Source organism: Crocodylus siamensis, chromosome 1 (assembly GCF_052110815.1).
Source record: "Crocodylus siamensis isolate JL-2025a chromosome 1, ASM5211081v1, whole genome shotgun sequence".
Classification (NCBI taxonomy): Eukaryota; Metazoa; Chordata; order Crocodylia; family Crocodylidae; genus Crocodylus; species Crocodylus siamensis.
In genome coordinates, this window is record NC_143395.1 from 283007973 (window position 1) to 283296330 (window position 288358).

The 288358-nt window shown below is 42.6% G+C and overlaps 1 protein-coding gene and 1 pseudogene across 1 annotated transcript; one reads left to right on the forward strand and one right to left on the reverse strand.

The window, feature by feature from the left end:
• Positions 1 to 5705: 5705 nt before the first annotated feature.
• LOC149874564 (uncharacterized) lies at positions 5706 to 6638 on the reverse strand (annotated as a pseudogene).
• Positions 6639 to 12341: 5703 nt separating this feature from the next.
• ANOS1 (anosmin 1) lies at positions 12342 to 229122 on the forward strand. The gene is made up of 14 exons (XM_090064041.1): positions 12342 to 12728; positions 46016 to 46063; positions 119619 to 119681; positions 127491 to 127713; positions 131897 to 132081; positions 147680 to 147809; positions 168113 to 168315; positions 171085 to 171229; positions 184748 to 184900; positions 210146 to 210240; positions 214113 to 214284; positions 215692 to 215912; positions 221731 to 221872; positions 226903 to 229122. The coding sequence occupies exons 1-14, from the start codon at positions 12522 to 12524 to the stop codon at positions 226959 to 226961; spliced, it is 2046 nt and encodes a 681-aa protein (XP_089920167.1). The 5' UTR covers positions 12342 to 12521; the 3' UTR covers positions 226962 to 229122.
• Positions 229123 to 288358: the final 59236 nt, after the last annotated feature.

The following is a 288358-nucleotide window of genomic DNA, read 5'->3' on the forward strand; positions in this document are numbered from 1 at the left end:
TTAAATGTAGCAGGTAGCAAATTTAATTGTGATTAAGTGTTTTTACTGTGCAGTAAGTGCGTGCACATATAGATGCTCACACTTACCGTGCAGCAAACTAGGCTACAGCACAGTTAGCCATCTTGTGTAGATGCACCCTGTGTGTTTCAAACTTTCAGTAGAGCAGGAATCAAAGGAGAGTGTAACTGAATCCTGCAAAACCTTCCCTGGATCTGCCCCTTCATGGGAATATTAAGAAGTTCAGCTTCTGAACTTCTGATAAAAATACTGTACAAAACATAAATGTAGCACATATTAAATTGATAAATGTCTGGATAAACTTTAGGTCTCAAAAAGTAACTGTACATGGGAAACATCATTCAAAGAAGTCCTTCTCTGGTCTGCTATGATATATTTGCCTGGTGATATTTAATGTCTTTATCAATGATTTGGAAGAAAAACAAAAATTACTGTTGATAAAGTTGCAGATCCAAACTACTGAGGGAGTGGAAAATAATGACAAGCACAAGTCATTTATACAGAGGATTCTGATTTCTTTGGTGATTTCCACTTACTTAAGGAGCATGCATTTTAACACAGAAAATATGCAAAGCTATACATCTTGGAGGAAAAACTGTAGGCCAGCCTTCAAGTTAGAAGATTGTATCAGGGAAAGCAGATTCTGAAAAAAAAGCCCCTGTAGAATGATAGGTAAGGAAATGATTCTCAATAAATGGGCATTTTAGTCTCTCAGTCAGAGGCATAAAAGGTCTGATACCTAAAACCTGCTCCTAAGTACATCTAAGCTAGAAATAAGGTATACATTTTCAAAATGCAGGTAATTACTCATTGGAATAACTTGTGAAAGGATGTGGTGGATTTGCCTTCACTTGCAGTCTCTAAATCAAAAGTAGATGTCTTTCTAAAAATACACTTTAGCTCAACCAGAAGAAAATAATTTGATGAAGGAATTACTGAGAGAGGTTTTAGGGGTAGTGTTACACAGTAATCCGATGTAATGGTTGTAATAGACCCAGTTGGAATTTTCTTTTCTTTTAATGAAAATAAATGTTTCATTGGAAGGTATCCATTTGAACAGCATTTTTACAATATGAGGACTCTCAGGTCTAGGATGGAATTTATTGTCAAAACTGGAAAAAGAGGCTGCCAGAATAATAAATAACTTGACAGCCATGGCATGTACTTGGAATGTGGGAAACCTAGATTCAGGCAATAGTTTGAATAAGGCAAAGTAGAAACTTGAACCTGTAGCTCCCAGGTGACTGCTATGACCATCCGAACTATTTGCTGTTAAGGGTTGGGGCTCTAGAGATGGTTTTCTTGAATAACTTGGAAAAATACTAATTTTGTCTCAGTAAGGAATAGAAAAATATTGGAAATCTTAAAATGTTCTGTGGAATGGGAAACTCATTTTCCACTGCATCTAACCACTGTTAGACTAGTGCCTTTTTTGGTCTCAAAAACTATTATCCTTCTTAAGCCAAGGGGGAAGAAGGGAAAGAACTCGGAAGGGCAACTCATAGTCACAAATCCCCACAGGACTGATCCTGAGGGAATTCAGGTTAATCACTGCCCCTTGAAGACTCCATCTAAAGTCACAATGTAGTCTGGAGGTCCACAACTGGTAAGCTCAAAATAACATTTTAAATTAATTTTTCTGCATGGAGTGGTTCTTTAAGAGACTTGAATGGGAAAAAAACCCACCTATAGTAAATATATTTATAAATTAAAACAAATAAGGTCCTGATTCTGTCAGTTCATAGATTTCATAGGTTTCATAGACATTTGGGCTGGAAGGGACCCCAGAGGATCATCGAGTCCAGCCCCCTTCCCCAGGGGTAGGAAATCAGCAGGGATTATAGGATCCCAGCAAGATAAGCATCCAAATGTGTCTTGAAGGCATTCAAAGTGGGTGCTTGAACTGCCTCTGGCGGCAGCCTATTCCAAACCCTGGGGGCTACGACAGTGAAGAAATTCTTTCTTATGTCCAGCCTGAATCAGTCCCAGTGGAGTTTGTGACCATTCGATCTTGTCGTCCCTTGGGGGGCTCTGGTGAACAGACGTTCCCCCAGATTCTGATGAGCACCCTTGATAAACTTATAGGTGGCCACCAGATCACCCCTGAGCCTGCGCTTTTCCAGGCTGAAGAGCTCTCATCATAAGGTCTGTTTTCCTGACCTTTGAGCATGCGTGTGGCTCTCCTCTGCACCCTCTCAAGCTTCTCCACATCCCTTTTGAATTGTGGAGCCCAAAACTGGATGCAGTACTCCAGCTGCGGCCTCACCAAGGCCATGTTCAGCGGGAGAATGATGTCCTGGGATCTGCTTGAAAAGCATCTATGGATGCAAGCCAGCGTTTTGCTCACTTCACTAGCTGCAGCATCACACTGAAGGCTCATGTTCATTTTGTGGTCAACCATGACCCCCAAGTCCCTTTCATCTGTAGTGCTAACCAGCGTAGCACTACCAAGAGTATAAGCATGGTGCAGGTTTTTCCTCCCAAGGTGGAGAAACTTGCATTTTTCAGTGTTGAACACCATCACGTTCTTGTCCGCCCATTTCATGAGTCTGTCCAGATCCCCCTGGATCACCCTCCTATCCTCAGGTATGGATGCTTTACCCCAGAGTTTGGTGTCTTCGGTGAACTTGGCCAGTCCGCTTCTGATACCAATGTCCACATCATTGATGAAGATGTTAAACAGTGTGGCCCTAGGACAGAGCCTCGTGGGACCCCCTGGTCACAGTGCACCAAGACGATTGGCTACCAACGACCACCACCCTCTGGGTCCTACCACAGAGCCAGTTCCCCTGCCAGTGGATCGTGGTGACGTCAAGGCCGCAGTTAGCTAGTTTAGCCAAGAGGTGATTATGGGATACCAGATCAAAGGCTTTTTTAAGGTCAAGGTATACAACGTTGATCTCTTCCCCCTTGTCCAGGTGATAAGTAACCTGGTCATAAAAGGAAATGCAATTGGTCAAGCAAGACCTACCCGCAACAAACCCATGCTGGGTATCCCTCAGGGTATTGCCTTCAGCTAGTCTGTTAAGGATGGCCTCCTTGATAATCTTTTCCAAGCCCTTCCCCAGGATAGAGGTCAGGCTGATGGGCCTGTAGTTTGCCGGATCTACTTTCTTCCCTTTCCTGAAGATTGTACTTTCCTGATAAGCAATCCTATTCCTTTCAACAGGCCCTCTCACAGTGAAGTCCTGAATAACAAGTAACAGATTCAGAGTCTACTTAAAAGCTAAAACATGCCTTTTTCTCTTTGTTCAAGAAGGGCGATGACCCTTTCCCATCCCTTAGCATGGTTTAAATAGCACTTGAGTCAAGTCTCGCAGCACAGTCCTTGCTATCCAGCCTGCTTCCTTCCTGTAAGAAGGGATAGAGGAATTTAAAGAGTAGTCAGAATCTTGACTTTGCCCATGACTTCATGCCAGGCACAAGGAGAAAAAGTGTATTCAATTAAAATCTTAGTGTGTGGCCTCTTTGTGTGCATCCAGACAAGCACAGCCATGTGGTAAGTGGCACTACGATCATGTCTACAGCACCACATAGCATACAGTCAGGTGTTCTCTGTGCTACTCTGTTTTCAGTTTTTTCTGTGGGTTTTTTTGACTCCTGGATATCCAGGGAACAAATTAACCTGTGGAAAAAAGAAATGGAGCAGCGGGTGCACGGGCAAAGTGTGCTGCTGGAAAGCGGAGCTGGGCCACCCGGAGCTACGCTGAGGCTGCCAGCCAGGTTCTGCCGGGCAGGATTGCAGCTGCTGCAGCCACAAAAGGCCCCCAGAAGCCCAGGTAAGGGTGCACGGTGCTGGCCCCAGTCTTCCCTGCCACCCCTGGGGTTAACTTGTGGTGCACCAAAACGTGTTGGCACTGGTGTTCCCCGAGGACAAGGAGCTGTAGCACCAGGTATGCAACTGGGAACCAAATGTCCAGGCTTGTTTGGATGTGGCCTTTGAGGTCATCTAGCCATCATCAGAAGCTGAAAAATTAAGTTTACATGAAATGGTGGCTAGGTGCCATAGCTTGGTGAACTATACCTCGGCTTGGTTGCCAATACCACCATGTTGCTACTGCCTTCATGATTACTATTGACAATGCCACCATGCTGCCTATTGCTTAGGCCAGTATCTTGCATCTTAAACCGCTCAGACCTTTACATACAGGCTTTGTCTAAATCCTGTGGATTCACTTACACAAAAACGCTCAGATTTCTAACTATATACAGAGTTAAATTTTTATCCAGGCTCTTATCATCTCACATCTCTCTTATTGCAGGATCCTTTCCTCTGGCCTTCATAAAAGCCACACCCATATCTATTCAAAAGATCATTTTTCCTGCCCATCACTTTGTCTGTGTAACCACTCACTCTGAATTTCATCATTTGCTCCTCATTTTCCATCCCATCAAACACAAACTACGTGTCTTTTTCCAATTATTTCTTGTTTCCTAAAGAAATGTTGACTCTTGACTCTAGTCAGCCCATGATGCCAGCTTCCATTTTCCAGTTGTTAATTTTCAAAGAGGCACTTTTATCTTTTCTCCTTCATTGTCTCCCATGCACAGAAGGACACCTCTTTAAAAATCTGTAAAACTACCTCATTATCCTTGTTCAGATTCTCTTGAAGGTCTCTTCTGTGAAGCCTACAAAAAGCTTGCTAATGATTAAGCTTGCCAGGGTCCCCATCAGATTAAGCAACATTGTCTATTTGTCTCCTTGTACCTCATTTCTCTGCCTATATTCAATTGTTGTCCCTTGTTTCATAATTAGATTGTAAGCTCTTGGGGGCAAAAACCATATTTTGTTATGCTTAAATGCAATTCCTATGGCCCCCTATGGACTAGGATTCATAAGGTCCTATTTCACTTCTCCTACTAATACTGCTACTAAAACTACCATCCTTAGCAGCAATAACCAATTACTCCCTTTCTGTGAGGGAGATGGAAGAGGGAAGGAACTATGCCTCAGAAGCCTTCTTTCTAGGACTGCTCCAGTTTGGACTGCAGCCTTACATCTAAACTTAGGCAATATCACCAATATTGGAAATGGGGTGAGAGTACTGCTTTAAGATAGAAGCTGGAGTTAGGTCAATGCAGAGGCACACAGCTGCAAAGGAAGTTTCACAGGGGACTTTGTCTCTGGGAGTTCCCTTGTAGGCAGGAGTAGTATTGCCACCTCATCAGTCTTTCTGGGGTGCTTTGTATGTTAGGAACACATGGCATGCTACCTCAGGGAAGGAACTGCAACTGTGATTGTACTTGGAACCTGGTCTTTGAGCGACATGTGCTAAATAGAAGAAAGACTCCTGGACCTTCTTTTTTGCCAGGGAAACTTACAACAGGCCCATTTTTGCATTATTTTGTGGCATAAAATCCTAAGTCTTTAAGTAGACAAGGTTCTTTGCGTGAACCTGATATCTTTTATTAGACCAACTTAAATAGATGGAAAACAATTATTAAGCAAACATTCAGGTTCAAAAACCCTTCGTCACGCTAAGGAAATTTCAACAGTCGGTGTGTGCTCTTCCTGGATGGAATGAAAAGTAAAGAAGCCAGAGGCTGGGCTGGTTTGCATACAAGACAGGTAGTTGGTAAAAATGTAGATTGAGGAGTCAATGGGTGAGAGACAGGCTGGGGGGCAGGAAGAGAAAGAAGGGGGATGAATAGTGGAGAGATACCTGGGGAATCAGCTGTCAGGCAGGTTATAATGTGTCATAAATCCAATGTTTATATTTAGTCCTTGATTTTTAGTATCCAAGAGGCTGATGAAGTGGAGTTCATAGGCTCATCTCTGGGAAGTGTTTTGTAAGTTTCCTTTGAGAATCAGGACTGAGAGATTGGAGAGAGAATGGTTTTCTTGTGAGAAATGTGCCCCCACAGGTAATTGGATATTCCTGTTTTGATTGATTTCTGGTGTGGATTCATTTTGGTGCGCAGTCGTTGTTTGGTCTCTCCTATGTATTTTCCATCAGGGCATTTGGTGCATTGGATGATATATAAGACATTTCTGGAGGTGCAGCTGTAAGATCCAGGAATGCTGATGGCTCTGTTGTGGGATGTAGTAATTGTGGGGGTGGTGGAGATGTGTTGGCAGGTTTTGCATTTCTTGTCATGGCATGGTCTGGATCCTTTTGGTGTGTTCTGGGCTTGAGGAAGTTTGCTTCTGGTGATGAGGTTAGCGAGGTTCAGTGCTTGTTTCAAGGCTAGGATGGGTGGGTCTGGGAAGATCTTTCTAAGAGTAGGGTCTTTTTCTAGTACGGGTTGCAACTGTTTGAGGATTTTCTGTACAGGTTCGAGGGAGGGGTGATATGTCATAACCAGCAGCGTGCGATTTGTGGGGGGGTTTCTTCTGTACTGCAGCAATTCTTCACGTGGTATCCGGGTGGCTCTTTCAAACATGCAATCTATCTTTCTGGAGGAGTGTCCTTGTTGGGTGAAAGCCTTTTTAAGATTGATGAGGTGGCAATCCTGGGTGTTCTCTTCAGTGCAAATTTGGTGGTATCTGAGGGCTTGGCTGTATATCACAGCTTTTTTGGTGTGTTTAGGTGATTGCTGGTTCTGTGCAGTTATATATGTTGGTCTGTGGGTTTCTTGTATAATGTGGTCTGTCTGGTCAAGATTAAGCACCATGACATTTCATTTTAATTCTGTCCTCCATTGTTTCATATGCAGAAAGACGTGATTTCCTATCCTTCAAAGGCACTTAATTTTCCATGGTAATTGCTAGGAACTTCCTATGGGGAGTGGTGAACTGCAACAGACACAGCTCTGCTCAGAGTCATACATCAGCTCAGACAGCAAACTAAAACTCAGCTAACTTTCTGGTGACTTTTTCCTCTTGGATATCATTGCTATCTATAGGAAATCACTGACTGGTTGCTGGGGAGGCATGTGCCCCCCCTAAGGAGGCACCAGTTGCCCATGTTTAGGGGCACCAAAATTTCCCACACTGTAGTGTCCTCATCCCAGCAAGAAAAGCAGCTTCATGGTGTTGCTCTTGCAACAGCAGGTGGTTACAGAGACACTGCACCACTGCTGGAAGAGCAACACTTGGGGCAAGAGGACCATGCTTTGGCTGGGACTGGGACTGTGGCTGTGGTAACAGCAGCGGACTGTTTTTTAGTCCCTGGCATAGGTAGGACTCTAATGCCCACCCTTCTCTGGAACCAAGACTCCTCTGGTGCTCAACAGCACCTCCCCATATCACCCTCCTGCTCTCCCACAGGGTTTGCCTAAGGTGCAAGTTCGGTTGGTTCCATCTCTGAGAAAAAACAGTACTCTAGATAAAAGATTCCTCCTACATAACTCATAAATATTTCTTTTTATCTTTGTCCTTCATTATAATTTAAAAACTATTTTGTTTTGGTGGCATAAAACTTTTTCTTTTTAATTGTGTAAATAAGAGTAACCAAGTAAAAAGGCTAAATTTTCCAACTTATTGTTCTAAATTTTTTGGAATTCTAAATTCATTGCTGTTTCTTCATGAATATATGTAAGTCCTATAAAGGAAATATGGATATGAGGTCATAGGGGATGCAGAGCCTAGTGGCTCCAAATAACTGTTTAAAGGTAAATGGGGGAAAGGTAAAAGGATAAAGGAGGGTTTTGCCACTCATTCATCATTAGTTCTTTAAAAGCAATAATCAATAAGCAATAATGCTTTTTAAAATGTATGATTTTATTACTGCTTTAAATAACTATATCTGATAAAGATGTTATGGAACTTCATTTAAAGGTTCATTGAAAAATGTATATTATAGTTTCTGTTTTGCTTTCTCTCTGTTCTTATGATTTGATAACTATGCTTGAAAATAGTTTGTTTTTAGAGTTTCTACAATTAGTCATATTTATAATAGCTGAAGTCAAAACCTGTTTGTAACACTGGAGCTGAAGGGAACTGATGAAGGTGGGAAATTCAGGTAATATAATAAATAACTTCAATGAATGAAAATATAGTATTCCATATTTAGTTTCAGAGATAGTTTCATAGACATCAGGGCTGGAAGGGACCTCGGGAGATCATCAAGTCCAGCCCCCTGCCCAAAGGGCAGGAAGTTAGCTGGGGTCATAGGATCCCAGCAAGATAAGCATCCAATTTACTCTTGAAGGTGTTCAATGTAGGTGCTTGAACCACCTCCGATGGCAAACTGTTCCAGACCTTTAAGCAAGAAATACTTTTGCCATTAACATTATTATCTTTATTTGCCTACCTGGGAATGTTACCTAATGTTGGTATTACTTGATAATAAAATGTGATTACTTATAGTGCTTTCAGGCTGATTTAAAATTGATTAAAAGCAACCCATGAAACTCAGATTAATCCTGCATAAGATAATGTACCATTAAGTAGTTGCAGATCTCACTCTACATAACCAGTATGTGGCGCTGTCTCCTGTCAAAAAACAGCCCTGACTTTCACAAAGGAGACTTCAGGAGCGCGTGTGTTTACGCTGCTAGTTGTAAATGTCACAGCAGTTTAAACGGATGAAGAAGAGACGACGTTGTTTTTACAGTAGCATAAGACTAATGTTTTATGGTTGTGCGGGTTGTGTATACCATTTCAGTGCTGAATGATGATTTATTTTAATTTACTGAAAACCCCACCTGACAATAATAATTTGGGCAAAATAAAAATAAATATATTTTGGATTTTTGTAAAAGAGTTGTGCTGTTTAAAAGTATAAATTGGTTGGAAAATTAGTTACATGATTCACAAAATCTAGGATTTTAAAAGCAGAAGCTTAATTATCTATTAGCAACCAGTAGAAAAAATTACACCAAAGGAATCACTTCTGCTGTAACAAATTACTATTTTTACTGTATGGGACTTTAAAAAGGTTTGTATGTATTTCTGAAAATCTCACATCTCTGAAGATTGCAAATTTGTACCTGTTATTTGTTACTAAATCTCAGTGTTCCATGAAGAGAGTTGTTACCTCTCATAGTACAGGTATATATACACAAGTGTGTAACTATGCATATGTCTTAAATCTCTGTATATGAGTTACAAGGTTTTGTTTATCTGAAAAAATGATTGAACTACAGTGCCTAATTTCCACACCCCACCTGGTTTTATAATCTCCATATAAGGATACATGTCCAGTGTGAATTGGATTTAATGGTATTATACACCCAAACTTTGTGCACTAACCAAGTCAGCTCCCCATTAAAAGGAATTCTCTCTAACCATGACCTTTTGAATACAAGCAAACAAATAAACTCCACATTCACAAACTTTTTAATGATCTAGATCTCTGTGTTTTTGCTACTGGACTTTACAAAACAAATTAATCATAATTCATGGACTTTTACTTCAGGTTATTAGTTATGATATACTAAATTGGTTGTATTAATATAATGCTAATATTGGGGGAAATTTAATCTGTCAAGTGTCTGTGCTCCATATCTATGTTAGTAAACATGGTTCATAACTTTTCCAGTATGCAATTACAACACATTTTAGATAATGTTCTTTTCTTTTCCTGGTTAGGAGAAATAATGGAGATATTCGTAGTCAAAGTTTAGTAAAATCTAACATAGTGAGTATTTCCTGATTTGTAAAGATCCAACTCCAGTCTATTCCTGGATACAAAACATAATTCAGGTCTTTACCAACCTTGTTAGGGATATACTATGATTTTTTTAGTGATTTTTTTTTAATGATTCAAGATACCACTGAAAATTTAGCCTAACCAAGGGCCCTGTTTATAAACCACTAACTGCTTCCATTCATTTGGCATGTAGACAGCTGGCTACCACAGCTTGCAAATTAGGTGACACCTCCTAGAGATTGGTGACAAATTGGAACTGGACTGAATCAGCATGTCTGAGGTAACCCTCAGCTGCAGGAATTCCTGCATATCACTGACTAATTTTTTAAGTTGTCCACCCCTTGTAGGACCTGGTAGAGTAGGTAAGTGGTAGCACCTGACCTCCACTCCTCACAAGGCTGCTCCTTCAGACACAGAAGGATGCAATTTGCAATTACAGTTCCTCAGCACCCATAGATTTACAAGGCTTCTAAAGGCTTACTGCTGATTGCTATGGTGAACTGAGGAAGGATTTGGCTCAAAAGTTTTAAGTCACTATATCTGTGTGTGTGTACACACATATATATACACACACACAGAGGTGCTTCATTTTAATCACAGAAAAGTAGATTTTGGGTTACTTTTTTAATCTGAAAATTGGGGATTTATTTTTTAATCAGAGAAAACCGGGATCCCTGGTTATAACTAGAATGAGCTATGAATGTATTGGTTTCATAGGCTTCACAAGCATGTTATTATAAGCTTAACTACAGAGGTTTTTTAATGATTTGATTCTCCCTTGCTTTATGCAGGTGTTGCCTTCAAGGGACAATAGAAGTTGCAGACATGCATTCTGGTTTGCCCTTCTACAGCTTGTTTCTTATTTCATACTGATATAATTTGGAGTTAAGGCCACTGGGGAGAGATGGAGCTATACTTACGTAAAAGTAGTATAAGATCAGACACAGTTCTTGTTAAATACTGATTTAGTTTCAGGAGAGGATGCTCATATAGTTTTTAATACAGTTTAAAAGTACATTCATCAAAGGAGATTACAATAGCCTGTTGACCATGGTAGATTATATATTTCCTCTCTGCTAGCAGATCTATTTACCTGTGCTATAATGGCTCTATTTTTCATTTGTGCCACAAGGGATCACCAAGTTTGGGAGACTTAATTTGGACCTTACAGTGAGAAAAGAAAATGTTTTATTTCTTGTACTAGCCCAGGTTATTGCAGAGGCAGGAAGTTTGCATATGAGGTGTGTTTAAAAATGAACGTAGCACATAATCCATGTGGCTTACTGTGTACATGCCCTGTAAGTACACAGACTGAAGGGAACAGAGAGAGAAAAAGGGAGAATACTGCTTCTAAGCCTTGTGATAGCCATTTTTTCACAAGCTTGATGTATGATTTGAATTTGCAGTCCTGGCCAAAAGGCTCAGGGCTAATGACTTGTCAAATGTCATTCTTAAATAACACACTGAAATGATGTGCCCATTTCACCCTGGAATACATGGATGCCAGTGCACAAGAGGCTGTACTGTACAAGGGCCTTCACTAACTTTCAGAACTGGAATTAAACAACCCTATTTTTTTTTTTAGACCTTAACAACAAAAAAGCAGAGACGACCTGGCAGTTAGTTGACTCTCCCCAGTCTATCCACATTTATGAATGAATACATGTAAATATACACATAGAACGAGGCAGCTGTCCTACCACAGGGCAAAAGAAATGTGAGGCTGGAGAGTGGGAAATAAGAACAGTTCCTGCCAGGGTGGGGATTTGGGGGTCTTTCTGCAAGTCTGGTGGCTGCATTTAGTTAGGTTTGTATGCCCTAAGCTCTGTGTGTATATGTGTGTGTGCTCGTGTGTACCTGTGTGAGCAAGTGTGTGTGCATGTGTGTATGCACATGTACCTCTGTGCGCAAGTATGTGCACCTATGTGTGTGTGCATACTGCATATGTGTGTGCATGTGTGCTTGTGTGTGCGTACTTGTATGTATGCCAGTGTGTGTGTGCCTCTGAGTGTGCATGTGGGTGAGCCCAGGTGTGTGGGTGTGCCTGTGTTTATGTGTATGTGTCTGTACCTGTGTATGCATGCTTTGCATGTTGCAGGCATGACCCATACACATACAAGCGTAGACATGTGAAGCTACATACCTACAGGGAGAGGCAGTTTTGCAAGGGCTGGGTCACCCTGGGCAATGAGTGCCCCCAGTTCTCCACGATGCCGGCTGAAGCTGGCACCAATCCTCACCCCCGGGTGCAGCCCCGAGGCGGGCAGGCAGGTGTGTACATGCTCCCCAGGGCAAGCTGCAGCCCGGTTGTGATGCCGGGGCAGGGGACACTCACCTGGGTGTGTGGAGGTGCACAGCCAGGAAAGCACATATGTGTATGTGTGTGTACAGGTGTAGGGGTTTGTGTATGTCCACAGGTATGTATGCCTGTGTGTGTACAGGGTGTTTGTGTGTGTGTTACCGGTCTGCCACAGGATGTGTGTGTGTGCCCACAGGTGCGTGTGTATGTGTGTACTGCTTGCCTGCCACCAGATGTCTGCGTGTGTGTGTGTGCCCACAGGTGTGTGCGTGCGCGCGCTGCCCGCTTGCCGCAGGCTGTGTGTGTGCCCACAGGTGTGAGTGGCGTGCATGTGGGCCGGGGAGCGCGGAGCAGCCCAGCAGCGCCCCCCGCCTGCCTCCCTCGGGCGACCTGCCCGGGCCGAGTCGCCCGCCCGTCCCTCCCCGCCGCCGCCGCCGCCGCCGCCGCCGCCGCAGCCAATGGCGCGGGCCGCTGTCACCCTCATCCCTCCCCTCGGGGAGCGGGGCCGGGCCGCGCCGGGGCCGCCCGGCTCGGATCAGTGAACTTTTCTTGCGGAGTTTGTGCGGCGCGCAGCTGCCCCCGGCCCCGCGCCAGCCCCGGCCCCAGCCCAGCTCGGGGCACGGGCTCCTCGCACCCGCGCCGCCCCGCGTCCCGCGCCCCGCCCGGCCATGCTGCTGCTTCGGCCGCCCGGCGCGGCTCTGCCCCTCGTGCTGTGGCTGGCGGCGCCCTGGGGCTGCCTGGCCGCAGCGGCCGGGCTGGGGCTGGGGGCCGCCGCGGCGCGCAAGCAGGACGAGGCTTTCTCCGCCGCCAGATGCACGGCCAGGTGCCTCAGCCTGCAGATCACCCGCATCTCCGCCTTCTTCAAGCACTTCCAGGTACGGCGCGGGCCGGCCGCCGCCCCCGGCCCCGCGGAGCGCGCGGGACCCGGCCGGCCGTGTGCACGGAGCGCCCGCGCGCCTGTGCGCGTCTGATCGCTCGCGTGTGCGCGTGTGTTGTGTGGCGTGTGTGCTGTGATGCGTGTGCATGTGCGTGCTGTGTGGCGTGTGTGCTGTGATGCGTGTGCATGTGTGTGGTGTGTGTGCTGTGATGCGTGTGCATGTGTGTGCTGTGTGGTGTACGTGCTGTGTGGTGTGTGTGCTGTGATGCGTGTCTGTGTGCATGCTGTGTGGTGTGTGTGCTGTGATGCATGTGCATGTGCGTGCTGTGCGGTGTGCGTGCTGTGATGCGTGTGCATGTGCGTGCTGTGTGGCGTGTGTGGTGTGTGTGCTGTGATGCGTGTGCATGTGCGTGCTGTGTCGTGCATGTGCTGTGATGCGTGTGCGTGCTGTGATGCATGTCCGTGTGTGTGCTGTGTCTCGTGTGTGCTGTGATGCGTGTGTGTGTGTGTGCTGTGATGCATGTGCGTGTGTGTGCTGTGATGCGTGTGCATCTGTGTGATGTGTTGGGTGTGTATTTGTGATGTGTGCATTTGTGGTGTATGTGTGACGTTTGATGTATGATGTGTGTGTATGTATTATGGATGTGATGTGTGATATGTGTGTGTGTGATGTTTGGTGTGTGCATGATGTGTGCATGTGTGATGTGCGTGTGCGTGATGTGATGTGTGCGGTGGTTCTGCGGTGCCCGTGTAGGGACCCAGGACAGGAGGCGGAAGGGAGCTCAGCAGGGCATCGAGCCCAACCGCCTGCTCGCAGCAGGACGTTCCCCAGTTAGAGCATCCCGTCCAGGCTTTGTGGAGCTGGGGCTTCAAAGCCCCTGAGCTCGGAGAGCCACTGTGCCCCAAGGCAGCCTGCTGCAGGGCTCCCTGCCATCTCCTCAGAAAGTTTTTTCGTAATAGCGAACCTAAATGTGTCTCCACATGGTGCTTCGGTCCTTCTAGAGCTGTGCCTCTTCGTGTCAGGGTAGCTTCATGCACGCGTGCCGTGTGTGTGATATGTTTGTAATGTGCATGTATGTGTGATGTGTATGTGTGCATCTCTCTATGTAGCTGTAGTTTTGTGCATGTGTGTGTGTGTGTAGCTTCACGTGTGTGTGTATTCACCTCTTCATATAGGTGTAGCTTCCCATGTGTGTCTCTGTGTGTGTACATTGCTTCATGTAGGTGTAGCTTCCGTGTGTGTGTACATGTCTGCATGTGTACCCTTCCTTATGTAGATGCAGCTTCCCGTGTGCATGCATGTGTGTGGTGCATGCACTGCTTCATGTAGGTGTAGCTTCTCGTGTATGTGTAGGACATGTATGAGTATGTGTGTGTACACCTCTTTATGTAGATGTAGCTGTATGTGTGCATGTGTGTGTGGCCCTGCCCAGGAGAGCTGGACGCTGTCCCCCCAGTCCCGCAGGCTCTGGCTCTGCGGCCGGGCCGGGCCGGGCTCAGCAGTGGCCAGTGACTCATGCAAGCCCCAGGAAGGCCTCACTGCTGGTGCCAGCCTCACTGGGCAGGAGCAGAGCCCGGGGCTCCCTGCGCCTCCCGTGGTTCTTGTCCCAGGAGCAGGACATGCTGAGAGCATGAGGCTCTACGGAGCCCATCTCTCCGTAGCTTTTCTGTTTGAAAACTTGGAATGAATCCCTCCCCCCCGCCCCTTGTCCTCCTTGAAGGGAGATGACCAAGAGTTTAGAGCATTTCTTCCGACCCTCCCACCCCCAAGGAAGGCTCGTCTACCGCCCCCCCCTCCCCCCCCGCAAGAAGTGGGTGGGCAATGGTAGGGCTAGCTACAGGTGGGGCACATGGCTATGTGATGGGGCTCTGAGAGGGGCTGAGGAGGTGAGAGTGCAGGAGGACCACTCCAGTAAGGTGAGACCTCAAGATGAGGACTGACCTGAGCTGCTAGGTCCAACAAAGCTAGCTGTGGACTCCTCCTTGCCCATGTGCTCGGTCTGCAACTCCTGCCTTTATGGCAAGGATGAACAAAAAGCCTGTTGCACTGCATATCCTATCCCCACCACCTCCCCCTTCCCTTACCCAAGTCACTTCCAGCCTCTTGTGGGCATCTGAATCCCAAGACCCCTGGGCTTGGGCCTGCACGTAGGATGCCTGCCAATGGATTTGGGAGTATCTGAAGTCCCAGGGTGAGAGGCTGGGACGGAGGATGCTTGTCGGTTGTAGCGCCATACACAGTGTTTAGAATGACTTGAGGTCTGCCTGCTTAATCCATATGGTTTTTGGAACGACAGAGTTCTGTTCAATTGATGTGATTTGGAACTGATTTGGCTGATTTGACCTGGAACATGAAATATATTAAGAAAAACAAAATAAAACAAAACACTGGGGCACATGCACATGGCAAGATGCAGATGTGCTTTCTGAAGATAGGGAGATTTGTCTTCTGTCTTCCCGAATTCAAACAGGTCAGACTGGACTGCGCTTCAGCAAGTGCAGAGTCACTCACAATGAAGGGCTGGCTTCAAACAAACCCAAACTCGATCATAAAAAACAAAACAAAAACAAAAACAAAAAAAAAACCGATTTCATTTCAATCTGAAAATAAACCCCAAGTGTTTCCGTAAATCCATGGCAGGAGGAGGTGGCTGGTGCCTGTAGCTGAATGGAAAGACAATGAAAAATAATCCCTCCTAGCTAAGGATGCTGCCTGTATCTCTCCCTCCTTCCCTGACCTAGAAAGGATGAGGGAAAAGTGCACTGAACCTGAATGTTTTGCTTGCTGGGAAAAGGAGTATGGGTGTAAAGGTTTTACCTCTAGCTGCCCTGGCTTTTGAAATGGCTAAGCTTAGGCAAAGCCAATGTCCTCCTTTTTGTAGATGCGTTGAAAGCAGAAAAGCCACTAACCTGGTTCATGATCGTGCTGAGGGGTTAGGATTTTTATGGCTTGTCACTTATTTATTTGACAGTTGCAGGGGCTAAAGAGGCAGTTTAGATCAAGCCAAGTCCCAGTGAAAGGCTTGTCTTGTGCTTTCTTGGCATGGGGGCTTTGCTCAAGTAAAACTGCTGACAGAATGCCCCCTGCTGAACAATAGTGATTACATTTTAATTAGCCAGGGTGAAGTAAGCCACAAATGACTCAGTTAGGACTTAATAACTGGGTTGTTGTCATCAAGCCAGTTTTAACCCCCACCTGCTAAAGTATTATGTCACTCACCTCCATTGCTTCCTTTCAGCTCAGGAAGTTTGGGCAATGCAATGATCTCATTTATACAAGTGAAGCTTCCCATTGTATTTTAATGAAGGCAGAAGGCTGGGTTTCAGGGATGGCTTGAACACATCAACTGCCGGTAGAGGTGATATCTTTTATTAGACAAACTAGATGTCTGCAAAAACATTTTCTATATTTTTGTTTTGCAAACGTGTGGTTGGTCTAATAAAAGATATTATCTCTACCACAAGTTCTGATTCCTTTTGACTCTAGACCAATATGGCTACAACCTGGATACCTGAACACATGAGGCATGCCAGGTGTAATGGGTGGCAGGTCATTATTCCAAGGCACATTCATCTATTCTGCCCCCTCTAACATGGCCACAGGGCTTTACATGGCAAGCCATGCCTCATTATCTCAGCATCTGAGTCAGGCTTTGAAGTGCACTCAGCCATGTTTTCTATTGTGAGACTGTCCTCAGAAAACCCTCTGATTTCTTCACTCTCCCCCCAGCCTACGTGGGGACTCTTCCTATAGCAGGTGGGGTCAGCTAAATGGTGCAGGGGTGTGTAGTTACAGGCGTATTGCTGTCAGTTGTCAGGTGGGGAATGGCAAGTCCTGCACTCTAGAGCAATGGTTCTCAACTTTTTTTGTACAGGACTCATTTGTAAACATTGATGGCCAGACCCAAACCAGCAAATCATTTAAGCAGAAAACAGCTCCCTGACCCTGCTGCTGCCCCTCACTCCTGACCTGCTGCCCCCCAGCCCCAGCCCCCTGGTATGTGTGAAACATGGGGGCTCCTGAGCAGCCTCAAGCTGAAGCTCTGCCAGCCTGCAAGGGAAACCCAATGTTTCCTGCATTTTTCTCCTTTTTAAAGTTTGTTGATCCATTTTTAAATTTTGTTTGGGACCCTTTCATATGTTTTTGGAACCCACTTTTGGGTCGCACCGCATGGGTTGAGAAATGCTGTTCTAGAGGGAAAGTGGTGTGGGGGTTCCCAAAGCACAGGAGCAGCTGGTGATAGGCAAGAGAAGCACCATCAAGTAGCATGATCAGGGAATCAAGGAAGGGTAATGATTATTTCTATAACTCCTGCCTCTTGCATTGTGATTGTCTTGCCAAGAGTTAATTGGTATTTTTTGGATTTTCAAGTTTTCTACCATATTTGTTTGAAAAAGGTTTTTTTTCTCTTTTCTGTTCAATATATTTCCATGATGTTTTGATCTCCAAAGAAGTCAAATGAGCTTCATTTTCTTGACTTTAATGTCTCACTTTCTCCATATGCAAAATAGAACAAATGGTATTTAGATACTCAGAGGGGTGTCTGAGATACGGGTTTCCCTCCTTTTATGCTGTACATGCGTTCCTGGAAAATGGCGCGTATCTCAAATTTGCATAAAGGGAACTCACTTTACAATGTAACAAATAGGGATATGTTCCAAGACCTTAACTGCACTGACCCCTAGACCCATTTCTATCACTTTTACAAGACAATTTTGGTACTCACCAACAGCAGACAATACACACAAGCATAGGGCACTGGCATAATGAGGATGGCAACTACAGAAACACGTGTCACAGACAATGAGCAAGGAACACAGATCCACTCAGGAGACTATATTTTGGTGTGTGCCACTCCCACAGTGCACAGCACAAAGCAGCTGATTGTGGGCTTCCATCACGCTGATTGCATAAGAGTGAGTTTACCTTGCATATAATGAATTTTTGGTATAAAACGGTCATTGCATAAGAGCAAATTCACACATAAAGAACCTGCATAAAGTGAGGGAAACCTGTATCCCTTTGAAGTAGCTCCAGATACCTTTTTCCAGTCTTAAACTGGCTATACTCTTACCTTGTTTTAGTGCATGCACAGCTCCAGACCCACCAAAGGATTAGGGTTCAAATCTAAGCTTGTCATCTCCAACATGCCCATAAACCTGTTGATGCCTAAATTTTCATCAGTGAAGTTTCAGAGGTGCCCACAATTCAGCTTGCTCAGTCAGTATCTTAATGCCTAGCTCACACCTGGCATTTTCCCACCTGCCTGCTTGGAGGGGTCAGAACTGGTAGTTACCAAGCCCACAGGATCAGTCAGTGAAATACTCGTGGCAGATGAGGTAAAGGCTATGAGCATGTCTGTGTTGCATAGTTAACACAAACGACTGGTAAATCAGTTTAAGCCTTACCTGAGTTTAAATATTTCCACAGTAAAAACATATCTGCAGAGACGCAGTGGGGTAACTATGACACAGCCATAGTGATGATGGTGGTGGTTATTTTTGTGCCCTGCAACAAAGGTGGCACCTGGGACTGTTATCCCGGTTATACCTCCTACTCACTTATGCTGCTGCCTATCTGTATGGAGTCATTATGCTGGAAGGGACATCAAGAGTCACGTATTCCAGTTCTTTGTACTAGTGTGTTACTGTGTCTTCACCATCTCTACACTCCCCCATGTGTGTTTAGAGGCATAAACCCTGATTCTTTGTGCTGAAATGATCTAGTATATTTTCCTAGGCAATTGCATTAATTGCAGGAGAATATATTTATCCCTTGAGGGCAATTGTGGACAGAGTACTGCAGGACTATCACTACTTGTGTGCCCTTGCTTGCTTTCTCACTGTAAAAAGGTGAATTATATATTAAGCCTTAATCTGTAATCTTGAGCCTATATCTCAGACATGGAAATTTGGATTCAAAGCACAAATAAGCACGGGCTTTTGCTTTCTGGGTTTGTGTGATATGAATGATATGGGGGCTTGGGAAACCACAATGAGGGAACTTAGGGTTTACCTGGAAAAATAGCAGGATAGTCCTGGATAATACAGATAATAAGCAGAAATGTAGGTATAATCAATCAGTATTTATATTTAAGTTTCTACTGTTATACTACCTGGCATCTGTAAAGTTAATTTATTCATGTAAATTCATGATGTTGATTGTATATTAAAAGCAAAATATTTCTAGCAAACTTAATACACAAGTCTCTCTTTCATTCTCTTTTTATAAAAAAAAAAATATTTGCAGATCTCTGTGTAGGTTTTATTTTGTAAAGTGGTGTTGAACAGAGGTCTTTTTTTTAGTATTAATATGCAACTTATCAATTCTTATTAAGTTTCATAACTGGTGACAGAGAATGCCCAGGATACGTGTATATCACAGTCCAGAGAGATGGCTATACTTTATAAGACACACCTGAGGTAGCTTTAAACTAGCCATTTTGGGTTTTGATAATAGTGTAGCCATGACAACATACACCTTACTTGGGTGAATCACCAGAATATTTCCCCAGGATCCCAGGCAGGTTTTGTGACTCATTATGAGCCATTATCTACACATGGGCTATATTAGTAGTAGCAGTCAGGCAGGCTAGGTTAAAGCTTTTCTTGTTCATATAGCTTATGCTATCCATGTTTCTTTTCCTGGGGAATTAAATTAGTATGCATGAAAAGGAAAGTAATATAACCTGATCTGACGTAGGTGTGATATCTGTGATTCTATGCACAAACTTCTATCCTTGATTTGCAATTCCACTCCTATTACAACTCAAATAATTTCCTGAAGATAAACTGCACATAGTACCAAACATTCAGTGATTTATTAAATATGCTTTAATTGCACAGCTTGTGCAGTGGAGAGATATGGAAATATACCAGTGATCTGTGCTCAGTGAAGCTACTTTGGATCAGGGCTACATTGGTGATACTAAATATGCGAGTATTCAGCTTAGTTTCTCCACGTAGAGTGTGATCCTTCTCCCTTGCTGAGCAAATTATTACACTCCTGTGGCTGTAGAATAACATTATCCCTTGAATGTATTGGCTTTTGCCATTTTCCTGAATTCTCTAAGAAATTAACAGCTGCATGTGGGGGTGTGTATTTGGCAGGCTGTTGGTGGAACTCTTCTGACCCTCTTTGCTTTAAAGCAGATCAAGTGTTCTGTGTGTTGTCCCACTCATTTATTGTTGTACTAAGCTGACTTGCCAGACTGAAGAGCTCACTTAACTTCATGGTCATCGTAGAAGTTTCTGATCTCAGTTATGAAGCCATTGGGGCTAGGGACAGATATTATACATAAACCAGTTTAAGTAATCAGAAGCTGGTTTAAACTTGTAACGGAACAGACATTCAGTTCTCATAAACCAGTTTCAGAATGGCCAAAACTGGTTTAAGATAAACCCAGCTGAATGTAGTATCAGACTTAACTGATTTGGCTCAAACTAATTTATGCATTTTCTGTCTCAGACCCCTTTATGGTTTAAGTTAAACCAGCCCCTCCCCACCCACCCCCAGCATGCTTTCTGGGCTGGGATCTCTGCTCCAGCTGAGCTGGGATGGTCCTGTCCCTCTGCAGGATCCCCTTCCTGGTGAGGTGAGGGGTACACCATGGCAGGGTGAGGAAAGCAGCCATGGTGGAGGCACTGGTGGGAGAGGGGATGGGAGGGGAGGGGGCTCTGGGCCCCGGTGCTGCCACATGCAGCCTTCATAGTTTCATAGTTGGTAGGGTCAGAAGGGAACAATCAGATCATCAAATCCGACCCCCTGCCATGGGCAGGAAAGGATGCTGGGGTCAAATGACTCTGGCAAGGTGTCTATGTAGCCTCCTTCTGAATACCCTCAGGGTAGGAGTGAGCACCACTTCCCTTGGAAGTTGGTTCCAGATCCTAGCCGCCCTGGCTGTGAAGTAGCGCCTCCTCACATCTAGCCTGAATCTACTCTCCGTCAACTTAATGGCTGTTATTCTTTGTTACTCCCAGTCGGGCTCAGGGGGACAGGGACTCTCCCATTGCCTGCTGGTCCCCCTTGACAAGGTTATAGATGGCCACCAGATCCCCTCTCAGCCTTCTCTCATGGAGGCTGAACAGGTTCAGGTCCCATAGCCTCTCCTCGTAGGGCCTGCCTTGGTGTCCCCTGATCATGTGAGTGGCCCTCCTCTGGGCCCTCTCCATGTTGTCCACATCCCTCCTGAAGTGTGGTGCCCAGAACTGGACGCAGTACTCCAACTGCGGCCTGACTAGCGTCCCATAGAGGGGGAGTATCACCTCCTTGGACCTGCTGGTGATGCATCTGTGGATGCATGACAAGGTGCGGTTAGCCTTGCTGACTGTGTCCCCACATTGGTGGCCCATGTTCATCTTGGCGTCTCTAATGACTCCAAGATCCTTTTCTGCCTCTGTGCTGTAGGTATGCTGCTGGTTCTTTCTCCCTAGGTACAGTACCCTGCACTTGTCAGTATTGAACCCCATCTTATTCTCATCCGCCCACCCCTGTAACTTGTCCAGATGCAGCCTGCCCTCTCTTGTAGTGTGCCCACTTACCCGCACATCTTAGTATCATTTGCAGATTTGAACAAGGTGCTTTTTAGCCCTTGTCCAAGTCGCTGATGAAGATGTTGAACAGTGTGGGCCCTGGGGGACCCCACTGCCCACATCCCTCCAGGTCAAAAATGACCCATCCACCACCACTCTCTGGGTGTAGCTGTCCAGTCAATTGGCAACTCAACTGACTGTGTAGGCATCAGCGCCACAATCTCCTAATTTTTTAATGAGAATAGGGTGAAAGACAGTGTCGAAGGCCTTCCTAAAGTCCAGAAATACTATGTTCATTGCGACACCTGTCTCCAAGGATTTTGTGACCTGGTCATAGAAGGCCACCAGGTTGTCGGTTGTGGCCAGGACCAGGTCTAACAAGGCATTTCCCCTGGTGGGACTGTGCACCTCCTGGGTTAGATGGAGGTCCTGTAACATGGCTAGGAACCTACGTGAGCGGTCAGACCTGGCTGACTGCTCTTCCCAAGAAATGTCTGGATAGTTGAGGTCACCCATGACGACTACATCCTTTGACTTAACTGCCTCCGCGAGCTGACTTGAGAATTCCCGGTCTAGCTGTCCTCCCTGGTTGGGTGGTCTGTAGTAGACCCCCACCGTTAAGTCCTTTTCCTCCCCCGACCGCCTTGTATTCTGACCCAGAGCACTTCAGTCTGCCCCAGTGCTGCTTGTTGAGTATGTGAATTGTTCTTTTACATAGAGTGCCACACCCTGACCTTTCTTCCCTATTCTATCCCTTCTGTACAGCCTATAGCCCTTGATGTTCCCTGCCCAGTTGTGCAAAGGTTGAATCAGGCTCTGGCATTTTGAATGTCTGTCCCTAGCCCAGCTGGTGAGAAGCCTTGTCCCCCAGACCTGATCCCCTGCTAAAAAAACTATTTTCATCATTCTAGATTCACTATGCCTCATATCAACAAATTAATTTGAGGAATATTTTTCAAAATTTTAGCTGAGACACTTAAAAAAAATAATCTCTGATTTTGCACCTTCAAACAATTGTGAAACTGATAACAGTTAGATATCTTACTGCTGGATGGTATTAGCAAGACATGTAATTTATTGTATGTAAACTGTCACATTTGCCTGCAAATTATTTGCAGACCCTTATTTATTGTATCTTTGTAATTGCATTTTTCAATTGATTACAGGTGAAAAAACTAAACCAGGTTGAAGGCCCTGGGCACATTAGGTCCACAGTTGTTTGTGCCCTTTTGCAGAGAGCAGGGGAAATAGAAAGAAATCACTGAAGTCTGTTATCCTGAACAACTTTAATCCTTGAAGTTTTTTTTTTTTATACTCTTTCCATTGCGATGTAATTTTCTTTTCTTTAATCTTTCAGAATATTTCAATTTCATCTGCAAAAGTTGCTCAGTAGCCAATCTTTTCTAAACCATCAAATGCATGTGTGGTGTTTACTACTGAAAACATCTTAAAATGAATTAATAACCATGTTAAATAACGCTGAATTTAGTGCAGGTTTCCCTTGCTTTATGCTGTACATGTGTTCCTGGAAAATGGCGTCTAACTCAGATTTGCATAAAGGGAACTCACTTTACAATGTAACCCAGGATTACTTTCTTGTATGTTGGAAATGTGATGTTTATCGTTACTCTGCTTCCTGTTTCTTACTGAAAAGAGATATTTACTCTTTTGACCTTGACTAGCTAGTTTCTGTGCTGCTGTATTTTGAAGGATTTTCTTGGAGGCTTTTTGATAATCCAAATCTTCCTTTTTCATTAGTCATATGTCATTTCCAATATATGTTGGTAGGTAACTAATCTTTTACTTGATTTGGTTTGCTCATCTTCTTGACATCTGGGATCATAAACCTGGAATTAAGAGATCTGCTTATATCAGGGCTGACCAACTTCTTAGTGGCTGGAAGTTTCAGGGCTTCTGACTCCACACTACACAGGCTTGTTCAGCCCCTTGGCTGGATGCTGCATAGGCTGCTGTTTTGCCATACTGAATACATCACTTCCCTCCCCTCCATCCTGTAGTACCGTCCCAGCACCTCACAGGCATCCTTAACCTGGGTTTACATATTTCCAAGAGGTTACCTGCTGGTGGGGGGGGAGGGGGTGTAATATGATTGTGTGGGAGACAGTGTTATGCCCATTCCCTGTCCCTCACTTGGAATCTGCAACCCTTCCCATCCCTGCTGATATCCCTCACTCCTGACCCACAGTACTTCACCCTTAGACAGTGCTGGTGCCCCTCACTCCCAATCTGCAGCTCTCCCTGTCCCTGCCAATACTCCTCACTCCTGACCCACAGCCTCTTGGCACTGCCTGTGCCCCACACTCCTGACTGTCATGATGTAGCTACCCCTGGGATGGCTGTGATGTCCCTAGGACACGGTGAACTTGCCGGCTCCGCCCTATGGGCACCTACTAATCTCTCATGCCACGTCTTGCTTATATAAATGATGAATTGGGTGGCTGCCCTTGAGTTGCTCCTCGGTCACAGTCCTGACAGACTCCTTTAAAGTCTGTGGGTTGCTAGACCCCTTTATTCGGTCCCACCTTCAGGAGGCGCCTTACGATACCTCCAAGCCTTATGGGCTAGATGCGTGACTCTAAAACCACCCCTTTATCACTCTCCAAGCCTCACAGATGTTATGTAGATGTTGTTTTCTTGTGTTGAGGCCTCAGCTTAGTTTAGCTTCAGCAACTATGTCCTCTGGTGCTGGGGTCTCCACACTGTAGTGTGCCCCAATGAGGTCACCTCCCCCCCCACCGCAATAGCCTCAGCCCAGTCCACTGGTTTAAGTAACCACAGAAAGGACAAGTCCCACATAACCATAATGTAGGGTTCACACTCCATCCCTTTTTAGAAGACAAGCTTCTCTCTCAATTTACTGGGTCTCCCCCCAACCAGTACCTATGAATACCTATAGCCCCTTAATCCTACCAGAAGCAGAACAGGCAGGCAAGTATCTCAAGTTAGGTTCCTCTATGAGAGCTCCTTCCCTCTTGGCTGCTGCCAGGAAACTAACTCTGTAGTCCTAGCCTTGGAGTTTATGTGTGCCCAGGGCCCTGCCTTCTTCCAGTCCACTGGCTGGGTGCAGGTGCAGCTAATTCTCTCATTGGCCTGCTGCCACAGTAACCTGCATTTGTGAGGTTTCTGCCTGACTGCTAGGGCCCTCTCTCTAGGCAGTTTCTGCCCTTAAAAGAGCAGGTACCTTAGTGCCCTGCGACACTGACCTACAGTCCCCTGCCCCCCTGGTGCTCCTGCCTTCCAACCCACAGACCCCCCAGGCTTGATGGTGCCCCTCACTCCCAACCTGCAGCCCCCTGCTCCTCCCAGTCCTGCAGTGCCTCCTGGCTGCCCCACCCCTGTTAGCAAGGGTGCTGGCCCCAGTGCTGCCAGCCCAGCCATGGAGCTCCCTGCTGCTCCTAAAGGCACTACCCTGTCCTCTTTTCCTGATGGAGAGGCAGGTGCCTCCCTTGCATTGCTGCAGCCCCAGTGCCCAGACAGCTTCCTCCAGTGACAGCAGGTACCACCCCTCTCACACACCTATGCCCTCCATACCTCCTGCCACACACACACACACACACACACACACACACACACACACACACACGGCCAGGCCCTAGGTCAAGACTGTCCAACCCCCTCCCCTCCATAGACTTATCTGGGTGCAGCTGCTGGGGCTGCTCCCACCACCATGCCTGGCTGCATGCCGGCCACACGTGTATGCGTATGCAGATGCAGATGCACATGATGCCCCCTGCCTCCAATTTCCTCCTCCCCCAGCCCCAAGCAGCTGCTTGCCAGGGCGAGCTGACAAGTGAGAGCAAAATGTGTTGATATTTTCAAAAATCACCTGGACAGAGATGGGAGGACTCAAAAAGAGGACATGTCTGGGAATACTTGGACATACAGTAACCCTACCTTGACCCTCCCATCCAGGAAGCAGAAGCCAGTGAAAGGAGGGGGCACCTAGAGTCTGCAACAGAAGCAGTTGTCAGATGACTGAGGGGAGTGACATCTAGACCAAGAGCCCAAGAGCATGTTAACTCCTCAAGGTTATATGTGGCCCATGGGCCACCAGTTAGACAGCCCTGGTTTATATGATCCTGTTGACAAGCTAAGTGAATGAACAGTTTGGAGGTTGATAGCAGTTCATCAAAGGGTGTCAGAATTTTAGGAATCTGCAGTGTGGATCTGAGCCAGAATTTAAGGCTATGATATGAATCCCACTGATTGCAAAAGGCATTGTGCCTGATCACTGCTGGGCCCAATTTAGAACCCTTAGAGGTCAATGAAAAGGCATTCACTAATTTAAATTGGATAAGACGCAGACACACTCTGGGACTCTTTGGTGTGGGTGCGGTCCTTATAATCCAGCAGTTTTGACTGGTCACATTTGGGTCCAGAAGTTTGGACGGCATCCATTTAAATGTGAAACACTTGTGTCTGCTCATGTCTTAAGTGTAACTTTAAAAATATAAATCAAATGAGCTGCACAGAATGAAGAGGAAATAGGACCTTAATTGGGGCATAAGAATTGACAAGGTGTGTTTTTATCCCACATTTTGCTTGAGGCTGCACAAACATTCCTAAAAATATACTTGATAAATTTGCATACCCTTCAAAACAGTTTCCATTTTATTTTGATAGTTTGATTTTATATAGTCTGATTAGTGGGCCCAACCCAAAACTCATGAAATTTAAAGCGATATTGATAACCTCTGGACCAAACTGTTCAGTTAGTGTAACTAGTAGAAAAATCATAGTTTGTTTTTTTTAATGTGGAAAATCATTACAGGATTTCCAGAGAAAGAAGCAGTTCTGTTAAATGTTAATAGAAATATTTTTTCCTTGGAATCTGCAGCACTGGGTTACATAGGTTAAGAAGGGCTTATGCTTATGCAGTGCTTATGATACATTTCAGGTATTAAAACAGTATGCATTGTTTGGATATGCATTTTTCTTGTGCCTAAGTTGTCGTTTCAAATACTTTTGGAATATATTTGGTTTAGTAAGTGTCCTGTTTAGAAAAAAGTAAATAACCTTCAGAGACAGTTTGAGACCCAGGCTGATTTCTCAAATGTTGAACTTTTCACTTTTGCACAGGGCCAGTTTCTTGAGAGTAAGTGCTAACTCTGTCGGCCAGTTTGCTGCTTTTCTTTCTTGTCTAATATATCATGTTTTTAAAACGAAATATAAGATAACTATGTTTTTAAAAAGAAAATATACTCTATTCTTAAAAGGAAAATTATGAATGCTAGGAAGAGCGTAAGAGGCAGAATGGCAGAGAGAAAGCATATGTATTAATTTAATTAGTAACTATCTAGCAATGTGTGACAGACTAGTGGGTACTTTTGCCACAGGTGTCAATCCTGTGTAAAAACAAATTCAGACTAGGAGGTAATTCTACGAAGTTTCATTCTGTGACCTTTCCCATAGCTGAGATTTATAGATCTAATCCAGAGCCTTTTGAAGTCAATGAAAAGACTGCCATTGATTTCATTTGGATCATATGAACACTGGGACTATGAAGTCATTGCCATCAAAGAAGAGCACTGTGAACCTGCTGTCCCAAGACAGTCCTATTCCTGTTCTAGTCTTTTAATGTCCCAGAGATCAGAGGACAAAGAGATGGCAGGAGAGGGGAGGGGGAGGTAATCTGGGAGTTTTGAATGTTTTGTGGGGTGTATGAAATTTAAAAAAGAGGAGTACTGCTTCTTTTTCCCTAATTAAAAAAATCCTTATTCATCACCAAAATACATTGGACACTTCTTTTCTTGCTTTCCCCATGTGTAGAGGGGCATATGCCTAGATATGTAGAGACCCCCCGCCCCAATTAAATGAAGGCAAAATATTTATTGTCTTCAGTTTTCCAGGATTTCATAAAGAAAAATCATAGTTTGTTTTTCTTATAGCATATTGACATTTCCATGGTATCTTTAGATTATCATAGAAGCATGAAACTTAAATTATTTAAAAACTGATTGATGTTTATGATAATATACACAACCATTTATATATCTGCTAATAAGACAAGTAGGTGGTTTAATATGCTAAAGTACATGGGGAGTAGTAGTAAAATCATGCTTACACAGAACAAAAACATTTGCAAGTTCTAGGCATGATATTCTCTGGTAGCTGTAATTTACTGGACTGAAGTTACCTGACCGAACATGCCATAAGAGCAACAACCTCATTCCTTCACACCCTATGCCACCTGTGCTTCTTAGGCAGCTGTGGGGGGCTTTACAATACAGCTGCCAAGTTGACGGTTGGCCTGTAGTACTCTAACATGGAGGAAGAAGCAGGTGACAGAATGTCTGTCCACTTTCTGAAAGGCTGAGCTTGGTGTTCAGGAAAAGGTGAGAATAATTTTCTAACTCTAGTTAGAATGGCCACCAATTTAGTTCTCTTCTTTATAGTTTATTTCTGTCTGTCTCTTATTTCTGGATATATATTTTTTTATATTATACTTTCTAATCAGTTTATTTTAAAAACAAAACAACTGGCACTCCCAACATTTGCATTTTGAACTTATACTTTCACAAATAATTATATTTGAGATAGGCTCATTGTTTGTCATTGGCAAAGCCTCTTTGATATAAAACCTTGTAATTCACACTAATCCAGTAGAGATTACAATTTTTATATTATTGGAACTCCTCAGGCTGAGCCTAGAAACTATAGAATCCCTTATTGAAAAATCCTTGCCTTTGAGAGTTTGGATTACAATGGAATAAAACCAGTGAATAAAACAAATCAAATGGTGTTGAGGAGAAAAGCTGGAGAGGGAAGATGAGGAAAGAGCAAACTAACATCCTAACACAATAAACACTAAGGGTTACTTTTCAAAAGTTAAGCTCCTATAGTTTGCTTCACAACTATATCTCTTCCATTTTATTCTGGTTTTAATGCCATTGTTTCCAGTGTTGGAAAATTGGACTAACACGGTAATGAATCACATCCTTATCTGTTTGCCTTCATTTTTTTGTTATAGAGAAGATACAGCATATTGACATTTGGCCCATATGTAGCAGCTCTGTGAAGGGAACTGTGGAAAGCAGTCTTGGACAAACCTATTTTATTTTTCAGTTTTGTGATCTATTCCTAAGCAGCTCTAAACTTGATTAGGACTTACTGGTAGCTTAGACAGTAACTAACAAACCCTTATATCACTAATTCATAGCTGGTGAAAAAACCAGGTGGGCTTAAGCAAACTGAGACAAGCAGATTGAAGCACTCTCGATGAAGAGGCCTCTGTCTTTTTAAATAAAGCTCAATATCAGTTACCAGACACATTTTGCCTAATAGAAAAGGTAAGAGGATGTTTTCTGCAATTGACAGCAAGCTGCTGGACTTCCATACCTAATACTGTTTTGAATTTTTAAACAGCAAGGAGCACAACAGGCTGTTTGAAAGTCAGCTGCATAAACACCTCTGTTTGGTGGGCAATGAATTCATTATGAGCAAAAAGGCTAGGAATGTGTTGGATGTCACAACATGCATGTTAGCTTATCATGTCAAAGTTTTGTCTCTCCCTCTGCTTACACACGCTCACACTCATCCATCTATCCATCCACCCACACACACACACTTTTGACCTGTTAGACTTTTGAAAGTTTTATGATAAAAATATTAAAAACAAAAGGTGAAAGTGTAAAAATATGTGCCTCACTAGGTACAAAGCGGGACTTGTCAGTAGGAAAACAACTATATCACCATAGATTGAAATCTCCTTCCCACACAAGGACTTTCACATTAGGACTAACAGTCTGGCTTCCACCTTGAAGAATGCCCCCTTGATGACCTAGTGTGACACATAGTGGTCCACATTTTGTTGCAAAGTGATGTGTTTAAACTCAAATGAGACATTTGCCTGGAACAAGAAACAGAACTGTTGGAGGGCATTGTCAGAGCTGATGAGCCTTTTTCTGTCGTTTTTCAGGGTAATTATCTTAGTTTGGCCCAGCAGGAAATTGGCCAGGCAGATAATGCTTCCCATGGCTGCTTGGTATGGGATAGAAAAAATGTATAATATATTAGAGAAGTCCAAGTGCAGCAGGCCAAAGAGGTTGTTGAGGACAGCAAAGCAGCCACAGCCAGGGACAGTCCAGGAAGGCATGGAAGAGAGAGTTTTCCACTTCCTCCTCACGGAAGGGCATGCCAGCAACACCAGCTGGTCTTAATGGTGGACAAAGGTGCCTGTGGCCATGGCCCCATGCAGCAGTCAATACTGAATGTCATCAGTTCTCTTGGTAAATAGGTAGTTTATACAGGGCATACCAGACTGGGTCATGGTGTTAGTGTTGCTGCTACTAGATGTCACTTCCAGATCATGTCAGGGTGCTTGAGGACATGGACATGATGTCCACATACACTGTGCCTTCCCAGACAGGATCTAAAAGCAAACCCCATCACTGTTCTTGCTGGGCATAGGGAGTGACAGCAATGTCACTGGGGTCACCATTGTTGTCGATGACCAAATAAAAACAATGGGAGTCTAGCAAGATACCATCAATGAGGGCTCAACATGCATAGAGGTGGCCCTCCAGGGAAGCAAGTGCATTTGTGGGAGGGAGGGCAATTTTCACTTTAGCCAAGAGGCATGAAGCAAAGTGGACTGAATGCAACGTCATCCCATCAGGCAGGGCTCTTGCTGAGAGCTAGGTGGACCAAGCTGAGTCAGTGAGATAGATCAGCTTGGTGGTATGCAACCAAGGAAGCAATGAGGCTTCCAGGGGTGAAACTCTGGAACTTCTGCAGCAGCTCTGGAAATTGTGAGTACCTGCCATTGGTCTCAGTTGGAAATAGTCTCCACAAGCCCAGGAGAGGCTATGGTAGCAGCTCAGCACTGCTCAGTATGTGTCTATACTCCAGATATCCCACTCCTGCAAGGGATTCATGTAGTAATTAGTCTCCCATTTATGACTGGAACTGGGTGTTCTTGCCATGAGTTCTGGGATCCTCCAAAAATGTATATGCAGATGATGCTCAGGACAACATGGTCTGGCTCCACCACATGGAGGGTGGGGCCACACTTATCATATCTGATGGCACTAAAGAGGTGGCAACAGAGGGATTCTGGGTGAACTACCTGGAGCTCTGTTTGGTTTGCTAGACATTTAAGGCTGGTGAAGAAACAGGAATCATTGGAAATGGGAAAGAAAGGTAAAGCTCAGTTGTGGGAATGAAGAGGAAGTAAAAATGTGTACAGTTCAAGTGGCTCACCGTGACTTGAAAAAGAGTTGGCACTGAGGAAGATTGAGCACAATGGGCATCCCGTATATCTTATTCAAATGGTATGCATTAACTTATCCTTGTGGGAGGTTCCCAACCATATGTTTGCCTAATACGGGCCGTGTGTTTTATAGACCTGTTCAGTGTTGCATTTAATTAACTTCATAGCTGGTTTCCATTACTGAGCACATGCTGCTTTTGGCAGCAGTTTAATGATAAACAATGCATTTAATGAGGTTTCTTTGTATGCAATTGTAAGATGAGGGTCTTTTCCTCCTTACCGATTGGGGACAAAACCCTAGTCTTGTATTTGAGTGAATGCAGTAATTTTTAACCAGTGGTATCAGTCTTCTGATGGCATGATATGTAGTATGAGAGCTGTAGATACTTTGAATTCATCTTAATTTCCTGTGTTTTGCATGATTGAGCACATACACTAATTTTTATGTATATTTACTTGCATGTTTGGGTTAAAGAAATGGGAAGAAAATGCTCCAGTTCTACATCTGAAAGTTGGTTCAGTGAATTCCATACTTAACTGTTAACATTTTCTAGACAGCTTTAAAGTGTTCTGGACCATGCAGAGGCTTGTACTTAAAAATAGCTTTGACAACTAACCCATTACAAATTTTCCACTAGTTAGAACCCATATGACGTCAAGTTTATTTTTTCTTCCTTTTACCTGATGCCAGAAACACTTGACACATGGTGGACTGTCAGTAAATGATTTTTTCTGTATACCAGTTGCACCTCTGATGACAAAACATGCATCACTGACAATTGTTTTACTCATGACTGGCAAGGCTGGCTTTTTCCTTTTTATAGTGTGTCCTTCATTAGCCAATGGTCAGACTATTTTTAGGGAGGCTGACACATGAAAACCCTTCCCTTATGACTTATGAAAAGTTTTATTGTAAAGCATGAAGATAAATATTAATTTAATCCTTAATTTTCAGCCACTGAAAATTAATAACATAGAGGAAACTTGGTAGCTGCTTCTGTAGTTGCCATTTTAATCTTGTTTTGTTATTGACTTTGAATTCTGAAACAATTCAGATTTAAGGAATCTTTCCAAGATTGGCTTCTAGTTTTATTCCTAAAGTAATTGTTTTTGAATTTGAGCAAAATGTTTTGAGTCAGAAGAATATGAGGACAAGGGAAAAAATACTACTTTCCTAGTGACCAAAAAACCCAAAAAATTAAAAACAAATTGGAAAACCAGCTAAGGTGCTGTAATATGCTCTCTGCAGCCTATAGTGTGGGAGCAAGAAGGGAGATAAGGGGCTTTGTCTTGCCAACAGGAAAAATATGAGTCATAAATTAAGTCCTCTTTTTTGGATTCAGGGAAGTGGGGGCTAGGACTTCAAGTGGCACAGGGATTGAAAGGTACATGCAACCTGTGAGTACTTGGTTTAGAAACAGTATTTATACCTTGCCTTTTCTGGATCTGCTGATCAAAAGCAAGGTAATTTTTAATCATCTTGCTGACAGATCTGGTAGCGTGTGTAAGGTTAGATTCATACTGCAACTTGGTTGGTGTCCAGTGGAGATAGTGGTTCCATAGGGGCTGAGTTCCCTAATAAAGCTGTATTGGAAACAGGCTTACAGTGAGGCCCTTAAGAATACTGGTAAGAGGAGACTGGAGATCCCAACATGATGGGGTAATGAGAAAACCTCCTTTTCCTAGTATCTCATTAATCTCATGGGATAGATACAGTTTCATGGGATGAGGCCCAGCTTATTGCTGGGTCAGGGGGGCAGCAAGTAGGATGACAGCAGCCCTCCCAAATAGGTAGGAATGATAAAGGAAAGCATGTACAATGCAGGTCAAAAACTTACTGCTGGGCTGTGTTTCTTAATGAGTCGTGGTCTTATTAAACCACATACTTTTCTATCTTCCTTCATGGCTAGGAATGGGAGTATGGGGTGGGAAGATGTAGTAATCAAGATTAGTCCTGGGAATAGCCTTCTCATGGAGAACTGTCTATGAGTCTTCTGGTGAAAACTGTCCTGGATATGGCTAAATTATGAGCCTTTGAAAATATCACGTTCTATAGACACCTTTCTGTAGGCTGTCTTATAGGCAATGATATGGGTTTCTGTGCAGTTCAGAGTGAAGAGGGCTGATTTGTATAGGAACTCATGGTTCAATAAGTTGTACCTTTACTTCTCAGTCAACACAACTTGGACCAGTACTCATTAGTGTCTTGGATACTCCAGGCGGGTAAATGAAATGAATGAGGCAAGGTTCCTGTCAGAAAAAAACAGCGTGGTCATAAAATTAAAGGCTTCATCGCAATGCACACATTGAGTGTGGACAGATTTAAGTTGTGTAGATTGCTTTAATTTTGGCATATCATAATTTTATGGGTGTTGCAATTTTAGTAATATTCTTTCATCATAAGGTTTTTATAGGGAAGATCATTTATATAAGTAAATGACTATATGGAAGTATTACTGTGTGTCCAAGTAGTTTATTTATACATCATCTCTACTGTTTGTCCTTGGAGTAGTTTATTTATAGACTGCTATATAAGCCTTTTATAGCAATCACTTTTTTTAATGTCTGTGTAACACTCTAGGAAAATCTTAGGCCAGTTGGGAAATTGGTTAGAATTAGTATGTCCATCGCTTTTCACAAAGTCTAGAAAATAAATTTTCAAGCTATTTTAGAAGAGAGTTGGGATAGAGAATGATTGACAAAATTTTTCTGCTGAGGGAGAAGCTGATTTTAAAAGAAAATGAAAGAGAAAATATCCTTCTTTTTTTGGCAGGGTGATTTAGTGTTCTAAATCTATATGAAATATTATTTTACATACCAGATGTCACCAATACAAATCCAGCCAGGGTAGATTGATTCTTTCCATTTTCAGGAGAGAAAAAATGAATTCTTGAAATTTATTTTGTTAATTTTTTAGAAATTTTAATAGTGTATAATTGGTTGCTTAAGCATAAAAGCAAGAGTATAAATTCAGTTACTGCCAAAAGTGATTAATCAGATGCTAAATGGAAGGCACATTCTAAATTCTAAATTTTTAATATACAAATTGACAAATTTTAAATCAAGGCAGCTGGATTCTGGTATCTACTATGGGGCCTGCATCATGGCAGTGGTTTAGCTAAAGAGGTCCAAAATATCAATTTGACACATTTTCTTTGCAATATTTTGTAAACCAGCAAACTTTTTACATGTTAGAGATTGTAGTTCCCTCTAATACTATTTTTCTCTCTCCGTGTTTTCTTTCTCTTTAGAAAAGAATTAAACAAAATTCAGGAATATTGTCTTAACTCGGACTCTCTTGCATATACATTATGACTCAGCATTTAAGTATATGCTAACAGATGAAAACATAGTATATCTCAGTATGTGCTATTTATTGTCATACATCTTCTCTTCATTTTAAGAGATAAGTGTAGGACCCATGGTACCCTTGCTCTGGGTAGATCAGTTGCACAGAGTTAATGAAGGTGTTTATATATCCAGCATCTAGCATGTTGTATTTAGCATACTAATGGATGAAGTTTAACAACACAGATTAAGGGTGACAATTTGCTTGCATTTATAGAGGCTTAGAATTAAATTCTCTCAGAAATGGCTGAGTTGGAAGGGTAAGTTCATTCGTGTCATCCATAACGTGGCCAAATACAAACTCATGGCAATAAAAGTTTTATGCTACATCACCTTATGCTTTTTTATATTTTATAAAATATCTTTAAAATGTTTAATGCTGCAGGGGCATAAAATATTATCCAACACTGAATGCTGCCTTCATTCAGTGGAATTTTCTGAAGAGAATTTCACAATGTTGAGAAAAGATGAAAATATGTCTTGTGTGTTGTAGTATTTGTAGAGCAAATGTTTGAAAGTGGTTATAGGACAAATGGATTAACAAGTTGAGTGGAGGTGAGTGCCGTATATGATACATATACTTTATCCCATGTCTTTGCACACAGTCCACCCCAAAGTGCCCAATATCCTTAATTATCTCTACTGTAATTATACAACACTAGACCACTTAGTACCATTTTCCCATTATATAATCAAATTTACTGTGCAGCCTTTATTATAACAAATATTACATAAGCCTTGAATATTGCTGAGTATTATGTTCATCTAGTTCAGTGAATTTCATGCTTTATTGGCAGTACATATACATTGCTATATTTTGTAAAATGTAACTTGTTTTTACTTTTCATGAAATCTTTATTTTAGGTTACATTGTTTTAGGTCCATAATCCATGCATCTTTTTTAGTTAGTCACTCCATTCAGTTCCCAATCAAATCCATAATATACTTTGCTTGCTGTGAGGGAGCGGCAGCTAGGGACGGCCGTGAACCCCCTAGCGCCCCCTACCGTCACGTTAGGGTGACGTAGCACCCTCAGAATCTCGCCCGCCACGACTTTGATGATATTATATATATATATATTGTGGAGGCTGCCAGTTTCCCTAGTGGACGGTCTTGGTGTTCCTGTCCCTATTCCAGACTGGGCTATCTAGCTAGGTGCGTCCCGCCTTAAGGGCTATGCGTGCCTCCAAACCTCCCCCTCAGCATGCCCCAAGCCTTGCAGCTGTTCTGGGGACGTTTGTGTAGTCCCTCGCCCCTTGGGGGCCCCCGTTCTCTTTCTTGGGCCCCGGGGCCCCCTCGCCCACCTGGCGCCCCTTTTGGTCGGGCTCCAATCTCTAGCCCGTTCCCCGCGCCCTGGGCCTGTCTCCCTGGCGCCCAGCTACACGCTGGCGCCCCCTGGGCCCGGGTCGCTGGCGCCGCTTAATCTCGACGCCCCCTGGGCCGGGTTCTCGCCGGTGCCTGGCCAAATCGCCGGCTCCGCCTTGGGCCGGGAGCACTCTCGCTGCCCTATCTACCGGCGCCCTTGGGCCGGGAGCGCTCTCGCCGGCTATTCTGCCCCTCTCTGGGGCCTCGCCCCTCTGGGGCCTCTACCGCGCTCTCTGCGCTTCGCCCCTTGGGCTTCGACTCTGCCCCGCGCTGGGGCCTTGCCCTCTCTGGGGCTGACACCGCGCGCCTCACGCCCTGGCTCTGCCCCGCGCTGGGGCCTTGCCCTCTCTGGGGCTGACACCGCGCACCTCGCGCTAGGAGCACAGGCACTCGCAGCTGTGCCTGTCCCCTTGACCCTTCTCTGGGTCTGGTTGCCTCGCTAGGCCAAACACCGCCCTGATGGGCTGGGGTCTGTAACCCCGCACCCCACGCCTCCCTGGCGCAATACGGTGCCTCCCTGGCACCAACAATAGTGCCCCTGGCACTGTGCCCCTACTGGGCACTGGGAACCCCTAAGCTGCTGGGGAGCTCCCGTGAGGCCTCCTCGCTCCCCTACAGTCTCACCCAGTCCTCCGGTGTAAACTGTAACTTAAACTCACGCCATCTGGCTGTAACAGAAACACAGAGGCTCCATCTGCCTAACCATAACTCCAGGCCCCGCCAGGGCTCTCAGTCTTACCTCCCTTCAGGGTGATCTTGTTCCCCACATCATCGCAGCCTGTTAGTGGGGTAAGGCTGCAACCACCAACTCAGGCCACTCAGCTCGAGCCGCAGAGCTCCTGCTCCTGCGGCAGCCAGAAGGGAACTGTGAGTCAGGCTCCGGCCTAAGCTGTTTATAAAGGCCGGGCCCTGCCCCCTTCTGGCCATGTGACCCACCTGGTTGCCCTGGCAACCAGGCACCTGAGCTGCCTGGGTGATTGGCAACTCTGCCAATCACCCTCACAATCACGGGCCACCTACGTGACTCCGTGACACTTGCCCTTTTCAAACAAGTAGATTAATTAAGTTCAATCAGAGTATTCACCTCAGTAAACTAAGCAGGATTTGGCTAATACATTTTAAATATTTCTGAATATGAGGTTATATATTCATTTTTAATACCTTCAAGTTTTCCTTTTCCCCCCTTGAGATTCTTTACTGGTGTTCCTTATTGAAATATTGCTTTATTTCTAAATCTAAAAAAAAATTTTGTAATATGACTCCAAAAATTATCGCAGTATAGTTTGTGAAGCCACAAGAAGGCAGCCATACCTCAGAAGTGCAGCACAAATTCAAAATGACTGCTTGTGTTCATTTGTTTTTACAACTTGTGTTTATATAGTAATTTTTCTGTCCATTTTTAGTAGATGCTGTTGAAGAAAGAAGAAATGTAGTCCTTATTAAAGACTTAAATTAAACAATAACAGTATATGGTCTGTAACATAAAGACTACTGGATCCTCTATTGTTTCTTCAGTAATTAGGTTTGGATTTTGACAGCTGACTCTAGGAAACTATTAATTATGATGCCCAGCAGGAAAGATTGAAGTCTCTAGAGTATCTGTAGAGCTAGAGTTCAACTCTTCTTTGGGGTTACTTATTTTAAAAAAAGAAAATAGAAGTCATCGTATCATTTTCATGTAACAGTTGAAACTTGAACAAGCACAATACATTAGAGAAATGGGGATTGATTTTGCTGATCATTCACAAGAACTGCATAGAAAAGATTAGTAAAAGGTCAGGAAAGATACTTTACTACTATTATATTCTTTATCACATATTACAAAAACTAAACATAAATGCCATTTTAATTTGGGAATAAATGAATTGAAGATGATGGACTTGAATTAGATAAAACTAGTAAAATAGGAAAGCAATTCCTAAAACAATAATACACATCATAATTTACTTGACATTAATAATTTGAACTATATGGCCACGTCCAGACAAGTGCGGACATGCCGGTATGTTCAGTTGTTCTCCAAGCTCCACGTTCAGTATTGCATATTCAGTTTTTCTCCATACTGCAAGGAAGCAGTGTGGAGGGTTTTTAAAAAACCTGGGGAGAAAAATGGCATGGCACACATGTGGGGAGCACACGCTGCTCAAAAGCAGAGCTAAGCCATCCAGAGCTGTGCTGCGGGAGCTGACCAGGCTCCATACAGCAAAACTGCTGCTTCTGTAGCCCCAGGAGGTCCCCAGGACCCCAGGTAAGGCTACTGGAACCCGCCCAGTGTTGGCCACATCTTCCCCTACCACCCTGGAGTAACTTGCTGCACAAGAGTGTTGCAGAAATCTGCTATGGTTCGTTTCTCGGGAGGCGAAAAAAAAACTCTCAGTCACAGACACACTCCATTAGCAATACAAAAGGTATATATTTGCAAATAGGGTCAGAGAGAGAGACAAAAGATCAAACACTCTGCCCGCGGGGAACACTTCTCAGCAGGCTTTTATCCCCTCTCTCCTGAGCACGAGTACAGAAGCAGGAACTCTTACAACTCATTTCCGGTTCATACAAACATGTATGTGAATACGTCACATCATACATCGCATGTGTATTATAATTAACTACTTAAGTATGCGGGGCAGATAGGCTTATATGCATTAGCTTATTACGCGTGCTTAGAAAGAACTTCAGGTTACAAAAGGTTCAAGCTCAAGGCTAAGATGACAATTATTCTTATCTAGCCTAAGAAATGTGGGAGCCATGAAAGAAAGTGTGATTTAGTGTAACAAAGAGATAGTAAATTTGCAGAACAAAGAGAGAGTGATACCTTAGTACAAAGAGCCCTTAGTAGCTTTTTTTTTTCCCTTCAATCTCCAACCCCTCCCCTCTTCCACCAAGGAGACAAGGAGAGCTAGCAGCTGTGCTTTTCTAACAACACTATTGATAATGCATTTTTAATAATATTTCTAACAAGAGTGTGCGTGGCACAGGCATTCCCCAGAGACAACTAGTGGCAGTGCAAGGCACACTGCTGCTGGTTGTCCCCAGAGAACCAAACATCCACACCATGTGTGGACATGGCCTCTAGGTGTGTCCACACATGCAGGCACAGGCACAGGCACATGCACATGCACATGCACATGCACGTGCAGCAGCTCAAATATTAGTGGCACAAAATTGCGCCGGAGATTTGTGCCTCAGCCTGCATGCCTGAACATGCACTTTGGTATGGGGCAAATTGTGCCACTTGGGACAAACTGACCTTGCCCAGCTCCTTCTGGGTCTTCAGCCAGGGGGAGCTAGAGGCCCAGCTGGTTGATATCTGGGGACACTAGCTCCTTGTGCCAGCTGGACTGCTGAAGTAGCCCTAAACTAGAGTGGCTGCTGCACTGTCTACCCACTGCTGTCTATCTGTGACCTGCTGTGACCTGTGACAGCATCCATCCCATTGGACTAGTGGCCCCATGGCTGCATGCCTGCCAGATCCAGACAGGGACTGCACGGCAGCCTGGGCTATGGTACAGGCACTGTAGCAGAGCCTTCCGCACCTCTAGGTCAGCTGCCAGTGGGATGTGTCTGAGAACAATAAATTCTTGGCACCTTGAAAGAATTAGTTCTTCAGTCCATAACGAGAAGCCACAGTAAGAAAACAAGCAAGCCAGTTTTGCAAAGAGCCCTCAGCAAGCTGGCAGAGTTCCAGCCTGCAAGGGGCTGGGAGGGAGCGGGAGGAGAGAGGTGAGGCAGGAGTTGCCATGTGCATGTATTGGCACATGGCTGTCAGGCAGCCTGGAGAGCAGTTCCCCAGGTAAGTGGTGGGGGGAGGGATTGAGGCCCCCATAGGCAGGGGGGAGTTGGGGATGGGGCTGCTGCACAGCTGGACAGTGCCTGGGGCCTGGGACTGCAGTGCATGGCTGCAGGGCCTTGGTGGGGAGCGGGACGGTGCTACAGGTGGCTCATGGGGGGGGAAGGGGGGCCAGCTCCCTACTGTGGTGCACACTCCTGAAGGGCAAGGGGGACCTGTGTTCACCAGATTTGTGCATGGGGCAGGGGTTGGCTGCCTGTTATAGGTTCAGGCTCTCTCCCTGCTGCCCTTCCCTGGGGCCTCCACAGCTTGGTGTGTGCAACTGGATGCTGCAAAGAACAGCAGGGCAGTGCAGGAAAGCTGCTTCCCACTCCAAGCTCCACGCTGCCCTGGTGACATGTCCCCTGGGTGCAACCCTGTGCTGCTGCCACGGTTGCACCTGTGTGTGTGGGGGATGCATCACCAAAACAGTGTGGAGCTCACAGCAGCAAGCAGTATTCCTGCATGGCTCTGCTGTTTTTTGCAGTGCTGGGTTGCACACACTAGGCTGCAGAGGTCTTTGGGGAGGGCAGCAGGGTGGGAGCCCAAACCCGCAATGGGCAGCCTGCCCCTGCCCTGCGCACCTATCTGGGGAGGGTACGGGTCCCCTCTTTCCCCCGGGAGTGCGTGCTGCAGCCAGAATCTGGTCCCCTCTGCCTGAGTCCACAGCAGGCGGGGAGCTGGGATCTGATCTGCTGCAGCAGCTGCAGCCTCCTTCCAGGGGCAGGGGGCTGGTGCCATAGCCCTGGCAGGTGGAGGCCCCTTCTAGCAGGGCTGGTGGAGCAGGAGCTGTGGATGGGGGGGCAAGGGGCACCAGCAGGGCTGGGGGGGATCTATGGGGGGGAGAGTGAGGGGTCCCAGAGGGCCAGGGGGCTGTGGAGCGACCTTTCATTTTAAATATGGATTGTGGGGTTTTTAAACAGAGAATTTGTGATTTTTTTTTTTTTATCAGGGAAAACCAGGATCCCTGCTTATAACCCTAGGCTACCTATAGTAGACAAGAAAATAAATCCATTTTTGTTTGTTGGTTTATTTTCTGCAAAGAAAAATGATGGTAAATATGGTTAGGATGTTTTTGTTTAATTTTGTTCTTCTGTATAAGCTCTTATGATGCTTTTCACTGTAATATCTTCACCCCCTTCAGTAGTGCATTAAACAATGTAACTGATATTTGTGATGGGCCATATTCCAGCCATCTGCCCCTCTCATATTTTCCCCAGGAGAGAAGCATGTACAATGGAGTGCTCTTATTTATTTTTGTAACTGTAACAGGGCACCCTAACATTTTTTTTTGTAATACCCTGTTATGGGGCAGTCCGCCCTGCTCTCACCTACCATGCCTTGAGGTTACTAGATATATATGTTGTGTGGGGCTGCCTTTATCTTATTATAATGACCACCCAACTTGTGGTTGAGGCCTTATGGGCCGGTCGCATGGCTTTGTACCTTCCCTACACCATGTCCCATGCCTCATAGTTGGCATCCTGCCGGATGTTCTACTTATTGCTGATGGCATGCTCATTGATACAGCCCCACTCCGGGCCTTCAGGCCCCTCGGCCTTTCTCTCGGCCCCACTCCAGGATGTTAGCTCCTCTTGGGCCCCACATTCTGGACCCACCCAGTTCTCCAACTTATCTGGTCCTGCACTCCATACTTGGCCCCTTTGCTGGACCACTGGACCCTTCTGGTCTCACTATACATGTGGGGCTTCACTATAATCCTCAGGCTTCAGGCCTCTCACTGGGCCTCTCTCCCTTCAGGCCTCAGGCTCCTTGCTAAGTCTCTCTCCCTTTGCTGGGCCTGCATTCCATTCCCAGGCTACACACTGGGCCTCTAAACCCATGTGGTCCTGGTCTTGCTGCAGGCAAAGAAGCAATAGCTGGGAACTTGGTGCTGGCTCTGGGCAGGTGGGAGTGGAAAATCCTCTGAGCCCTTTCTGGAGCCACTTCAGTGCATGGACCCTGGGGTTTGCATGGAACTGGAACAGTGGAGGAATACTTTGTGCCCTGCCAGCCCTAGCAGCTGACTCCTCTCCCTGTGCCTCTTGTCCTGCCTGGGGTGATCCTTGTACACCCATCCTGGTCCAGGGATCCTTATGACACTGTGAGCAGGGGAAGCCTCACAGAGCTGGAGCCAACCTGGGCTATAGGGTGAGCATACCTCCCTCTGCTGGCTGCCTCCAGCTGATAGATGCCTGTGGCTCATAGATGATGTGGTCCCCGGGGGGAAGGCATGCTCACTGGGCAGCCAGCTGGGTGGACTAGCCGCTCAGCTCTGCTCAGCTGCATCCTCCCTACCCCCACCAAAGGGTGAACATATGTTCTGTTCACTCCTGATCTTACCTAGGTTGCTTAAAATAAAACACATAACTTAGATCAATTCTGCCTCAGGCTTTTTGAATGTCTCTGTACCTAGTCTCAGAGTTTGTTTAGACTGGCCCAATAGGATGCTAGGATATATTGTAACCAGATGTTCCATTTGCATTATCTACCTAATCAGAAGAACTGTAGGTGACTTAGTGAAGTACTGGGTGCACACTGAGAAGATATACTATAAGAAAGAGTTTAGTGGTATGTTCCCAGTGCCTCATGGAACCACTTAGGATAATTCTAGTCTGAGGATGATAGGGTATGTGAAGAGGGTGCAACATGTGTCCCTGTGGCACTCCCTAGCATCACTTATGGGTAGCATGGATGTTTCCTTAAGTATTTTGGGACCAAGTCATTCAGAACATTGAAAGTAAGGACTGAGATGTTGACTTCCATTCCAGGTTCAGTGGGAGGCTACGATACAGGCAATCAGAAGATAAATGGGATGTATTTCTGAGGTGTTTTGTACTACTTACAGTTTTCAAGGCGTTATTGGTTTAGTGCATCTGAGGTAGTTTAAAGGTATGACTAACTGAAATGCAATCATTGTTTGGCAGGATACAACAGAAAATTCTAACCAACTTGAGAGACTAGAAATATTATTCCTGGGTGCAAGCCTCATACCTGGCTGTCTGAATATCAGTAACAATCACTTTGTATAATGTTACGTGAAAAATACTTAATATTGAAGATGATCATTATTTGTCCACTACCATTACAATCTATCAGATCACTGAATCTTGCTAATCGAATATGTTCTCTCTCTTTCTCTTTTAATTTAAGAATGATTTATAGCAGATCAAATAGAAAGGCCAGAGGTAGGTAATCAACTTTTATCTAAAGCAAAATTAGCAACTCATGTGGCTAAAAGCTCCAATCTTGCTTACGCGTTTGAATGCCTAGGACTTCATAATCACCTAAAGCAGGTGTGCTCAACCCCCAGCCTGCGGGCCAGACCTGGCTCCTAGAGCTGTGTTACTTGGCCCACAGGGCTCCTCACAGATGCTTGGGGCTTTCTGCAGGCTATGTCATGCTAGAGTGGGTTACTTCAGGGCAGTGTGGGGTCTGATCCTGGCACATGAGGCTTGGGCAAGGGTGGGTTGGGGTCCCAGAGCCTAATCCTGACGTGTGGGCCAAGCAGGGACAGCATGGGGCCCTGGAGCCCAATTCCAGCTTTGCAGAGTCAGCACAGAGCCCCAGGGCCTGTTGCTAGCTAAGCAGGGGTAGTGCAGGGCCTGATCCAGCCCATGGATCAGACTCACACCATTCATTTGGCCTGCAGGGCCAAAACCTTGAGCACCACTGGCCTGAACCAGTAATTTGCAACCAAGGTGCTGTGACATCTTAGGGTGTCTTGAGATCTTTTCAGGGGTGCCATGAGGTCCACACAGTATTAGCATTGTTAGGTGTATGTATCACTGCTTTTCAGGGCATGGAGTTGCCCTGTTATGCCACTGATTTGCAGTATTGTTTATCTAACATTGTCCCTGTTTGAAGTTTGCCTTGATGACAGGTATTGGTTCATCTAGTCAGTTGCTCTATTTCATGAGTATGACAGGCTGTCATAGGAAGGTTTTATTTCTACACTTTCCTTTCATTTGTAGGTTGTCACTTCAGAAGAGGTAGTAGAGAATGTTTTGTAGCTTTGTCATCAGAGGTCAATTTTGAAGGATGGGAGCTTGAATCAAATCTTGCAGAATGGAACAGGTTTTCAAAAACACTAACAGGAACATACATGTTGTCAGAGCTGATAAAACAGCATATTTTCCAGCACAGCCTCCTATCTCTAGTGATGCAGCCATCATGTACCTGATGCTTAAAAAGAAGGCTCAGGAAATACCATGATGTACAGTTACAGATGTAGATAGCAATGACTAGGAGTCATTTTTTAGAGTAGCTTGCCTCCATAGTTAGTTTCTAGTTGCAGAGATGGTGGTGTCATACTTAACAAAAGCTCTTCTCTAAGGCTTGTATCATATATGCATGATTCTGTCCCTCCAGTGTTTTGCTTGCTTACAAATGTCTGATCTAGTAAGGTGCTTAACAGCTATATGGCTTTAGTTTCCATGGCATCTTCTGTGATCGTCACCTTGAAGGATCAGGTCAAAGACATTACTGGTTGAGTAACTGGATATTATAGCCTGCATTTATACCAGTCTGAAATAAATCTGGTAAAACCACATATAGACATTCTGTTTGACATCAATGTGACTACAATTTGATTCTCTAGAGATGCAGGGAATCCAGCTGTCAATTTGAAGGCTTGTAATTTTCAAATACTCTGAAAATAAAATACTATCTGGATGGGTTTTGCATGAAAAATAAATCTATTCTAGAAGTGATTTCTTTTCACATTAGCCATTTACACAGAGGGGAATGAGGGCTTCACACCATATTGTTCAAATAAAGTATTGAAAATTAGCTGTTTACTTTTAAAAACAGCATTTGTATCACATTAGTTTCTACGCAGCTGCTTTTACTAAATAATGCTTTTGTGTCCCTGAACTTAATATTTTTGGTTTAACACATATTGGATCTCAATAGGAAAATACACACATTCTTAGACATGAAAAATTACAATGGATATGAGGCTTAAATCTGTATATTTATTACTGTTGTTCCAAGTAAGAGGTATATTTCAAAACCAGGAGTAGTTATACTTCAGTGGAAATAACTGAAGAAAGCAGCAAGTTGCTGCTTATCTGTTACTGTAATCATAGCTATTTCTGTCAGTCTTTATGTGAAAAAGAAAGGGAAAAGATATTGAAAGGAGCACAACATACTGCTATAACGTTACTACTGGCTAAATGTGTAAAGGGAAATAAGTACTAGACTAGCACTGAGGGTAGTATCGAAGTATTTCCACTACTATACAATATCTATCGCTATTCTAAAAATATTTCTATTTAAGTTTCTTTTCAAGGGGTTGTGCATGACTTGTGTTTCACAAGTGTTGCAAGCATTACCATTATTTTTGTGTCTACAGACACTGCAGTTAGTCAAATTCTAACATAATTACAAAAAAGATAAGATTGTCAGAGTGGAGCAATGATTGTGGAGTACTAGGGCTAAGTACAGACAGTCAAAAAGCCTGAGGCTGGACTGATTCCCTCTTTGCAGGTTAGTATAAACTGCATAGATGAAATTGAAACAGAAGTGAACAGACATTTATCTTTGATTCAGGAAATGCAGTTAGATGCCTGCAGTGGCTCAAGCTGAAAGCCAGGGGTCTTTGGCTGTATCTTCATTTCCTCTTCTTGCTGCCTCCAAGGTATCTGGGATTTGAAGTCCAGAATTACAGCAGCAGGACTCTGCAGGGTTCGTTATCTCTCCTTCTTACTGCTTCCAGGTACCTCTGGGATTTTTAGTCCACAGTTGCCGCCAGCAGTAAGTTTGAGTAGGGGAAGGGATGTTTAACCCCCATCCCTGGTCCCAGATCCCAGCTGGGGTCTGCCTGGAGGGGCAATCCCCACCCCTGCAGATTAGGCCGCATCCCCAGCTGGACTTGTCCCCCCCACCATTTGTCAGCCAGCCCTCACTGCTCCAGCTAGGGAGCAGAGGGGTGGGCCCAGCCTTGCTCTCTGGAGCAGACAGCACAGCACAGGGCTGCAAAATGCTGGAAGACTGTGATTTAACTTAAACCAGGAAGAGGTTTGGGACAGAAGATTCATAAACTGGTTTGATCCAATTCTGTTAAGTCTGATACTACATTCAACCAGGTTTATCTTAAACCAAGTTTCAGCCATTTGAAACTGGTTTATGTGCACTGAGCTTCTCTTCTGTTACAGGTTTAAATCAGTTTCTGATCACTTAAATGGGTTTATGTGTAACTTCTGTCTGTAGCCCAGAAGCTCAGCTTTACATATAGTACCCTCTTAACTGGTTTAGGTACCATGTTGTTCTGATACCTGTGTTCTAGTCCTGATTGTTGTTCCACCATGTTCCTGACATTTCTATCCTAGTAGCTATAACTCTGCATTCCACCCCCCCATGCTCCTTGTATCAGTGCACAAACATTTTAGTTGTTTCTTACTGAGCATGTTTTGTAATATCTTTATTGGACCAACTATATAGTTGGGAGGAAGTTTGATAAGCTTCTGGGCACAGATTACCCTTCTTTTGGTCTGGAGGAAGGGGTGCTTTGTGCCTGAAAGCTTGTTAAAATTCTCTCCCAACTACATAGTTAGTTTAATAGAAGATATCACAAGCAAAACCCTTGCTCTTTGTACATTTTTTGGACCATCATGGCTAACAACAATACTCCACCCCCACTACACATTCAAAATCACAGTCAGTGTAGATGCAGTCCTTTCACTGAGTGTATTGCCTGACACTTTGTCATCAACACTGGTTTACTAATCTGACTATTTCTAATCTGTCTTCCTAATGTGACTCTCAGTCTCTCAGTCCAGATAGCCAAACACTATCTGGACTCTCCACACTATGGGGTGATATACTTGCCAGTTTTTCTCCTTGTATATGCTTTAACTGGTTCTTAAAATAGGGTCTTTGGAACTGCACTGGAAAGGGGATTCCAGCTAACGGTAGATAGCATGATATAAACCACTGTTAAGGAAATAATATTTATGCCCCTATGTTCTTTCTTTTGCAGAACAATGGTTCACTGGCTTGGTGCCAGAATCACAAGCAATGTTCAAAGGTATGTTTTTTTGCTTTAACTACACAATAGCTTTGGATAAGGGAGTGGGTAGGATTTGTTTGGTTATTTGGTTGTTTGGTTATTAGATTTTGTAATTTTAAGGTATCTTGACAAAATTTGTAAATGAGTTGACAACATTTTCTGTTTTGCTCACTGGAGACCAATAAGGCACATGTTAGAGGTAGGTAAATCTTAAACTGGTGAATATCAGCACAGCTCTGTGGCTGTCAGTGGAATTATGTCCGTTTACACCAAATGAAAAATTAGTCTGTAACTTTTATTCAGTGCTTTTTGAAGAGAGGAAAGCAAGGTTCCCAATCTTGTGAAAGTGAAGCCAGCCTCGTTAAAGTATACCTCCAACAACCCTGAGGTGCTCCAACATTAGACAGTTCATTCCATCTGGACATTTAATATCCAGCATAAGGCTGAATTTCTTTGACACAATTCTTTTACAAATCCCAGTGGCTCTACTGTTGCTCTTTCTCATGCTGACTCTTTGACCCCAAAAGCTTAGAGGGTAAGTGAGTTAATATCCAATTGATTCCACTGGACAAGAATCTTGCTAGGTTGCCTGGAGAGAAGCAACAATGCTACAGCAGCTTTAGAGGGTCAAAGTGGAACTACAGGGTCTAATCACTGACTGCTCTTTTCATAGGCACATAATGGTAGATGAAATCCATTCTCTGCCTTAGAAATTCACCTGAAAACTGTGAAGAATGCATAGTAAAGAACTGTGGAAAAAAGAGCCTCTAAATCTCCATGATGGTGGACTCTTGCAATAGTTTAGGCTTTGTAAAGTATAGCTATCTATATTTACTGTTTATTCCATGATGGATTTGCCATAAATGGGGTCAAACCACAGTAGAATGATAATGGAATGGATTGCTGGATAAAGAGATGTATTGTTTAGTTTTCATAGCCAAGCTCAGTCTGCCTCATGATGTCTAGACATTCTCATATGCAAAACATTTGTGCATTACCAGCTTAATGTAATCTACCTAAATGATACTAATATTTGGTGATTCCTAAGATATATTATATCACCATTTCCTCAATAAGAATTTTAGATCAGTTTTTTTCTAATCCAATTTTCTTTGAAGTTACTGGCATCTTTCCCATTGATAATATTGAAGGTAGGTTGATTGTCATACTATGTGAAAACAAATTAAGAAAAAAGTATCAGTGCTAGCAGTGTTTTCAATATGTTATATTTATACATCTGTAAACTGCATGTGAGCAATAGCATGTCAGTATTAGAAGAAAGAGTGAAAAGAATATCTAACAGTACATTTAACTTTCAGTACTTTGTCATTCTGAATTCTTAGGAAAATAAGATAGGATATCCTTACACAGTTAAATCTCACTATGCACATAATAAAGGTTTAATCAGAGTATGTGATGTATTATAATTAAAACACTTCTGAAAGAATATGCTGGGAAGTGGGGGACTTGTGCATTCTTTAGGTCATTTTGTGCCACTTTTCAATTTAATTATCAAGGCTGATGCTATACCTTTGATATCCTTAGTAGCATATTTCAGAAATATACTTCCTCAATGGATTTTGCTTGCATAATAAAGAAGGAATTTAATGGTGCCCAACATCTAAAGTTGGGCAGAGGTTAAATGAACATCCATTTGAACTACAACCAAGTTCATAAAAGCCATACAAGATATATCTGATCTAGAATGAATTTAAGGGGAGACTTTATATTGCATTTCTGTTTCAAAACGAATGAATGTTGCAAATTAAAAGTATTTGAAAATTGGAAACATAACCAGTATTAAAAACTCATCTCATTGAATATAACTGTGCATGATAACTTGTTAGTCAGAAGGATAACACAACAGTAGGTTTGTCCTCTAAGAAGAAATAATGAATTTTGCCAAAATCTTAATGGAGCTTAACAGCAGTCTATGTGAAGTATGGTAGTGTTTACAGCAGGGTATGATTCATGGTATTCTTGGCCAGTAGTTTCAAAGTAGTACAGACCTTTTTTATCCAACTCGCATTTGCTGCACTGAACATCTCTGTGATTGAGCTTAAGTGAAGACATTTTTTTAATACTTCAGAATAAAATTTTGAAAGCTCCTTCCCCAACACTTGACTTCCACTATAATTTTATGCCCAGCGTCCTTACAAATACATATGGAATGACCAACTATAGGCATACCTGATAGCAACAGATATCCAACTACCTTATTTTAGAGTTGTACTACCAAGTTAAATACTGATGGAAGTTAATTTGACACCATAAGTACACAAATACAGCCCAGACTAGACCGACAAGCGGAACATACATACAGGTAAAGCAACAGGGGCGAGGGCAATGGTGTGATTAGGGGGCCAGTGCACACATCCACAGGAGGCCTCAAATGCCTCTACACAAACACCCATAGTATGGAAAACAAGCAGGAGTAACTTATCCTCCTGCTAGCTGACACCAACCCAGACATAGTGGGGCTCACTGAAACATGGTGGGACCCAACACATGACTGGGCAGTGAATATCAAGGGCTATAGGCTGTACAGGAGGGACAGGACAGGGAGGAAAGGCAGGGGTGTGGCGCTCTACATTAAGGAGGAATACACATCCTCACCAGGTAGCACAGAGTCAGAGGAGGGACACACGGAAGTGCTCTGGGTTAGAATACAAGGCAGTCGAGGGGAAAGATACTTAACAGTGGGGGTTTACTACAGACCACCCTACACCAGGAATTGTTAAGTCAGCTCATGGAGGTAGTTAGGTCAAAGGATGTGGTCATCATGGGTGACTTGAACTTTCCAGACATCTACTGGGAAGATCTGTCAGCCAGGTCTGACCGCTCACATAGGTTTCTAGTCAAGATACAGGACCTCCATCTAACCCAGGAGGTGCACAGCCCCACCAGGGGGGACGCCTTGTTGGACCTAGTGCTGGCCACGGGTGATGACCTGGTGAGGGGGTTGCGAGTGCTTGACCACCTGGGCGACAGCGATCATCACCTGCTGGAATTCACCATCCAGTGCAAGGTGGCAAAGGCCTGCAGCAAGGCAACAGCCCTAGATTTCAGAAGGGTGGACTTCAATGAGCTAAGGAGAATAGTTGGGGAGGCACTGAGGTCCTGGAGGGGAGGGGAGCCAGGTGTCCAAGAAGAGTGGTCGCTCCTTAAGGAGACAATCCTGTAAGCCCAAAGGGAGGTAATCCCAACACAGATCAAAGGGAGCAGGAGGGGACAAAAGCCTCCATGGCTCACCAAAAGCATCCGGGAATGTCTTCTAGCTAAAAGGGAGGCGTACACCCAATGGAAGGGAGGGGCCATCACCAGGGAGGATTATACTGTGGTTGCTCGAGGATGCACGGCGGCAGTCAGGAAGGCCAAGGTGGAGATGGAACTGGGACTAGCTTCCTGGATCAAGGACAACAAGAAGTCTTTTTTAAATACATAAGGGGCGAAAAGAAGGTATTGGATAACATGGGGCCCTTGCAAGACAAACTAGGAAATTTGGTCGTCACAGCTGACAAAGCTAACCTATTTAATGACTTCTTTGCCTCCATTTTCCTGAGCAGGGATACGATCAGCACCCCCCACTGGGCTCCCCTCAGGCCCCATGGGAGGCGCACCTAGGCCAAGGGTCAGGGAGGATCTAGTTAGGGAACTTCTGGAAGGACTGGACATATTTAAATCAACTGGTCCGGATGATCTCCACCACAGAATGCTGAGGGAATTAGCTGAGGTCATTGCAGGACTCCTGGTATGGCTTTATGAGCACTCATGGTGCTCTGGTGTGGTGCCAGAGGACTGGAAGAGGGCCGATGTGGTTCCCATCTTTGAAAAAGGGAAGAAGGAGGACCCGGGGAACTATAGGCCAGTTAGTCTTACCTTGATCCTGGGTAAGCTTTTTGAGAGAATTACTCTGGCACATGTCCACGAAAGGCGAGCAGGAGACATTATGCTTAGGGGCAACCAACATGGGTTCATTAGAGGCAGGTCCTGTCAGACCAACCCGGTGGCCTTCTACAACCATGTCACCAAATCCTTCGATGCAGGGGTAGCAGTGGACATAGTCTTTCTGGACTTTTGGAAGGCCTTAGGCACTTCTCTCACCCTGTTCTCATAAAGAAACTGGGGGACTGTGGTGTTGACACCTACACAGTCAAATGGGTCACCAACTGGCTGGACGGCCGCACCCAGAGAGTGGTAGTGGATGGGTCATTTTCAACCTGGAGGGATGTGGGCAGTGGGGTTCTGCAGGGCTCAGTCCTCAGACCCACACTGTTCAACATCTTCATAGGTGACTTGGACGAGTAAAAAGCACCCTGTTCAAAATTGCTGATGACACTAAGATGTGGGGGGATATGGGTACATTAGAAGGAAGGAATAGGCTACCTTCAGACCTAGACAGGTTACAGGGGTGGGCGGATGAGAATAGGATGGGATGCAACACTGACAAGTGCAAGATGATGCACCTGGGGAGGAAGAACGAGCAGCATACCTACAGGTTGGGAAACTCCCTTCTTGTCAGTGCAGAGCCAAAAAGGGATCTTGGTGTCATCATTGATGCCAGGATGAATATGGGCAGGCAGTGTGGGGATGCAGTCAGGAAGGCTAGCTGCATCTTGTCATGCATCCACAGATGCATCTCAAGCAGGTCCAGGAAGTTAATACTCCCCCTCGATGCGGCAGTGGTCAGGCCGCAGCTGGAGTACTGCATTCAGTTTTGGGCACCGCACTTCAAGAGGGATGTGGACAACATGGAGGGGGTCCAGAGGAGGGCCACTTGCATGATCGGGGGCAGCAGGGCAGGCCCTATGAGGAGAGGCTATGGGACCTGAACCTGTTCAGTCTCCACAAGAGAAAGCTGAGGGGGGATCTAGTGGTCTGTTACAAACTAGTCAGAGGGGACCAGCAGGCATTGAGGGAGTCCCTGTTCCCCTGAGCACTATCAGGAGTGACTAGAAATAACAGTCACAAGATGGCAGAGGGTAGATTCAGGCTGGACATCAGGAGGTGCTACTTCACTGTCAGGGTGGCTAGGATCTGGAACCAACTTCCAGGCAAAGTGGTGCTGGCTCCTGGGGGTCTTTAAGACGAGGCTTGACAATCACCTTGCTGGGGTCGTTTGACCCCAGTACTCTTTCCTGCTATGGCAGGAGGTCGGACTTGATGATCCCTTCTGACCCTACTAACTATGAAATTATGAAAATATAACCATTTGCATCTGAACTGTGCAAAAGAAATTTGTCCAAAAAAATCATATCAGTGGCACAGGTGGTCTGGATATCACTGTAAATGATCATGTGGATAATTCACTAATTCACTGTGTGTGAGAGGGGAGGTGGAAGGCCCCAAAAGAGGTCCCCCAACCAACATGCCCCGGCACTTATCTTAGGAGCTGGGACAAGTAGCAGCCAGGAGGAAATGCAAGCGTATCGGTGAAGGCTGGGGATGTGGCTACTAAGCAGCGTGGCCTGCTCAAAAGGCAGTGGGGGGAAGAGCTGGAGGAAGGCTGGGAAGCTGGGAGGAGAATGCTGGCTGCAGAGCCGGTGGGCTCCAGCTCCAGGTGCCTCAGCAAGAAGCTGGGCGCCTGCTGGAGGACCCCAACCATGGAGGAAGAAGGCGGCCTCGGAGACTGGCAGAAGCAAGGGAGCCCCATGGAGGGGCCATCTCTATGTGGGATGCTGCTAGGGAGCCAGAAGGATCCAACCAGGGCCTTGGGCACTGTAGCTGGGGATGCCTCCTCCATTTTGCAGGCACCCACAGTCAGCCCCGCAGCAGGCAGAGCATGGGGGATCATGAGCCCCCAGAAGGAGGAAGGAGGGGAGGTTAACCGGAAGAATCAGGGCAACTGGACCACAGGTCAGCCGGGCCCCAAGGAGGTTACACTAGGGGAACGGGTAGAGGCTGGACACAGAATGATTGCCTGTATCCATGTCTACTAGGAGGAAAGAGGATGGATGAGTATTCCCAGAGGATGAAAAGCCCTGAGAGAGGGAATCTTGGGAGCTCCGCTGGCATGAGCCAGACATTCAGTTTAAGTTACTGTTAGCCCCGGATGGGGCAAGTTTAGTTCTCCTGAAGAGGGGAAGCCGACCAAGAGATGAGGGGTGGACTCCCAAAAATTGACAGCCAGGAAGGCCTGTCCTTTCCAAGGTGGGCAGTGTGGGAGACCTCCACAGAGCAGTGTCTGCCTAGGCTGAGGACATGGTAAGGGTGGGGTAAAGGGAAGTTTTGGAGCCCCACAAAGACACTGGAAGGACGAGAGCCCCCTCGGGTCACCAACAGGAAACTGCTTCCCCAACAACAACATCAAAGACGTGGCAGGCAAGAAGGGACAGTGCCTGGACCATCTACGTGGCACCAAGACTGGGACTCACCCTGATGTTGGTGGGGGGCAAGATACCCAGAAAGAGAGCATCAAGAGCCTACAACACCTATCAGCGACATTGTGTCTGTTCCATACTCCTGGCATATCCCAGGATGGAAGTCTCTGAGCATACCCTGCTTGAATATGCTAAGCTGACCATGCAGTTGTGAAAATTCACTGTCAACATCCTTTGTGACTGGTCTTGAAAATTCAGACTCTGATGTTTCTGAGCAGAGTGAGGGAACACTGCCTTTTTAGGTTTGCTGTTTCTAGGGGGAATGGAATACAAGTTGTGTTCTAGATGCCCCTCCTGGGATACACCAGGTGTAAAGATATTGTAATTTCTATATGGTTATCTAAACCAGTGAGTTTTTAATTAAAACTATGGGCAAATTTAGAGAAAAAGAGAGTTGTGTAGTAATACAAATAATTGTGAATAATCTTATATGATTGGACTCTCCTCTTACACTTTGCACTGTTGCCCTACTTAATGCCCAGTGTTTTATGTCAGTTATTGAACTTGTAATTGTATAATGGTTTAAAATTCATATCTTGGGATGCAAAACATTAGAGATAGAAAAGACCCACTGAGTCATGCAGTCCATCTGCCTGCTAGTAATATATTATTTGGGATAAGGGTTATTTGTCTGTAATTTTTTTCTTCTTATCTTGGAGATTGTTCATTCCCTCCAGTGGTAAAAGATCTCTGGTTGGTGTAGGACTGTAGCAGGAAAAAGGTGTCTTACAGCCAAATTCCTCATTTCTTTTTAGAGGCTTCACTAAAAGTTCTGTGCAGTTCAAAATTTATTTATGTACAAAGCTAAACTTTCTACATACAAAATTATGTAGCGTATTAGAATAAAAACTCAAGAAATTCAAGAATTTAATGCATTTACCTTTCTATATAAGGGAGTTCTTTGTAAGTGTAAACCTGGCACATGGCACTACACACATGCCAAGTCCAAGTAAGTAGTGTATGCCTCACTTGGCTCTCCTAAGAGCCTAGATGAGGCTTTTTGGCAGGGAGGGCCCCTTTTACACTTACAAATCCTTTGCAATGACAGATATAATTATTTGCAAATATTTAATTATATACAATTTAAATATATTGTATACAGAATAAGATGCAACTAAAGCAGATACACATTTCAAATTGCTACAAAAATAACTCTATATAGATTTCACAAAAGGAGCACTGGTGATACAGGGATAGTCACTTGGGTGCCTACAGAGTTCACAAACTGATAACCAGGGATCCTGGTTTTCTCTGATTTTAAAAAATACCCAATTTTTGGTGGAAAAAAAGTAACCCCATGTCCACATTTTTCTGTGACTTAAATGAATTACCACTAATATATAGATATTTATATAGTAGTATTTCATTTTAATCATGAAAAAATGTGGATTTGGGGTTACTTTTTTTTCACCAAAAATTGGGGATTTTTTTTAAGTCAGAGAAAACCAGGATCCCTGCTGATAACCTCTCACATGTGATATAGGCTAAAGGAGAAGTATAAACAATAATTAGATATTGAAACACTAATAAATAAATTGCTCAATATTAAAAAAACCCAAAAAACAATCCCCAGCTCCTCCCACTGGCAGCATGGCAAGGTCCTCCCACGTCAGCCCAGGCGTCACTGAACTGTTGGCAGCTGCTCCCATGTCTGCAACACACAGTGGACACTGCCTCAGCCTGTGGTTGCTTCACAGTGGGCCATGTAGCTTGGGATGCAAGCTAAAGCAGATACACTTCTCCCATGGGCAAACACGTGGGCTCCTGCAGCCTGTGCTCCTCCCTTTAGGTCACATATACACTGACAAACTGGGGCTAGTTCCCCAAGTCTCTCCTCCCCTTGGCTGAGCACTGGGATGCGCTGAGCCAGGCCTTCACAGCTGTTCACTCCTCCCTTGAATTATACAAACACACTAACCTGGGAAGGGGCTTGCTTCTCCACAAGTAAGCTCATGTGCTCTATAGGGAGCTGCCTGAGGGGATTAGCCCGCTCCCTCCAAAGCCCTGGCTCATGTCCTAGGCTGTGAGTGCACCTCTGACCTGTCAGCAGCTCAACACAGCTTCTGTGGGAGGGAATAGCTGAGTTGCTACGGCCCTCTCCCCATGGTGCGCACCCTTCTCTTCTCCCTCTTCTCTTGCTGGGTGTGGAAACTCCCTGCTTTTAAAGAAACCTTCCTAGCCAGTCCAGAGGCTAGGATTTTCACAGACTCTCCCTAACCATCCTTCTCTGATTTCAAACCCCTCTGGCCAGGGTTATTCCATTCTGTCCCTTTATCAAGATGTGACAGGGTCACCATTGGGATAAATTTGCTTTGCCCAGTACAATATCTGAAGGGACAAGCCTCATTGTGGGACACCCTCCAGTCAGGTAAGCATAAGATAAATATAAAAAGTTAATAAAGTGCTCTGGAAAATCATTTTTTATATTAATTAACTGAGCTTTAGAGGATATTTGTAGAGGATACAATTAACACAAATGTATTAAACCAATGTTCTTGTTGGTTTAATAGCGAATACATTGGAGAACCATTAATTTTTCAGAGTTGTGAATCTAATGAACTGAGATGATTACTGCTCTCACAGGAGCAGTCATAGACCACTCCCAAATAATTATTTATGTTTGCTATTTTAATAGAGCAAGTCTCTAATGAATATTATGAGTTGCAAATATGTCAGTAGTTTTAATATGAGCTCTCATGTCACAAGATAAAATCCTAGAATGTACTTGAAGCCTTGCTTTCTACATGAACATTAGATGGGCAATTTCTAAATTAAGAATAGTTTTATTCTTATTATTAGGACAATCTGAATAATGGGTTTTAAAAATAAAATACCATTATAGACTGTGGCCACGTTGTTACAAAAACTCAGCGGGCTCTGACATTGACATCTGTAAAGCTCGGTATTGGAATAGAACTCAGAGGGATAGCATTAAAGGACCTCTAGCAGGCCTATAGATCCCACTGAGGATCTGATACCTTAATTAAGAAACTTCCTATTATAGCAACTATAGACCTGATTTTGCTCCCACTGAATCAGTGGTGGCTTAGTCATTAACTTGAGTAGGAGTGAGTTACAACCTATTAATTTTAATTTTCTTTTCTTATCTCAATTTAATTCTACACACTTTTTGTTCTTTGTTAGAGAATATTTTATATATATCATTAAGTCATTCCTTTTTCTTTTTTACTTTCCTCCTCTTTCAGTCTTGTTAGTGTCTCTTTATGGCAGGGTTTTGTTCAGTAAATAATAAGTCTCAAACATTTACATTTAGGTTTCTTCTTATGCAACTCTAGTTAGCAAGAGTTAAAAGGGGAAAAACTAACCATAGGTTTTCCATGCTATACCCATGTAAGTGTATTTTTCCATTTTGTATTGTTCCTGAATAGATTGTGCTTTGGCTATCAACACCACTTTCAGGGTCTTGATTTGTACACCTAGGTTAGGGACAGACATTCAGAAAGCCAGAGCCTGAATTGATTCAGCCTTTGCAGGTTATTCTAACCTGGCTAGGTTGAACCAGTTTGTAACAGGCATTTTCTCTGGCCTGGGGAACCGTGAGCACATGCCTGTGTTGCCTGGAAACAATAATTAAAGCAAATATACCCCACTGGCCAAGTAAGAGGTGGGGAGTGGAGGCTAATGAGTGCAATCCAGACCTCCAGCATCTATCATCTTGATACCCAGATTGATGTGAGAGGACACTGAATCAAATTAGTGAATAACTCAATAACTCCTCACAGATGAATTTGAACTGAAACAAACTATAACAGTATATTAAACAATTTAACAGCAAAATACATCAACAAACAACAACTTGAATCTATTAATTTATTCTTATAAGCAACTTAGTATGCTTACTATTTATACACAGAAGGTACAAATAAGACTTACAGATGTATAAGAACAAAAGGGAAAGAAGGGTGATAGTCACCTCAGGGGACTACAAACAAATACACTGGGAGTAAGAGAGGGAAAACCAAGACTATGCTCAAGTAGTCTCCTGTTTCAGTGTCCATGGTGTAATCCTAGGATGTGATGGAGTAGTGCCAACTGGCCTCCTCTCAATGTTGGATAACTCCAATCAAAAACTACCCTTCAGGCATATACACAAGTTCAGGCACTCAGACACACACACCAGCACCTCAAGCTCTCTTCCCTTAGCTCTCTCTCAAACACCAGACTCTTTCCAAGCAGCGAGACAGATGCACCAAGATGTCAAGCGCTCTCCAGTTCTCCCAGACCTCAAGCATGCATGCACACATGCACACACACACATACCACACACAAATCCTCTCTGTAGCAGACCTTTTATATCACCACTGCAAACGGCACACTGTTACTTTGCATGACTCTCAGCAGCTGCTGTACATGGCCTACTATCGTGCACACACTACCTTAGGTTTTCAGCATGGCAGCTCAGTTAAGGCTGCAGGGTTACAGTGAGGTCAGTCTAAGTCATAAGTCTACAACTACAGTTGCTCAAGCCAGAAGCTGGGGGGCACTAGAGCATGCCCTTGGCTTCAGGGAAGCTTTGCTGGGGGAGCATGGCCAGTCCAGGCTGAACTGGCCAGAGAGGGCTTTAATTCCCTCCTTTCTGTCCCACTGGCAGGGACCTGAGCCAGGTCTGCTGGGCACTCCCTTCTCACTGCTGTAGCAGCAGGGCACCATGGCCCCTGAGGCAGAAATGGGCAGGGAGGAGAGTTAGTCTCTGCTCTACCCCCACCAGCAGCTGGGTCTGCCCACCATCGCCGCCATGCTCACTCCCTGCAGAGGAATAGGTCCCCTGCTGTGCCCTCTGCCACACGCCAGAGGGAAGAGGAATAACCCTCATTCATGCCCCTCCCCCCCAGGGGCTCTGTATGACTGTGGCCCTACCCTGCTGCTGCTTAGGGCAGGGCAGGGCCCTTGTTGGGTGTAGCAACTTGTCATAATGTGGGGAAGTGTGAGCCCCTTCCCAGCAGGGGTGCTGTGCTCTGGGGCTGGCAGAGCTGTGGTGGGCTGCAAATGGCAACGCTGGGGTCCAGAGTGGGCCAGAGCCCTGCAAGCCACTTGCACCACCACCGCATTTCACTGCAGCTCTCCCCACCCAGCAGCACAGCAACCCAGCTGGGAAGGGGCTCACTCTCTCTGATATTATGACAGGGCTGCTGCCCCCTCCTGCTGCAGCAGTGGGGCAGGGGCACAGCCAGACAGGGCCCCTTGATGGGTGGGGGGAGGCAGGGAAAGGGGTTATTCCCTTTCCCTCTGGCATCTGACAGAGGGGTCCTGTTCTGTCGCAGGGAGTAAGCACAGCAGTGATGGTGGGCAGATTAACTCTCCTCCCTACCCTACTCTGCTTCAGGGGACATGGTGCCTTGTTGCTGCAGCAGCAAAGGGAGACCACCTGGAAGACCTGGCTTGAGTCCCTGCCGGTGGGATAGAGAGGGAGGAATTAAACCCCTTTCTGGCCAGACCACTACCCTTGCCTGTCCCTGCTGTGGCTGGGAAGCAGAGGGACAGAGCCAGCCCAGCTCAGCTGGAGAAGAAATCCCAGCCCAGAGAGCATGCCAGGATGCTGGAGGAGTCTGGTTTAACTTAAACCAGGAAGGGGTCTGGGACAGACATTGCATAAACTGGTTTGTGCCAGATAGGTTAAGTCTGATGCTACATTCAACCAGGTTTATCTCAAACCAGTTTCAGCCATTTTGGAACTGGTTTAATATACTGAATGTCTGTTCTGTTACAGGTTTAAACTGGTTTCTGGTCATTTAAACCAGTTTATGTGTAATGTCTGTCCCTAGCCCTACATAACACTGAAAACTATTGAGGATAGATTGGGTGAGTAGAACACTTTGTTCTCCTACTGATGTGCAAGGAGCATGTTGGAGCAGACAGTTAATCGAGTCTCCTGGAGCATGGAAATTGACATGCTCCAACAGCCTTCTGCATCATTTGTATCAGCATCCCCATGCATCCCTGCACTGAAAAAAAATGGAGACGGGGCACTTTGAAATTAAACATGTTCGATGAGCTTTAGTTCAAAGCACCCTGCTGCCATTTTTTCAGCATAGGGATGCGTGGAGATGCTGATACACAACATGCTAGTACTTTTAGTTAGCATAGCTTTCTAATTAAAGTGCCTGGCGCTGCATCCTGGAGCACGTGTAAAAATGCCCATAGAGACCCAGACTGGATGTAAAATACTTTCAAATGAGAATTGTGTGTGTGTGTCTGTGTGTGTATTCCTGATGCATGAAGAAATCATGTAAAACTGATAATACCATCCTGGGACCCAAAGCTGCTTCCTTTTACAAGGCTGGGCTCAAGTTGCTGCTAAAGCAGCGGTTGAGTTTGTACTACAGACAGGAGGGAACAGCTGTAATAGGGGATGTGGGGAAGAGGAGAGGAGAGCTAAGTCAAGGTCAGCACAAAAGCCATTCCATACACACTCCTGAAGCTAGAAGCCCTTTTACTTCTACCCACTTTGGATCACTCTGGGGCAGCAGCTGGAGAGAGAGAGAGAGAGTGAGAGCTGTGCACTAAGCTTGTGTTGTGTTATGGATTTGAACTAGTTTCTGATCATTTATACTGGTTTCTGTGTAATTTCTGTCCCTAGCCTAGGGAATGTGCAGAGCAGGAGTGGGTCTATGGAGGAAGTGAAAAGAGAGAGCTAAGAGTGGCTGAGCATTCTCTGGCCAGATCCAGGTCTCCCGCTATGGGATGATGTCTTATTTTGGCTACTGCTGGATGTTATTAGAACTAAATCTTAGGCAGTAGGAGTTTGTTGAGGGCTAAAAACCTGCGAATTGATGCATTATGGGGGTTGATGCAGAAATAGAAGTTAGTTTTAATTTTTTTCTTTAGAATACAAAACAAATGAGATCACACAGACAGAAATTTCTTTAAAATTGACAATCCCTTGAAAGTTAGAAAATGCCTTATTTACAGTTGTGCCACCATAATCTGGGCCCCATGTCTGTATGAAGTAAATATGATTGCTTATTTTTTTTTTTCAGAAAACCCTTGTTCAGTATATATGTTGAATGTACACTGGGGCAAAATTAAACTTGGCTGGGTAACTTTAATATCGGCGTTCTTATTGTCCCAGTCCTTCTCACAGCCTAACAGCATTCTTGTTACTTCATATAGTAACTCTATAGTTTTACATTATATTTTATATGTTATACTAGATACATACTCATGCTGGATAGATTCTATTCTCCCTGTTAGGCATGTAAGTGGACTTAGGTGTCTACATGCAATCCTATTTTATCCTGCTTCAACCCTTTGGATGGCTCTTCTTCTCTTGTCCTGCTTTTTTGTGACTCACTCTTAAAGGCAATATGATACCATGTTACATAAGTAGATGTATTATTTTCAGACACTTGAACAAGGTAAAATAGAATTACTGTTAGATGCCTAAATCCACTTAGACATGCAATAGGTGGAATAAGGTATAACCCTATATCTTTGTATGCAACAAGCATTATCTATAATTAGGCCTAGCTTGCCACCAAGCATTATTCTAATAGTATAAAAGCCTAAATCTGTCTGCCTGCAGTCTGTTTGTTGTGCTTTATTCATGCTCTGATTGGCTGACAAACAGCCAATCAGAGTGCAAACAAGAATTTGGACAGGTGGCAGCTTCCCACCATGATGGAGGGGACAGAGTGGCCCCCCCACCTTGTTCCCTGAAGGTGGCAGCAATGGATCAGATGGAAAGGCTGGCCTCTCCCCCCTCACCTGGCTCCCTGCAAGTGGTAACGTTGGAGTGGTGGGGGGGAGCGAAGCCTCACCCCTCCCCTTGCTCCTCACAGGTAACGGCAGTGGTGCAGGGGTGGGGAGCATAATTGGGATGCCATGGGGAGGCATGGCCACTAGCGCGGACCTTGGCCCTGCCCTCTCCCCTTCTGTCATCACCACCATCAGGCCTGCGCATGCCCTTCCCATGCTGCCGTGGCGGAGAACAGGGAGCAGTCCTGGACCCCAAGCAGAAGTGGGGGAATGGGCCCAGGCCCGGGCCCGACACGGGGTGGGTGTGGGGAGGAGTGGGCCCACCATGGTGTGGGGGGTGCAGAAGCAGGCCTGGGCTAATGTTGTGGCAGTGCGGGGAGGAGAGTCTGATGTGGGGGGAGGGAGGATTGGGCTCGAGGGGGGATGGAGAAGCTGGCCTCACATGGAAGTGGGGGTGAGCAGTGGGCCTGGCCCACCATGACAGCAGCAGGGGGAGGGGAGGAGTGGGCCCAGGCCTGATGTGGGGGGAAGAGAACTGAGCCCAAGCCAGAGCCAGAGAGAAGCGGACCCACGGAGGTGGTGGGAGGGAGCAGTGGACCCGGCCTGATACGGCCTGACACAGCAGTGACTAGGGGAGGGGAAGAGTGAGCCTTCTCCCTCACCCCCCGCCCCACCGGCTCCAAGCCCGCTCCTCCCATTCGCCTGTTGCCACTGGATTGGTCCTGGTTCCCTTGGTTTGGTGGGCCAGCTTCTCCCCACCCTCAGGCCCAGTTCACCCCTGCATCGGCCCAGGCCCACTCCTCCCATCCCCCTGCTGCTGCAGGAGTTAAAGGGCGAGTCGGCCCAGACAGCAGGGCATGGGGCTCCGTCCCCGCCTGCTCCACCCCTGTCATTCTTGACAGGCAGTTGGCTAGTCATATTATAAATACTAACTATATAAATGTTTAAAATGGAAAGTAAAGAAAAATACAATCAAATACAACTGCAGAAGGGTTTGATAAGCAAGATACAATTAAGCAAGTTGGTTTGTATAAGATATTATAGTAAAGCATATGAGGTTTTTTTATGTACCCACACTGTAACTTGGGTGTAAAATGTAAAAATACAATACATGTCACATGACATATAAATGTCTGTGACCCAACTAAATTAGATAATACCTATCTAATTATCCCACCTAAGCATGTCTATTAACTGTATTTTGTTCCCATGTCCTCTAATACCATTTTAATTATAGAAAATATTGAGGAATAGAGGCTAATACAATCAATAGCAAATGAACCCCATTGCTGGAAATGAGTTGAAATCTACTGAATTAAAAGTAATAGTGTTTATTATAATAAGTTACACTGCGGCTACATAAAAAACCTCATAGTACAAACCTTCCAGTTTGTAGTATTCTCCTTTCTTATATCTATCGTGAGTTAAATTTCAGTAACAAAGATCCCACAATGAAATGTTGATCTCTGGTGTGGATTTTATGCTGCTTCTGGCAGCAGAATTCTGACTGACATGAATAGAAAGTTTATGTAGAGAATCCTCCTGGGAGATCTGCAATGCAGTACAGAGGTAAGAATTTTGCCCAGTTAATGATAATCACTGTATGCATATTTTTCTGAGCTCCTTTTTCACATATTCACTTGTGATTCCCAGTGCTTGAGTATAGAAAATAGCATGCATGTCTTCTGTTCTTTGAACAGATGTTCTCGTTTGGTAATTTCATTATACTGGTGCTCAAGAAAAAATACAAGTTACTTAATAGGTGCAGGGATAAAGTAGAAAATATTCCCCTTTTTTATCTGTACATTTTGTTATGAAGTATATTTAACCCATTTCCTAGAAGTGGGTGAGGGATTTTTTGTGTACATGTCAGCTCTGTCTTGTTGCACACAGCTGAAGAATCCAATTCTGCCATCTCTGTTCATGTTGCATAGTATCTTGCCCCTTGTGTAATCCTCCTGAATTCAAAATACCAACGTTTGATAGTATCATTTTTGTTGTATGGAATCCTCCTGAACAGATAACACTGTTTTGAAGGGAATGGAACTATTTGTGCAATTAATTGCCACTCAGTGTGAGCAAGGATATTGGAATCTGGCAGAACAGATTGTGATGAACTACTCAGCCTGAATAGGACTGAAAGCATCAGCCTTGAGGTTTCTTTTATTTGCATAGGGGCCAGGTCCTGCTTTTATTTTGCTTCAAATCCATTCCAAGACTCCTAGCTTGCTATCTCATCTGCTGCCTTATTGAATCCCCTTATGGTCCTTTTTCAAAGCTCCTATTTTATTCTCATATAAATCCTTCTTAACATCCTACTTCTGTTGTGATACTTAAATTGATTTTGATTTCTCAGAACTGAGAAAATTCTTGGTTGTTTGGAAAGTACCTGACACATGTGGGTGCTTCTACAAATGAATTAATTATAAGATACCTGTGCAAATCAACAGTTACGTGCTAAAATAATGTATTTATACTAGTTTAGTGAGAAGTGGGTTTTAGTCCTTTTGGGTGCATCTACACATGCACTTTAATGCCTGTAGACCATTTTACTATGCATTAAAACATTGCATAAAAAATGACATTAAGTTAATTCATAGCTACTTTGCTTTAAGCATCACTAAAAAAAAGCATGCAGATGCGCTACTGCATATTAGCAGTATTTAGTACCTCACATTGGAGGTACTAAATTTTAATAGTATTAGGAAAGGTACATTAATACACATGTAGATATACCTGAAGGGGCCTATTAAAAGTCTCCACTAAATACTGATCATTGTCACAGGGTCACGCAGGTGCCCTGTTCCTATATAGGAATGAGGGTAGCTGAAACTCCTGAAGACAGCACAGGTGTTAGTTGCCAGGGCAACTAGGCTGGTCACGTGAGCAGAAGGGGGCCGGGCCTGGCCTTTATAAACAGCCCAGGCCGGAGCCTAGTTAGCAGTTTCCTTCTGGTAGTCTGAGGTGGGGGAGCAGAGCAGAGCAGAGCAGAGCAGAGCAGAGCAGAGCAGAGCAGAGCAGAGCAGAGCAGAGCAGAGCAGAGCAGAGCAGAGCAGCGCAGAGCAGAGCAGCGCAGCGCAGCGCAGCGCAGCCTGACCACCCAAGCTGCTACAGCATGGTGAGGGTGGAAAGAGCCCTGATGGGGAGGTCATTGCAAGAGAGCCAAGTGAGCTTAAATCCTATGTTATAGCTAGGAGGCTTTCTGTTGTGTTACAGCTGTTTGGCTTATGGTTCTGTTTTGTTACTGTTACACTGGAGGACCAGGTGAGGCTATAAGGGGACAGAGGAGGCCTCATTTAGGAGTGTCCCAGTAGAGTGGGGGTGCTCCCAGTGCTTGAGTGTGGCGCTACATTGTGGGGTGTACTACCCCAGCCCTGGGGAGGGGCACAGTGCCGGTGAGGGCACCATAGTTGGGGTACAAGACCCTAGCCCTGAGAAGGGAAAAGAGCATTTTGGGGCCAGGTGTGGCTGAGGCCACCTGAGCCCAACTGGCAAGGAGCACCAGTGAGAAGCCTGCAGGGGCTCATGTTAGGCTCCAAGGGGAGAGCCACACAAAGAGAAGCCCAGGGTGGGTGCTACTAGAGAGATGAGCCCGGAGAGGGCAGAGAGAAGCCCCAGGAGCGGGTGCATAGTTGAGGGAAGCCCCACGAGAGGGCGAGTAGAGAAAGAAACCCCGGTGAGGGCAAGTATTGAGTGAAGCCCCAGGAGGGGGTGTATACTATTGATAGAAACCCCAGGAGGGGTGTGGACTGAGAGATCCCAGAGGGGCTCCCCAGTGTTGGACCCTGAAGGGTTGAAGGGGCCAGGTAAGGCTTAGGCCGCCTGAGCCCAATTGGGAAGAGTCTCAGAGGGGCTCCCAGTGTTGGGGACCTGGAAGGGTCAAAGGGGCCAGGTAAGGCTCAGGCCGCCTGAGCCCAATTGGGAAGAGTACTAGTAGTAAGCCTGAGAAGGCTAACGAACAGAGGGGCGCCGGTTGTGTGACAAGCCCAGGGGTACCAGAGAAGAGGCGCTAAGGGCATGACAAGCTCAAGGGCGCTAGGCAGGGCACAGAAAGGAAAAGGGCCTGTAACATCCGGAAGATCTGAGAGGCTTGGGGCGTGCTAAAGGGGAGGTAGGAGGCACACGTAGCCCATAAGGCTGGGGTGTACCAGGTCACCCCGTACAGAACGGGGGACAGTATCAGCATAACACCGTGTACAAGGGGATCAAAGGCAGCCTCCCATAGAAACCTATATATACCAACAAGACATGGCGGGTGAGAGAAGAGGGTGCTGGGTTGCCTACTTGACATGGTAGGGGGCGCTAGAGGGATCACAGCCGCTCCTAGGCCCCACTCCGTGACAATCATTTATGTTACAGTTTCTTCTACAAGCTTTTTCAATTTGCAAGCAGTTACAAGTCAAATGACCAGCAGGTATAATTTAGAACTGTGTGCAGTGGCATTTACAAGGACTGGAAATAAATAGGTATCATCACAATGCACTATGAATCTCAATTGGACTCTCATGTTCACTGAAGCCAAGGCATTGACAGTAGTCTTTGATTGATCCAGTGGTGGGGCTAAAAGGCTATTTTGAGTTTTCAAAATAGAGAGGTTGAGAGAGAGAGAACAAATAAGTTTACAAATGTAGCAGCCAAGTAAACATTTCTGTTGCAAAAAGACAAGTCTCATTTCTTTATAGAGTAACATGCACTTAGGAATTCAATCTGCGAGAAATTGTTCAAGGCTTCCAACTGAGTCCTTTCCAGAGATAATGCAGGTGGAAAGATGAGTTAATGGCTTAAACAATTAGAGATTTGATGCACTCTTCCATCTGTCAAAGCCCACTGAAATGAAAGCTCACCGTTTTAATTTGTGCCTCCAGCATCTAGCTCAGCCTGAAACGGTGTCAGTGATTTGCCCTGCCCACAGTATTGTCATTCTTATGGTAAGCATTCTGTGCACTCATGCTGGGAGACTTTTATCAAACATATTAGTGTGCATTTGAGGGATCATTAGCCTGGAGCAGTGGGAACATTCCAGGTTTCTTAGCCTAGAAACTCTCAACTCTGCTGGGAAGTATATTGAGATGGTATTATGCACATGATAAAATTACATCATAGGAGGAATCACTTTGTAAGATTAAGAGGAATAGTGTATCTTTATATAAATTGTAAGCCTAGCATGATTCAAGCACCACCTGTGAAAAGTTGAGATGATTATTTGATACTAAGTGGAACACAGAAAGAAAACGGAAAACATCTGTCTTGTGCTTAAAGTAAAGCACATGTTAAAAGTGTTTAATGGTATTCGAGTTATGTTAATTGCATTGATTATGGCCTATCTCTGTATGTCTTTAAAGTAATTCTGAATATGTGAATAAAATCCAAAGGTAAATAAATTACATAAAGATCATCCTTCTGTTTTGAATCTCTAATGCATTCATCTATAATAATGTAAATGGAGGTGGTTGAGCATGAGTAGTCTGAAGATTAGAGCTAAATTAGCTAAAAATAATGGTCTGGCTGAAATTTCTGTGTGTGTGTGTGGTGTTGGTTTTTTTTTCTGTTTTTTTGTTTTTTTAATTTGGAAATAACAGAAAGATCTTTCTTTATAATTCAGTCTGTGTTTGCAGATGTAAGTATATTTATGTGTGCTAATGATTCTGATGTCAGATATGAAGACAACTATAGAACAAAGGCATTCCTACCCTAGTGCACTCATGGAAAGAAGTGGATTATGTTACAGTTCATAATACTTTTAGATATCAGTCTATTTGTAAAGATCAGTATGCATGGGTTTTTTTTTTTGTTTTGTTTTTTTTTTATATCAGAAGAATAACTAGTAAGAATGGCAGAAGATAGGGTGATGGCTTAGATACTAACTTGTTTATAAAGGCGTAAGCTTTTATTGTTGACAGCCTACTTCATCAGATAATGTCTAAACATGAGATATGGAAATCAGGTGCCTAAATACTTATAAGCATCTTATCTAGTTATAAGTAACTGCCATACTAGATTAGACTAGTAGTCCTTCTAATCTAATATCCTATCATCATCAGTGGTCAGCATTCGGTTTTTCAGAGGCATGTGCAAGGAATATTGCAGTTATGGAATACTTGGCCAATGGGGATAATTTCTTTCTAAAATCTATTAGAGGTTGGGCTATGCTCTGAAGCATGGTGGAGGTAGGGCATCACTATTCCTTCCTAAATTCTGTTTTTTGTGTTTAGTCTTTTTTAATCTGGTGTGTGGTAGCAGGGTGGTTAATATCTTTCTCTCTAGTTCCAGAGTTCAAGGCTTAATCAATATTCATGCCTAAAAGGTTTTTCCCTGTTGACCCAGCTGCAAATGGGTCAAAGGTGCTAGCATCAGCACGTCCTTGCATGCTGTTGGATAAAAAGCTGGTGTGCCTTAACCATGCTAGGCCAGTGGGACACTAGGGCTAGGGACTGGCATTACACACAAACCAGTTTAAATGATCAGAAACTGGTTTAAACCTATAACAGAGCAGATGTGCAATGTACATAAACCAGTTTGAAAATGGCTGAAACCGGTTTGAGATGAACCTGGTTGAATGTAGCATCAGCCTTAATTGATTTGGCTCAAACCTGTTTATGCAATGTCTGTTCCAGACCCTTTGCTGTTGTAAATTTAAATCACACTCCCCCAGAATGCTTTCTGGCCTGGGTGGGGCTCTTTGCTCCACAGCAGGGCTGGCCCCTCCTCTCTGTTTGCGGCTCAGGCAGTCTCTGCAGGTGGCTGCCTGACTTCTGCTCCTCCCTTCTCCTCCCCACTCTCTGCTAAACAGGCATTCCCCATCCCTCACTGAAACCTTTCAGCATTAGCTAGCAGACCAAATGCTGGCTACCTCCAAGCTGTGGCACAGGGGACAAAGGCAGAATCAACAGATAGCTGGTAATGTCCCTCTTGTTATCATCCCTGTTGTTTATCAGGGATGATAAACACTGAGGTAGGGGGTGATAAACAGTGTGGCATCAATTCCCTGCTGAGCTGCTGGGATGGGGGTGCTCCTTAACCATAGCACCCTGCCCGGGCCTGGCCATGCCCCCTTCAGCTCGGCTTTGTAGAAAGGAAGGGAGGGCTGTTCTAGCGCACCCCCCTCCTGATTTCTAGTCTGAGCCAATGCAGGCATGTGCCTGTGTTTCTGGGATGTCTGTCTAGTTTTAAACTGATTTTAGCTTAGCCAGATTAGACTAACTTGCAAAGATTAAATCAATTCAGGTTGAATGTCTGTTCCTAGCCTAGGTCTGAGTGTGCTTTTGATTATTTCTTAATAAGATGAAATTAAAATAGTTGTTAGTGTTGAGCACAAAATATAGTAGGAGGACACCTGAAAGACTGTTTTGCTTGGGGTGTGCACTGACTACCCCTGTTGCTTTATGTGAAGCAATTATAGCTAATGCCCTTGTACTTTTTTGTAAGTGATCCAATCCTCTTGAGGTAAGAGGAACCCTTAACATGGCTAAGAAAAGATCATGTTGAGCATTGCCTCCCTCCTCCCCACCCCGTCCTCTTCTTCCCCTCATCCCCTGCAGTTATTCAATGTATTAAGGCATCATACAAAAAAATAGGTTCAGACTTTTCATAGCTCAGTCTCTTCACAATTTGTATCTAACACCATAGAGTAAGTTTGATTTGCTGTGTTCTGAATTTGCACATCTGAATACTGAATTAGGCAGCCAAAGCTGAATTGGGGCTCTCTTGTAAGGAAAGGATCCAGGATTGTTACGAGCTGTTGAATTGTTCCACCATATAGCTTCAGACATGAGTCTTGCAATATTGCAAGGAATTTACCTTAGGAAGCATCACAGTCTAGGTTTACATATCTACCACATGTTCCTGTTTGTTAGAAAAAATATTGTGTGCTGGGGTTTTAAAAAACCCAAAACCCCCACATACAAAGATACTCATTAAGGCTGGCACTCTGAGGCACTAATGTTTCTTTAACTTAGCCTCGTGTGCTTCAGTGAGCACTGTGTTCAGAATCTACAATATTCACTCTATAGACCCTGACCAAGCCCTTTCTTTCAAGCTGTTTAGGCGCAAAAATAATCCCTTCCTGGAGCGTTTTGAAACAGCAACCGAACTGTGCAGGTTAATCAACTGTAAATTGTTGCCATCTAGAAAGTAGTTGATTAAATGGCATTTAACAGTGTTTCAGTCATCAGTGAAGGAGAGTTGATGGGACAGTTTAAAGATAGTACAACTGAGATATAAGGCACATTGCAATGCATCTGCTTCAAAGTATTTAGCAGATTAACCACTTCAGCCTATAGTGCTTTCAGACCTCTGACCATCCAGATCTCTTGAACATTTTATGTAGTATTCACAATCAAAACTGTTCACTCCCATAATTAGGAAAAATGCATAAAATGCAGTTACACCTGGCCTGTAACAGCAGAGTTGCACTAATATAAATCAGGGATTTTAAGAACTAAATGGAAACCAGTAAAGTTACTCTGAAGTTACATCTTTAAAATTGATCTTGCATATCTTGGAAAAAAACCCAACTTTTTAAAGTTACTTGGTCCAAAGTACTTCATTTATGTGCCTGAGTCTGCCTTTCTCTACCAGATACGAACAGCGGGATTAGGTTGCATGTAAAGTGTGTGTGTGTGTACCATGCTTTCTCACATACACTGCACACATTTTTCCCCTCCAAATGAGCCCCCCACAATTGGGGTGCATGTTTTAGGTGGGGAAACTGTTCTCTTCTTGCAAAAGAAGAGTGCCTAGAGACACTGCATGCAGTGCAGCTGCCAAGATGGTGAAGTCCTGTGTTAACCCTCTCATAGCCCTGGCTACTGGCTGAGCACTGCAGCTTGTCCCTGAAATACTACTAGTGGTTCACTTGCTACCTTGCTGAGGCTTGTGATATGGAAATAACACTTTATTTAGGGAAACATATACAGAATGACTTATAATCTTGCTGCTGCCCTTGTAAGGGTCTGGGGCCTAGCTCTATATGACATACAGTAAGTCCTTCTGGAAACGGTGAGTGTGTGTACATGTGAACATTTAATGCCCATTAGCCCAATTTAAGGTAAATGAAGAGAGCATGTCTCCTGTGAATACCCTTAATGCACCTTATAAATGGTGATTTGTTTTTTTAAAGCTATTTGAGCCTAAATTTGATGCTTGCATAAAGCAGGTATCAAATTTATGCATGGATAGTTAAATTTCATTAGCAAACATGTAGTTGCGCTAATGTGAATTCACACAGTGTGTGTCCCTTGACTTGGGACTAACTTTAGTCCCAAGTCAGTCCGCATACCTGTGTTAATTCACACTAACATGTGCATGTGTGGACATGCACCTAAATTTGCCTTAATACGCATTAGCCTAATGCGTATTAAGTTTAAGCACTTGTAAAAGTATGTGTAGACATACCCAGTGTGTCTTGGAAGCACTCCAGACCAGGAGTCTGAGTGAGGCAGCTAGCACCAGGAACTTCCTGGACCCACCTTTTCTGGACACTCTGTTTCCAGGAGGACTTAGTTTGTCACACAGTTGGCTATAACTCTGGAAACATCTCTTCTTTTCTTTTTCCTACATTCTGCCTTCCGAAAGTGAGTTGTATGTGAGAAAATGCAGTATATGCATATGCATATATCAAATGTAAATACAAATTCTTGTGTGGAAAGAGAGAATATAGTAGAAGCTATCCTGGTTAGAGACCTTCAGGAAGCTTTTAGAAGCTTCCTGTGTATTTTTAGAAGCTTCAGAAGTCTATTCACAGTGGTTCTCAGGTTCCATGACAATGAGTGAGGTATGAGAACCTGGCTAGCTGTTACTGGGCAGAGTGGAAGTACAGTATCTTTAAAAAGGAGGGCCACAGTTACATCCATTATGAAGGGAACATATATGCTTCTCTCAGTAGTTAATCAGGCTTAATAGTTTATCGATTGTCTGGGGGACAGCTATCTTTTCCCAGAAGCCACATTTCATTAATCCTTTCAGTCCTTGTGCTCAACTGAATGTAGGGATGGACTCTTCCCACCTTTTGCTTCAGGGCAATAAATGAGGATGTGAGGAGTAGCCTCTCCTGTATGCATCTGTCTGTGAACTGCAGGAGTTAATGCATAGTAGTGTGTTAACTTGGGTATTAAAGAGGTAATTACATTTTAGTGCATATAGTAAAAATAAATCTCTATGAATAATCAAAAAACAAGTTCTGAGAAGTACTTGGTGCCATGGATTTGAAACAGACCTCTTCACTAAGTATCATAAGGGAATTCTGCTTCAAATCAGTGAAAAATCCTGCCGCTGAAATAAGATAACAGCCAAATTTATTTTTCCACTTCATTCAACCCATGAAGTCATTGGCAGTTGTGTAAAATGCTCTCCCCAAAATTCTGGTTAACAAGTGTGCTTTTTATACTGGCATTGTGGAAAGAAATTGGCCATGGAAGATACAATTCAATAGACAGTCAAGCCTATTGCTATTTCTTGAACTTTTTAAATGTATGGATGTATCTATTTAATATTTAGGCTAAATGTCCTGGGAAACACTTGAGGTATTCCCATTATGTAATCATTTTATCCTTCATGAATGGTATTGGGAACAGGAACTAGAAACCAGGGAGGATTGCAGTGCCCTAATATGTGCCCTTCTTCATGATCTACAGAAGCACACTTGTGCATGTTTGTTTTTCATTTCTTGTGGCCCAATGAATCCTTCATTCTCTGTTGCATAGTGGCCCAGCTTTAACAGGAAGCATAGAAAGCACTGTTATCCCAGCCTAGCTTCTGTCTGGGAGATGTAGTTTGAAGCCTCTCAGTTTGAGGAGGATCTAGCACCCAGTTTTGACACTTCCTGGGCAAATTCTGTAACCATTAAGATATTTTTAAAAAGTGAACATCACTTCCTTCTCTGGCTATGCTTTGACAGAAAGCAGCTGTTAGTACTGATTTACTACTGCTGATGTGTATTAGGTATACTGTGCATACAACTACTGGACTGGACATCTCAAACTCTGGTGCAGGGCCCCAAATTTTCAAAATGCCAATTAACCTTAACCATGAAAGGCCCAGTTCAAACATGAGGAGACCAATTCTAGCATGCACACTCTTCTAGTGAAAAGATAGGTGTATGGCCACCTCGGGGACTTAGGCTCCGTTCTGGTTGTTGCTGAATTCCAAATGCCAGGCCTACTTTGAGTTTCAGATATAAAAAACCCCGCTGTTTCCTTTATTTTCAATCAGAGCAGTATTGGAACAGTTTGTTTACTGTGAATTACACAATAAATCAGGAAATAAATCATAAACTCCAACATAAAACTGAGAAATATTACTAAGACCTTAACTACACCCTTTGAAAATAGTATTGATTTTATATAGAGTAGCAGAATCAGTCCCTCAGAGAAATCTAGAATGTCATTTCCTAAATGAGAAGTCCTCTATTTTGAGGACTATATACATTTTAAAATTTTACTTTTTTTCAGTCTCTTTCATATTTGAGATGAAACTCAGGGGATTCATCTACATGTGCAATTAATATGATGCGATAAACTCCAGAGCACTTTGAACTTGAGTACATTGCTCCTGGGCACAGTGCTTACACGTGTGCCCGGGATAGCAGTTTACTGTGCTCTAATACTGGTGCATGTGTAGATTGTGATGCTTTACCATAGAGCTAATTAGTCAACTTGGCAGTGAAGTACACATGTAGATGCACCCAGAGAAAACTTAATTATTTCTGTCTTGCATCCCCCCTCTGCCTTTCCCACTCTCTCTCCCTCCTGTTTTCTTCCCTATTTCATTCTAATCACTCCCTCCACTTTATTCTCTGCTGTCCTTTCACAGCATCTGATGAAACAAACTTGGGTTCATGAAAGCTTGTGCTCTCTCTATATATTTAATTTAGTTAGTTTATAAAGATGGATTTCTACCCTGCCTTCTACATTTCTACAAACACATTTTTAGCCTCTAGTAAAAAATGACTATTAAATGTGATAATAGTTGCCGAATGCAAGAGCCTTAGTGTATTTGCAACTTTTTTTTATCTTTGCACAAATAACTAAAGTCAGATTGTAATAAGTGGATTTCTGTGTGCTATTTTTTAGGCTCTCAAGAATTTGTTCCCAGAACCTAAGAAAACTATGGAGTACAAAACATACTAGTGCAGCAGCATTTAAAAAAAAATTAAATCGGTTTACTTAACCACTAGCCACATAAGAACTTAACACATATGTTTCTGGGTGGCAAAAGCACTGACTGATGGGAGGTTTCGTCAGACCCAGCAGGTCTGGTTACGGTTGTTAATTTTAGTTTGGTTCTGAACCATGCTGCTGACTGATATCTGAAGGTCTCATTATTCACTCACTGGGTGGCAGGTATGGATTTAAAACTCATGAAATGTCTCTTTGGTGAGAGTTTAGGCAGGGTTAGAAGTTGCAGCTGGAAAAGATGCACAGAGACAATGACAGATGACAAATAACTATTTAAGTCAATGAAAACAATAGCCAACTCATCATAGCCATCTCAGTAGATCATAGACTTGGCCTAGTATTTCTTACAGAACAGCTGGTGCTTCAGAGGGAACTTTCAGCAGCATTCTTCTTGGAAACTTCTTTTGCCCATATATTTAGATTTGTTTTTCCTCTTCCCTTATTTATTACTAAGGGCATCTGCATGACAATCCTATTATGTTTCTTTAGAGTTCAGCTGTTCCTGCTGCATATTCCCCATCTGAAATCATTATTCCTTCATGTTCTTATTATCATCTACTGTGATAACTATGATGTTAAAAACAGAATGTTAGGTTTCATAGTAGCAAAGATGCTTTTTAAGCGTTTTGACTGTTTTGTGAGATGATGCTCGGTCTTTCAATTACTTTTGAGATGAACTCAGCAATTAAGAAAATTAGTTGTATTCTGGAGCTTTATATAAAAATTAGAATAGATTAAAAAAAATAATTACTTTTTCCCCCTTTTGGCAATTTCTGTGGCTAACTTCTGATACAGTGAAACCAGCAAAGTTAAAGAGTGTATTTTTATATAGAAGCATTTTTCTTTAACAACTGAAACCATTGCAGCATAAAATCATAAAATGAATTTTGTTCTGTTGGGGAAGTAACCCAATTTTCATATTTGCTATTTTTTATGAGTTTTAGAAGTATTTAATAAAAATAATCCCTTAAATGATTAAACTAAGTAGGTCATTATCTTTACAGAAACTGTTCTATTTACTTAATTCCTGGGTTCTGCATTATGTAGATTATTACATAATACAACTGAACATAGCTAAACAGAAGAGGTGGGAATATGTCAATACTGGAATCTGGAAGCATCTGTTACTTTTCTTTCACACAGTGGTTGACATCAAGACACGTTTCCAGTGATTACTTATATATAGGTATATTTGGCATTATGAAGATGACTCGGATCCATTGTTCCAGTCAGGCATTCAGTCCCCCTTTATTTCCATTTTTCATTCTTCGCTAGCAAAAGAGAACCTAAAATTGCCTTATGCTAGCCACTGAGAATTGCTCTAATATAGTGTAGGCCAATTCTCAGTTAATGTGAGGGTTTGACATCCTGCTTTACGGCTTCCATATGCCAAACATATGGCCCATGGGCTGGATCTGGCCCATCATGTCATTCTGCCTGGGTCCAACAAGAGGGAATAGAGGGAAATGTGGAGCAAAGGGGAGAGGACATGGTCCCAATTTGAAAGTCTCACTCAAATGAGCATTTTTTTTATTTTTTTATTTTTTTTTTTTTTGTTTGGATGAGTGTACCTATAATTGGTAAAAACTTCCAGATATACAGCTGGAATTGAGGACCTCTATTGTGATCTGAGCCTGAACCAATCAAAATGAGTGTGAATTAAGGATGCTTGGTCTGTGTGCAAGTGAGATGACAGTGTGGATATGAGCAATGCTAGTTTCTTGGAGTGTGCCTACTGGACTCCCTTAGCTAAGCAGATCTCAGCCTGTAATTCCCTTTAACTTGGGATCTTCTTGCCAAGTTTGCCAAAAATAATTCCAGTTGTGATGAAATAAGAGTGTGTGTGTGTGTGTGTGTGTAGATGCATATAAAATTATAAATGCATAATTTTATGACTGCCTGTAATTTTGGCATGATATAGAGAAGCAGTTCAAAACATGGAAGTCAATTTTAGAACTTGGTATGTTTTTACAAGTGAAAACTGATTTGTATTTGGAGTTGGTATTTAAAGAAAATATGTACTCCTTATCACAGAAAAGGGCTTATGTTAATAAATTAAAAACCATTTTTTTTTCTTGTGAATCTCTTCACTATGATCATATGAAGAGATCCTTCAGTGGAAACATGAGCCTTAATAGTGTGGCATATTTTGACAAACCTCCTTGAATTTGTTACAGAGTGGTGTCTTAAATGGACTTGCAATTTGCTCTCTAGTAAATCTAAAAACAAAAAAAGTGTATTTTTAAAATGTGGTTTTATCAAAAATGAATTAAGCTAACTTTTAAAATATGGTTTATGGTGCCATTATAAAAGGCTTGTGAAGTTGTATTTATTACTCACATATGGTAGACAATGACAGGTTATCAAACAGTACAGAACTGTTTAACACCTTAGAGAAAAACAATAAAGAGACTTGTGACACTTACGCAACAAGAAGCACTGTTTGGGAAATCTATCATCAAGACAACAGGCTTGTAAAAGTGTCAAACATTCTGACCTTTTAGCTGCTTTCTGTACTCTACTGGTTCAGTTGTGCAGTAGGCATCACATTTGGCACTTCATCTGATTTGAAAATAAACATTGTTCAACCTGGGAAATAATATTAATACATCTGAGAAGTGTTACCCTTAAGAAAAAAATTCAAATGTCTTTTTAAAATATTTGAGGTTGGACATTCTTGTATTGTATCTTAAGCCTACATTTCCATAAGGGGCCTCTAAACATTATATTGAATCTATCAGTCGTCATCATATACATATTCATGTAATGTAAAATTGAGCCTGCTGGTCTGCCTGTATGGTGAATGTTGCATAGGACCCTAATGCTGTTGATGTGTGGCATTTTTTTATGCCTGCAGTAACTTGAGCTCCACTGTACTGTTGTACCATGTTCACTTTGCACACTCTGCATTATATTTTATCCAGCATTTGGATAACGTGACACTCTGACCTTGTCTGATTGGGGATCCCATTTGCTGTGAATACTGCAAGAACAGTAAACAGACCCTGAAAGAACTGTCAAAGCGCCAAGTTACATTGTCCTGTATCTTTTCAAGGCAATGCCACACAAATTTATCTGTCTTGACACCTTTGTCTCCTGTATTAAGAAAGCCTTTAGTAAATTCTCTAGTTCTATAGTCTGCTATGTGAAATGTCATATATTATAAAGAGTACAGGTGAAGAGAAATTTAAGGGTAAGACCTTAGGAAGTTGAGAAGTCAGGAAGAAAGTAAAGGTGACTAAGATGTCCATAATATTATCTGAGATTGGTACCTCATAGGTGGGATTAATCTAGCCTGCTTTTGGCAAAGTGTGATCCTAGTCCACCCTTCTCAGGGCCCTGGGGGAAAAAAGATAATTTGCTTACTTCTGTAACACACCATCCTCTTAACTTTTTAACAATTAAGGCGCTAGAATCAGTAAACGGGAGGAGAACACATCCACCTTTTGTGTTAACCATTTTATAGGAATGCAAGCAGGGTAGAAAAGGATCACACTACAGTGCTTAGGTCTGTGCAGGTACCTGATAAGTGGAGGTCCTGGTGCTTGCTTACAAATATCAATTAATGTTTTTTTTTTTAAAAAAAAAGACAAGCCATTTTAAATAGACAGGACTGGGATTTTCAAGAGAGCTGAGGGGAGTTTTTTGTGCTTGCCTCCTTTTCAGAGTCAATTGGAGCCATGTACCTAGTACTTTTAGACTGCTATGGAAGTGGAACCCTGAGGTAATGCAAAACGCATCTAACAGAAATTGCTTTTCAGCATTGCACTGATTTTAAATAATCTTTTATTATACAATGTTATATGAAGCAGATAAATTCTTGGCATACATAATTACATCTTAATACTGTAGCTGAGCTATGTTCTAATTGCCAATACTAGCTTTCTCTGCACATTCTTTAATTAAATAGTCACCAAAATCTTGGCATCATAATTTAACATCTATTTACTATAGAGTGGCAAATATGAAACCTAAGAGACCACAGCAAACTGGCACACAATATAGAACATGTAATTATCTGTGGTATAATGTAACCAGAATTCAGTTTTTAGGTCTTTTTTTAATCTATTAATTGCAAAGTTAATCGTCTTCTAGTTGAACAGTTAAATACTGAGGACATCTCTTTTAGAGATGTCCAATTGACAGGAGATAAGCTTCCCTACCCATCCCTCCCAGTACTTTCAAAGCACAGCGGAGCTTGTTATAAATGAATGACTCATACATAGGGTGGAACAAATGCACTATTGGTAGCCTACAGAGATAATAACACTGACCTCCGGTCATTTTACAAGAGAACTCTCTCGCGTAGGTCGACTTCCCACTGCTTTAAACCCAACCTAAATAGACTATTCATGGGGAACAGGAATGACAGATTAGAGTTTTATATTCACAAATATGGGCATTAGCAGCAGGGTTTCTTCACTTTTCGGACACAAGAAGCAGTTTTTAAATGGCCTGACCACTAAGAACAGGTCTTTTTTTGTGTAAAAGAGGGTTTGTAAACTCCCATCAGGTCTATGGTAATTTGTGGGATAGTCATAGGGACCCAATCCTGCAGTCTCTAATTAGGCAATGCTCCCATTGGTTTAAGTAGGAGTTTCTGAGGAGCAAAGATTGCAATATCTGTCTTATGTCTGAGATTTGTTTGTTCCGGAAAAAGTTTTCAGATTCTAGAGAAATGTGTTTGGGGGGGGGTTGTGTATTTATTTATCTCACATGCACACAGCAAGAGAGGAATAACAGACATAAGAAAACTGTTGCTTGCCAAAGCTAATTTGTCAGAGACGTTCAAAAAAATCATGAGATAAATCCAGAGATTGAGAGTAAGTAAGTGTAGTATATGCAGCAGCTCAAATGTGCACAGCACTAACAATAACATCAAAGGGCATGGAATAATTTTCATTTCCCTGATACAGATTAAAACATTAGTATTCGTATAATACAGTGCAGCACTAGAACTGATCCACACAGGGAATGCCAGTAGAAGAATATAGTTTGGGCCTCAATGCAAAGACAAATGCTGTTTCCCCCTGACTAACAAAATGCCATGTAGGAAAGAGTGATCTTAAATGACATGACAAACTATTGCAAAAATATTTTTTGTTCAGTGAATGAGGTGCTCCTAGAAAAGGGAACATCAATCTGTAAAACTAATGTAGGAAATATATGTGAAGTGACAACCTTGTTTTCTTATGGGGCCAAATTCCTGCAAGTGCCCAATAATCTTCACTGGCACATGATGTTGCAGGCTGCATTTCCATGCATTAGTGGTAATGAATCAAAACTTGTAGCTGTGTGATTTTTTTTTTTGTACCTGTTCCATTTTCCTCCTTCCTGCCCCCACTCAGCTATTTCACTTATGCACAAATGCAATTTTCAGTCATCCATTTTATAGAATTATATTGTGTTTTTATCTGCTGTTACTTTTGTTGTCTTATGCATGGGTTGTATATGAAGATGAGCACAGCAATGAAAACAGGGTATGCCCTACTGTTTTAGCTTTCCCTTCACTATAGTGTTCTGGTATGCCTAAGGATGTTTCATATCTCCTAACTATATGTGCCTATGGCTTCCTTGTAAATATTGTACATCATGAGGTATGGTGTTTGGTGGTTTTGTTTGATTGCATGTATATTTGTTTGTGGTTTGTTTGTTTTTTAATGTAGCTTTTACTTTGAGATATCCTTACCTTTATTAAACTGGATTTTAACTGAACAGTTTATTAGTTTTTTACTTTCAAGCGTATAACATACGTTTTATACGAAGTATGGCTAGTGAAGCTTGCAACTTCTACTCATGGTCCCTACACCCCACTCAAGAGTAAAAACAGACTACAGAATAGCATAGATCTTTAAGATATTTTACAAGGGTCATCCCTCTCTCAGGCAAATGAAAAAGGGAGCATGAAGAGAGGAATGCTAGTTGCAAAAATAGAGAGCATTGTTAAAATCGAAGGAATAGAAGGAGGATTTGTGACAGGCCATCACTGATGATTCTGCTTAAGCTCTAATGCTGCAGACTTGCATCTTCTGAGAAACCTTGGTTTCAGTAAAGCCCAGGAAAGTTTTGTCTTGGACATCATCGTAGCCAGGATTTCACCACATGGACAACCAATAAGACTATTTTCAATGAGACAGATTTTTCAGTTATTGGAAAGTGTCATATCTATGGAACCATGACAACTTATATTATCTGAAAATATACCCGTGTGTGTGTGTGTAAACCACACATCTATATGCCTATTAGAGTAGCATAAAATATCTGGCTCTAATAATAGGGACTATATTAGAATTCCAGCAAGTATTATGCTTACAAGGAAGTTTAATCTGAAACCTTGTTAATGACCACTGTGCAATATAACTTGAAAGAATTAATTAAACTTGTTTGAGTATGGGTCCAGCAGGTTGAAGTTGCATAAAGAAATTGATTCATCATGTGCTTGTCCAGGGTATCAAGTACATTGTTCCCTTTGAGTCGATCCAGACTGCAGAGCTCCCTGCAAACCAGGCAATCCATGGACTAGGGACAGAAATTACACATCAAGTGGTGTAAGTGATTGGAAACTGGTTCAAATCTGTAACATAACAGAAATTCAGTACATACAAAACGCTTTCAAAATGGCTGAAACTGGTTTAAGATAAATCTGGATAAATTAATTATCAGACTTAACTGATTTGGGTTACATTGGTTTGTTGAACTTTTGTCCCAGATCCCCTTCAGATTCAAGTTAACACACAGTCCCCCAGCATCCCAGGATGCTTTGCACCACTCCTGCAAACTCTGCATCACAGGGTGAGGTGCACAGCATCCTGGAATTCTAGCCTTGGCCCAAGTTGTCTGCTCCAGCCAAGCAGGGAGGTGTGCTCTAGTGCTCCCAGGTTCTGGTCTGAACCACTACAGGCATATGCCTGCATTTCCAGAATCAAAAGTGAATGTCTGTGTACTTGTTCATTGGCTTAATCTAACCTGCAAAGACTGAGTTGATGCAGCCTTGGGGTTTTTGACTGCCTGTACTTAGCTATGAGCAGCAGTGGTGGTATTAATCCCCACTGCTGTCAGAATTTTTTTCTGGTCTCTGGAACCCAGCAGAGTAACACTCATGTTTCTCCCACCCCCTCTTTTCTTCTGCCCATCTTAGTCATCAGAGCTGACTACAAACCCCAATTTTGGTGGCGAGTATGGTGGGAGGAGCAAAGTAGGGTTTATTCCCTGGGTTCCAACCTGTGCCAAAATAGCAGGGATTAACAGCACCACCACAGGAGCCTTTGTGAGCTTTGGCAGTGATTCCTCCAGGCTAAAATTGGTTCATGGAGGTGAATGGTCCAGACTTCAAGAAGACCCATGGACAGGATGACCCATTTTTGTGGACCTTATGTTTGACACACTTGATTTACATTATTTAACATTTGGTCCAAAGCAACTTGGTACCTATCTAGCCTTGGTACCTATGAAGATGCCCTGGACATACCGTTAGCTACAGAACAATGCTTTAATTTTAATAAGTCATCCAGTTTGTTTACTATTATTTGAGGCCAGAGAGAAATTATGAAAGATCTGCTCTGAGGAGAGTGCTGAATATGATTTTAATCACTGCTATGCTTTGGGGTTGTTTTGTCTGTTTGTTGTATGTTTTGGTGCATGTTATAAACTTAAATTGCAAACGCCTCATGTTTGAGACTGCCTTTGTCTTTTCCTGTGTATTTTACAAAAGGTAAAATGGGGCAATGGTGTTTTTGAAGTATCTGATATTACTGAAGTGCAAATAAATACATAGTAACAATATAATTTCCACTCTCCACCCTCCAAAACAAGAACAAACAAAGAAATATTTCATCCTTACTTTAAAGATTAGTCCTGACTACTTGCAGTGTGTTGTTTTATTTGGAAGACGTACTTTCATCAGTCAAACTGAGTAGCTTGATGTCAGCACTAATGCACTGTAGAAGCATGAAGCACAGTTAAAGGTTTGGCAACTATTGTCTCCATTATCTGACATGAAATTGTCTACTTCCTTTGAAATCTACATTTTAATTTAAATACAGAAAAAAACCAGGGGAGAGGCTCTTAATTTAGATTTTAGGTTGGTGGTATTTTTCTTTCTTTTAAGTGGAAAAAATATAACGACTAGGTGGAGGGCACTGTTCATTTAAAGCTATATCTTGAACTGCAAGGAATTTTTTTAGTAGAGGTGCACCAATACATGGGTCCGATATCATGTCGGCACCTATATAAAGAAAATTGACTAGATTGGAAATTGGCCTGATGTGGCCAATAATTTGGCCAATAAATGCCCATGCATGTGCAGGCAGTGAGGAGCACAGTGTGGAGAGTTGTGTGTAGTTAGTAAGTCTGTTGTGGTGAAAGGGAAGCGGGAAGAAAGGGGCATGGTGGTTCAGATCAATGCCACCTGTGGTAAGGGAGGGAGTGGGGCTGGGGCAGGTGCTGCCTCGGTAGGGCAAGTGCGGGGCAGAGCTGTGGCTCAACCAGAGGGTATGGGGGGGCAGCTCTTGTCACTGTGAACCTCTCGTCTGGAGGCTCCTGCTGCTCATCTGGGAGGGCACGGGGGCATGTGCCCCAGATCTGCATGGGGTAGATTGGGTGGGGTGCAGCAGGGGCCATGCTGCACTCAGAGCAGGTAGCAGTGGCACTGGGAGGGGGTTACAGGTGGAGCTACAGTTGGATTTGGGGTGGCTGCATCCCCCTGTAGCCTTTCTCCCAGTGCTGCTGCCTCCTGCCCCAAACGCAGCACTGCAGCCTGCCTGGCCCACCCAGCACAGATCTAGGGGCAGATGGGCTCCCTCACCCCATGCCCTCTTGGATGAGTGGTGGGAGCATCAGCAGGAGCCGCTCCCCCTTCCCCTCCCCCTCCCTGCACCCCCTCAGACTAGCCACGGCTCCATCCTGTGCCCGCTCTGCCCTGGTTGTGCAGTGCCAGCCCCAGCCCCAGCCCCACTCCCTCCCTCACCATGGGAGGTGTTGAGCTGCCCTCCCCACACCTTTTCCCTCCCCCATCCCCTTTCATCACAACAGATTTACCAGCTACATGCAGCTGTATCGGAAATCAGATTGGCATTAGCTAATATGCCTCCTTAAAAATGGGCTATTGGTATCCACCCCCAAAATCTCTATCAGTGCACCCCCATTTTGTAGCAATTCTCATCACTAGAGTTTTGCATTTAGGATTGACTGGTTAATTGACCTCTCTACAGATGACTGATGAATGGGTTTGTCAATCAGCAGGGCACTATTTGTACATCTCCTGTAAATCTTGTTCTTGCTTTTTAGTAACATTGAGTTCAATATGATCACTCTGTGGCAGAATTTATCTCAGTGGAATTCAGCAAGGGCTTAATGTTAGGAAGAACAGGAATCCAGTGTTTTTAGCACAGCTTAGCCTAGGTCAGTACTTCCTTCTTTTCCTGCCATTTATCTTCATCAGTATTACTTGTAGGCAAAGCATACCTTCTTTTGCTGCTGAGATTAAATTAGCTTGGCCTGACTGCAGAGAGAGCTCATTTAATCATGTATCAGAATTTAGTTTAAACTTTCAGAAGAACTGTTTGGTAAACTTTTTGATAGCTACTTAGCTCTAATCAATCAGAAATATCTCTTTTAGACTTAGACTTCTTTAAGGCACTGGCTCTGTAACCAAACATACCTTAGTCCTATGTATCTGATAAAAAGACAGGCAAGAAGTCAATTGTTAGGATTCTTGCCATAAAACATGAACAAAATGCAGAATTATAGGAAAACACTACACATTTGAAGCTAAGGTTTATGAAACGTACTGAACTTTTGCACTGTAGGGCTTTTACTGTGCATCCAGGAGGTCCAGAAGAAGATCAAGCTAGAATGAGCCTGGCTGTGTGGCTAAGGTGAGGTGATACTGTCTGCAGCGGAGGGGGTCTTTGTGATCTCACTCTAGTCCTTGCTCCAGTAGTGGTTCTGTATTTTCCATTTAACTGTAATTGTACAATGGATAGATAATAGTTCTGGTGGAAGCAAGGGGAGTGTGCTACATGTGGTGCCCCTCTGATATGGACTGGCGCAGAGCGAGTAGTCAGGGCCAGTTTGGTGTGGGTGCTTCACGCTTTCTGGATGGACCCCTGTGCTGTTTTGCAGTACCCATAGTGCTACGTTTAGCCCGCACACCAGATCAGCTCTGCAAGCTGCATGCAGTATATTTGACCTATCTGAGACCCAAGGACTGGATTATATGGTCCCTGAGCCAAATCTGGCCTGCAGGCTGTATATTTGACACTCTCAACCCTGACTGAGACGCATCTGCTATAGACACCTTCCCTGATGATCAGATTGAAACCCAAGTATGGTAAAAAATAATGAATGAATTCTTATCTTTAGATAAAACTGGGTGGTCTCTGAGACCGTGCAGTTATCTCTTATTAAATTATGCCATAACTATTAGTATTATGAGGCAGGGGAACACTAAAACTTGATTATAAAATATTAAAATTTCCTTCTTCCTTTGTCTCAGGTTAACTCTGAAGCGTAAGTCAGAATTTTGTCTTTCCAGGACTTTTCAGAAAGATCACACTGAGCTAAATCTCAGGTCTATTTATATAAAACCATGCTAAATATGTGATAATAATTTCCAATCATCTTTAGAAGACAGAGTAATTTAATTTATTTTGTAAAACAGACATATAATGCACAGAAAAAAGAAACCTTTTGAAAGTATTCCAACTAGTAATAAATAGTGTTAGAAATACAGAAGATAACTTTTAAACCTCAGTTATTACAAAGGAAGAGCAAAATCCTAAACCACCTATTAGACATGGAAAAAACAGATTTTTCTTGCATATAACACACCACTTTTTCCAGCTGCTGGAAGTTATTATATACATTATATGTGAGAAATACGTTTTTAAAAAAAAATTCTGCCCTACTGAGCAAAAGCAAAAGTAAAGACAAAATCTGTACTTGACTTACAGGGAGCAAAACAATGAGCAGGCTTGGATACCTAGTTGTTGCTACTCAGTGAGTGCATCTACACATGCCATTAGGGCAACCTTAATGACATGTGTAGATGCTCAGATTGCTGCGGTCCAGGGCAGATGTGTAGATACTGTGCCCAGGTCCACAGCAGTTTGAAATGAGGGGGGAGGGAAGTAGCTCTGGGATGTAGGTGTCAGCTTTGGATGGCTTCTGGGTTGGCTAGGCAGGAGCGGGGGGTCTGGCCCCCTGCTGCCTAGGCCGACCTGGTGCAATATGTGCCCAGGCCAGTGTTTACCTGTGCATTTAGGCACAGTTGTTTTCACTGAAGTAAGATAGCATTGTCCCAGAAAGTGAATATCTTACCGCAACAAAAATTAGTTTGCTGTGGCCTAATAGCATTGCATGTTTAGACTGTGATGCTTTATACTACAGCAAATTTAGTCTTCTGTGCAGTTAAGCACACATGTAGATGCACCCAGTTACTGTAGAGACGAGGAAAGTGGTTTTTTTGTTTTTTGTTTTTGTTTTTGTTTTCATTCTACTTTTCAAAAACAAAATGCATATTTTATTTTGGGCCATGTTTTATATGTGAAAACAGGGTGGTAAAGTATCTTAAGTGTGATTCCACCTCACCGTGTACAAATCCCTGAAAAACTGTTGATACTAAATCTGGATGGATCTCCCTCTTCTTCCCTGATCTTTATGGCTTATTTTTACAGCTCATAGGAAGGAGAATGATAAAGGTGCATATTAATGATTTTTCAGGGACTCAAGCAACACACTTGGACACGTATGTTTTACTGAGCTATCTAATAGGATTAGGATCTAGACTTTCAACTACTTGTGTTCCTCATATAGACTTCCTTCCTTTGTTGCACGTATCAAAATGCAAGTTTCTGATGTAAAATGCATACTTCCATAGTGTCGTGCTTACATAGAAATCGGCATTTCCATCTGACTTGTATTCAGAGATGACGTCCAAGGCTTTATAGCATTACCATAATAATTAGCCACTCTCACCTGGATGCTTCAGAGTATAAGAACTGTTCTGTCTAAAGGCTTCAGAATTCTGTCTGCAGCAAATACTGGGCCTAAGGTCTTCCTTGCTAACAATACTTTTCAGTTCTTCGTTTCATGGTCGACTAGTTTCCTTAGCTACTGTTGCAACAGATATCTATGGCTGTTATCTAGAGTGATGCAGGTGTTGGTATTAACATATAAAATATCCATTCCCAGGATTTCTATAACGTGGTTGCTTTACAGGCTATCAGTCAGGTCTGAGGAGGGGCTCCCTCAACCCTGTAGCTGAAGCTGGACTACAATACAGGAAGAAACAGGATCATTTGGGTCAGAAGGTAAGCAAGCAAGAAGTAGGCTTAGTGGTTGGAGAGAATTAGGTTCCATTCCCTTCTTTCAAAATGTTTATATATTTTACATAAAATAGTCTTTGTGTGAAATTAAGAAATAATACTGGGAGCAAGAATTGGAACCCAGGTCTCCTTCCTCCAAACTAAGGGGCCTAACCACTAGGCTGTATTGTCAGGTCCCCTTCTGCTTGCTTTGCTTTTGAACATAGGACCCATTTATTCTTTGCACTGTGGCCAAAAATCCTGTTTCACTTCTTGTTTTAAAACTAGTTTAAAGCTATATCAGATATCTGAAAGTTCACAGAGCTATCTTTAACACCCATATATATAACCTCTCTGATCTCGGGGTCTGACACCAGGCAGCTTGCTCACAATGAAAACTTCTTAAATAGCATAAAAATAGCTACCAATCTTGTCCATTAATTGCCACATCTTAGTTGTGGATGTTTTAGGGCTCTTTGAACTTACTTGCCTAGTCCTGCACTTTGCATATTTGCCAAAGGTCCACATAGAATCCATGTCTCCTCCCCTCTGTTACTTTTCTGTACCTTGGGTCAAGCATGCAAATATTGAAGTATTAAGTATGTGTGTTACATTAGTAGATATTGCCTTTTTTTTAAAAGACCGTTAAAGTTTTCATGGAAAATATGAAGTTTGTGGAAGTTGAGTATTTATTTCTTATCTTGGGGCTTGAAGTATAAAAAAGATACAAGATCAGCTTCATATTAATACAAATACTTTATTCTTATCTTACGAAAACCAGAAGTATTAGAGTGCCTACAGGCTAAATGTGGCCCACAAAGCTGTGGCATCTATCTTGCAGAGCTCTCCACAAGTGGGGAAGTTTGATGGCAGGGGAGCAGTGGCAATGACAGCCCTCTCCTGCTGTCAAATTTCCAAAACCCTGTCTGGCAGGGTCATATCTCCTCTACCTCCACAGCTGGATTGGGGCGGGGCCATGTCTATTTCTCCTGGCAGCCAGATTGGGGCTGGACCCCCATGGAGCTAGATGGAAATGGACCATGCCCTGCCTTCCCCACGGGGCTGGGTTGGGCTGGGCTAAGTCCTCTTCCACTGTGCAGCTGGATTAGGGCTGGGCCATGCACCTCTCCCTACATGCCAGGATTAGGGCTGGGCCACCCACCTCTCCCAAGTGTGGCCTTATTGGGGCTGGGTCAAACTCCTTCCCCCCTTGTGGGCCCAGACCATCCCCTTCTACCACAGGGCTTGGCCACCCACTTTCACTGTGCAGCTGATTGGGGCTGCTCCCTGTCCCACTCTGTATAGCTAGATGGGGTTCTTCCATGCCCACTCTAAGTGCTGGATTGGGACCACTAGTCAGATCCAGCCCATGGAGTTATTGGGCACTGCCTATCTGACCCACTAAGCAAAAAGGGTGGGCACCACAGTTCTGAATAGTTTGTCAGCAGAAGTCATGACAATGTAGAAAATGTAATATAGAAAATGAAAATATCTAATACAGTAAATTTATACTCTGCTACTATTTCTAATTTTAAAGAGCCATTCTGAATTTCAGTAAAAACTAGATACTAAAGGAGCCTTTGGTTTAAGTTTAAACTCTGACATAAATAGGCAGAAAGAGTTTATAGCATAAGAAATATAAAGCAGGAATGAACGTAAAGAACTAACTGATCTAACTGCAAAAGTACATATAATTTAATTTTGTTATGAATTTTTCTAGTTCCATATTTTCAGAGATAAATGTCTTCTGTAGAATAACTTCTAGTACTTACAAGCATTCAGAATTTTTTTTCTTTCAGTTCTGTTACATTTTCTACTCCTTTTATACCAGGGTGGCAAACAGTTGGAACACTTGCAACATAGGTGACATTATACAAGAAAAATGGCTGTGGAGGCACTTAAACTAAAGCTTATTTAACACCCTCTAATATGAGGTGCTAAATAAATGAGCATTAGTCTGTGCACAGTAGTGCAGGCATACACTTTAGGTGATGGTAAGTGCACAGTAGCTCTTACTATTTTTACACATTGCTTTAATGTGCAGTAGAATAGGGTACTGCACATTAAAGCGAACATGTAGACATGCCCAGTATGAAATGCAATTTCTCTGGCAAAGTGTTGATAGTTTAGAATGTTTCATCTATTTCCTCTAGGGTTTGCAAACCATAAATTTCCATGGATAAGTCTATCTTTACTTGATTTGCAACTGATTTGATACCTTTCTTTTCATAAACATAAAATACTTATGTGCATAGTATACTGATCCTCAAACAAAATCTTTCCCCAGTCTCCTATACCTGGACAATCTTGTTTTGGATGAAGCGCCTGCTGCTGCTCTTCAAAGATTTCATAGACATTTGGGCTGGAAGGGACCCCTGGAGGATCATTGAGTCCAGCCCTCTGCCCCAGGGGCAGGAAGTCAGCAGGGATCATCGGATCCCAGCAACATAAGCATCCAAATGTGTTTTGAAGGCATTCAAAGTGGGTGCTTAAACTGCCTCAGGTGGCAGTCTATTCCAAACCTTGGGTGCCCGGATGGTGAAGTTCTTTCTCATGTCTAGCCTGAACTGGTCACAATGGAGTTTGTGACTGTTCGATCTTGTCATCCCTCGGGGGGGGCTCTGGTGAACAGTCATTCCCCCAGATTCTGATGAGCACGCTGATAAACTTTTATAGGTAGCCACCAGATCACTCCTGTGCCTGCACTTTTCCAGACTGAGGAGCCCCATGGCTCTCAGCCTCTCATCATAAGGTCTGTTTTCCCAACCTTTGATCATGTGCATGGCTCTCCTCTGCACCCTCTCAAGCTTTTCCACATCCTTTTTGAATTGCAGAGTCCAAAACTGGACACACTACTCCAGCTGCGGCCTCACCAAGGCCGAGTACTGTGGGAGAATGATGTCCCGGGATCTGCTTGAGAAGCATCTATGGATGCAATCCAGTGCTTTACTAGCTGCAGCATCACAATGAAGGCTCATGTTCATCTAGACCGCCAAGTCCCTTTCATCTGTAGTGCTAACCAGTGCTATAAGCATGGTGCAGGTTTTTCCTCCCAAGGAGGAGAACCTTGCATTTTTTAGTGTTGAACACCATCAGGTTCTTGTCTGTCCAGATCTGCCTGGATCACTCTCCTGTCCTCGGGTGTGGATGCTTTACCCCAGAGTTTGGTGTCATTGGCACACTTGGCCAGTCCACTTCTGACACCAGTGTCCACATCACTGATGAAGATGTTAAACAGTATAGGCCCTAGGACAGAGCCTTGTGGGACCCCACTGGTCACAGTACACCAAGAAGATTGACTCCCGTTGACCACCACCCTCTGGGTCCTATCGTGGAGCTGGTTCCCCAGCCAGCAGATCGTGGTGATGTCAAGGTCGCAGTTAGCCAGTTTAGCCAAGAGGTGATCGTGGGATACCAGATGGAAGGCTTATTTAAAGTCGAGATATACGACATTAATCTCTTCCCCCTTGTCCAGGTGATAAGTCACCTGGTCATAAAAGGAAATGAGATTGGTCAAGCAAGTCCTACCCACAATAAACCCATGCTGGGTATTCCTCAGAATATTGCTTTCAACTAGTCTGTTAAGGATGTCCTCCTCGATAATCTTTTCCAAGACCTTCCCCAGGATAGAGGTCAGGTTGATGGGCCTGTAGTTTGCCGGATCTACTTTCCTCCCTTTCTTGAAGATGGGCACAGCATTGGCCCTCTTCCAATCATCACGCACTTCACCAGAGCGCCAAGAACTCTCAAATATCCATGCCAGGGGCTGAGATCAGGGAGCTGGTAAGCATCATAGTACTCTTGGGTGTAACCCATCAGGGCTGGATGACTTGAAGGTATCCAGCCTGCCAAAGTGTTCCTTCACGAGGTCAGCTTCAACGGAGGTGAAGTGGGCAGGGCCGTCCCATGGGGCTGATGAAAAATTGATGTAAAGTACCCATTTAGCAAGCTTGCTTTTTCCTGGGCGTCAGTTGTCAGTTGCCCCATCTGGTTTAGCAGGGGTCCAGTATTGCCCTTGCTTTTCCTCCAGCTCCTCACATATCTAAAAAAAGGACTTTTTTTATTTTCCTTGATGTTTGTTTGTAGCTAGCTGGAGTTCCATCGCAGCCTTGGCTTTCCTGATTTGCTCTCTGCAAGTCTGGACTAAAGCAGAGTACTCTTCCTTGGTGGCAGTTCCAGTCCTCCATCCTTTCTAGGTCTTCCTTTTAAGACTCAGGAGGTCTGCCAGTTCCCTGGAGAGCCAAGTGGACTGCTGTGCCCTCTTGCTGCCTTTCTTCTGAGATGGGATGGACTTTGCCTACGCATCCAGGATTGCTCCCTTGAGGAGCAACCACTCATCCTGAACTCCCCTCTCCATCAGGTTGTGGCCTTTTACAGCCTATCTGATAAGCCTCCTTGGCTTGTCAAAGTCAGCTTTCCTGAAGTCAAGGACTTCTGTACAACTGACTGACTTGCCAGCTTTACGGCAGATGGTTAAGATAAGTGTACCTGTTGCTAAGCTCTGGTGGGGCAGAGGCCTTGGTGAAGCGGGTCTTGGGGCCCTTGACCACCTTGGTCCATGCTCCTGACTGGACAGATTGGGAGGTCCTGGAGTCCTCCTTTGTCCCAGGGGAGAAGGGCCTGGCAGTAGGAGTCTATCTCCTACTCATGGTCGCTGATGGTGCGCAGTCTTTGGACTGCGGCCTGGAGCTCCTCCAGCTGGCATGCCAGAGAACCCAGTAGGGAACAGCCCCCACAAGGGGAGGTGGCCATGCTGCTGGGCCCCAGAGCCTGAAAAGGGACAGGCAGCCCCTGGAGCCAAGAGCCAAAAGCTCTGTCTGCGTGAAGCCTGGAACCATGGGCTCTGTCTGGGTTGCCACCTCTGAGGTGCCGGGGGGGGGGCGCAGACCCCTCGGGAACCCTCAGGATGCAGTGCCGGGGGGAGTGTGACCCTCCTCAGCCCACTTAGCCCACTCCCAGATGGCTAGGTCCCTCCCTCCATGGGCTCCTGCTTACCTGCCGGGAGGCCAGGGCTTGTCAGGGTCCTGGGGTCTCTGCTGGGGTCCCTGGGCTCCCAGGGGCGCAGTGGGTTTACATCTGCGTGTTTCACACCGGAGCTGGGATGCTAATGTTGGGTGAGGATGTAGCATAACATTTCAGACACTAGACCTTAGATGTAGTTCCATTGAATCACTGAAGCATCTCATATTTTAGCACTGTGCAGACCCTGGTTGGGGTGCCAAGGCCAGAGCAGGGTCCATTTCCCCCCAACCTGCTCCCCTGTGCCTGAAAACTGGGGGACTGGTAAGGAGGTAAGACTTTCTGACTTTGGCCAGTGCAGACATACGCCTACCTTGGCCAACTGATGAGTGAATGTGTATTCTGCTTGTTAACAGTCCAAGCTATGCTGCTTAAAGAAATGCAGTCAGGCAGCAATCATTAGATCTTTGGCAACCGTTAGAAAATGTTTCCCCCTGCAACTAGGAAAATTGTTATATTTCAGAACAAAAATCTTCATACCTACTATTTCTTAGCTCCTCACTTCCAAGCTTCTCTGGAAATTATGACTGAGTTGATCTTGCTCTTGCTGAAGTCATGTAAGGTCTTGGCACTGACTGGCAATCATATTTGCAAAGTAGAAAAAAAACCATGTGACATCATGGTCTAGGTATGGAGCAGAAGATGTCGGTGGATGTTGGGTAGGTTTTATCGATGTCGTTTTGTCATGTAGGCATGGGGAAGAGGGGAGAGAGTATCCACTACATATGATAGAATTCCTTTTAAAAAAAAAAAAAAGTTTTTCAGCAGAAGAACTTTGCCAATAGTATCTACTTTTTTCCATGGAAAAAATGTAGTAGAACTTTATTCCTTTGTTCTGTTTTCTCACAGGACTGCTTCTAGAGACAAAACAGATGAGCCCCCCCACCCAAAATTGACAGGAGCACTAGAAATGAATTTAAAGGTGACTTTCTGGGAAAGAAGGCACCTTTTCATCCAAGGTACTTGAGTGGCAGCAGCATCAGTCCCTAAATTAAGAAGCCAAATTAAGACCTGTTTCAGAAAATTTGGAATAATTCATAGTGGATTTACAGTGGTATAAGAGAGCTGCTAAATAGATAAGGGATAGACTGGTTTAAAACTACCACTTTCTCCCTTTTCTGCATATTTATTTTTCCCCCATCCTTTTCATCTCTTACTACTTTCTCCTCCATCCTAATCTCTTCTCTTGTCCCCATCTTCCACTGTAAATGTAATGGAGAAGCAGGTGCTACTGAGTCATGAACAAACTAAGAAATTGACATTTCCTCTTTTTACAGGGGTTCCTGTTCAGTAGCTTCACAAAGTCTTCTTACAAATGTAGACTATGATGCCAGTGTACCAACTATTACACAAGTAAAATATTTTGTACCCAGCAAAATATTTGCAGAAAATGTGCACATCCTAAATGTCAACAAATGAAATTAATAACTTGAACACATGTTGTGAGAGTAATACTGTATTTTAGTAATGTTATACTCCTTTTTGTTTTAAAGTTAGTGTCTTGTTCATTCAGTGACTTTGTCACTTACTATGGAATATTTATACAGATCATAACTTTATTAAATCATTTATGACCTTGTCTTCTGTAATTCAGTATCACTCGTTAGTGAGATAATGGAGACCTCTGCCTGTGTTTGTTTTTTTTTTTGCATTAAATATTATGGTGAATATCTTACAAGAGCTATCCCTAGAACTAGTGAAAGGGTGGGAGCAGTAGGGGATGGGGAAGGGGGAGTGAGGACTTGTCTTGAAGGGACTAGCTGTTTTATTTTCTTTTACTTTTCTAATTCATGTAATATTTCTTCAAGAACTTTTCCTGTTCATTAAACAACAAGGATTTTACAGTATTAGAAGCCAAAGTAAAGGCCTGTTGCCCTTTAGGGTTAAGATTTTATCAGATATGTAATAAACATAGTTGGAACTGAATTTCTGGGAATGATTCTGATTTCTATCTAATCACACAGCCATCTTATATGTAGTGCTGCACTGGTAAAAAACAAAACAAAACAAAAAACTAACAACCCCCCCAGGAAACAAGAAATTGTGAACTAATAAGTGATGTGTTCAACAGGTCCTGGAATTTTAAAGTGCCAAACATGTTTTGTATGCTCAGAATCTATTGACCAAAAGCCTTTTTGAATTACAAATTATTTGTTGCTTGAAAGCCTGTTGTTAAGGAAATACAAGTGGTGAATGCTAATTTGGTTCTGCTTAAGCAATTAAGAACTAGATGGAGCAGTCCACACTTTCTTTGAGCAGTTCTTTTTATAATACATATATGAATTACGATACTTGTGTGTTTGGTGGATAAAGTTACTATAAAAATGTTAAAGATCAAATAGATACAACATTTTTTAAAGTGAAACAGGAGCTGGCAAATGGTACAATGTCAGGCCTTTTTGGAAACAAATACAGATAATCGTTTCTGTATTGGAGACCAAAGAAGAAAGTTTTGGTTTTATTCTTTGGCAAATATCTCAGTTGCAAAATATCTTAATAGCATTCAGTAATCCTTACAATTTCTAATTCACTATGATATAATAATTTTTTTATAAATTGAAATGGCTACATTAAAAAGGTTTATTGTGATTAAAACTGTGGAAATATTCTAAATGTAAGTTTTTAGAAAGGTCTGCGTTTTTAACATTGCACTGAAACAACAACATGCTCAGCATTGGAAACAATAGCCTATAAATTTTTAATCTATGCAGTGGAATTTAAACTCTTTAATAGAAATGTACCAGTTGTCATTGCAAAATTATTGAGTTAGGCTCCAGAGTGGCAAGAGATGCGCAGGTGAAAGCCTGCCATGCCCCCACTCCCCTGAAGCCCCCCAGAGATCCCCCAGCGGCTGCGAAGCCCCCGGCCGACCCCCAGCACAGCCGGGGCTCAGAGCACTCCCAGCTGGGTCATGAGGCGCTACAGGGATTTGGGAGTGGGGCTAAAGGGTTTGGGGGTACAGGTGGTGTTCTTGTCGATCCTCTCAGTCTCGGGCTATGGGCTGAGGAGGGAGAGGAGGATCCACGTAGTGAACCAAAGACTGCGGCACTGGTGCCATCGGGAAGGCTTTGGTTTCCACGGCCACAGCCCGCTCTTTGGTGAGAGAGGCAGTGAGCAGTACTAAAAAGTAGTGCATCATCTTCCTTAGATACCATTCTTAAACAAGAAATGTGTAGAGCTAGTTGAACAATTTGACATTTTAAAATTTTTTTGAGGGGAAAAATTAATATTTAGTAAAGACTAATCTTTACTAAACTGTATGGGAATGAAGATGAATTCTTTGCAGAAATATGGAGCTGCTCAAAAATATGCCTTAGTTTTTAATTAAAAAGAGGCAACTTTTTTTTGGAATATCTCCTCAGTTTTCAGCTATCTGTTGTTACAGTGCACCTGATCATTATTACTAGTTACCTTTCAAGACTCAATTAGAGCCCTACTGAAAGCTTATTGAAGGAAATGCAAATATTGCCATTGATTGCAATGGACTTCCGTCTGAGGCCTTAAAGAACTCTAATGAATGACATTTTATGTCCAAGCTTTAAATACAAGCTTGAAAAATATATCCTCCCCTCTAGCCATACAGTATTTGATTGCCAGCTATTTACCCAATGTTATATTTGGCTTTTTTGAAGGTCTGTCTGTATCTCAGTTTATTCCAGAGTGGTCAGTTATTTGGCCTGGAGGGCCACTTAATGAGTTTTAGTGAGCTGTTAAGGGCTGCACGGACACAATCTTTCAGAAGATATCATTCTAACAAATTATAGATTTAAAAAAAAATAAACAAACTATAGACACTAGACCTTATATATTAGACCTTATAGTAGCTGTTTAAATTGAAGATCTACTATAAAATATTTAAAAACAAACATACAAACCCAGAGAAATGGGCACTTTAATGAGCTGTTATGAGTTACAGAATGTATGGATAGCCTGGGTAGATTGTATGCATACATGTATATGTGCAAGTATCGTGTGTGTGTATCCATCCTGCATATCTCTCCTGTGTGTCTGTTCTGCTTGTGTCCTGTATTTTTTCCCATGTATGTCTGTCATCTGTGTCTGTCCATCCATCCTGGGTATTCTTCATGTGCTTATCCTGTGTCAATCCCCCTACCCCCCCATGCCCTCCCCACAGTTTCATTTTAAGGCTGAGAATGCTTGCTGCAACACCAGCAGACAATCAGCATTCCAGGGGAGAAAATGGTGAGCCAGGGCCCACAACCTCCTGGTGCCAAGCAGCTGGAAGAAAGGGGCCTGGCAACCCATGCCCGCAGCCCACCACATACAGATGCCTGGGCCCTAGCTGCTCCGTCCCACTCAACCCAGCCAGGGCCTAGGAGCAGCAGCACCTCTTACCTCTTTGCAGCTGCAGCCCAGGGGAGCCATCAATCCCTGCCAAGCCCACTTGCTGCTGCTGCTGTTGCTGCTGCCACACACTGCCCTGGAGAAATTCATCCATCTATTCAGCTATCCATTCCTTGGTTTTTCCCCTCTGGAATCACCACGGGGCATTTGGGGACATTTGGGAAGGGGCAGGCATACTTTCTTCTTCCAGCCCAGCCCAGCCCACAGCTCCCTGTTCACTGCTGAGAGGGATTTGAAGAACTCCTTAGCTGGCATGGAGAGAAGTCTTCTCCATTAAGGTGCTTGGTCGTGTTATGTGAAGATTCCAAAGTAGAGGATGTATGTTAGGTTGGAGGTGGGAAGGGCAGTCAAAACATGTCTGAATGAGGAAAAGTGGGGTTGGCATATAGTGCTGTGATTGATTTTGGGGGCAGTATTGTCAGCTATAGGTAGATAGGCTACTATAAGTTAATAGGATCTGCCACTCTCTTCCATACTCCTCATTCTCAGGAGGATGAGTAAGGAATATATGACCAGAGACAAGAGTGAGCTGTGTCTTGATTCTGGTCATCCCAATATACCTGCTAGCACAGAGGGTAAAAAACAAGGATGTTAGAGTAGATGGTCACAGACGGTATCTTCTGGCCTGAAAGAATGGCAGGCTGATGTGAATCTGTAGCCAGTTACTTTGCCTTGGATCAAGGGGCACAACTTTGACTCTTAGGCTAAGAACAGACGGTTAAAAAGCCTGAGGCAGAATTGATCCAGCTTTTGCTGATTGTCTGCTGATTGTCTGCTGGTGTTGCAGGTTTCTCTAAGCTGTGAAGATTGGATCTTGAGCAAATGTAACACACATTCCCCCTGGGGATGGGGGGAGCAGGCAAATGCCTGCACTGGCCAGGCCAGAAGGTGGGGGGTATTCCTGCATGCCTCCCAGCCTGGCAGCAAGCCCAGCCCTGCATGGCTGTCAGGCACACTCCCCCAGCACCCTGCTGTCATTGTAGATCCTCCCCTGCATGGAGCCCTAGGCTTCTGGAGCTGGTATCTCCAGGGGAGTTGGGGTGTCTATTCCTAGTCTTAGTCACAATTCATGCTCTGTTCCATTCCCGAGTGAGGGCAACAGCATGCTACCTACAGCTTGTGGTAAATCTACCCTTTAACCCTCACTTTATCTCTGGGTCCTATAAATGAGATTTTTAATAGAAAAATGAAGGTAAGAGGTATGGTGTTTTTGGTAATGCTTTTTTTTTTTTTAGGGTATGGAAACTTTCAAGGTTCCAGAGTCCTTTCTGTCTTCTAGCTGTGTGTAGTAACTTGGAATATCAAAAACATTTTTGTGTGAAACAGCCAAAAGCAAGATACATTCATTTTACAAAAGGTGTATAATTTGTCAATTATAAATCGTGGTGGGACCCGATACTCCTCTCACTTAAACAGTTTTTAAATCAGGGTAATTTTGTTCACTTCATTGGAGCTGCTTCTGATTTTACCAGGGTGTAAGTGAAGAAGGAAGTTAGGGTTTCAGCTGCTTTTTAGGAGAGAGTGCTATTCTTCAAATGCATATCAAGTCTTGTTTGGTCATGTTTTATGCTTTACATTTACTGTCTACTTCATGGACCATGTTTCTCAAATTCCCTGCATCTTATCTTATATTAATTTTTGCCAAGAAAAAACTGAATCCAATGTGGTGGTAAAGTACTGCACTTCTAATTTGGACTTGGTCTAAAGGATTGTACATGGCACAGGACATTGAGAAATAATGCCAAGTACAGGCTATGCTGGCATGGAACCCTGTCAGTAAATGCAATGATTTTTTAACATTTCTCTTGTTTTGCCTTTAAAGCAATCCTGATACTAGACTATTATGTTAATTTTTCTAAATGATATAGTGTTTTCTGGAAGGGAATTGGCTTCTTAACATGCCCATGACAAATTTTGTGGTTGGCTGGTTTTCTGGAGAATACAGGGGCTATTAATGTTGCAGGTGACAGACTACATGATAAACTTTTCCTTTCTGATACTTCATGAATATTTTCCAGAGTACATAGAATTGTCCTACGTAATCAATAGAAGATGGTCACGTGTTTCAAAAGGATATGTGAAACAAAATCAATTGTCTTCAAATAAAAGGTACAGTTCATAGTGTTTGCAAGGCAGCTCATTGATTTGAAAAGCAATTAATGGGGATGAAGCCACTGAAAATATTCTGCATTACAGACCAGGGGAAAAATGTTTTCTCCATTCAACTTCTTACATATTTCTCTCTCAGCAGCTAGTGACTTTTGTTCAGGAAAGCAGTTATTGTTGTCTTTGGCTAGACTGCCTCCTCTCTTTTCTTAAATACTTTAATGGCAATTATGCCATACTTCTCTCATGTAGATGTGAAATTATAATGTAAAATTGGCCAAATGTTATATTTCCTAACAGAAACTTTTTTTGCTATAGCACTATCAATTAGAGATCTGAATTATTATATCACCTTAATGGTGAAATGGTAGTGGAGCCTCCCAAAGGTCACAACTTTGATGCCTGTGTGCCACTGATGACATTGAGAGTGATACCATCTAAAGTGTTGTCCCCCTGCTAGGGTTACTCATGGTGGCAAAGCTGAGAGTGAGTTTTCCAAATTAAAGCAAACCAAAAGTGGGGGGTGGGGAGGGAAGTCCTTAGTGATGGAGCAGGCAGATGAAGAAGGAATACTTCACAGTGGCTGCAAAAGTGAGAGCTGCAGTGGAATAGAAACCTCCCGTCATCTAAGTTTCTTTACCATCACATTTTAAGATTTTTTTTTTTTCCCAGCATAGTATTGTGTGGTTGATGCACAACAGTATCCTCACGTTAAAAAAAGGCTTTGCTGTAGGAAGATGCCTACACATCTTAAGTGCCACTGGGGGAACATGCTAATGTTTGCTGGAGGCCCATACTCATGGACCTACATGAAGGTGATGATAGTATAATGGTTGTTTTCCATTTGGAATTGAGACAGGTGTGCAATTCAGGAGCTGCAATCATGAATATGCATGCTGATCTTCTTTGCTCACTTCATATGCAAAGCAGGTTAGAAAAGGTGCCCTGAACAGTTTGTCTCACTTCACTTGACTGGAAAAATGCATGCAGTGGGATTACTGTACCTGCAGTTGAAGTCTGCACCCAGGAATGCCCGCATCCTAATGGACAGCCTTAACAGTGACAGACAGTGCTGTCCTTCACTGGACACTGTTAGTGTTGTTCATTAGGATGTGGGCAACCTGGAATGCCTACATCCTAATGGATGACCTTAACAGTGTCCAGTAAAGGACAGCACTCATGGCCAGAAACCTTAAATAATTTGATTTTAACATTGCTGCATTAAATGAAACGAGATGCACAGGACATGGGCAGTTCACAGAGTGTGGTGGAGCCTACAGATTCTTTTGGAAAGGAGATGAAAAAGACAGACACATCCACAGCTCCAATTTTGCTGTCAAATCAAAGACTGTTACTTATGCTGAAATGCCCAGTTGGCATCAACAAGTATATCATGACCTTTTCATCTCCAATGGATAACATACACCAGTCGTCAGTGCATACATGCTGTTCCTCAATGCAAATGATGGCACAAAGGAATAATTATATTTTAAACACTTGAAAAGGAAAGGGTGGGTAAAGTCAATTTAAATAGAATTCTTCTCCTGAACAAGTATTTGGACCATGATTTCATAATCAGAAATTCCTTTGTCTGCCAAAGCAACATATAGAAGACATCATGGATGCAACTTCACTAAAATACTTGTCTGCTTGACTATGGCATAGTGTATGCCCAGGACAATCTCAATGTCTTTATCATCACAGCTATGTCTAGTGCAGATGACTGCTGGATGGATCACTGTTTGATGCATTCCATCATGTCCAAAATAATGTAATTTTTACCCTATTATATGGGTATTAAACTTAGACAACATACTGAAAACTCCTGAAACCTTTGTGACTTTACCAACAGTTAAGTCTTTGGAAGATCCTCTACATCAGTTGGAATGACAGAAGAATGGATGTCCATGTTCTGGCTCAAGCAAGCACCACAAGCATTGAATGAATACATATTTATACAGCACTAGGTCTGTTGGACAGGACCCTGTTATAAAGATGCATGATAACCAGCTCCCAAAACAGGTCCCATATTCCCAATTTACCAACAGTCACTGCTGTAGAGGTGGACAAAAGAAAAAATTCAAGAATACTTTCAAGGCCAAGCTGAAGAAATGCAATATTCGTGTCAGTACCTGGGAGGCTGTAATACTGCTATTGTGATGTATGACGACTGATCATTTCAGGCAAACTCACCTCACTGTGAAGAGGAATAGGTGAGAGTCTATAAGGGACTGCCACAGTCACTTTCAACACTGAGATCCAGTTACAACACCTAAGAAAAGGTTTTTGCTGCTTTAACATACTTTGAACTGGTATAAGATGCACCAGCAAAAATGCTTCTCCCCATTCTACTGCCCAACCCTGGGATAAGCTGTATCTACACTGAAATGTAGTTGTCTTTATTGGAACATGTCTTAAGTGTCAGTTATGCTTTATTTTGTTTGGAGATTCATGTGGAACTTGCAAAACTGATCTTTGTCTTTACGCCTTCTCTGTATGGTATTTTTTGCTACTATTGGGGTAATTTTGAAGGTATGTTGGTATGAGTATCACCCTTTATAGTTCTTAAGATTGCAGTAACCAAGGAGAATTTCAGCAACTATGTTCCTCCATTTATAAGGCAATACAGCCAAGGATTATAAAAAAAGGAGAGGAAAAGGGAGTAACACAACTCTAGCAGCAATAATTTTAGATATAAAATAGCCTGGTATTAAATGTACATAGCAAGGCCATGTTACATTCAAGCAAAGATCACTTAAGGATTAATCCTTTTTTTTATATAAGCCCAGATAACCTACCACATTAAGTAAAAGATAAGTATACAGACAGTGGACTGCTGCTTCTGCCTTTTTTTTTAATGCTATAAAACTAGAGGCCTGTATATCTAAGTGACTTGGCAAACATGCTGTTCTGATATTTGTGCCAAATACAGAAATTACTCTGTGGAAACTGCTAGCCAGACTTTGTTGTGCTTGCTGCGGGGTTGGCTCCCATCAACTTGATGAAGGTTGTGTGTTTTGGTTTGAAGGCAAAATTTGACCCAACATGTCAGTCACTAATGTCAAACCTGACAGCAAAGTCCATTTCTCTGTGTATATACACAACATTTTAGCATAATTGGAAAATACATATTCCAAATGTTTTTAAATGATAAGTCACTTCTATCAAGAAGCAACAAAATGTAAAGGGAATGTTGCAGGTTTCTTCATAATGATACCTTCATTATGGTAGGAATATTGTCTTCTTTCTTTCCCCATCCCTGAAACGTTTGCTTTTCTCTTCTTTATGAACGTCTCTGTTTGTGGTACAAATAACAGAATGTTTTTCATGTCTGTTTTCTTATAACTGATATTTACAATGAACATTGCATATCTATTTTACAAGTAATTCTGCAAGCAGCTTTATTAGATTAGCAGTTCTGCCCACTGGCAATGGAAGTTTTGTGGGTGGGAGAGACACCTGACAAACATTTTAAGGAGGTCTCAGAAAACAAATTATTTTTTATGATTTGTATCACAGGAGAAGTGCATGTGCTCATATTAGTACAAAACACCTTCTGTTGGGTTTTTTACTAACCAGCTGCCCAGTGAAATATTGTGATTTTACATAATCTATTTATTTTTAATTAAGCAAAAATTTTTGGTTTGGTAGACTTATGCCTGTGGTGAATTTGACAAACTCATTTGAAAACCATTTGCGTTTAAAACTGAATCGTATTCATGCAGATGAAATAGCCAATTTATATTGTGTGTATATTGGCAGTGGAATGGTTAACTTTTCACCACTGTGTCACTGATTTAGGTCTGGTCTGGGTAAGTATTTCTGTCATAGTTGTTTGGTTGTGTTTACTGTATCTGCTTATTTTATACTGTTTTGTTTATTCCATTCAAAATATAACACCATTATATTAGAAATTTTGACCTGAAATTCTGAATGCCAAAAAAAGACTTTTCTTAAATATTATTTTCATGAGTGTGTGGAATTTTTCAAGAATGCTGAAAAATTTCTTTCAATCTTTTCCTTTTTTGTCCTTAGGCTGCTCTCACTATTCCATATGGCCTCTCAGGATATGTTCACAGAAGCCTGGAATTTTGTCTCCCCAGGGGACAAGTAGTAGCTGTACCTTGTGCCTCTGCTACTTGCCCCTGGGGTACACCCATGTCACACACCCTCTAGCATGTGGCAGGTTACCCCAGGTAGAAATTCAAATGACCCAACTTGGGTTAGGAAATGTACTTTGCCTAAATCTGAGTTGGGTTCTGCCTCATGCAGGTTTTCGGGTGGCCAGCTGGAGGCAAGTCAATCAGGGGAGAGGCTAACAGGACTGGGGTGAGGGGAGCTGACAGGTCCATGGAGGGGAGAGGCTAGTGGGCCTGTTGTGGAGGCTGGTGAATCCAGGGGGTAGGCAGGTAGATCCACAGGGGGGTTGCCAGGGAGGTAGCTGAGGGGGTAAAAATAACCTGGTCAAAGTCTGAGGGGTTAAAACAGTACAACCCTGGAGCTGGGATGAGTGGCTGGGCTTTGCTAGCCTCAGAGCTGTGCTGTGAATGCATGCAGGCTTTCCTTAGGCTAGGGTAACCCATATTAGATTGTATTAACCCAGACCAATCTCAAGTTAGGTCACCCCAAAGGATGCTATTTTTAGGATTATTTTGAGGAGCCTCGGGTATGAAGCTAACTTATATATTTACACAGCATTTTAATTATAATGAAATGCATGCTGCAGTTGTTTTTATGCTGTACTCTAAATACTCACCGTGCTTTGTGATATTCTGAACAAGATATCATTTACTTTGTGGACTGCAGATTTAATTATTAGATTAATTTTAGGGCCTGTGTTGAGTAAGTCTGAACAAATACACATTGCCTAATCCTGTGATGTCTTGGATACCTGCAACTTTTGAGAATTTAGCTTGGAGTTATGACTCCCGGATTTAACCCTCTGGTAAACTCTTAATGAGCAGTGAATTCCCTTGCATGCATTTACATATAAAGACAGGTTACCAGTCTCATCTGTCAGCCTAGGGAGTGCAGTGCAGAGTCTCCCAAAGAACTGCATTTTCAGACAGTTGTCCCCTCAGGACTTAAAAAGTGACATGCTACCACACTTCTACCGTGTATGATGTCTCTGAGGGCTTGCTTAGGAGTCCCATTAAGATGAGTGGCAGAAAATGAGATGAAGCATTACATTTCCCAAACTCCCAGCTCACATTTTTGCTGTGCCTCAGCAGCACCTCTAGCACAGGATATTCAATTATATTCCATTTCATCATCCTGACATCTCTACATTATGCTAGGTCACTTAATGATGAATAAAAGTATGTTACTATCAATCTTTCCCTTTGTGATGTGTTTTTGGACTGAAAAGATCAATGAATTTTAATAATCGTAGAAATCAGTTGACAAGTCAATCAAAATAATCAGCTCCCAAGCTAAAGTATAAAAAAAAAAATTGTACTTTATAGCTAAAGTATTAAAAAAAAAATCATATTCTGCTATAATCCTCTGGTGCTTTTTATGTAATATCTTTGAGTTAGATGAAATATTTAACAGTGCTTTTTTATTGGGCAATTGATTCTAAAAGAATACATTAAAGTACCTAGATGAGGGAGACTGCTGAGTTGCCAACTGTACTAAACAATCTCAACATACTTTTGCAGAATGAAGCAAAGACTTAAAAAATAACACATCTTTTACTTGTCTGCATATTTTGGTTCTAGACTCTTTGGGGGACTGAAACAAATGACTAGTGTCATTCAATAAAACCTGTTTGCAAAAATTTATTTAAAAATAAATAAATAATCAGTTTTTCATCCAGAACCACCCCCTCTCTCCCAAAAGAGGGAAAGAAAGAGAAAAACCTGGAAGCTGCTTAAATCAAAGTAAAAACAGTCTTTGGCTTTTGTCTAAAAACTTAAAATTGTTGCTTTTCTGATTTTCTGGGAAAAGGAAATTCTGTTTCTGTTCACCAAAATTTCCTGACCAGCTTGAAGAGTATGACAGCTTATACACCTTACCTATTTGTTTTATCTTATCTTATTAGATTATTTATCTTGATTTATTATGCCTAAAATGATCTATGCCCAAACACGGTGTGTGTACTGCTTGTCTGAAACCAAAGTGCAACAGTATCGGGTCACCCCTCTTACTAAACCATAGAAAAACTCCAAATACTGCTATTACTCAATATGTCCACCTATTGGACCTTTTTTGAAGACCTGGTGAAACTAACAGGCATTTTTAGTGTTGCTCTGAAGGCCACTAAATCTAGACTTACGGACCAGGAAGCAGGAGCAGTCCAGAGCCCTGGGACCATTATAGTAACAAAGATAATAAGACATTATTAAAATATTCAGTTCCCTTTGTAATATAATCACACACGGCCTTGTTGTAAATTCCATCTTGCTATGGTACTTAAAGTGTCTGTCAGATCAGTCGGTGCTCTCTCTAGGTAAAGTCAACTTTTTTTGTTGCTTTGTAAATGAGCTAAATTAGTGAACACTTCTGATTAATGGATGATTCTCTTTATACCTCTCTTGGCAAATTCACACATTTCTATTCCTATTTTTTTCTCATTTGGTACTATTCAAACATTTTGGCCAGGTACAGACATTACACTTTTACCAATATAAGTAATTGGAAACCAATCTATACCCATAAAGGAACAAAAGTTTGGTGCACAAAACCAATTCATACCATAACAGAACAAAAGTTCAGCATACATAGGCTGTTTTTCAAAATAGTAGAACTCAGTCTAAGATTTCTCCTTATCCCTGCCCCTCAACCAAAGAGCAACTGTGTGTTCTGTTTGCCACTGATACACCACTTATGGGAAAACCACGTAACTTAGCTTAATTATGCCTTAGACTTTTTGAATGTCTGTACCTGTACCGAGTCTTCAAGGCACTTGGAAAAGGAGACGGTACAGGTGAAGATGAATTGTATATGCTGAGCCTGCAAGCTAGTAGCTCTTTAGACTAAATAAGAATTCTACATATCGGGATAGTTTGCAGGATGATGATTTAAATAAAACAGATTGTATATGCAGAATGAATACTGTGAGAAGATTAACTGTGTTTAGAACATTTGATGTGCTATTTTTTTTAAGACAGTACTGTATTTCGTTTTCTGGGCCTATTGTTATTTGTTCAAATGCTATGACTCTTATAGAATGAAGAAGAATTTATGTTGACTATGATGATTATCAGACAAGAGATTTACTTCTGTTTAAGAACTTCATATGTCTCTCACATTCCTGGTGTGTGTTCCCTTCAAGAGAAGAAACAAATGCAAAGCCAAATTTTTCAAATCTATATTTCTGATTTTGCAAAGTTGTAGAATCTGAGCCTCTGAGATTTGACTTTCCTATTACAGCAACATGTCTAGCAGTTAAAACGCTTATAAAAATCTAACTCAAATTTAGGTTGTTCTCTTTCATACAATTATCTATTTGGTCAATAGGATTTTCAGTGAAGTAGGCAGTGGGTATTCATTTACCAAGTATTTTGGTCAAGTGCTGAAAAGTAAATAGTTTTATTTAAGGAAAGAAGGTTTTGGGGACAGCCCTCTCTTCTTTCCTTTCTTCTACTTATTTTCCTCCCCCAGTGCCATCACTGCATGAAGAAGCACAGATGCCTGCTGCCAGAATGTGATACTGAACCTGACCATCAAACGGCCCCCACAAAGAAAGGCTTTTCAGGTCCCCCACTGAAACAACCACTGCATTTTATTATGGCGTGAAATTAGAAGTGAAAAGCCCTAAGGCTCTTGCTATTTAGTAATGCGGAATATGTCGTTTCTGATGGCCATGGTAGTGCTGGGAGGAAAGTGGAAAGCCAGAGAAGAGAAACAAAGTAACAGTTTAGACAAAGAAGGCCTTTTTTTCTGCCCTTTTCTGATTGTTAGGTGGTCTATAAAACCATAGCACTGTGGTCGATACGAGGCAAAAGAGCATTTTGTTGTGGCTCCTGCTTTCAGAAATGTATGTGTGAATTTGCAGAGAGATGTATAAGGAGAATCATCCATTATCAGAAGAGTTCACTAGTTTAGCTCATTTATAAAGCAACAACAAAAACCTCAACTTTGCCTAGAGAGAGCGCTGCTGATCCGACAGACACTTTAAGTACCATAGCAAGATGGTATTTACAACAAGGCTGTGTGTGGTTATCTGAAGTTGCCTTCTCACAGATTAGAGGAGAAAAGTGCTAATTTATGGAGACTTTCCTTGTGTTTTTTTTTAAGAATATAGAAAAGGTTTCTTGGCTATGAAAATATGATGTAAATATAAAAGGCTTAAAAATATCTATGATTTTATTTTAAAAATGTTCTCTAAATACTAAAGCCTATGGTATTAAGAATTGATTTTTTTTTAAAGTATATTGGGGGGGGGGGGAATAAGTCTTACAATGTTAATATTAGTTGGGATCAACAACTTTTAAACTTGCCCAGCAATCTAACTCATTGCAGAAACAAATAATTTAGTGTAAGCAATGCTAGAAAATGTTTTTAAAAATGAAATCTGACACTAGACAGACTACTGCACTTAGCAGATACATCTCATTATTTTTATTATTGCAGGTCCCGGAAGCCCAAGTTAGGATCAGGCCCTGTTGTGCTCAGCACTATAAAATCATAATCGGAGACAACCCTTGCCCTGAGAGGCTTCTGGGCTAAATAGACATAACCGACACCAGTTATTTCGATATAGAAACGCAAACTAATTGTCACAAAGTTATGGAGCTAATTAGTGGTAGAGCCAAGATTAGAACCCAGGAGATGAGACTGAAGCCGATGCTATTATTTAACTTACCCTGTTATAATTATTGCCTATTTGTACGGTGGTAGTGCCTAAGAGCATAAGTGACCAGATCAGGGCCCCTTTGGCTTACAGGACTATACAAACATATAACAAAATGATGGTCCCTACCCTGAGGAATTTACAACAGTGATATGAGAAAAGACATAACAGTGGAATACAACAAGTAAATGCAAGGAGATGGGTAATAATGAAACTATGATAGCATGGGTCAGCATAACTGTTGGCAAGCAGCAGTTAAGCTGCTTAACCACTATCGAGAACTACCTTCCTTTTCTGGGTGTGATGGCAAAGGAGAGTCTTATGAAGGCAGTTGAAGGAAGATGACATGAAGGATTTGCAATTACATACAGGAGCACTTTCTGTGCATAATGGCATGGACAAAACATGAAAGTTTGTTCAGTGATATTAGCACAAAGGCTAATATCATTGGCAGGAAGGAACCATTAGGAATGTGTGGTATAGCATATGTAAAAATGTTACATTTAGATTTGATCTAACCAAAGTTGGTCATTCTAAATGCCCAGTTGGGTAGGTGTTCATGGGGCTTAAATGGCGTGCCTGATTATAAGGTAGTTCATCTCAAGAGGTAAAATAACTTTAGATAGGTCTAAGTTAAACCTAGACACATTCATAGGACAGCTGCAAGGATTTTCTGTTTTAACCAGGCCCCTCCTAAATACGAGCCTCCTGGACCTGCCAGTTTCTCTGGGACCTGTCTTCCCACATGGACCTTCCAGTCCTTCTCCTTCCACAGTCCTGTCAGTCCCTTCCCCCCAGCTTACACAGCAGAACTTGACTCAGGTTTAGGTGACTCTTAGTAAGCCACCTAGCCTGAGTCAGGTTATTTGAACACTTGTTTGCATCCTATGTAGAAATGGCTAAGTACAGTCAAAAAATCCTGAGGCTTCAATTCAGTCTTCACGGGTTAGTCTAAGCATGTAAACTGAATTAATAAGCAAGTGAACAGGCATTCTCTTTGATTCTGGAAATGCAGCCACATGCTTGCATTGGTTCAGGCCAGAAGCTGGGAGATGCTAGAACATGTCTCCCTGCTTGGCTGGAGTAAACAGCTTGGGCCAAGGCAAGTCCATAGACCCTGAAGTGGGGGTTATGGATGAAGTGCAAAGCACCCTGCAATGCTGAGGAACTGTTCATTAACTTGAATCTGGAAGGGATCTGGGACAGAAGTTCAATAAACCAATTTAACCTAAATCAATTAAATCTGATACTACATTCATCTAGATCTATATTAAACCAGTTTTGGCCACTTTGAAAGTGGTTTGTGCGCACTAAATTTCTGTTGTGTTACAGATTTGAACCAGTTTCCAATCACTTGTACCAATTTATGTAGAACTTCTGTCTCTAGTTCATAGATGTAGTCTATGAAGGACCTTTTAAAAGCCAAGAAAAATAGTTGGCATTTGATGTGATAGAAAAAGGTAGGACTGTGGATGAACTAAGAGAATGGTCTTTTAAACAGCCTTTGTACAGATGTAGGTGGGGTAAGACTGCAGTTGTTAAGGCCAATATGAGAAGTAGCAAAAATCAAGACTGGAAATAAGGAGAGACTGAATGAGAATTTTAGTTGCTTGATATTGGCAAAAAGCTTCAGTAGGAAAATGGAAGTCTTACAATTTAAGGTACACACCTTTAATGGAAGAGAGGCAGACTAGATTCAGTTATTTATAAAGTACAGTAGCTTCATCAAGAGAGAATGGGGGCACCTGACCTCAGTACTTACTGATGATCCTAGATATAGATATAGATATATTAAAAAAAATATGGATTTTTTTTTTTATCAGACAAGACTAGAATCCCTGCTGATGACATTAGAGATCTGCTCTAAGCCAGGCAGAAGAACTTTAACCTGAGTTTCCTGTGTTTCAGGTGACTGCTCTAACCAGTGGTCTGTTAGCTGTTCTAAAGTAGGTTAGTCTGACTTCTTTTCCTTTTTTCTCACAAAAAGGGAAGAAAACAAAAGGAAAGAAAGGGATTGGTTAGGGATGAAATATTAATTTAGGAGCCAATTTTCTGTTGAGATAGATGGGTATGATTTTCTTTGGCAATAAAGACTAGAAACATGAAAATCTTCCTTGGACTTGTTCCTCTGTCCTTTCAAACAAGCAGTGCTACTGGCAAACTTTTATGTGCCAGACAACTAAGCCACACAGATAGATATCAAGCTGACGGTGTTAAAATTTATTTTCACTCTAAAAGGATTAGTGTTTAAACAGTCATGTGTCTTCCACAGTAGGATGATGTGCTTTATTTTTTTTTAAATGTTGCTGAAATAGGGATCTTTTTTTTAGCATTTCAAATGAAAGAAATCCCTTTATTTGCAACAATACTAGTGATTAATACATAAAAAAAAAATATACAGCCTTTCTGCTAAAGTTAATACTGAGTTTAATCTTGGGCACTATGGACTTCTTGAAGCATAAGTCACATAGACTTTACAGGAGATTTAACCTATAATCATGCAAGGCTTTTGGACTTTCCTGTATTTGAATAGAGCACATACAAGACTCTATAGCAGCTTCAGATACAAAAGATGGATATGAAAGGATTTAAATAATTGCAACCAGGGACATTTTTTTTTTCATAATTTTAAGAGACATTTTCAGAATGGAAAACCAATTCAAAACCTCTTTTAAAAAATTAGTATGTGATCTAAAAGGTCTACACAGGCTTCATTGACTCCTTATGACCTTTCCTTTTACCCTTTATAGAATGCTGCTGTAGATCTTTAGGTAGTAGTATTTTCTTTCTTTCCTTTCATGCTTTGACAAATATAGTAAATAACGAATGTTTTGCTGTTTAACTTACTATTTGCTATCTCAGTTAGCACTCATTCAGATGAAAAGGCAGTTCACACCTCAGAATTACTGTTTTGGATGCCCTGCAAGCTCAGGAAGATATCTCTGCATTTGATACAGTAAACAGTTTGTTTCTGAACGTTTTCTTGACCACTGCTACAGTTAGAGGCTTAACAGAAAGTTGAAAATCCAGAGATCGGTACTGGTCTCACCATGCCTGGGGTTAGTTTTTTGCACCCATGTCAAAAGATGTAATGCACACTTAAGTAAATAATGCAGTAATACACTTCTGTTGTTTAATTTGCTATTTTGTTGCTACATTGCTTGGATGTTACACCAGGGATGAAATAGTTACAGCTAATGCATATTTGTTTCTGAAATATCTGATTTCAGAGTTAGCGCCACACTGGGATGACCAACTTTGGGGCAGGAAATTTGGATGGGGAGTCCTTATGCTCTTCAGACACCCAGAACCCAAAGTAATCTATACCACTACTTGTTCCAGTTCTGTGGTTGCTTTATCTCTGGGAAGCAGAGCTAATTAGCTCACCTGCAAAGATGCACTAAGCAACTGTATACTGCTTCCGGATCAGGTAGTAATTGTAACTGTAATCTATAATTTTGTCTTCCCAATCCTGTTGCAGAAATGACAACATCACTACCATTACTGCAGGGAGAAAAAGGGAGGGGTGATGGGGAGTTTATTAAAACACTTTCAATTTTCTGACCTATCCTAGCTTAAGTTGCTTGTGTGGATACTTGGGGTGTTGAGGGTGGTTGTGGGGGGTATGAAGGGTTTTTATTATAGGTAGGTAGCTAGCAACTTATAATGAACACATTTATAATTTTAAAAAGGTTTATGGAAAATGTTTTCCTCCAAACTTTTTTTATTTTAGAAAACCAAAGAGTTGAAAACTTATGACTCAAATCTGAATACTTTCTATACTATATAGCTCATTAAGATAAAAAAGCTTTTTCATACTATTCAGCCAATTGTGGGAGGGAGGAAGAGGTCTCATGGAATACAAGTCCTGTGCTCCTAAACCACTTGAATTCATGTATCTGTAAAGTAGCCGCAGAGACTAACTCATTATTATCAGCTGAAGCCATAGAAGCTTGAAAAAATACATTGAAGGCCTGAAGAAGTATAATCTATTTGTGTAGGACTAGACTTGTAGAAGCATCCTTACAGATTTACTAGTTTAGTGACTATTCAAAATCTGAGATCTGGCTTTCATTCAAAATCAGCTCTTCAATTAGCAAGCACTTTCAGACAGTAACAGCTGGGTTCCCAGTATACATGATAATGTTACAGAATAACCCTAACTGAAACTAATTTAATTAAGACTCCAGCCTTCGAATACAAAATTGCCCCTTTTCATTGAAAAGGGGGTGCTCACTGACCTACAGAAGAAACTACATGGGCAAAACAGACTGGCGACACTTCTGTATCATTTAACACTCCTGTCTTCCCTGTTCCCAGGAGAAATGTTAGTTTAATATTTTCCTTGCAAAGCTCTTTAACCTGGACAAAGCAAGAACTTGAAGGCAGCCATACAGAGCTTTTACTTAATAACTGACTTTATATATGTTATGATTAGCAGGCATTAGTTCAATTATTTAAAGACTCTTAATAGTCCTTCTAAGCATAAAGTGCTGGTGATTGTGGTTTAGGAGCTAGGATGTCAGATTCAGTTTGTAGGTTGCTGATCACTGATGCTACTGGCTTTCCAATCTATTAGGAGAAGAGGGGAGGAGGCAGAGTGCATATCTTAGTTTAGGAAGGGTCACACCAAATGCTCTCTGGCATCTTAGACAGCATGTTGATATAAACCAACATGGCAGCTACTGCTTCCACAGTTTAGTATTCTGTACTGAACTTATGAATTCATTGACCTGAGGAACTGAAAATTTTGCGTGTGTTATTTGATTCATGGTGAGGTGCCTAGATTCCCTCTGCAGTCCGTGTGAAAAGTTAATAGGATCTCCTAAGAGTCGGCTTGCCCTCTAGAGCTAGATGAAAAGGAAATTCTGTGGACAGGAACATGTTGGAAGTTCTTCACTGCTCCAGAGTTTTAGGCATCTTGCCTGTTGTGGTTCTGCCATCTACAATGCTCACAAGGATTGGTGTCTACAAACTGTCTTTCAAGAAGTGAAGTGAAGAAAGAAGTGAACAGGGCAAGCCTTTTAAGCTATCTGGTAGCATTGGCAGCCCTACCTCTTATATAATCACGTAGGAGTTGGAGCACTTGGATGGGAACAACACTTGGATTCAGTTCCTATCTTAGCCTAAGGAAAGTCAAACCCACCACATTTCTCAGTAGGGATCCCTCCCCACCAGGCTCCTCTCTGTGAAGCATTCTCATTCCTTTCTTGCCAAAGTTATACCGCTGTACAGAAAAGAATTCAAACTTTCCTGCAGAAGGTGGAGAGGAAGAATGATTTTGATGCCACTATCTCAGAGTTAGGGTACTTGCATGAGAAGGAGCCCTAGGCAGATGTATTCTTTTCCATCTTTTGACTCAGTTAAGTGATTTTTTTTTTTCCTCCACAGTGGCACAGAGCAGTGGAGAGTGCCCCACAAAAGATGCCATATTATTCACATGCCACACTGTCCTGAATAAGAAACATACCTTGTTTGGGGAATGAAGAAAAAAAGAGAATGGGAGATGTGGAGGTTGGCAGTCTCTAAAATGCCACTATGCTGTGCAGCTGGACATGCATCTGGCAGGGGGCTAGAGGCTCCAGCCACACACACTGGTTGGGAGGAAAGTGTCTGCTCATCAGCCTCATGCCCTATTTGCAACAGGGTTTACTCTTTCCTAGCCACTGCCAAATTGCATGAGAAACAGCTCTGTAAAAGCCTTAATTCAGCTGATTTTAGTCTAGGTTTTTCTACATTCAAACATCCATGAGTAGATCTAGGAGTTTGAAAATGGGGGGTAGATGGTGTAGCACATCATAGCTCATGAAACAACAAATATTTTTCTCCAGTTAAAGAGAAACTGGATATGTTACTAATACACTAGTAGTACACTAATATAACTATTGGAATGTGCACTAATTTGCTAGATTATATATAAAGTTTAAAAAACCCTACACCAATTAGACAAAAAATAGTCAAAAGGCATTAGTCTCATTAGTCATGTTTCATTAGTGTTCAATGTATATCTATTATTCAGATTCATAAAACAAAATCTAGCATTCTTGAGTCTCTTAACTTCACTGTCAGTCTTCTTTACACCTGAGTTAACTTTAGGACACTTGAGTTAAGGTTTATATCTAGAACTAAAAACACTCTGTAGGCTTATTGGATGAGAGACAAGAATGATAGGCAGGCAGCAAAATTGCAAAAGAAAGGATAGTTTGAATAGTAGAAAACTGAGACCATTAAAAAGGATAGAGGGTTGTTAACACCTCTGGAGTAGAGAGAGGTCAACAGGAATCAGGGGCATGACAATGAGTCAGGAAGTCATTTGAGACTCTCAGCCCTGCCTGAATAAAAATGAGGCTGCCTCTTCCAAGCAGTTGGTTTTAAAGTTTGGTTGAAGCAGGAATCAAAGATGGGGGGCAGGGTGTGTGCAGATTCATCACTGCATGCCCCCTAGATCTCCCCTGCAAACATCAGCTTTACATACTATTTAAATAGAATTATGCCTTTCGATGCCAGTTGAGGATCTGCCCACTTTAATTAGTGTTGGGTAAGTAATCAACATTAGAAGAAGGTTTAAAATTAGTACAGGAATCTTTAAAGCAGTATGGAAACACTGCCTATAATCTCAGTTTTATAACCAAGAAGTGTTGTGTTGTGTTTTTTTTATGTTAGTACAGTGTATACACAATTCAAACAAGCTGATTTCATGTAAAAGCAGAACCTTGTGATTAAGCTTGGGAGAAAGATGAAACTATTTCTTCCTTGTAGACCCAGATAACAGACAAACACATTTCCTTACAGACATAGTGCTTAGAACTTATGCCAAAGTTTTGTCTAAGTGCATAATTGCCAATACAAACTTCATTTTGTGTCTCAAGCATGACAGGGACAAGGAACCCTAAGTTAGTCTTTTAATCAAACAATTTTTTTTTTCTTTTGGCACTTACAACTGAGGTACTTCTCTTGGAGAATTGAATGTGGAAGGATTACTGCATGTGTGGTTGGGTCATTTGGAATAATATACCATAAACCTAATGAAAGATGGTTTATGTCCATATGTGTGCTTCAGTCAGCCAGCTTGTGTTTTAAATTATGAGTACTGCTGATGCTTTTATTCAGTCTTATCATGCGAAAAGTTTCAACAATACAATCTACATAAAAAGGCTCTTATGTGGTAAACAAGCTAAGTGACTGCCTCAGAGTGTCCATGAGAAAATGGGATTTGTGCTATGAAATTTTGTATCTACTGCATTGGACCAAATTTTGCATACTAAGTCTTAGTGATTTTTTTTGTTTGTTTTTTTGTTTTTAATTGCATAAGTATTCAATTGGACGTTTACTGCCTTGAAGCCAAAACAGTGTACTATTTTAGTAAAAAAGAACAGATTTTTTGATGGAATGTAACATTTTTGATTGCAATTTATAATTGGCAAATCTCCACAAAACATCTATAATCAAGCTAGTCTTTCTCCAATCTTATTTCAGTTTCTGTACGGTATTTATAACCATGGTACAGATTAAAAAGGCATTTGCTCATTGTTCCTTTGGGCAGAGATATTTGGCTCTGGATGCAGGAAAGTTTTTAATAATATCCAGCCTAGAAATAGACTTCTCTATCTGACTGAGAAGTTGTAGTTTACCATCTGATAAACATTGCTGTTATTCAGCTACCGTATTTCACAGTGTATAAATTGAGGTTTGCAGCCCAATCTTTAACTCTTAAATTTCACCGTGGACTTATACACAGTGTCACCAGTCCCTGTGAGCAGTGCCAGGCTCGATACTTGGCTGGTGTGGCCCAGGCAGCACTGCTTGTGGGGGGGTGAGGCTGTGCCAGCTGAGCACCAAGCTCAGCACCATTTGCAGGGGATGGGGTTGGAGCATGGATGGGAATGGGGCTAGGGTCAGCTGGGCTTGGTCCTCAGCTGGTGTGGTCCCATCCCCTGCGAGTGCTGCTGCCTGGGCTGCACCAGAGCCACTTGCAGGGGATGGATTCACAGCAGCCAAGCACCAAGCCTGTCCCTGTTCCCATCCCGAGATTGGCGCATCACCAGCCGAGTGCCAAACCTGGTGCCACTCTCAGAGGATGGGGTCGCACCAGCCAAGCACTGAGCCTGTCCCTGTCCCTGTTCCCTAAGAATGGCATATCATGAGCTGAGCACTGAGTCCAGTGCTGCTCTCAGGGGACAGATGGGGCCAGGCTCTATGCTCACTTAGTGTGGCCCCATCCCCTGTGAGCAGTGGCAGGCTTGCAGGGGATGGGGCAGTACCAGTTGAGTGCTATGCTGGACCCCATTTGCTGCAAATGGCGCTGATGAGCCAAGTACCGCTCACAGGGAATGGGGCTGGGCTCAGCACTCAGCAGCTGTGCCTGCAGCAGATGGAGCTGGGCTCAGTGCTCGGTTGACATAGTCCAGACAGCACAGCTTGCAGGGGATGGAACCACACCAGCCGAGCACTGAGCCCGGCCATGCCTTATACACAGCGTCTATGAAAATCCTAACTTTTTGCATCAGAAAACTGGGCATTGACCCATACTGTGGTGAAATACAGTAATTCTGGGCTGTCTGGGAAAGCGTTCTATGATTAATATGAGTTCTATAATCCCAAATTATCTTTTTTCAGTAACTGATCATTGGAACCTACACTTAAATATCTTAAGATAGCAAAATCTACTTTTTAAAAAAAGTACAGTATATTTAAACCCTATGGCAGCATCCACATGAGTGTAAACGTTTGGTTCCCTGTGGACAACTAGCAACGGGATGCCTTGTGCCACCACTGCTTGTCACCAGGGAACACCTGTGCCACGCACCCACTGGTGCATAGCAGGTTACACTGGGTGGGGGTAAGGAAGGCTGGGGCCAGCACTGGGCTGGCCCCAGAAGCTTTGCCTGGGGACTTGGGAGGCTCCTGTGGCTGCAGCAGGAGCACCAAGCACCACTTGGTTGTGATACTATCACTCAGAGCCTGGCCAGCAGCTGTAGTGTGGCTCCAGTTTTAAGTGGCACATGCTGCCCTCACACATGCCGCTCTGCTTTTTTTTTTTTTTGTACAGGTTTTTTTGACCACACATATATTAGGGAAGCGTGAAATTTCAATGAGTGTTTCATTTTGGAGCTGTTTAGACACATTTTGAACTTGAAACAGGGAAATCAAAATGAAACAAAAGACTTTGAAACAGCTTCAAAATGAAACGAGGGCACTCAAAATGTTTTGAAAATTCTGAAACGTTTTGACCTTTGAAGCAGCCCAGTGGCAGGAGGTGGGGGAGAGCCAGGGCTGCTCTCCAAGTGGCTTCACCAGCCCCACGAAGCTCAGCCCAGAGGCAGGAGGCAGAGCCACTCTGAGTGCAGCCCTGGCCAGTGGCTCTTCCCCACCTCCTGCTGCCAGGCTTGGCTCTGTGGGGCTGTGGAGCCTCCTGCTACCAGGCTGTTATCACCAGGGCTATGCTGGTGATAAGCAGCTCTGCCACTGGCTCTCCCACCACTGGGCTAAGTCCATGGGACTGGTGGAGCTGCTTGGAGCTCAGTCCTGGCTCCAAGCTCAACCATGGGAAGAATAGCCGGGTGGTGGGAGGCCATGCAGCCCAACAGAGCTGAGCCTGGTGGTGGGAGGGTAGAGCCACTGGCCAGGGCTACACTCCAAGCATCTCTGCCACTGGCTTTCCTGTTGCTTCCCACCACCAGGCTCAGCTCTGTGGGGCTGGCAGAGCTGCTCAGAGCATAGCCCTGGCTCTCCTCCACTTCCCGCCACTGGGCTGCACTCCAAGTGGCTCTGTCATCACCACAGAACTGAGCCTGGCAGCAGGAGGCAGGAGAGAGCCACTGTCCAGGGCTGTGCTGAGACCCAGGGTTGCACTCCAAGTGGCTCCACCACTGGCTGTCCTGCCGCCAGGCTGAGCTCCATGGGGCTGGTGGAGCCACTCGGACCACAGCCTTGGTGAGCACAGCCTAGCAGCTGGAGGTTCTGTAGCCCCACGGAGCTGAGTCTGGTGGCAGGAGGCAGGGAAGAGCCACTGGCCAGGGCTATGCTCAGAGCCAGAGCTCAGCTTGGTGATAGGAGGTGGTGGGAGAACCAGTGGTGGAGCCACTCAGAGTGCAGCCCTGGCTCCGAGTGCAGTTCTGGTGAGTGGCTCTCCACCACCTCCTGATGCCAAGCTCCAGATCCGTGGGGCTGTGGAGCCTCCAGCCACTGGGCTGTGCTCACCAGAGCTGCACTTGGAGCCAGGGCTGCACTCCGAGTGGCTCCACCAGCCCCACAGAGCTCAGCCCAGCGGTGGGAGGCAGAGGGAGAGCCAGTGGTAGAGCTGCTCGGAGCACAGCCCTGGCTTCGAGTGCAGCCCTGCCCGGTGGATCTCCCCCACCTCCTGCTGCCAGGCTCAGCTCCATGGGGCTCTGGAGCCTCCAACTGCTGGGCTCTGCTCTCCAGGGCTGTGCTCCAAGCAGCTCTGCCACTGGCTTTCCCGCCACCTCTCGCTGCTGGGCTGAGCTCCATGGGGCTGACAGCTGCAGCCTTGTGGCAGGAGGCAGGGAGAGCCAGGGTTGCACTCTGAGCAGCTCTGTCAGCCCCACAGAGCTCAACCTGCCCCTCTAGTGATGCTGGACTCCTCCTGGGAGTGCAATCCCCTGGATCTGCACTTGGGATGACAGGTGGCTGCTGCTGCTGCTGTTTGGGGCTGCAGTCTTCCTGGTGCTGGGTGTGGGCTGCCCCCAACACTGGTCCCAGGCAGCAGCGGCAGCCTCCTGTCATCCTGAGCACACATCCAGGGTCCCACACCCCTGGGAGAAGTCTGGTACAGCCCCACAGCCCTCCTGGGGGTGCAGGCCTTCAGATCTGCATGCTGAATGATAGGAGGCTGCTGCTGCTGGCAAGTGACACAAGTTTTGCTTTTAGCAGTTTGAGGTGCAGTTTCCCAGAAACCCCTGCACCTGTCATCTTGAAATTTGGCAGGCTTTGTGCACTCAGAAGAGGCTACCATCCCTAGAATTTTCATCTTAATCAGGCAAGAAATGACAAAGTTACAGGCATTTTCATGTTTCCCCAATATAGCCTATGGGCGAAACATCAAAATGCGTCGAAGCAGCAGAACAGTTTTGATTAAATGAAACGGAATAGCGCTTCGAAATGAAAAAAAACAACAAAACGAAACACTGTCCCTTTGAAATGGTGAAACAGCTGTCAAAACGAAACAGTGTTGTTTCGTGCAGCCCTACTGGATATCCAGGTGTCAACCATCCCCTCCTCCCCGCTCCCCACAGTACTCCCATGCAGCATGGAAAATACTTGTGTGTTTATATGACTGTACTACACGACTACTCATCTGGATGTGGCCTAGGTTTCCAGCTTCCTTAAGGAGCACATATTTGTAAGGCAATATTTAAGCTACAACTGTTGGATAACATTCTTGTTATTATCTACACTTCACACAGTTACCCCTCTGAGACACTAAGCAGCTTCATGGAACAAAAATATGGCATAAAATGACACATGGACACGCATGTACTAGGGCTAGGTACAGGCATACTAAAAACCCGAGGTGGAATCGTTCTAAAGTATGCAGTTTTCTGTAAGGGGCGTAGTTTAGGTAAGTAGTGAACAGAACACATATTTGCCCTTTGGTGGTGGGGAGCAAATCTTGGACTGAGTTCTGCCATTTTTAAACCTGTCTGGGTGCACCAAACTTCTGTTCTGTTACAGGTACAGACAGGCTTTGTGTGCTGAACTGCTGTTATGACACCAGTTTGTGATCACTGATTCCAGTAAAAGTATAATGTCTGTAAACAGTCAGATTTTCCAAATTATTGTGTTGGCTTTGCTCTCCTGCCTCTGGTCAAAGGTACAACTCTCACAGATAAGCTGAGGCTGACTACCTTTGAAAATCCATTCCTTAAATAAATATGAAAAGTATTAGGTTAACACGTGGCTTTGAATATTTACAAAATTTATTTACATTTCAAAAAATCCACACCAGAGAAGATCCTTCAGGACAAAGAAAAAATTGCTGCAATAAATTTAAAAATACAGTAAAGGAGAATAGGGAAGCAAAATCGACTAAAGCAGCAATAATTCTTCTTGCTTAGAGATGCATCCTGCTTAAGTTGTTGTTTTTGACTATACATAGAGTGATTACTAACAAGATTTATATTAATAGAATTTTTAACCTTATTATGTACTACATTTTGAAGGCCATCAGATACTGGTATCAGTTCAGTTACTGCTCAGAGGATGATTTTCTGTGGTGAAATATGGCAACTGGCATTCTACAGCTAAATTAACTGGAAGTTTATGTTAACAGGTATAATGTGGTTATCTAAGAGTGAATTATGCAAAGCCAGCTGGGTTAAGACCCTCATTTTGTGAAGAGTTCCCTTCATTCTTTATGACTACAACAAGTTGCAATTACTTCAATTTGATATCTCATCCAGGATCTACCCTCTTCCAGGAGTACAGTTTCTTTTAACACCACACTTGATAACTGTTATAGCAGTGGCTCAAAGGGAACAGTGCCATCTACTGAATTAATCTTCAGAATCATTTCCGACAAAACCTTGCTATTCATTGGAGATCTGTCATCTCCCAGTTTCTGGGAAGAGGTGGTAATGCCTTCAGGCCTTTCTATAATGGAAAACAAAATTGAAAACTACTGTTTTGTAATATAAATTTTGACTTGTCTTGGGGAGAAGACTTTCAGTGTCCTTTACAGGCAGGCATTTACAATAACCTAGAAAACAGGGGTATTCTGTGTAGGAATACTTTTGTCCTGAGAGTTTTAGGTATGTATTTGGAGTTCTTGTGTAGGCAAAAAAGGAAATAAAATTGTATACTCACTTCTCTAGCATAAGGACTATTCTGAAGTCTAGGAGCTCAATGGAAACACTCCTATTGACTTTAGAGAGCTTTGGATTGGGCTCTTTTTGTTTCAGCACAATTCTGAAAATGTGTTATCCAGATTTTTAGTTTCAAGACGCACACAATTTTTTTCAAATGTTCCCTAAGGACTTGGATGGAAAAGCAAATGTTGTCTGCAACTAGCTGCAGGTTTGTGTTATTTAAATTCTAAATATGTAGCATCTTATAATATCTTATTAGGCATTATTGATCCTAGTACTTGACCTTTGCAAGACTTTCATATGCAGACATCCTATATTTACAGGCAAATATTCAGTCTAGTGTTTGGCCTCATCCAATGGATTATGCTCAGGTAAGATGGATGGTGGGGAGGGAAATTTACATCCCTTGAGACTCCAGAGCTGCTTTGCAGAGCACTGCAAAAACAGATTGTTTATTTACATGCATTCATCAACAGACTTGCTTTAATCCACATTTGTTGCAAGGAGTATGTAAAGTGTGGATTCTTAAATATAATAAATGAAATGCATTTCAGAAAAGTAAATGTAATGTTAATGGGAATAGGACGTAGAATGTGCTACTAGAAATTGACCAAACCTGTGTTAGTCTGGAATCCACTACCCTCTTTATGGAAAAACCCACAGGAGTGTCTAATAGTGGGGAAATATATGCAATATTATCCTTGAGAGGCATCCCTCAGCATTGCCATTCAGGTGGTGAGAGTTTTAGCCCTCATACAAACAAAGGAGAAGACTTCAATGTTGGCTTTGTAGTTAAGCTCTGGACTAAAATGAAAGAGAACTACACTAAATTCTCATCTTTTTCATGGACTTCTCATGCAACCTTAATCTCTGTGCCTCAATTCTGCATTTGTCAGACTAAAAGAAGAATTTCTTGCCTCAAAAAATATAAGTATTATGTTTGGCTTTGTTTGTGTAATTTTCTTGTTCGGAGTTTAATGACTGTGTAGATACAGTATTCAAAACATTGGTTCCTGAGTGTTAGGCAGCTTGCCAGGAGTGTTTGCATTGGGGTTGTGGGCCCTAGAGACTCATCCTTCAGCAGCCAGGCAGCACAGCTCACTGACTGCATCAGCAGTTCTCCTCTTAGAGTGAGCCCCCACTCTCAAAGGGACTGGTAGGAACTTGTCTCCTAAACCATGCTGCTAAGTTCTTTTTGTTTCTTCTTCAGCAGAAATGCTCTTCTGTGCCTCTTCCTTAACTCTATACTGTAGAGTTTAAAGGCGAGGAAGCAGTGATTTGGTATTCAAACAGGGAGGGGTAGACCTCATAGACAGCTGCTACAAGACCAATGCTATTGTCCTTCATAGAAGAAAACACAAGTATGATTGATAAAGTTCTTCTGCTAGTCCTTCTTTGTAGCCTTAGAAAATATGCGTCTTTTTCCTCCTAGGCTAGAAGAAATTGTAACAACCTCATGTTTAGACTTAGCAGAGGGGAACAATGCATGATTTTCTGTAATTTGCAAGAGTGCTTTTGTCAATAACCGTTGTCTCTAAGATCTATGGGATAATCCAGTGTTGTGAAGGTAATGTTTATTAATACTCAGATCCAACCAAATGGTCAATGCAATATTATAAACATAAGCGAGACACTGCCTAGCCCAGTAAGAAATATTGAAAACATTTCCTGTAATCTAATAATCGTTCAGAATGACCTTGCTCAGCAATTATGACACACTGTTGTCCTCAGAAGTGGTTTGTTGTTTTTTTTAGAAGCCTATTATTTTTTAGCATTGTTGCTGTAGTCCAGTTTCCTATGTGCCAAACAAACCAAAAATAATGGGATAGAATAATTTATGAATGCTACTTTTCTTTCTGATGCTTTTTTTTTTTATGATTCTTCCTAGTGCCTGGAGCCTTGCAAAGAATCTTGGGATTTGAAGAAAAACCACTGCCAAAGTTTCTGTGAGGTATGTTAGCCCTGAGGCATTCTTTCTCACTGTTTTTGGCTTTCTCTCACGTTTTTTACTGCCATGAAGGTTTGAACTTTAAGGCATCAGCTAGTAGAAGATTTGTGCCATATTCTCCTTTATTTTGTGTGGGTGACAATAAAACAAGAAATCTGTGTAACTTAACCATTAATTTCACAATTTGAAAGTTGAAACTTTAGTCCCTGCTTTCGCAAGCAAACACCCAAGTAATTTTTAATATATAAAAAGTTCTGTTAAAGCCATTCTGTTAGCTGCTTTTTCTGATATAGTTCCCTCTAGTCTTTCAGGCCATGTCTAAAAAACAAAAAAACAAACAAAAAAAATTCTTTAAACACATGGTATCTATACATCCTAAAATCCTAATATAGCTTAAAGGCCTGTCTACATAGGCTAGGTACAGATATTCAAAAAGCCCAATGAAGAATTGATCTAAGTTACGTGTTTTTCTGTAAGCGGTGAAGTTTTAGATCAGTAGCAAACAGAACATATTCACCCTTTGGTGGAGGGTGGGAAGGAAATCTTATACTAGGTTTCACCATTTTTTAACCAGTCTATGTGTGCTGAACTTCTGTTCTTTTACATGTATAGACTGGTTTTGTGTACTGAACTTCTGTTTTGGGTATAGACTGATTTCTGATCACTTATACCAGTAAAAGTGTAATGTCTGTACCTGGCCCTGAAGGGTGTTCTAGAATAAGGTAAATTGAATTTAATCCAGAATAGTCATTCTGGAACAATTCCATTTATAGACATTCTTATTCTGGAATAAGAACATCCATATATGACAATAGGAACAGTTACTCTGGAGCATCTTTTTCTGAATAGCTTTCCTGAAAGAATTCCAAGTGTAAACAATCTCTGATTTAACAAATTAGTGGGAATCCCATGAAGATTAGCCTGGGACATGTCTACACCACCTGAAGAGGATGCAGGGACTTCCAGAATGAGGCGCACACTGCATATGTTATGTCCAGAATTAGATGCAGGTAGCCACTTCAGAACAGTTCTAGTTGTGTACCAGTAAGCTCCTCAAAAGAGAATGGGTATATTAGCACAAGTCCAGTGCTGCACATCTCTTTCAGGCAGTAGCTTGTGGGAGGAGGCACGGCTTCCTGTACCACATAGCTTTGTAGAGGAGATTTGAGGTGGGGTAGATGTGCCTTTATTTGTTTCAAGAAGTGGTTTACGGTGATTCAGTTTAAATTACTTTCTTACAGACATAACAAACTGTTTTAAAACCAATTTTAAGGGAGATGGGGAAATCTGTAGTAGTTTAGCTAAAACTCCCCTTTAGATAACTTCTGGCTTTAGGTAAGTCTATATAGGAAATAATTTGTTTTAAGAATAACATAAGTTATGAATTTATATGAATTTATTGGTTGAACACTCTTATGGACACATTATTTAAAAAGGGTTTTTTAAAGATTTTTTTTTTTTTGTAACCATGGCCTAGGTTCTATGTACATAAGTACTGTCTCCTCCCTTATCCTCTATCACAATTGCTATGGTCAGCAAAAAACAACCCTCTGCAAATACTACCTGTTCGTTTAGCCAAAACATGTGGTATATGTTGTTGCTCCTTTAATTTTGGAGCTATCTGGGGGCTGACCAGAGCCCAAGCCTGTCCATCTTTTGAAACTGGCGTAAAATATTTTTATATGGGCAGGCTTTCAGCTGGTGGGGTTAAGCTCATAGGCAGTGAAGGGGGTGGAGGGTACAGAGCTTATCCATCCAAAATGTGGGGCAGTGCTAAGGCTGCAAAGCAGCCCAGTCATGGGCTTCTGGTGGCCATAGCAGGGGTGGGAAGGGGCACACATGCAGCAATGAGAGGAGTGGGGCTGGGGCAGGCACTGCACAGCTGGGGCAGGGTGTGGGACCAACCTTCAAGTGGCTTGTCCTGGGGACGCAGCTCCTGCTTGCTACATGCACCCTGGGAAGGCACGGGGTGGGGCGTGTGCCCCTGGATCTGCACATGTGATGGGGTGGGCTGCAGCTGTAGGCTGGGGCCAGGGCTGTGCTAGGTTCTTCCTGGCAGGGTGGGGCTGAGCCAGGGTGAGCTCAGGATGGGCAGCAGCAGTGCTGGGAGGAAGGCTATGGGGGGGAGCTGCAGCCCCCCCAATCCCTCCTCACAGTGCTGCTGTCACCAGCCCCAAATGCAGCATGGCCCAACCCCTCCCCACCCCTCCTCGGGAACAGCTTGGTCCAGCCCCAGCTCGAAGCTGCAGCTCGTCCTGCCCCATGCGCAGATCCAGGGGCATGCAACAGCAGGAGACGCCACATCCTCCCCCATTGGGCCCCCTCCCCCCCCCCCCAACAAGCCACTCACAGCACCATCCCACACTCCGTACTGGCTGTGCATGGCCTGCCCCTGCCCCTGCTCCATCCCGACTCCCTCTCCCCTTCCCTTCCCCCACAAACTTACATGCCTGCTCAGCCCTCCCAGAATTTTTTTCCCTTCACCTATGGTTAAGCTCTAGGTATTCTTTGGTGAATTGTTTCATTAGTGTTTTATCTGTTTTTATGACTGTGTTATTGTGTGTGTATCTGGATGATACAAATCAAATAAATAAATAAATGTAAATTATAGTTTGTGGAAGGAATTTAAGCTAAAATGATAAAAGTCACATTATGCTAAAATAAAAGTGTATTATAATGTTATGCTGGGTATAACTATATCTATATAACTATATTGTTATAACCTAAGATCCTGATTATCTTTGACTCAAATTGGGGAGGTTTTTTTAAGTAATCCAAAATCCATATTTTTCTGTGATAAAAAAAATTAGTGGCTGGCTATAATCATGGAGAAATGTGGATTTGGGGTTACTTTTGTAACCCAAAACTTGGGTTTTTTTTTTTAGCAGAGAAAACCAGGATCCCTGTTTTTAACTAAGTATAATGCCTATGGGAACAAGGCCTTACTTAGCCTACATTAGTTAAATCCAGTACAGCTTTCTTATGTAGACAAACACTAAAGTAAATTAAGTGGTCTAGCTTACACTATCCTTGCACATCACCACATCATTTTTACCGTGGCTTTATATCTCTGGATGTCTGTATATGGGCTGGGGGTTGGTTTAAAAAGGAAATGTTTATAAAATACTACTGTATTGTATCTACAAAAAATCAAACATTCCTCTCTGATTAGTGATTTTTGTGATTGAAGCTAAATTTAGAACATCAAAGGCCAGTAATGAAGAGCAGCACATTTAGCAGCTAACTGAAAAAAAAATGAGCTGTGAAATAGGGAAGGAAGAGAAGCCTTGAGGACATATAATACCTCAGGGGGCTATAAAAGTTTTTAATTAACTAGTTGCAAATTTGTGGGTTTTTAGGATTTGAAATTGGCTACATGCCTACAGGTAAACTACAAAAGGTGCCATTCTGATTGAATTAACCCATGCAGTTCTCCCTACAGTTGAGTATTATCTATTGCTCTTGATTCAGCATAATATTTGAAAGCTACAGTGAGCTTTAAAGTTTTAAAAATCACTACTTTTACAAATAACAGTCTGGTTCATCTTTGCCCACTGATGTTACTGAGACTAGACGTGTGAGGAAGAGTTCTTTATACTGAATGGGGGTTTCTGAGAATGTTGTAGAAGCTGTGTTTTCACGACTTGATCATTTTAGGATTTACATGATCAATAACATTGATAGTTTAGGTGTCTTTAAGTTAAGACCTTCTTAAACATTTACTAGGTGATCCCAGATCAAGACAGTGAAGAGTTCTGGAGATGTTATTCTTGCATGACAGTGGTTCAGATTTCCATCAGGTTTGTGTAAGGGAGCCTATGCCGCTAACGTGGTGGGGCTAGGGCATGGCAGTTTATAGTTAGGTATCATAATGATGTCAATAGTTATGACTGCAGTCTGACAGTTCTGTGGAGATCCTTCCATGGGAAAATTATGGGAAAGAGGCAGGAGGAAAATAGTGACACTTTCATAGCTCTGGACTGCAGTGACAGCAGAACATGTTTAACAACATGTTACCTTTTTTTGACCTAACACCCCAGCAATGACCCATTCCTGTCATCTTACGGGAGTAAAAACCATCTGACAAGCTAGATTGCAAACCTTCTACTAGCCGACAGCAGGCCTTCAGGTTTCTGATAGCTTTACAATAGCAGCTGCACCAACAGAGTATGCCATGCATGCTGAGGGGCATCAGCTGTTAAAGCCTGTGTCAGCTAGCACATACTTTCTGATGGTTTCCCTGTGACAGCATATGCCTTACATTGCTTACAGAGCTGGTGTTACTCTGCAGGCAGAAGGAAGGGATTCTGCCAGCAGAGGGAAGCTGTGAGTGTAAATGCGCACTCACAGCTTTGCTTGCAGAACCTGAGTAGATCATGCCTCAGTTAGCCTCTCAGCTCAGGGAAAAGTGAGGGAGGGAGAGGTTTATGGAGGGAGACTTCTGTTTGATATGATTGTCTTTTTTATTAACAGAAGGAACCAAATAGGGAGCATAGGGTGGATATAGACATTACACTTAATGTTCTTTAAACACACAGAAAATGCTTTCCAGCTGTAACAGAACAGACATTTATGGCACAGTGTCTCCTGACAGACATGGAAAAAAATGCACTTTATAGGAAGAAGAAACACATTAGTTTGGCCTGATTCAGTGGGGCTTTTTTGTGTTTTTATTGTGATTCTATCAGCTATTAGCCAAAAGCTCCAAAAAGGCTACACTGAAGAGTCCATTCTATACAGATGTTGGATGAGCTGGGTCAAGCTAATGCACTGCCTCTTCTGGGCATGTGCTGGGCTTGGCATGGGGGTGCACTGAGTTTAAAGTCCTGTTTTTTTGCAGGGGGGCAGGTTATGTCTGTAAACAGCCTTAAAGCACTTTGGAAATGGCAGATCCTGCTCTAAGTTAACCCTGGATGGAGGTGTAACCTAATGCACTTTTTGTTAGAGTGTGTGTGCCAGAAACTATTGAGAGTTAACTTAGAGTGTGATTACCGCTATTTCAGGCAGTGTTGCTCAGGGCTGCTCTAGCCTCAAGCAGAGCTCTGATTTTCTGCTTGTGTGCCAGGCTGGCCTTGCCCCCTCAGCTGTCATTGACCCAAATCAGTGACAGCCTTTGATCCCAGCCCCTAGCATAGCTTGGAGGAGGGATGGGGTGGGGAAGGTGGGTTTCTGTCCCTGCAGCCACCCTGGGTGGGGGGAGGGTTGTGGGGGAAGGGCTCTGGGGTTTTTTCTTCTGTAGCAGCCCCAGCCAGGCAGCAGTGCACTACAGCCTGACCAGGTTGCTGCAAAGGAAGGGAATCTGGCCAGGGCTGCTCCACAGACACAGACCCTTGAGCCCATCCCCTGCAGCAGCCCCACTAAGTGAGGCTACACCGCACTACAGCTGCTGACTGAAGCTGTCACAAGGTTTTTGGGTAGGAATCTCCACCGTCATAGACTCAGCCTGCCCCTGCATCAGACCCTGACCTGCAAGCTGTGGGGGGAACCTCATGGTGGGAGGCTCTGTTCTCTCCCTCTTCCCTCCCAGATGCTGCTGACAGTCACCAGCTGGTGGGTGATGGTCCTAGGGAGAGGGGCTTCTCTGGCAGCCTCCTGGGAGGCATGTGGGAACACTCCCAGGAGCCTGTGAGAGCAGGCTCTGAGCCCTCTCTCTCTCTCATCGAACAGCGAATGTCTGTTGGGTTGACTCCCGCTGTAACTAATTGCGCTTCGAGTAAAGCATGACAAGTTAGAATGCTTCTGCCAGGAGCTTTGAATGTTTGCACTTAGCCATAGAGTCTATTGCAAGCCTGGCTCCAAATGAACAGGGCCTTTGGGGCCTACTAAAAGCACAAGGGGAAAAAAGAAAAGAACAGGAATACATGGAGGTAAGGGAGGGTGGGAAGCAGGGTTAGGAGAAGTTCAGAATAAGGAATCCAGACCAGGTGCCGTACTGTGTGGGTGCTCTGGGTTCAAGCATCCACGAAAAAAAAATAGTAGGCACTCAGCACCCATGAGCCGTGCTTGCATATGTTAAAAACAATGTGTTTTACCAGAAGAAACACTGGTTACTTCAACCTGGTTCTTCAACATCTCTGAAGATCAGGTGCTTCACTGGGGCTTTTTGGAGCTTTTATCTAATAGCTGATTGAATCAACTATTAGATAAAAGCACCAAAAAAGTCTCACTAAAGCACCCAATTTTTACAGATGCTTACATGGTTAAAAAAAAATGTGCTGCCTCTTTTGGGCAGGAGTGGAGCTCAGTGCAGGGATACACTGAGTTTAAAATAAAGTGCCACTTTTGCTTTTTTGTTTAGTGTCTGCAAACACCCACTGGCAAAAGCCAAAGTCAGAGCCCATGTGCAAAACGGAGAACTCCCAACAGTTCTCAGTGGAGGTGAGAGAGAAAGTGGGAGGCAATTTATTTTAAGCCTGTCATCAGATGCTTCAGAGTACATCTGGTACCTATGTTAGTAGAAAAGGCTATAGAAAGCCTAATTCGTACGTTACATGACTGGTGCTCCACCAGTCACAGCTGGCAGTCACCCTACGTGCACCAAACTTTAGACTTTTCTAAAGTGAAGAAAGTCTCTTTGGAGGACTTAAAATGGTTCTCTTCTTCAGGAGAGAGGCTACTTCAAAGAAGCAACCACTGTCCACCAAGGTCATAAATACCTTTTGCTTCCCCTTGGTGAGAAATTTCATAAGGATCTATCTCCATAATATCATTAAAGCCACAAAGGTGTGTGCTCTCAAATAGTGTACAGCTTTTCATGGAACTGAAGCATAATTTGGATTGCTAAGAAGTACATATGGGACACATGCAAATGTTCCCAGGACCTAATCTACGATCTCATAGTTTATGCTAAGCTGCATGACTGTAGGTTGGGTCCTGCTTGTGCACATTTGCCAGGGCTGGGTGCCATGCTGGGAATGTGATCTAAGTAAGTCAGGGTGGGAATCCACAGGTGGACCTGGCAGGTCTATAGAGCAGAGAGATAGGTTGTCTATCCTGGGATGCAGGGGTCAGTGGGCTAAAAATAGCCTAGTAAAGGCAGAGGAGGGGGTTAAGAAAAGCTTAGCCCTGAGCCAGGGCAAGTGGCTGGGCTTTCCCAGCCTCAGGGCTGTGTTTCAAATGTGTACACACGTTCAGTTAGTTTGGGCACAGGTTAGCTCAACCTACTTAGTGACCTCATCTGGTGAACTAGGTTAGATTGGGCTAGCCATTTTTTTTTTTGGCCTGATCTAAACTCTCCAAACATATGTACAGTTCTTCACTTAAATTGAGCTAAGTGTAATGTCTGCACACTATATACACTTAAAATTTTGGTTTTTAGCATAGGAGTATTATGAAGTCCCTTCATATTAGTGGGATTCTGGCAATAAACTGAAGGAGCGTGTTGCTTGTTTGGAGTGACATTAAACAGATTATGGGTAAAGAGTTTTGGTATACAAAGGAAAAAAGAAACAGAATAGAGCAAAACAGAATGGGGCAAAAAGAAGTATCCAGACAAGTCTTTCCCTTGTTTTGTGAGTGTTTTTAATCTGCTGTTGAGCAACTTTGTAGCTATCTGGCCAATCTGAGAGAAAACAAGAAAAAGCTGGCAGATACAAATAACTTAATTCCATAAAAGCTGATAGTCTTGCTTGAGGGAATTTACCATTCTGTATTTTTCAAGCTTTGTTTAGAAGCTGCTTGGATATCTCAATCCTCAGGGGTTGTCTTGCAATAGTTTTATAATCTAAATTTTCTTTTCAGAGAGCTTGGAAATTTTACAGCGTTATTCTTTCCCATTGAAAATGTTGTACAATTCTTTTGTTTTCCCTTTAGCCTCTTTTCCCCAAGAAGAACTATGAATGCTTAACTAGCTGTGAATTCCTCAAGTACATTCTGTCTGTGAAGCAAGGAGACTGTCCAGCACCTGAGAAGGCTAGTGGTTTTGCTGCTGCCTGTGTTGAAAGCTGTGAGGCTGACAATGAATGTTCTGGGGTGAAGAAATGCTGCTCCAATGGATGTGGACATACATGCCAAATACCAAAAAATCTTTATAAAGGTAGACATATTCCTAGGCACTTCTAAGGGGACAAAGCATTTTAGCAAGTAATAACGTTGCTTGAAAAAGAAGACATTTAAGTTTATAAAGCAGTGTGTGTGTGTGTGAGAGAGAGAGAGAGTTGGGAGGGAGTATCATTATAAATGAAGGCTAAGAATAATAAAGCAAAGAAAAAAGTATATCAAGAAAGTTAAGCCACAACTTGTGTTCCCTTATTGAGTCCATATTAGGGTGTTAGTGAACCATAAAAATGAGGCCTTTATGAATCATCTTAAGCAGAACAAATTGGCCCAGGTATGTGAAGTTTCACTTCATTTGACACAGATGAGAGGAACATTTTCAACCATGAGACTATCTAATGATAAATAGCCCAAGTCACTTTAATCCCAGATAATCTCTTTTAGTAAGAATCAAATGGGTAGCACTACCAAGTACAAAGTATGAAATAATCCAACAGTGGAGCAAATGAGTAATATAAATTTGAAATCAATGGCCTTGCCAGACTAAAAGAAATAATGAAAACTTCCTAACAAAACTCATCTGAAGTACTCAAAGAATCTAAGAAAACAGAATCCATTAACAATATTTAATTGATTTGTTTGCAGTCCTGAAATTCCAGGAAGAAATGTTTTCCTTACCGTGCGTCAGGAAGGCTCTATGATGTAAAGAATGAACGGTACCAAAAATGATTTTAGAATATAATTCGTCAGTAGCTGAATAACTTTTGTGGGTAGAAATGCTTGAAAGTGTGCTTCTAGTCCTAAAAAATGGCTAAGTAAAAAGATGTTGTAGCCATGATGGTCCAGGAAATATGAGAGGCAAGAAAGACTTAAAGAAGAATACATAAGCTTGTCTAGGTTTATCCCAGCTATGTAGTTGGTCTAATGAGAGAGATCAGCCACAGAAATCCTTCCCTTTATTTAAGAAAGACATTTTCTCACAGATTTGATTATTACCCATGTGAAAAACTAGTTCTCTTTATTTTAGTGATAATAAAAGTCATACTTGTGTAAGCACTGTAGAGAGAATTGTTAGCTAAGTTCCCAGTATAGGACAAAATCCTTATGATTATGCCTTAATAACCCCAGTTCTTTGCAACTGCAAAACCAATGGAGCTGCATAGGTTTGAGTGCAGACAGGATTTTGCTTTCTCTTTAGAAATTATTTCCCAATACTTCTGAAGGTACTTGAGGCAAAAGAGAACACAGGATATGTAGATACTGCCTTTTGGCCTGACCGGTAGCATTTGCCCCAAATCCGGAACTATGTAACAGCAAACATAGTGAGGGAGAAGCATGCATGAAGGGAAGAAACCATATACAATATATGATATACAATATGACAGCATAAGAAGAAACCTTCCATTTTATTCTGTTTAATTTTACTGGTAAAGTAAAATGTTCTACTTAACGACCTTATCACCTATTACCAGGATTTGTTAAAGCGTGTGTGTGTTATGCAGGAGGCAGAACCAATGCACTGCTGCTTTCTCTGCTGATGAATCTCTCAGCTAATTAATCTCTTAAACCTGTCTTTTGAAACAAAGGACAAATAGGAGCTGTTCAGGCTTGCTTTTCATTTCCTCAAGGGGCAAATAACCTCCCTGTCACTAAGCAGGAACAAACTCTGTAAGCATGACTAAGATGCAGTGAACAAGTTTAGTACTCACCATCGTGACCACACTAATAGCTAGAAAAGGAACTCAGATTAAAGTGAAAAGAATCCATGTAAGCTGCCATAGTTTCATAGCTGATTAGGTTTTGGAGATTACTGTTGTGGACAATATCTTTTTTTATAAATATACCCTTTAGCTATATTGAAAGCAAACAAGTACAAACATAATTATACTTACACGTTAACCATATTCCATGGAAAGCAATGATAGTTATACTGTACCCATTGTCTCTATTTGCAGAATTGAGATCTCTATCATGATCAAACAGGATGAATCTATGTATTTTTCTCTGTGCATTTTGTTAACTTTTTATCTAATGACACTCCAAGAGTTTACAAATATTGGGCCAAATTGTTTGACCATCAAATCTGAAAAAAGGACTGTTGCCACCTTATTTTATTGTCTGAAATTATTTCATATATACAAATATTTCAAGCAGTTCCACCCAAGTATTATGCTTCTCTTACATTTGAAGAGCACTATTCTTTTTTATGATGCATCTTTTGTTTATTTACTTTTCATGGCACAGAGATGTACATGTCATTTGAAAGGCACCACGAGTAATATAGATACTTCCTGGGCTCTGGTATTACACATAAAACAATACCTGTTTTCAATTCTTCCATTAAACTTTGTCCACTGGAGAAGACTAATTTGTTCAAGGATGATGAAAGAGTTGATTATTTACATAACACAAAACACAATGAGAAGTGATTGGATGTAAACATCTGGATATGAAATTGATGAGGCTGTTTCCACAAAAGTATTCTGCAATGCACTTGTGCTGTGCTCTAGCTGTTTGTGTTGCTGAGATCCATCTGCACACAATTACATCCACCAGAGAGGCTGAGTTACTTCCAATCAAGTGAATCCAACTGACCCTAATGCAAAGCAGATGGAAAGTTTCTTAACACGCAAATTATGGCATTATGGTACATCATTACTGAAGAGGGATTTTAAAACATAGAAATTTGAACTGACATAGTTTGTGACGTTTATTATGTTGGATTAAGACTGGTTGCTGTTGAATAATATCCAGGAATTGAACCTGCGTTTCGGATGTCAAAATTTACTCAGGATGATTTAGGTTTCTTCACTACCTACAGTATTTGTTTTTGTTTACTATTGCTGATTATATAATTGGAGTGCTATAGGGAGAGGTCTGTTTTTAAATCTCTTCAAAAGCAGTTTGTTGATCTAAGGAAGTAAAGGAGCTAAAACAAATAAACGTCAGATACTCCCTGTTCAAAACCTTGGAACGGAGACAAGTGAATCTGACAAAGTTCTCATAATTTATGTTTGTAGACCAGCAGTTTCGGATTTGTTCAGAAGTTGTAGATGCTGTCATTATTCATCAATATTAGTTGATATGGAAGAGAAACACCAGCAGCCTGGTTTATACTTTTTGAACCAAATCCCAGATGCATGCCAGGGACAACACTCTAATTGACTTCACTGGGACTAGTATTTGGCTATATTTTTCTCCTTATGTGATACAACTCTAATGTAAAATCATTCACGGTTTAATTTTAAAACTGTTTATTCCTGTCTTCTACAAACATGTGTGATGGACCAACCAAGGAGGGTAGATTATTTTAAATATAAATTTATTATACCAGTCTATGTGGGTAGATCCATTTAGAGGCCAAATAAAGTGAAAAAAATCTGAAATTGAATAAAATTTGACAGAAAGATTTACGTGTCATACAATGACCTCAGGTGAGAAAGCTCTAAGTGCTGACACAAGTTCCAAAACACAATGTATAGGAATATAACTAACCACTTTATTTTCCAGTGTAATTTAAGGATACCAACGGGTATCTAAAGATTTATAACAGGTTATTCCTTCCCATGCCTGCTGTAAATGCTTTGGAACAGCAGTAGGCCATGATCAAAACACAGCAGAGAAATCATACCACAGTATCAGCATGTGGTGAGTGGTCACTGGAAAGCTTTAAAAGGCAATATCAGTACTGTAATGCCAGACAGACATACATGATCTAAATGTGAGATTTCAGTGTCTTCTGACAAATCAATGGAATTACTTTTCTTAGATCTTTGGGAGATTGATGAAAGCTTAATAGAATATATAATCAGGTGAAAAAGGCTGTCATTTGAGCCTAGAGTGGTGCCTAAAAACATGTGGTGTTTTTAAAGTTTTTATATGAGTCTCAAATTATATTTTAAAATTACTCATAGTGAGATTGGGATAAGCTCAGAATTTGCAGGGCCTTCAATATCTGGAGTTGTTAAAGAAAGTAATGAAGTAGAGATTTTTAAATGTATATAGCACTAACTGAACTCTGACCCTGAAGTTTAAAATAAGTTTTATAATTAAAATTGAGAACTGAGAACTCCTCAAAATTCCATCCCTTTTGCTCACTAGACCCTTAAATCTGTCCAGCTATTTGTCTGTTACTCGTTCCACAACTCTTAATCTGTTTGCTCTTACATACACATCCTGTTTTGTAAATTATTTACTATTTTATCTGTACGTTTGCATTACAGGTGTTCCACTAAAACCCAGGAAAGAATTGAAATTTACTGAACTTCAGTCTGGGGATCTGGAGGTTAAGTGGTCTTCAAAATTCAATATTTCAATTGAGCCTGTAATTTATGTGGTACAAAGGAGATGGAATCAAGGAATTCATCCGAGTGAGGATGATGCTACTAGCTGGCTAACTGTGGCACAGGTTAGTTCTTTGCGTGATAAAAAGTGGTGATGATGATGATAATGCTACCATTGATGCCTGATTATTAAATAGCACTTTTCATCATATCTCAAAGCACTTTACACAGGAAGTCAGTGTCATATTAAAGGTGGGGAAACTGAGACAAAGAAAAATAAATGACTTAACCAACTTCACCCAGCGGGCCAGTGAAAATACTGGGCATGGAACCCAAGTTTCTTAAATTTCATTCTATTACCCTGTGTACTAGAAAATTGTTTTTGGTCAAGAGTTCTTCATGAAAAAGTAATTTACTTTGTCTCAAACGTGGCATTTTATTAGGAGATGAAGTGCACCAAAAGCTATATTCTTAGCATTTTATACCAAGAAAAGGAAAGCTCTTTATATGAATATATCAGTATATATGTAAATACTTCTCCCCCGAATACATCTAGGCTTGTCATTTAAAAAAAAAAAAAAGCTCTTTTTTTTTTTTTGATGGCACACTATTTACATGACCATCTTTGCACAAAAAGGTGGCCTAATTTTCAGGTGGATGGTCACTATGTCTTAGAAAACAGGTCCATATAATTTACATTAAGTTTGGCATCAAGAAACTAGAGCATCCAAAATGATGAGTTACTTTTGAAAATATAAGCTTAATGCCATTTAAATGTGTATGACAGACCCAGCTTCTTTGAAGAAAGTAGAACTCATGGACTCATACATATCAAAAGCAGTTTAACTCTTATCAGAATAGTAGAAAATTAATTTGTATATAGTAGCCAATTGTCTTTAATAAAAATGGAATTTAAAAGTGGGAAAATGTAAAACTACATTGATTTGTTGGTCTGCTTACTCTAAGTTGTAATTTCTTTGACATTTGCCAATTCAATAAGGCCCAAGACACTGCCTTTTATCACTGGTAATAACCCAGACTGTAAATACAATATTCATGTACAAATGAGAAGCAGCTAAGTAAGCATAGATTTTCACTTAGTTCCTTCCCAGTTTCTGGCTCTTAATAAGCTGACAATGCACCTGGATGGCAGAACGCCAGAAGTTTATTTTTTAAGGGCTTCATCCTCATCCCTACTGACAAAAAAAAACAAAATCTCAATTAAAAAAAAGACCTGTGAAATGTCTTTGAAGTAGGGAAAATAGAAGTGTCTAAAAATTAGAGCAGGGATTTTGTTCTGTAATGATCAGCTCATTGTCTATTCATGTTACTGACATTCAAAGCATGATAAAAGAACATTGAGCTTGTAAAGTTAAGTGCTGAAATCTCTGATTTAGTTAGTCTGCAGAGTGTAAATCTACCCTGTCTTGTGCCTGATTTCAGACTCACAGGGCTAACTACTATTCTCTGCTCAAGAATGAATCTAGCCTACGTAGCCTTCATTTGGCCTTTCATTTTGCTGCTCTATTAAACTATTTATTTCAACTCATATAAGTCACCAAGAATAAAACCCACCTTGCCTAAGGCTTCTTCTCATGCCTTAAGAACAAAGCAATAGCTTTGTGAACATTTCACTAAGGCTAGGGGCAGGCATTCAAAAAGCCTGAATTAATTCAGTCTTTGCAAGTTAGTCTAACCTACAGAGAGTGAACTGGTTTGCAAGTGGATAGACGTTTGGCACATGCCTGCAGTGGCTCAAGCCAGAAGCCTGGAGCTGCTAGAGCAGCCCTTCCCTTCCAACAGGGAAGTGGAGCTGAGGAGCGGGGATGTGACCAGGCCCTGGCAGACCTTCCCCTGCAGCTCCCTGAAAGCTGGGTGCATGGGGCTGCCTAGCTCCAGAGCGGAACTCTTCCCCGTCCTTTCTCTCCCCCACCACCACGGGGCTGAGAGAGGAGACCTGTTCAGTCTTGGGGGCCTCTTTTCCCTCCTCCTCTCCCCCTTTCAGTGGGGTAGGGAGGGGGGTTCTATGAGACCCCAGAGGGGGACTCTTCCCCCTGCTTCTCCCCATCACTGCAGGGAGGGGGAGCTCTGTGGGAATCTGCCCAGCCTCAGAGGGAGACTCTTCCCTCCACTTCTCCCCAACCCCCCCAGGGCAGGGGAGGCTCTGTTCCATGCTGGAAGGAACTCTTCCAGGAGTGTGGAGCTCAGCTGCGCAGGGTGTGGGTGTGAGGGACGGTGGGGGGGGGGTGTAGGGACACACTCCCCACATGGCATGCAACCCCCGCCATCTGGCAGCAGCAGGCAGGGAGGTCAAGGTACTCCTGCCCGGAGCAGGTGCTGCTCTGGCTAGTGCTACATGGGAGAAGGGAGTGGAGCCTGTGCAGCGCTGGCCCTACACCCCCCACCTCCCTCACCCCACACACCCACACCCTGCCCAGCTGAGCTCTGCACTCCTGCTACCCTTATGGGAGGAGGAGGAGGAAGAGGGGGAAGAGTTCCCTCCCAGCATGAAACAGAGCCTCCCCCTGCTTCCACCCCACTCTGGGGCCTGGCAGCATCGCATAGAGTTCCTCCCCCCACGCCTCCAGCCCTGCAGCAGCAGCAGGGCAAGGGAAGGAGGAGGAAGAGTCCCCATTCAGCACATCACACAGTCCCCCTCCACCCTGGGAGGAGGAGGAGGGGGCAAAGTCCCCCCGCCCCCCAGCATGGAATAGAGTCCCCTTCCCAACCCTGTGGGACTACCAACCTAGCATGGCCCTGCTAAGATTCGTAGATTCATAGATGTAGGGTTGGAAGGGACCTTGTAGATCTTCTAGTCTGGCCCCCTGCCCTGGGCAGGAGAGAGAACTGGGCTCAAATGACCCCGGCTAGGTAAACATCATGCCTCCGCTTAAAGGCCCCCAAGGCAGAAGCCAGCACCACTTCCCTTGGAAGTTGGTTCCAGATCCTAGCCACCCTGACTGTGAAGTAGTGCCTTCTAATGTCTAGTCTAAACCTACCCTCTAACAACTTATGGCCATTATTCCTTGTTACTCTGGGAGGCACTCAGGGGAACAAGGTATCTCCCAATCCCTGCTGATCCCCCTCCCTCAGCCTTCTCTTGCAAAGGCTGAACAGGTTGAGGTCCCATAGCCTCTCCTCGTAGGGTCTGCCCTGCTGTCCCCGGATCATGCAAGTGGTCCTCCTTTTGGACCCTCTCAAAGCTGTCCACATCCCTCCTGAAGTGTGGTGCCCAGTACTCCAGCTGTGGCCTGACCAGTGTCGCACAGAGGGGGAGGATCACCTCCTTGGCCCTGCCTGTGATGCATCTGTGGATGTGGAACAAGGTACAGTTAGCCCTACTGACCGTGTTCTTGCATTTCGGCCCATGTTCATCTTGGAGTCAATAATGACTCCAAGATCTCTCTCTGCCACTGTGCTTTCAACAAAGGAGTTCCCCAGCCTATAGGTATGCTGCTGCTTCCTACTGCCCAAGTGCAGCATCTTGCACTTGTCAGTACTGAATCCCACCCTATTTTCATTTGCCCACCATTGTAACCTGTCCAGGTCCCACTGTAATCTGTCCTTCCCTTCTAGCATGCCCACCTCACCCCAAATCTTGGTGTCATCTGTGAATTTAAACAGGGTGCTTTCCCCCCCCGTAGTCCAAGTCACTAATAAAGAAATTGAACAGTGCGCACCCAAGGACCAAGCCCTGGGGGAGTCCAATGCCCACTCCACTGCCCACGACCCTCCAGGTTGAATATCACCCATCTACCACCACTATCTGAGTACGAGCCCTCAGCCAATTTGCAATTCATCTGACTGTGTGGGCATCAATGCCACAGTTGCCTAGTTTTTTAATGAGGATGGGGTTGGAAACAGTGTCAAAGCCTTCCTGAAGTCCAGAAAGACTACATCCCTGTGTCCAATGATTTTGTAACCTGATTGTAGGAAGCAATCAGGTTGGTCTGACAGGACCTGCCCCTAATGAAACCATGCTGGTTGCCCTTGGGCATCATCCCTGCTGCTGGCCCATCACAGATGTGCTTTTTGATAATCTTCTCAAAGAGCTTCCCCAGGATTGAAGTAAGCCTAATGGGCCTATTTCATAGACATAAGGGCTGGAAGCAAACTTGGAAGATCATAGAGTCCAGCCCCCTGCCTGAGGGGCAGGAAGTCAGCTGGGATCATAGGATCCCAGCAAGATAAGCTTCCAAATTTTTCTTGAAGGAGTTCAACATAGGTGCTTGAACCACCTCCGATGGCAGGCTATTCCAGACCTTGGGGGCTCGGACAGTAAAGAAAGTCTTCCTTATGTCTAGTCTGAAATGGTCTTGCAGTAGTTTATAACCGTTTGACCTCATCATCCCTTGGAGCACTCTGGTGAACAAGTGTTCCCCCAGATCCTGGTGGTCACCGCTGATGAACTTATAGATTGCCCCAGATCACCCCTAAGCTTGTGCTTTTCCAGGCTAAAGAGCCCCATGGCTCTCAGCCTGTCGTCATACGGTTTGTTTTCCTGACCTCTGATCATGCATGTGGCTCTCCTCTGGACTCTCTCTATAGTTGTCTGGGTCCTCCCTCTTCCCTTTTTTAAAGATAAGGACCATGTTAGCCTTCTTTCAGTCATCCGGCACCTGGCCAGAACACCATGACTACTTGTAAAGCCGTGCCAGGGAACCTACGATAACAACTGCCAATTCCCTCAAGACCTTTGGGGTGCAGAGCATCTGAACCTGCAGATCTGAACATGTCCAGCCCCTCCAGAAGTTCCCTAACTCGGTCTTCCCTGACCATAGGCCTGGCAGAGTTTCTCTTGAGTCTGTCCTGAATCTTGGTAGGGGAGTCCCGGTCCCTGCACAAGAAAATGGAGGCAAAGAAATTGTTAAAGAGGTCTGCTTTCTCCTCTGGTGCAACCACCAGATTGCCCAACATATCCTGCAGCGGCCCCACATTACCCGGTGCCTTCTTCATACTCCCTATGTATTTAAAAAAGGACTTTTTTTTATCCTTGATCTTTGATGCCAGCCCTAGTTCTGTATCTGCCTTAGCTTTCCTAACAGCCCCCCTACAGAGCCGAAGTATACTCCTCTTTGGTGATAGCCCCTCCCTTCCACTGGGTGTACACCTCCTTTTCGGCAATCAGACATTCCCAAATGCCCTTGGTGAGCCAGGGGGACTTTTGGGCACTCTTGCCCCCTTTGCTTCTCATTGGGATTGTCACCCCTTGGGCTCTGAGTATTGTCTCCTTAATCAACAACCTCTCATCTTGGGGACCCAGTTCCCCTGCTCTCCAGGACTCCAGTGCCTCTCCCATTAATCCTCAACCACCTGGGCGATAGCGATCATTGTATGCTGGAATTCACCACCCAGCGCGGGGTGTCAAAGGTTTGCAGCAAGGCAGTAGCACTTGACTTCAAGAGGGCCAATTTTAATGAGTTGAGGAGATTAATGGGAGAGGCACTGGAGTCCTGGAGAGCAGGGGAACTAGGTGCCCAAGATGAGAAGTAAAAAATTTTGGCTCAGAAGTGAACACAGGTTTTTGGGTTTGTTCTTGGGGGGGGAGGGGAAGTTGCCCAATGAAAGAGGAGGTTGGATAGCCAGCCCTGTTTGAAATGAGTATGAAGAGTCTCTAGGCTTGCTTTATCTATAAGCTTGGGAAATTATATTGAGACCCTGACAAACCTGATGGGGTTTATAGGCCCCAGACAACAAAGAAAAACAAGATTTTTATGGAGCATTAAGCCGCAGCAGTGACATGGGCAGCTCAGGAAACTGATCAAGGTAAAGCTCAGATACAAAGAGGATAAAAATGAAGGTCCGGTCAGCTCCATGGGGAGAAGCAGGGGAACATCTTGTGTTAAGAGGAGCTTTGCACCACATAATTTGTATTCCTCTTATCTGTTACTGCCTGTCATACCATCTAGTCCAGTAAGGTTCTATTTATCCGTGCTGTGTCCTATGTAAAGCTTAAACACTATACAGCTAGGGTGTATGCTCAATGCATATGAAGGATCAGAAAAGCCATAGTCAAGGATGCATATGTCTGCATTGCAGGAAATTGTATGTGGTAATTGCTTCTATTCTATTGTGAACAATTTCACAATAATTCCCAATTTAGTCATTCTCAGTAATTCCCAATTCACCGCCCATTGTCTGCTGTACCCCTCTCCCCTCCCCCTACAATTCCCCTAGCTCTGTGATCCAAGAGTAAACAAGAGGTTCTCAGGATATGAATATATATATTTTGCTTGGGTTTGTAATTTCCAAAATTTGCACTAGCCTGTTGTATGAAACACAAAAATGAAGTGTTTATATTTTATCTTGTATGCAGTCCCATTTTATTGTGGAAAAATGAATTTTGAACCCACTGTGATTTATCAGTTTTTGTATACTGTTTTATGTGGTAATAACTAAAAAAAATTAAAAATGAAAGTCTAGGATGCTATTGGTAGGCACTGTATTTAACTCTGAAATAATTAAGTGTGTGTGTGTGTATTTATGTATTTAAATCTAAGTAACATGACATGATTATCATATGAAAATTGATCATTGGATTAATGGAGGAACTTTATTTTCTTAACTTTTGGTAAATATACCTTTTCCTAGTCAAACCACCTCACTATGATTTTACATAATGTATGCTGTGAAAAATGTATGTGATTTCATTTTAGTGGATTGATTGGATGCATTAAAATGACTCTGAGGGATCAATTACTTTCAATAGATATAAGACACTATGTCATAAAAGCTTATGTTAAGTAATTATACCACTGAGTTTCAAAACTGACTTTAGTTCTTGCATGATACCATATTTTTAAACATCCAGATGCAAACAAGATGAATCAAGTGTATGATGACACATTGCCTCTGCGTCCACTTGCTTTTATTAAGACGTGTTATTTTTCATATTCAATTAATTGAAATATCTTGATGCTAGATAGGAAAACTCACTTCCAATGAGGTGAATGGCTGTTATTGTATCTATAAGAGCATAAGTGAGCTTCACATTTTCTAATTAGCTGATTTAAAAAAATAAGGGACATCACAACAGTATCCATTGTATTTAAGCCAGCAATGATCTAATTAGCAGTCACACAAAGAATGACAAATCCTAATAACACTGAGTTAGAACTATTTGGATCATGGTGTCAGATCCAAATCAGGGATCCCCATACTCTATCACAGTCCAAAAATGTGCTTCTGAAAGCCTATGTTTAGGACACTCCAGGGCTGAACAGCTTTTAAACTCCATAGGCATGGCAGGTTTTTGATTTATAAGGTTTCTCAAATGCCTGAAGTTTTCTTTGGGCAATGCCTAGAAGTGCCTCAGTCTTGACAATGCCATTCTCATATCTAAGGCTCAACAAGACCATGAGAATAAACAGTGCTGTATCTCTATCTTTTAAGGCAGGACATCAGTATTCCACATGCATTATGTTCCACATACAACTACTATAGCCATAGTCTCCCTGTATATCAGATTAGTGATTGGGGAACTGACCAAATTTTGTCTGTTTGAGATTCTTAAATTTACATCTCCTGCTTCCTTGAAGACAGAAGGCACTTACTTTTGAGGCTGTTTCGCTATGCAAAAAAACAAAAAAGTAAACAAACCATGAAATATTCAAGAGAGAATGTGTAAAGGAACTCACCTGTGGGCAAAAGAATCCAGGGTTCCAGCCATTCTTCTAAAGACTGCTAATACATTTTACATAAGATAGGTATCAGAAAACATGCATTGATAGTCCTTTCCCATGTAAAGGCACATTTTTGCTCTCTTCTTCTGACCCAGTAAATCTTGAGTTGCAGATTCCACAGGGGTGGTAGGTACAGTGCCCCCATCATGAAACAGTGCATACTATTCAGTGAATTGGGAAGAGTAAGGTTTGAATCCTCTCATCCAAAGGACAGGATTCAACTTGGTCTCACATGTCCTGTGTTGAGTGCCCTATTGTATCAAGGGGCATTCTTCCTCCAATTATGTGTTTAAAAGAATCAGGATGCTCTCTTTTGAAAGGAAGGGCTTAAATACCTAACTTTAGGAGAGATTTCCAAGCAAACAGAAGTTCCTAATCCCTGGGAAGGGGTGGAATTTAAGATTCCTCTTGGCTAATTCCAAATACTTCTCTACTTAACATGTTGCCTATTTTGAATCCCATTCTTAGATGTCCAGCTATCCCCATTCAGTGTACAAGGAATCTAGGTGCTTAAGTCTGGGCTCTGAATTCCATCCAAGTCCAAGTGATTTGAAGGTTGGTGTTATGCTACATACTGAACATTGTGGTGTCAGAGCTCATTTTAGAATCTAGCCCATAGCTCCTAGAGTGGAGAGGAACATGAAGGCAGTCTGCCAGATGCTCATTGCTGAGACTGAATGAGGGAGTAGATGGGGCTATGACTAGGACTTTCTGGCCGGTAGAAATGGGCAGTTGCAGAGATAGGAAATAATTGTAATGGTGGGGGAGGGTTCAGGGAAGGGAAGTTTTTATATTCTCAGTAAAAGCTCAAAATTATTTTGGGACAGTGTAGCAACTGTCCCCTCCTTGGTCAGGGCTATTCTTAAAAGGTTTTGTCCAATGTCCAGTTATACTAATAGAAGTCTTTCCCTTGATTTCAGTGGGATTCCTTGATTTTCTTTGATTTTATATGGCTTAGGATGGACAATTTACTTAATGGTTTTGATTCAGAGTAGTTTATGCTAGTGGTTTTTCTTCAAAGTACATTTAAAAGTCACTTTCAGCTGACTTCTTTTCCTATGTCTATGCCTTGTAAAGCCAATTTCAGAAAGTTCCTCTGTTAAATAAAAGAAAAGAACAGAGGAACAAAGTTCCTCTGTTAAATACAGGAATAATACAGTCAAACAAGTAATAATTCTAACCATTTTCTCTTTAATTTTCTTAAATATATTCATTATAATATTAACGTCGTTTTACATATAGAATCATAGAAAAGTAGGGATGAAAGGGACCTAGTCTAATCCTCAGCTCAGAGCAGGATCATTCCTGTCTAAATCATCTCAGTGAAGTGTCTGTCCCAGCTGGTCTTGAAAATTTCCGGGGATGGAGATTTCACAACCTCTCTGAGTAATGTTTTCCAGTGCTTAACAATCCTTGTAGACTGAAAGTTCCTGCTCATGTCCAACCTAACTTTCCTCTGCTGCAATTTGAGACCATTGTGTCCAGCCTTGCCTCCTGTTGCTTTAGATAATAGCCTCTCTCTCTATCCTCTTTATAGCTGCTTTTCAGGTATTTGAATCATAGAATCAAGAATCAAGGAGTCAGAAAGGACCTAGACAGATCATCTTGTCCGACCCCCTGCCATGGGCAGGAATGAGCACTGCGGATGGCAGGGGTCATAAGACCCCAGCCAGGTGCCTATCCAGTCTCCTCTTGAAGACTTCCAGGGAAGGTGAAAGCACCACCTCTCTGGGAAGCCTATTCTAGGCTCTGGCCACCCTTACAGTGAAATAGTTCTTCCTAATATTTAACCTAAACCTATCCTCCCTCAGCTTGTGGCCATTGTTCCTAGTGACTCTAAGGGGGGCCCTGGTCAGCAGCAGGGACTCGGGGAAAGTCTGCTCACCCCTGGTAAGGTTGTAGGCAGCCACAAGATCCCCCCTCAGTCTCCTCTTGTGGAGACTGAAGAGATTTGGGTCCCTCAGCCTCTCTTCATGGGTCCCTCAACCATATGAGTGGCCCTCCTCTGGACCCTCTCCAGGTTCTCCACATCCTTCTTGAAGTGCAACGCCTGGAACTGGACACAGTACTCCAGCTGTGGCCTGACCATCACTGCATAGAGAGGGAGCAAGACCTCTCTGGACCTGTTAGTGATGCCCCTGTTGATGCGTGACAGGGTGTGGTTGGCTCTGCCTATTGCTTCATTGCATTGGCAACTCATACTCATCCTGGAGCCAATCCTCACTCCAAGATCCCTCTCTGCCTCTGTGCTGCCGAGAGGGTCTGCCCCTAACCTGTAACCATAATGCTGATTCCCTCTCCCCAGGTGCAGCACCCTGCACTTGTCCTTGATGAACTGCATCCTGTTCAGATCCTCCCACTTCTCTAACCTATCCAGGTTTGCCTGGATGCGGTTCCTGCCTGCCGGTGTATTCACTTTACCCCACAGCTTGGTGTCATCAGCGAACTTGAACAGGCTGCTCTCCACACCCTTGTCCAGGTCGCTAATGAAGATGTTGAACAGCACTGGCCCAAGGACCGAGTCCCTGGGAGACTCTGCTGCCTACACCCTCCCAGGTCGACACCGAGCTGTCCACCACCACCCTCTGGGTTTGCCCCTGAAGCCAGTTTGCCACCCATGTGATTGTGCATTTGTCAGTGCCGCAGTCCCTCAGCTTACCCATCAAAATTGGGTGGGGCACTGTGTCGAAGGCCTTCTGGAAGTCCATGAAGATGACATCAACTTCCTCCTTCCCATCTAAGCTCTTTGTTACCTGGTCATAGAAAGAGACCAGGTTAGTCAGGCAGGATCAGCCTGGCATGAACCCATGTTGGTTACCCCTCAATATCACTTCCCCTGCAAGGCTCTCACAAATGTGGCCCTTGATAATTTTTTCAAAGACCTTCCCCAGGATAAAAGTGAGGCTGACTGGTGTGTAGTTGGCAGCCTCTTCCTTCTTCCCCTTCTTGAAAATAGGGACCACACTGGCCCTTTTCCAGTCCTTTCCTGGACCCCCATACTAGCTACCCCATGGGCTCTGAGTACCTCCCTGACTACTGCCCTGAGCACATCGAAGTTTGCATTCCTAAAGTCAAGCATTTGCACTGTGCTAGTTACCCTCTCCACCTTTCTCTGGATAGCAAACTGGATCATTTCATGATCACTGTTCCCTAACCTCCCTTGTACTAGCACATCCCCCACCAGGTTGTCCCCAGAGGCTAACACCAGATCCAGTATGGTGTTTCCCCTAACGGGGACGAGTACCTTCTACATGAGCTGTAGGTCCTATATGCTCGTCAGGAACCTTTGTGAGTGGCTAGACCTGGCCGACTGCTCCTCCCAGTTGATGTCAGGGTAATTCATATCCCCCATGACCACAACATCCTTTGCGCACACAGCCTCCCCCAGCTGCCTGAAAAATTCCAGATTCCTGTTCACCTCCCAGATGCAGGTGCTCCGCCACTGACGGCCTCCACTAACCGGGAGGAGGGACAAAAAGACCACCTGGGCCCCCAACTCTCTAAGCTTGGCCCCCAGAACCATGTAGTCATCCATGATTTGGTCCGTACTATGGGCTGCATCATTGGTTCCCACATGGATGAGGACCATAGGATAGTAGTCGGAAGGCCGGATGAGGTCAGTGATCTTCCCTGTGACGTCCCCAATCTTGGCTCCTGGGAGACAGTACACTTCTCTCACATTGGGGTCCGTGCGGCAGATGGGTCCCTACATTCCTCTGGAGAGGGAGTCCCCTATGACAATGACCTGCCGTCTCTTCCTCTGGGTCACTGGATGACGTTTAGTTGGTATGGATTCCAACTTGTTGGATGAGAGTGTGGCTTCCTCCTTCCTTGTGCCCAGTTTCCTCCAGCACTCCCAGGGCTGCATACCTGTTTCCCAGTTAGTACTGGGGTGACTGTTGTTGCAGCTGCATGCTGCCTGCGATGCCACCTGGCCCTGGAAGTGACCATCCTCCTTTCGCCTCCTGCAGACTTCTGGGTGGTGACAGCCTGAGGGGACAGGTCCTGCAGAGAGAGAAAGTACCTGTCAATCTCCATGGCCCTGATCCCCCGCAGCCTGCTCACCTCTGCCTAGAGCTCTCTCACCTGCCCCTCCAGCACTGCAATCCTGGGACAGGTGAGAGAAGCCCCTGCCCCCGTGTTCCCCCCCTGCCCAGGGACCAAGCCAGGCAGCCCCCACAGGCAGGTGGCCCCACCTGCGTGGAAGCCTCACCGGTCTGTCTTCAAATCTCTTTAGTCTTCTATACTCCAGAGAAGTGTCCTAATCATATTTAGGATCATAGGAGAGGTGCAATAGGTTAGTGTTCCAGCTTGTTCCTCCCCAGTTGTAGCCCCAGTTATATATAACTCACAACAGTGAGGTTAAAAGGTATTATGCCAATGAAACAAATCACAATGGATGTAGGGCAGTGACTAGATTTAAAATTAAAAGGAGTTTGGCAGCTTGAATTTAGATTTAATTTGTCCTTATTTCAGAATCACCAACCAGACCTGGCTTAATGGATATTCTTTTACAAAACAATCCTGCTTTGGAATAGTAAGGTGGATATGAATCAGGGCTAAGAGACATTGTCATTGTTACTTCAGGAATTTCCTGTTATGCCTGTTTGTATTATGCCTGTCCTATGATTATGAAACTCAATCAGACAAAATTTGCATAAATAAACATAGTTGTTACTGCTTTCTAGTGTCTGGAGATACTGGTCCAGATTATGGTCTTACTTGCATCAGAGTCCAAATGATTTTTTTGTGCTCTATCCCTTTTCTCCCTACTGTTTTACACCCATTCACTGTGTCATTTCTGATATTTAGATTATGAGCCCTTTGGGTTTTTCTGTATCCTGTATATATATCCGGCACAAGCACTTTCTCTCTCCTGTAAAATATCTAGCACGCATTTAGGTTCTATAAAAATGAAGGTAATATTAAAGAATGGCTCAAGTATGCTCTGGCCCCACAAGGGACTTATTTGATTGGAATTATTCAGTCCCTTTACAAGTAATAAAGAGGTAGATCACAGTAAGCAGAAGATGTGGAAGCAGACAATGAAGAGAAAGATCTGTAGTCTCTACATGAGCTCTAGTAGCCATATATACAGGAATCCTAAATGAATATATCCAACTGGGAGGAGAGCTGACAGCAGTAGTTGGGTTGATCTGGAGATGCACTGAAACAGACAATGTAAGAGAGGAGAAAAGATACTCTTCCCCAGACATCAAATATTATAATATATATTTGCCCTTCTCTTGTCAGCAGGTTTCAATATGGGCAGCACTTGAAAGTTTTATTTATCTCAGAATAATTTGGTTGGCTAGACAGCATCTTCCAAAAGTTCTGCCTGGCTGTCTAGGTCTGGGGAGTCGCAGGTGACGGGACAGTGCAGCTGAGCTGGTTCACTTCACTCTTATGTGGGGTGGAGGAGATACAGAACAAACGAGAACATTCTGCATTTCTCTGGGAGCCTTTGGCTTACACATTTCACAGCAAGTCAGCACTGGATTTAATACCGGGAAGACAGAGCTTTTTTTTGAGTTAGGGAAAACACATCTTGTCAAAACAAAAGGTTGCCTTTTTAAAATATTTTTAATTCGATTGCAAGTTTGGTTGAAAGTGACTATGAGGTAAATGTAACATTTAAGATTTCTATGAGGGTTTTTTTTTTTTAACTATTTTGTTTATAAAAAATAAATTCTACAATCAACGGGGCCCATGTTGCTAAACAGATGGGAAACTGAGAGGTCTCAAGATATGATTGTAAATACAGAATCGTCATTGAGCACTTGTTTCTAGTGCAGTTCTCCCAAGACTGATTCTCGTTTTATGTTGGTAAACCTTTTTATTAGGGGAAAAACAACAGCAACAACAAAACTGTCACTGATAAAAAATTGTTCATGACACAAAGACTGAGGTAGTGCTAGGTAATGATGAGGATAGCCTACTCATCCAGCAGGATGTGGACTTTGGCCACAAGAAGTAGTATAATCCTTTGGTACTTAAATCAGAGAAGACTGCAAAGACACAGAAAGTTATTTATTTTTTCTTTATTTGGTGGTGCAATATTGTGTCTAGTTTTGGTGTTGACAGATCAAGGAGGATGTAGAAAAACTGGAAGGGTTTACAGAACATCACGAAAATATCAGAAGAACAAGGAAATGTGCCTTTGATTCAAAGACAGGACATCAATATATTTATTTTCTAAAAGAGAAGGTTAAGGGTAACTTCATTACAGTCTAGAAGAAGCTACACAGAGAAGAAAATGTTGATAATGGATGGCTGTTCAGTTAAGCAGAGAAAGGTATAACTTAATCCAATGGCCAGAAGCTGAAGCTAGATGGATTCAGACTTGAAATGAAGAATAAATGTTTAGGGGTAATATTAACTGACCATTGGAACAATTATTCAGGGATGTAATGAATTTTCCCACTGACAGTTTTTAAAATTAAGATTGGATTTTTTATTAACTAAAAGATATACTTTAGGTTAAACACATTTATTTATGAAGAGTCTATCTGAGTTATGCAAGAGATCAGACTAGGTTGATCGCAATGGTCCATCTAACTTTATAATCCATCAGTCTATTAAGATTCTCCTCCTAAGAAGGGTAGAGGACAACTGTATCTGGGAAGCACTAATAGATAACTCCCACAGAGACTTTCTCCCTTTGCACAAAATAACATAAATTTAATTGGGCAAGGGAGAGTATGCACATGGATGCATCTGTATTGGTTAGAATATTTATCTGGGCTCCAGTCCTTGCTCCAATGACTATTTAATGTAAAATACATAAACCGTTATTGGAATAGGGAACCCATCCTTCCACCAGTTCCTAAACACTGTAGACTTAGGCTTATGTTTCACTGGTGTGATAATTGTTCAAATGTACAGCGTGGCAGGGGCCCACAGCATTCCCCAACCCCAGAATACTCTAAATCTTGGTGGTTAGACCATTTTCATGAGATGATGAAGATGCTTTCTCATGTCTCTTCAGGAAGGAATTAAAGCTGGTCACCCACAGCTTGGATGAATGCTGTAACCACAGCTTATTCAATAAAATGTTATCTTTTTCTCCATAAAAGTGATCCTTTATGTGGAAGGAATGTTATAGGTGCCTAACTCCAAAAGATGGTCCAGTGTTGTAATATTGAGATTTGTAGATGTATACTTCCCTGAACCCCAAAGTAAGGGATATGTGTCCTAAAAAGGGATGGGCTTTAGGATGTACCCTTTTCCTTAACATTTCCTAGAGATTTGATTAAAGGTCATATCCAGGCTGTTGTGGATACCATTCTTAGGTGTGCAGCTCTTCTCCAGACATTGTATAGAGTGGCTAGGCACCTAACTTGGACCTCTAGGGCATTTTTACACATGCTCTGGGACATGGCACTGGGTGCTTTAATTAACGAGTTGTGCTAATTAAAAGTGCCCATGTGTCACGTGTATCAGCATCCCTGAGCATCCCATAATGGAAGAAATGGGGGCAGGGCACTTTGAACTAAAACTCATCAAACATGTTTTATTTCAAAGCACAACACCACCATTTTTTCAGCATGTGGACGCATGGGGATGCTGAAACATGTGACATGGTCCAGCAGACTCGATTAATTGATTCTGCTTCAACACACTGGATTTCCAGCATGTTAGAGCAGGCTCCTTGCTCGTCTATAGGAACGATTGCCTGAGTCAGCAAGGCACCTAAAATTTAGACCTTGCTAAACATTGTGATGTCTAAATCCTTTTGTGAATCTAGCCTTTAAGGTGACTTCCTGAGAGATATTCCACTTGACAATGCAGTTGGAATTGATTATTTTGCAATTGAGCATGGTTGAAACTCATTGCTAAGAAACTTCAGTATAGAAGTTGAATGAAAAGAGTTGCAAGATACAGTTTGCGCTGAGCCCACCGACACTTTCTAGATATTTTATCAATATCCCAATCTAGAAAATGCATCTGAATAAACAGTGTAATGTGAACAGCCATAACATAGGGAGACTAACAATTCAGAATAAAAGGAGTCAGTGTGTTGTGACATTTTCCCCACCAGACTACAGATGAGAGAGTACAACTGTCTGACATAAGACCCAGCAGGTGGTACCAGTTTCGAGTGGCAGCCGTTAATGTGCACGGGACAAGAGGCTTCACAGCTCCCAGCAAGCACTTCCGCTCCTCTAAAGGTTAGTGTTCTTTTCCTCCATCTGACACTCACCTTCAACTTGGTGACACAGAAAGCAACACAATCCTCACAATATTTTTCTGTCTGTAGATTTTCAACAGGTGGGTTTTTTGTATTTAGTCATTAGTTTTAGGAATTGTACTACACTTGTTTGAAGTTACCACATAAAATAAAGGTTAAAGATGCCATCGTTCTTTTATCTGTACAGGGGTCTCAGAATATTTAAACTTCTTTTTAGGCTCTTTCAACACTGTTAGTATCAAAACTGAACTTCTCCTGACCACATGACACTAAACATCAAACGTGAAAGAACTGGGGTTTCAACAGATGTTGTTGTTAGAACTTTTCATTTTTTTTTCTTTTTTTTTTTTTTCCAGTTGTCATGTGGAATATATTCCTGCCATCTGCTAAGCAGATAGTATCACAGTGCTTTGTTGGCTGTATTCTAGCAGTTACAGGACTAATATTTTTACATAGACTCTCTTTCTTTTGTCTTTCTCTTTTGTGAAGGTGATCACAAGCACTTAGCCAGCACCAGAAATATAAACCCTAAGCAGAATATTGAAAGGAGAGAAGTGACAAGGACTCCAGGAAGTATAGGATTAATTGATTCTGATTAGTTAATTCCTATTGCTATTAGTTTTAACTGGAAGCTGCTAAGTGACAGGTGGCCACAAGAAATTTTTAAATAGGTGGGACTTAATTTCATTTGGGCAATAAAAACGTCATTCTTTAGTGATGTTTAATACAGTACACTTCAGGAACAACATTTCCTTCTGTTTCAATATGTTTTAGGATTATCAATATTTTTAAGGCATCAGAACTCCATTGGGGAAGCTGGGGACAAAAAGTCAAGATTGGTTTAATTAACCAAGCAACAGTCATTAATTATGATGATACTAATTCAAGGGTGGGCAATTATTTGGGCCCAAGGGCCACTTCAGGAGTTTTTGGGAGCTGTCATGGGGCAGGTCAATACCCCTTCCCCCTGACAACAGCTCACCAAACTTCCCTGTGTAGGATAGGGCCACGTGCAGGTGGGGAGCTGGCATGGGCACAGGCAGCAACTTCAGCAGGGGTTGCTCAGCTGGGGCCTTCACTACCACCAGCACTCCCTCTGGGCTGCCCTTTGTACCCCAAGGAGGAGGAGCTCAGGCAGATGCCCCAATCCCAAGCGGGAACCTGCTGGCTGCATCCACAGCAATGCCAGCACTTGCCCAGTGCTGCATTAGCATGCAAGCTGGGGGCTGATGTAAACTGTGGGGGTGTGCTGTAGGTGTAGGAGTTTGGTTGTGAGGGGAGGGTGAGAAAGAAAGAGACAGAGAGAGGTGGCCCTGCCCACAATGAGTGGTGGTGACCTGTGCTGGATGTTGGGAAAAAGCAGGACCCGGCATCAGGCACACTCACCATGGCTCAGACCCTTCTGGCTGTGGCCACCCAGAACCCACACAGAGGCTGCCCTGTGACTCCTCCTCATAGTTACTACTGCCCCACAGATCCTGGGTGGCCCAGGGGTAGTGCAGCAGTCACGGTGATTTGGGTGGAGCCTTAGGGCAGCCCCAGCATTGGTTCTGGGCAGCCACAGCCAGAAGGCCTTTGGCAGTGGTGAGTGACCCTGTAGTCAGGTCCTGCTTGTTTCTAGCACCAGCCACTGCTGCTCATTGTGGGCAGGGGGTGGGTAGGTCTCTCTTTCTCTCCTCCTCCTCCCCTCCAATCCAAGCCATCTTGCACCTACAGCACATCCCTGCAGCCTACACCAGCTCCTGACCTGCAGACCAGAAGCAGTGCTGGCATCAGCTGTGGACGCAGTCAACAGGTTCCTGCTAAGGATCAGGGCATCTGCCTAGGTCCACAGGTGATGCTGCTTCATCAGTGCATCATCTGCAGTCCCAGGCAGTTGCCCTGATCTCCAGCAGGAACCTGCCAGCAGTGTACACCACTAATGCCTATGCATACCTGGCACTGCTTCTGGCATGCAGGACAGGAGCTGTTGTAAGCTGCAGGCAGGGCCAGGACATGCCTGCCTGCCCAGCATGTTACAGCAGCCAGAGCTGCTGGCTCCCTGTGGGCCAGATCCCATGACTTTGTGACTGCTCACCCATGAGTTGGATACAATCAGTTGGTGGGCAGGATCGAGTTCGCAGACAATATTTTGCCCACCCTTGTATTAATTGACTATACTTAAATGTCTTTTACTGTTTGCCCTCATGACACTTGTTTTATTACACACCATTATCAACCTCTGAGACCTCTTTTTGTCTAGATTCTTTCTGTTCGCTGCCCAACAGCTTTCAGGAGGGCAGCAAAAATACTATCCTTTTTTTCCTTAGTTAAAAAGGAGTCAATATGTGAAATATATTGAGATCTCCTGAGTGCATTTATGGAAAGAAATACAATCTCTTCTGCAAATAGTGGTCCCTGCCAAATAAGAGACAAGAAGAGAAAAGGTAATAGAAAATCCATTGGTGGGGATAATGTGAGGAATGGCGTCTCATCTTTGGCCTTGGTAGGAATAGAGGAAGTAGAGACAGTATATAAGATAGCCTGATGGATGAGTGGAGAAGGAAGAAGAAGATGAATATCAAGTGGAGAAAGTCAACTGGAAAAGTGAGTTGGGCTCTTTATGGTATCCTGTATGCCAGGACGTGGCTCCTAACAAAGTCAATGAATGTCTTAAAGTCAACACTCAAGAGAATAATAATGCTACATAGCTCTTCTATAGTGCTTTTCATCAGTAGGTCTCCAAATTGTTTTAAAAAGAGGTCAGAATCATGTTAGATTTATTTTTTACTGGAAATAAATTAATCTTTAGTTTTTTACAAGATGTATTGGGAAATTTAATATTATATTCTGAAAGGCGCTCATTAAATGTGCCTTTATTATTTTTTAGAGTAAACAGAACATTTACATATAATATTGTATTGGTGGTACATGCAACGTTATGCTTAATTTTTAAAATAACACTTTAAAATTAATAGATGTAATGGGCAATTGGCAAGGAAGGAAGGTGTTCATCTTTTGGATATGTAAAACTGTTAATTTTGGCAATTATCAGTAAAGGAACCAATGGGATGGATATGACACATTAATACCTTCTTGCTCATAAAGATCAGTCCCTCCACATCAGGGTTCAGAAACAGGTAGATAGCGTTCAGTGCCATTGTTCAATCTAAAAATCTGTGATGAACTTCAATTCTCAGCTGTGCTACTTTGTCATATTTTGAGCTCATCAAGTTCATTAGTAAGACAGACTGAATTTTAAAAAGTTGCTGTTTTTCTTTTAGCATACACTGCTAGATATAGTTTAACAGAAGAATAAATGCTATTGTCTTGGACACTGGTAAAAAAAAGTTCTAGACCTTGTCTGGTTTACACTGATGTAGCATCTCTGCCTGGGTTGCTTACCTTGATAGGCAAGTAGTGCCTTCAGAATGCTGCACTGATCTGCACAAGTTGCCTTGTAAACCTGAACCCAGTAGTATAACTGATGGACAGACCAAGGCAGTAGTCCCCAGTGCTACTTTTGTGGGGGCACAAAAGCCAGTGACAGCTGACTATTCCATTCCAATAGACAAGGCAGGAGCCAGCACTGCTGTATGCATCATCAGCTACTGTGAGCATGGACCTTCTCTGTTATACTTCTGCCTGAAGCAGAGTAGTGTGTGGGGCTTCGGTCAGGATAATTAAGACTGCTGTATGATAGTGCTGATACTTGCCAGATACTAATTAGCATTAGTTAAGAGAACATCCATGTAAAGCCTTGAGTGTTTCTGAGGGTGCTGCTGCATGCATGTTATGATGTGGTTGCCTTGTAGAGATGGCTTCAGCAACTTATCTTTGTTCTGTATATGTGTGTCAACTCTCAGGAGATTTGAGCCCATATTAGTGAGTAATACATATACTAAATAACGCCAATTGCTAGATTGGTAAACAGGCAAGACAAGAGGCCAAAAACTCAATTAATTTAAGGACTGAAGAAGTGGTGATATCCCACATAACCGTACTAAGGATACTCCTACCTTTTGCATATGGGCCTTATGTAATTGACCCTTCACCAACATGGGACTAAAACTAGACTCTATATTATTAACTTCTGCTGCACTGGCAGTGTCATTTAGGCATATGGGATCTTGCTTCTGTGTATGGTTTATTATGTTGTAGAACCTTACTGTAGATGTCATTATTCCAGCATAAAAGTGTTAGACTAGATTGGTATAAGCTGTACCAACACAAGCATCTGCCCTAGGAGGGTTAGCCAGTAGAACCAACATAGCCATACCTGTAAATATTTTACTAGTGTAGGCAATGTCCAAAAGGCTCTCATCTTATCCACAAAAAATACTTAAGCTATACCAGTGTATAGATGAATATTAGTGGCAAATTACCAGTGTCTAGAACAGTGGTAACTTGCTCCTTGCTTTCTGTAGTAAGTTTTATTGTATCAAATGTACCACTGGAGTAGAAGTGCTTTGACTTTTTTCTTACCTATCAGGTTACTTCAGATCATACTTCATTTTTTAATTTTCTTTCAGTTTGTGGTCTTTTTGCAAATATTGTTCATGGAATCAATTTGAAGTTGTAATTATGTGAAGAAGTGACATGGTAACAATGAGCATTTGACTTGTGCATGACATTTTCATGCAAAATTTATACCGTCCTATAGCATGCTAGCCACAGGAACATATAGACTTAAATATCCATATTGAAAATTACTTATATGATGGAGCCTTCTATTTTCTATACCTATCCAGCTGCCCCTCCCCAGCACTTGCATTTATATCCTACTGTTCATGGTTGACTTGTAAGCAAAAAGAACTCTTATACTTCTGTGACAAGGACAGATAAAGCCTGGAGCATTTCTTGCATTCTGTTACAGAGGAAACTGAAATAAATGGCATCCTTAGCAAAAAGTATATAATCAACATTGTTCAAAAGGTTAGAGTGACCCTCATACAAAAAAATAAAAAAAAACTTTTTTCAAAGCTAAAGTTCAGCCATTGACAGGGAATTGAGATTTGCCATGTAAGCAGAAAGGAGTTGAATAGACTTATCAACTCCACAGCTAAATTTCTGTCTCTTGAGCAGTTCATCTGATTATTTTTAGGGGCTGGCAGCACTTTCTGTGGCTGTGACAAATTGCCACATTCACAAATCGAGTAAGAACAAATACGCCTGGAATTGTTACACAACCCACAAATAGAAAATTTTAGGTATTGACTTCTAATCTTCGTATCATTTAGCCTTAATGTTTGTTGGAGCACTCTAGTGCTATACAGTCATTTTGTTTCCAACCCTTCCAAATGATTGTATGTAGGTTAATCATAAATGACAATCAACTCTCCTAATTAATTAATATAGTATACTGAAGATAAAAATTTACGTGTGTTCTGTATAAAGCCTTTGGTTCATAAATCAGAAAGTACATTCATTGTGTGTAAACGTTTAAAGGGGAGTGTGCTTTTTTGTATCTGGAGGACACTAGATATTGGATAGGGAGATTTAAAGAAATCTCCAAATGTTTGGAAGTTTGGTTCAGATACTGAGGGTTTATTTAAAGTATCCAAATATTGAGCTATTCACCAGCATTATTTTTACATAATTAAAATTATTTTATTATTTTAATACCCTCTTTGGGGGAGGTATTGTGCCTTTAGTTGTATTTGAAAGTGCTTAATATTCTGTGGAAAGAAATTAAATACATACATCTCCCTAGTAGGATCCTATCTTGTAGGCTCTTCCATGTACTTAGCTGCTGCCTATTTACTAACTCTATGTGACTCATTGCCCTTTGAGGTCTCTCTTGTTATTGTAAGGCCAATATGTCATTATTATATTGCCAATGTAATGATTGACACAGTCATTTCTATTGGTCAAGTCAGATTATCAATGTCAAGAGAGGTTTGTTAAGTTCATTTTCTATTCCATCCCCCTTCCAGCAATTAAGATTTTTAGGGGAGACCTATTCCTTTTTTCTACTTTGCCCATGACTTAATGAAAGGAGACTTTAAGAAGTTAACAGACCACTTCATCCTGGCCAAATCTTCAGAAGATATGGCTTATTTCAGAAGTAGCTGCAAATGGTGATAGTGGAACAATTCTCTTCTAAGTACCTTTCTCCCTGAATAAAAATATTGAGTCAGGTGGGAATATGCATTTCAGGGCACATTGTATGGCTTCATAAATATCAGATGATATTTCAGCAGCAGTTAGAGATCTCCAAAGAAGCTGTTCGAGTTACTGAATCCTGGGGGAGACAACTGTCAAAACCTCTAAATGATACAAAACAAACCTCTAATGACAAAACATAAATTTTCCACTAATGTAAAAATTGATTTTCCTTTTATTTCTTCAAAGAAGAATAAAAAAAGGCCACAAATAATGGATAAAGTCATTTATCTCATTCTTCCTGCAAGAACATATTCTGTCAAAATAGGTGGCCCAACACCACCTGACCTTGACAACTCCAGATCTCCTCAGAGTGAATTGCAGTCTAGTAGTGGCATCTTATATCCAGTTTTGTACTGCAGATAGATAGGTCTCTAGGCTGGAATAGTGTTTACAGACATGCTCTGCATGGTGGTAGTGGGGAGGTGTGCTTTAATTAGAGCAGCCCTCAGAGCTGTTCTAATTAAAGCACCCAGAGTGTCATGTGTATCAATGTCCCCCCAAAATGACAGAGGGAACACTTTAACTAAAGCTCATTGAACAAGCTTTAGTTAAAGTGCCCCTGCACCATTTTTCAGTGTGGGGAAACTGCTACACATGGTGCTGAAATCTGCTGGAGCACAGAAATTACCACATTCCAGCAGACTTGGTTAATCTAGTCTGCTCCAATGCATTATAAGTATAGCATGCCAGAGCAGCCCCTGCATGTGTATAGATGCCCAAAGAGTGCCTCATTGATCTCAAAAAAGGGGAAGTTCAAGAAAGTCTCACTGGCTGCATATCTGCATGCATGCCAGCATCCTTAATTCTTAAATTTATGTCTTACTTTGAATAAGAAGAAATATTGGGTCAGTGATTCTCAATATGTTTCCCAGGCCATTTGTCTGGAGGAAAACACAGATTCTTCTAACTATATGAACAAGAATTTATTTGTCAAAGGACATTTCTAAAATGTACTTAAGGTATCTGGTAGGTGTAAAAGGTCTAACTTTCATTCAATAGGACAGAAGTCTTAACTGAGCTAAAGTGCTCACATTAATTTGTCCCATTTTAGAGTACATGAGCTCTAGTCAAATTAGCTAGAAATAAAAGCCATCCTAAAAAATAATTAGAGTGATTTCAGTGAACCGTGGGGTCAGCACTCATAGTTCTGTTCCCTACAATAATATGTACTCTACCTTAGATTTATAGGCTTTAGTCTTGCCAATACCCCCCTTCTGTCTGTTTTATTATAAAAAGATAAAATGCTACCCAAGGCTTGTTTTACTCTAGTGCTTACATTTTCAATATGCCTATTTGAGCTTATATTTTTATTAAAATGGATTCCAAGGTACTTAAATGAAGACGCTGCCTCTAATTACATTTCCCATTTAAAAAAAAAACTCATCTCCTTTCATTCACAAAACCCAATACCTTGGATTTAGCTGTGTTGATTTCCAAGGTATTTGAATTATAGTGTAGCTGAAAGCATTTAATAACCTTTGGAGGCCTATTTGGGATTGTGACATGAATAATGAATCATCTACATAAAGCAGGACAGGGATAGGATTATATGGGTTTGTGGAATTGTTTCACTGTTAGCACATGGCCCATGAGCTGGATCCAGCCCACAGAGCCCTAACATTTGACCCCAGTGCTGCCTGTTGGTCTTGGAGTTGACCCACAGGCAGCACATGGGGTGAATTCAATGGCCCCACATATCACACATGGTTCCTATTCCAGCCACTCTGGGACCACACCACATGTGGCACATACTTCAGTGCACACTGGCTCCTCCATGCCAAATCTAGCAGTATGGCTCTAGAGTAGCAGAGTAACCACCTCATACAGTAGCCCTGACAATTGGCCACCACATGCAGTGTGGTCCCACAACCCCAAAGTAGATGCCACTTGCAGCACAACCCCACAGTGCCAGATCTACTGGCACATGCAGCTTGCTCTGGAGTGCCCAGAGCAGGACTATGCTGTACCCACAGGACCATATAAGTTTGGCACCCCTGTTTTAAATAATTTCAGAACAGATAAAAAGTAGCAGAGCAACCCGACATCATTGTTGTACCCCTGTCTATTGGACAGGGAACTACCAATCCTATAATGCAGCATGGATGATGTATTTGAATAATAAGCAATAAATACTTGTAAGAGAGCATTATCCATTGATGTTATTGACAGTTTCTTCCATAACTTTAGTCTGCGTATGTTGTCAAAAGCTCCCTTTAGGTCTGTGAAGGCTATGTATGAATGATTTCATCTTTTTTTTTTTACATATTTTGGTACTAAATAATGCAATATTAAATAATAATCCATTAAAGAATAGCCTTTTCTGTTTTCTCAAAACATCTGAAGAGAAACAAGTAAATGCCTGTGAAATATTTTGATTGGAATTCATGCAAGACTAGTAGGATGATATGATACAGAATCTCTTTTAGTATGATGTTTTAAAAATTGTGACTATTATATTTTCATTCCATTATTTGGATAAATGTTTTCTGAAATAATCAGATTTTTTTTACTGTTTCAAGGATACACAGTTACATGGCCCTCTACTGGGAGTGTCAAAGAACTGTATTGCCCTATATGTATGAGAAAGTAATAAACTCCTTCCTGAGGTACCCGGAGCACATGCAGAACAATGCCTAGCTTTCTGGAGCAGTGACCATCATTTTTACTCATGATTTGGACTTGTAGGTGCTACCATAATGCAAATGACTAATAATTTTGATTAGAGAGGATTCTTTTTTCCCTGAAATGCAGTGTGGGAGAGAACAGTCACTATACTGTATTATTGTGCCCCATTTCTGTGTGGGGGACATAAAGTTGGTACGAACTACTTTTGCCCAACACCACCTTGTGTGGATGTTCAGTGTCTTTAAACATTTGCATAAAATGTATTTTGTGCTAGTACTATAGCTTGCTGTTTATGGCCTCAGTGTGGAATTCACTTACCTGAAAATAGCAAATGTGCATTTGAGTGAGTGGCTTTAACCGGCTTTGTATAATATAGGACGGAGGTTCAACCTCTCAAGCATATGGCCTACTGTCAATCAGATGGATTTTTTTATTACCATGCCATTTTTCAAGCAAAAGAAACTATGCAAGCCAACAAGCATAGACAAACCACCTAAACACTCCATTTCAGGGGTTTTTGTCCTCAACATGATGGCAGTTGCTAGTGTAGACAATATAAATTATCAAGAAAAAGAGAGCAGACAACATTGTTTTCACAGCACATAAGTACCATGCTGGATGTGATTTCATGCATACATTACTGAGTGTTAGTAAAACCAGAACAGACACCCACTCGCAGCAATAAAATTCTTACTGTTGTTCCTATGGGACCAATGATGTTTTTATACCATTGCACAGCTGGCTTGTGTGTGCCATTTCCAATGGGCAAAGCTGATCCCTATGTCTTGGAGCTGTTTAATAGTTGGAAACTTGTCTGTAGTGCAGCTTCAGCAGTTTTCTTAAGAGTTACAAGGTATAATGTTTAAAAGACAGTGGTGGGCAATCCATTTTAAATATGAAAAAGTCATCTGAATGCTTAGTCATCTGAAGTCAAAAAATTTTAAATAATATCCAAACTTGCTGTCTTTTACAGTTCCAATTAAGGATTTCAAATTTTACAATCCTTTCTTCCTCTCTAATGTATAATATAATTTGCTTGTTTATTAAGCTCATTACAATTGTTGCATTTCAACTCTGAAGTATATGCGTTTCAGTGATGAATGAAGTGCCACTTGTCCTATAGTGGGGGTTTTAAGCCTATAAATTGCTTCAGGTTCTTTTTTTAATAAAAATACCTTAAAAAGGAAGAAGGCTATAAATATGTTTAAAATTATGAATATAGTAAGACATTTATTTAAAAAAAATCAAAGTTCTTTTCTTTAACAGCAAGGATTCCTCCTTTTGGGACACAGTTATGAAGGCTGAGTAACCAGCAACTCAGGAATTGGTCTTCTGGGTACACTTAGGACAGATATGGTACAGACAAAGGCAGTACTTAACCTATATACTGTGACAGTAACCTTAACCTTGACCTAATAAAGCTACCATTTCTAAGGGTGAGAAGTGAATTATGTGTCAGGTTGTTCAGTCCAGCCTTTTTTTCAATTTGAGGGCTAATCCTTGTGCCAAACTCAAGTATACATATTTTCCCCTTAAAGTATCAGGAAGGAAAAAGTTGCACATGCTAAAATCTTCAAGCCCACAGGCTTCATCAGCCTTCAGGTAAGTACAAATCTATAAAATGAGAAATCTGTACATTGAGAAACTAGCAGCAGCCATCATTCAAGACAGTTTATAAATGGTATCACTATCTAGGAAGCTATATTAGAATGGGCTCAGTAAAAGTTGGCATGGGCTTATCAAGTATAGTAGTTATGAAATGATTATCACTGTAGTTGTATAAGGCTGTATTTTTGTAGGGATTTATAAATTGGCAACATTTTCTCTAATTTACAAGATGTTGATACACAATGGACCAGATTTTAGTCCACCTATAAAGTGCATAAGGCCCATTCCACCTGAAAATCCATCAGTGCATCTACTTTTGTAACGTACTGTCAATTTAGCCTTAAGTCTAAGTCACAAAAGCAGTGAACAGAAGGAGGATCCACCCATCTTTTGTATTAATAGCTTGGCTGGGTGGAATAAAATCTCTGTCATTTAGGCATATGATAGGTGGAAAAGGACATAAATCATTTATTTGCAGCTCCCCTACAGAAGTATAACTATATTCATTCCAGAATGTGATTGTAAAAACAAAAAGCAAATTAGGGAAGGAAAAAATCCTTTGTGCTATCAAATTATTGGAGGACATGCAGTAGGAAAGAATGCTCTGCTAAGCATATTGGAATGTTAATTCTGCATTTGATACTGACCTTTTCTGATCAATATTCATATTACACCGGGGCAGAATTCTGTTTCCCTTGACTAGCTTGGTAGGTACACACCTATGTGTCCATGGCCATTCTGGACACTTATGTGCATATTACTTATGAAAATATTGCTGTCCAGAAAACCCATGGTTATTCAGCAACAGTGGAGGAACAAGCACATGAGGGAAGAAAGAGTAGGTCATTGCAATGTTTTACCTCCAATAGCTGAGTAGTTAGGGATTCCACAAAACAGAAGACCTGAAGCCACCTCACCCAGGTCCCTCTGCAGTGCTATTAAATGCAACAGGCAATGGCTCAGCTTGAAAAGGAGTGCTGAAGAGAGGTTTTGTGCTCTGCTGGGGAGTCAGAGAGATTTTAGGTAAGGACCTAGGGACATGTGTAAATGAAACGGGGACCCTAAATTGAAGCTGTGGGTTTTTAAAAATACCGCTTCAATTTAGGGCTGATTAACACCCTCTCCCCCGTCCCTACATTTACTTATCCATAGCACAGAGGCAAGTACCCAGGTATACAGCTAGAAAACAAAGGAAAACAGAAGTCTGATTTTTGTTTGTCCTACCTTATTTATTCTTGCTTATCACTTTTGTATGTGAAACCAAAACATTTTAAATCATGGAAAAGGAAGAGATTACCAATTTTGTTTTTGCATAGTGTTCGCTTTGTCAGTTGTATTGTTTAATACACCCAGAAATAAATTAGATACTGACATTGCTATGTGTAAAAACATTAGACAAAAGAAAGATAATTTAGCTGTAGGTAACATGAAATAAGTCCTCATCTGGTGTCGTTCTGTGGCTCAGGTGATTTCAATGGAATGACGACAATTTACAGCAGCTAGAAATCTGCTCTTATGTATAATAAAGTAGTCAATTGCAGGCAATATTTTATTGTAGGTATATTCACAGATGAATATAATTGTATTCATATTAAAAACATGCCAATTAATTTATCATGCATCTTTGACCAACCTGTTAATCTCATCTTACAAAATTCAAACAGTGCTTTTTTTTTCGAAATCACCCTTTCAGAATGTTTTCTCTTCCTCCCCTCAAATGCAGAATCTTCCCTCCAAATAGTCCTGTTCTATTTTAAGCTAAAATAAGAACAGGATTAATTTACAGTGGCCTTTTACAAAGACTGAAAAAAGATATAAAAACTAAAAAAAAAAAGGTGATTTTGCTTTGAAACCATTGGTTTCTCAGCCTTGGATTAAAAGCCCCCTTGAAAAAGTAGGCTAAATGAGTTTTGCGTTGAACACTGAAGAATGTTGCTGATGTTCCACTGTTAGCAAAATAATCTCTGCTTTGGACATACATATTCCATTCAGCATTTTCTCTCTCTCTGACTGTTGTGATCATATAACACTTTTCCAACTAGACTATTTGTTTCTGGCATGCCCAGAGTAAATGCTGCTTAAAGTAACCATCCAGGAACATAGTGCAATTTATAAAAAGATCACTGATGAAATACTACTTGAAATCAACTAATTGAAGTCAACACAATTTTTTCTAATGCTCCCTTCCCCCCCAAGCTTTACTGAGGAGATGAAAAATTGGGATGTGGCATACAAGCCAAGTTACTGGTATATTAGGACAGCACATGAAAGTTTTGTTCTGAGCCATTGATCATGTTTCTATACACAACAAAATATCTAATATCTTTCAGCCCTGCACAACCAGAAGTACAAGTTTTACAAGGAAAGGAAGATTTCTAGCCTCCCAAAGGGATACACAGGCTAGCTCTGAAAGAGCCAGAGATAACAGGCTTCAATGCTGTGACATTGATATGTCTAGAAAAGCCTTTTTAGTTCACTTTTAGAAGTTTTTTATAGGCTCCCTGTGACTCATCTACTGTGATACTATGAAAATGAAACCAGTCTTTCTTTCCAGATGAAGGAACATGACAAGTAGTCTGTACATATTTTTAGTATCCTTCCTTTCACTTGTAAAGGCAAACTCTCTAAAACACATTTCCAGTCACATTTCTCATATACATAATGGTGTGACTGTCCTTTGTGATGACCTGAATAATTCACTCATGTTTTAGCTATCAAAGGTAGTACAATTATGCTACACTCATGCTGATAAGTCATTTGTGGATTTTTAAGACTGTAATACAATGTACAAAATAGAAGCTACATACCCAAAACATAGTTCCTAAAATGAATGTTTAACAAAGACTGCAGTATTTTGCCCATGGTGCCTGAATTATGAAACAAAATGTATTTTGTAATTTTTTCTGGTGATATGATAGCTGTTATTTATAGACTTAGATTAACAAATGTAGAAACATTTTATTAGAGCACAGTCCAAGGCATTAAGGAAATGCATCACACATAGTTGTCCCTCTGCTATATGTAGCTAGATAAATGATATATTTAAGAAGAAAGGCAACTTCTTTCACATTTTAAGCAAGTGATGCTATGAGCAGCACTTGGAGGGGGGGGGGAGTTAAGTGGTTCCAAAAAAAAAAGGCAGAAAGATTTTGAGCAAGTGTGAAGAAGTGAGTTAAGTCTTGTTACTGGGCAAAATCAGTTTGATTTGCCAGAATCCAAGTTTTATGACCAAAAATGAAATTGAATGGAATGTGTGAGGAAACAGGAACAGCAATTATTATTTAATGGGGGTTGCTTTTAGAACACATTAAGAAACCATTTGTTATTTTTCATCTGCTAATCTTTAATTGTAGCTGTGTCAGTTTGCATCCCAAATGATGGGATTTTTCAGTGAGACCATTTATCATGGGGATTATCTGATGAACTTTGTGTGCCTGGAAAGCTCATTTAACAGCTCATTTACCATTATAAAAACATTCAGGTGAATCATGCAGTAAATGAATGTCTGGTGTCCCTTCAACACACCTCCAGCTTTTTGTCTGGTAAGAAGTTGATTGTTCGTTTGGCTTACAGTTCATGTACAAAATGATTCTTTTCAACCACGTTAGTTTTTTGGGGGGGGTTTTGTTACAATTAGTAATGTGCCTTAGCCACAAGCAAATATGTTATCTTAGCCTTTTAAACTTCATGAAACAAAAGATTTACAATTATTTATCATGGAGTTAAACTTTTTTTTTTGATTTTTATAGTGTTTTAGTGCTGTGTTGGGCTATAAGCCTACAGTAAAAAAAACATTTTTCTGTGATTTAAAATGCAACACTACTAATACATAGATATAGATATAGATAGTGGTGTTTCATTTTGATCATGGAAAAATGTGGGTTTTGAGTTACTTTTTTTTTAACCTGAAAACTGGGAATTTCTTTTCATCAGAGAAAACCAGAATCCCTGCTTATGAGTACTATTCTTATTTGAATATAAGATGACCCCTCCCCCCCCAATACTTAGTTTCTGTATATGGAAAAGTTATAAATTCATTATTATTTCCCAGGTATAGAATCTAATTATTGGAGGTTTGCCTTGAATTTCTCGCCCTCCCACACCTGGTCAAATAAATCTGGGGGATCAGTACCTTTGCCTTCTGCACCCCCAACTTCTTCCCCCTGCAGTCTCTTGTCTCCCTTCTTATTATCAGACCCAGCTCTCCTTGAGCATATGGAATTGAGGGGCAGATTAGAAAACACTAACCTTGGAATAAACATACCTGTAATAATTTTCATATAGTACGTGTAGATTTTGTTAATTCAGAATTAATGTATTTTTCCTTTTTTTTTCTTTTTTTTTTCAAACTGCTACAAGTTCTGAAACAGGTACTCCATAAACACACGTTAAGGCAGCACTTTTGCACCTACTTATATATAGTGTGAACAGTGCATGATATATTAGTCCAAAGCCAAAAGACTCATGATTTACTACACAGTTTATTGGACTGGGCCCAGCAGGGTCAACAGCATTTGAAACAATGGTGACTCCACAGCTCAGCTGTGCTCAGTATGTATGTACTTCAGATACCCCAACAAAGAATCCACATGCTAATTGGTCACCCACTCATGACTGGAACTGTCTGTTCTTGTCATGAGTCCTGGGATCATCCAAAAATGTATATGCAGACAAGACATGGGGCAAAAACTGGTCCAGCTCTTGGAGTGTGGGACCACGCTAAGTATGTGTGTAGACCTGGCAAGATTTGATTTTTTTTATCAACTGACATTGATAAGCATCAATTTCACTTGACACTCACAGACAGATGAAAAAAATATTTCTGTTGGTAACCACTGAAATTACATAAACGGTGTGTAAAGAAATAATTGAGGATGACTGTAAGGAAATATGAGGCAGGAGGTACTGTGCACATGCTGTCACACACATGCTCACCTACACTCCTGCACCCACACATGGTACCCTGTGCAGGAGCCAGGGCTGTGTTGGTAAGGCTATATTGGGAGGAGGGATTGGAGGGTTAGGGCTTGAAGCTGAGGCACCTGCTGCCACCAGCTGCTCACTCTGCTCAGATCTGAGTTGGGACAGGAGCCAAATTCCTGTGGAGCCCAGCCTACCGCAGCCCCTGCATGATTGGGCCAGGGGCAAAACTCCCCTGGAGGCTGAACCAGGCTTCACTGGAGTTTGGCTCCTGCCTTCATAGTTTCATAGTTGGTAGGGTGAGAAGGGACCTGAGCAGATCATCAAGTCTGAGCCCCTGCCATGGGCAGGAAAGAATGCTGGAGTCAAACAGCCCTGGATAGGTGTCTATCTAGCCTCCTTTTGAAGACCCCCAGGGTAGGAGTAAGCACCACTTCCCTTGGAAGTTGGTTCCAGATCCTAGCCACTTTGGCTGTGAAGTAGCCTCCTGATATCTAGCCTGCATCTACTCTCCGTCAACTTATGGCTGTTATTCCTCAGTACTCCCAGTAGTGCTTGGAGGAGCAGGGACTCTGCCATTGCCTGCTGGTCCACCTTGGTCAGTTTGTAGATGGCTACCAGATCCCCTCTCAGCCTTCTCTTGTGGAGGCTGAACAGGTTCAGGTCCCATTGCCTCCCTTCATAGGGCCTGCCTTGTTGCCCCCAATCATGCAAGTGGCCCTCCTCTGGACCCTCTTGATGCTGACCACATCCCTCCTGAAGTGCAGCACCCAGAACTGGATGCAGTACTCCAACTGGGGCCTGACTAATATTGCACAGAGTAGGAGGATCACCTCTCTGGACCTGCTTGTGATGCATGACAAGGTGTGGTTAGTCTTCCTGAACGTGTCCCCACATTGTCGGCCCATGTTTATTTTGGCATCAATAATGATTCCAAGATCCTTTTCTGCCTTTGTGCTGACAAGAAGAGAGTTCCCCAGCCTGTAGGTATGCTGCTGGTTCTTCCTCCCCAGATGCAATATCTTGAACTTGTCAGTATTGAAACCCATCCTGTTCTCATCTGCCCAACCCTGTAACCTGTCTAGGTCCGATTGCAGCCTATTCCTCCCTTCTAGCTTGCCTGGGATTTTGTGACCTGGTCATAGAAGGCCACCAGTTTGGTCTGATGGGACCTGCCTCTAATGAACCCATGTTGTTTGCCCCTAAGCATACGCTCCCCTGCTGGCCCCCCGCGGACATACACCAGAATAATTCTCTCAAAAGCTTACCCAGGACCGAGGTAAGACGAACTGGCCTTTAGTTTCCTGGGTCCTCTTACCTCCCTTTTTTGAAAATGGGGACCACATTGGCCCTTTTCCAGTCCTCTGGCACCTTGCCAGAGCACCATGAGTGCTTGTAAAGCTGTGCCGGGGTCCTGCAATGACATCTGATAATTCCTTCAGCACTCTGGGGTGGAGATCGTCAGGACCTGCTGATTTGAACACATCTAGTCCCACCAGAAGTTCCCTGAGTAGGTCCTCACTGACCCTGGGCCTGGCTGTGCCTCCCCTGGGATGGTCAGGGATCCCAGTGGGGGGGGAATGACCTGTCCTGCTCAGAAAAATGGAGGAAAAGAAATTGTTAAAGAAATTAGCTTTGTCATCTGGTGTGACCACCAGTTTTCCTAGCATGTCCTGCAGGGGCCCCATGTTACCCAGTACCTTCTTTTTACCCTCTATGTATTTTTAAAAAAGGACTTCCTGTTATCCTTGATCTGGATCAGTAGTCCCAGTTCCATCTCTGCCTTAGCCTTCCTAACAGCCCCCTACAATCTTGAGCCAAGGAGGTATAGTCCTTCCTGGTGATGGTCACTCCCTTCCATTGGGTATACACCTTTTTAGCCATGAGACGTTTGTGGATGCATTTGTTGAGCTATGGGGGCTTTTGAGCACTTTTGCTCCCTTTGATCCACTTTGGGATTGTCACCCTTTGGGCTTGGAGGATTGTCTCCTTAAGGAACAACCACTCTTGGACTCCCAACTCCCCTCCCCTCCGGAACCTCAGTGCCTCCCCGACTAGTCTCCTTACCTCATTGAAATTCACCATCCTGAAGTCCAGGGCTGCTGCCTTGCTGCAGGCCTTTGATACCCTGCGCTGGATGGTGAATTCCAGTTGGCGATGATTGCTATTGCCAAGGTGGTTGAGCACCCACAGTCCCCTCACCAGGTCATTGCCTGTGGCCAGGACCAAGTCCAACAAGGCATTTCCCTTGGTGAGACTATGCACCTCCTGGGTTATATAGAGGACCTGTAACACGGCTAGGAACTTATGGGAGCGGTCAGACTTTGGCTGGTACTTGGGCAGAGAGAGCAGTCAGCAGCACCAAGCATCCCTGCCCCTTTAGCCCCCCCTCCCAACACATCCTTACCAGCACAGCGACTGTTCCTGCAGCAGCCATTGTGTGTGTGTGTGTGTGTGTGTGTGTGTGACGTGGGGAGGGATGTGGCTATGTATGTGTGTTCTGAACTCCTTTGGAGCTTATTGGTGCTATTCTGAATTCTAGGAAATACATTTTTGTGAATGAGGATGGCTACTGTCTGCTTGCATAAAAGTATGGTTCATTGATTTATGGATATTTACTTTTTATATTACTAAATTGTCTCCTCCCATCCCTAAGTTTGTGTAATCCTAAATCTAAAATTTAAATCAATAAAAACAGAAAAAAATACCTAATTTATGCAATCCTAAGAATTTCAGTTGCTAATAATCAAAATAAATGCTTAAAAATAAACATTGATTTTCAATTTTTTTTTTTAAATTGAGTTTTTCCATGCCCACATATGTGACAGATTGAGAGAAGGGGCAACAGAGGGATTCTGGGTGAACTGGGGCTCAATTTGGTGATGCTTGCCAGATGTTTAAGGCTAGTAAAAAAAAAAAAAAACCAAGAATATGTGAAATGGGAAAGAAGGGCTCATTTCAGCTGTGGGAGTGAAAAGGAAGTTTAAATAGATGCAGTGTAGTGGCTTACCATGACTGAGAGAAGAGTCAGTTCTGTGGGGAATTGAATACAGTGAGAACTACCACGTATCTTACTTACGTGAGCTACATTAAACTGTCCTTTTGGTATGTTCCCGTTAGCATGTTTGCCCAATATGGCCAATATGTTTTATGGTCATGCTCAGTGTAGGTTGCATACATTTAGTCATAATGGCTTTTCATTACTGAGTACATGCTACTTTTGGCAGCAATTTAATGAAAGACAGTGTACTTAATTAGGTTTTTCTTTGTATGTGAAAGTACTGAATGGGGGAAAAACCCTTGTCTTGTATTTGAGTTAATACCATATTTGGAAGGGGAAATGGTCTCTCTTAAGTTCCTTTTGTTTGAATAGCACTACTTTGTATAAACAAGTAAATTTACAGAAGTAGAACCTGACACTAGTGTCTCTCAAATAGCAGGTGAGTGGCCTGACCACTGAGCAATGAGGTCTCTTTCTCTTTCTAGTCTAATGCTCCTTGTTTCAGTTGTATTCCTTGTTTCTCAGGTGCCTTGCACCACTCCCATGCACAAGGATTGAACTGCAATTTTCCCTGTGTATGTGATTGAGCATTCAGGTCCACAGCCCACAGGCCTAACTGTGGACTCAGAGAGAGCTCCAGAGACCAGATTTGGCCCATGGGTTAAGCCAAGCTGTCCAGCTACTGGCCTATAAGCTACATGGGGCCCCCAAGGATAGGGACAGACATTTAAAAAGCTGGAGCCTGGATTGATTCAATCTTTGCAGGCTAGTCTAACCGGGCTCCCATCCCATTGCTACTTTCCCCTATTGCTTTTGCTGCAGCAGCAACTGAGGCCTCTTGTCAGCTCCCCCCCCCCCCAATGTTCTGCTTTTTGCACTTCCCAAAGCACAGGGAAGGGCAAGGACACCAATACACAGTGTTGGGGGAACCCACAGCTGCAGCACTGTGAATGGGGTTCAGATCAGTGCAGTGTGGGCAGGTGGAATGTCCATGTAGCATGATGCAGTGGGAAGAAGAAGTACACAGTGTAATGCAGCCACTGTTTGGGGTGGGGAGGTCACCACATGGCATGGTGCTGTGTGTGCAGCCCCCAGCTACTTAGAAGTTGTACAGCCCTGTAATAGAACACTCTCTGAGAATTTTGCATAAAGTGGGCTGCTGGTGATATTAAAAATGCTCTGAATATTTAACTGTCAATGGAGGTTGCATAGGAATCCACAGGTACCAATGGTCCAGTGCAGGATTTTTGTCCCAGATACTGTTTAGCAAAAATTAAATAATAGACTTTGTATGATGTAAGGGATTAGAGACTGATTTAAAGACAGAGAACAGAAGAATGTTTATATAAAGTATTACTATCTTTCCAGGATTTGGCCTCCTATAGTCATCAGGGATAGAAGACAGTAATATTCTTGTTGTTTTTATTCTGGGGAGGTGCACAATTTCTGTGGTGATGGACACCAATATGAACATTTGGAAAGATGGACGCATAAATAGAAGTGCTCATAAATCTTATCTCCTAGAAATTCTCTTGTGACCCTGGACAGAATTATTCAGTATTCCTACTCCTTTATTTCTTGAAAGAAGACTAATATCTTTTGTTTTATATTTGTTTTAATATGTTTTATATATGGTCTAAAAATAAAATTGTTTTATATGCACTCTTACTAGTGTATTGTAGCCAGAAATAAAAACAAGAGTTGACTATATTTTATTGACTTCTATAGTATATGTCCAGCAATACTTTGAGAATAATGGTACCCCTAGACCTAATCCCATTATTTACATTTGAAACGAGTTTCTATTCTCAAATATATCTGAAATAGTACAATTACTAAATTTGATTAAACATCTACAATGCTTTAAAAAAAATCAACTAATACTGATAATAATATCTGACATTTGTTAAATCATTAGAATAGTTACTTAGGAAGGTCATATTTACTCAGTATTGTGTTTGTGTTTTGTTTTTAAATTTCAGACCCATCTGCTCCACCAGCCCCATCTAATATCAGAATTGAAAACATCACTACAAACAGTGATGGAAGTGTAAATGTCAAGATTGCTTGGGATCTCCCAGAAGAGCCTGATATCCCAGTGCACCACTATAAAGTCTTTTGGAGCTGGACATATAGCAAATTTGTGATCCCAGCTAAAAAGAAGAGAAGGAAGATTACTGATGGGGTAAGGAGGAAAAATGAAATTGAGGCACAAAACCACCTATTCAGTTATACATTAAATATTAAATATATATTTTGGTCTAAAACAGATCTTATTATTTTCAAAGATGGAAAGGTGTATAGTTTATAAATTCAGTTTATAAAATTACTTGTAATTCATAGCCATGATTTTCCTTCCCCGCACACCTGTCATTTTTCCATGTATGCCCAATGAAGTCAAAGACAGGAGCAAATGTATATTGAAAAAAAATTTCAAGTCCAGTAGAAACAAAAGAAAAATATTTAAGTGTCAACACAGGAGATAAATGGGAACCTATTGCAGATGTAAACATTAGAAAACAGTATTTGTCCTTTAAAATAAGTGTTATTTTACTGTAAGCCTTGAAATGATACAATGCGTGTTTTATTCAGAAAGCAAGAAATGTTGTCTCTAGCACAATTCTTTCATTATAACATTTGATCTTTGGAACTGATCTTTCACAAATCAGAGCAATTTTTGATGGTCTAGATCCAAGATAATACAATAAACTTATTGTATAACGGAGCTGAAATATTTCCTTAGAAGCAAATTAATATAAATGTCTGGAGTGATATATAATCAGGTTTTTTATTATTAAACCAGTACATCTGTTCTGATACTTTTAGACGCACTCTATTTTATTTTTACAATAGATTTTTAATAGAAATAGAAGACCATAAAACATTGCAAAGCAGGCTCTTCTGTAATATGTGCCACTGTAAAAGCCAGTAGAATTGGGCCCCAAGTCTGAATTAATATATAGTGCATAGTATATATAGTGGAGTACAATGGTTGCAAGGATATGCTTCAAACTTCCTCACTCTTGAACCCCTGTACTTTGGGGAAAGAGTAAGCCATCTGCTACTCTAACTTCCACTCTGACAATGAATCAGGGACTCCAGTGAAATGTTCCTGAAACATCATTTACTCCCTCCTCACTGTGGTTGGAATTGCTGGTGGGAGGTATCATTAACTGTGAGGTCAGCTATCTCCATCTGTGTTTTACATGACAATAAGTAGCTTTAGAAGGTTTAATAATGACCCACCCCAAACTTTCTATCTCCAAAGAATGCTTCCTTCTAAAGCCCCTAAAAAATAAACACTGCATATACATATACCATTACATATACTAATAGGAGCTGTACTAGCATATCATATGTAATATGGCTTATAATTCCCAGCAGAGCTAATACAGGGCTGATCTGTTTCCAGGGCAGTCATTATATGCATGGTTACACTGGTTTCCCTGGTGCTGATCACAGCTGCACAATCAGCTACTGCTGCAATGTTGGCTATTTTTGAGCCTCCTCATAAAGGTGGCATCTGGGGCTGCTGCCCTGGTTGCACCTTCTCAGTAACACCACTGATTCCTAGATGTGAAGATATCCTTTAAATCAAGAAGGAAAAGAAATCCTGTGTTTAGCTGGATCCTTTAGTGTTATACAAACCTATGTTATGTAAAGATAACTTAAGAAGATTTCCATCATACAGGTTTCCCTTGCTTTATGCGGGTTCTGTATGTGTGAATTCACTCTTACGAAATGACCCTTTTTATACCAAAAATTTGTTATATGCGAGGTAAATTCATTCTTATGTGATCAGAGTGGTGGAAGTCCACAGTCAGCTGCTTTGTGCAGTGCATTGTGGGAGTGATGCACACCAAAATATAGTCTCCTGTGTGGATCTGTGCTCCTCGCTCATTGTCTTCAACATGAGTTTCTGTAGCCATCCCCATTATGGCTTCTAAGAATCCTGCTAGCTTATCTCCTACCCCTCTCCCTTAGTCCTGTACTTCCTACCAGTGATGTGGAGTCTGACACTGAAGATCCTTCACCACCTTCTCTTCACATCAATGAAACATTCACCACCACCTTGTGCTTCTGTGTACTGTCTGCTGTTGGCGAGTACCAAAAGTATCTTGTAAAAGTGGTATAAATGGGTCTGGAGCTCAGTATAGTCGAGTTCTTGGAACGTATCCCTATCCGTTACACTGTGAAGTTTTCCAGAAACATATGTACAGCATAAAGTGAGAGAAACCTGTAAAATCATGGAGTAAAACTTTTGCTCAGGTATGTGTGCAAGAAACATATTTTTAGAAGTACAGAGAACTCTTAAGAAGTGGAATCTCTGATTTTCCAGATCATAGGAACAGCTTTACTTTATGGATTATTAATTGGAGCATGATAATCCAGTTCATGTGCCTTTTGCATAATGCCACTGGAGAATTGTATCTTTTCTTATTCTTTTTAGAGCTGAGATTAAAAAGTGCCCTTGTTAATCTTCTTGCAACAGACAAAACAAGTAAAAGAATATTTGGTCCATATCCCAAACTGTGTTCTATCTGTTTTCAGACTAACTGTCTCTAGACAAAGTTTCCTGTTTCTTAGCTAACAGTCTGTTCGGAAGCTGGGGAATATGCAGTTTCAGCTTCATTGGCCAAATTCTTGTTATACTTAAAAAAAAATAGTCTTGGCATAAACAGCTGATGCCTATATTTACCAAAGGAGGCCAAAGTTCTGTAGACATCAAAAAGTTTAGCACATTAAAAACAACATGGCAACACAAAGACCAAATAATAGGAAATATGAAGTAAAAGAATCAAAGAAAAAAAGCACGTTTCAATTTTGTTGAATTTTATGATTCTTTCTCCTTCCAATAGTATAGTGTGCCTAAGACAACAGGCCTGCTTTTAATAAGAGTGAAAGTTGCAGTAATCCTATAACTGTTCTGTATATATACTTTCTCCTGTTATAGCCCCAAAATTATGTGGTCCTGGAGGGACTCCAACCCAACAGCAACTACAACGTGGAACTGCAGGCAGTAACACGCTGGGGACAAATACGGCTAAAAAGTGCTAAGGTTTCTCTTCATTTCAGCACTACACAAGAGACCATTAATAGTAAGTGACTGCATCTAAATGATCTTACCGCTGTGTTTTAACTGATGAATTCTCAGATTTTAAAATATTCTCAAATTATAAATGGCTGTAGTTTAGCATGCCAGTGTAGTTTTATTCAGGTCACACTGCTTTACTTCCTTGACTTTCTTCTTTATAAATTGGATCTATTTCTGCCTACCTTGCCTGTTTTGAAAAGTTATTTTTAAAGAACAGTTCTTTTTAATAGTAAACACTTTTTAACATCCTGCAAAAGTTAAGCATTTGCAGGGTCACGGCCTTACTATTTATAAAGTATAGGCACTAATCACCCACAAGTACATATTTAAAGCCTCCAGTAGCTAAAGCAGAAGTAATCCCAGACCTCTGTCTTAATTGAACAATCTAAACTTTCAAAAGTTTTAAAAATCTTGCCAGCTTTGAGTAGCTTATTAATTCAAATTGGCAGCAGTGGCAGTTCTTTGATAGGAGAATGATAGTCTTCCAGTAAATATGAAAGCCAGCAGTGAAACAGTAGATGCATGAAGAGGCTGATCCTGCATGTTCATTTCCAAAAATGTGAAATAGTTCTGGGAGGAAGGAGTAGATCTCGGTGTTGTTGGGTCATAGCTTCCATCTATATGCCTCCATGGTGCAGTGAGTTTACTTGATTGATCCTTGTCATACACCACAGCACCATTAGGGACAACTGAATACTTGGGTCTCAAGTATTGATGTTAATATTGCATTGCTTCAGATTGGCCTTCAAGGCGTCTTCGAATCTCTTCTTTTGCCAACCTCTAGAAAAGTGAGCATTAGTGAGTTGGGAGTATAGGACCTGTTTTGAGAGCCAGTTGTCTGGCATCCTTATGACATGCCCCATCCAATTGACCTGAAGGCATATAAACATAGCTTCAGTGCTGGTGGTGTCTATGAGCCAGAACTCTGGCATTTTTTCTTCTGTCCTTCCTGTGACATCAAGGTTTTTCTGAAGACATTGCTGATGGAAATGTTCCAAAGCTTTCAGGTGTTTTCAGTGTGTCATCCACATTTCATACCTGTACAACAGGGTAAGGGTTACAGCATGTTGGTAGATGATAGAGGTGCACCAATATATTGCTGGCATATCAGATCAGCATCAATAAAATGCCTCATGCATGAGCAGAGCCTCAAAATGAACACAGCCAGGAATGCAGCCCAGCAGCAGAGAGACCAGCATCTGGTCGGTATGTGTGTGGGTGGGAAGGGGCGTGGGGGAGGGAAGGGCTGTGGGGGGCAGAAAGAGGCCCTTACGGTGTGGGAGGGAGTGGGGCAGGGGCAGGGGAAGGGCAGGCACTGCCCAGCCAGGGTGGTGAATGTGACCCCAGGAGTGGGACAGAGCTGTGGGTGAAACATCTGGGGGGGTATGGGGACTAGAGGGGGCAGCTCCCCGCCATGGTGTGCACTCCTTGGGGAAGCATATGCAGCTCCTAGATTTGTGCATGGGGTGAGGGTGGACTGCCTGTTGTGGGCTCAGGGCCAGGGGCTGTACAAGCCTCTCCCTGGAGGAGTGGAGGAGCGGGGGACATTGGGCTGGGGATGCACTTGGGATGGGAGGAGGCAAAGTGAGCGTTAGGAGAGATGGCTACAGGGTGGGTTATAGCCACCCCAAAATTCTCCGTAGCCACCCTCCCAGTACCACTGCTACCCGCCCCACCTCTGCCAGATCCAAGCTCAGCCCTGGCCTAGCCCCTCTGCTGCGAAGAGACTGGTACAGCCCCTGGCCCCAAGCATGCAGCCTGCTCTTGCCCCAGGCACAAATCTGGGGGGCACATGCCCCCATGTCTCCCCTGGGGGTGTGCACAGCAGTGAGGAGCTACCCCCACTCCCCAACTTCCTGTAACCCCCAGGTGAGCTGCCCGTGGCTTCATCCTGCTCCCGGGGTCTCATTCACTGCCCTAGCTGGGCATCTCCTGCCCCTGCAACACTCCCTCCCTCACCATGGGGGCCTCGATCTGCCTGTCCATGCCCCTTTCCTCCCCCACACCCATTTGCCGCCACAGACTTACCAGTCAGACACTGCTTTCCAAGCTGCCTGGCTGCATTCCTGTAAATCAGCTATCAGATTGGTATTGGCTGATATGGTTGGTATTGACCATTGGTATTGGCCAAGAAAATCTTTATCGGTGCACCCCTAGTAGATAGTTTCATAGTTTAGCACCAATAAAATGCCTCATGGATAAGCAGAGCCTCAACATGAACACAGCCAGGAATGCAGCCCAGCAGCATAGAGACCAGCATCTGATGAGAAACTTGGTTTTGGTTCCTGATGTCATGATTATTAAAAACACAGTTTTGGAGACACCTTAAAGCAGCATTGTTCTGTGTCAAATATCATTATCCAGATTTATTTTGGGGAAAGATGGCCACCCAGATAGAGGAAATGATCAACATTCTTCAGGAATTGCTAAGGATGGGTTGATTCATAGATTCATAGACATTAGGGGCTACAAGGGACCTCCTGAGATCGAGTCCACAGCCCACCTTCCTTAGGCAGGAAGTCTGCTGGGGTCAAATGATCCCAGCGAGATAAGCATCCAAACGCTTTTTGAAAGAGTCCAAAGTAGGCACTTGCACCACCTTTCGGGGGTGGGGAGGGGGGTCCTGTTCCAGACCCTGGACACTCAGACTATAAAGAAGTTTTTCCTTATGTCCAGTCTAAATTAGCCTTCCAGAAGTTTGTGGTCATTAGATGTTGTTATCCCTTGGGGGGACCCCTTGTAAACAACTGTTCTCCTAGATCCTGGTGTGTCCCCCTTAGATACTTATAAGCTGCCACCAAGTTCTCCCTGAGCCTTCTCTTCTCCAGGCTGAAGAGTCCCATGTCCCTCAGCCTTTCCTTGTAAGGCTTGCTCTCTTGGCCTTTGATCATGCTGGTGGCTTTCCTTTGGACCCTCTTGATCTTATCCATGTGCCTCCTGAAGTGGGGGGGGGGCAAAAACTACATAGTACTCCAGCTGTGGCCTCACTAAGGCTGAGTAGATTGGGAGGATAACATCCTTGGTTTGGCTTGAAATACACCAGTGGATGCATGCCAGGGTTTGGTTTGCTTTGCCAGCTATAGCATCATATTGGTGGCTCATATTCATCTTGTGGTCAATCAGGACCCTGGTGCTAGCAAGCATAGCACTGCCAAGCCTATAAGTATGATGCTGGTTTTTCCTCCCAAGGTAGAGCATCCTGCACTTCTCTACATTGAACACTATCAGGTTTTGGTCCACCCACCTTGTGAGTATGTCCCGGTCGGCCTGTATCCCCAGCCTATCCTCCAGTGTGACCACCTTCCCCCATAGTTTAGTGTCATCCGAAAACTTTAGCAATCCACCTCTGATGCCCAAATCCAGATCATTAATGAAGATACTGAAGAGTACTGATGCGAGTACTAAGCCCTGAGGGATACTACTTGTCTCCTTGTGCCATGTTGATTCACTTCCGTCAACTAATACTCTTTGGGTCCAACCCCAAAGCCAGCCATCAGACCATAGGATGGTCAAGGCTGCAGTCCCCTGGCTTAATCATGATAGCATCATGGGAGACCAAGTCAAAGGCTTTCTTGAAATCCAGATATATGACATCAATCTCATCTCCCTTGTGCAGGCAATGCATCACCTGGTCATAGAAGGAGATGAGGTTGGACAAGCAAGACCTTCCAGCAACAAGGCCATTATGGCTGGCAAACAGGAAGTTGCCTTCCATTAGCCTGTTGCTGATGGAACCCTTGATGATTTTCTCCAGGATCTTTCCAGGGATGGATGTCAGACTGATTGGCCTGTAATTTCCTGGATCTTCCTTCTTTCCTTTCCTGAAGATTGGGACCACAATGGCTCTTTTCTATTCTTCTGGTACCTTACCCAAGCACCAAGCGTTCTCAAGTATCTTTGCCACAAAGAGTGCTATGATGCCTGCCAGCTCCTTCATAACTCTCAGGTGCATTCTGTCCAGGCCTGTGGACTTATGGATCCTGAGCCTCTTGAGGTGTTCCCTCTCTTGATCTCCATCAATTTGAGCCCATCTCCTTCCCACTGGATGCTTTGTATCCTGTCCAACAAGGTACACCCTTGGGCAGGTGGAAAACCAATGCAAAGTAATCATTTAGGAGAGTGGCCTTTTCCTGAGCATCAGATGTCAGCTCCCTCATTGGATTTAGCAGTGGTCCAATGTTGCCTCTGTTCTTTCTCTGACTTCCCACATATCTGAAGAAGAACTTTTTGTTGTCCTTGATTCCTGTTGGTAGCCTAAGTTCAGTTTCTGCTTTGGCTTTTCTGGTCTGCTCTCTACAGGTGTGGGCTAGTGTTCTGTAGTCCTCTTTGGTGATGATTCCCATTTTCCATCTGGCGTAGGCTGTTCTTCTTAGTTTCAGGAGATCCAAAAGTTCCCTTTTGAGCCAAGGGGGTTTCCCAGCCTGCTGACTGAATTTCCTGTGGGATGGAATGGATTTTCCTTGTGCTTTGAGGATTATGTTCTTAAGGAACAATCATTCCATGTGGACTCCCCTTTCTAAGGGGACTGTGGTCTCTTTGTGCCTGACTGGCCAGTCTCTTGGGTTTGTTAAAGTCAGCCTTGCCAAAGTGAGGATTTCTGTTTTATTGAGAGATTTACTGCCCTGTGTTGGACAGAAAAAGTGAACAGTTCATGGTCACTGTCACCAAGCTTCCTCTTGATCCTCAGATTGCTCACCAGGTCATCTCCCTCGGCCAGAATCAGATCCAGCAGTGCCTCTCCTCTAGTCAGCCCATAGACCTCTTGCATTAGGTCATCAATGCAAGCGAGGAAGCGAGTCAGATCTGTGACTGAGCAGATCTGGGCATATGCTCTTCCCATGAGATGTCAGGGAGGTTGAAGTCACCCATGATGACCATGCATTTTTTAATTGCTCTAAATCTGCAAACCTTGCTCTCAACCATGCTGCCAAGGGCGACTGCTACCAGGAGTACAAAACTCCAAATTGCATTGCTCTTAAAGTTATTGGTAGCACACAAACCACTCTACTACACTGAGGTTGCAATCTATAAACCTCTAAATGAGGTTCTAAAGGGAGGAAATGCCTTCTAAATGAGATTTTGAGATAGGTCTGTCAAGGTGAATGTGCATGCAAAATAATATAGTAAAAAATTTCTTTGATTTTGAGGGCATACATACAATAACATTCAGCGTAAATTCAATTATATTAGATTAACAATGTGTCTAAGGTTCATGCTAAAGTCATTACTAAGTTGCTCTCTACTGCTGATGTGTTTTTAGCTAATCAGATAGAACAAATGATAATTCTGAAAATTATTTTCTGGAAAAAAGTAAAAGGCCTCCCCAAGCTTGTCATTTTACTATTTGCCTTGCCCTCTTTCATTATTTTCCCCTTTAGTTTCCTTTTATTTTATAATCTAAATGAGAATTAATCAGAGACATTTGCCTAATCCCTATGTTGTTACATATTCTTTTTTCAGTGAATAATCTGACTGCTGATATCTTTGGTTTATTCAGAAATTCCATCCCATGCACCCACACATTGTTTTGATACTTATCAGTGTGTTAAATGTGGTTCTATGTGAGAGAATTGTTTTGCTAACTCTCCCCAAACTTTTAGAACATGATCATGCATAGAAGTATGATCACTGTAAGCTGTTCAATGTCTGTGTATGTGCACATGCATGGCCAGGGCAAGAAATTGCTTTGTAAATTCTAATATTGACAACCCCAGGCATTCAAAAAATGCATCAAACTCAAAAATGTAAGCAGATTGGCTTGAGAAAATTAGTTTCTAAAAAGAATATATTGAGCTATTTTTTCCCTTTGCCATCTGTTTTTGTGTTGTTTCTACATCTTTTCAAGCTTTTCTTTACCATCTTGAAGACTACCAATTTTGAGGGGCATGTACGGTAATATTGGCTTGCAAAGAAATGAAAGTAAGATTCTCACATAATATCATGACTCCAGGAACTTTAAGAAAAATCATAAATACTATGAAATTTCTGTAAAAATTATGAGAGTAGACAGTAATAAGACATACAAGTTTGAATCCGTGTACATTTAGCAGAACTTTGTAATTTATTTCCTCATTATTCTTGAGTGGAAATTTGCCATTTAATTCCAAGGAAACAGGATTAGCTCAGGTTTTATTAGCATAAGCTCTTTGCTGTATATTAATGTTATACTATCAGATCACAAATCTTGTAGTAGATGTGAATAGTATTTGGTCTTTGGACTAAGATCAAGATTATTGCCTTTGATACAATATAAACCACAAATACAGACTTCCACTCAGAATTACTGTGCTGTCCTCTGAAGCAGAGTTAAATGGTGTATTTAGAATGAGTAAGTGTCAGATAGACATTAATGAGATTTTGAATGTTTCATAGTTTGTAGGGATGGAAGGGACCTGAGCAGATCATCAAGTCCGACCCACTCCCTTGGCAGGAAAAAGTACTGGGGTCAAAGAACTCCAGGGTAGGAGCAAGCACAACTTCGCTTCAAAGTTGGTTCCAGATCCTAGCCGCCCTGACAGTGAAGTACCACCTCCTGATGTCTAGTCTAAATCTACCCTCTGCCAACTTGTGACTGTTATTTCTAGTCACTCCTGGTTGTGCTTGGGGGAACAGGGACTCCCTGCTGCTCCACTCTGACAAGTTTGTAACAGGCCACTAGATCCCCCCCCTCAGCCTTCTCTTGTGGAAGCTGAACAGGTTTAGGTACCTTAGCCTCTCCTTATAGGGCCTGCCCAGCTGCCCCCTGATCATGCGAGTGGCCCTACTCTGGACCCTTTCCATGTTGTCCACATCCCTCTTGAAGTGCGGTGCCCAGAACTGGACATGGTACTCCAACTGCAGCCTAACCAGTGTCACATAGAGGGGGAGTATCACCTCCTTGGACCTGCTTGAGATGCATCTGTGGATTCATGACAAGGTATGGTTGGCCTTCCTGACTGCATCCCCACACTGCCAGCCCATGTTCATCTTGGCATCAATGATGACACCAAGATCCTTTTCTGCCTCTGAACTAATGAGAGAGGAGTTCCCCAGCCTGTAGGTATGGTGCTGGTTCTTCCTCCCCAGGTGCATGTCCTTGTCAGTGTTGAAACCCATCCTGTTCTCATCCACCCACCCCTGTAACCTGTCAAGGTCTGATTACAGCCTATTCTTTCATTCTAGTGTGCCCACATCCCCCCACATCTTGGTGTCATCAATAAATTTGAACAGGGTGCTTTTTACCCCCTTGTCCAAGTCACTGATGAAGATGTTGAACAGTGCGGGCCCAAGGACCGATCCCTGCGGAACCCCACTGCCCACATCCCTCCAGGTTGAAAATGACCCATCCACCACCAGTCTCTGGGTGCGGCCCTCCAGCCAGTTGGCGACCCATTTGACTGTGTAGGTGTCGACACCACACTGCCCCAGTTTTTTAATGAGAATGGGGTGAGAGACAGTGTCAAAAGCTTTCCTAAAGTCCTGAAAGACTACGTCCACTTTTACCCCTGCATCTAAGCATTTGGTGACCTGGTCATAGAAGTCCGCCAGGTTGTTCTGCTAGGACCTGCCTCTGATGAACCCGTGTTATTGCCCCTAAGCATAATCTCCCCTGCTGGCCCCTTGTGGACATGTGCCATAATAATTCTCTCAAAAAGCTTACCCAGGATTGAGGTAAGTCTAACTGGCCTATAGTTTTCTGGGTCCTCCTTCCTCCCTTTTTTGAAGATGGGAACCACGTTGGCCCTCTTCCAGTCCTCTGGCACCATACTAGAGCACCACGAGTGCTCATAAAGCCGTGCCAGGGATCCCACAATGACCTCAGCTAATTCCCTCAGCACTCTGGGGTGGAGATCATCCAGACCAGCTAATTTAAATACGTCCAGTCCCTCCAGAAGTTCCCTGACTAGATACTTACTGACCCTTGGCCTAGGCTCGTCTTCCCTGGCGCCTGACGTGATCCCAGTGGGAGGGCTGATTCAGTCCCTGCTCAGGAAAATGGAGGCAAAGAAGTTGTTAAATAGGTTAGCTTTGTCATCTGGTGTGGCGACCAGATTTCCTATCATGTCTTGTAGGGGCCCCATGTTACCCAGTACCTTCTTTTTGCCCTCTATTTATTTAAAAAAGGACTTCCTGTTGTCCTTGATCCAGGTAGCTAGTCCCAGTTCCATCTCCACCTTGGCCTTCCTGATCATTAAACACTTTACAAAATTCATTATCCAAATAGTGGAATTCTGATTAAAATTACTTTTAAAAATCAATCTAAAAAATGTTAGATTTGGCAGGTGTGTTGCAAACAATAAGCAATTGTTGATGTTTTAAAATAATATTGAGTCAGCCTGAAATAAAGTAATGTCAGAGAAGAGCATTGACCATGGAACCTATGGACATGACACTGCAGTGTAGAGTGGTAAGATTATAATCATGTCCTTTTTATATGGACTCACTGAGTGACATTACTTAAATAATTAAAATTCTTTTTGCCTTTAGGGTCTGTTGTACTGAACTTCTCCAGTCTGTACTTGTATCACTAACAGGTTTGTGTTACTGCTGAAAATAAATAAAGAACCCTTGCTTCACTTCCCTTTTCTATATTTGTCTTAGGGTTCACAAAACTTCTTCCAAATGGAGCTCAGTTAACCTTCAGCTCCACATGTGAGCTTTGTGGTTTCATCAGTTTCTATTAATTACAAGGGGCTCCTCTTTGCACTCATCACCACAACTAACTCTAAACTGTTTTATAGATATTCTTTGGGATGGTCTATTATTTTTTCTTGACCCTTTTACCCTCTTTAGCTACAAAAAATAGAATAGATTATATTTGCACCATCTTGGAATTTTCTTTGATTTTACACTGAATTTTTAGATAATTTAATTGACTGTTTTTAGGTTTTCTTTTTATTCCAGTTATACTAAAGTGGTACTTTCCATTACTTTAAAATCTGTAATTTTCCTTAGACCCAACATAGCACATGATTATTCATGGCCATTCACGTAATTAAATTGAGTGGCTTCTTTTTCATTTCAATTAATTGAATTTGCTTTGATTCACAATATTTTATTTTTCATGAAAGGTTGCATGAACAATTTCTACATTTCTGAGGATATTTGCAGAAGTCTAGGCTCTTACGAATATATGTATGCATGTTATGGTTCTATAAACTATTGCTGTCTGGAGTAAAGCTGACTTGAGATTCTAGCCCAAAACACTTTTTCAGTACTTGAGTGAAGACAGTTTATATATTGTATTATATATATAGTTGCTATTGTGTATAAAGGTAATCAGTGTGTAAAGTGCCAAAAATATATAAATTCCAGATTATTTTTTCTTATACTGTAAAGTGATCCAGTATACTGGACTGTATAAGAAACCCAAAGTTGCTATAGTTTGGTTTCCAAATATATTTTCATTTCTGCTCTTTGACAGTGTTCTGTAAATATAGTCAAAGCAGAAGATGATCTAAATTTCAATGGGAATCAGGTGCTTGACTCAATCCATTAATCCACAAGCTTTATTCACTCCTTCTTCCCATGAACATGCCAGACCACTCCTACCTCCTTGTTGTGTAGATGTGCTGCAATGAGCCATATAGTGCCCCTTCCCTCTGCTGCATAGATGGGCTGCAACATGTCCTGCACCCCCACTTCCCCACATGCCATGTGGGGATGCCACACAGCCCCACTCCTCCATGCCGCATGGACATGCTGCAACAAGCCATCTCCCCCACCTGTCCCCCACCTATGTGTTGGGCAACTACAGTGTGGATGCTGTGTGAGGTCACCAGCTCACCTGAGCCCTCCAGCCTTAGGCTTCCTCACCCTGTGAGCCAGGCCCCTCTGCGCCACCCCCTTGACAACAGAGTCTTGGGGCCTGGCAGCAGAGCAAACTGGGGACTGGTGTTTGGACCAGAAAGCCAGGGACTGCACTTTAACCCACTGGAGGCTGCATATGGGCTGTGGGCCACCAGTTGAACAGCCTGCTTTAGGTAACTAAGGATCTGTTTATACCAGGGGTGAGCAAAATATGGGCATGGAGTGGGTGCAGGAAGGAGCTGCAGCTGAACAAAAGCATGGAGTTAGGGGCTGGGGCTGGCAGCAGCGTGGAACCCATGCCCAGGGGGCTGCAGGAACACGAAGCTTGGGCGAGTAGAGTGTGGGGGTGAGGGATCCACACCCTCTCCCCATAGTGCACATAGCTCCCATTGGCAGCAGCAGGAGCACCAGCAGGCATCAGGTGCTTCTGCCCAGTGCAGGCACTGGCACCCAGTGGTACACAGCTCCAGCCAGTGCTTCATATGGGTGCAAGAAGTGCAGCCCAGCCAAGCCGCCTCTATTTTGTGGCACTCCCCACATACAAATACAGCTCTCGCACTCATGTGGCACAGGAGGGAAGCTCCATACACTTGAGCCAGTTGTCTTCCCCATCCCCTGCCACACAGGTTCCTGGAACTCCGCAGGGAAGTGGGAAACAGGGCTCCCCGCTTCTTCTGACAAAGTCGTGGGACCTGCATGGCAGGGAACCACAAAGACAGCTATCTCCAGTGCATGGAGCTTCCCTCCCATGCTATGTGAGTCTGAGAGCTACATGTGCACGTGAGGAGCACCACACAATAAAGGTGGCCCAGTAGGGCTGTGCTTCTTGCACCCACATGTAGCACTGTTTGGAACTGTGCACCACTGGGTGGCAGCACCTGCATCGGGCACTAGCACTTACTGCCTGCTGGTGCTCCTGCTGCCACCAGTAGGGGCAGTGCATGCCATGTGCGTCCCTACACCCTGCTGCAATCCCACACACACACACACAATAAAAGCATCATGCCCACACCCTGCACTACAACCCTCTACATATATACCCCCAACATACCCTATTGCCCCCAAACCTCACCACACACACAGACACCACCATACACCCCACCCACCCGACACCCCACCATACACACACACACACACACCCCACTGTACACCCCACCCAGCCCACACCCCACCATACACAACCACACCCCACACACAATATACAAGACTAAGACTTCATTTTTGAGTTATTATCCAATAATCATTTTGTTGACACTATGTAAACACAAATCATGATAAAAATTTTTTTTTGTAATAAAATATGTTAAAGTAGTGTATGATTTGGTTTTATTTCTGGTTCCAAGATGGCAACCCTCCCATCCCAAAAAGAGTATGTCTGGGGGGCAAGGGGAGGGACTTCCAGTCCCAAGGTGGCAACCAGAGGGTGGACCAACAGTCAAAGAGCAGGGCTACCCAAGCGGCCCTTGATAGCTCACCAAAACTCATTAAGCAGCCCTCCAGCCAAAATAATTGCCTGCCCCTGGTTATACTGTAAAAGCATAGAGCTCAGTCTCTCCACAAAGGTAGTAAATGCTTTTCCCATGGGTTAGCCCCAGAAATTAGGTGGTAATGGCACTTTGGGGGCACACTGATCTTTTTCCCTGAAGCGAGCCAGAAACCAAGATCTTGACCATAGTGCCAAACATTTCTCTGGGCATCCTGACGGAATCATTTCTAGGGATTGATATGTGTAAAGCAGAAATATGTGGGGAACATTTATTGACTCAGCAACAAGACTGATCTCTATGCTGTCACAGTGCAAACATACCCTAAGTTCGTTATAGGAATTTAGCTCTAAAGTAAATCAGTCCTCAATAAAGTAAATTAAGTCAATGGCTTTCGCTTGGCCCTGGGGTTGGGATTGTCTGTACTAAGACACATATTACCTCATCGTTCCATAGAGTCATAGAATCACTGAGTCAGAAGGGACCTAGACAGATCATCGAGTCGACCCCCTGCCATGGGCAGGAAGGAGCACTGGGGGTGGCAGGGGTCATAAGACTCCAGCCAGGTGCCTGTCCAGTCTCCTCTTAAAGATTTCTGGGGAAGGTGAGAGCACCACCTCTCTGGGAAGCCGATTCCAGGCTCTGGCCACCCTTACAGTGCAGTAGTTCTTCCTAATATCTAACCTAAACCTATCCTCCCTCAGCTTGTGGCTATTGTTCCTAGCGACTCCAAGGGGGGCCCTGGTGAGCAGACTTTCCCCGAGTCCCTGCTGGTGGCCCCTGATAAGGTTATAGGCAGCCACAAGATCCCCTCTCAGTCTCCTCTTGCAGAGACTGAAGAGATTCAAGTCCCTCAGCCTCTTCTCATAGGGCTGGCCACAGAGGCCCCCAACCATACGAGTGGCCTCCTCTGGACCCTCTCCAGGTTCTCCACATCCCTCTTGAAGTGTGGCACCCAGAACTGGACACAGTATTCCAGCTGCAGCTTGTCTACTTCCACCGTGCTTGTCTACTTCATTCCTGTGAAACAGGAAATAATACTCTTTTCTCATGTGACTGATGTGTAGGAATCTTTCAACTCATGGTCTTAATTGTCTGCAACACTGGCAACATGTAGGGGGTGCACACAGATGCACATTCACCCCCTGAGATTGGCGGTGCAGCCCCTGAGACTAGCTGCTGCTGATGGTGCCTTGATGTTTTAAACAGGTGCAGGCAGTCACCACTCTCCACACCGCTCCTCCTCACTGCTGACACTGCCAGTGACATTGGTGGGTGGTTGCCGACCGCTGGTCAGCACTCACCACCACCCCCACTGCTGCCACTGCCACGGCAGCCTGTGAGAGTTCCCTGCTCAGCCTGCCCTCACCGCCAACATCAGCGTGGCTACCTGTGGGTGATCCCTGCTTACAGCCACCACGCTCCCACCGCCATGCCCCCCCAGCCTTGGGAGACACAAGGCCTTCATGGTCCCCAAGAATGAAAAAGACTGAAAATAGGAAAATACACATCCCTAAAAACCAAAGCACACCTAGTGGGTCCAGTATTTGTTCTTTCTTTTATCACTTTAAAATATGCTTATAAAAAAGCCTTCAGAATAGTTACCTTATAGAATCTAGTTACTTTATAGAACCCCATGTATTTTGACATTAGGATTGTCCACATAGTGGTTTTTCAATTAAAGAGAAGCAAAGAAAAAAATCCATAATACATGTCTCTTTAAGGATGCAGGCAAGGGTTTAAAACATCAAATCTTGAACTGATAGCTCTATAGTATGTTAGTAAGTCAGTATACAATCAGGATATATTTAAATTAGTATAGCAGCTAAATATTGTATTCTATATTTGTTTTATGTATATACAACCATGTGAAAATATGCATCTTTAATAGAAAACTACAGCTACATACAATGTTTAAAATAAAATCATAGTATCAACTGTATTAAAAATACAGCAGAAATAAAAAGAAAAGCAATATAGAACTATGAACGTTGCCATAAAACTATATATATTTTAAAAAGTTGTACCTATAAAACTAGAAGAATATTAAAAAGGATGATTCATTTTTTTAACTTTTATGTTGTGTTTATCCTTTATATTACATTTTACTCAGGTAGGACAGTGAAACAAACCTGATTAGTTTTAGCCCATTTCCTTTTTTGATTTCCAAACACTACAAATAATGTTTTACTGTTTAGGTAGTATCATGTATTAAACTAAAGACATGCTGTTTGCATTATATATTACAGAAGAACAGGTCTCTACAACAGGGAAAACCCAGAAGAGACTGACTGATCCTCTTCCACCCTTTCAAAGACGACGGCCCACCCGTTTTCTTAAAATTGGAGCTCCTTTCTACCAGGACAATCAGCTTCAGGTCAAAGTCTACTGGAAGAAGACAGGTTTGTTGAAAGTTCTCTGTTTAAATAGGGGCCAACCATATACTCACCCAGTATGAATATATTTATAATGAAGCTCATCCAGCAGTTCTTATAAAAGACCAAATCCCACTCTTTCCTTCTGCAAATCTTAGAGGGAAACTAGCTGGGAAGATGATACATATGTGTAGAAAATTTAAATTTCCAGTATGGTAAAGATCACTGACCTGTGGAGGTATGTAAAGCTGACTTGAGGGTAGGGGTAGGAGTGTCAAACTTATCTGCCCCTGGGCTGGATGAAAGTTACTGGGCCAGTCTGTGGGCCAGGTCAGGGCCAAACCCACTGCGGTGAGAGTATGCCTCCAGCCTTTGCACCACATGCTGTATGTGCTGGCCTTGGGGTTTGCTCTTTGCTTGGTGCATGGGCTAGACCCCACACTCCATTAACCCAAAAGGAGCACATTGGCATCAGGGCCTGTCTGTGCTGGGCCTCAGGATGTCTGTGTGTGCTGGAGACTGTGTATTGGACTGATCCCGTGAAGTGCCACATATAGTGCCACAGGATGTCCTGTGTGCTGCACAGAGTGCTGAGTTTAGCTCATGTGCTGCATGCAGAATGAGTCCCAAGGCTGGCTCATGCTGCATGTGGAGTGGAGAACTCAGCTACCTGCATACCCTGCACACAGCACAGGGGGCAAGAATGGGGTGTCTACTGCATGTGATACCCTACCGATCCAACCCTGCATGCTAGCTCCACCATGGCTCAATCCAGATTGGCCTGGAGGCAACACACAAAGCTGATTCAGTGCAGGCTCCACATGCAGTACATGCCGTGGACCAACCTGCATGTTATGTTCCATGTAGTTCGTGCAACTCCAGGTCCATCAACACACAAGGTTGAGGCTGGCATGTGGTAAATGGGGTCAGTCCAGAGATCTGCAGTCCGGATCATTACAGCTCCGTGGTCAGGATCCAGCTCCATGGTCAGGATCCAGCCTGCAATACATATATTTGACACCTCTGGCTTTGGATACGACCTAGAAAAGAGAAACACAGTAAGAAGAAAAAAATGATGCTTTGGATCCAAAAGACAAGAGTCTGCAGGAAGTGACAACTAGGGAACTAAAACAGCAGGTGCAAATTACCTGCATTTTCCACTCTCCGGAAGACAATTCACAATCCTGAGAAACTTCCTCAATAAAGTTTGTGCAGGGGATCAGAATCTGTCTTGCAAAAGTCCCATGAAAATCAATTTTATTTTGCCAGAGCTAGGTCAAACGAATCCAGCTGCATGCACCATTTTGGCAAAATTCCTATAAATGCCAATGGGACCACTTTGTGGAGATCGTTTGTGGGAATGGATTTAATATCATTGTGATAAGAAATTAGAATTGATGCAAATGGAGGCAAGGATCAGATTGTTGTGCCTGCCCTGCCTCTGACCAGTCCTTAGCCTTCCAACACAAGTTTGAGGCTTTTTGCTGGCTGTCACAGATTCAATAGAGGCCCAGCACAACCTTTGCCATTGTGAGCCCTGGAATAAATCTAGGTGAAGTGTATGAGAAGAGTAGCTAGACCTGGAAAAATGTTGACCCTAAATGGATTTCTCAGATATTTTATGTTCCCCTCTTGTTGCAGAAAGTATAGCACTGATTACATTTTTTTAAACATGTTTTAATCTTCCAGTCTAAAAACAAATGTCATGAAGTTTCATGGTTTCATAGTTTCTAGGGTCAGAAGGGATCTGAGCAGATCATCTAGTCCGACCCCCTGCCATGGCAGGAAAGAGTACTGGGGTCAAACGACCCCACCAAGGTGTTCATCTTACCTCCTCTTAAACACCCCCAGGGTAGGAGCAAGCACAACTTCGCTTCAAAGTTGGTTCCAGACCCCAGCCACCCTGACCGTGAAGTAGCGCCTCCTGATATCTAACCTAAACCCACCCTCTGCCAGCTTGTGACTGTTATTCCTGGTCACTCCTGGCGGAGCTCCCCCAATGCCTGCTGATCCCCCCTGACTAGTTTATAACAGGCCACAAGATCCCCCCTCAGCCTTCTCTTTTGGAGGCTGAACAGGTTCAGATCCCATAGCCTCTCCTCATAGGGCCTGCCCTGTTGTCCCCTGATCATATGAGTGGCCCTCCTCTGGACCCTCTCCATGCTGTCGACATCCCTCTTGAAGTGTGGTGCCCAGAACTGGACACAGTACTCCAACTGCGGCCTGACCAGTGCCACATAGAGGGGAAGGATCACCTCTTTGGACCTGCTCGAGATGCATCTGTGGATGCATGACACGGTGCGGATGGCCTTCCTGACTGCATCCCCACACTGCCGGCCCATGTTCATCTTGGAGTCAATGATGACTCCAAGATCCTTTTCCGCCTCCGTGCTGACAAGAGGGGAGTTCCCTAACCTGTAGATATGGTGCCAGTTGTTCCTCCCGAGGTGCATCACCTTGCACTTGTCTGTGTTGAAACCCATCCTATTCTCATCCGCCCACCCTTTTAACCTATCTACGTCTGATTGTAGCTTGCTGCATCCTTCCAGTGTGCCCATGTCCCCCCACAACAGGGTGCTTTTTACCCCCTCATCCAAATCACTGATGAAGATATTGAACAGTGCGGGCCCAAGGACCGAGCCCTGTGGAACCCCACTGCCCACGTCCTTCCAGGTCGAGAAGGACCCATCCACTACCACCCTCTGGGTGCGGCCCTCTAGCCAGATGGCGACCCATTTGACTGTGTGGGTGTCTACACCACAGCACCCCAGTTTCTTAATGAGAACGGGGTGAGAGACAGAGTCAAAAGCCTTCCGGAAGTCCAGGAAGACTATATCCACTGCTACCCTTGCATCTAATGATCTGATCGTAAAAGGCCACCAGATTGGTCTGACAGGACCTGCCACTGATGAACCCATTTTGGTTGCCCCTAAGCATGCAGTCCCCTGCTGGCCCCTCCTGGATGTGTGCCAGCATAATTTTCTCAAACAGCTTGCCTAAGATCGAGGTAAGAATAACCGGCCTATAGTTTCCCGGGTCCTTCTTCGTGCCTTTTTTGAAGATGGGAACCACACTGGCCCTCTTCCAGTCCTCCGGTACCTCACCAGAGCACCACGAGTGCTCATAAAGTCGTGCCAGGGGACTTGCAATGACCTCGGCCAGTTCCTTTAGAACTCTAGGGTGGAGATCATCTGGACCGGCTGACTTGAATACGTCCAACCCCTCCAGAAGCTCCCTAACTAAATCCTCGCTAGGTGTGTGTGCCTCCCCCGGGGCCCGAGGGGGGCCCAGCAGGGAGGTGGCTGTTCTGGTCCCTACTTAGGAAGAAGGAGGCAAAGAAATCATTAAACATTTTAGCTTTGCCATCTGGTGTGACCACCAAATTTTCCAATGCGTCCTGCAAGGGCCCCATATTACCCGGGACCTTCTTTTTACCTCCTATGTATTTAAAAAAGGACTTCTTATTGTCCTTAATCTGGGAAGCTAGTCCCAGTTCCATCTCCGCCTTGGCCTTCTTAACTACCCCCCTACATCCCCGAGCAACTGCAGAATAGTCCTCCCTGGAGATGACCCCTTCTTTCCATTGGGTGTAAGCCTCCTTTTTAGCAAGGAGACATTCCCAGAAGCTTTTGGTGAGTCATGGAGGCTTGTGTGCTCTCCTGCTGCCTTTGATCCTCGTTGGGATTACCTTCCTTTGGGCTTGTAGGATCGTCTCCTTAAGGAGCAACCACTCTCTTTGGACACCTGGCTCCCCTCCCCCCGAGACCTCAGCTCTTCTCCAACTATCCTCCTTAGCTCACTGAAGTTCGCCCTCCTAAAATCTAGGGCCGCTGCCTTACTGCATGCCTTTGCCACCTTACGCTGGATGGTGAATTCCAGCAGGCGATGATCACTGTCGCCCAGGTGGTCAAGCACATGCAGACCCCTCACCAGGTCATCACCCGTGGCCAGCACTAGGTCCAACAAGGTGTCTCCCCTAGTGCGGCTGTTTACTTCCTGGGTTAGATGGAGATCCTGCATTCTGTCCAAGAACCTATGTGAGTGTTCAGACCTGGCTGACGGTTCTTCCTTGCAGATGTCCAGGAAGTTCAGGTCCCCCATGACTACCACATCCTCAGCCTTCACTACCTCTGTGAGCTGACCCAAGAATTCCTGGTCAAGCTCTTTTCCTTGGTTGGGAGGTCTGTAGTAGACTCCCACCATTAAATCTCTTTCCCCTCGACTGCCTTGTACTCTAACCCAAAGCACTTCAGAGTGCCCCTCCCCGACTCCTTGCTAATTGACGAGGATGTGTATTCCTCCTTAATGTAGAGTGCCACGCCCCCACCTCTCTTTCCTATCCTATCCCTCCTGTACAGCCTATAGCCCTTGACATTCACCACCCAATCATGCGTTGAGTCCCACCACATTTCCATAATCCCCACTATGTCCGGGCTGGTGTCAGCCAGCAGGAGGGTGAGTTCCTCCTGCTTGTTACTCATACTATGAGCATTTGTGTAGAGGCATTTGAGGCCTCCTGTGGATGTGTGTACTGACCCCCTAGTCCCAGCGTTACCCTGGCCCCTATCTCTTACCTGTTTATTCGCTTTGCTCATTGGGCTGGGCTGAGCTGTAGTTGTGGGTGCTGTTTGGTCTGGCAGTCTGATGTTTCCTCCTCCCTCATCTTGCCCTTCCCCCGACGAGCCTAGTTTAAAGCCTGCCGGAGGAGGTCCGCCAACCTAGAAGAGAACACACGCTTACCTTTAGGGGAAAGGTGGAGCCCATCCCATCCCAGCATGTCTCTTGTCGTGATGTGCTGGTCATGGCTGAGGAAGCCAAAGCCCTCCTCGAAGCACCATTCCTGTAGCCGCCAGTTGGTCTCCGCAATGCACGTTTCATGATGTCTGCCTCACCCACTCACTGGCAGGATAGAAGAGAAAACCACCTGTGTGCCCATCTCCTTCAGCACGCACCCCAGAGCGTGGTAGTCCTCCATCAGGCGATCAGGGCTCCTCCTGGCTGCATCATTAGTGCCCACATGGACTAGGACCATGGGGTAATAATCGGTGGGCTGGATTACGGTTTGGAGCATCCCTTTCATGTCCTGAATCCTTGCTCCAGGTAGGCAGTATACCTCGCGTGCCAAGGGGTCCCGGCGACAGATGGGGCCCTCTGTACCTCTCAGGATGGAGTCAGCAATGACGATCACGCGACGCTTCTTCCTCCTGGCCTTCTTGCCTCCTTCAGCTTGCACGGGACGCGGTGAGCGTGGAGTTGCCTCCTCCCCGGTTTCGTCCTCTCCTTCCTCCTCCTCCTGGACTGCCAAGGCTTCATACCTGTTCTCCAGCTGAACTGGAGGAACAGGTGCTGCTGTGTTTCGAACAGCCCTGGCACGGAAGGTGACCATCTGCCACTTAGCAGTGGAGGGCTCATCTTGAGGTGCATCCTCCTTGGTCATACAACCCTGCAGGGAAAGAAGATATCTGTCAGTTTCCTCCTCCGGCTCCCTGATTCCCCTCAGCCTGCTAACCTCCTCCTGGAGCTCCCTCACCTGCGCCTCCAGGGCCCTAAGGCGGGTGCCTGCAGAACAGGTGTGGGGGTCTCCAGTCCCTGCCCCCCCAGGCCTTGCTGGGCAGCTCCCGCAGGCCAGGGGATTGGGGGACACCAGCCCACCCGTGGGCTCCGTCTGGGTGGAGGCCTCAGACAAGCCCCGGGAAGGCCGCGCCCCCTGGGCAGGGGCCCTGGCAGCACTCCGTGTCGACACCATCATAGGAGTCGCTGAGTTTCTAGCTGAGTTCGGGTCCTCTGCCCCGCGTTAACACGAGTCAGCCTCTGGGCCCCTCCTGCTCCCCCTCCGGCGCGAACGCCGGCACGGTCTTACAGAACGCACCTGTTTGCGTGCTCTGTTCACGCGGCTCAGGAGCGCGGCTCCCTACCGGCTCAGCTAGGAGGGATCTGGGGGGGCTTCCCCTCCTGATCCGGCTCAGCTGCCCCACTTACCTTAGGGGGATCAGCTGCTGCTGCCCCCGCTGCTGCTCCATTCACTTCTGCTGCTCTCGCCTCCGCTCTGGGTCAGGTAAGGGGGCACAAGTGTGTGTAAGACACAAGTGTGCCTGTGACCTTCCTCTCCCCGCTGCTCCTAGCTCCTGAGTGTAAGTGTAAGTATCTAATTAGTCTTGGAAGTGGAAAAAAAAAAGATAGTTTTCACTGCCTTCTAGAACAAAGTATGTTTTTGGACATTGTTTCAGTTTAGTAAGTATTATAATCAGTGTCCTCACAGACTATTATTTGAAATTATGCTAACACTGTTAGTGATTTTTTTCCCTCCTAGAAATCTATATATGTGTTTTTTAAGTTAAGGGGTGTAGGTTGTAGCCATGTTGATCTAAGGACATTTACTTTTCATTCCATCCAGAAAGAGCACACACCAACTGCTGAAACTTCTTTAGCCTGACAAAGGGATTTTGAACCCAAAAGCTTGCTTAAAAATTGTTTTCCAACTATTTAAGTTAATCTAGTAAAAGAGATCGGATTCACCCAAAGAACCTTGTCTTTCTTAAGTTAATGTGTACATAACATACAGTAAAATATCAAGTTTGAAGCCATACTCTGCAAAAGGAATTTTTTTTCCTTTAGACTCTTGCAACTGATTTTAGGAACAAAAATATTCTTCTGGCCACCCTTGGATATCCACTTTTGTAGCTTCCCATATATGTAGTTTCTTCAGATCTTGATTCTTATCCAGGCCTAGCTTATCCCCTTTATGCACTTGTTTAATATTCATCTTGATACATTAGCTCCCTTCTGGAAAAAGGACTTGGGGAACATAAAGAGAGAGATGGGGCTCAGAAGTTAGAACACCTCCCTACCCATGCCTGCTCCCCAAGATGGAGGAAATTCAGCATTCTCTGTCTTTTGGGGGTTTGAAGTGACTTATCCCACCTTCACAGAGAATGCCATAATCACTTGGCTGGAGAGTTATTCACAATTTGTTTAAATTCTTATTTAAGTATTTCACAGAGTGGACCATCCAAAAAATGAAGCATTGAGAAAGACACATTGAAGAATAGCCTCTACCCTTACAACCCTAAGCTAGCCCCTCACCTCTCTGTGGTACTTGAAGAAGACCCTATGGTAAACTAGTAGAAGAAAAGAAAGGCTTCACTTTCCTTCCACATCCCCCAAACTTCAGATCTGTGCGCAGGGCAGGCGTGGGCTGCAGGCTTGGGCTCCCACCCTGCTGTCCTCCTCTGAGACCTCCACAGCCCGGAGGGTGTGACCTGGTGTGGCAGGGAACAACAGGGCCATGCAGAGAGGCTGTTCACTGCTGCTTGCTCCACACTGCCCTGGTGATGTGTGTCCTGCATGCGCGGCTGCTTTGAGGGGCACCCCCACACTGCTGCCATCACTGCAGCCGTACACACAGAAGGTGCATCACCAGGGCAATGCAGAGCTCGCAGCGGTGACCAGCTTCTCTATGCGGCCCCACTGTTCCCTGCCACACTGGGTTGCACCCGCTGAGCTGCAGAGGCCCCAGGAGGAGGGCAGCATGGCAGAAGCCTGCACCAACAACCTTGTGCACAGATTGGGGGAGTGTGGGTCCCACCTGCCTCCCTAGGGAGTGCATGTCATGGTGGGGAGCCAGCCCCACCCCCCTGGCTCCTGGCCAGGTCACCCAAGGCCCCATCTCAATCCCTGCAGCCATGACTTGTCGCCCCAAGCCCCATGTAGCAGCAGCCCCAGTCCCAGTCTGGCCCAGTTCCCTCCCTCCTTATGGGGGGCCTCAAACCCACCCCCCCATACTTACCTGCAGGGACTGCTGTCCAGGCTGCCTGGGGCCATGCGCATGTACATGCCCTGTCTCACTGCCCTCCTCCCACTCTCTCCCAGCTCCTTGCACGCTGGAACTCTGCTAGCCTGCAGGGAGCTCATTGCAAAATCCATGGGTTTCTCTGGGAAAATAAGAAATCCAGGTTTGCCTCCAGTAAAAGTTCAAATCCACTGTGTACACCATTTTTCTGTGGGAAATGGAAAACCCAGATCCTTGGTCATGACTTGTGCTACATGAATGTGCCACTGGTTCAAAAGCAAGAATTACTTCTCCAGGCTTGTTTTTTACATGTCCCATTTCATATGTTACATTAATTTCAGTGAACCTTGGGCATGTAAAGAATGTAGTAGAATCTGGCCTTATGTATTCAAATAAATCCTTTTTAAAAAAGATTCCAACTGAATGCCTGTTTTTTATGATAGCAATAATGCATACACTTAAGGATGTGTGGTAACAGGAATAGTGCCACACCTCAAATATTATAAGGCACTTAGCAAACATACTTAATTTTACTAGGCATAATTATCACAAAAGTATATAGTAATTAGATGGGTATAATGGTTTCTTGTTCAGGAGAAGAAAATGTGTCTTTCATTTGCTCCCTTTGACATAGGCCTAGGATTAGAGAAACATAGTACATTCCTTAAGCTTCATGAATTCAACTTTTGTCAAGGAAAAGAAGAACTTGCTTGTGGCCAGATTTTCTGGCCATCTTGACTGTGTGAAATTAGAAATTATGTGCTATTTATGTAATGCAGTGGAACCAAATCAAACAAATCACTTTTAACTCCTTGGCGCTGGGAACAGGATAGCGTTGGAGTAAAGTCTATTGCCAAGAACGGCTGCACTATGAACCTTCAGCCTAAAAGGATTAACTGCTTGTGACAATTAAAGTCCTAAGGAATCTTGTGCAGTAATCAAGGCTGGAACTGTGATAATAAAAGGTTTCTCATGTTTCACCTACCCAACAGCGGTTTGGTGACAGGAGATCTGAGGTTTTGGACCTCAGTTTTAGAAGCCTTTAAGTACCTCCAAAGTCAAATACCCTCTGGGTTTTAGAAGGAGATATTTCCCATGAAAAAAAAGAGGGACTTTATTCTTTATACTCCTACTGCCATAATTTGCATCACTTACTGCACTAATTCTCATAAAAGGACCAACACACTGTAATTTAATGTGATAATTTCCTTCCAAATCAGAATGTCACAGTCCCATTTCCTAAACTTATGCTTTCTCCATATTGTTAATGTTTAGAGGCTCTTATTTAGGAATAGTACAACTGTTCCTACTCAGGAAAAGCTCCAGTTCAGTCACCGCTCTTCCCACCCAGCATTTAGCCCATATTAAACATTTTATGGACTTCTTGGATGTTTCCACTTAGTGTCAAGTTGTTTGCCCTTTGCTTTTTCTTCAAAAGTTAAACATTTAAAATGCATTAAGACTTGGCTTCAGAGTTGATTCTTTGCTTTAATATTTGCCAGAAATATAAAATGAACACTTTAAGTGCAGAGGGACAAAAAACCCTACCATTTTTCTGATAAAACAACTGACCAGGAATAATCAATTAAATTAAAGAGAAAAATAAAATGTAAGACAAAGCAAACAGAAAGCTGTCAAAAAAACCTTTTCAAACTATTGTAGAGAAACAAAATCAACATATAGGAAGGAAGATAAATGAGGCAACTGTTTACACTGGGCTTTTTTCTTTATTTTTTGTGAAAAGTCATTTTCATGCCACAGAGTTAAAAAATAATTGAAAGACTTCCCACTATTGTCCCTAACAGGGACATGATCCAGCCCTGCACTCCTTACTCATTGAAGATAATGGAACTATTCTGTGTCATTAAGGTTTGTTTGCTAGCTCTAAAGCACTGGATAATATGATTGTTATTGAAAGTAAATCAGTATTGCTTGAGCACCTAGTCATTCTTTAAGTAAGTAATAACTGGTGCAGTAGGCAAATCAGTGTTTGAACACCAGGCCATTTTCTGTTTTACCATATTACCTCAGGCTACAAAGAGATGTAATATTTATCCCAGAATAAACCATGTTATCCTGGAGTAAAGTTCAGTTACACAGATGTCAAGGTCCATTTTCCCAGGATAAAAATAGATAAGAAATGTGGCGGAATGCCGGGCTAGCGATTCCGGCACCACTTGGGGAGCCGCGGGCTTTACGGAGCGGGCAAGCGCGCGGCTTGTGGGGTGGGATTGGAGGTAGCTTTATGACCACCTTCGAGGTTTGCCGAGTTGGCGCAAGTAGACGACTTAGAGTAAGTTGTTAGTTTTCTATAATAAGTTTGTAGGATGTCTGTTGGTTCAGGGGGTTCCGGAGTAAGCCCTTGCATTCTAACCCGATGGGCTAGGTGCGGCTGCCAACTCCTTAAGTCCCAGAACTGGTCAACAGCTCATTGAGGTAGGGTGTTAGTGGTAGAAGTTATTACAGAGTAAATATAAGGTAAAGTAAAAATTTGTTTTATTCACTCACCTGGCCTCACCCTCTTACGAATAAGAGGGGAGACTGGCTGGAACGAAGTTGCAGTAAATATAAGTATAGAAAGCGTAGATATGCTGTCTAAGCTACGAAGAGAGGCAGTCAAGAGGTGGAGTCTCTGATGTTTCTTCAGTTACAGTATGCCGGATACAAAGGGGGTCTGTTGGCCCACAGGGTTTACTAGCAAGCCCTTGCTTTCCACCCCTTGCGGGATAGGTGCGGCTACTCACTAGCTAGTCCTAGGGCTGGTCAACAGCTTATGAACGGGATGGTGGATAACAAAACTGTAACACTGTGAATCGCTGTCGATTGTCGGATTTTCAAGGCCTTGGTTTTCGCTGGGATACGCCCAGGCGGGGAGGCTGAGGACCGGCTACAGGGTGATCAAGCCTGAAGGGTCGTCCAGTCGTCGTCTCTGCTACTTCTTGCCTCTATGCCTCTTTATAGATGTTGGTTGGACTGCCTCTGTGACACTAACTATGATATAAGCTAAGCATACAGGGATAGGATAGTTCTCTTTTACATAATAGTTACTAGGTAGATTTTTTACATAAGTTTCGTTTCTGCAGGAATGACACTTATAGATAAGAAATGAAACTTAGAAAATACACATGTGCAGCTTAATACAAGTGTGGGAAAATATAAAGCTTTCATTTTGATTAGAAGCCAAAACTACAAGGTCACATAAATGTGAGAGTGCCGCGCGGCAGTTATACAGAAATAAAATAAGACATTTACAAGAAATACTAACCATTTACCCTGGGATATTGCAAAGTATGTCTGAACAGTTTTTTCCAGAATTACATGATATAATCAGTGGCACAAAAATGGCAGTGCAGTCAACTGCTCACTGGCCCCTGATTAGAAGAGTGATGTGTTACATGCTAATCTGGTGATATTTTTGTTCTGGGACAAACACAGGTACAATGTTTGTTCCTAACCTCATTGCAGTTCTTCAGGCAATAAAGTAAGTGTACATTAAAGCTATGCCATTGAAAGGAAGTAGTCAGACCAACAGGAAAACCTCTTTGTGAAGCACAAAAGAATTTATTGCAGTAAACTTTCATTGTATCACCCAATGCAGCTTGAGAAATAAATGTGTGCACAATAGGTAATTCTACTTTCTTACCAGAGTGCTACTGCTATATGGTAGTAAGAAGAGTATGCAAGACTGGGTCATATATTTTCCCATTGCTGAATTTCTGGGCTTTTTCTCTTTCTGTTGTACTCCACTCAGAAGAAGGAAAGGCAATCCTTGTGGCTGGCAATCAATCAGTTTTCTAATACTTTTATAAATCAAGTGCAATACTCAAAATATTTTTTTCTTCTATTAGGTGCCTGAAGAACTAAGGAGGTACCTGGAGAGATGTATTAAAAACGCATTAACAAATAATACAACTAGTAAAGATAACATGCACTTGGATGTGTAACTTTGCCATTGATTGATAATGTTGAAATTTATGTTTCCCATATGGGAAACCAAGTGAGTAGAAGACTCCTTTCAAATGACAGGCAATCTTGAAAATGCAGCACAATATCCCTGTGTTCAGTATGGACTGGTACAGTGTCTGCAGATTTCTATACCCTTTCCATAGATCCACTGGCCCATGCCCAAACTGCCATCCTATACCCATGGCCTTCATTCTCAGGCTGGGCATAAAACCCCCAGCATACCTGCTTCACCTAAGAATTTCTGAAATAATGGTGAAGGCCTCCATATGAGACTCACTATCACCCCAAATCAATATAAGAAATTGTGAAAGCATGTGAGGTCTGATCCTGCAAGCACTGATAAGCATATATAACTTGTCTTGTGAAAGTAGTAGTCCTATTGACTTCATTGCCATGCTTCCAGCAGGAGGTCTGTTTTGAACAGGGATCCTGGTTTTCTCTGATAAAAAAAATCCCCAATTTTCAGTGGTGTTTCATTGTAACGGTGCAAAACTGTGGAATTTGGGTTACTTATTTTAATCCAAAAATTGGGGATTTTTTTATCAAAGAAAACCAGGATCCCTGGTTATTATCAACTTTAGGAGAATAATCTCTTTTGAGAACCAGTTTGAACAGTATGAGTTTACGTTAATAGATCAGACTGAAAACTGACTGCAGATGAAAAACCCTTGCCATCAGCATAGTTCAGTGTGTGCCATCATAATGTGGAATTTTATAAAGAGTGTTTTATAACTGTTGGCAGATATACATCCACAAATTGGGAAATTGCTTACAGAAAGCAAACTCATTTTACAGAATTAAAATATATATTCGCCAGCTATTAAACAAGCTGTCTGAATGTATTTTGACCGTTTAAGAAAAATGGTGTATTTTCAAACACAGTATCTTTCTTTTGCAGCAATATTTTTTTTAAGCGTTCACATTTACTTGTTCTAATCTCTTCTTGTCTAGTTAACCACGAGAAGTGCATTCTATAAAGTGAGTTCTTCTTATTACATTTGAATTATATTTCAGGTATTATGATGTCACTTATTTAGTGACAACATATTAACTGCATCACACTAACAAGATGAACTAACACACAGATTTTCAAAGATATTTAGAGATATGTCTCCATTTCCCAATAATATACAATCTACAGTATGGATCCACAGTTGGATCCATACTTATAACTTGGACCCATCTTTAAACTACATACTTTATTTTAATGTACTTCTTGGAAAGGACCTACTATTTTATGATACAGAGGATGTATTCAAAAGTGAAAGGAAAGGAAAGAAGAGAGAGAAAAAAAACTTGTTTTAAGTGGCATAAAATGAAATACCTAATGCTTTACAATTTAAGCACTACCATCCATTTTTCAGAGTATAAATTAGCTTTTGAAAGACTATTTATTGAATTAGATTTTAAAGACAGTTGAGGGTTTTTGCACTTCACTTTAATTTCATTGAATGAATGAGGAATTATTTGAGATTTTTTTTCAGAGTTGTCTTGAGACTTAAGCGTTCTATAATCAAAAAGAAACCTAATGATGTTTTGGGATTGTTTTTCTCCTTACATGGTTGGCTGAATCAGTCAGCAAGCAACTACAACAATTGTACAAATTTTATTTCCAGATATTAAGAGAGCACCCCTAAAACTGCATAGAAAGCTAGAGAGTTGCTGAACAGCAGTAACAGTCTTGCACAACACAAAAGAGCATTAGATTATTATGACAACATAAAACAGTCTTGGCCAGGAAAAGGAATATTAGCCCTAGAATGTCAGGTTTAGGACCTCCACTTAAGACGTATTCCATATGCAGATACTCTGATAACTACAGGGAACAATGTGAATGGCCCAGTGAACAGGCTGAAGTGTACCTTTTTTTCCTTTCAGTGCACAGTCCTACCATTAGATTAGGACTTAATAGGTTTGCAAGAAACATTTTGCTTCTTGGGAGATGTAAACCAAATGGTTTGTGTTTATTAAAAATCTTGCATCACTTTTTGCAAGAGAAGTATTATGAACCCCAGTAGGACACTGTGGTCAAATTCCATTTTAGGAACTAGTAGTTACATTCTCCCTATCTGAAGTTTCAGATAGTTAAAGTATTCTCCACTTCTTCACCTAAATCATGTTTTAGCATTACTTTGTGATGTCATACAGAATATTGCTGTGTGGGCCATCTGAGTTTAGCTGCATTTTAGCATCAGATAGAATTATAGGTACTAATAGCACATAAAAATTTACAATCATTTACTTTATTTTTTTCTCCCTGTATTCAAGCCTCATATTTATTTTCCTGGAACATTTTACCATTTGAATTTTGCTTGTGCAAATACTCACAGAAATTAAATTTTAAGTTTGCATGTTTTACTGTTCGTGATGAGTTGAATTGTAGCCAAACTATTATGATTACCTAGTTGTATAAGGGTTAGGAGATGCTTCCCTGAGTTCCTGTACTAGATACTGCCACCAGGTATTGCAGCATGGGAGCAGAAGCTGGCTCCAGTTCTATCCTGCATAGAGGGAACAGAGAGAAGCGAGAGACTTAGATTTGCCACCCCAGTTCACCCAGTAGTGCTTCAATGAATAAAACTGGTGTACTTTGCTTCTGTTACTCGAGGGAATTTATACACATACTTTATGGTCCCATGACATGCCAGAGATCCAACACTTGACATGCCAGATATCTGCACGCAAGCTTACATGCACTGAGCTGCATCACGTGAACTTGTGTAAGTGGCTAAAAGCACATTTGCACACGGAAAATAGCACCTTCTATGTGTTTTAGTTCAAAAGTACACCACTGCTATTTTCTCAGCACTAATGAGCATTTTCACACTTATACAACTGCAGACATTTCAGTGCTGCGTGATTTTCAAAGCGCCTGGTGCTGCAGCACTTAGATGCATAAAAATACCCTAGTCACCAAGTCCAGTCACAATCCTACTTTAAGAGAAGTAGAACAACATATCACCATGGTTATGGACAGACATTACACACAAACCAGTTTAAGCGATTAGAAACTGGTTTAAACCTGTAACAGAACAGACATTCAGTGCACATAAACCAGTTTGAAAATGACTGAAACTGGTTTGAGATAACCTAGTTAAATGTAGTATCAGCCTTAACTTGATTTGGCTCAAACTGGTGTATGCAATGTCTGTCCCAGACCCCTTGCTGATTTAAGATAAAACAGACTCCCCTCAAATCCTGGCATGCTCTCTGGGCAGTGGTCTGCTCTGCTTCAGAGCTGGGCTGGCCCCTCCTCTTTGCTCTCTAATCAGAGCAGGGACAGCACATGGCGAGACACTGAACAGACACCATGGGGTGAGAGGAGAAGTATCCCCCTCTGGTGCCAGGGCCAGCCAGCCTGCACAGAGTCCCCCCTCTCTGCCCCTTGTGGCGGGGGTGCGGGCAGGGGGATGAGGGGGAAGAGAACCCTCCAGAATGGAACAGAGCCTCCGTCCCCACCCTGGGAGCAGGGGAGTTGGGGAAGAGTCCCCATCTGGGGCTAGGCAGCATTGCATGGAGCCTCCCCTCCCCACTCTTCGGTGGTGGGGAGAAGCTGGGGGAAGAGCCCCCTCCAGGGATGAGCAGCCTTGAAGTGTTCCCACCCCACAGCCGGGGGTGGGGAGGAGGAGTGGGAAGGACAAGAGCTCCTCAACACCAAACAGAGCTCCCCTCCCTACCCTGTGGCAGTAGGGGAGAGGGAAGAGGGGGAAGAGTTTCCCTCTGTGCTGAACATCTACCCACTTGCAAACAAGTTCACTCTCTGTAGGTTAGACTAACCTGCAAAGACTGAATCAATTCAGGCTCAGGCTCTTTTGAATGTTTGTCCCGAGCCCATGGCATCCAGTGACTGTGGTATGTTTTGGGTTTTTTTATAGGATAGGCTATTGTTTAGCACAACACAGCTCCTGAAGCTCTTTCAATAGCCCTTATCACAAAGGCATTAAACAAGCCAAATAAGTAATTGCACATAGCACTTTCAGCTAATGCTTCTTATGCATTGTCTTGAGATAAAAAACACATTTTAAATTTTTCATTGGTCAGTAAATTTGGCAGTATAAACCTTCGATATCAATGATAACTCAGCATTGTTCTGCGTGAAATGGAAAGGAACTTGTTTACTTTTTCTAATGTTCCTGTTTATCTGCTACCTGTAAGAGACTTAAAACTACAGAGGTACATTCAAGCCACCCTTCTGATTTATGTGATGAATACTCACAAAGGTCTTAATTCTTCCAGATGCTGAACATTCTAGCCCTTCTTCACTAAAGCAATGTTTAACTTTTGAAATCATTTGGATTAATCACCTGCTTAAGTGCTTTGCTGAATCATAGTCGTGGTGCTCAGAAACTTGTATGATGAACACTCTTAGTAAGAGAACAGAAACAAAATCATGTGGCTGACCACATCTAATCAGTGCTGTTAAATGACATGGAATAGTCAAAGCAAACTATTCATCATAAATCCATAGTTAGCTACATACACAACAAATTCACAAATTGACTCATTTTGGATATTGAATAAATTAAGGACTTGTCATTTCATAAAAAGAAAGAGATTGAATTTATGTTATTCAGTGAAAAAATTGCTACACTCAGATAAGATAACTCCAGTCACAGTATTTATAAATTAGTTTGATTTATTGGGGTTCTTCCTGAGAGCAGACAGTACCAATTTACAGTATTATCAAATACCTAACAAACACATTGGTATATTTAAATGTTTTATGATACTAAAGTCAGTGCTTTTTCATTTCTATTTTTATCATCTTATTACCACCCTCATACTGTTCCTAATTCTCTTCAAGTGCAGAGATCATTCTGCACAGGGTTGCTGTGAAAGTTTGCAGGCTCTACATGTTGCAGGCATTTTCATTTAAATTAAATCGTAGGCTAAGTGGTTCTTGCTTAAGAAGTCTACTTTGAAATATTGTTTTTAATCAAGCCTTGTTTGATTTACTCTTTCAAATAAGTCCCTATAATACAGCTGGATGTACTGTACAACAAGTGCCATTATTATTCTTGTACTAACATGTATAAAACATCCATACAACTGAATATAGCTAATAATATAAAGTACTAGGAATTAATTATAAATTGTTCATCAACAAAACAAAACCTGAATAATAATAATAAAAGTCCAGCATTTATATGTCACTTTTTATCCAGAACTTCACAAAAGACGTCACTGTCACTATTTTACAGTAAGAGGACTAAGGCACAGAGTAATGAAGTTACTCTGGAAGTTATCCAAAGTTACTCAGTGGAAAAACTGGTTATGCTGCCTATTTCCTCAAGTTGAATGATCTAGCCATGGTATCTTACTCCAACAGAAGCACACCAGCAAATATATACTAGCCAATTACCAGTCAGGAATAATGGGGGGGAGTGTGTGGGGACAGAGCCCTGTGCCTCTCCCCCGACATTGGGGCCTGCTCCCCCTTTACGTCCTGCTGCTTCGGGTCTGGGCCCACTCGCCACCTCCCGCCGCAGCAGAGGGGCCCGGGCCTGATACGGTGGAGGACCGGAGGGTGGGGAAAAGTCAGCCTACCACAGCAGGAGGAGAAGCTGGCCCAGGCCAACCTGACAGCAGCAGGGGAAAAGGAGGACCAGGCTTGGAGCAGATGGAGGGGTGGAAGAGTGGACCCAGGCACAAGTGGGGGAGGAGGTTCAGTCCTCCCCTCTCCCAGATGCTGCCGCATCAGGCAATATCAGGTCAAGCCTGCTGTTCCCCCCCCACCACCGAGGTGGGCTGGCTTCTCCCCTGGCTTGGACTTGGTCCTCCTTCCCCCTGTGTCAGGCCCAGGCCCACTCCTCCCCTTTCCCCCACTGCCACCACCATGGAGCACCTGCTAGTCTCCCAACCCACATTGGGCCCACTTGTCCTCCCACCACCACCGCAATGGGCTCTGCAGGCAACGACAACAGAAGTGGGGTGGGATGGGCTTTCATGGCATCCCAACCCCGCTCCCCCCCAGCACCACCTCCATCACCTGCAAGTAGTAAGGGGGGAGGCAAAGCCAGCTCTGGTGGCCCTACCCCGCCTTCGATCCATCATTACCAGCTTCAGGGAGCAGGGCAGGCTGGCCTTGCCCCCTCTGTTCCATCTGTTGCATTGTCCCGGCCTCCAGGGAGCAGGGCCAGGGGGGCAGGCCAGCTATGCTGGCTTGCCGCCCCGCATCCCCTGTGTCCCCACCATCATGGCAGCACTCCACAGCCACCAGCTCCTGTTCGAATGCTTGTTCACACTCTGATTGGCTGTTTGTCAGCCAATCACAGCGTGAATAAAGCGTTACAGACAGACAGACAGACTAAGGCTTTTATAATATTAGAACTCTTTCTTAATTGTATAGGTTGTGTCTCAGAACAGTGTTGAAACACATTGGCCTGATGTTATGGAGAGGCTTGTCCTGTTGCTGCTGCCCTTGCTATACCACTGCCTATTCTAGCTACGAAAAGGATTTAAGTTCCCCATGTTGTTGATCTGGAACTCTTCAGCCATAAAAGAATGTATTTGAGGCTAAAAAAAAATATCTGTAACAATATGATGGGATGAAAATGAACCACATGAAATCAAATCATTCACATGGCAAGTAACATATGGAAAATCTACAGCAGAACAGAAATGGTAAAAAGCCTTTGAAAAAAAATAGAAGTTCTTTACTTTAAATTATTCAAAAGTTTTATAAAATGAAAAAAAGCTTAACTAGATATTCCATCTGAAGAAGAATTGAAATGTTAAGTACAGTTGTTTTGGAAGATTTTCTAAACAGACCTGAGTACATCAATCATTAGATACAGATGGAATATCTGTTGTCAGAATTGCTTTCAACCACCTCTAACAATTCCCTAAATCAAATTTCTGCTATTCAGACCCTAGATAGGGTTCCAGTTCAAGAACACATTTAAATATATGCAAGTGCTCAGAATTTTAAGTGATGCCCTAGTGAACTTTTTCTCTGCCCAGAAACCTGATTTCATTTATCAATTATTATGACCAAAATGTTCAAAAGTGACCACTAGTTTCAACAGAACTCTTAATTTGGGGGGGCGGGTATTTGAGATCCCTAAAACATCTAAGGTTGGGTATTAGAAACGATGTCCAGTTTTGTAAAATTGTCTATATCATTAGAATATTTTTAGTGGAATTGGATAATATGGGACATTTTTTAGAAGCTCAATACTCCAGTAGTTCTTGAAGTAGTTATTTCAATTCCATTACTTCTTTCTTCTGTAACTAGCTTTTCTTCTATTTCATATATTTAGCATTGTGCACATTAAGTCTAACCATTTAGAATGTCCTCCTAATTCATTGTTCATTAGTTAATGTTTGGGGATCTGCAATCTTAAAACAAATGTAAAGGTTAGGTATGTGTGTGTTTTCATGCATATACAGCAGTAGTTCCCAACCTTTTTAGACCATGGGCCAGAAGTGACCTCAGACCCATGGGCAATTGGTGCCTCCTGAGTTAGGGGGGGCACTTGCTCCCTCCAGCGGCCAATCGGTGACTGGGGGGTCCCCCCGCAGCTGATCATGCTGACCAGTGGGGGGGGATTCCCCCCCATAGCTGATTGAGGCAATGCGGAAATGCCACTTCTGGGTGTGCAGCTGGCACTTACGGGTCAGTGCAGTTGGCCGTGAGGGAACCCCTGCCCCCCAGAGTTGGCACGATCGGCCACAGGGGGACCCCCACTCCCCAGCCAGTGCTCACAGGAGGGCAGCAGCACTCTCCCCTGCCCCCCCCCCGCCCATCACCTAAACAGGGAACACTGCTGTCACGGGGTGCACCAGTGCTCTCAGGGGGTGCACGTGCATCTCCATGCACCCCCTACGCGTCGCCACTGCACTGACTGGAAGTGACCACAGACTGGTCTGCAGACTGGCAGACTGCAGTCTGGAAGTGCATACTGTGGACTGGCAGCCAACCCATTTTTACACTGAGTATAATTAACATCCCATCCAGCAGCCAACCTTCCTGCAGACTGGCAGCCAACCCTTCATGGCCCAGTATCAGACTGTGGCCTGGGAGTTGGGAACCTCTGATATACAGCACCCTTTTTATTAACCTCTTTAATTTCAATTTTTTTTTTAAATAGAGTATTTAATTATCTGCAGACTAATATTCTGGAACAGATATCCTATAGGTTTTTTATCTCTGTATGCCTAACAGCTTTTCAGGTGGAGCCTGATCAGTTTTTGAAAGGGATTATATTAACTTGTTCTTTGTAATAGCAGGGAACTGGGCTAAATGAAGACAAGATTTTATGCAATACGGTATAATAAATACACACTTAACTTTTCACTTAAAGGTACAACCTGTAGCTCACTGAATTATAATGAATTACCTTCACCTGTATTTTGTTCTGTAAAATTGTATCTATTATATTTAATTGTAGTTATATTAATTGCCATTAGACCAACCTACAACTTAAAATCACGTACTCTTAAAAAGTAGACCTGGAAGGAACCTCAGAAGTTCATCCAGTTCAAGTTCAGCTTTTGATCAAGGCAGGACCATTTCTGTTTAAACTGTTCAAAACAACTGTTTGTATAACCCGCTTTTAAAAACTTACAAGGATCAAGATTCTCTCAGCAAACTGTTGCCATGCTTAGCCATTAGATGGTCATTAGTCCTGTTTTATACTGGACCATCTTGTTTTTAAACCCTTTATCCCTGTCTATTTCTGAATAAGGAATGGATTGCAACAAGTCCTGTTTTTCAGTTCATTACTGGTGTGGCAAGGGCACTTTCCAGGCCCAGTACTAGTGTGGCCCACCCTTGTCTCTGGGCAAACTGCCTGGCTTGTTGATGAATGATTGGGATGTTTAATAGGTGGGAGGCTGCCCTTCATGCTCCCAGATAACCGTGGTCAATAGGTACACATGCCTACCATCCCCACACATGTCCCATGCCTTGCTGACACCCCACACAGTGTGTTCCATCTCCGGTTCAAAGCCAGGTCCAACTGGACACATGCTTGTGTCTCTCTCATGCTACCTTCTCAAACCACACACATACCACCTCCTCCTCACAAGGTTATCTCACACTCTGCCCCTCTCTCACAAGGGCCTCTCACATACTGCCTACTCAGGCCACATTCACTCCGCCCTACTCCAGAGAGATCCTCAGGCTTTTCTCTTCACCCTTCAATAAGCCCTGGCATGGTCTTTTGTGCCACTTCTGTGACCCTCACCCAAATGGGGCTGAGCTCAACTACAGGCTGACTTTGCCCCTGGCCTCTCACTGGACCACTGTGCCCCTCCCTTGGTTCACAACTCTGCCCCCTGCTCTCTGGGGCCTGGGGTCTTCCACCCTGACAGGTTCAGGTGCTTCTCTCACTTAAGCATGTCTGACCTTCGCTCCATGTTCTCCCAGGGCCAGGGTCTTACACCCCTAGGGCTCAGGTACTGCTCACTAAACATGCCTGGCCCTCACTCCAGGGTCCAACACTCCATAGGGCTCAGGTGCAGATATTTTGCATGCCTGGCTCCCTTCAACCCTCCTAATAACCCACTCAAAGGTGGGGGCAGGGTGTTATTCAGGCACCCTGACCCAACCTTCACCAGGGAGGTGAGCAGTCCTGGTATTTGTGTGGGGCTGCTGCACCACTGGCAGTCCCACAAGGCCTCCCTATCTCAGCCGGGTTTGGTTTTAGGTCATGCCGAGGACCAATGAGGCCTCCTCCTTCCCCATAGCCTCATCCTTACCTCTGAGATATTTCTGGAGCAAGAGCTCCACCAGGCAATGTTACTCCCCATCCAGCTGAACACAAACTGCTCTGCTTTTAAAACATAGCTATCAAAAATGGCAGCTCTTGCAAATGGCCACTATCATTAGCCACCTGACAGCTCCCTGCTCCAGCCCTTAAAGTGACAGACACCCAAGTGGAAATATTGCAAGGCAATCATTTGTCCTTGCAATTCTGTTGTCTGTGCCTAGAGTTAGGGTGGTGCACAGTCAGGAGGAGCTGGGTTCTGAGCCAGGGAGGGAGGGCCTTTTAGGGTTGCTCCGGCCCTTGCTGCTGATTGGGCGAGGAGGCAGTGACCCCCACCCCTCACCTCTGATTGAGCAAGGGGACCAGTGGTCCCACCCCTAACCAAGGGTATGTCCTGTATTCTGTGGATGTGTTAGTGGCCACTCTGTTAGCCATCCTCTTCCTCTTAGGGAACCTAAATTACCTGATTACAATTTAAGACTTTCTCCATGCCCTGTTCCCTGCAGTCACCGTTTCTTTATAACCACCCTTCTGATACTTGACTGCCCCTCAGCCTTCTCTTCCCTTGACTAAATAATCCCAGTTCTTTAAACCTTTATTCATGAGTCAGGTTACCTTGGGTTCTAATAACTTTTTTTGCTTTCTGTTAACCTTTTTTCTAATTTGTCCACCTACTTTTTGACATGCAAGTGAATCAGTTCCTATTTGTACAGCTAAATAAGCTACTGACTTTTTTTTTGCAGCAGGAGCAAACCATTTGCTCTTATTCAGTTTATGGCTCAGTATAACCCCCAAGCCCTTTTCTGCAGTACTGCAGCCTAGCCAGTCATTTCCCAATTTGTTGAATTGACTGCCATTGCACTATTAGCAGGAACTTCTGCTGCCATGATTGTGGCTGGTAATGAACAAAATGAACAACTCCTATTACTATTACTACAGGAACAACAATCAAATAAAGGCACAGTAGTGGTGTGAGACTGGCGAACAAATGCACATAGCTGTTAGAAATAGTTATATAACAGTTTTCTTTCACATGTTTAAAGCTGTCAGATGTACAGCTTCAACTATCAAAGATACAGATGTATAAATTTTAGAGCCATGATCTTCATACACTAACCACAACAAAAGAGAAAAAAGAAATGCATTTTCAGAGTAATTTCATTTTTTTTTTTTACTTGTAATTGTATATTATTCTATACAAGTTCATTCTGTATCATTTTATTTTCCAGTATGTTAGGATAGTTCTAAAAGGAGATCTTGTAAAAAAGAATGATTTTTTTCTTTGTAATCCAGGCAAATTAAAAATATCTGCTTTTCTCCCAGCTGTTAAAAAGTATCTGTCTGAAGTAGGGATTATCTCCCATACATATTTCTATGTTTCAGTCCAAATCACTGACATTTGTCACAAGTTTTTTTTTATAGAAAGGAAAGTTTTGTTAATACTGTTGGTAAATTTAATTATTTTTGTTCCAACTGTCTTGTTATTCAAAGTGACTAAACAAGAAAAAAGAAAAATACCACCAAAACAGAGAGAAAAGCTGAAAAATTTCAGCCTCAGGACAAAAAAAATTTAGAAAATTCAATCTGCTGAAAATTAACCTTTAGAACGGAAAGATTTGGAGGGCCCTAGCTGCAGCTTTCATTTCCCATGTCAGCTCTAGCTAAGAATATATTTATCCAAACAAATAATTGTATTATTTACAATAGTCTGTTAAACTGAAAAAAAAATGAAATGTTGCTATTGGTTTTTCATATCATAACCATGTCTCAGTGCTCAGAGGCCATTTTGTTGCTGGAACATTAACTATGATAACTCACGTATAGGTCATGGTGGTTTTCTCTTTATTTTCCCATTTAACAGAACATATCATTATAGATATTACAAATACGCAACAATTGCTATGTGCCCAAGGGGGCCGCTCAGGTAAATTGGAAAATGAACAGGAGTGATTCCCGTAGTCCCAATAAGCCTCCTGTATTGCCAGAATCTGGAAATACATCAAATTTTGTGTAAAAACCAAATATAAATGAGAATTCCATACAGACAATTAGCTAAACGTCTGGATTAGTATGTTAGGATACTTTACTGAAGATAACTTCCAAAGCTTTAAGGATTCTTTTTTTTTTACGATGTGTGCTATGGTATTTAGCAGCCTAAATTGAATTGTAGGGTATTGTCCAGTTTGTAGTGGACCAGTAACCTGGGTTCAGTTAGTCTTTCTGTGACAGAGCTATAGTGCTATTTCTATATAACAACTAGTAAATAGGCTGCATTTATAGCTTACATTGATCTGAAAATGATCCATCTTGTGTTAGTGTATTTAAAGGGATGATTTCCTGATTATGCAATAGTACGTGATCAATAAGAGGATTTACTGTGTAGTCATTTGGCAAAGACTACAGACGGTTAATATAACACTAGTGAGTTTTCAGATCCCTAGAAGCCAGGTGATGGATTGCATGTCCTGTGTTCTTGTCTCAGAAGAGGGAGCAAGCGATAGGCAATAATTGAATGAATCAGAGCAGATGAAATCAGATGAAACCTGCTCACAGATGCACTGCAAGTTTGTTTCTCAGTCTAACAGGCACGTCCAATGGCAAAGCCCTGGTAATCAGATGCAAGTGAAAAAAACCTCAATTTATTTCTTTTTAAATGAGAGAGAACAATCAGGGCACGGCCCATTATTTCTTAGTTTGCTTCTTATTGAAAAACTTTGGGCTTCAAAAGCAGTCATGAAAATAATTAGCACATATGTTATGAAGAGGGCTGCTACAGAAAACCATTTTGAGTAAGTTTCCAATCAGTATTTCCTACCAAATACCATTTGTGTGACTACTTATTTTCTCTTTAATTTGTAATTCTTTTCTTCTGCTTCCAAATTGCTCAGAGCAATCTATTGCCAAATCAGCCCAGCAGCCATCAAAGATATTTGCTTCCCCTCCTGAAACCCACAATCAGGCACTTGGCATGAGCAGCTGTGGCATACCAAGTTAATTAGTAATAACAGACATGTAATTTTTACAGCCACAATAAACAGATATCTGAATACTGAATCCAGGAAAATGACAAGATATATTTGTACCATTCGATGCGTTTTCTGTCTTACTTCCCTATTGCTCCTTGTTTTACTGTAGTCTGCTTTCTCTTGCAATCTGCTTTCTCATACATTGCCTATCCCTGCAATGATATACAAAGCTTTCCAGGAATTTACATGTGGAACTGCTTGATAGTTCTGAAATTGCTTTTAAGGAGCCTGTACCACTGGTGTTAATGAGAGTTTGGCCATTGGTTTCAAAGGGAGCAATATCAGGGTTTTTTTATTGTTCCTCATGGTCATGACTAGACTTTCACTTGGCTACTTGAGGAGGTTTCACAATATAATCTGAGAGTACAAGGTTCAGAGAAATATGGCATTTTTCACATCAAACACAGATTTCCAGAATGGTGCCATGCAATGCTCTGGCAATGTAAACAGTTTCAGGTTGTTGGCACAGAGTCATTCCTATCATTCCCCGGATATTTGGCAGTGTAAGTCCACGTTTCAATGCTCCCAACAAGGGGATACTTACATTTTTGTTACTTACCTTTTCTTGTGCTAATACATGCATTAAATTATTGACATGCATAAGTTTTTCCTTTTTCATTTGTGGGGATTTTAAGAGCTTATGAATGGTGAGGAACTGACAGTGCCAAAGTTCTTAAGAACTTAAAATCTTCGTTTTGATATTGAAAAAGCCAGGAAAGCTGAAGGTAGCTGTAATGTATATCTCTCCTTTTACCTATCTTTTTTTATATCCATTTAGACCCCAGCATGAATCAGTTCCATGTCCACTGGTTACGGGAATCCTGTGAACACAATGAAACTAAAGGACTTGAAAAAGTAACTGATTTGACCTACGTAAGTTGCTCTTGCTTTTACTTTTGCTAAGTCTGAGTGGATCCTAATAATTAAGCTGGGAGGATGGATGAGGGAAGTGCTGCTGTAATTATAAGTACAACCTATTTTTCACCAATCAGATGCATTAGGAATGGGGGGAGGGAAGGGGTTAATCTGTATTTATGTTTGTCAGTTTAAATATTAATGAATGAGAGTTCAAAATAAATTCCTGCATTCAAATACTTTAGATGAGATCTAGTTACTGGAACAAAGAAAACCTGTTTGTACACCGTCAGTTATGTTTGTGCAACATCTAGAACCATGGGTACTTGATCTATAATTAGGGCCCAAGAGCACCACTACAATGCGAATACCAAACAATAATTGTAATTAATAAACTAGGTTTGTTTCCAGACATGAGAAGCATCCACACTGGTTCTGCCTTGTTAGAAAGTAAGAAAAGGGTAACAAATGCAAGCATTTAATTCAGGAAAGTGTACTGACATTACAGCGATGGGTATAGTGTTAAGAACCTGACAAATAGAGAAATGTTACATAAATACACATTTTATCTCAAGTATATATTTACACAGTGTCTCTGCCTATTGAACTAATAGTCCCAGTCAAGTAACATGCGATCCAATATTAGTGATTGATATTAGTGAACCATAATCAATAAATAATTTTAAAAGTATGAAAAAAGATGATCAGCCTACCTTTTAACATGCCATGTGATAAAAGATCAACTTAAGGAAGTTAATGGGAATTATTTAAATGAAATAGTTTTTCACAAAGCAGGCTGTTAGCCTGTCATTTTACTGTTACAAGAGGTCAGAGTGCTGTAGGCAGATTAAAAAATATAATAGATAAGTTTATGATTGGTGCATAAGTTTTATTCACGCTTACGTAAGGGCGAGCTAATATTATTAAATAATCCTTTTGCCACTAGAGGTCAGGAAAGAATTTTCATACAACTGGCCACGTGCATTGTAGATGTCTTTGTTTTTTGTTTTTAATTTTTTCAATTTTATTTTCTTGGAAATCCTTTTTACAATAATTGCTCTTTACTAATTGGTACATACTGGGCATGTCTACTCAAGATGCTACTGCATAGTACTACTGCTCATTGCTGCTGCACAGGGGCATTGGCGGACACTAATTGTGATGTGACACCAGTTACTGTTCAGTCATTTTGTACTTGGCTATGCAAGTACTAAATGACTGCACAGTAACAACTGTGCAGTCCGCTACTTGTGTAGACATGGCCACTGTGTCTCTTGTAAGAGCCATTCATTGCTTTGTGGTGGTGATGATGATGATGATGTTGATTCTAAAACAGTTCAGAAACTGTCTTCAGTTACCACATGGCTAAAAAGTCTTGATCCTAAAACCCTTTAGGATAGATCCAGTAAGGAAAGTATCCTTACACATATTGGTGTATTCTACTACTCAAGTACTTTATATGCCCATTCAGAGCTTGTCTTTTAAAGTCCTCCAACCTTTTAAAACAATGAGCAAAAATGCCAGAAGTTCTTAAGTGTCTTGAAGAGCTGCAAGTCATTGGGACTTGAGATCCTAAGTCTCTAAAGTACTTTCTGAAAATTTTATTCAGAAGCCATAGTCCAAAATTTTCAGGCTGAGATTTTCAAAACAGCCTATGAAAATATTAAGCGTCTAAAATGTCACTTTCAAGAAAGAATGTGTGAAAACTCTTGTTGAGTTGTTACACATAATTCTGCTTTGCTGATCCTTTCTTCCTTATAGAGTGGGGGTCAGCAACCTATAGCCCTCAGATTTAATCCAGCCTATAAGTGCAAAAGCATTGGATCTAGCCTCTGGACTTGGGGCTTCAGCGACAATTGGTTGTAGGGGGCTTCATCTGTTGACACTAGATTTGGACCCAGCACCTCTACCTTTCTTCTGGGTGGGCACAACCCTCAGACTGACCACAACACCTGTCAGTTGATAATAGGTGAATTCATTGAATACAGAGTAAGAACAAAAAAAGCAACAATATAAGCAATCAAACAATTCTTTATCTACCAATCCTAGGGTTGTCATCAGAGTCAACATACATCTGGTCAGGATGCAGCTGCACTCTGAGGCTCTCTCTCTTAGGTGTCAGCAGTTTGGAGGTGGGATGCTGAGGCCCACAGTCCCCCTCCAGTGGTGTGCATGAGACAGGTTACTGGTATATCCTCGGTCCATGGTGGCCTCAGAGACCCTTCATGGGGGACAGGATTGGGAATGGGGACCCCTCTCAGGGAGCAAAATGGGGACCCTTTGTCCTGCTGTCAAGTCTCAAGTCTCTGCTTTTGTATTCTCCTTCCCCCTTGATGACTCCTGATGATTCTTCATCCGTGGCTATCTCTGGTTGGCCATCTCTCTGTGGTCACACATCCACGTAGCCTCCCAGGCATTCTCCTAGTTTGGTCTGTTCCCCCAAAACTGGGATTTAGGCCTCCCTGCTGTCTGAATCCTTGTTGCTGGTGTCACTTATCTTATGAGACAGTATAGTACATACTTCCTTTGTTTCCCAGGCTGTTTCCTAAACTATGTGTCCTTGTTGTGCTAGACAGCCCATCTACTTTCAGGGCCATGAGAAGCTGTGTGTGCATCTCCCAAGTTCTTTAGAAATCCATTTAACCCCTGCTGCCCATCTTGACACCTTATGATACATATATCTGTACCTATAAGCCTATTCCCCCCAAAAACAGGCCTTTAAATACCATTTCTAAGTCAACATATGTCTTCATGTTTTCCCCATTATATTGTGGGAACAAGTGCCAGCTGTGGGCACTTCCCCTGTTTGTTATAGGAACAAACAGCAGAGGCAGCAGTGGTGGCTGGTCCCAACACCTACTGTTCTGCCTGCATCTGACTTGGTGTAGGTCATTCTAGTCTTCAGCCAGAAAACATTTCTAACCCTTTTTACAAAGGAATAACGGAGGTGAATGTACTCAAGGAAATGGGTGTATAAGATCTTATTGGAACTTATATGCAACTTAAAAGTAGTTGTTAAACATGAACTAAGAATGTACTTCAGGGTAGCTTAAATCAGCTTTCTTACTCTGTAAAATTGGATTACTATTTACTGCGTCCAGTTTTGGGCTCCACAATTCAAAAAGGATGTGGAGAAGCTTGAGAGAGTCCAGAGGAGAGCCACGCGCATGATCAGAGGTCAGGAAAACAGACCTTATGATGATAGGCTGAGAGACATGGGACTCTTTAGCCTGGAAAAGCGCAGGCTCAGGGGTGATCTGATGGCCACCTATAAGTTTATCAGGGGTGACCACCAGGATCTGGGGGAACGTTTGTTCTCCAGAGCGCCCCAAGGGATGACTAGGTCAAATGGTCACAAACTCCTGCAAGACCGTTTCAGGCTGGACATAAGGAAGAATTTCTTTACTGTCCAAGCCCCCAAGGTCTGGAACAGTCTGCCAGCGGAGGTGGTTCAAGCACCTACATTGAACACCTTCAAGAGTAAATTGGATGCTTATCTTGCTGGGATCCTATGACCCCAGCTGACTTCCTGCCCTTTGGGCAGGGAGCTGGACTCGATGATCTCCCGAGGTCCTTTCCAGCCCTAATGTCTATGAAATGTATGAAATCCTCACTCTCCCACTGCCACTGCCATCAGAGACAGGGGACTGTTCCAAGTGATAAAAGTGAGTTACTTTAATACAGCATGACTAAGGTATTGTGGGGAAAAAAAATCTAATCACCATGATCATATTTTTCTGATTATAATTAATCATAATTATATGATTGTATTTGTTTGTTCTCTGAATAAAAGCTGCATTTGCATGTGACAAGCATATCAGAAAAAAATTCTGACAACCATATTTTTAAAAGAGATTTGTTTGCAACATATTCTGTCTTTCTTGATCTAGGAAAACTACATAATTCTTAAGGACCTGTCATTTTTATGCAAATACAAAGTGACTGTTCAGCCCACAAAATCTAAAGGCCGTTTCAAAGCTGAAAGTATTTTCTTTACCACACCACCTTGCTCTGTTCTTAAGGGAAAAAATCACAAGCACATTAGCTGCCCACCTGAAGGAGGTAAGTTATGATCTAAAGAACTCACCAGCCAGATTCAAGTGAATAAGTGCATAAGTATATCAGGTTAAACCAAGCTGTATAAAACATCTTCAAAGTTTCTAAACAAATAGAAACTTGTTTTACTTGTTTTATGTACCTCACTTAATACCGGCTTGGGGCTAATCTTTTACAAAAGTCAGAGAGCAGTCATTCTCCACAGAACTACTTTAATATTATTTGTTTTCCAAATATTTTTGGAATTTTTGCATGTTGCAAATAGAATCAAATTAAATATGTAGGTGTATAGTTTTACAAACCTAACAAGATTACTATAGTGCTGCTTCATTATTTAAAGGAGAATGTCAGGGGTTTATTTAAATATATATATCAAGGTACAGTTACGCATTAAATTACTTTATATTTTTAAGGAATAGAATACTTAATTAGCACAACTTGTTAATACAGAAAAATACCTGCTATATATAAATACCTGTTATATAACTACAGAGGGTGGTTATACCACTATAAGATGCCTTATGAACCTTCCCATTATAAGACTAGTGACCTGGTTTGATTTCGGTTAACTCTCCTCCCAAGCATAAGCCAAAATAAAATCCCACTCGTAGCATAACAGTCTCCATACAGATGGTAATACTAGTATACTTGTGTCAGTTTAAATTAATATCTTAACTTTTAGAAAAACAAACGCTCATCTTTCATTTTGACAAGGCCTAAGGTTGTGATCCTCATATGCTAATTCCTTGTACCTTGTACCATATACACCTGTGCAAAGTAAGCATAAAGTCTTCTATTTTGATTCACTTCTCACAGGTATAATTGACTGAATGAATGGCAAGTGAAAAATCAAAATGAATAATTTTTGCCTGAAACCGTTTTGCAAAATTTCCTTGAAGCTCTCCTAAACTGAGTTTATACAATTTCCTACTTAGATGGCCTTTATCAAGGCTAATATGAGACCTGTTGTTGATTTATGCAGAGATTTCTTTCCTCCTCCCTTCCCCCTGCTCTTTTCTTTCCCCCAAATAGCATGATACTCCAAGTTTTCTGATACGCCAAACCCTGAAAAGAAGATATTGTGGCCTAGAACCCAGTAAAGAAAATACAGTTTCTTATTCTGAGAAGCCCATGTTTTTATCCCCTACTGATGACATAGGTCATAACTTATATCATCAACTTAACCAAGGGGACCAGGTTTTGAAGTTTGAATTTTGTCCAGGATTTAAATGAAATATGATTTACTCTGATTTAAAAAAAGGCAAAAAGTTGGCAGGATCCTATGTAAATTGAATATAGAAATATAAATGGCAAGAATCTTAGTGTGAACTTGGGATCTCAAATATACTAATACTGTATTACTTCAAATAGTGCTTGAAGTTTGACTTAACTTTTTACCCTGTCTTTTTACAGCACAAATTCTTCCCAAAGTGTTAGCCAAACCAGAGAATCTGTCTGCCTCTTTCATTGTTCAGGAAGGTAACATTACTGGTCACTTTTCCTGGAAGATATCAAAAGCAAATCTTCATCAGCCCATGACAGGGTTTCAGGTCACTTGGGCTGAGGTCACTACAGAAAGCAGACAAAACAGTTTACCCAACAGCATCATTTCACAGTCACAGATATTGCCATCAGTAAGTATGTTTTCCTTTTCAGTGCTTGGGCAATTGTATATACATGCATGGCTTGTATTTTTAATAGGGAATTAGATGCTGTACGTTGCGGGTGTCTATAAACATGCTTTGGGGTGGGGGTGGTAGGCATTTTAATTAGAGTGGCTACTAACTAACTAACATTCAACAAACTTTAGTTAAAGCAGCCCCACTGACGTTTTGAAACGTGGGATGCTGAATATACAAGAAGCTGCAGCATGCTAGAGCGTTTTGATTACAACACTCCAGCAGTCTCAATTAATCTGAGCCTGCTCTGACATGTTCTAATCTGAATGCGTTGGAGCACATGTAAAAGTGCCCTGGGTTCTCCAGCTCTACATGAGTTTATGCAGTAATATATTCATTTTTCTTTTTTGCTGAGAATATATCTAAAGCCCAACTGCTTTTCTTGATAACACAATATACATTATAATATGACAAATTTTCAAATTAACAGCTGTATTAGACAGATATCTTCAGAGAGGCAGAGATCATTTCTTCAGTAACAGGCATTTGTGATGATCAAGTCGTTCTTTTTCAATGGTAACAAATAATTGCAAAGTCTTTTTATATCCTGAGAGACACTCATTTGAGCCTTTGGATAGTCATTCTAAGGAAACAAATTTCCCTGTAGTGCAAATTTGTACCATCAGCAGTGACACAGTTTCAATGAGGCATAGGTCTCTGTTTAATCTGTACTCTCTCTCTTTTTGTGCAAGTTGGTCTTGCTGCTTTTACTCTGTGACATCTATAAACAGGTAAAAGTTCACTCAAGATGAGATGGCAGCAAGCTCCACTACAGTCAGAAGCACAGGCAGAGAAAACTGTTTAAGCACCCTGAACTTGATGCAAAAACAGTTGGGCTGCATCTAAATGAGTGAGCATGTGCCTGTTGAGGCATCTCAAAGCAGTCTGAGATGCCACTAGAGACATGCTAGGAACAAAAAAATGTTCTACGTACTGCATATCTGTAGTGCGGACTCTGAGTTTGATACTGGGAAATCCCAGTATAAAAAAATTAATAAAAAAGCCAGAAAAAAGCAGCCCAGGGCTCACTCCTGGAGCATGCCCTGAAGCAACTGGAGGCTGGGTCCTCCAAAGACATGCTCTAGCACCCACCCAGAGCATCTCTATGCCTGCCGTGTGCTTCTTCTGGTCCAGCACACTGCTTCACCATGCTGGAGCAAACAGAAGTGGGGCAAGGCTGGCAGCAGTGGCTTGGACTCAAGCTCTGTCCCCAGTAAGCAGGGATGTAGGGGTGGGTGAGACTATGTAGGGATGGGGAAGTTGTTGGGGTAGGGGGGAATTGTGTGGGAGAGGTGGGTCCCCTGCCTGCACTCTCACATGGTGCACACCCCCACCCCCATAACCCCCGCAGCAGCAGCAGCCATCAGTGGGACATCAGGGCACTCACAGCCCACTTCTGGCAGAGCCGCCCAGTGGCACATAGCACCACCTGATATCCAGGGCCTCCATATGGTGAACAAAGCTGGCTCCAGCCCACTGGCACATGCCTTCAACCAGCACCAGGCCAGCTCTTGCTGCTACCCAGGGCTCCCAGCACTGCATACAGGATATGCGTGCCACTGAGCTGGACTGACTACTGCTTCCATGAAGCTGGCCTGACCCAGTGGTGTACGTTTCCTATGTGCAGTGCTGGGGATGGCAGCAGGAGCTGGTCTGGTCCAAAGTCATATACCAGCAGGCTGGGCTGGCTACATGCACCCAGACAGGTGGCACATGGTTTCTGCATGCAGTGCCTCAGAGGGCAGCAGAAGCTAGCCCAGTCCTGTCCAAAGTCACGTACCATCAGGTGGGGCTGACTTTCTGCACCACATAAAGTCCCAGGGTCTCAGGCACTACCATGCACCATGGGGGGGCTCTGCCAACAGCAGGCCACAAGCATGCCGACTGCCCGCTGCTGCTGCTGCAGGGGAGGGAAGGCTGTGTGCTATGCAGAGGGGTAAGCAGAGGACCCACCACTCCTACACAACCCTCCTCACCCCCACAGAGTCCCCACACCCCCACCCACAAACCCTACATCCCCAAATCACCCCCACAAATCCCTCACACCCACCCAGAAACCCCACACTCACAAACCTCCCCACAATCCCCACCCCCTCCACAAACTCCCCCCACAAATCCTACACCCACCCCTACACCACCCACAAACCCTCCCAATCCCCACCCCCCAACAAACCATCAGTCCTGGAACATGCAGCCCCAGCCTGCAGGAGCTCCTGTTGCCAGAAACTACTGGGGGGTGGTGATTGTCTGGGGGAGGGGTGGAGTTGGCAGCAGGAATGTGTGCGTATGAGAGACAAATGAAAGTTGGGAATGGGGGAGCACTCCAGGTAGGAGCGGCTGCCAGAGCCAGGCTTAGAGCCCCCCCCACCCCCCGCTCTCCCCGTCCCCTAAAGCAGCCCGCACAGGAGGTGGCTGGCTTGGAAGTGAAGGGGCTTGCCCAGGCTAATCCCTGAGTCCCAGTCAAGGGCTTCCAAGGAACGGTATGAGGATCTCGGGGGCGTGGGTACAGGCACAGGGCGCAAAACAGTAAGGGCTGGCACCGCTCAAAACCACAAAATAGCTGGTGGGACAACTGCAGCTAGACTTATGTCCTATTCCTGGGACAGAACTGCTGCCAGGAAAAAGCTAGTGAGGGGCAGGCAGGGTTGGGAGTGAGGGGAAAGGGCCAGGGCACTTGCATCCTATGCTGCTCAATGCCCAACATCCTGGTGAGCCAAGGGGGCAAGGGCAGATCTGATTCTTCTGTGAAAAAAAAACAAAATCAAATGCCAAAGTGTATAGATATTTAGAATTCATTTTATTATGCTGATAGAGACATCGGTAGGCTTCCAAATTGCTTTATATTTGTAAATATATCAATAACACATCGGCCAACTAATCTCTTTCTATATAGTGGCATTTCATTTTAATCATGAAAGAACACAGATTTGGGGTATTTAAATGACAGCATTTGGGGCATTTATCAGAGAATTTGCAGTTCTTAAACAGGGAACAGCAGGATCCCTGCTGGTGAGGCAAGTGGTAAGATCTGGGCAGAGGAGCCTGCCCAGGGCCAGCACCAAGGATCCAACTGTAGGGCAGACAAGGTGGCTGATCTCCTGGCCATTTGGGGCCAAGAGGACACACTTCAACTGTTCAAAGTGGACCACCTCAATGAGCACATTTTCCAGGCATAGGTGCCCAGATGGCAGAGTGAGGGCACTAGAAGACATGACAGCAGTGCCGCCCAAAGGCCAACTGTGCAGCCATGGCTCACTGACAGCCGGCCCAGAGGTGCAGAAGGCTCTGCTGCAGTGACCATACCATAGCCCAGGTGGCCATGCCATCCTCATCTGGGTCTGGCAGGCACGCAACCATAGGGCCTCAAGTCCAAGTGCCTCAAGTCCAAGGGAGTGGATGCTGTCGTTAAGTGGCAGTAGGTCACAGCCAGGCAGCAGCCCCCACTGCCAGACTGCTCCAGTGGGTAGCAGGTGCAGGGGCCACTCTAGGTTAGGACTGCTTTAGCAGTCCAGCTGGCACAAGGGACTAGTGTCCCTTGGTACCAAGTGGCTGGGCCTCAGAAGCTCCTGAGGGCAAGTAACCCTGAGCTGTGTTCCAGGGCAGCTTTGTATACTGCTGGGCCCAGCACAGGTTCTGGCCCCTGGCTGAAGATCCAGGAGGAGGAGGGCAGGGTCAATTTGCCAAAGTGTATGTTCAGATAACTTGTCGTGCCAAAGCACATGGCACAGGCATTCCCTAGGAACAAGTAGCGGTGGTGCAAGGTCCACGCTTGTGTGGATGCAGCCTTGGAGTCTGTTCATTAACTTCATTAAGATAGATTGGGGCACCTGCATCTAAAACAGAAATTTTCTGATTTATTTCTTCTGTTAGAAAATGCCAGCTCATTGAGTCTGAAACGATTTGTTTGATATATCTTGGGCTCAACAAGCTTTCACTACGGCCAGGTACAGATATTACACTTTATGCGTATAAGTAATCGGAAACCAGTCTATACCTCTAACAGCCAGAAGTTTGGGATACAAATTTGGTCTATACCTGTAACATAACAAAAGTTAAGCACACACAGACTGGTTTCAAACTGGTGGGACACAGTCTAATATTTGCTCCCCCACAACCAAAATGCAAATGTGTTTTGTTTACTAATGAGCTATATACTACATTACCTATGAACCCAGGTCAAGTTTTCCCAGTAGTATGGGCTAGGTGAACAAGACAGAGGAGGAGATAAAAACTATAGTTGCAGAGTCTCTTTTTTTTCCCCTTTGGCTATTGATAATATATAAGTATAATATATAAAGTAGAACAGCTCTGGCAGGAAGCATTAAGAGCCTTATTCCTCCCACCATTTTTTAGTTTGGCTGCCGAAGTAAAAAGTTAGTTATTTGCAGAGCTCTGTTTTTTTGGGTCCCCTCACACCCACCCCAAATGGGCTCTGCACACTACGGGCTATGGACAGTGCCTGTTTGAAGGAATTGCTGTATAATTTTCTGGCAAGTTTTAATATGGCCAAGTGTGCGTTATGTATACATTTGTGCACTGTTTAATGCTGTTCATCCTGCAGTCCTACTGCACTGGTCTGTAGGGTATTTCTCAGGTCCTAATGCACTTGGGAAAAGCTGAACCAAGGATATGATTCTTTGCCATTTTGCTCCTTCTGTGGTAATTAGTCACTAATCAGTCACAGTCATTTTTATATAACAAGTAATCTATACCTATGCTGAATTTGTCTTGCAGAGGTATAAATGCCCACATAAAATACAAGTGTTGAAATGAAAGCAGTCTGAATTAATCTGAACCAATACCCACCTTCCCCTGCCATCATTTTAAAAAGGGATTAAAAATCAGGACTAGAGTCTCAGTTGGTTTAACTTGGTACAGTTCTACTGAAGTCAAAGGAAACACATTATTTCCTATCAGCTATAGCTCTGCTTCTAGTTCCAAAATTGGCATTAGTTTACAAATCAAGACTCACCTCAGCTTCTGTAAAATATTTTGTGAGGCATATGGTAGACTTGCTAGCTGCAAAATAAATAAAATCTACCAATAACCAACATTAATGATAGATACTAATTTTGGGGAACTAATTAGAACAGTGCTGTTCAATTTTTTAGTTGCTGATGCCCACACACCCCACTGACCACATGCTGTGGAGGCCTTCTCAACCTCATGGACACCCCAGTTGCACAGGCTGTATGGACTCCCTTGGCCCTCACGGGCTGTGGCAGGGGCAGGATAAGAAGTGGAAGTTGGGAAGCTAGGAGCCCAGAAACCCAGCAGTAACAGCAGCAGCTGGGCGGGGGGGGGGGGGGTATAGTAGCAAGTGAGTGAGAGCTTGTGGGCTGCAAATTGACCCCTCAGAGGCCATGAGTTGGACAGACCTGGGCTACAGAACTGAATTTAGATTCATAAGGCACTGGCATCACTAAAAGTACAACTGACATCTTAAAAGCTATGGGGGAAATTGTATTATAAAGCAAAAGGAAAAAATACAAAATCCTGTGAGTGAAAACTGACAACTTTCTGTGATGCAGATTCTTGTCCTGTTAAATAATGATGTCAACCATTTAGGTACAGCCTAAAACAAAGCAGTGAGCTGAACAATGAATGTACACAATCCTAAAATTTTAATCAACTGTGGGTGCTACTTAATTTTTCAAACAGATGCATATTTATGGGAATGATAACATGTACTAAATGCATAACTTCCAAATGGAACAACTGTGTGTATTAATTTTAGCAGCCATAAAATTTGTTTTATTCATATATATTTTAGGATCATTATGTGCTGACAGTGTCCAATCTGAGGCCATCGATGCTTTACCGATTAGAAGTGCAGGTACTGACAACAGGCGGGGAGGGACCAGCTACAATAAAATCATTCCGAACGCCTGACTTGCCACCATTTTCATCCCATAGTAAGTACTGTAAGCTTACAGTAGTGCGTTTGATATGTGCAGGGAAAAATACTGAAAACATTTTCTGCCACAGGGATCAAAAGAAAGTCATTGAGCTTTTAGCACCCTTGCCCTCTCTTCAGTACCTACACCTAAATAGTTTGTTCTGGGTTTAATGATTGTATTGAATCCAGTGATACTCCTTGTGCTTAAAATGGGACGTACTGTTAGAAACTCAGTAGTTGTTAAACCGCAGTCCTCCATAAAGCAGCAATGAAGGGATCAAATTAAGCCTTTTCATTTGTTCAGTTTCTATAGTCTACTTTTTGCCAGGTTTTTGACCAGTCTGTGTGGCATGCCTATGATACCCATAATTCCCAGGGACTTCATACATCCAGAACTGCTATGTTTTGATTTTAGATTGGGTACAGGAAGTCCAACAGCCATAGGATTTGGAGGAACCACCAGGTCCTCCAAAAAAATTATTGTATATTTACTGCATAATTATCATTGCATTCTTCCATTGTAAATAAGGGTAAGTGAACTCAGTATTTTAGAGCAGAGGTCTTGTAGGCTGGATAAGTAGTGTGGGGCTCCCTATGGGCTACAGCTGGAGCTTGAAGCTGGTCCGCAGGTCACTTGGAATGGCTGGACATTTGGCAGCGGCAATATTAATTGCAGCAACCACTGCTCGTTCCACTGGGAAATTTCCTGCCCCAGATGACATGGCTCTGGATCTGACCCCATGGGCCAAATGACACAGCTGTTCAGGCTGGATCCATGCTTCAGCATATTTCGAGCTTGAATGATGATGATTCTTCTTATAACCTCTTTTTGTATCCAATCTATCATTGGTTGCCATAATCTCTAATGCTTCCTTCTCATCCTAAAGGAGATATTGCAATATTGTGCCTTGGGTGAGATGTAATAATGGTTTAAAAATCAGAGTCACAATCAGTGAATCAAGAGACAGTGATAAATATTCTGGTACAAAATCTAATAATCTATTACACAGATATTGTATCTGTTAAAAAACAAACAAATCTCCTTTACTGGTAGCAGAGTAGGGATGTGAAATCTTAAACATTTAAACACTTAAATGATAAGTATATTTATACTAGTAATGCATTACCAGTTAACAACATTTAGTGCAGGGCGCAGTCTGGTGGGAAGGGAAGTGGCCTGGTGCCTCAGGTACAGGAAGGCAGTAGAGCAGGCAGGAAGGGAGGGAGGAAGGAGAAGGAGAAGAGGGAATGGGAGAGGGAGAAAGGATTAGTACCTGTAGGCTATGAAGTGAAAGAGGAAAACAGTGGGAGGCCTAATGAGTTAAGCAATTAGGTTGGAGGGAGAACACAGGGTTTCTTAAAGTTTAAACCCAACCCCAGCTTGCAGTGCCTGCTGTCTCCCTCCCAGTGGACCCAGGGCTGCAGCAGGCTGGGAAAGCACCTCACCTGCTGCTTCTCGTGGGCTGTATTGTCTGTTGAGGCTTTCCGTCTTCACTACCCCCATCGCCTCATCAAAGAGAGCAGCTCCCAGCAGCAGCTGTGTCCAGGTCCCATGTTGCCCCTAGTTCCCCATGTTGCTCTGGGCAATGTGGCTGTGGGCCCTCTCCCACAGTGGGGTGGGAGAGGTGGTGGAGGGGGTGGTGCAGGACGGGCAATGGGCCAGGGCTCTCTACCCCCAGCTGGGACTAGGTATGTATTATCGGTTAACCATTTGACTGATATAAATAGAGGAGGTTAAGCGGGTAATTTTAAAAACCACATTTATATCCCTGTAACAGATCAGTAGGAACATGCTGTGTATCTGCTTTCATTACTCAATACATCCAGCTTGCTCTCTCAGGAAAATAATAAATGCAAGAAGGCCATTTAAATGTTCTGGTAGTATTGTCTCAGGTGATGTTGTGGTTGTTATGGACTACAATATTAAAGAAACCAACATTTTATAGCTTTGTGTGTAAACAAAGATATAAAGATAAGGAACAGTGGGACAAAAAGATGATCCAGGGAGAAATGCAAAAAAATATTATAATTGGGAGAATATAGGAATTAAAAGTGCTAAAAGAATTAGTGTATTTGGATACAGAACTTCTCACCTATAAAGTGCTATCTGAAATCCAGGCCAAACTGGAAGTGATCAAAAACCTGTACCAGCCAGGCATTAAAGCAACTGATATGCAGAGCTTGGTGATATCTACTTCCACGTGTACAGATCCCACACTCAGACATACACATTTCATAACAATTAGCATTAACTGGCATCTCAGCACCGCATAAACTGAAAGGAAATATGAACTATCTTCTAACTTTCTGGGCATGGTCCCTATAATACTTGACTGAAAAATATTACTAGGGCTGGGTAAAAATTTGGCACTGCATTTTTGTTCAATAACTCTTACGTGTTAAGTCTTAAGTCCCCCGCCCCTCAGGGGTGCTGTGATGTAGGCTCTGGCATCATACTTGCAGCCAGGTAAAACTGCCATGCACTCACTCCACCAGCATTATCTGATCAGCTGAAAGCAGGTAGGATCTGGGAGGCTATAGCCTCCCACTCCTCTTAGAAACAGAGGCTGCATCTACTGCTTTAATGTGCAGTAGCCTATTTTACTGCACTTTAAAGCATTGCATTAAAAAAGTGCTATTAGTCTATGTGCAGTAAAATGGGCTACTGTGCATTAAACATCACCCGAAAAGTGTGTGACAGATCCTTCCTCCATTCAGCTGATCAGAGTCCTCAGTAGGGGATGTGCAAATGTTGCAGCTCTTCCCAGGCTGGCTGTGCAGCAGAAACATGGGACAGTTTTATATGGAGGCAGCAACAACCGGTTAAGAAGCACTGAGTTAAGTTTAGGTGCTGCCACATTCAAAAAAGTGGTGGAAAAAAAGCCCCAGCCCTGAAAAGGTTAAGAAACAGTGCCTTAGTGGTTGTCAGGGAATCCAGGGAGAAGCATGTGTACTTCCTTTGCAAAGCAATGATGTGAGGATTCCTCTTAAACCATCCAATTATGCACAGGTCTTCTGTCCTCTTACACCATTTCTGGTCCTTTTACACCTATCCTGCCTCCCTGGGAATATAGAGCCAGCGCTCCTTTTAAGTGATGTTCCCAGACCTGCTTTGAAGTGGAGCATCCAGAATCCTGGTAATGAGCCATGCTCAGAAGATAAAGATGAAATCCAGTAACTAATTGGTGCCTCAGAAGCAGGGATCCTGGTTTTCTCTGATTAAAAAAATCCCCAATTTTCAGGTTAAAAAAAGTAACCTAAAATCTACATTTTTCCATGATCAAAATGAAACACCACTAATACATAGGTAGATATAGTGATGTTTCATTTTGATCATGGAAAAATGTGGATTTTGGGTTACTTTTTTTAACCTGAAAATTTGCGGGGTGGGGAGGATTATCAGAGAAAACAAGGATCCCTGCTCAGAAGCATTAATTTAGGTGGGAAATTAATGGTGGGGTGGTAGTTAATGAGGAGAAGACAGTAGGCCATGACCTACTCTATCTAGAATTCCATGTAGCTCCCAAGAGGTTCCATAGCAGAATAACACAAATTTCAGTCCTCTTCATTCAGGGGTCTATGTGACCCTACTCAACTGGTAATCAAATGGGAAAAAACAAACAAACAAACAAACAAAAACCCTTTATCCAAAGGTTCCAAAGATAAAAAGATTCTGAATTTTTTAGCAGTTCTCTGAGTTACTGGTTCCCATTAGTTCCCCCAACTCAGGAGTAGATACTCAATTGGATTATGTTTAGAGGTTCCTAAGAAAAGAAATACTTTACAAAGGTGCTGGAATTAGATCTTGGTAGTATTGCCAGATGAAATTAGTCTACCACTAATTTTAAGTTGGTATACTAATATAAAGAGTGTGCCTACAAATCACTGCATGCTATTTTAGTTGATGTTGTAAATTATTGATTGCAGATTACAACCAAACACAAAATTATGTTTTTCAATAGACACAAATAACTACCTAAATTATCAGCAGTGTGCAGCTTGAATCAGTGAGGTCAGGCTACAACAAAATGCCATTTTCTAGGGTTTTTTTCTAACCATTGGAATAGCACTACTTAATCTTAGGAAAACTCCAACGAAGGAAAAAATACTCTTTCATTCACCCTTGAGTCATCACACTGAATTCATCAAGACTGCAAGTGCATTGCTGTTGGCATGGGTAGATTCCTCTACAGCCAGGGTGGGCAATTACTTGGGCCAGGGGGCCCTTAGGGAGTTTTGGTGAGCTATTGTGGGGCAGGTCAGCACTCCTCCCACATCCTTCATAACAGGTCATCAAATGCACAGGAACACCGGCCTGGCTGTGTGCTGGGGACTCAGCGCAGGGAAAAGGGTGTAAGGAGAAGGAGGGGCCCAGATAACCTGTGGCTCCTGGGCCCCTTCTCCCTATGGCCCCTCAAGTTCCTGGCATGTGGCCAGGATGGACAGGAGTCGCACCAGCTGTACCCACATAACCCAAAGCGGCATGCAGGAACACAGCATGGCACTACGTTAGTGGTATTTGCGTCCCTACTAGGCCTGGGCCCAGCAGGGCCCAGATAACCTGTGGCTCCTGTTCTTCTTTCCCTGTACCTCCTCCTCCACCAGTGGGAAAAGCCTTACCTGAACTTCAACTTGCCAGAGGCTGGGCTGTCTGGTCTGCATATGGCAGCAGAGTTGGAGCTGCATACAGACAGCCTCACTGGGCAGAAACCTGACCAGGAGCTCACACTCCCTGCCTTGGAGCTTACACTGGGAGGTGGGACAGGGTGGGCTTGGCTGGGGAAGGGCGTGGCTGCTGCTGCTGTAGCCAGCTACAAGAAGGGGAAGGGAGAAGGGTGAGAAGCACTTAAAGTCAGGGCAGCCACTGGCTGGATACAATTCTCTTTCAGAAGAGCAGCTGCAGGCTGTATTTTGTGCACCCCCACTTTACATTTTTTCATGAATCAGGTTTTGAAAACTATTCATAACTTACAGCTTCTTCAGCCTCTTTATATCATCTATATCAGGTTAAAAATGTTGAATAATACTTCTCTATTTGTTGTTTAGGGCCTCATCTAAAACAACACCATCCACATCACTACAGACCGCCTCCTGAAAAATACTAGACTTTTACAGATGATTTAACAAACGTCAGAAAGAAACTGAGTTCACAGAAGAAGACCAGAAGAATGCACATCTGTACAGCAGTGAATCCATTCTTTTTCATTGGAAGTTCCCATCTTATATGATCTGTAGCTATTTTTACATAGTTTAGGTATGAAGAATTGTTTATGTACCAATGGCAGGGTGAAATATACATGAAAATATCACCAATATTCTGCTAACAGAAGATTGCATTCCATTCAGCACATTTGAGAAATCAAAAGTGTTCATGATAATATATATATTATTTGTTCCCTATATTTAAAGTAGATTTTACTAATCTTAAGGAACAATGTTTGAGACATTTTCTTATGTGTATATTTATATACATGTATATGTGTACTCACACACGTGCTCACATACACACCTTTGAACACCTGGGTGCTAGATTCTCAGCTGATGTGAATCACCATTGCTCATTTGAATTCAATGAAACTATGCCAGTGTATACCAGGTAAGCCCCTACTATATTTCTTTGATATAGTTTGCTAAGAAAAATTATCTATATTTACTAGGAATAAATGCAAACTACATAAACAGCAATAATAGACATTTCCAATCAGCCAGCATTGAAATCTTCTCCTACCCTAATAAATGCAAGCAAATATAGAGATTGTAGTAGCTGATATATTTTAATAATCAAATATCAGTATGTTAATATAAGATACCATGAAGCTGGCTAGCAACATCTGGTAACATTCACTGACCACTGAAATATTTTAAAAGCTCAAGTGGTAGTTTGCTGCCACTGACTTCCCATAAAAGCTGGATAAATGTTTGTTGCAAATCAAAATTCCTCTCCCCCTGCCATCACCTTCCTGTTTGTCAATTTGTTGGGAATATTGCATTTTCTGTGATTATAAATCAAACAGTTAACATTCACATTTTTGGAAATGGTGATTCTGAGGCATGTGTATTATGTGATTAGCAGGGATTCTGGTTTAATAAAAAAACAATCCCTAATTTTTGGATTAAAAAAAGGAATCCAAAATCTACATTTTTCTGTGACTAAAATGAAACACCAATAGATAGATAGATATTGGTGTTTCATTTGAAATTAAATGAAATGTACACCATATATATTGGTGTCTCATATTCATATATATCGATCTATATATGTATAGATAGATATATAGATAGTTATATCTATCTATCTATATATATACACACACACACACACACATAGGCACCAAGATTCCTGGTGATTGGGTGTACCAGTATGGCTATTTGATTTCTTGATGTGCATATCCACTCCCACCATGGATCTGTTGAATAGTAGGATGGCTGTATTGGCTGCATGGTATTCTGGTGATAGAAATACTAGTGACAGTGCACTAGTGTCTGGAAGTCATTGGTTAATAGCTTATTTGCATGCATTTTGCAAGCATAGGCCTGAAGGTACCCTGTTTCTAACCATAAGGAAATGCAGATGGCCTTATTGTGCAATGTAGAAAGGCTAGTGTAATTTGCCACACAGAGAGAAAGCCATCATTCATAAACAGAGATGGGTTGGACATATAGTCAAAAGCATGGACATTTGGTTTCTATACACTCTGCCCATAAAATACTTGTGAGATGCAGAATCTAACATCCAAATAGTTGCTGTTTGTTCATTCTCTGTTAAAGATTCCATTATTCACTTTAGCTCTTCCAATGAAGTTAATACATCTCCAATTTTCTTTAGCAAAAATAACCCTCTGTATGGAATCCCCCAAAAATCTGCAACAAAAAAATAAGCATAACAAAAATGAAATGATAACAACAAACAAAACAACCAAACAAAAAGGAAACAAAATCATACTCAACTGCAGATAAAGGTTTGGTACTTCATCTGTTTTCTAAGGAATTTAGGGGAATTCAGATATTAATGGCAAATGATTTTCTGCTAATCGTGACAAGTATATTTTGATGGAAACCAAATAAAAAGACAACACATCTACATCTGAAATTACAAGAGCAGCACATTTGGAGAAGTTATTCTTATACAGTACATCTGCACAGAAATGCTTTCCAAACTGATGCTATCAAGGTCAAACTGCTCCTTGATAATTTCAAACTAGTTTGCTCATTTAAGGTTTTTAACTTTTAGCTTTAAGTTTAGGAAAATAATAAATGTAACTCAGAGATGTGATGTCAACCCTTCCATGCTCTTTCTACTTTTCTTGGTATCTTTTTGATAAATGTACTCAAGGAGCAAGAACTTTGCCAGACTGTATCTTGGGCTATGAGGCTTTAGCCTTGATAAGTTATTCCTCAAAGTATAAAGGGCTATTCATACTTTTCAGCCAAAAAAAGGAGATAGACAAAACTTACCTTATGAGTTGGTGTTACTGTTACTAAATGTAAAAAGGTTTAATGCCATTCTAGCAAGCACTGCAGATAACTTCAAGTGGCTGAAGGGCAACATTCCAAAGGACTTGCTTTGCACAGAAACAAAATCATGCAGCCCAAATATAGCTAGGTGCACATCAAGAAAAAAAATCAAGTCTATGCAATCTGAGGCAGACCAGCATGTAATACAACATTCACATTTAAATTACATGGGGTATAAGTAAGGATAGAAAAGAGCTTTGGGGTTGAATATATGTTCTAATGAATTTTAAAATGTGGCTAATGAAGTTAAGACCTAACTTCCCTTTGAAATGTAGGTGGATTGGATTGGGCTTCTCATTTTTAAGGCACCTGTAACAATATCAGCTTAACCCTTTCAGCCTGATTCTGCTCTCAGTTTCACTAGAATAGATCTGGAGAAGTCATAGAGTTGATCCAATAAAAGACATCACTCCCCAAAACTCCTGCCTCTCATGTATTTCCTGGATCATCATACTTAGAATAGCAGGCCAATGTTACCAAAATGTTACCAAAATATAAAGTAGCATTTTTTAAAATATATATACTACTCTCCTATGATATAGTCATAGTTAGATAATAGTGTATAGTGATAATATATAGTAAATTGTTTATCATAGGACCAGTCCTCCACTACTTGGGATATCAATGATAGTTTTGCCAACAAATTTTGCTTGAATAAGGGCAGAATATTCTAACCCTTTATAGCTTGGAGATACAGGCAGACAAAGAGAGAATGGAATGAGAAGATCATGCTTTATAAATCTGTTCCTTAATTAGCTGCTTAACTCATCTTTTAGCTACAGATATTTCCTGTGAACTAATGATGCTGGAATCAATTTTTAAAAAATCAGTCAAGACAATACCACATGGGTACTGGATCATATCTTATTTATACTTAACACCAGTAATTTTCTCATCTTTGAACTTAGCAATACCAATTTGACAACTTCCAGTACCTAATTCCTCAAGCCTCATTTACAAAATAGTACAGCATATATTACAATTATCCTAATTCCCTAGTTTAATTCATGCTAATATTGTACTCAGCACTGGAGTTTAATTCACTATATGATTTGAATTTGACTGCTTTCCTTCAATTTTGTTGTGTAATTCAGGTCTTATATAGATATTGATGTGTGTTCTAGATATATTGTGTTTATACCTAGGTATTGCTTATGTACAACTCTGGTGGACTTATCATTTGAATCCTAGATGAACGTTTGTTTGTCTATTTTTTCCCTCATGACAAACTATAAGATTAAGACATTTAGCTAACTTGTTTGTGCATTTGATTATTTTTCCTTAATATTAAAGACAATTTAAGAAAGAACATTTTGTTTTGGTACCCCAGCTGCCCTGCATTCCTCAACTACTATTCCTCTTCTCATGCTAGGAACTGTATATGATTTTCAAAAAGTAGAAGAAGAACTAGGGTATATTAAAATTTAGAGGAAAATGTAGGCTGCACTAACACTGCATCATGTGCAAATATGGCATCTGGGGACAAGACATTTTTACAAATAAAGGGTCTGAGCCTTGAGATGCTGAGTGCATTCAATTTGTCACATTCCATGGCAGTGGAGAACATGATACATTAGTTAAGAGGAGGCAACAGTGCTTTACAGGGTCATACAGAAAGTTAAAGAAATACTGGTTGGTTCCTACTCCAATGAGTGGGAGTTGTGTCATTCACTTTAGTAGGAACAGGATGAGGCCTGAATACTCAAGTCAACCTAATCTGCATTCCTTTCATATCCAAAATGTGTGATTGAATAGGGTCAGCATTTTGGTTATATAGGCCCTGATTGAGGAAAATATTTCTATTCTGGACAGAAACATCTTTGTGCTTAACTATCTAGAAATGAATGGGACATAAGCACATGTTTAAAATGGAGCTTGTGTTGTACTCCTCTCTTGAATAAGGATGCACTTAAACATCCTAAATCCGGGCCTTAAAGAGCACAGGATAAGGCCCAGACTGTTTTAAATTTTTTGTACAACACCATCTGAAAATTTATTTTTGTCCTGTGTATATGTAAAGTAGTTGTGACTTATTTATTAATTCTTTTTCTTACCCTACATGCCAAGTTTATTCCTACACTTTTGATCAGTACTTGTAACACCAGTTACTATAAATAATATTATACAAACTTGTGCTTTGTAACCAAGAATAAGATGCTAATAAGCTGTTGCATGTAGTTGAAATAAAATCTTTATTAAAAAATGTAAATGAATACCTGCAGATGTTGATGATTATATATGGTTTTGCATGCCAAACCTCATTGTTCAGTTCTAGGCATGAAACATAATGGCTGTCTTACTGAATATATTAGTATGGTACAATTCACAAAGTTATTAACAGAGCTTACATGTAAATTTTTCCTTTTTACTTAATTATATTGTAGTGTGTAATACTTATCTATTACCCAAATTGGCTGTAGAAATTATGGTCCTATAATAATCATTTAAATTCAATATTTATTTATGTATGTAATACAGAAAGATTTTTTTGTCTCTGTCATGTTATTTAGAGAAATGCTCCTTGTAAAAACATTTTGTAAAAATGTAATTGTAAATAGAGCTTGATATTCTGTTACTCATTATTTACATGTTTAGAATTTGTACATACTGTTTAAGTAATAAACTGTCCTTCTACATGTACATCCAGCTTCAGATCTTGCAGAAAGAGTTTATGTTTCTCTTAATTCCTAACTTTAGTCTCATCTTACATGTCAGCTTCATACTGCTTCTTGTTGCATCCTATTTTTATTAAAGAATTTCACCGCTTGACAATCAACACTTCATCATGTTTCAGATAATTTTTCATTGTGTGTGAGGTGACACTATTTTTATGGGAGTTTTATAGTATTGGGTTTTTTTAATTTTTGAAGTTTTCTTTAAAATCTTGCACTATGTTCAATGTTCACTTGAGTACTTTGTGTTTTGAAACATTTATTTCTATAGTTATTCGGGAGAAAATTAGACTAGATTTTTTTCCCTTGATTCATGTAATAAAACATAGTAACACTGATTGTTTATCTACAGTTTTTCCTCCCTTTCTTCAACTGGGAAGTGGGGAATAAAATATTACCAATTATTAGACCATTGGCTCATCAAGCTTTCCATAAATGAAATTAATAGGAACTCCCTAGATTGAATACAGTAAAGTCTCTATGTCAGTTGCCATTTCTCCAGGCTTTAAATAATATTATTTTAAGGAAACACATGTCTGGCTTGCTTTGATATCAGTGTTTGCCCATTAGAAATGCTCAACATCTTGTCTGTGTGGAGTCTTCATTTATAGATGAACCAGGAAAGGTATTTCACCAAAGACCTGGGTTGATGTGTGTTCAGCACCATTGATTTAGTTACATATCTTTCCATTTGATTCATTTGAATTGCTATGTACGACTGTTTAAACTTTGTCTCCTAACTGATCATTCAAGCAATCAGTTTTTAAAACAGGAATAATTTTCCCTACATTATGGATTGACTGCAGAAAAATCCATGGCTTTAAGGTTTGACTGTCCCACAGCTAAATTTTCAATCACAGTAAAATCCTGTAAGAAAGCTCATAATATGTACACAGTTAGCTTTTGATACTTGGTGCTGTGATTTTCCAATACCACATAATTCAAAGCATGGATTCATTTTCTCTTCCTAACCCACTAATCAATTTTGTTCTCATTGAAGAGGTGATGGCTGTATATTCAATATTAATTGTTAGAAAGGGGCTCAGTTACCATGGGGTTGGGGGCCATGTAGTCCCTTGACAGAGGAAAGAGAAACAAACTCACTATATGCTCAATATCATTAATCAGTTTTTTTCTACAGTTTAGGGGCATGAACTGCAAAATGGATGACAAATTAGAATCCAGTCAACAACCCCAGAGTTCCACTGTCAGTAAAGATAAGTTTTATTACAGATGATCTTCAAAGCATAATCCTCCCATTGCTCTTTGTACAAGAAAGCAACTTTTACCTATTCTTCCTTTTGCAGGTGTGTATTGTAATCATTTGGATAAATGCCACCACCCTGAGGAAAGCCTTGAGCCAAAACATTGGCCTCTTTCCAATCAGGAAAAAATGTTACACTTGTAAAGAAAACACCATAGCGCATAGTTAAGGCTGAAACTTTAAAGTATGGTCAATGTATAAGACTTCAGTCGACTTTTGGGGACGTGGTTCAACACCAAATAGAACTGCTTGCTGAAAAATTAATTCTTCGTGTATGCTAGTAGCAGCCTGTATTGAAAGAAATAAAATCAAACATTTGGAAGTGCATTGGGAAACCTAATATAAATATATCTGGGAAGAGTATTTAACAAAAATGTCTATATTTTTAGCACCAAAGTTTTAATGAATTTATGCCTTAGCAATTTATTCCAATTGAATAACTCTCTTCTCAGCTCTTCAAAGCTTATGCTGTCTTCAAGGAAATGTTTTCCCCTCTTTACATAAATTACATTTTGGAATATCTGACAAAGCCATTTATCAAATTTCTGCCAATAATTCTTTGTGTGATACTTGATATTCATGATGACTAGCAAGCCAGTATTCTCAGGCCACCTAATAGATGTTTAAGGTGATGGGATCTGATCCACAATCCCAACGGTTACACCTCCTGCCATGCCACACATGCATGGCAAGACATATTATTTTGGAATTGGGAATTAAATCCCAATCACACCTTACTTGCTAGTGCAGGAGGAACCCTGTATTAGCATCCCAGTCTTCCCTGAACCAACAAGTTGAAAGCCACATCCCAACAATCAGCTGATTTTTCAGCTGGGTACTGGGACTGACTTGGGGTCTGGAATCAGCCCCAGTGCACTCCCCAGCCCCTGCCAACAGTCAAAACCACAAGTGAGTAGCTAAAACTGGATTGTCAAAATCTGGATGGTATACACAAGTTTTTTTACGCATGTTGCATCATAATCCCAAGGTCTCCATATAGTGGGATGAATAAAAACCATGTCTGCTTGGTGGTACACTTTACTTATCTTGGTGCACAGGGACACTGGTAAATTCACATGTGTGGCCCAGGTGGTAAGCACAGGTGGTTTTCATTCATTCTGGCACACAGGGAACCCAGAATTGGGCTGATATAGTCTGATCCTGGGATCCCTGTATACCATGATGAGTTAAGTGCGTTTTTTACTAGTCTTAGTGCTGAGCATTTGGACCCTTCCAAAATGGAGATTCATATGAATTTATACTTTTTAATGCTTTGGTTAGTGTGCAAGGTGGAATAGCATCATTTAGATTTAGATTTAGATGCCTAAAAGCTGAGTAAGGAACAGTTAGAAACAGAGTAGGATTTGCACCATAAGTTCACATTCCATCAACAGGTAAAAATCAAAATCTACTGAAGTTTATAGTTATGGAGATGTAGGTCATATTGTCTGCTCTTGTAAATTACAGCTTTTTCCAAAAGTGGATAACATGGCCTACAGCTTAGTTGAAATCACCGGTAAGGTACAAAAAAAACGACTTAGGCACCTGGACTAGGTAGAGACAGTCAAAAGCCTGAGGCTGAATCAATGTGGTTTAGACTAACATGCAAAAACTGAAAAGATTAAACTGAGAAATAACTGGACACACATTGACCATTGATTCAGAGAATGTAGTCACATGCCTGCCCAAGCCAGAAGCTGGGGGGCACTAGAGCATGGCTCTCTGGCACTTCTCTTCTTGCTATCCCCGAGAATCAGGACTCTGCACGGTTGCTCATCACTTCTTTCTGCTTCCAGATGCCTCTGGGATTTGCAGCCCACAGTCACAGTGAGCAGTAATTTTCAGTAAGTTTAGCAGGGCAGGACAGCTCTGTACTTAGGGAAATCGGAGTTTAACCCCCCCTCCCTGGCCCCAGACTCCAGACTCCAGCTGGGGTTTGCCTTGCAGGGACGGGGGGCCAGTCCCTGCCTCTCTCTCTCTCTCTCTCTCCCCATTTTCCCCCTGCTTAACCTTCTCTGCTGGAGCAGACAGCACAGTCCAGCCCAGGGCTGGAAAGCATGCTGGGATGCTGGGGGACTCTGGTTTAACTTGAACCAGGAAGGGGTCTGGGGCAGAAGTTGCATAAACCAGTTCGACCTAAATCAGTTAAGTCTGATACTACAGCCAACTGGGTTTAACTTAAACTAGTTTCAGCCATTTTAAAATTGGTTTATGTGCACTGAACTAATGTTCTGTTACAGGTTTAAACCAATTTCTAATGAACAAGTTTAAACCAGTTTCTGATGAACAGGATTTAACTTCTGTCCCTAGCCCTGAAGTGGGACTTAGGTGGACTTTAGATATCTAATCGAATAAAGTGATCCAAAATACCAATCACCTAACTACTTAACTGCATATACCTTTTCCAGAAAAAATATTTTTGTACCTAAACTTCTCCTATTGTGCATGTCCAGAGAAGTCATCCCAATGAGCTGAATTTCTTGTCACCTATTTCATGCCTGAGGCTGTTGGGAATTCAAAGTAGGCCACGTTAGCCCTAAATCATATAGAGTACCCCCTCTCCCCCCATTCCAGACTTGGCTCCAGCCTGGTAAAAAGGGCACTGTCCTTGGAGGTGGAAGTGAAGGTTTTTCCTCTCAGGCTAGATACTCATTACAGCTGTCACATTCCCCCCTCCTTCACTAGGGAAAACTCCTGAAAGGACTACACAGGCACCTAATTGCAGGAGAGGGTTTTGGCCTGAATCTTAGGCTCACGGTAGTGTTCTAGTCCAAGTCACACAGAGATGTCCATTAGCTGGTTGAGGCATGGCCCTCAATATTCTAGCTGTTGTGAATCCCATTCCTAGGACCTCCCTTTCCCCAGGGATTATACAAGGAATTCAAGAACTGAGTAATTAGTTCCTGAAACTTAGATGTGGCAAAACTAAACATCAACACACTAAAATTTTTTTGTGGATCTGGACTCAAGCTTCCTGTGGGAATGCTCATGGTAAACTCATGCCATGCAAAGTCAGGTTCAAAATTTCTTCCCATAGAGCTTCTGTAACATTTGCTAAAACTTCAAATAGCTCAAACTCTCAGTGAATAATTCTGTAAACAGAATCAATGAAACTGTATTTGATAGGAATGGAACAAGCAGCACAAAAACAATGGGAACAGAATATTTTGCCTTGGAAGCCTACTGTAGGATGCTAATTTTAATTCTCATAAAGGCCTTTTGGTCATTGCTTTGTTGAAGTTTATCTATGAGAAACAAGAACAAAATGTATTTTCTTTCCTAGAACACTATGTGTATGTGAATTCCAAGTCATCCTACCATGTGGTATTTTTGCTTAGTAGAATAGCCTGTTTTTATGGATAGGCCCTATCTATCACTGAATTACTGCATTTTTAAATGAGTATGAAACTGCAGTAATGGAGTTGTGAATCATCTCTACAATATTTTAAACTCTGTTCTCTTTATGTTAACTCCTCACAATAATTTTATTTGAACTTCTTCCTGTTATTGTCTTCTACTGTAGACCAGTCAACTCAGATTTTCAGTTTAAGATTTTGTCCTATTTATTTTTTCCTAGACACATATAATGTGCTTGAATTCTTTTATTATTTCTCCCTTCTGCATTTTAGCTTCAGATGTGTCATATCTTTCAAATAATACTGTTCAAATAAACAATCATCATTTATCTATTTGATTTAAGAGACATTGAAATAAACTATTAACAAATCTATTTTATTTTTGCTTGTAAATTTTATCTAGTCTGCTGGATTTCATCTAAGCTCAGCCCTTACAAAATATGGTTTTATATGTTATGCAGGCTAGGGTTATCTTGTCATCACTTTTAATGATAGGCAAGCAAACTGCAGTAAATTGTTACAAGTACCTCGAAACATATTGACTGTGTAGGTGTCAGGCATGTCTGTAGACTGGCAAACACTGCAAGTGCCATAAATTTTATTCAGGTTAGTTTAATATGTGACCTAGATTGCAGATCAAACTGTTTCCTGTTCATCTGCAAAAGAGGAGACATGGATGAACAACAGAAGCAATTAGATAGCCTTGTATGCAGACAGAGCAATATCAACTCTTGTGCCTGGATAATATTAAAAAAACGTGTGTGACATTACTTAAAGAATCTTTATAAGTTTGGTTTCCCAGTAACTTCTAATGCACACTCAGTCCTTTCATCCCTTCTCAGGATCTGTCATGCTGTCAATTTATAAGTTAGTTACATACAATTTAAAATAAGAAAAAAGCTTTAATGTTAGGATTTTATGATAACAGGTATCCAAAACACCTTGGGAATCAAGGAACCATAAGCGTGCACATTGCAGAGTAATTCCACCCTTCACCTTATGATGATCTCACTTCCTGAAATTCAAGCTGTGTGCAAAAAAAAATAAAAGCACATTTCAGTTCTAGGAACTACTAAGCTTTTTCCCCCTCATTCTCTTTTAGAGTCTTTTGAAGCTTTATTGGATGCAGTTAGTTGGTATAATTTTGGTCATCACTGTCAATATTCATTAAAGAAGTTTGTCTCCATACTTAGTTCATCTCTAAAGTGATTCCTTACTCAGAACCTTAAGTAAATTAGTTGTGAAACAAAATTAAACTGCAAAAATCAAATGGTGAACTTACTACAGTTTCAATGCAATCTGAAATCCATTCCAGTAGTAGTTACCAACAACGCTGCATATGGAACTAGTGGAGCATACCATGAATACGTTTTGTTTGCATTATGGATAAATCAGATCACAAAGGAGTCAAAACAATTCCGTTTAAAGTGAAAATATTACAGACATTTTTCAGTTTACATTAGCAGTGCAATGGCTTTACCAGAGAGGAGGGTGAGGGTGGGGGAAAGAAGACATATCCTATGACTTCATGTGTGACTTCTTTACAACCAGGCTTTCAGTTTTGATCTCAAAGACAGACTACTACTGTGTTATTCTGAAAAGACTAAGGGGTAGAACAATAAAGCATGTTTATTCAGAGAGCGGTACCTTGCCTACAGTTCTGCTGTTCCCTTCTGCAATCCTGGGGCAAATGCAGCAACTTATAAACACTCTTAAAGGTATCCACACATCCCCCCCACCTTTACATGTAACATATAATACTAACATTGACAGTTTAGTTCAACCCGTAGTTAAAACACATTTTAACTATGGCCACGCCCAGACTTGCATGGCTGCTTGGTTCCCTGAAGACAAAAACTAGCAGTGGCTCACCTTGTGCTGCCACTAATTGTCCACAAGGAACGCCTGTGCCACACAGCATGCAGCAAGTTACCCTGGGTGGGATAGGGAAGGCTGCGGCCAGCACTAGGCTGGCCCCAGCAGTCTTACCCCCCAGGACCCCCAGGCTTCAGCAGCAACAGTCCTGCTGTGTGGAGCCTGGCCAGCAGCAGAGCACAGCTCTGGCTCTGGCTTTGGGTTGCACATGTGCCACTGTGTGCACCATTCCACTTTTTTCCACAGTTTTTTTTGACCCCTGGATATCAAGGGGTCAAAAAAATCTTACATGCTGCTCCCTTGCAGCATGGAGAACAACTGAACTTGCAAAAACCAAAACTTGTTTGGTTTCCTTGTTCAGATGTCTCTACTTCTGTGTCATTTTCAATCTCCTCTTGTCATTTCTTGCTGCTTTGATGTTAACTCTATTTCCTTTTGTGAACCTCATGATGCTGCTTCTTTTCTCCCCTTTGCAAGCTGCAAGTGTCATCTGGTCCTTCTTAACAACTGTCCTTCCAGTGTGACTACTTTATAGGATCTGGGGGCTACTTGTTTGCTTTTTGTTTCCACGTTTATCCATCTGAAATAAGCACCATATCTTTGTTGTGCAGTCCTGGTAGCTTCCTAGGATCCCTGTCATAGTACCATTTTTGTTTAAGTTTATTGAATTTTTAAAAATATTTTCACGTCTTGCTTTTCATTCTGATAAGCATCATCCACAAGATTTGGCAGTTTCCTGTTAAATAGCATTTCCGCTGGGGACAATCCATGTTTCATGGGTGTTGCCCTGTAACTTAAGACTGACGGGAAAACTTCAATATGTGAATCTGTAGCTTTTTAAAATAGTTTATTCACTATTTGTACTCCATTTTTCACCAGACCATTAGATTGTGGGTATTTAGGACTTGAAGTATTGTGACCAAATCCATATTTGTTTGCATACTCTTTAAACCCAAGATACTTGAATTGAGGTCTGTTGTTTGTTGTCACAATTTGTGGAATCCCATGTCTAGCAAAAAACAATTTGATGTGAGTTTTGACCAGGGATTCTGGTTCTCGCCGATTAAAAAAAAAAATCCCCAATTTTCAGGATAAAAAAGTAACCCAAAATCCACATTTTTCCATGATCAAAATGAAACACCACTATATATATATATATATATATATGTATTCATGGCATTTAATTTTAACCACAGAAAAATGTGGATTTTGAGTTACATTTTTTTAACTTGAAAATTGGAGATTTTTTTTTTTAATCAGAGAAAACCAGGATCCCTGTTTATGACACAGTTTGCTGTTGTGCTTTTAAGCAATGCAATTTCAGGATAGTGAGACTATTAATCCAGCACTAATACATATTTTTTTCCTGCATGTATGAATAAGTCAGTGGCCACTTGATACCATGGAGCTATAGGCTCCTCCATGACCATCATGGGCTCTTTACTTTGTTCTGATCTGTATTTTCGGCACATAGAAGATGCTGTAAAGGTTTGTACAATGTAATTATTTATGTTGGGCCAATATGGAGCACCCCTTTTATATTTTTCAATGCCTAGATGCCCATCGTGTATTCTATTAACCATGTCTGTCTTTAGCACTGCTGGAACAACAAGTTGTGAGCCTTTGAACAAAATGCCATCCAGTACTGACAGCTCTTCCTTGTACTTAAGAGTAGGGGCTAGGTATCTGTTTTCCAGGACAACCAGCATAAATAGCTGTTATCACTTTTCACAGCCTGGTGCCCTAAGCAGTAGTTTTTGCAATCAGTGCCCACATTTTATCTGTGACAGGAATCAGTCTTTTAATTAGATTAACATGTTTCCAGACTCAGACATAAAAGTATTATGTCTGAGTCTGGAATCCTGTCATTTTCTGTTATATGCTCTAGACAACTTATCTACAATAAGTAGATATTTTCCTGTCATGTACTGTATGTCTAGATCAGAGGTTCTCAAACTGTGGTCCATGGACCACCACCACTGGTCCACAAACTCCATTTAGGTGTCCACAGAAAGGAGACCTATGGCTAAAGCTGACAAACATTACACCCGACTTCCCAGAACTTTGCTCAAAAAACAGGCATATCCATCACATTAGAAAGATAAGAATACTGATATCAAAATATGAGTTGTGTGCCTTGATTTGTGGAACAAAAAAAAAATTTATTAAGTGGTCTGCCAAGACCCTCAGCAATTTTCAAATGGTCAGTGAAAAAAAAATAGACCACAGGTCTAGATCATACATTTGCAGCACCACTTTCCTTGGAAGTTGGTTCCAGCTCCTAGCCATCCTGACTGTGAAGTAGTTCTTATGGATGTCTAATCTAAGCTGACTCTCTAACAACTTGTGGCCATTCTTCCTTGTTATGCCAGGGGACACTAGGGGAAACAAGGTCTCTCCCAAACCCTTCTGGTACCACCTAGTGAGTTTATAGACTGTCACCAGGTCCCCCCTCAGCCTTCTCTTGTGAAGGCTGAACAGGTTCAGGTCCTCAGTCTCTCATTGCAGGGTCTGCCCTGCTGTCCCCAGATCATGCAAGTGGCCCTCTTTTGGACCCTCTCAGTGCTGTCCACATCGCTCCTGAAGTGTGGCGCCCAGGACTGGACACAGTACTCCAGCTGTAGCCTGACCAGCATGGCATAGAGGGGGAAGGATCACCTCCTCGGCTGTACTTGAGATGCACCTGTGAATACACGACAAGGTCCAGTTAGCCCTGCCAACTGTGACCTCGCATTGTCGGTCCATGTTCATCTTGAAGTCAATAATGACTCCAAGATCCCTTTCTGTCACCGTGCTTTCGCGAAGGGAGTTCCCCTATAGGTATGCTGCTGGTTCCTACTGCCCAAGTGAAGCACCCTGCACTTGTCAGTATTGAATCCCATCCTATTCTCATTTGCCCACCCCTGTAACTTGTTCAGGTCCAGCTGTATCCTGTCCATCCCTTGTAGCGTGCCCACCTCACCCCAAATCTTGAACAGTGCAGGCCCAAGGACTGAGCCCTGGGGGACTCCACTGCTCACATCCCTCCAGGTCGAATATGATGCATCCACCACACTCTCTGAATGCGGCCCATCAGCCAATTTTGTATTCATCTGACTGTGTAGGCATCAATTCCACAGTCACCTAGCTTTTTAATGAAGAGCTAGGCTTGAAGAGCTCCAGCCCACTGCAGCTCAGGGAACTGGTAGCATGCTCCAGCCATGGTAGCAGAGGATACATCCCCCTAGATCCTATTGGCTACTGTATTCAGGTCTTTGCTGCAGCAGAGGAAGTGTCCCCAGGGCCCTAGTTCCTTACATTTTCTCTTTATTCCCTTTGCTGCATCTGCTGATCTCTAGGGAGGTACAGCATTGTGGCTCTGGACAAGGCTTGGGTTGCAAGCAGTGGCCCATGGTGTCAAATGGTTACCAACCCCTGGTGTAATATAATGTTGAAAATTTTTGACAGTTTTGGCAGACAATAACAAATATTCTTAGATATTTTAGTACCTAAATGTGTTCTGACTAACATTGAAAAGTCATTTCCTAAACAGATCTTTTGTGGTATACCTTTTTAGTCTAAGTAACTCAGATTTAGTCCAATTGGGTGCCTGAAGACATGGGATGCCTGTTTCAATTCACTGTAATTACAATTAATTCAATTAATTCATTCCTATGCTAATTAGCAACCTCCAGCAGCTAGCTTCACTCTCCCATGCTCCAGCAGCCTAAGCATCAGTCTTCAGTGGGACATTGAATACATGAGATGCTGCAGGCACTTTAATTAGGGCGGCTCCAAAGAGCCGCCCTAATTAAAGCGTGCTCACTACCTCCAGAGTACATGTAAGGAAACCCCTTAATTTTAAAGCTAGATAGATTACTAATCTTCCCTTTCCTTTGTCCTTATGACAAGTCATTTAGCAGAAGTCATAAATTAATTGAAGGAACTGATCTCTCATAGGTATCATAAAACAGGATCTTGTGTTCACCATCTCCTACTTAATGTCTTTTATATCACCCTTACTCCTTAGAGCTGTAGTCAGTGGTTCCAATGACAAATCAAATAGAAAGCGGGGAAAATAGGCAACCTTGTCAAGTTCCCCATTTGCAAAGCAAATAGATCAGATGACATATTATTGCTTATAACTCTTGAAAGAGGATGTAGCAACTGTATCCAACTTATGAATTCTTTAACAATGTCCATCTTTTATAATATACAAAAAGGTACCTTCAAGAAACACAATCAAAGGCCTACTCTGCATCAAATGTTAGATGAGCTATAGGGACTTCGGAATTTTGTAAGGTTATTATTATATCAATAACATGTTGTACATTATCTGAACCATTCCTTTCTTGATAAAGCCTACTTATTTTTTGTAAATTAACTTCAGAAAGATGTGTTCCAATCTGTGGAAGTTTGGCTAGGATTCTGGGGTCTATATTCATTAAATAAATTGGTCTATACATATAAAAATTCATAGACTCTTGCCTGGTTTAGAAATTACAGAAATAATATCTTCACTTAAAGTTACTATGTATCTTGTCTTTTACTATTTTAATATACATTTAATAATTGAGGTAACAATATAGTTTTATTTTTTTTTATAAAACACCACAGGAAATCCATCATTGCCCAGAGATATATTATTGTTCACATCCTTTAAAGTTATTTAATGTAAAAACAAAGGAGCCTTTAAAGTTTCCTTCTCTATCTCTGAAATTTGTTGTATGGGTATTGTGAGAGGAGAGGCAAAACCTCCCCCAATGTGTCCCAAACCCTCGCCCAATGCGCCCCGATACTCACCATAGGAACTAATACAAGTGGCAGCTGGGAGGAAACACCAATGCAGGCTTGGCCGTTCTGAAGCTGCTTGAGCCTGCAGATCAACGAACACTGGGGGCATGGCTCCTGAGAAGTGCGGGCTGCTTAAAAGGCAGGTGGAGATCCAGCTGTGCCACTGCTGGGGAGCAGGGAGAAGAACACCGGCTGAGAGACACCGGCTGCTGAGCCAGAAAGCTCAAGCCCTGGATGCAAGAGGAAGGGGCCGGGCACTTGCTGGAGGACCCAGATGGGCAAGGCAGAGAGCATAAGCCCTGGGAGCCAACAGGGGTGAGGGAGCCCCATGAGGGAGCAGCAGCCTCATGGGATGCCACAGGGGAACTGCGGGCCTCCAACCAGGAGCTCATATGCCACAGCAGGGGACAGCCCCACAGGACTGTGGGCACCCATGGACAGCCCTACAGTGAGCAGAGCATGGGGGATCACAGACCCCCAGGAGGGGGAAGTAAATGACGCTGGCTGGTGGGACCACGACAGCTTGACATAGGTTCGCCGGGCCCCACTTAGGTCATGCTGGAAGAGCCAGCAGGGGCTGGGCACAGGGTGGCTGCCTGTCCCCACACCTACTAGGATAGAAGGGATGGACGAGTCCCCCAAGTGACCAAGGGCTCAGGGAGACACAATATCAGGAGCCTTTTGGCAGACTTCAGGCATTTTTCAGCTAAGTTTTCCTCAGTTACAGGGCAGGTTTAGTTGCCCAGGGGCTGGCCCACAGACAAGGGATGGACCCAGAAACACTGACAGCCAGGAAGACCTGATCCCTTCAAGCCAGGCAGTGTGGATGAGGCAAGATCATCCAGGGGAAGACCTGTGGTGAGCAGAGTCCCAGGTCGTGGATGTGGTAAGGAAGGGGGAGGTTGGAGCCCCACAGAGAAAGCCCAGGGTTGAGACCCCTTTGGGCCACCTACAGGGAACTGCCTCCCCAACAGTGAACAGCAAAGTGGCAGGTGGGAAGGAGCAGCACTCGGACAATCTAGGTGGCACTGAAACTCGATCTCACCCTGACGTCACTGGGGGTAAAGACACCGACCAAAAAGAGGTCAAAGCCCTATAACACCTACAAGCAACAGGTATAAAGCCCAGGAACATAACTATTTCTTCATTAGTCACATTCAGATTCTCAGTGTAAAAATTAGACTAGAATTAACTGAATTGTTGATTTATTTGTCTTCATGTCATATGTATATTCCCCAGAGAGTTTCTTATAGTCAATATTTTATTATGGTTGGATTTTGTCTATATGCTATTAATTTTCATGCACATTCCTCCAATTCCCAGTAATCTTGTTGTAATCTAAATAAAGCAGTGGTATTCAACCTTTTGGCCCCTCTGGCTGCATGAGTGGCCCAAAGCCATGCACTGGGCTGGATGGAACTCCACACACCAGGATCCGTTCCTGGGACCTGACATTGCCCCTATCCTGCCCTGAACACTGGGAATGGGGCCTGAGGGACCTTGCACCACCTTCTCCTAAAACAATTGGACCCAGGGGGCCCTGGCGCTTCCCCCTCCAACCCCTGTGCACTGGGGTTGGGTCCCAGGGCCCCAGTGTTACCTCCTTCTATCCCTGAAAGCTGGGATTGGGTCCCAGCACCACCCTCTCCTAGCTCCTCATGCTGGGATTGGGCCCTACAGGCCTGGCATCTCCCTTTGCTGTTCCCTCACACTAGGGTTAGACCCTGGGGCCCAGCCCCACCCCTGCCCAGTCCTGCATGCTGAAATTGGGTTTTCAATCCACTGCATAAGGCCTGGGGTTCCCCATGGCTCTGGACCAATAGGCAGATGACATGGTGCTGTGGTCCAGACGTGGCCCATGGGTGGTAGGTTGAGCACCTCTGATGTAAAGCGTAGTACATTACATCTCCTGGGACAGTAATTTATTCAGTTTCTCTCTCATATTGGTAAGAATATGCAGTTTATCAGGCAAAGGATTTGTGACAATCCTTATCTAAAGACTTATTTTTTTCTTATTGAAGTATCTGTTTCTGTATTCCATGTTTTTCTTTTTTGTAGAAGGATATGGCATTATATGCCTTAGCAAGAAGGTTTTAGCAGGTTTCCATAGTATTAAAGCAAAGGAAGCAGTAGACTGATTAAGCTGCATAACATTTTTGAACTCCCATAATTTTAAACCAGAGGAAGGATGAGATTGATTAAGCTCCGTAAGATTTTTGAACTCCTCTAGAATGAATCCTTCAAATTTATAATCATTCAACAGGGAGGTATTGAGTCATTGGTATTTATTTACAGCTAATCTATCTGCCAGGAACTTGCTGAAGCTCCACCTCAGTATAGTCTGAAACAACTATAGCCAATAGAAGCATTGATTTCAGAGTCAATTTTACTTTGGCAATTTAAAAAGTAGTTAATTCCATAATATACTGAATGAGATATTGAAAAAAAAAGAAAAGTTTAACCCCTCATTCATAGTGAATTCACTATTTGCCAAATATCTACTGGACCGAAGTCTGATATATAACTTTAATAATTTCCCCAAAAGCAGATTCCCCGGATAGAGGGGCATGAGACCTATCAATGATAGGATCTAAACATTAATTCCCCCTAAAAGAGAAGGTGGAACTTAAAATATAAGTTTCAGGAAAAAGAGTGATGAAATATTGGATTATGACATTAAAACGATATATTATAAAATAAAGTCATAATAGATATGAAACATTTTGATTTTCTACAAATAGAACATTCAATGAATTTTTCTCTGATTGCCTTTTTCTCCTCTAGGTGCTACATAATAGATTCTTTGAGAATGTGCTGTATGATCTGTTTAGGTACCAGGATCAGGCTGACTGGTTTATAGGTCCCTGGGCACTGTATTTGCCCTTTTCCAGTCATCCAAGACCTCAGCTGATCTCCACAAGTCCTCAAAGAGGACAGGCAATGGCTCTGAAATCACCTGATCCAATTCCTCCAGTACTCTAGGGTGCATCCCATCAGTTCCACCAACTTGAAATCATCTAGCTGCTCTAAGTAATACCTGACTTGTTCTTCTATTACTCTAGGCTGTTTGTCTCTTTTCCTATCTTTGCTGGCAACTATACCTATCCGGTAGGGCTGTGTGAAACGGCAGCATTCTGCTTCGACATCTGTTTCAATGGAACAGTGTTTTGTTTCAAGTTTTATTTTGTTTCAAAAACACCGTTCCATTCCATTTTGTTGAAAGGGTTTTGCTGTTTCAACGCTATTTTGACATTTCAATCAGGCTGTGATGGGGCTGGGGAAGGGAACTGAGCCCAGCTAAGTTGCCCTCCCCAGCACTACGATTGGGCTGGGGAAGGGAACTCAGCCCCTATTACAGTTCTGGGGCAGAAAAATCAGCTGGACTGAGTTCCTTTCCCCAACCCGATCGCAGCCCTGGTTCTCCCATGTCTCCCACCATCTAGCTGATTGCTTCAAAACTCGAAATGTTTTGACTGCCCTTATTTTGTTTCAAGGCTGTTTCAAAACCTTTCGTTTCATTTTGATTTCACTGTTTCTAGCTTGAAATGAGTTGAAATAACATTGAAACAAAACAGCAAGTGACATTTCTCACAGCCCTGCTATCCAGTAGCTCCTCCTATTTGTGAAAACTGATGAAAATAGACATTAAATACTTTAGCCTTCTCTGCATCATCCATAATTAAATTGCCTTCCACTGTCTGTAAAGGACCTGGTCTTTCTCTAACATTTTACATACTTGTAGAATCTCCTTTTATTGTCTTTTATTTCCCTTGCCCATTAAATCCTAAACCTTGTCCTGGCCTTCCTAATTTTCTCCCTGTATGCCAGTGTGTGCTATTATTCTTTTTCCTAGGACTATGACAAGTTTACACTTTCTATAGGATTCCTTTTGAGTTTCATTTAATTGAAGAGATTCATGTTTAGCCAAACTGGCCTCCTATTGCAATTGCCATTCTTCTGTCTTACTGGAATATCATTTTTCCTCTCCCCCTCAGAACTTACCTTGGAGGTCTCCATATTGGAAGCCAAAGGGCTTCTTGATCTTTATGGTTTTTTGATGGCCCATGATAATGGAAGGGAGTGAAAACTTTTCCCCACCATTGAGAGGGGTCTGTAATAGTCCCAAGTATAATTTTTATAATGGATTGAAGAATTTTAGTGACTGACAGTGGCAGAAATTTTCACAAAATAGGAGAAGCCTGTTAGACTTACATCTGCTTTAATCTACAGCATCCCCTGGCTCCATCATTTTCCACAATTCAGGTTTTTTTAAGAGCTTTTAGTAAAGGACAGATATAGGGGCTGAGCCACAAAGTTTAGAATGAAATCCAAGAAATCCAAAGTTTAGAATGAACTTTCCAATTTAAATAGTCATACCAGACCTTAATTTTTGTCCTTTTGCTGTGTTTCATGTTCACTGGCTGCTAAAGCTTACCTGAGATGTGAGACTGTTTGTACAACCTATCTTCTTCTTTTTTTTCCAATATTTAAGATGGAGAAAGTCAAATTTATATTAGGCCATGCTCTGTTAGCAAGATCCAATCCCCACATCTGGTCATTCTGAATCCAGTAAAATGAGGCAGAAGGTAGGGTACAGATGTACCTTATATACTAACTGAATCAGAGATATGTAATCTTTCTAAAATGAGGGTTATGTTTGTATAACAAGAGAGCAGTGAGGGCACAGATCGACATAACAATTGTATTGATATCAATGAATACCGACCTAAGCTGTAACAATATGACTTTATGGCTGCATGATGCATTAGTGATAAAAATGTACAGAACTACTATAGTTTTAAACCTGTTTCATTCATTCAAAGTGAGACAATATAGTTCACTTGTATTGCTACAGAATCATATGGACCTAACAGTTAGCTCCTAACAGCTGATACGTGTTCCTAACAGGGAGCTCCTCCAGTCCTTCAGGCAGTTAAAAAGTACTTTTCTCCATATTCTGAATCCTGAATAGCTGTTTATGCAAAACTGCATAAGTAGGCATATTTTGTTACCAAGTTCTAGCCTTGAAGGAATTAACATTCTTGTTAGAGATAGGAAAGGGGAAAAAAATAAGCAATTTAAGGACAGTGTCTTTTATGACAGGTATCCTACCAGGTCATAAGATAATTAATAAGTTGTGCTTTCATTCTACAGGACAAAAGTTCTGAAGGTGAAATTCCAAAAGTTGAGCTCATTGCTTGAACAAGCATTGTGCAACTCTTTTGGTCAGTGGCAGCAAAGAAGAAACCAGTAAATTAATTCCTTAAAACACCATCCCTATCCTTAGAAATGGCCTTAGGGGAAATGATATTACCTCTGTTCTAATAAGATCAAAGTTGGAAATCTCTTTAAAAAGAAAAAGGGAAGATCCTCACCTAATGTAATCAGTATAACTATATTGACTTAAAAACTGTATCAATTAACAATTTAAACTAAACCTCATTTGTCCTCCAATCTTACTTGCTTATTAGTGACTCCTAGTAATGTTTTACTTTGCCTAAGCTGTCTCTTATCATATAACAACATAAAGGAAACAGAACAGGACTTACTCTAGTCACTACTTTCCCTGGCAAATTCCTCCTCCCTAATGATTTATTTTAGCTTAGGACCAACCTTTTACAGGAATCATATTCCAGCTTGCCTTAATGTACCTCAATCTACCAAAGGTACGCTACTACAAACTTAGCATGGCTATTCTGAAGCTAGCTGAATCACATTTTTAACTTTTTTTTAATTTCACTTCTTCCATTCCAAGGAATTGGCAGAAACTTATATTGTTGAAAATAGAACCTCATATTGCTGAAGAATGACAACACATTGTTACTGAATATTTTTTATTCTTTTATAAGAATAAAATAAACTCAACTTTTTTAAACCTACTACATATTTCTTCTGCTGCATTAAACACAAGTTCCATGATTATTAATTGTTCAAAAATCTCAAGGCTGCATCATATCACTTTTCTCAGTGTTCCAGAGATACATTGTGTGCCAATATTCCATAAGTCCTAGGAGACCTCCCTATTTGGGCAGGCAGTTAGCAAACAAAGTTAGGCTGAGATATTTTGGGGAAAGAGGGTCTCTGGTTTATGTTGATACTTTAGTTACTTTGTAAATTATTTTGTTTCAGTTTCATAGTTGGTAGGGTTGGAAGGGACCTGAGCAGATCACCAAGTCTGACCCCCTGCTATGGAAAGGTAAAAATACAGGGGTCAAATGACCCTAGCAAGGTATTCATCTAGCCTCCTCTTAAAGACCCCCAGGGTAGGAGCCAGCACCACTTCTCTTGGAAGTTGGTTCCAGTTCCTAGCCACCTTGACAGTAAAGTAGCACCTCCTGATGTCTAGTCTTAATCTCCCCTTTGCCAGCTTGTGACAGTTATTTCTAGTCACTCCTGGTAGTACTTGGGGGAACAGGGACTTCCCCGGTGCCTGCTGGTCCCCTCAGACTAGTTTGTAACAGGCCACTAGATCCCCCCTCAGCCTTTTCTTATGGAGGCTGAACAGGTTCAGCTCCCGTAGCCTCTCCTCATAGGGCCTGTCCTGCTGCCCCCCAATCACGCGAGTGGCCCTCCTCTGGACCCTCTCCATGTTGTCCACATCCCTCCTGAAGTGCGGCACCCAGAACTGGACTCAGTACTCCCACTGCAGCCTGACCAGTGTCGCATAGAGGAGGAGGATCACCTCCTTGTACCTGCTTGAGATACATCTGTGGATGCACAACAAGGTACGGTTGGCCTGCCTGACCACGTCCCCACACTGTCGGCCCATGTTTATTTTGGCATCAATAATGATTCCAAGATCCTTTTCTGCCTCTGCACTGATGAGAAGGGAGTTCCCCAGCCTGTAGGTATGCTGCTGGTTCTTCCTCCCCAGGTGCAGCACCTTGCACTTGTCAGTGTTGAAACCCATCCTGTCTCATCCGCCCACTCCTGTAACCTGTCTAGGTCTGATTGCAGCCTATTCCTGCCTTCTAGTGCACCCACATCCCCCACATCTTAGTGTTGGCTGCGAATTTGAACAGGGTGCTTTTTACCCCCTTGTCCAAGTCGCTGATGAAGATGTTGAACAGTGTGGGACCAAGGACCGAGCCATGTGAAACCCCACTGCTCACATCCCTCCAGGCTGAAAATGACCCATCCACCACCACTCTCTGGGTGCGGCCCTCCAGTCAGTTGGCGACCCATTTGACTGTGTAGGTGTCAACTCCACAGTCTCCTAGTTTTTAATGAGAATGGGGTGAGAGACAGTGTTGAAGGCCTTCCGAAAGTCCAGAAAGACTACATCCACTGCTACCCTGCATCTAAGAATTTTGTGACCTGGTCATAGAAGGCCACCGGGTTGGTCTGACAGGACTTGCCTCTAATGAACCCATGTTGGTTGCCCCCAAGCATAACCTCCCCTGCTGGCCCCTTGTGGACATGTTTGCTTGTTGTTTTCCTGTTTTATAAATTATTCTAATCTCTTATTGCAAGCCACTCTGAGCCTTTGTTGGGAAAGAGCATATAAATTGAATTTTAAAAAGTAAGCCTTTTTTTCTGGAGCTTTTTCAGTGGTTGCTCCCTGGGTGGATAAAACTAGATTATAAATTGATGAAAAAAATTTCATTAAAATGTTGATCAAATCTTGTACTCAGATCTTGTACTTTTTTTTTTTTACTGCGTATGTTCTACCATCTGAGGAAGGCAAGAGTTGGGAAAATAAGGTATTTAATATGCATACTCACTTAATACTCCAGAAGAAGGTATATCATGTAAGGAACATAACTTACATTTACTCTACAAAACTTCCAGTTTTGTTTTTAGGCTTTGGAATCTTATAGGGGACTTAATGACCATGTCTGCAAAATGTCATGGAATTACTGAAATACTTGGAGGACGTTAAATTGTTCATGGAATCCAATATTGTGTACAGAATCTAGGAAAAAAACTCACACTAGAACTTCAGTACATGTTCTTTTGTTATACAAAAAATGCAAAATATAAAGCACTATAAACTTTAGTTATAGTGTGAAGCCAAAAGTCCCATAATCTAAAATTTAAGTTCATTATATGTTATAGACTTACACTGGAAAAATCCATTAACATTGTAGAGATATCTAGTAATCTCTTAACTGCAAAAGTGTATGCATGTCTTGTTATTTACAATGGCTAAAGATGAAGCACAAGCATTGTCTAATATACTGTGACATTTCTTGGTCTTTTCAAAGTCAAAAGCTGAAATTCTAGTCTCAGCTCCACTTTAAATTCTGAGTGGCTTCAATTAGGTATAGGCTATCTGTATGCTTAGTGTAGATTTAAATAAATGTAACTCAGATTAAAATCTGGCACAAAGACACTACTGTGTTTGTCTGGGGTGTTTTTATTTTTCAGTAGTCAAACTGCGGTGTAATAACACCCAGTTATCCCTATAATCTTGGTATGCATATGAATATTGAGGTGATAGGGATTGTTGGATGTTATTACACTGACATGAACAGCTGAAGCTTCTAACTCAAATTCTGTGTTCAATGTATAAAAGGTCTATCAGCTTAAAGTACCAGTTATATAGTTTCGTATATTTGTACATAGAAAGCTATAAGGTAAGATTCAATGGCTTGTGTGGATATAAAAAGTAGATGATGTAATTCTAAAAAACAGAATACAGACAGCTTATTTTTGCATACAAAAGACTTTATGTTTAAGGTTTACACATATCACATATGTAGTCTTTTTGTTTTGACTCAGTCTTCTTCAGTTTGAGTGAAATTGATGGCAGATCCTCAGACAGAACTCTAAGAAACAAACTTTGGCATTAGAAATAACAAGAGCTAAAAAATAAAATAGATCATAGAAAGTTAGTATTGGAAAGGATGTCAGGAAATCATCTAGCCCAACCCTCTGTTCAAAGCAGGACCACCCCCAACTAAACCATCCCAGCCAAGGCTTTGTCTACCTGTCTTAACCAGACATCTGCTGGGAGGAACAGTCAGCCAGGACGGACTGTTCCAGGGGGTTCCTAGCTGAGATTCAGGACCTCCACTTAATCCAGGAGGTGCACAGTCCCACCAGAGGAAATGCCCTGTTGGACCTGGTAAGGGGCCTCCAGGTTCTTGACCACCTGAGCAATAGCGATCATTGCTTGCTGGAATTCATCATCCAGCACAGGGTGTCAAGGGCCTGCAGCAAGATGGTAGCCCTAGACTTTAGGAGGGCCAACTTCAACAAGTTGAGGAGACTAGTGGGTGAGGCGCTGGGGTCCTTGAGGGCAGGGGAACTCAGTGTCCAGGATGAGTGGTCGTTCCTTAAGGAAATGATACTCAGGGCCCAAGGGGAGTCCATCCCAACAAGAAGCAAGGGGGGCAAGTGCCCGAAAGTCCCCCTGGCTCACCAAGGGCGTCTGGGAATGCCTGCTTACCAAAAAGGCGGTGTACACCCAGTGGAAGGGGGGTGCTATCTCCAAAGAGGAGTATACATCCTCTGCTCGGGCCTGTAGGGGGGCTGTCAGGAAAGCTAAGGCGGACATAGAGATAGGGACTAGCATCCAAGATCAAGGATAATAAAAAGTCCTTTTTGAAATACACAAGGAGGGTGGAGAAGGCACCGGGTAATGTGGGGCCCCTGCAAAGTACGCTGGGCAATCTGGTGGTTGCGCCAGAGAAGAAAGCGGAACTCTTTAACCAATTCTTCGCGTCCATTTTCGTGTGCAGGGACCGGAACTTCCCTTCTGTGATGCCAGATGGACTCAAGGGGAACACCTCCAGACCTCAGGTTAGGGAGGACCGGGTTAGAGAGCTTCTGGAGGGGCTGGACATCTTCAAGTCAGCGGGTCCAGATGCACTCCACCCCAGGGTGTTGAGGGAGCTAGCTGGGGTTATTGCAGGGCCCTTGGCACAGCTTTACGAGTGCTCGTGGTGCTCGGGCCAGGTGCCAGATGACTGGAAGATAGCTAACGTGGTCCCCATCTTCAAAAAAGGGAAGAGAGAGGACCCGGGCAAATATAGGCCCATCAGTCTTACCTCTATCCTTGGGAAACTCTTTGAGAAGATCCTCAAGGAGCACATCTGTGATAGGTCAGCTTCAGGGATGATGCTCAGCAAGGCCTTTGACACTGTCTCCCACCCCATCCTCATTAAAAAACTAGGCAACTGTGGCATTGATGCCTAAACAGTCAGATGGATTGCAGATTGGCTCAAGGTTCATACTCAGAGGGTGGTGGTAGATGGGTCATATTCGACCTGGGGGGAAGTGGGCAGCAGAGTCTCCCAGGGCTCAGTCCTGGGGCCTGCACTGTTCAATTTCTTCATCAGCAATTTGGACGACAGGGTGAAACACAACCTGTTTAAATTCACTGACGATACCAAAATTTCGGGTGAGGTGAGCATGCTAGTAGAGAGGGAAAGACTGCAACAAGACCTGGATAGGTTACAAGAGTGGGCTGACATAAACAGGATGCTTTTCAATACTGACAAGTACAGGGTGCTGCATTTAGGCAGTAGAAACCAGCAGCACACTTCTAGAATGGGAAACTCCCTTCTTGAGAGCATGGAGGCAGAAAGGGATCTTGGAGTCATTATTGACTTCAAGATGAACATGGACCGACAATGCGAGGTCACGGTTGGCAGAGCTAACCGGACCTTGTCGTGTATTCACAGGTGCATCTCAAGTACAGCCAGGGAGGTGATCCTTCCCCCTCTATGCGACGCTGGTCAGGCTACAGCTGGAGTACTGCGTCCAGTTCTGTGCGCCCCATTTCAGGAGGGGTGTGGACAACACTGAAAGGGTCCAGAGGAGGGCCACCCGCATGATCCGGGGACTACAGGGCACACCCTACATTGAAAGACTGCGGGACCTAAACCTGTTCAGCCTTCACAAGAGAAGGCTGGGGGGGGGGGCCTGGTGACTGTCTATAAATTCACTAGGGGGGACCAGAAGGGTTTAGGGGAGACACTGTTTCCCCTAGCGCCCCCGGCATGACAAGGAACAATGGACACAAATTATTAGAGAGTAGGTTTAGATTAGACATCCGCAAGAACTACTTCACAGTTAGGGCAGCTAGGAGCTGGAACCAACTTCCTAGAGAAGTGGTGCTGGCTCCTACCCTGAGGATGTTTAAGAAGAGGCTTGATGCCTACCTGGCTGGACTCATTTGAGTCCAGTCTTTTCTCCCGCCCAGGCAAAGGGTTGGACGTGAAGATCTACAAGGTCCCTTCCGACCTTATTTCTATGATTCTATGATTCTATGATACCTAGGTCTTAAAAACCTCCAAGGATGGAGATTCTATCACCCTGTTGGGTGATCTGCTTTACTACCTTCCTAGTGAGAAAGTTTTTCTTAATATGTAACCTAAACTTCCCTTGTAGCAACTTGAGAACATTGCTCCTTGTTCTGTCATCTGCCACCATTAAGAACAGACTATGTCCATCCTTCTTGGAACCACCCTTCAGGTAGTTGAAGGCTGTTATTAAATCCCCTCTCAATCTTCTCATCTCCAGACTAAAGAAGCCCAGTTCCCTCTGCCTCTCCTCAGAAGCTATGTGCCCCAGTCCTCTAACCATTTTTGTTGCCTTCTGCTGGACTGTCTCCAATTTTTTCACTTTTTTTCTACAGTGGGAGGCCCAAATTGACACAGTGCTCATGGTATGGCCTCACGAGTGCCGAATAGAGGGGAATAATCACTTCCCCTGATCTGCTGTTAACGGTCCTACTAATGCAGACCAGTATGCCATTAGCTTTCTTTGCAACAAGGGAACACTATTGCCTCAAATGCACTTTTGAACCCTGGGACAGAATATAGAACAGCTCCAAAGCTTGTCTTAGTTGATCCCTTGGACTGAAATGTTGACTTAATAGTGGTATTTTTTATGTAAAGGTGCATTGCTACTGGATCACAATTACCAGGTCGTAACACTGTCCCACTTTCAGTTCATTCCTAAATATCTATACCTGGGCTCTGTGTACTTTCTCTGCAACTGTTTTCCTGTGTTAATTTTTGGGGGTGAGAGAAAGGGAAGAGGTAGAATAGAGGATTAAAAAGGGGAATTTGAAAGCCTTTATTATCCTGCAGCTCTCCTGTGTATTGGTATAGTAATATTTTTTACACATATGTATGTGTAGGCTTCTTATGAGCACTGCTACAGGGTTACCTGCCTCTAGAGGCTTACTAGTGTTTACACCCTCTGGTCTCTCCCCTATCCAGTAGTTTCACCCACTACATGTTGATTGCAAAATTAGTTGGGGAGGCTGCACACAGGGGAGAGTGTGCTTTTGAAGAGGTGGGCCCTGTCTGTTCCATGGCTCCCCCCATGGCCTTTTCTCAATTTTATTCTTGCTGAGCCCTCTAGCTCAGTACCCACTATTCAGGGCCTCAAGCTCCTGCTCTGGTCATGCCCCATGACCTCAGGTTCCAATATGTACAATATCAACTACACAGGCAACTAGGGGCTTTGAGTCCTGCTTTTCCCCTGCCACCTCCTGCCTTACAGCCAGGCAAGTTTGGCTTCATGTGGCCACAGAACATACTCTAGTTCTTATCCTCTGTCCACTCAGCACAATTTCAAGACCATAGTGTTCCCATTTGCCCCTTTCAGTGGTCTCCATCTCCCCTACAGCAACAGCCCAGCCCTCTGGGGGAGAGAGGGCTTGGGGTGGGAGGAGAAATGAAATTCTCCCACTGCACTAATACTCCATATAGAAAAAATATCACATCCTGCACAGTCCTCATGGATCTTAGAGAAATTTCCATTCTTGATAGCTTCAACAGCCAGACTGCCTCCCCTTGCCTGAGGCTTGGGCTTATACAGGGCTCTCTGGGTCACGTGGACCATCTACTTCTCCTCCTTGAGTCATCAAGCTCCACCTGCACCTGGACACAGCAGCCATCTTGCTTCAGGCTCCCTTGCCTCTGAGTTTGCCTCTGGCATCACCACCATGGCACAGGCAAGAGAGATAGAGATGAAGTGGAAGGATTCAAGAGGGGAGGTAATCAGAACCACATAACCAGGAAACCAAGGGGAAGGGACCTCTACCAGGGAAAGGATGCACCAGCAAACACACAAAAGGTAAAAGAGGAAACAGTGGAGGGAGGGGAACAAAAAAGAGCCAAATACTCTTGGATCCCCTTCTCACTCTAGTAATGGTATAGGGGCCCCATTACAGTATAAATAATATAATTTATATGAATAATACTGCACAAAACATCAAACCAGCAAATTTGCAAGATAGAAGTTGGACAAAAAAGGAAAGCCAGAAGAACAAGTCACTTCAAATGATTTTTATTTTTAATATGCTGTTCAAAACATATATTGATGGGCTTTGAATAAAAAGCATACAAAAGGAATAACAGCTTGATGCATGCTCATGGATGCATCCCCCCCCCCAACCAAACAAACCCAAAAAACAAGGATGGGGGGCAGGGGTAAAAAAGGAGATGAAAACGGACAGAAAGCAGAGGCCCACATTGTTAACAGAGAAAACCTTGGAGGGGAATAGAATAGGGGGAAGTGTTCAAGCTATACGGCAGAATAATCCCGGGCCATAAAAATTAAAGCAAAAAGTATAAACTTCTAGCCAAGAAAACACCTGAAGCTATTCCTGGAGGGAAGCGGTGGGTATAGATAGTAAGGAAACACAATTTGGATAACCTGGAAAGCAGGAGAAAAAGAGACACGTGGGGTATGTATAGTATTTCCAGTGAATTCTTCTCTCATTACTTGTTCAACAACAACAACAAAATCAGATTTGGAAATAATTGTCAAAGTTACATGAGAGACTGAAATTAAACATTCTTGTTACCATGGCCTTAGGGTGGTGGGGGGTTAGTGGCGGAAGAGTCAACAATTTGGGATAAAAAAATAAAGTCTACTTTAACACAGCAAAATAACAAAGGCTTGTCAGAAGAATAGATTTCTTGTATTCCTATCTCCAAAGAAATTGAAACCCTGCTTGTTCAATACAGCAGTGCTATGAAAGGAAATGTCGGCCTTTCACTTAAGGCCAAACATTCAAAAGGGAAGGGAGGGGGAAGGAGGAATCAACACGAAAATAGTCTGCTGCCTTTCTCACATTGCTGGGAAAGAAGTGTTCTTGATGCTATCATGAAATGAGCATGCCAGCTATGTTTCTACTGCCATCTGTTATTCAAAGCCAACAAAAAGTGGTGAAAGTTAGAAGCAGAGCAGCAACAGAAAAAGCGATGGGAAGAGCCAGACATCAGACATGAATAAATAGGATATAGAAAGCATGGCAAGGAGGCAATGGCTACATAATGAGAAGAAAGGAGGTGGAAAAGCTTAACCTACATTTCAAATAAACTCTCCTTTTTAAAGAGTGGTTAGTGAAACCGAGTTAGCTGTGGCCTTTAAAAAAACAATAAATATACATGACTAAACTGAACAAATTCATAATTTTATTGTTGTACCTTTGTGCCTTATATCACAGTATTCTTTGACTATTAGTTAGCTTTTTCTGTGTAGACATACAACAGCTGCTCTCTACCGTGAAAGCATCCTTGTTTTAGATTCCTTTGGAAACGATATTGACCAGCTCTATGCTGTGTACAACCTCATTTCTACGTATTAGGACTATAGAAAATTTCAGCCAGCATGACTGAATGGCTGTGCAGGGAAAAATCTTGATTCTTACGCCAGCAATCATAAGAAACTAAAAATATATCAAAATACAGTGAAACAAATCACTAACATCGTCAGAGATTTATCAATTTTCCTCAACATTTATTATGTTAGTTTCTATAAATATGACCCTGAATCACCAACATGTGATGTTTTCGTTATCTGAGCAATATTTTTGCTCTTTTCCCTTTTTTTTATAGCCCTTCAGTCAGGTGGTGAACAGTAGCACGGATGGCCAGGTTTGCTATGTTTAGGGTTCCCATTAGAAAATAACAAAACTGCTTAGAGACCATTCAATGAAAAAGAAATGACTCCTGTTCCAGTTGTCTTTAGCAGATAGTTTCCCTTCCCCACAAGTGCACCCAAATGCAAATGGAAGGACGTTTGTCACGTTAAAAGAAAAACACAAAGTTTAGGAAAATTCAGCAAGAATATAACATTCAAATAAAGACAAAAGCAGTAAGTATAAAAATGTATCTCATTAAAATTCTTTCCCCAGTCAATCCCTATGAAAGCCCATGCTTTCTCTTCCTGAGACCACTCCACCTCTCCCACAGACCCCATTCACAAATTCCACGAATATTAGTAGGCCAGGTATTTGATAGTAATGTTCTCTGTGTTCCCAGCTCCAGACTCCTGGAAGCTGTTTGGCTAGATATAGCTGAAGAGGCCTCCACCTGGTTCAGGTAAGTGATGTGGCACCATTTAAGGTCCAGGAAAAGGAAAACCTTATGGAAGGTGCTGCCTCAATTCTCTTAGTACTTTCCAGCTTTCTTAATGGACTCTGCTGAGTACTGAAGAATTTTCCATAGGGAAAAAAAATGGAAAAAAAGGAAATTTGCTAATAAAAGAAAAATTATCATCCATTTGTCTCTCAGAGGTTAATCATTACCTCTCTTCCCAAATCAGAACCAGTGAGGGTGATACCCAATTGTAACTGATAGAACTGGTGGAGTGACAAAACCCTAGAGTGAGATGGGGTCCTCCCAGAGATACACCTAGGGCCTATGGTCCCCTGACATTGCTGAATGGCAATGCCTGGGTTGATAATTTGCCAGAAATTATGCTTTACATAAAGTTACACCCTTCCCCCCAAGGTTTATTACAATGAAGAACAAATGGCATTGAAAAGAAAAAGTGATCACATGCTTTGACAATAGAGCATAGTAAAACAAAACTCATGGTGCGGCCTCACCAGTGCTACATAGAGGGGAATCACTTCCTTTGATCTGCTGGTAACCATCAGGCTCCTAACCCTATGTTCAGACTATCACCTAGCCCTCATACAATTTTTTTAGGGTCAGCCTCCCTTCAGTCACAGTTAGCTCTTTCAGCCAGGGACTTCCATTCTCACCCTACACTTGGAGTCACCTCTGTAGCCACCCTCTAGTGGTCACTGCCTCCAGAATACTTCACACAGCCTTTCTTCCCCACCAAGCTTCAGCGGAGAGTCACAGAATCCTTTAGAGTGTTTCTGATTGTTGAAGCATGAAAGTGGGTATCAAATGTATGAAAATGAGGATTTCTATAGCCATTTTTCCTTTTTTCTTCTCAGAAGGAATAGCAAGTTCCTTCCACTTTGAAGTTCCTGAATATATATTACATCCCTGGTTCCTTTTTAAAAAACGGCCACCTTTACAACTCTATCAGACCAAAGACTACTTCCCTAGTCATAAGCCTTACTTTATCCATTGTACTTTTTCTAAACACATCTGAGAAGTCACCTGAGGCTGTGGTCATGCCTGCTATTGTAAAGGAGGGAGGAAATGCAAAGGGATAGTTTATTATTGGTGATCTCCAATGTCACTGCAATCCAAAGCTGTGGTGTTATTAGGGCCTTCCTATTAGTTAACTTGCACTTGGTTTTCCACTTTCTCTTTCCCATGACTCTCCCATCCAGGAGTCTGTTTTCCATCCCACACTAAGCAACTCATAGAGTCAGAACTGGCAACCATATTAAAGCTCCATCCTCCACCTCTTGTATTAATTATATGAAAATTGAAAGGATTTTGTCACAAAAAAGAGGTATTGGGATGTTCTTCAGAATGATCTGGGATCACTTTATGAATGATTTAAGGAGACTTTAAATACAGGACACCTAAACTACCAGCGTTATCTATAATGTAAAGTAAGTCTAAGATGATATATTCTTTACAATTTATGAAAACATGAACAGAACATGCCCAGAGATTTACAGATTTGCTTCAGCTTTGAATGCACAACTCACTGTCTGCCAGACCCACCTCCACAGTCCTTAATAGGAAAAAAAAAGAGGTCTTTGATGTAAATGCTTTGAACTGCTCCTGTTTAAAGCAAGTACCCTGGCAGATGAGAGCCTCCAGCAAAGCTTTCTAAGCCTGCATAGTGAATGCTATCAGTGGATGGAATGCATCTCTTCTCTTATATTGCCAGTCACTAAACTTAAAAATACATGATGTCAAATATAAATGTTACATTCATAACAGTCAATGGGATTCAAGTTTTCAAGCATGATGGACAAAAAATAACTCCTTATGAGGTGAACTCGTGTTTAGTTAGAACAGAACCAAGTACACATATGCTTAGATGCTTCAGGCATTCACTGACTTTATAACAGTGATAAAGCTGGTAGTCTTTCTTTTTATTGTGGGGCATGGCCTATACAGGCTGATTAATTCAAATCTGTCCTTAGGCATAGTCACAGACAGCACCTGTATCACATTACTCTTAATGGTATAGTTTTTTTTTTTATGGGGGTGCATTTTGTGTGGCTTGCAACATCCATTTTACAGAATAACATATCTAGCAGCATGTTCTTATCAAATCACTAGTTAAACATGTCAGCATATTAACACCATACTTTTAAATCTGTTTTATGGGTTGGTACTAAAGGATGTACAGTAAGAATAATTCCATAATGCATTAATTATATCATTAAATATTTATGTTCATCATCCCTGCTACTTTGGCTGAAATATGTAGAATGTAGAAAGGCATACACATTTGTGGTCCTTAAAACTGCTAAGGACTTAAAAGGTATTAAACCTGAGAACCTAGCAAAATTACACCACTGGTTTATATATTTATCCTGCAATTGCTTGATTCTGCTTCTAATTCTCTACTTGGCTGAATCCTCATGTATATATCAGTGTGTGATATTAAACTTTGTGCTTCTTTGATCCTTTGGGACCATTTAGAGATTCTAAATACCTTGGAACTTTAGGAGTCCTCTAAACTGCATGACCTTATGGTGTCATCTATAGGCTGTTAGTGGGTCCTTAGGAGCCAGACATGTTCCTACCATGACTGCTTCCACACCCAGTATACCCTGAGATATATTCTATACTAGGGTGTGTGGTCTACAAAAGACTATGCCATCTCCATGTCTGCTGGAGGAATCCTCGGTGGACTGGTTTAATCATCTTTCTCATTCACTTACAATAAATGGCATAAAACAGCTGGTGCAGGGGTCAAGGGGCCCCCTGACACACCTTAAAGAGAACCAAGATGATTGCATTTCACTATTTGGGATCTGATCACTAAGGTCAAGATTTAAAATAAAAACATGGAGACCCACCCAAAGTTAGGCTTCCAGATAACTGGCTAGATTTTAGACTTACTGGTCTAAGTACACAGGGAAAAATCCTGAAGTTCTCTTTTCAGTCAACTAGAGTTTTTACAGAGTATGAACAGACTAAAAGCAAAGAGCCAAATTATGAAGAGTATAAAGACTTAGACAGGGGTGTTCAACTAATAGACCTTTGATTACATGTGTCCTGCAAGGGGTCAAGTTGTGGCCCACAGGCTTGTGACTGGCCACTCTCCCCTCTTCACTCTGTTTGCTGTTGCTGGATCCTGAATGCTGTAGCCAGGTTTTCTGCACTCTCTATTGGGGTGGATTAATGCATAGGCAAACTAGGCACATGCCTAGGGCCCTGAGCTGTGGGGGGCCCCAGGCCTTCCCTCTACAGCAGCACATGAATAGTCCTGTCCATCTCCCTTCCCTTCCCTTCTGCCAGGCTTGCTTCTGTGGCAGTTGCTTCTTAGCAGTGGCATTGAGCGCTGCTCCCCACAGGCAGCACCACCAGGGTCGGGACAGGGGTCTTAACCAGCTTGGAGATCATCAATTTGTTTGCCTAGGGCCCACTAAAGAGTTAAGCTTTTCCTTCTCCCAGTCCCTGCTTTGGTTTCTGCTTCCTGACCCCAACCCTGGTACTGCAACCCAGAGGGCCTGGGGACCTAGGACTTGAAGATCCTGGAGGGCCCACATAGCAGGAAAGTCCACATGGTGTGGCCTGGGGGGCATGCAGCTTATGTGAGTGAGACTCCTTATCACAAAGTTGAATAGCCCTGAATTAACCCAGGGCAAAGGGACATGATCATGCTACAACTCCTATATTTCCACCTAATAGTCCTTCCTGCAGAAACTCCTCATGTGTATCCAAGTCCATGTTTAAAGATAAGAATGAGATTCCCATAATTTTTGGACTATTGCCTGCGTGATGAGGAATGACTTTTTCAAAATAACTCCATCAGTGATAAGATATTGTAAAGATAGGAGCAGGCTTCCAGGGACAAAGATTTAGGGCAGGGACAAAGGCTTCTGTATAGATTACAATTATCTTCTGAAATAAATAGGACTATCAGAATGATGTTCTATGATGGGAGAGTTTAGGAGGTGAGGAGGGGGGGAAAAACAATGCAAGAGAATCCTGAAAGATTCTTGTACCCTTTACGGGAATAACTCTTTGGTCCTGAGAGAAGACCTCTAGATTTTATTTAGTTTCCACAGAGTACTAAAAGATCTTTTAAGACAAGATTCCTTTAAAACACATACTTGAGTCTATTACTGACTATTAGATTGTATCTCTCAAGAATCATAACCTTGATGTGGTGGAGAGGCTTGGGTGCCACTAGTGACCTCAAGAGTCATGCCATCTGGGGTTTTGTATCGAATTCCTGGTAGGGTCATTCACAGTGGCAAGTTTAAGAGTGAGGTTTCCAGACTAACAGTGATTCAAAAATAGGTCCTATTTTGGATCTACACTGCTCACCCCATATAGGGATGAGGACTAGAATAGATGCCATAAACAGAGTCTGTCTTACTTCATCTGACTAGAAAACTTGCATCAGTGGGATCACTTTATCTGTTGTCCAAATCAATGAACAAAGTTTTCAACCTTTGTTTGAAGGTAGAGTGTATGGTAGTATGCATTTGCCCTATATAAACCCAACCTGATATTAGGTGATCATGTATCTAGAATTGCAGCCTGGTATCACATTATCATCTTAAGAAATATGAATGTGAGAAGTGACCTTGACAAAACTGGATGTGAAGAGACACTGGAATCATGCAGCTTTCTCAAGGAAAGATTTGAAGATGGTATACATTTATTGAGACTTTCCTACCACAGATAGATTACCATTAATGGGTACCTAGTTTCAGCACAGGAACGGCTATTAATATAGAGAATAATGATCTGAATAAACTTTTCCAGGATATTTACACACATACACACACAAACACATATGCGCACAAGATCTGCACTTTTCTAAATAAAAGACATTTTTGTTATTAGGAGTCAATAATCAGATTCCAAACCAAGCTCTGCACTTCTGTGTATTACTTTGAAGAATATTATCTATAATATTATATATATAGATATACATATATGCATGTGTGTAAATAAAATATTATATATAGTATTGTACATATTTATATATAGTATGTATATGTATATACATATATATGTATTTAGAAGTGCAGATCCTGTGTGTGTTTGTGTGTGCATTTCTGTAAAAATATATATCCTGGAAAAGTTAATATATGTTTAGAAGTGAAGATCTTGTTTTGGAATCTGATTATTGATGATTGCTTCTAATAAAAACATGTTAAATGCAATAGAGCCTTTGCAATGAACACCTTATGCATCAGATCACTTCCATGTTGATAAGCTTCATAATAAAGTGATAGCTAACAGTTGCACTCTACATATCTTCAATAAATTTTTCCATACTGAAATGATCACTTCCCTACATTAGAGGAAGAGTGAACTTAATATTGGATTTCTGACACAGAATGTTGCACTAAACTAGGAAAAGTGAGAGAGAAACAGGATTACAGCTGCTGGTAATCTTGATAAACAAATAGAGAAGAACAACACAGAAAGTTAGTCTACTAGGACAAAATCAAGTCAGTGAAGAAAACCAAACAAAATGGCAACAGAGGAAAATAAATTATCTTGAGCAAGAATTTAGGAAGGTCTGCTGAAATGACTGCAATCAACTGTAGAATAATGCCATGTTGCACATCAAGGAAACGTCCAATAGACATGACCAGAAATGTGTATTTGGGATACTGACTGCCTTAACTGGATATTCTTATGGCTTCTACCCATTAAAGCTTAAAAAACAAAAACACTGTCAAAATATTGATTCACAGCTAAATGCTGATGAGAACATTTTTTAAATAAACAGATTTCTCACCAAATATGAACTTGATTTAAAAGTGAAAGCAGCAGAAAATAGGACAGTAACATGAGAGGAAGTGACATATGCATTCAAGCAGTTACTAAATAATAAAGCCATGGATTTTGACAGCACCTCACCATAACTATTAAGCAGTAGAGACATAGCTTTAGTTTGATTGCTCACATAGCCATCTCAAATGCCTGGGAACCTGGTAAAATCCCAGAATATTCTAAGTGTTTCATCACTGACTCTCTCAAAAAAGGAGAGTGATCATATTACTCAAGCATTAAAGTATTGCTTTCAGTCCCATGGAAAGCAGTTACAATGCTACTACTACTGAATCAACTGAACTACTGTCTTACTCCCCAAAAAGTCAACAAGTGCTCTTTCTGTTTAATCCAATCCATGATATTCTTGCTTTGAAGAATGTTATTGGGAAAAATAAAACAAAACCAAAAAAAGGGCCAACAAAAGGAAGTTAATATCACATTGGATAGAATTTGTTGTTGTTTTTGACGCAGTGCCTATCAGCACTGGGGTTCTTGCTACACCATTTTAGGCTGCCAAAGAATGCAGTGTATACCTAGTGGAGGGCTATTACCATCGTAGATATCTGCTCAAGAATCAGAATTTGTATTGATAATTGGTACAATCAAAAGCATGGCACCAATGCTATGCAATGTTTTACTTGATTATCTGATAGTAAATGAGTCTAATAATAGCAGAATGAGTCTAAAGTAGCTGCAACATTTCAGGAATCATCTTTAGAGGATCTTGTGTATGTACTTGATATTCATATTTTCTTGGAGTGATTGGCAGTCAACTACTGTTGATACTGAAGGGGTATCATTATATAGTATTATATATATTTAAGTTAAGAGATTTGTGATTAGCTTATTATCCGAGTTTCTGGTTGTCAGTTTATGTTTCTATAACTGAAGAAATGAGGAGAATTCTGATATGGAGGATAAATGTAGCCATTAAAAATATCAAGGAGAAGATATTAAATAGCTTTCAGTTTCAAAAGTTACAAAATATTATGGAAAGTAACCATACTGCTCGTATGATTGTGTCAGAAATGAGATAGTATTTAAATAATCTCCAAAACTGAGGTTTCATGCAAACTCAGAGGAATGCTTCAATGGTGAGGTCATGTTCAAAACGCAGAAGAAGGCACACTCCTTCACAGAGCTGATGTTAAAGAAGCAAGGCAGGAGTTCATTCAAAAATGAGTTTGGCAGATGTGATCCTAATAGATATAAGATGCTGAAATCATCCTATACTGACTTTTGTCTAAGGAAGAAGACTTGCAAGGGACTGTTGGAGATTAAAGTCTTTTCTAAGTATTGCTATGGCACATCCTAGCCATGTGGACCTGCTGATACTTCTGGATTGGAGGGCTGCACTAGGTAACCTCATGAAGTTCCTTCCAGCCCTACTTTTTATTATCCTAAATGCAAGTTATTAGTAATAATAATGAACAAGCCACCACTACGGACAGATTATGATTTCACACTGATTTATACATCAAAGCAAATTACAAGATAGTTCTAACCAAGATCTCCTAACCAAGTTAGAGGATATTTGAACTGAGTTAGAAGAAAACTTATGATATGCATTAATTTGAGACACTAAAAAAGATCTGATTGACAAAATGTGCAAAGCATTCTATCCCACATTGGAAACCCAAAATGCAAAGGACGGAAAAATACTACTAGTTCCTTTTGAAAATTGCAGCCTGCCTTTTACATTATACAACATAATCTCCCAATTCAGCAATAGCTGTGGCAGGATTAAATCTGTACCTGTGGAGATGCAGGGAGATGGTGATTGACACTGAGGAGTGGACACCACCTCTCCTACCCACAGCCAGCATTCAGCTATGGTTAGCTGGTGTGGTGGCACCTAAGATTCTGGAAAATCTTTTTTCTTCATTCTCTGTTCCCAAAACAAGGGGAGTGTCTTATTTGAGGCATGTGGTATGCAAGTAAATACAACATGCTGTGAACTAGATTTAGGAGAATGCCTGGACAATGCTGGGAACCTGGAACCTTAGCAAGTACCCCAAGCAGTAGGCTAGAGGGCTAAAGGAGGGTCTTTGGGTCCTTGTGGTCTTTGCCTAACAAAATTACAGGCATTTATCTAGTTTTATGCCCCTACATGAGTGTTTCAGTTTCTCCTTGAGCACAGCCCTACTAAACATGCTCTGTGGACTAGCATAAACAGGGCTGTGCCTTAAGAGTGCCTCTGTGAAAAGTAATTTCATCCACTTCAAAGCATTGTCTAGCTGGCACGCTTCCATGCTGAAAGTTATTCTTTCTAGCACAGAAAAGAATATATACGTTAAACTCCTGTCCAGAGTATAGACACTTTTTACAATCAACACACTTTCAGTTCCTATTGTCAAACTGGCCCAATTGTCTGTGGCTACAAAGGAATTTATGAAACCACAGCAAGACGATCAGTCCAAGCTCTTATATCAACATATAAAGCCAAAGTTCCCACTCAGATTATTTAGATAAAATAGTAATCCAAAGTCCACATTTTTCCATAATTAAAATGAAACACACACACACACACACACACACACACACACACACATTTTTTAAAACAGAAAATTGGTTTTTGTTTTTTTTTATCAGAGAAAACCAGGATCACTGGTGATCATCCATTACTAATTGCACAGGAAAGTCCCAAAATGGAAACATCAAGTTTCCGTCGCGGGCTGCATGACTCTGGGAAAGTTTTTCTTCTGTATTCTTAATATCCTGCAGGCAGAGTCCCAGTGGCAGGGAGCGAGAAAGGCAGTCAGCTCCATTGTTCAGGGCGTCCCCCTGAGGACACACAAGTCTTGGGAGTAACATGTGAGCCATGCAAAATAAAATCAGAAAGTTATGAGTGGAAGGGATCTCAGGAGGTCATCTAGTCCAACCCCCTGCTCACAGCAGGACCAGCACCAAATAGGTATTCCCAGTCAAAACTTTGTCTAGCCAGGTTTTGAAAACATCCAAGGATGGAGCTTCTAAGGATGCATCTCTCTGGGTAACCTGTTGCAGTGTTTTACTACCCTCCTAGTAAAAAAATTCTTCCTAATATCCAGTGGCAAAGCATAGGGGGTGCATGGGGGTGTATGTGCACCCTGTGAGAGTGCTGATGCACCCCCTGACTGGCCGCGCTTACCATTCAGGTGATGGGCAAGGGAAGCAAGTGGGAGCACCGGTGCTCCCCCTGCACATGCTGGCTGGGGAGTGGGAGGGGGACCCCGGCCCCACTGGTGAGATTGGCTGTGGGGGGATGCCCCCGGTCAGCAACACTGGCCAAGGGGGAACACCCCCCAGTCACTGACTGGTCTTGGGGGGGGAGGGGATATGCCCCCTGGCTAAGGTGGCGTCAGTCACCCTTGCTAATATCTAACCTTGCTGCAACTTGAGACCATTGCTCCTTGTTCTGTCATCTGCTACCACTGAGAACAGTCTACCTCTATCCCCTTTCAAACCCCCCTTTCAGGTAATTGAAGGCTGCTATTAAATCCCCTCTCAGTTTTTTCTTCTCTAGACTAAGTAAGCCAAGTTCCCTCAGTCTTTCCTCATAAGTCATGTCCCCCAGCCCCCTCACCATTTTTGTTGCCCTCCATCGGACTCTCTCCAATTTGTCCACATCCTTTCTGTAGTGATGGGCCCAAAACTGAGCACAGTACTTCAGATGTGGCCTCACCAATGCCAAACAGAGAGGAATAATCACTTCCCTTGACCTACTGGCAACACACTTGCCAATACAGCCCAATATGCCATTAGTCTTCTTGGCAACAAGGGCCTACTGCTGGGTCATATTCAGTTTATTGTCCATTGTAACCCCTAGGTCCTTTTCTGCAGAGCTCTTGCACAACCAGTCAGTCTCCAGGCTGTACTGGTGCATTGGGTTCTGTGTTAAGTGCAGGACTTTTTATTTGTCCTTGTTGAAACTCATCAGATTTATTTTGGCCCAGTCCTCCAGTTTGTCTGGAACAGTCTGAATCTTAGCCCTACCCTCCAGCATTTCTACTACTCCCTCCAGCTTGGTATCAACTTGCTGAGGGTGTACTCTATGCCATCTTTCAGGTTGTTGATGAAGACATTGAGCAAAACTGGCCCTAGGACTGACACCTGGGGCACTCCACTTGATACTGGCTGGCAACTACACATCAAGCTATTGATTACTACTCTCTGAGTCTGATGCTTCAGCCAGTTTTCTATCCTTACAGTCCATTCATTCAGCCCATACTTCCTTAGCTTGCCAGTGAGAATGCAGTGAGGCCATATCAAAAGCTTTGCTAAAATCTAGGCACACCACATCCACTAGTCTTCCTGCATCCACAGAGCCAGTCACCTCATCATAGAAGGTTGCTCAGGCATGACTTGCCCCTGGTGAATTCATGTTCATTGTTCCTAATCATGTTTTTCCGCCTCCAAGTGGTTAGAAATGGGTTCCTTAAGGATCTGCTCCATGATTTTTCCAGGGACTGAAGTAAGGCTTACTGGTCTGTCTCACAGAGGCAGGCCAGCATGGCTTTGCTCATTACGACCACATGCAGCTCCTAGAACTGCAGGAGCTTCACACCACTGGTCCATGAGCACCCCAAGGGCCCACTGTCTGCTGCTGCTGCTGCCGCCAGTGGTGGGGACTGTGTGCCAAGGGAGGGTGGGGTGTGTGTGGGGGGTCCCCACAGCCCCTGCCCTCCTTCACAAATCCCCACCACTTCACTTGGTGTGGGCCCCAGACTCTGCGCTCTTGCCAGCCCCTCCCATTCAGCTGCACCTTCCCTACCTGCTTTCCAGAGTGAGCACTGCATGAGGATGAGGAGGAGCTGCTGGAGGTGAGGGAAGCTGAGCAGGTCCCCCAGTGCCTACAGCAGTGGCAGCAGCAGCTCCATGCAGAAGCTGTATGTGCTGGGTGGGGCCAGGGCACCAGAGTGCATGAGGGAGGGAGGCTGGTAGGGTACAATTAATTGGTGGGTGCCCATGGGCCAGATGAAATTATCTGGCAGGCCATATCTAGCCTATGGGCCATATTTTGCCCACCCCTGGGTTAGAGACTATTTGGAAAAGCTGGACATGTACAAGTCCATGGGGTTGGATGTAATGCATCTAAGGGTGCTAAGGGAGTTGGCTGATGTAATTGCAGAGCTGCTGGCCATTATCTTTAAAAGCTTGTGGCAACTGGGGAAGGTCCTGGATGATTGGAAAATGGCAAATATATTGCCTATCCATAAGAAAGGGAAGAAGGAATATCCAGAGAACTACAGACCAGTCAGGTTTTCCTTAGTCCCCAGAAAAGAATGGAGCAGGTTCTCAAGGAATCCATTTATAAGCACTTGGAGAAGAAGAAGGGGATCAGGAGTAGCCATCATGGATTCACCAAGGGCAAGTCCTGACCAGCCTCCTATGATGAGATGACTGGCTCTATGGAAGTGGAGAAAGCAGTGGATGTGTAAGGGTCTCAGGGATGCCTGCTCCCTCATCTCCATGTGCTGCTCCCCGGCTGGCTGGGGCATAGGGTGCCTCAGCATGATGACTTTCTGCTTCTCCATCTCTGTATTTGTCCCAGTACATAGAACTTTGGTGTGCTTTTGATTGCTTTTTTTCTCAGGGTAGTTTTTGCTACCAGGAAATCCCGGTAGCAAATGTTGCTTCAGTGATGCAAATTAGACATGTGGGGCACAGTTTAGCATGCAACATGTGAGGTTTACATTGTTGCAAAGAGGTTTGTGGCATTGGCAATATGTAGGGGGTGCAAGCCGGTGCATTTGCACCCCCTGAGCTTGGTGGTGCAGCTCCTGCAAAAAGCGTTGCTGACGCTGCCAGCAGCACCTACAGGTGGTCGCTGCCTGCCACCCCACCTCACCGCTGAGGCTGCTGGTGGCATCTGTGGGTGGTCCCCAATTGCCACTGGCTGCTGCTGTCAGTGGCGTCTGTGCATGGTCACTGACCACTGGTTGGCGCTTGCCACCCCTCCCCCCTGTGGCCAACACTGCAATGGCCACCTGCAGGAGCTCCCCACTTGCCACTACCATGCCCCTGCAGCCACCAGCTGCAGGTGGTTGCCATGCCCCCACAGCCTCTGGTGGCACATGGCGTTCATGGTTTGCAGTGCTACAAACTTTGTGTACCTGAACTTCTGGATCTGGCCATGAGGTTCAACAAGGACAAGTGCAAAGCCCTGCACTTAGGAGGGAAACATCCTATGCACCACTATAGGCTTGGGACCAACTGACTAAACAGCAGTTCTGAAGAAACAGACCTGGGGTTATAAGCTGGATATGAGTCAACAGTGTGCCCTTGTTGCCAAGAAGGCTAATGGCATCCTGGGCGCCATTTGTAGGAGTGTTTCCAGAAGATTGAGGGAAGTAATTATTCCTTTCTGTTTTGCACTGGGGAAGCCACATCTAGAGTACTATGTCTAATTGTGGGCCCCCCACTACAAAAGGATGTGGACAAGTTGGAGAGAGTCCAAGGAAGGGAAAAAAATGGTTAGGGGTTGAGGCATATAACTTCTGAGGAGAGGCTGAGGGAACTGGGCTTATTTAGTCTGGAGAAGAGAAGACTGAAAGAGGATTTGATAGCAGCCTTTAGCTACCTGAAGGGTAGTGGATGGACTTTTATCAGTGGTGGCAGTTGACTAAACAAGGAATAATGGTCTCAAGTTGCAGTAAGGGAAGTTTAGGTTGCATATGAAGAAAAGCGAGTCACTAGGAGGATGGTGCATCCCTGGAATGGGTTATCTAGAGAGGTGGTAGAATCTCCATCCTTGAAAGTTTTTAAGGTCTGATTTGACAAAGTCCTGGTTGGAATGATGTAGTTGGGGCTGGTCCTTTTTTGAGCAGGGGGCTGGACCAGCACTCCTGGGCTGGCTGCTCCCTTGAGCCTCAGCATGGCGGCTGTGCTGCAGAGTTCCCGCACTGAGGCACATGGAACCCCTGTCTTGAGGCACCCTGCAGCCTGCCAGCTGCTGCCTGCTCCCACATTTTGAGGCACATTGCACCCTAGCCAGGTGCTCTGCAGCTGGCTAGGCACAGTGTGCCTTGGGATGGGGCCCCACATGCCTCAGTGGAGGCCCGATGCTGAGACATGCAGAGACAAAGGAGCAGCCAGCCCAGGGATGCCTGCTTCCGTCTTGAGGCACCCTGCACTCCAGCCCACCAGGGAGTGGCTGGCTAGAGTGCAGAGTACCTCAGTATAGGGGCTCCAAAACATACAGAGATGGGGGAGTAAGCAGCCCCTGCTCCCCTGTTTCTACATGCCACTCCCTGGCTAGCTGAGGCACAGGGTGCCCCGGCAAGGAGGCTGCCTTCTGGCTAGCTCTGCACTGAGGCAGCCAGCCGCACCTGCAGCACATGGAGCTGCGGGACAATGTATCCCGCTGGAAACTTCATGAGCAAGGGCGTGTACAGGAGCACGAATGTATTTGTGCCACTGCAAATGAATGCCCCTCCTCATGTGGATGTGGTCCTGAGGTCCCTTCCAACCCTAATTTTCTATGATTCAATGCGATCTAGTCGTAGATTTTATACATTTATAATTTACATATCAATAATATATCTGAAAAATATTTCTTCAAAGCTTATTATCTGTCATTGATATTTAAGAGTATCCCTATTTTTCTTCTTCAAAGGCTTCCATTTTTTTCAGCATTCTTATCGCCCACTGACTTCAGTAGATTTTGGAGGGGGTCCTATTTCTGTTCCCTTTAACTAATGAAATGCTAGCTTTTCTCTGTGTGTCTCTGCTCATTTCTCATCCCAAGACCTCAAACATAGTTTTGTCTGAGTAATGACAGTATCTTGGCCATAAATCTAACTTATTGCTTGTAAAGTAAAACTTACATAGTCAAAAGTATTTTCAAGTAGAAGGATTTACCATGTCACAAGTAATGGAGCGTAGCAATCTACTGTAAAATTGTAGGAATAACTACTTTAATGTCTGAATGTATATGGACACAATACATCAACTTTGGGATAACTACTGTAATTATCTAATAAAGCTCACATGGTTTGGGGTTAATTAAAAGAGGGCATGACCTTTAGGCCTTATCTGTTTTGCCTAGTCAATCTGACCTAGGTCAAAAATTCTTGCTTCTATTCGGTGAATTTAAATAAGTAAACTAAAACATGTTGACACAAAATTTTTTTTTAATTTTCTTTTTTCCAAGTAGAATACAATGTAGACTGTATGTAGACTCCAGTGTGAAGATAATCTATATTTATTTAATTGTATATCTGTTAAAGTATGTAGGCTCTTACAGTGGGAATTACATGGAATTTCAACCCCAAAATCCAATAGTGCAAACAAAGACCCTGCTCATCCAGTGCCCCTGCCTAAGAGGCATCTGCTTTCCCCAGTAAAGTTCTCTATATGCCTAAAAAATTTCTATAGAATCAGAGTATGTCTAGAGATGCTGCCACCTTAGCAGAGTTGAGTTGCTCACTGCCCAATCTAGAAGGCATGCTCAGGTCTTGCTGAACACATAATGGGAGATTTGAGATGACCATAAAGCATATCAGCCATTGCCACTTACATTCAAAAGCATAAGGGGAGTGGTATTACCTACCTTTTATTGGGTTGGACATATGCCCTGGAAGTGATAGATTTAGGTTCTATGTCAAGATCAGCCTAAAGAGCATCAAACTACACTTCCCACATCCCAGTACAGTGCCTTAACTACTAATTTGGGGGATGGGTGCAGATTCCAGATTGCACTCATCCCTCTCTTGAAGCTAGGCAAGATTGCAAAATTAATGAGGAGGAGGCTTGACTGAAGTTCTGAGTTGAGAGTATTTATCCTGGATTCCAGTCTCTACTCTGAGGAGTTCTTATACATTAAAACAATCATTGAATAAAATACATAGACAAGGTTGGAAGCAGAGACTGGAACACAAGACTAACCCTTCCCAGGGATGCGCCCTTATCTCTGCACTACACTCAGTCTTTGTCTTTTGCTCTCATGCAGTTTATGTTCTTGACTGAACAGTGCCAAGGCTTCAACAGGCTACATCCCCCTTTTCTGTGCCTGGGCTGTTGTGAAACTCAGTGATAGACACTAGGGCTGTGTGAAGCTTAGGTTGCTGTTTTGATTCAGTGGAGATTCAGCCCAATTCAGTGGCCAAATCTCCGAATCTGAATTGAATCAGGAGACCCTTCAATCTCTCTGAATTGAATCGGAACCCTTTGAATTGATTCAGAGAGATTCGATGATTTGGCCATAGACACACCTTTAAATGTTTTTTCTACATACCTCCAGGTACCAGGCGGCTCGTGAACACTGAGATGCTGGGTGGGGGGAGGGATGGAACGTTCCATGGGAGTGCGGGGGGGTCCCCAGCATGCTTGGCAGCAGACCTGGAAGTGGACCAGAAGCAGTTCTGGTCCACTTCCAGGTCTGCTGGGGAGTGCACGGAGGACCCCTTCCCCTGGCTCCGTGACTGGTGCCTCCTGGGTCTGGGGAGGCACTTGGGGTTCCCCCACAGCCAATCGCTGATCTGGGAAGGTGCTTGGGGGGGACCGTGCATTCAGTGGCAAATCAGAAGTAGACCAGAAGTACTTCCACTCCACTTCTGGGTCTGCCGCTGAGCAAACAGGGGGGCCCCTTGCACTCCTGTGGGATGCTCCATCCACCCCACTATCTCAGCATTCACAAACTGCACCCGGTACCTCAAGGTATGAACAAAAACATTTAAAGCTCTGTCTATGTTCGAATTGCTGATTCTCTGAATCAGCATCGAATCTTCAACCAATTTCCTTCAACTGCTTTCCTTCAACCCATTTCCAGACGCACCAGCAAATTTATAGATTTTTTTTGAGCTAGCTGTTGGCTTGCAGCCAATTATAGTTCTATACTACAAACTTTCCGTATATGATTAACCAATAGCAGTACAAGTCTTTGTGTTTTCCTTATATGATTAATTTTAGCTGCGCCATTGCTAATGAAGCTGGCTTTAAGCTATGGCAAAATGCATTAACAAAATACAGGAAATGCTTAACCACAACGGCTTTCTTTTATACTCTTTCTTCTAGCTATAAGCATTTTGCAGAAAACCAGGTTTAACCCTCAGAAATCCAGTTTAGCTGTCAAAGGATGCCGCCGCAATCACTCTTTTAAGCAGACGCTATTTTACTGTCAAGAGACATGACCAAGTCACTGCCACAATAGCAGTCGTCACCTACCTGAAGGAGGGCTCAAAAGATGATGGAGCTCGACTGCTCTCAGTGGTGGCAGATGACAGAACAAGCAGCAATGGTCTCAAGTTGCAGCAAGAAAAGCTTAGGTTAGATACTAGGAAGAATTTTATCACTAGGAGGGTAGTAAGACACTGGAACAGGTTACCCAGAGAGGTGGTGGAAGCTCCATCCTTGGCCATTTTCAAAACCTGGCTAGACACATCTGCGGGTGGGATAATCTAGTTGGGGCTGGTTCTGCCTTGAGCAGGAGTTGGATTAGATGACCTCCTGAGGTCCCTTACAACCCTAACTTTCTATGATCCTATGAATCATTTTAGCTGAAGTTTTCCTCAAAAAATGTAGTCAGAGGCAAACATCCAGCATGGAAAACTTAAACCAAACACTAACAAAATTGGCAAACTATTTAAGCAACTGAACACAGTTTTTTTAATTGAAGTCACAACCTGCAATATTTTATGACCCCTCTGAAGCTTCTTGCAGCAAAGCATGATACTGTTGACATTACACTTCATTTCCCCTACTGGCATTACCCATTAACTGTGATTATTTATGCCTCAGCCAGGTCATTGTAAAAGTTAAGTTGCTATGAGGCCAGAGACTGTGCACAGTCCCAAAATGAACACAGAGTAAATAAGACTTTACTTGGTTGCAAGTAATTCTTTGGAGGTGATCCATTTACTCTTTGGGCTCATCTTTAGATAATACTTTTTTCCCTCAGGTGGAGTGCCATTATCTCTAGCCTGGCTTAACAATCATAACCAAGGGCTAGATAAGTGGGCCAGTTCCAGGTCAGGTCTACCTGGGATACTCAGATCAGCTACAGTCCTATTCAAGTGCTTGTCTCCAGACAACCCTGATTTTTTACTTAGGAGCGATAGATTTGTACCAGTCTAAAACTGAGCATGCTGTCACCTATTTAGCCCTTGCCCACAAGCCTGGCATTTACAAGTACAACAGGTAGTGCTAATTTACTAATAACAGTTTATTAACCTGATCCAACCTGTGTGCAGTTCACATGCTCCGTCATAGCCACCTATAACAAGCATTTCTCTCTGTCTTGGCCTACGCTTAATCACCTAATAATCACACCTCCGAAAGCTGAATAAGCAAAAACATATATGTATATAGATAAGAACACCAGTCTACGGCCCAGCTGTGGTGCACGGTCCTGATCCCATGTGCAGTGCTGGCCTACTCAGGGCCCAATCCAGCCATACAAGGCCAGTGCAGTGAGAAACCAAAACTAGCTCATGGTGCTAGCCTGGCCAGAGCTCCAAATAGTCACACAGCTGGCTTGGTCAGAGCCCTATCCAGCCCATTTTTTGCTGCTCACTTCTGCCTTCCCACATCATACTAGTGTGCCGTGACACTCTTTAGGAATTAATGACTTATAGTTTTGGCATGGGGCTATACAAATAAAACTAATATTAATTGTCATCCATTTTACTTATCATTTTTTGTCCATTTCACCCCAACTCTTTCATGCTAGAATACACACACACACTCACGCATGCATGCTTCATCTTCACAGCATTTGTGAGCCATGGCATCACAGCTGCTAGGAATATTCTGAAATCTTCAGCCACTGAAGTATAATATCATATAGAACAGAGCGTGATTTCTATGATTCTATTACGTTTCTCAATTTGAATCTTAGTTATTTTTATCCTTTCTCCTTTATCAACAAAGAACAGAGACCTTTGGAGCATGGGTACATTTGGCTCATGTATTGAGTATTATTCCTGGCATGCGTGTGACTGATTGTTTCCAGAGTGAACAAAACACAAGGCAGCGTCATTATGCCTGGTAGATGCAGGCCATGCTCCAAACAGTGGGTTTGTTTTTATAAATTAGCTAAATGGTTTCCAGAGAATTATGTGCTGAACTAAAAAGTGTTTGCGACGCCTTTCTTTTCAACAAATGATGAAAGGAATTCAGAGTCGTTCCAAATGGTCTATATTTGCTTTGTTTTACAAGGCAGACATGCTAGTCACCTGGAATATATCTATAAGAAGTTGAGGCTATGACACAAATTTACTCCTACTTAATCTTTACTTTGATTCTTAGCAATATATTTATTCTTAAAGCTACCATGTTAATTTAGCATGAATACAAAGTAAAAAAATGTAGTAACTGCTATAAATAACTTTGTAATCTACCTATTAAAACTGAAAAGTGTAGAACTGACACATTATTGCTTCACAGATATTTGCATGAAACAATACCAGTGTCATTTAATGTGTCCTAACCAGAATTATTGTATTGTTTCTTTCCTAGAGTAGATGATATAAAATGATAATTCTCAGATTTACATTCATTTTCATAAATAGTAAAATCCTTCAAGGTGAAGAATGCTTTTGGTTTATACTGATTTTAATGGAAGGTGACAGTTCTTGATAGTTTGGAGGAGGAACACAGTTACTCAGAAAATACTTTACTTTCTAGTAACCTCTGAAAAAGAGGCTTCAACAAAGTGATTTAAGAATATCATAGGGCACCTGTACACAAGGAGTGAGGCTGCTTCAACACACTATAATTACAATGCATCAGCGCAGACTCGATTAATCGAGTCTGCTGGAGTATGGTAATTATCATGCTTCAGCAGCCTCCAGCATCTTGTATATCAATGTCACCACGCTTAAAAATGGCAACGGGAGCACTGTACCTAAAGCTCATTCAATGAACTTTAGATAAAAGATCCCTGCTACCATTTTTAAGTACAGGGACACTGATACACAAGACACTCAGGTGCCTTAATTAGAGTGGCTCTCACAGCTGCTCTAATTAAAGTTCATACCTGGACCATATGTATAAATTCCCATAATTAGCAAGACTTATTGTCTAAGCCAAAGAGATGCATGAAAATTGAAAACCTGTGGTTCTGATTTTGTTTTTACACAGGTTGCATACGTGTTATAACTATTGACTGCAGTCGTTTTAAAGGTACAGATATTTTTAACTTTGTACAGGGAATGTGTACTCATGCATTCTAGCATTAGACACAGAAGCCATAGCTTTGTGCCTATAGCTGTCATAGCTAATCAGCAGGGATTCTAGTTTTCTCTGATAAAAAAATCCCCAATTTTTGGATTTAAAAAATTAACTTAAAATCCACATCTTTCCGTGATTAAAATGACATCTATCTATCTATCTATCTATCTATCTATCGTGGTGTGTGTGTATATATATACATATATGTGTGTGTGTGTGTATATATATATATGCATATATATATGTGTGTGTGTATAGGTATACAGGTTGGGTTTTTTATACCCAACCTGGGTTTTGTATACCTGTATACAGGTATACAGGTTTTTTATATATAGGTATACAGGTTGGGTTTTATATATATATATGAATCAGTAGATTAAACCAGAGGTGTCAAAGATATGGTTCATTGTGTGAATTTGGCCCAGGGAGCCCTTTCATCCAGAGTTGACCCACAGACAATCCACACCCATGGGGTGTGCTATCTCACAGCAGCTGTGTGCCATTCAGAAAGTCATTAGTCAAACTAGCAATTCATCCCAAGTTTTCTGGTTTCAGTCCAGTGTTCTACCCAGCAGCCCATCTTTCCTATCTGATTACATACACATAACACATACCTTGTACTTGGAAACTTTTGGTAAAGTAACCAAAGCTTTCAAGCAAAATTGCCATGATCTTAGCACTTTTTCCCGCCATGGGCAGGGGGTCGGACTTGATGATCCATAGAGGTCCCTTCTGACCCTAGCATCTAGGAATATATGAACAAATAACTGAAACTATCACTTGCCTACACACATGATCAGAAGTGGGGGTGGGCCATTTTAATTAGAGAGGTTCCCAGACAGCCACTCTAATTAAAATGGCTCACTGTCACTTGTATTAAGTCCCAGGGCTGCTTAAAATGGCTGCAGGGGTTCTTTAACTAAAGTTCATTTGACAAGGTTTAGTTAAAGCACCCCCCCAGGGCCATTTTGAAACATGGAGGGGCTTAATGCACATATTAGTGAGGCAGTGCTGGAGTGTTCTAGTTGGAACATGGATCAGAGTCAATCAATTGAGTCTGCTCTGAAGCATTGTAATTAGAGTGCAAACGAGCATGTCTGTAGGCAGCCCATGAAAGCAGGAAAAATTCAAATGTGGTCATTGCATTTTTGCAAAACCTTGGGGTGGGAATTGAGGGATGAGGGTTTGAGGATTGTGATATCTATAGAGAAAAACAATGATATGTAAAACCCTTGTAAGAGGAAACTGTCAAATTTCTCACATCTCTGTTTTTCAGCTAAATTTTCTTCTGGATGAAGAGATCCAGTTACTTACCATGGTCATTGTGAAATCTAGTTATTTTCCAATGCCATATATCATATAATATCTCAGATGAAGGTATTGAAAGCAGTTTGTTACGTAGAAGGTGGATTCCTTCTGCTGACCTTGCCAGAAGATTCAGCTCTAGTTATAAATTAGCTTAAAATAAATCTTGTTTTCAGCTTAACCTACTAAGGATATAACTGCTCATTAGAAAGTCCTCTAAAGAACACCATTGAAATAATAATGAACATCCATGCCAAAGGGTGACTAATCTTTATAACAGTGCCAGCTAGCCTTTAGAACAATTCAGGGTGCTAATTACTACATACACTTTTCAAAACCTACTCTGTCATTTCTGAAAGTCCTTTTTGACAGCCAAATCCAAACACTGTGGCTTGTAGTAACTATTTCTTTCTCCTTTATGTGGTATCATTTGAAAAAGAGTGCAGAATCTGTAGTTGGGGAAAGGTGGAGATGAAGTTTTATGAAAATGTGGATGCATTATTTCATCAAATTAATTTGCTGGAATGGACTGAATGTTGCTCTGCCATAACAGCCCACAATCTGCTTTGGAATATCTGCTTTATAGTGTGGGGTAAAGATTATTCTGGGAGTGAAGATAAGGAATCAACAGCAATAGAAAGCTCTGATGTTGAGAACAAGCCCCAGCTATTTAGGGTATTTTGAAAATATTAAATAAAAAATACCAAGCAATGGCAATAATATACTTGGCACTTAAAGTAGTAGTCAAATGTGGCTCATAAATAAACTATGGCTAATTGAAGTATTGTTCATCCCATATTTTTGTACCTGGTTTCACCAAAAGTACCAGTTTCTTGAGCTTGTGGGTTTAAGTATTACTCTCAAAATCCAAATCATTTATTAACAATGATCCTGGTTTTCTCTGATAAAAAAACCCAATTTTAATATTCAAAAAGTAACCCAAAATTCATATCTTTATGTGATTAAAATGAAACACCACTAAAATATATCTATATATTAGTGGTGTTTTATGTTAATCATAGAAAAACATGTATTTTGGGCTATATTTTTAATCCAAAAATCAGAGATTTTTTTAAATCAAAGAAAACCAGGATCCCTGGTTATTAGTAAAAAAGAAATATAAACAATATTAATGATATAATAGGTATTATTGTTTTTTCCTTCAGATCACTGGTTACCTCAAGGAAATCTGGGAATATTGCTCAGATATATATGTTTCTAATTCTAGAAATAGAAAGACAATAGAATTAACTAAATAATGGCATTTTTACATTACAAGGGGAAAAAACTTTAGGAGCTACCTGTAAAATTTCCCAAAAATCTCTGAAAACATCGTAATGCCATTTGTGAATATACTCCTCAAAGATATGGAGTATAGCAATAACAAACAATATACAACACAATCAAATTATGAAGCATCAGCCCTGTCTGTGTCTGCATTAGGGTTCCCCATTTTAGTTTTAAATTAGCACTTTACACAAGCTGTCTGTTATCCCCCAGTATGGTAAAACTGAGTTGTTGTAATGAAAGGCCAAAGTTCACAAAAGTCCCAGTCAAGTCAAGGGTTCACAGTGGGAGGCAATTGTCTCAGCCAACAGCAGAGGTTTCGGGATTGATTGAGATTGTGGTTGGCAAAGTCAGGTGTCCCCGATCAGCGCTGTCTGAGAGGTACTGCCTGTCAGAGATTGGCTACTCCTTCAATGTTTTTTCTGAGATTTATCTAAGTCTGTCCCAAAGATAACTTGGAGCATCTCTTTATCTGCGGGACTTAACTGTATTCATGGAATGGAAAATGATTGGCCATTTCCACTTAAGTAACCCTTCAGCTATGTGGGCTCCTGCCGAACAGTTTGGAAAAGTAGCTTGGACATACCATTGTTCTGGTCTGAACAACACCTGGGCAGTGAACAAAGAAGCATTTAGGAGGGTTGGGATTTTAACCTGTGACCTTTGCCAGGGTGTGGAGTTATACACGGGTGGTGTCAGGGCATCCCATGGGTGAACGGCCAGAAATAATAGTGAATACTTTATTTTCTCACAGGTCACATTTATTTTTTCCTATTTGGGAGCCTGTAGCCATGCTTCACCTTCCAGAGAACAAAAGAGTTCTCACTGTCACTCATGGGGATGATGTTGTACTGGGTTGATGAAACAGCACTGCCCTGGCAGAATTATAGCACTAATTTGCTTTAGGAACCCCACCAGTATAAAAAGATGAGGATAAGTGGTAGAGACTTGTAGATATAGCCTCCTTCTAATTGTATTAAAGTGGTACCAGTCCACCATGCCTCTGTGTAGGTATGATTCACAAACCATGTAATAACTTTGTTCCAACCTGTAATGCTCCCTCCCACCTGGTGGGCTTCATACCATCACTGGAGAGTGTTGTCAGCCAAAGGAATGGGAGGGGGCAGATCCTCTCATAAATGCAGTGACTCGAGAGGCTGAACAGATGCAGAATGCACAATCAGGGACACAGACTCAGGGGCGTTGAGCTCAATGAGGTTTTCCTCAGGAAGTATGTAACAACAAACTCCCAAACGAGGCGAGCTACAACAAATACTTCCCCTCCCACAGTTAGCCATTCCAGCCTTCAGGTAGGGAATGTACTCAAGATAATAACTGGTGCCACAGGTGCACTGACTGTTACCACCTTGCCAGGTGACTATCCTATTTTTTCTACTCAGAAACCAGGATTTCACTTGCTCTGGGGTGGCTGGTTTCTTCTAATATGGATACGGCAGCTGGACCAAGTGAAGGTCATCTGAGCACATTTCTGGGGGATGCTCTCCAGGGTCAGGCCACTCCTTGAGGTCTTCAGGAGCAAGTTCATTAATATTTGGGTAATAAGAAGGATAGTAGACATGCCCTACCCAGGAAACACAATAAGGCATTAATAAAAAGAGTACAGTTTTAAAAGTCCACCACTTCATGGTGCCAGTCAATTTAGACCAGTGACAGAGGAGGACTTGTCTTGAGTGACAGGCTCAATTAGGAATGGTTATGGCTGCACCTATGGATAGATCCAATCTGTAGGAACAAGACAACAAGGAGCTTGGCTCCCATTAGGTGAATCTGACTTAAATACCCACCATGTATTATGCATACCTTTTGCTAATTGTGTCCTCACCCATTTACCTCCTTGAGGATGCTTTACTACCACCCAACCTTCTGCTTGGAGTTTTCTTGGGTCACCACCCCTAGGTCACTCTACTGCTGGCTCACAGGGACTACCCAATCCAAAGGCCTGTTGCCTAGGACTACCTCCTGGACAGGGTCAGTTATTGGCCCAATTGATAGCTCGATCCAGGTGCAAGTCCCAGTCTTTAAGAACCGGGCCAGCGGCCAACTGCTAATTGCATTTGAGGATGTCATTGTCTCACTCTACCAATCCATTAGACTGTGGATGGTATGGGATGTGATATATCCATAACATGCTATGTTTCACGGTCCAGTCATACACAAGATGATTGCAGAAGTGAGGGCCATTATTGCTTTGTAGTTCTATAGGTGGGGGATACACAGCTAGCAGAGTTTCCAGTGCTGTACAAGTGTCCTGGGTTGTAGCTCTCACTGAGGCATGACCGAACATTATCCCTGTGGTAACTTCTACAGCAACAAACACGTACTGTCTCAACATGTCTTTGATATTAACGGATTCTATCTATGCAGGCTTATAACACCGGATGCTTTCTGTCAAGGCTGGTAGTGATGGGACAGCAGCCATCAAGGGGTCAATATTAGCATTTAAAGCTCGAAAGTCAGTAGTAAGCTGCCACCCTCCATTTGGCTTATGCAGTGGCCATATTGGATTGTTATATGGAGAGTGGGTTCGGATAATAGTCCCGTCCTTCAATTGCTGGCTGATAATACACTAGATAGGTTGTGTGGCCTGCCTCAGGGGGAGTTCGATACTGGGGTCCATGTACTCTTTCCATGGGAGGCAGGGTTAGTGGAATCATGCTACATCAAGTTACAGCTGTTATAACTGTTTCTTCTGGTTCCCAGTTAGGCACTGTGCACCCAAACTGCCAATTCTCTTGCTCAAGGGCAAACTGCTGTCCTCTTAGTACATTAAGTCCCAGTAAACTTGTTCCCCTTTAAGTATTAGTGCCACCATTACCTTAGAGACATTAGGTAACGTGAAGGTTGCTTGGACCAGAAGTTCTGGTCATCTGGTGCTTCCAACTCCAATTATTTGAGAAGGGGCTCCTTTCTCCCCCTTCCAATCTGCGGAATCTAAAATGCAAATCTGGGCACCCATGTCCAATAGCATATCAATTGACTTTTCATTTTTATTCAATTGAATCTGTACAGGTATCTGAATTAAGGGGCTAATATTAACTTTAGATACTAGTCCCCGGCCTGCTATTACCCCCATAGTGGCCCCTTTCTTTGGGTGTTGGGCCAGGTGGACTCCCTAAGCCACATGATCAGGCGGGGTAAAGGCTGGTGGCCCTGTATGTGCCTCGGAAAATCTCGACAGTTCTGCCCTCAGGGCAGAGAATCCCTCTGGTGATACTGCTGGTGCTGCAAAAGGCTCTGTTTTTGGGCTTGCCCTTTTGGTACAGGGTTTAGCCCACAGCCCTGGCAAGACATTGGTGGGCAGTCTATTGATTTGCACTTTATTGAAACTGGCAGCTAACAAGTCTTTCCACATTTTTGCTTGAGGAGTCTTGGGCCGGCCTCCCTCAGCTTTTCTCAACAATTCAGCAGTGGGGAGGCAGGGGGGGTTATGTTTCACTGAGGCTACCACCATGGCCTTGGCAGTTTTGTCGGCTTGGTAAGCCTTGGCTTCTACAAAATGGGTAAAAGCTGCACTAATTGCCGGAACGCATCTCTTACCGGATGGTTCACCACCTCTGGCTCCAAGGCCAACAGGGCTCAGGTGCCCTCTGTTGGTGCTCATTGGCAAAACCTTTTCCACAACAGTGCTGTCATGACTTCTGCATCTGGCATGTGAGTCCAAACTGCTGCATGAATGATTTCAGTGAGTGCTAACTAATACAAGCAGCGGACAGCCACTTCTAAGTTGGCTCATGTCTGAGGGGCAGGGTTAAGCTCTTTTTCATATATAACTGGCTGCAGTTGCTTGCAGTGCAGTAGAAAACAAAGTAACATTTTTATCACCTCCTGCAAACTGATTTAACTGGAGCTCAGGGCACAGAACCATTTGTGTGGCTTTGGCTCTATTCACTGAAATTGCCCCCTTCACTATAAATTTGAACTAGCCAGTCTATTACTGGCTCTTTTGGCTTGAACTCATGCTGCATTTGTATATTTTTAATATCAGCATGAATAAAGGAATGCAGCTCTGTTCAGGGATTCCCTCCTTGCAGCTCTGAATGAGTTGTCACCATGGGAATAACTTGGCTGAATTTCTCCCTCTGCGCAGGGAAGGCCTTGCCAGGTTCCTCCCTCTGGGCAGGGACATATGGGGGTGGTTCAACACCAGGCTCATCATCAATCTCCTCCTCCTCCATCCATCCCCTCCCTTTGATCTTCCCAGAGCTCAACTTCTGGTTTATCTCTATACAGACATTGTTGCACCTTGTGGAAGGATGGCTCCACAGCCTGTGCTAACTGCACCCTCTTCTGGAGGGAAACGTCCATGTGTGAAATCATAATTTGTCCTTCCCTCCATTCTAATGTTTCCAAGTGGCTCTGAGCAGCTCATACAGCCTCGTGCACACCACACTGTTGGAATCTCTCATGTCTTCTAACTCCTCACTTAGCCAGGTGACCTTTTCCTGGAGCTGGGCATTCTCTTCAGCCCCTAACCGCAGGCATGTGGCCAGCAGCCATGACAGGCACCCCTTCTTGGGCTTACCTAGGCAGCAGCCTAGCAACCCCTAGCCCAATGATCGGGTACAGTTCCTGGGTCACTCCAGGCAGGTCTCAACCTATCTTTATCCCACCCGGGATTCTCCATCCCTGTCACTTCCTTAAGCAAAGCCACCAACAGGGCCCATGCAACTCCCTCCATTCTGACTTTTCTCTCTGGACCAGAGTCTCTCAATCCTGTTCGTGACACCAATTTATGTCCCAGCCACCAGCAGAGGGTTCAGGATTGATTGAGAGTGTGGTTGGGGGGTAGAAAGGTAAGAAAGGTTTACTGACTTAACAAAAACACAACTATGCGTAGTAACAAGACAAACAATGACAGACAAGAATAATTTGCATGTGGCAACTTATTGGCAGTCCCCTCTGATGCCTGATGTATGACAAGTTTCTCTTTTTACAAAGCTCAATGAAGTCAGGCATCCCCGATCAGCGCTGTCTGAGAGGTACCAGGAAAGACCCTGGTATTCAGTCCTTGGGCTCCTCAAGATCCACGGGCCCACTGATCCAGGTCAACAGCTAATTAATCCCTTTCACAGAGATGTATCTTGCTTCTGAATGATTTCTGGATGTGCCAGCCCATTTATAATTTCTAAGCTGTGCAAATAAGTTACAGCCACTCAGATTCTTTTTACTTCAACTGTCCTTAGACTGACCAATAGCAGTACAAGTCTTGTATTCCTTGGATAAGGTCAATTTTATCTACACCACAGGGCCTTATTACTTCAAGGCTTTGCTAAACTTACTAGGTCTTACTTTATACAAGGCCTTACTACATCTTAAACTTTAATTAGGCTCTTAGCAACAACATCTAGCTTAATATTTGAACAAATGACAGAAAAACACTTGGTCTAATCATCATAGAGCCTTCAGCAAGCACCTTTATCACACAGACATAATTTTCAGCTGTCATAGGCAATGTACAAAAAATAGGAGCATGAGTAGGAGCAGAACTCCCCATCTTCTGGAGCATGTGTATAAATGTCCATAATCCCTGGATAGTTTCACATGTTAATATGCAAAACTAATTTTAAGCACCCTTTAGTTGTCCTAAGGTTACACCACTCCAATACAGGTTTATTTTGATCTGGTTTACCCAGCTCTTGTTATACTAATATGTGCCTACAACAGACTACATATTAGCATAACAACCCCTGCTGGCATGGATTGGGCCCATTACCCACTCCACTGCTCCCCAGTTGGACAACCATCCCTTGCTATCCCCTCTTCCCTGCTGGCCCAGATAAGCATTCCCACCCCTGTCCCCTGAATCTCATATTCCTACTTCTTCCCCTGTTGCTTCTAGTTTACTTGTAGCTGCTGGCACTGTCCTGGAGGACCAGACAGGGAAGAGGAACTTGCTTGCCTGGCTGCTGCTGCCACTGTACTGCCACCACTGGCACTGGTGCTCTCCAGGCTGGGCAGCCACAAGTAAACCAGGGAAAATAATGGTGGATGCAGGTGAGCTGGGAGGGCTTGTGACAGGAGGGAGTCTCAGGGGTGGAAGCATGGGGGAACCCTGAGTGGCAGGGGGTGGAGAGAATGGGGGGACCCCATGGTTTGGGGGCAAAAGGAAGCCCTGTGGGGTGGGGTGGGGAGAGATCCTGGAATGGGAGGGGAGGGGAGGGGCCTTTCAGTTCTCAAGGTCCCTGCTCATCTGAATCTGTGACTGCTTTAAACTCAAGCTAATACTATCATCAGTCAAGAATTGGGAAGCTTAAAGTGTAATGTGCAGGGATGTTGGTTCTTTCTGATAAAAAACACATACACAATTTTCAGGTTAAAAAAGTAGTCCCAAATCCACATTTTTTTGTGATCACAATGAAACGCCACAATATATAGATATAGATTAGATACATAGATATATCATGATACTTCATTTTTATCATGGAAAATGTGGATTTTGGCTTACTTTTTTTAAAACCTGAAAATCTGGGATTTTTTTTTTTAATCAGAGAAAACCAGGATCCCTGGTAAAGTGTAACAACACCCTTAAATGTTACACACTTTTGAAATATTTCTTTAAAGTTCTCAACTTTCCCCTATGGATACTTGGTGACTATGAGTGTCTTTACACATGCTCTGGGGTGCAAAGGTGCTTAAATGAGAGCTCTTAGGAGTCACACTAATGAAAGCCCCCACAGCATCTTGTGTATTCAGTGTCCTGTGTTTGAAAATGGTGGTGGAGGTGCTTTACTAAAGCTTGTTTGAGTGCTTTGCATTCAGCCTAGTGCTGTGAGGGCACACACAACGTTATGATTCTCACTGCAATGTCCTGTCCAATACATGTCATTTCTCCTGAGAGGAAAACAAAGAGAACATTGGGGTTAAACAGAAATGATAAAGTCAGCAATAATCAGATAAGTGGTAAGAGTTAATGAACTTGAATGTGATACTTTGGTAGCTAAGTTTTTGATTTGACAAAGGCATTACAGACTGTCTATATTCAAGTTTAATGATTCTTCCCTTATGCAAAGTGCTTCAGATTAAACAAATGTTGGGTGTCTGTAGATGCCAGCAAGTAATAGCATTGATTTCAGCAAGATTTCTAGGTGCTCAGAAACTCAGAAAGATTAACTTTTGCAGGTGTTGTAGGAGCTCAGTACTAGTTGGGATCATGCTCATCCTCCTATATGATTGAAAGTATTTATAAATCTGTTTCTAGATTGTTATAGCTTTTATTTTGTTGAGTATGAGATAAAGTTTTTCTTGCTCAGATAAAACAGGATTTATTTGCTTGATACTCCTGTGAGAAAACAGGAATGAAACAGAGGCAGATGAAGTATAGTAGGAGTCCAGTGCTGGGCTAGAGTGGCTTGTCAGGTATCTAGGAAGGAGTAAGTTGCTGGGGGAAAAAATAGGTGAAGTAATGTATTGCTGGTTCACACAAATGAGAGTCATGTAAGAACTGTGAAAGTCTGGGTCCCTCTGAGCATTCATAGAATTATAGAAAATGAGGGTTGGAAGGGACCTCAGGAGGTCATCTAGTTCAACCCCCTGCTCAGAGCAGGAGCAACCCCAACTAGATCATCCCAGCCAAGGCTTTGTCTAGCTGGGTCTTAAAAACCTCCAAGGATGGAGCTTCCACAACCTCTCTGGGTAATCTGTTCCAGTGCTTTACTACCCTCCTAGTGAGAAAATCCGTCCTAATATCTAACCTAAACTTCCTTTGCTGCAACTTGAGAACATTGCTCCTTATTCTGTCATCTGTCAACCTTGAGCACAGATAAAGGCATGACAGAATCTGATGACAGAATCCACACTATTGTGCCTCCTGCCATGTCACATGTATAGGGCAGGAGGTGTGATTGTGGGATCCAGCATCAATTTAATCTCGCTTTATTGCCATTGTGGGGGGAGCCCAGGATCACCACCTGGGCTCCCCCTGCACCAGCAAACAGCAAGCCCCTGCAGGTGCGAGTCTTGCAGCTGATGGGACTCTCAGCCACGTCAGCACTCCACAGCAGTGGTGGCTGGGCATCCCCTCACCTGAGAGGGCTCTCAGCCATGATCATAGAGCTACCTTGCTACACATGCAAATTAAAGCTGGACAGAGAACAGCTATAAAGTTATCAAACATTTTTCAGCTCTAACTTTATAGCTGATGGACCTTTTTGTGGTCTGATAGTTACTTTGCAGTTA

What these genes read in the sequence shown, in the direction of transcription:
- ANOS1 (XM_090064041.1), top strand. Translation starts at nt 12,522, where the DNA reads ATGCTGCTGCTTCGGCCGCCCGGCGCGGCTCTGCCCCTCGTGCTGTGG. An exon ending in ACCAAAAAATCTTTATAAAG is followed by an intron (nt 127,714 to 131,896) that starts GTAGACATATTC and finishes TTTGCATTACAG; the next exon opens with GTGTTCCACTAAAACCCAGG. An exon ending in TAGCTGCCCACCTGAAGGAG is followed by an intron (nt 214,285 to 215,691) that starts GTAAGTTATGAT and finishes GTCTTTTTACAG; the next exon opens with CACAAATTCTTCCCAAAGTG.